Below are 288,358 nucleotides of genomic sequence, written 5' to 3'. Positions count from 1 at the left end.
TTTCACTTTGGCCAAGAGACGGATTTTAAACAATTTTTTTAAACTTTTCTTTAATTTTCTTAACTTTTTTTTTAACCTTTTTTTTTTACTTTTTTTATTAAAAAAATGTAAAACTTTTTTTACTTCATTTAAACTTTTATTTTACATTTTATTTTTTAATTTTTCCCCCTGCGCTTCTGCGCATGCGCGGCCCCGCTGCTCTTCTGCGCATGCGCGGCCTCAGTGCGCTTCTGCGCATGCGTGGCCTTTTTAAGCTTCTGCGCATGCGCGGCCCCGCCGCTCTTCTGCGCATGCGTGATATTTTTAAGCTTCTGCGCATGCGCGGGCCCGCTGCGCAGTGCGCATGCGCACAAACCCGCGCATGCGCAGAAGCCGAAAAAGCCACGCATGCGCAGAAGCGCACTGAGGCCGCGCATGCGCAGAAGAGCAGCGAGGCCGCGCATGCGCAGAAGCTCAAAAAGCCGCGCATGCGCAGAAGAGCAGAAAAAATAAATAAAATAATATAAAATAAAAAAATAAAAGTTAAAAAAAAAGTTAATTAAAAAAAGTTAAAAAAAAAAAAGGTTTTAAAAAAAAGTTTTTAAAAAATGTAAGTTTAAAAAAAGTTTTAAAAAAAAAGTTTTAAAAAAAGTTTTTAAAAAATAGTTTAAAAAAAAGTTAAAAAACAAAGTAAAGAAGTAAAAAAGACAGTGGTCGAAAAAGCATTCACATCCTTTACTTCTGTAAAAGTACTAATACCACACTGTTAAATGACTCCACTCCGCTCATTTAAACTACATAATAAACTTTGAAGTGGTTTAATTTATAAAAATGGGTAATCATTTTAAATGTATCATGTTTTTCATTTTAAATCTTGACCTGAAAAGTAACTGAAGCTGTCAACTAAATGTAGAGGAGTAAAAAGTACAATATATGCCTCAAAATGTAGTGGAGTAGAAGTATAGATTTATATAGTATAGATTTAAATTTTGCTTTATTTCAAAGAAACAAAATCCAACTCAAAACCAAAGCAGACATACACACATTTAAACAAAACAAAAGTGACTGTGATACAGTGTAGCCTTGTATTTCTTCATTGTGTATGAATATTAGAATTTTTAAGTTTATTTGATAGGAAAAGTATTATCTAGATAGTGATTAAGTAAAAAAAAGTGAGATAAAATTATATTAAAATTAAACTATAACATTACAATATTAAGTCTAAATTACACAAATAGATTAGAGTTGTTAAACACTTGTAAATACACTTATAACAAAATCAATTTGAAAATGTTAATTTACTGAAAACAAAATATAAAAGCTAAAAGAAGACAACATTGTAGTTAGCACTCACTGGTTTTGATTTGCTGTAAAGGGTTCTAATTGTAATGCGAAACCAGAGTGCAGTAACTACATTTTTGGGTTCAAAGGTCAAATAAATCATGATTTTTGAGCATCAATACATGTAGAAATAAGTGTCATATCACTTACCTACCTATAACACATTTGGCTGGCCAGTTAGAAAACTTTAAAGCCGCTTTTCTCAGTTTTACCCCTTGTGTAGTTACTGCAGTTAGGCTTTGTAGGGCAGTAAAGATCTGTGCTGCGGGGTAAATAATGTATGTGAAGCATCCAGCTTAGAATCTGAAGCTTCTTTTGCAGCAATATCTGTCACATAAAATCTACTTTATTGGCCAATCATGTGAACACATACAAAGAATTTGACTATTTCTCTCAATGAACTAACAGACATACAGCAGAACAAGAACAACCAAGTCAAATCAGTTTTATTTATATAGGTCAAATAAAAAATGCTTGCCGTAAGGGGGTTCACAATCTGTACAGCAAACAACATTCTCTGTCCTCAGACCCCTGATGAGATGAGGGACCACTTCAATCTTTTCACAAGCTGCCAATCTGCAACAGCTCATTGTAAAGAGGTTGAGAAGGGTTATCCTATGCGGTGTTGATTGTTGTCCCTAGTCCTCCTCATCCTCCACACGGTCCAGTTTCAACCTGATCACCTCCTTAACAGCTTGTTGAGACTGCTGACCTCCAAGCCTTGAAAAAGCACTGGCTACTACAGTATGATAAAAGATCTGCAAGCTGCACACACACTGAAGGATCTGAGTCTCATTAAGAACAGTGTGCTCTGTCCCATCCTGCAGAGGGCTTCACAGTCCAGAGTTTTATTGATCTGTATGAGTCCCTCTTCTTCAGTTCCTCTGCCTGGATGACAACCAGGACAGGGGGACTCCTGTTTCTCTGGTAGTCCACCACAAACTCATTGGTTCTGTTGATACTGAACCTCAGGTGATTGTCGTTGCACGATGTCACAAAGCTCTGTAACAATTGAGACAGCATGTCTTTCACTGGAATCACAAACATGATATTTAGCCAAAAATATGATTAACACCCTTTGTTAAATGGCCTAAAAATCTTCATCAGAGTTAAGACAGACATGGATGTAAATTGCAACCTGACTGTTTAGTCTGAGATGACACTGACACTCTGTGGTTTTGTTTGGTACTGCATTTTACTTTGTTGCTCTCAACACGAACCATTTAGGAGATGAGCATATGAATACAAAGCGTGGAACAGGCTGAGATAGAGAAAATACACCAGTTTAATCAAGTTAACGATATCTCATTTACAAATATTTTTTTGTACAAAATCCAAACTGTTTTATATATGTTATGGCTATGGCGCAGCAGCAAGCAAACCTGCTTTTTTAAAGTAAAATCCCTAGTAGTAAAAGTTACTGTCCTGCTTCATCTGAAGCCTTCAGGAGTTTACAGAAAGGTCACAGTGGGATTTTTTTCCTCCTTGTTTTGTTGTTGCCTTACAATATGTTTTGCATTTCTTCTGATCCACAGAGAGGCCGAGCTGAATTCAGAATATAGCATCATGTAGTAGGCCATCATCATGCCTTCTGTATGTTTGGACTAATACATAATACTGGTGCTCTCATGACATTTTGAGAAAAAAGTTAAATAAAATGAAAGCTCCAGGCTTCAGGTTCTTGTGGATCAGAGAGAAAAATACTGCAAGGGACACAGAAGAAGTTCCATTGTGATGCTTCAAAGGCTCTGTAGTGGTTTGACTACTAAAAATGCAAGGATGCTGATTTGCACACTTAAAAGTAACCTGTTTCTCACATATTTTACATTTTTTTTAGATGAGCTCAAAAAGCCCACATAGTTTCAGATAAATAACACATTCATTACTACTTGACTTATGAACTAATTTTAAAAGTTGTTCTGCGCCAGAGTGAACATTGAAACTCTGCTCAGAGGTTAAAATGATTCTTGTAATTTTCTTTCTACTGCCATTATCATGCTGCTCCTAAATAGATAGTTGGATTTTTTGAAGTGGGGTTGTATGAAGAGCTGTAGTCAGTGTATTACCTACAGTAGATGGCGGTCAATACACCTCGTCTGGAGAAGCAGGCTGGAGTACAGTGACAGACGCTAAGCAATGTACAGCAGCAGCTAAAGGCATTTCAGTCACGTGCAAGTACACTTTATTTATATTTTCACTTCTTTACCTAGGAGTCACACAGCCATGTCAAAGATTAAGTGAGGGGGAACTGAAGCCCTTATCGTTCTCTCTCCAGTCACCGGACTCCTTTGACAGGAAACAGTAATTTTATGTCAGAACACAGCAATTACTGGTCTAATACTGCCCCGATCGTTTAGCTTGTTTGTGTTATTGTGTGACTTTCATGAATCTAACCCTTTATAAGCAATAGACCAACAACTCCTGTGTTCTGCAAGGTGAAATTACTGTTGTTATAAATGGAGTCTGGTGGCTTTGAAGAAAGCATAACGTCAGTTTCCTGTCAGAAAGGGCTGTCTGGCGCCAAGGCAGGTAAAGAAAATATTCTAAATATAGCCTACGCTTAAACTGATATTGATTTTTTTTGGAGGGGTGACTAAAATACACTTTGTTGCTGTCATGTCTCTAATTCTGCCTGCTTCTCCAAACTGGGGGTGTGCAGATTGCCATCTATTTCAAGTTATACACTGAATATAGGTAAGTACCTCATACAGAATCACTTACAAAAACCCAACCTATCCCTTTAACATGCTGCTGCTGAACACACATTCACTCTCGTTGTGAGTAGACCAGCTTGAGGTTCCAGTATGCTCGAGATACTGGAGCTCGTTCAACAATCCTAACAGTGTCGGAGCAATTTGTCAACTGAGTGGTGCAGCTAATAGACCGGCTATATTGTGTAAGCTGACAACCTTAAATGGAGCTCTCTGCTAAGATGAGTCTGCAGTTATTGTGATATTTATTGATTCAGAGGTGGCTGCTGTTGATGGGATGGGGGTTTTGGTCAGTGAACTGTTCATTTGGATAGTGGAGGAGGGATATGTGGACTCCAGTGTAACAGCCGGAGCTGCATTAGAAGTGATCGGGGGAAGAACAAAGTCAGACGGAGGCAGAGTTACAGCGGGGACCACACCTGGCAGGGTGAGGGGTGGAAGACCTGCGGACACAAACAGAAGCTGTTACCTACTACTGCATAGGTTTCTATTAGCAAATTACTTGACTTCACTCAGCTAAAGTTAAGTTCTGCAAATGTTTAACGTATAAGTGCTGTTTTCTACGGAGACATGATTCTACAATGTCTACAATCTACAATGTCATTTAACAGACGCTTTTATCCAAAGCGACGTACATTTGGGAGATAAAACAACACAAGCAAGGATGAAGTCCTTGCAATTATCCTGTTTATTTACAACAATTTTTGATTCCATATTCCTAAACATATCAATAACGACACTCATCTCAGTACTTCTTTTTCATTCCTACAGTGAATAAAACAATTGGTAAAAAAGCATTTATGTTCAAAGCACCATCGGACTGGAATAATCTTCCTTCAAACATATGATCATTGACATCTTTTCATAGTTTTAAATATGCCCTGTCTTCCCTTTTTTGAGTTAAACTGCATGTGTTTCAGATAATGTTATGTCAATTTTTTTTTTGTAACACTGCCATTTCAATTTACAATAATATTATGTTACTTCTTTCAGTTTTACTAGGCTAATGTTATGGCCAACTTGTGGCCATTGAGAGGTTGTGTTCATTCTTGTGTTCATTCTTGTACTAATTTCTATGTTTGTGTTGATGCCTGTTGTCTTTGTTGTTGTATGTCTGTAAATTGTTGAGTGTTTTGTTGTAATGTACTTTAGGACCCCCTCAAAAACAAATAAACAAACAATAACAATACATTTCTGAAAAGAAAAAAAAGTCAAGAAACAACACAAGAGTAAGTGGTATGGATTAAGTTGAGTCCTGTTAGGACGTAAGTGCTTTTAGGATGTAAGTGCATTCAGGAGTGAGTGCGGATGGTGCATTTTTTTAATTAAAAAAAAATAAAAATGTTTTTATTGTTCTGTGTGTCAAACAATTAATTTATCTTTACAAGCTTTTTCAGAATAGAGCAGAAAAATCAATAATAACACCAGACTTTACTGTAAGATTATTTAGAAATAACCCAAGAACACCAGGGAGAACAAAACAATACCTGCATGTTGTAATCCACCAACTCCAGGTGGCAATATGTGGCCAACATCTGGCAAGGTCATATTCAGATTTGGCAAATTAGGAAATGGTGGAAGACCTCCTGGTAAGGGCATTAAACCTGTGCAAAATGTTATATATGTTCAGGGTCTCTGCATGTTTCAACAAGTCAAATTTAAGACTTTTTAAGACTTTTTAAAGACCATAATGAATACAAATTAAGACCAATTTCACATCCATACTGGCAAAAAAGTACAAAAACATGAAGGAAAATCGGAGGCCCGGAATTACTTGCAAAGTATATGAATTTATTCACAGCTCAAATTGTGACAGGGCTGCAAAGTTATTTAGTTCAATTTTGTAGTTAATTTATAGGGTCCTCAAAAATCTAAACATTTAAAAGCAAAACTGAAGTTTATGCATTTGTTTGAAATAAAAGTAACGTTTATACATTTTATTTATTTTTTGTGATCAAATTTTTATTTGGATTTGAAGGACAACAATCATCATCATCCACCAGCACATAAATAAAGTAATTGCCATATATAAACATGTGCATACCACGTTAATACATTTTTTTAAGACCTTCCCAAATCGTATTTAAGACATTTTATGGAATTTCAAGAGAATTTTTGACATTTTAAGGCCTTAAATTCAAATAATTGGATTTTAGCAATTTTAAGACTTTTTAAAACCCTGTGGATACCCTGATATTAGACTATGCTAACATCGTTCCTGTTTGGCTTCAGAATCTATAACCTCCTAAAATCATTTCTACTTACCTGGTATTGTGGCAGCAGGATTTAAAGACAGGGGGGCACTTTGTGAGGAGGGGACATGGCTCGGTGGTGGAACGACAGGAGCTCCTGAAACAATTTAGAAAAAAATTGTTATTGTCTGTTTGTTTACATTGTTTATTCAAGCAACATCTTGATGCATTTTCTACAGTAGCTAGGTCAACCTCACATCAATTCAAACGTGTTGAACAGATGATAGTGTACCTGTCTGCAGGCTGCTGACGACACTGGTCGGATTAGAGTCGACTGACAAGCCAGCGAGAGACTGCTCTAATCCAGTCGAAGCAGAAGAAGAAACAGCAACTGGAACGGTCGGAATAACAGCAGAGAGATGGACCTGGGAACCAAAATTATAAAATCTCTGTAAATGTTCATAAGATCTGTAAACAACTGTTTCTGTGTAGATGCTGAGTAGATTCTGAGCTACCTCTGTGAAGCCGTCTTTAGGTGGAGTCGCTGGTTCACTGGGAGACCGTGCAGGGAATCTGATGTTCCTGCTCTCTCCACATGACAGCGTAGGTATCCGGTGCAGGTAGCCGTAGCCGATCCCACAACCTAGACTGCAGAGAGGGAAATGTCTAATCATCTCACAGTAGCCTTAAAGATGATGTGAAGTGACAAACTTCCACTCTTGAGGGATTGAAATGGCAAGACTTGACTTGAAAAGAATAAACTCTGGTTCAGATCACCACCACACCTTTGTTAGCACTTATCATTACACTACTCACCATAGCTTTTATATAATCTTGATCTGTATTTATATATTTTTAATTTTTCATTCAAACTATACTACTTTTTTCTCCTGTCATTTATATTCACACATTTTGCTTCTGTTTTTGCTGCTATGACAACGGCATTTCCCTGTTGTGGGATCAATAAGGTATAATATAATATAATATAATATAATATAATATAATATAATATAATATAATATAATATAATATAATATAATAATTTGGATAGCATGCTAAAATTTAAAGACCTGTCCAGTCAGTAACTATTTCTATGAAAAAAACATCTGCATACAAACAGAAAAACAGATACGTTTCCTGACCAACAGCTGACAATTGTATCAGTTGTTAAAACTACGACATTTTTTGCCATTTAAAGTTATGTTTAGGAGGTGTGTGTTAGTCATGCAGCAACAGCTGAGGGCCAGATTTGTAGCTTAAACATTACTTTACATTATTTCATTGTACTGTATGTAACTTTGCTAAATGAACCATTAGAAATCGCTGTACAGTGCATCCTTAAAAATTTTTATTAGTGCTATAATTTCCCTAACTGATTAAAAACATTGCATGGCTTTCTGGCAACAGAAGTAAGATTCCTACCTGCCCTCTCCTCCCCAGTCAATGTTTGGAGTGATGAGCACCTCGCGACAGTTGTCTGTATCTGTGTTGTAAACATACAGCTTCAGTTCCTTCCCTTCGTGGGTTTCAACCACAGAGAAAAGATCTTCACTCTGTGGAAAGAGCACAGATACATGATGGGTCAAAACGAGATTTTGGTGTTGGAAGCGTTCTGGTTCCTATTTGCAGCCTGAGTAGCATTGTCCAGTCACCAGGATTTGTACACTTTAGCACTGTTCGTACACTTTAGCAAATTCAAGCATTTTCAAGGACTTCCGAGGTAAATTTTCAAGCTTTTCCAGTATCTAACACCTGTTGTAAATTGCATGTTTTAGATGAGTACTTACATACTAAAAGGGGAGATTTCACTTAACCATACCAACAGCGATGGTATTACACTTTTAGGAGTAACGGTTTTCATTTCAGATAGGCAACTCATTATTTTTTACATTGAACATGTGATTATCTATAGTCTATTGATGGATATAGTCAGATAGCAAGAGAAATACAATAAGAATTTCAAGCATTTACAAGCACTTTATCCAAAATCCAAGCACTTTTTAAACCTTGAAAATACAACATTTAAATTCAAGCATTTTCAAGGATTTCAAGCACCCGTACGAACCCTGAGTCACATTTCCGTGGGCTTTGGTAGAGTGCAGAGTGTAAACAGTCCAGAGGTTAAATCATCATCATCAGACTGATGCCTAATGGGTTCTGAGATTTACGTTGCCACTGATTTTCAAAGCAACTACCTCATTCATGACAGTGTCGGCTCCTATGATGTAGTCAGCGTGGGCCCTCAGACCAGCGATGGCTGCAGGAGAGTTTGGCTCCACTTCCTAAACTCCAACGACACGTATAAACATATTAGGTGATAGAAAAAAAGCTCATTCATTCTTATCTTTCAATGTTTGAGATATATATATATATATATATATATATATATATATATATATATATATATATATATATTACTTTCTTTGCTATTTGATGTTACATGTATCTATAAAATACAGTTATTATCATCCCAGTTAAGACCTTATAATTTCAAACTTGAATAATCACACAAATTATATTTAAGCAGCTTTCGGGATGAATCCTCGCCAGACCAGCACACTCACCAAAACATGCCAGACATTTTCATTGGCTCCTTCAAAGCTGCAGAAGCGGATGCTGACTCCCAGGAGCCCCTGGCCGCCCCACATGGTGCTGGGTGTGACGGTTGTCTCCCTCACTGCCAGCGACTTGCTGCTGTATAACAGCATCTTGATGGGCCTCTCCACGTTCATCTTCAGCAACTCTTTCAACGTGTCGTTGTCTTTGTTCTGTCATAGAACAAAACATGCAAATCACCTGTCATAAAGCATTCAAATGTCATTGTTAAAGCTGGGCCAAATTTTACCACCATTATGGAAAACTTACCAGTCTTGTGTCACAAATAGAAATGATGAAATCAAAGAACGGCTCCAGTCCTGCACAGTGACCAGGGGAATTCTCTTGCACCTGTAAAATCATTAAGATAAGACAATAAAGACAAAGCCAAAATGGTCGGACACTAATGTGAAATTGTTCATTCTGAGATGTAGCTGGAGGATGAATAATTACAGCTGGTGGTCAAGGGGATCCGTTCAGGGCAAAGAAATATCATCAGAAACAAAAAAAAGGTAGGTAAGGAAGGAACCCAAAGCTGTTGTTGTTTGCAGATTAAATTTTACTCATAAAAATATGCAAAGCCTGACACTGCTGGACATTAATTCATTAATATTATCATAATAAGGCTATGCTTTACACTCAGTGGCCCCTTTATTAGGCACACCAGCACATCTGCTCCTATAATATCTACCATGCAGAGATGAAAGCTCTTAAGAAAACATTGTTTGTTTAGGTTGTTGGCCAATTTCACTAATTGTGTAATTCCTGCAGACTGCAAAGTGTTCTGTAAAAATGTCAATCAAAGCCACTTTCACACATCTGAGCCATAATTTTCTGTGTATAATCCTTAATTATGAAGCATTTTATGAGCTCCATAAATTACGGACTGATCATTCAATGATACCACAGTAATGCCTGATTACAAGGAACATGTAATAAACTAGTGGTATGGATGCTATAAATAGCCACAGCCATACGTAATGGTGATGCTGCTAGAGAACCTACGCCATGCAGCACAGTCGGCATCTTTGTGCATACACACAGTTTAGGTTGAGACTCTACACAGAGCTTTATGCATCTGTCCCCAGATCTCAGCCCAAAAGAGCACCTTTTGGACTTCTTTTAATGGGAGATTTGCGTGAACGTGAATCTATATCACAAAGGATTCAGGTTGGAAGCTACGCAGTCTAAATGTGTACCTAATAAAGTGGCCCCCCGAGTGATTTATCATAGGATGCACATAGGATTAAATTATACATATTTAAAGATTAAAATCCAATTTAGCTCAAATAAAATATTTGGCAAAAATAGATAGATGAAAAAAAAATTGTTTAATCAGGATAATGCCATTATCCGTCTCCTGTGTGGGAAGAAGACCCTGGATAAGAATTATCTACAGAAAGATGAAGCTTTAGGTGAAACCTTTATATTACTGCTCTTAAAATCTTAACACTGACAACAACAGTGACAAAACAACTGAAATGTGCTTCCCTTTTAGGTGAATACAAAATTTCAGGACATCCACCCTATTCTTCACCTAATCTTGTATAGCCACTTTGTTTTGTAATAAAGTTTTATTTTTATTATTCTCTTTCTCTCAAAAAATCAGTAGGTTGTAAGCAATGGCTCATTTGAAGAGATAAAATAAATTGTTTTGTATGATGTGTATCATACACATCGTCATTCATAGCATAAAAACAAGAATCCAGTAACCTGAAAAAAGGCATGAAAAGACCCGGACTTAACCGGTTATCTCACTTCTTGTCTGTCTTTGTTCTTTGTTCTTCACTCACAGCTAATGGGCCACACATGATCTATGCCTGGACACACAGGCTGATAATCTATATCTACTGACCCAACAACACTAGTGCTGTCTTTATCCCACATGTTAGATCTGTATACATATATGCATGGGACTCATTGGTATATTTTTTGTGTAAGGTAATATACATTTATGTTGAGGCACTAAAAACTGAGTCAGTGGTCTGGCATGACTGAATCGATAAAGCTGTAAATTATATACACACTATTTTATAATGACACCGAAAAATATGTTGTGGGCCTTTGTTTGGATGTCAGGTTTTAAAATGGGAATGTTACGTGGCTTTCATAGCCTTATGACAGTAGAGTAGATAAATAGATTAATGATTTGCATTATTCAGGTCCAAGTATAAGCAAGTATAAATAACAAAATTGTTTCAGCATTTTTGATGGCATACTATACTATTACATTTATTAGAATTTTGGTGACATACTGCACTTTGACATTTTTGGGGCATTTTTAGTCGCATACTACAGTATTACATTTTTAGGCATTTTTGATGGCTATACTATTACATTTTTGGGGCATTCTGATGGCATACTATACTATGACATAATTTTTGGTCGCATACTAAACTATTACATTTTTATCACTTTTTCCATGGCATACTATACTATGACATTTTGGGGGCATTTTGATGACATACTATGACATCATTTTTTGTGACATATTATACTATTACACTTTTATCACATTTTTAGTGGTATAATATTATATTTGGGGGCCTTTTGATGGCATAATAGGCCTATACTACGACATCGTTTTTGATGGCATACTACACTATGACAACTTGCATTTTTGGAAGCATACTAAACTATTACATTTTTGGGGCATTTTTGGTGGCATACTATGCCAAGACATTTTTGGTGCATTTTAAAGGGAATATTATACTATGACATTTTTAGGCATTTTTGATGGCATACTATACTATGACATCAGTTTTGGAGGCATACCAAAAAACCATCTAAGGAAATATAAAAACTATCACAGAATATAAAATAGATATTAAAAAGACAAATTGACAAAGAACTGTAACACTGTTTAAGAAAAAAAACAAAACTTTGGTAAACTTTTTAAGTAAAGGCATTTTTGGTGGCATACTAAACCATTACATTTTTAGGGATTTTTAAAGGCATACTATACTATGACATGTTTGGGGCATTTTTGGAGGCACACTTAACTATTACATCATTTTTGGTCGCATACTATTATTACACTTTTATTACATTTTTCATGGCATACTATACTTTTAAGTTATAAAAGTTGTATCAAAAGGGAAAGGGTCCCATTAGGTCACTCCCCGCCTTTAAGTTTTAAAAACTACAACATGTTTCGAAATAATAGGTGGTACACACCTACACACCCATCTTTATGTGTTGTAGTCACACCGGTTATTCTGGCACCGCATTAGAACGACTGCGCATGCTTGAATCCCAATTAGACATGTCAGCTCATATGAAAACCATACAGTTAAAAAACTGACAAATCAGCTGTCATATGTGACATGATAAGTAAAGACAAATCACATATAAACAAGCTCACAGGTCAATGACAATATAACGTTAGCTAAATGAGTGGTGGGCGTTAACTCCATCTAAACTAGTAACTATACAACACTGCAGGTACGTTCATTCAAATGTATTGACAGCTGACGTTTAGGGTGAAGCGATGAGCTGTTAGCGAAACCTCTGGATTAACCGTCAAATAACTGCGACTGAATTAATATAAACATTAATATTTAGCTGTAGGAAGGATAGATAGCAGCTCCTCCTCTGCTCCTGCAGCTACTGCAGTCCTCTCTGCCTCCTCAGTCAATAAGCAGCTTCATTAGGACATGAGAGCTTACTCTGAGGACGTGGTAGCCTTCAGTCCCTCCACCCGGGATCTCGACGCTCTGAGACCCTCCCATGTTCCCTGGATGTGAGTATCAGGGTGGGCTCGCTGTGCTCAGTAGCTGGCGGCTCTCCGCCAGAACATGTCCGTGAATGCACCGTGTTTCCTGCAGTTCCTGGTTCCCAGCACTTCCGCTGTGGTGCATCCCGCTGTGGTAGGTAGAGCCATAGATATATATAAGGCTAGAGCTGTTTGATGCACGGACGTGATTTTTGGGGGGGACACAGGGGACATGTCCCCTGCACTTTTTCAAAAGGCTGTTTTTGTCGAATTACAAATGTGATTTTATACATTCATACTCATGATAACTGTGAAACTAAGTTTTTTTCTCTATAACCATATCATCCTAAACACAGACGCTTTCTACAAAAAGGGGCAGAGCCGCCTCTTTTTCTTCTTGAAGCTCAGATCTCTTGACATCTGTAGTAAGATGCTGCAGATGTTTTATCAGTCTGTGGTGGTAGTGTGTTGTTTTATGCTGCAGTCTGCTGGGGAGGCAGCATCACACACAGAGATGCAAGGCGGTTGGACAGACTGGTCTAAAGAGCTGGTTCTGTGGTTGGAGCCAGGTTGGACACACTGGAGGAGGTGGTGGAGAGATGACCTGTCAAGATGTTGGAGGCCATCTTGAAATATCCAGATCATCCGCTACACAAAACCTTTATGGACCAAAAAAAACAGCAGTGGACAGCTCCTCTCTCTTCGCTGCAGGACGGAGAGATACAAAAGATCCTTCCCTCCTACAGCCATCAGGCTGTCTCATCCTTCAAGAGATTCTACCAGACTAACTGAATTTCCCCTCGGGGATAAATAAAGTAATTTTGATTTGATTGATTTTGATCAAAATTGATGATTGTTACACCGCAAATTGTCACACGGTTCATGTCATGCATCAATATATTTTTGTCAGCTGACGGATAGTAGAGATGGAGAAGGAGATACAGGAGGAGAGGCTGAAGGAGGTAGAGGAGGAGAGGCTGGAGGAGGTAGAGGAGGAGGAGATGGAGGAGGTAGAGGAGGAGAGGCTGGAGGAGGTAGAGGAGGAGAGACTGGAGGAGGTAGAGGAGGAGAGGCTGGAGGAGGTATAGAAGAGGCTGGAGGCTCACAGATGAGGTTGAAAGAATAAACATTAGTCATGAGATTAAATATTGCAACATGAGCTGGGTATAGAACTAAAAAATATGTGCAAAATTGGTGGTACAGAGTTGGAGTGAAGTTACTAACAAGGTGAAACACAGAATTGGGTGCTAATGTTGTTTGCTACATGCTTTACAAAAGTTAAAACCAAAAAAGGGAACAGTAAACTTAAAAGCAACAATAGAAAACTAGAAGAGCTACTAGAAAACACAGTGAACTGAAAGAGTTTGATTTGTTTTAAAGATACTTTATGTGTGTGTGTGTGTGTGTGTGTGTGTGTGTGTGTGTGTGTGTGTGTGTGTGTGTGTCCACACCTCTGAAATCAAAATTGATGACAGCATAGATGTTTGCTCCAAGGCTCCAAAATGTATTAATAATCATCCAGGTGTATAAAATAACTCAGGGGTGGATGACAGAGCTATTTTTAACAAGCCTGGCTTATCAAGTGCATCAGGAGCCCTCAGGGGTCCCCAGTGCCCAGCAGCCCCGGGTTTTATTCATGCAACTTTTGCAAGGGAATTCCTACAGTACATGAAAAATGTCATATCTTATAGGTCCTCTACTCGGGTGTCACACAATGGCTTAAAAGTGCCCCCAACAAATTTCAGAAGTTGAAGCCCCCTCCTTTAAATTTGCTGTAGATGAAAAGAAGTTTGTAGGCAGGTGTTACATTGAAATGAAGAAAAAATCCTTGTGGACCCATACTGTAAACCTAACAGGAAGTTAGCCATTTTGAATTAAACGTGCAATTTTAAACATGTGGTTTCACCCAATCGACTTCAAATTCACTCAGTGGAATCATAAAATGTTTGAGATTTAAAAAAAGTATTTAGCATTTGCGTTTTCATCCAACATTCTTGCCTTGGCATAGCAGCAATTAGTCATTATTCAGCATAAAACAAGACATGGTGTAACTTGGTACATAAATTGAACACAGAAGTACTGGTGGATATACATATGAAATAATAAGTAATTAAACAAAACTAATGTAGTATATTTTATTCCACTACACTAATTCAGACATAATTCTCGTTTTAAGAATAACAAAGAATAACACAGTAGAAGATACAATCCCACTTGTTGGTAACACAAATCTATGAAATATATTTTCTATATTCTCCAAATAGCCTAATGAATGAGAGGTTTCAGCTTTAGTTATAGAGCACATAGTAATTAGGAATGTTTTTACTCATCACACACATCAACAAGCATTTTTCAGCTAGTTGATAAGTCGTCTATGAGCCCATGTGAGGTGGTTTGATGTCTCTGAATTATTAAAAATAATAGTGTGCAAAAGGAAAAACATGCAGAGAAACAAGAGTAATTGCTGCATTAACAGCATGAGCATTTAGAGCCCTGCCTGTAGTTTTTATTGTCTGGTATTTGTAGTTTAGCTGCTTGAATGAGGTTCTGAGTGTTGATCAGAGATGTGTAAGGACACCTCAGATTTCCTGGATGAGTAATGAGCCTCTTAGCCAGTAACTTTCCTGTCACCATCTATAATCATTAAAATGGTTGAATGGTATCAGTGAAAACCTCAGCTTTATTTTAAAAGTTGTTGTTTTTTTAAAATTCAGATCCCAGCTGCTTTTGATTTGATTGTATAATCACGTCAGAGCAGAAACGGGAGCTGGAGAAGATGTGAGAGAATAAAATGGTCTCTTTGATCAAACCGTGATAATAAGGGATACCATCAGTGCCGTAAAGGACATGGGCTCACGGAGTAGATTAATGCATATGTAGTTGAATATCTCTGTAGTGCAGCAGCTCTTATCAAATAATTTGAAATAAACTTGCAGAGCATTTTGATTCTCTTCATCAATCATCAGTTATCCTGTCAGTCTGTGCGTCCGCTACAGCTCACCTTGATTTCGTCTCTGCAGGATGATGATACTTTAAGCTTAAAATGCATCCTCGTTCAGAGGACATCAAGCATCACTGCCATGTATTCTGACAAGAAGATTTTATTCTAGACATTGTGGTCTGAACCAACAGTATGCTTCATATGAATGCTTTAGAACACGGATGGGCAACTGGAGGCCCGGGGGCCACATACGGCCCGCACCCTCACTGGATGTGGCCCTCAGTACAACTACATGCATTTGAGCATGAAATCTTAAAAGTGCAATGTAAAAATGCACAAAATTACTTCTTGCAATTAATGTTGGTCTGCTGTTCTTGCACTGAAAAATAAAGAAATCACAGTAAGTGGTTATTTTTAATTTGCTTCAAACCTTTTGTATTCCTATTTATACTGTTAAACATGCATTTGAGCATGAAATATGTTAAGTTACTGCACTGTAAACATATTCAAAATTGCAGTTTCATCATATCTGGTTAAGTGCACGGTCCTATATGTGGCCGTTTGGTAGCGTCGATGAAAAATTGTGGCCCTCTCCAGCATTTAAGTTGCCCATCCCTGCTTTAGAATAATGATTATTTTGCACTTTGTATAAAAAAAGGCCATTCTTATTCATTTGACTGGTAATAAAAACAATGTTATCTTAAAACATGCATGAAAATCACATCACCCAATTGACAACTGACTTCTTCACACAGTCCAAAGACATGCAGCTTAGGGTTAATTGGTGACTCTAAAATTGCCTGTAGGAGTGAATGAGAGCGTGAATGGTTGTTTGTGTCTATGTGTCAGCCCTGTGATAGTCTGGAGACCAAGGTGTACCCCGCCCCTCACCCAATATCAGCTGGGATAGACTCAGAGTTCAGATAAGCGGTAAAAGATAATGGATGAATGAATGAATGAATGAATGAACATGCAGAACATCTTGATTAAGAGGTTGGTTTGATTGGTAATTGAATCAACCCCTACAGCCTCAAAATTCACCACAAAATTCCACCAACATTTCTGTAATGCATTGGCAGGTTTTACCTTGGAGGTAAAAATGAAATATTATTCTCTAATCCTTTCAGTTCCAGTGGGGCATATATTATCAGCATTGGCACAGATCTGGCTACGCCCTTTTGAGAGTGTCTTTTCATAAGAAACCAGAGAAAATCCGACTTGGCTTCACTAGATCATCATCATTCAACATTTTTGGGAAGCGCCGAAGTGTTAATCTGAGTCAGTTTATGAACATATACAGAATAATTTATGACATTAATCTTTTTTTATTTTAGATAGCAGTATCAATGTATAGACATAGAGCTAGTCCAATTAGTTGATTATCTGATTAGTCTATCTACAGAAAATTAATTGACAAATATTCTGACAATCAATTAATAATTTGTGTTAGTTTTCAAGCAAAAAACTTAAACATTTGAGGGTTTGATCCTTTTCACTGGATCTGCTTCTTTTAAATTGAATAGCTTGAGCAAAAAATGTATAGTGACAATATCTGTATCTTGACAAAATAAAAAAAAATAAAAAAGACAAAATAAATAATTATTTAGATACTTGCAAAAAGAAAAGGAAAAAGAAGAATAAAACAGGAACAAACAAGAATTCTGGGAAATTATGAGTTGCCTTGTTTTGTTTATTGACCAAATGACAAATCAAATAATTGAGAAAATAATCACCAAATGAACCAATAATTAAATAAATCTTTAGTTGCAGTCCTACTATCAATACCATACAAATTATTGAATTGAAACTTACATCATTCATTGTTCTTTAACAGATATTCTATCTACTACTGGTGAGAAATAAACCTCACATGGTGACACTTGCTCCTTCAAGAAGCAGATAAATAAACTCTGTATTTCAGCAGAAGCTTGCTGACGCTTTAAAACTCTGCGATCATAGCCCTGGATAGCTCTCTCAGATTTATACTTCTTCAGTCTTGCAAGGAATTTACAACTAAAGCTGCAAAACCCTGTGCTTTTGTCCAGGCATTTACACCAGTAGCCTGAGGGGAACTGGGGGACAATAACAACGAAGTGGCCAGAATTTGAAATGTCCATAATTTGATTGACAACATTAGGTCCTGCCCTTTCACAGTGGCTGCGTTTCTACACAGTAAGCAAAGCTACAAACATCGTAAGCTGTTATTGTCAGGGTTGGTTGCTTAATGTCTGTGAGAGGTCAGTTTTTTGCAGCATGAAAGGGTCATCTAATAAATACTGTACATGCTCCGTGCTGACATAATGCACTCTGCTGTGCTGTAGGGCAGAGATAAAATGCTAAGTGAATTAGAAAAGCCTGCGTTAAGATGACAGAGCAGCAGAGCCAAACACCAGTACAAGTAGTTATCGCATCATTATTGTTGTTGTTAATCATTTTAATTTCAGCAACATCAGGCACCTGTTTCCTGTCCCGCGCTGCCTCACAGTCCCTTTTCAGGGAAGAAAAAATGGCAAGCGGCCACACTTGAAAGCTTCAGAGCAGTAGATTACCGTCATGTGCTTCGAGGTTGTTTTGTTCATTTAGCATGCATGATAGCAATCACCACACTGAGACTTAGTTAGCAGCAGTGTAATTGCTCCTGGGCTCATGCTTATTCCTGTAGAAAAATGTCCAACAGAGACATTTACTAGCAGCCTTTCAACTTTAACAAGCGCCACATTAGGTTTACGCTCCCCGGCCATGGAGACAGGCGAGTTACAGTCTCTGGACTATTAATCTCCTGCTTAAAATTTACTTTCTGCCAAGATTAATCAAGCTGTGGACATGCAGTCAATAAGAGGAGGCTATTTAGATAAGTGTAACCCATTATAATTACTTTAGAAGTCAGAGGCCTTGAGGTGTTGGTTACAATTCATTCTGTTTTTTATGTCAAGCACGCTTGTTATTTGAGTTTAGGAACAAAATGAGATTGTGGCGGCACGTGAACACCTCTTGTAGCACGAGTAAGTATAGTTGTGCAAGTATTTGAGTCTAAATGCTGCACATATTGAGGTTGGACTGTTTAAGTTAGAAAGCTGAAGATATGGAGGACCACAAGTGTCACGGTTATAGTATTAAGGCACCTTATTAATTAATAACTAATTGTACAACAAAAATTATAATTCATTCTTATAGAATTAAATGTAATTACCTAGTAAATAAATAGACTATACAAAGTACTGTAATTAAAATCCTTGTCCTTAACTAAATTTGTAAATCCAGTTTTGTTTTTTTGTTTTTTTAAACTATTTTTAAATCTTTTGTTTATAAATGTACTTTCAAATTCATACTATGACTACTTATTTATCTATTTTTCTTTTTCTTTTCTTTGTGTATTTGTATGGGACAAGTACAGAAAAACCTTGACAGTTTGAAATAAATAAACTTATTTGCAAACAAATGTAATGAATTACTGAAATCCTTGATTATTATTTCTTTGACACTCTTGGTCCTCCATAGAAAAGGTTAAAAAAAGAAAGTGTTTTCAGGCTAAATCGTGTCCATTGCTTCATGTGTGTATTAATGGTGTGCAGAGATGAGGAGGGGGGAAGGGCTGGCAAGCAGCCCGCAGTCAATATCATCATCATCATCATTTCATTAGACTTGCCTTACACAATGGGAACGTCAGTATCTATCAGGAAGCTAATGTGGCAGTGATTCCCAGGGGCGGGAGATATATTTGGCACTTCAGGAAACCACTGACGAGATTCATGGAGATATAAGAGAGAGGAGTTACACGGACGAGAAAAGGATATACATGGCTGAGCGACCTATAGAGAGGAAACTTTGCTGCGAACCTCAAAATATTCACATAATGTGTCTGTAATGAAAATACAATTAACATACAAGAAGAAAAAGCGAAGTAATAAGCCCAATGACTGTGCTGCTCTTTGTTTCAATTCAAACGAGTGTTGAATCCTTTGTGTGTGCATGTGTGTGCCAGGTGTGAAATGGAGGGTGAACAGAGACAGACATTAAGTGTTTCACAGTCTGGTGTTCAGAGCCGGCCCACCCTCTCCTCCAGAGACAGAGACTGCTGCAAAAACACAACTGCTCCGGCTCCTTATTATTTTACTGGCCTCCTCTCCTCTTGATCAAAGTTTAATTATGCTTGTAATTAGGATTGATGGAGATACTTATTGTTGATTAAAATGATGAACCCCTTAAAACACCACTATATATCACTTTTATAGTCAGCTACCAACCTTTTCATCTCAAACTTTATTTACCATTATAAACCAAAGGTGGATTATTCTCTGAAACATTTTGCACAAAGTAACTCAGGAGTCATTCAATACCACGTTTCAATACCTAAGGAGTAAATTTAATCAGCATCAGTGAGCTAATAAGCATGCAGCTTCTACAAAGTTCTCTTAACGCTGCTGATTAGCTGTCTAATGTTGCATGTGGCAGAGGCATGCACAACAAACACTGACAGGGCTCACGTGTGTGTGCATGTGTGTGTTCTTGTACTTTGAGACACTACAGTGTGCTTTGCATATGTGTCAAGGATCTAATGATTTGTACAGCCATGCATGACGTTGTAGTTTATTTATTGAACAATTGAATCGTTGAGGAACTGGTATCAAAGTCAAGAATCAGTACCAGTATCGAACAATTCTGTACAATACTCAGCACTATTAATAATAATTAAAATCTATGCTGCAAGCCCCACCCTCACCAGTCACAACATTAAAGTAATTTACACATTAATGCATCAATGCATACAATCTAAGGCTGCATATATAATATGTAGTTAATTTGACAGATATTGCAATTGCAATATAATTCACAATATTGGATGGAAATGATCGTTTTGCAACTTTATTGTCATTTTTATTTAAAAAAAATATAAACATGACTATGGTGAGGTTTTGTGTTAAGATCTGTACCAAACAAAGATATTTTCTTAAGTCTGTAGAATACATTTTAAGCTGGTACCTTACATATCTGCAGCACAATAGTACTAAATTCAGAATGCTGTGTTGACACATATTTTGCCTGAAACTAATATTGCATCTTCTGTGGATATTGCACTAGTATGTATTACCATTTTGTAAAAACTCAATGAATTGTACTTTTACTCAAGCAACATTTTGAATGCAGGACTTTAACTTTTGAGTATCTCTTCTTTCATCTCTGCTGTTTACCGAATAGACCAGCTGATATTTGTGCATCTTCTCCGGGTGGCCATTCATTAATGTCCTGCGAGTTACTAGACTGTGACAAACTATCGAAGCTGAAGCCCGGCTTTCATTTGCATTCAATCATTATAAGATTCTCCAACACCTGCTTCCAAATTAGCCCCATCATTGCACTTTGGCACGTACAACCTTCAGTGATACTGCAGAGCAACAAACAACAAAAAAACACTCTCCCTTTAGATGTGGGAAGGAGTCAGGGGTTATTATTTCTATTAGCCCATTATATGAGTAGTTATCCCTTTAATCCTCTGTTCCCTGTAACTTTACACAGCAGCCCGTGACACCAGGTCTGTAATGATCGCTGCACTGAAGCATGAAACAAAGAAGCAGCGTCTGCCCTGGTGGAGGATGGGAGGAGGGCCAGGGAAACAGCCAGTCCCTCTACGGCTGTGTCGAAATAAAACGCAGCCAGGCAGAGCCTTGAAATAGGCGCCTCGGAAAAAAAATGTTAAGAGAGCACAGTCTAATGCGTTTTATGATAAATATCTTAAAAGTGTGAGTAATGAGAGGAGTAAGAGAATTGGCAGGGGGGTGCTCGTGAAATCTCAGCTGTGAGATGATCAGCCAATAAAAAGTCCCTCCAGGGTGATTAATCTGACCAATGGCTGGTGACAGCCAGGTGGATTGAAAAGATGTAGGAGAAAAAAATGAAAGACAGAAAATTGAAAATACGCACATTTACCCAAACTTGATTGATTGATTGATTGATAGAACTTTATTGTCTGTCACGAGTGACAGAAATTCATTTTTGACAGGCTCATATAAAAAACACTAAGAAACAAACAAACATTAAAAACACAAAAAAGTGTACAATCATGCTAAAAAGGGGGGGGGGGGGGGGGGGGCTGTTAAAAGCAACAGAGTGTTCATTTTTTGTTGTTCAGGGTGGTTATTGCAGAGGGGACGAAGGATTTTTTGTAGATGTTTTTCCTGGCCAGTGGAACCTTATAGCGTTTGCCTGATGGCAGCAGCTGGAAGCAGTGGTGGAGGGGGTGAGAAAAGTCTTCTGTGATCAGGGTGGCCTTCCTGATCACAGACCGGCTGTACAGTTCTGAGAGGGGGGTTTGTGGTGCTCCAATGATTTTGCTGGCCTGGTTAACTGTACGGGAAAGTTTGGTCTTGTGTTTGGATGAGAGGAGACTGTACCAGGAAGAGATATTGAAGGTGAGTATGGATTCAATGAGGGACTGGTAGACCAGAGTTAAAACATGTGTGCTGACATTGAAAGTCCTTAGTTTCCTCAGCAGGTAGAGGCGCTGTTGGGATTTTTTAAAAATGGTGTCTGCATGCTGAGAGAAGGAGAGGCAGTTGTCCAGGTCAGTTCCAAGGTATTTAAAGGACTCAACCTGCTCCACCAGCTGACCCTGGATGCTGAGTGGTTTAAAAAGAGCGGTTGCTGACTCTCTTCTGCCCCCACAGCACAGCTCTTTGGTCTTCTGGACATTTAGCTCAAGACAGAGCTGGTTAAAAGTCTGTGCCAGGTTCTCAACAGCCTGCTGATACCGGTCCAGAGCAGTGGTGTCAGTCAGGTGAGCCACCAGGGCCATGTCATCTGCATATTTAAAAAGCTTCATTCCCTCACTGTTACAGGTGAGGTTGTTTGTGTACACAGAGAAGAGAACGGGAGATAAAACACAACCCTGGGGAACACCTGTGTTTAAAATCAGCTTCTTTGATTTAAAACCATTTAAAAGCACCTGTTGTGGCCTGTCAGTTAAAAAACTCTTGATCCATAAAACCAGTGTGGGATGAACTTGGAGGTCTAAAAGAGCATACAGCAGGGTGTCAATGTGCACAGTGTTAAAAGCAGAGGAGAAGTCCATAAATAAGATCCTGGTGTGAGGGTGAGGAGAGTCCAGATGTTTCGTGACGGTGTTCAGCAATGTGAGACTTGCGTCCTCAACCCCCCTTTTTGCCCTGTAGGCAAACTGAAAAGGATCCATTTTATGTGACAGCATTTTGGCCAGGAGGTCACACAGGATTCTCTCCATGCACTTGCATAGCACGGAGGTCAGGGCCACTGGTCTGTAGTCCTTCAGCTCCTTAGCTGGTGTTTTTTTGGGGATGGGAATTATGGTGGATTCCTTCCAATTTGTGGGGACATTTCCTGAATCCAACAGGCACTGAAACAGTCTGGTGACCACTCCACCTAGCTGAGCAGAGCAGTCCTTCAGTACTCTGCCTCTGAGCTTGTCAGGGCCAGAGGCTTTATGTGGTTTGACCCGGTGAAGGATGGAGGTTACCTGCTGCTCGTTGATGGTGATGGCTGGGTGGGGGGAGATGGTGGTTGAGCAGCCAAAGTCAAAGTTGGGTGGAGTGCTATTGTTGTTGAACCGGGCGAAGAAGATGTTGAGTTGTTCTGCAAAGGGGGCGGGGTCCGGACGGCTGGCCACTGGGGATTTGGCAGCTCTGTCCATCATAGTATTTAGACCCTGCCACGCTTCCCTTGCATTGCCAGATGTTAATTTTTGCTCCACCTTGTTCTTGTAATTGATTTTTGAGAGCCTAGCCATCCTTCTGAACTCTTTCTCCAACTCCCTCACTCTGAGTGTGTCCCCTTGCAGGAATGCTGCTTTCTTTTGGACTAGGCAGATTTTCATGTCCTTTGTAATCCATTTTTTATTATTTGGGTGAATCGTTATCTGTTTAGTCTGTGTCACTGTGTCCTCACAAAATAAAAAGTAGGAGGTTAACACATCAGTTAGCATGTTCAGATCATTATCACAGGTGTCAAAAAACAAATCCCAGTCTGTCAATTCAAAGCAGCCTTTCAGTGCTTCAGTTGTTTCATCATTCCAGACCTTTATTGTTTTTGTGATGGTTTCACCTGTCTTTAGCTTTGATCTGTATGTGGGAAGCAATAAAATAACATTGTGGTCAGAACGGCCAAGTGGGGGTCGTGGTTTTGAGGTATATGCACCAGGAATATTGCCATAGCACATATCCAGTATATTCTGTTTTCTGGTGGGGGTCGTAACATACTGCTCTAGGTCTGGCAGATGTGTGGTGACATCACACCGGTTAAAATCCCCCAGCAGAAATACAGGCTGTTCTCCAGTTTGGTTGACTACTCTGTTGTAGTGGTCAGATAAATGTTCAGCAGCAAGGTTAAAATCAGGGCCTGGAACATATGCTAAAATGACAGTGATCTGGGAAAATTCTCTTGGTAAATAGTGTGGTCTGAATGACACAGTCATCAGTTCATAGTGTTTGCAGCAGACAGTCTCTCTCACTGTGATGTTTGTTGCCCAGCTGTGACTGACAGCCATACAGAGCCCGCCCCCAATTGACTTCCGTGTTCTCGCTGCATCCCTGTCAAAGCGGATGATTTTAAAACGATCCAGACAGAACTCCGTATCCTCCGTCAGCCATGTCTCTGTAAAACAGAAGAGACTAGTCTGCCGGTAGTCCTGGTCAAACTGGATGAGTGTGGAGAGCTCCTCCGTCTTATTCCGCAGCGATCTTACGTTAGACAGCGTTATTGCAGGTAAAGGTAGACGGCTCCCTCTCCTCCTCAGCCTGTTCCGTATCCCTCCTCTTGACCCCCTTTTCCTTCGTATCCGTCTCCTTTTATGTCCACGGAGTAGTTCGAGAGGTATATTGTCTGTGATGGGGGATATTTGAGCGGCTGTCAGTGGCTCACGGCGGCCCAGCTCCAGCAGGTATTCCCGTGAATAGGTGAGCCTCTCTGGGCTGACAGTGAACGGCGATTGATAAAGTCCGTTTACATGCCTTGGACCGATGATCAAAAGCCAGAGATAGACCAGGGAAAAAACTGTTGCTATTAACATGCTGCCCTCCAAAAGACGAACAAAGACAAGCAGTAGAAGTACCGAAAAAACACACTTTTCCCACACACACACGTGAAGCCCGTCAGGAGTCGCTCACTCACGTAGCGCCCCCTACGTCTCCAAGTGTAGACTTTTATACAGACAATATCAGGCCAAGACTGATAAATCATTCCACCATGTTGTGAATTTTTCTCCATACATTTTGCATATATTTGTCTAGAGTTTGGATACCAGTGCAGAGACAGTTTTCTCACACATACAGGACAAGAGAGTGACTGTATTTTACTATAATGTTCAATCTGGGGTCCTAGAGACCCAGGAGCCTCTTTATCAGCTCAAAACATAGTAAGAATTGTATCTTGAACATCAATATCTTGTGAAATATCACTTTTAATTGCTCGTGCATAGCCTATATAATATTAAAAACATAAAATATTTCCACTTTCTTCATCAAACAAGCTCAGTTTGTGGCAAATGGGAAGTTTTTATATATCATGTGTTTTAATAAGGTCAGAAGAATAGAAAATAAATATCTGAAAGAAAACAAATGGTTGATTTTGGAACTATTGTTTTTATCTGCAGTGTAAAGAAATACTCTACTACAGAAATTATCATTTGTTCATATATTACTCTATATTGTGTTACTTCTACTGGTCTAGACTCACAACAACGAGAAGTGTTTTAAATATAAGCAAATATGCATGTGCCCTCTTTTTATTAATTAATCAAGACTTTTTCTCAATTTCGGGATTCTTTGTTTACCATTTAAGGTACCATGGGTGAGTAACTGATATACAAATGGTACAAAGGCTGAAACATTCTTCAGATAAGTCTTCTCCAGTGTTTTTCATCATGCATATGTATATTTGTTTTTTTTCAAACTGCAAAAAATCTTCCCCACAGATGTTCAACAGCTCATGTCTTTATTAGTGCTGTGGATACGACAATAATACTCTGCAAATGATGGCATGAAGTTAAAGTGCCTACATAGAATTTAAGAAGGGATATTTCATCCCACTAATTCAGGAATGTACAATTGTTCAATAAATTATTATTACAGTAGCAAACACTGTGCGTTTCATTGTTCAAGCAAACTTGTTCATGATAAATAATCCCAGTTTCTCAACATAACATTGTGCCTATACTGAGCATGTTAAGACAAACATTTTGCATATTATAGTTTTACTCCACTTAACACATTAGGCTATAATACAGACAGTCGCATGTCTGTAGAATAAAAGCTGCCCCATTATCACAGTTCAGCATTGTGCTTTTTATCGTGAACAAAGCATCGGCAGTAGCAGCCGCACCGCCAGTCATGCCTCCCACATAGAGCCACATTCAGTCAGTGAATCACAATGACATTGCACAGTTACACAACATAGATTGCACTAAAGTTAAGGGCGGTTAGTTAATTATTCTTATATAAACATCTGAATCCATCCATAAGGGAGAATAAGGGCATGTTCATAAATGTAACTCAACCCTTCTTTGGTTCACAAATACTCTAAAAGAAGTCAGTGTTATTTAAAACATTGTGATATTATACAGCAGAGTTTCCAAACAGGAAGGAGGATACAATACAAATGGAACAGAACAGCAGATAACCTATTCACAATTAGAACCTCTGGATATAAATAAAGTGATTTTATCTATTACATACTACACTGTATGGCTCCATTTACATATAGGATTTTCTCACTGTAAAACTAGGACACATTTGGCACAAAGGCAATGTAACAATACTATACACAATCTACACAAAAGTCTCTAAAAACACAGCGATCAAGTACAATGACTGTGTTATATATTTCCACGTATGGAATATCAAAGGGAAATAACAGCTAGGGTACAATGTGGCGGTGCATCTGGCTTGATTATTACACATGGAGCACCAACAGTCAGTAAATCATACTGTCCATGTATACATGTATATATATATGAGATGCACCAATCCAATCCACTGGATGGGCTAAAAAGTATAATTTGACAATCCATTAGCTTAAACTATCAACTTTTATTTTGGACTTTTTTTGTGCTTTCTCAATGAGGTATTGGCTAAATTGAGTTTTGATTTATATCCAGTATTTTACACTGGAATTATAATTCCTTTGTACTAAGACTTTTGCACACATTTATTTTTGAATGTTTGAATGGTGCTGACCAATCAAAAATGCAGCTAAAAGTTAGAAATTTAGTAAAAGGAAGCAGCAGTATTGCATAATAGTCAGGTTGTGTGCTTTGTATTTCTTCCTTTAGGGGAGTAGAATATGTATTTCATAGTTGAAGATAGATGTTTGTGTTGTCTGCATCAATAGCTTATTTGCATTAATGTGACTATTATGACACGCAAAATGCAAACTGTGGGCAGGCAGTGATGAATCCACGTACGGTGTGAATTGAAAATAGATTAAAGAGACTACAGGGAAGGGTTGGATGAACCTGCACTCAGGTCAAGAAATTGAAACTCTTATTGGATGTGAGTCCTACAAATTGAAGAAAAGGGATTTTTTTCCCAGACAATTTTACCTCAGGACCTCCAACTACACTGCTGGCCAGAAGAAAGTGTATAAAAGTCTTAAGGACTATAACTTTTATGTGCATTTGGGTTAATGACGTCTGAACCAAAGTAGTATTGAGCGTTGAGTTAACGTTCATTATTATGGCAATACAGACTCAATGCAACGCTTTAATGTTAACATTTACATTTGATGTTAGTTGACTTAAGACTTAAAACGGAGGTTTTTGATCCACACATTGTTTCGATGTTAGATTTTTTTAATTAACTTGTACTACTATCTTTGGGACTCAAAATTAGAAGTTTTTTGTTTTGTTTTTTAGATTTGATCAATTGGAACAGCCATAAACAGTGCAAATCAAAATGCAGTGTTGGTGGTTGTTGCCACAGAAGCTGCCCTCTGTCTGGGAAGCGTGCTGATGTTTGACGTCATATACAAAGAAGCTAAACAGATTTATTATGAACAGCTTAGGAAGGAATAAAGACATCAGTAATGGCTTGGTTTGTGGTATCGGACATGAAAAAGTGGTATTGAGCCATCCCCAATATATATATATAGATAGATATTACATTAATACTGTTTGTGTCAATGCTATAATGTTCCCCACATTGTGCTCTGTTACTTGTGAAAAAATATTTTGATTTTATTCTGTTTTTATTACTGACCTTTATATATATAGTACAACAGTAAAATGATTTTAGCTGCTATAGAAAGAAGCATTCACTCAGATATTCCTGCTATTTCATATATTTATATGAAAATTAACCCGTGTGTTATTCTCCTTAGATCAACATTATCATATACAGGTTAATTTTCAGTTAAGGTTTAGCAAGATTATCTGTTTGCTTTGATGATTCTCTCAACAGTTTTGACTTGTGTCCTTTTTACTCAGATAACAGTGTGCGCAAATGTTTTGGAGACATGTCATCGCTGCTAAAGACAGAAGAGACAGAAGAGAGACACACAGGGCGAAGTATTTCTTGTGCATTGCCAGAGAAGATCTGTAAGCAACAATTTGTCAATGTCTTTATGAGATAAAAGGGACATGAAGCCGAGCTCGAGGCTCTGGGTTTGGGGTAAAAAGGAAGGTTCAGGTGTGGCTCTTACAAGTCGTTCCCCAGTCGCTCAATCTCCTCGATCAGGAAGTCGATGTCCGACCTGGTGGCAGCGGGGTTTGAGATGACCATGCGGAAGAAGTTGACCTTGTTTCCTTGAGGCTGGTAACCCACCATCGTAGTCCCAGACTCCATCATCATTGCTTTGATCTTGGGGGCCACCTGTTGATGGGAACAAATACGTTGTTACCATCCAAACTCTGCGTAACAAGCACATGCACACACTGTTTGTCCATGACTTTACTGTTTGAATCCTTATTTATGAGCAGACACAATATGAATCAATCTAAGAGGGCAGAGTAACTTCAAATTAAGCTTAAAGGGACTGTTCAAAATTAAAAAAAATCCCTTTACCTGTGCTATTTATGAATCTAGATCATTTTGACTTGATGTGTTGGAGATATTGGCTGCAGAGATATCTGCCTTTTCTTAAATATAATGGAACAACATGGTGCTTCACAAGGACGATGCCATTATTGTTTACATCTGTTAGAGATTAATCAAATTGAGCAATTATCTGCATTATGACCATTAGTAAATGCTGCTTAGAAAATGTATTTAACAGAGCATAAAACACAGATTGAATATAACAGAGGGCACACACATAGATAACACTCTCTGCACATTCCTGAGGGAAAGCAGATGAAAGACAGATTCATAGAACACAGACACATTTGTAGATATTTTCAAGGTTATGGGCTCGGAGGGAGTAAAGCACTGAGGAACACAAGGTACAGTCAGAGAAGGGCCAGATAAGAAGAAATGTGCGTAGTTGTATTTCTTCATAGGCGCCGACCGGATGCTGTAACACCAAGAGGCTAAGGACTTCATCAAGGGTGGGCCGAGTCTAAACCAGGGTGCTGCCCCAACAGTTCTGACCAATTAGATAGTTGCAAATTCACATTATAAAACTCTGTGGAAAAGTAAATTAGGCATCCTTTCTCTGACGGTGGTTGCAGCTAACTGTCTCACAGACTGATCAGAAAAGGTCCATGTACATGATTTACTCTTTCATTATTGTCTTATAAATTATAAATAGTCAAAATTAGTCTCCTCTCATCTGTTCCGCAAATAAAATGGAACTCTGAATGGACACTTCCTTCTGCACAGTGATGGAGTTGGTGGTCGTACTTTGGTAGAAAGAGTTAGATCATACATGAAACTGCTCACAACTTGGCCTGGAAAGAGACTAAACTTTTTGTCTGTTGCCTCATAGCAATATGGTTTAAACTGGGGGCCTTCTGTGTGGAGTTACCATTTTCTCAGTCTCCTCTCCTCTCCTCTCCAAAAGACATGAATGACATTGAACCAAAAGTACCATCTAGTTCCATTATATCAGAGAGAAGGCAGACATCCTTACAGCTGATATCTAAAACACTCTGCAAGTCACAGGCGAACAATCCTGACCGACTAAAACAGGTAAGACGAAAAAATATGAAAATATGTGTAACAGTTCCTTTCCAGATTGATGAGTCATTACCTTGTGCAACCTTTCCCGTCGCTCATCGCCATCAGGAAGGATCCGCAGGCTCGGTGGAATGTACCAGAAACACACATTAGTGTGCTGCGGCTGATAAGAGGAAATGGGAACAACATTTGTAATGAGTGGCGATAAAAAAACACCTTCTGTAATTTCAGGTTTTTCTTGTCAGCTTGTCAGCAATGCAAAAGGCTCAAATCAATCCTAAAGCAAGTTAAGATATGACATTTTGATGTTTTTTTCTCTTAAAAAAACAGCAGATATTCTGTAAAACAAAAAAATAGCAGATAATAGTATAAAAAGAATAGTGTTGACTGTTTCTTTTGTTTCTGATCATCTTGATTATCCAATGAATTCTGACTAATATTAATCTGATAACTCACTACAGTGAATATTTCGGTGTTCAAGTAGAAAATGATTTATTGTGTGTGGAAATAACGATCTTACCTCTCCGTCGAACACCATCTCGAAGCCCTCTCTGTCTTTTATTTTATTGTAGAGGTACGCTGACAGATCGAGGCACTTGTCGATATGCTGTTCAAATCCCACTGTTCCCTGTTTAAGTAGATTGAGTTGTTACCATCACATTGTAGATATGGAAAAGAAAGAATAAGAAAACAGCTCATAAAATGCAAACCTTTGCCTTCCACATGAGCCAGAACTTGAAGATATCGACATGGCGTCCACACTGGATGGCTTTGTCCCCGGTGTCGTATGTCACATCGTACTGTTTATCTGGCTGGAAGAGGTAGCCGGCACACATGGAGTTGCAGCCTTGTAATAACCCCTGCAATGGACACAGTGTTGATGAAGGAAAAAGTACGGTTACAACCAGCAGCAGAAAACAGTTATCTCATCCTGCTAGTGCGAGGGTGTTATTGTGTGCAGCAGACAAGTGAAAACACAGTCTCACCCTCTCTCGGACCAGAACGGCAGAGCACTGCAGCGGCACTCCCATCATTTTATGAGGGTTCCAGGTCACTGAGTTGGCTCTGGACAGATACTGAAACAGTTAACACAGCTCTGTGTGTGTGTGTGTGTGTGTGTGTGTGTGTGTGTGTATTCTTGTACTTCCTACATAGTGAGGACCACAACACGTTTTTAACCAACAGAGTAAGGACATTTTTGCAAAGATAGGACATTTTGGCACGTCCTCACTTCTTTAAAGGCTTTTTTAAGATTTCAGACTTTGTTTTAAGGGTTAAAGGTTACATGATAATGATAATTAACTGAAACTGTATTGTGTGGTTACAAAACTAAATAAAATTATAGTGAAAATGTCCATCCTTTTCGTCTTTGTCAACTTTTTTCATACATAATGAAGATGGATAAGACAAAGGAAATAAAGTCAAAATTTACTGTGACCTCTTTTAATCTCCCACCAAACAAATACCCCATTACAAAACACTAAAACTAATAAAAAATAAACTAAAACTAAAACATTTCAAAAAATAAATACTAAACTAAAACTAGCAAACACACTCTGAAAACTGATTAAAACTAACTGAATTTGAAAAACAGAAATTCACAACCCAATTAAAACTAAAACTAATGAAAAATTCAAAACTATTATAACCTTGCTAGGGAATCCACTATTCCAATTAGTCTAGAAACACAAGTGGTAATCTACAAACATTTTGATCCTCTCAGTTTTATTGAAATAACTGTACTCTGTAGTCTTTTACAAGTTGATTACAGGTCTGATATCATGGATCAGATTTCTGGCTCAGATTTTAAACAAGCAAACAGTATTTGTTCCATGAAGGAGGGTGGATTTGGTGCTGCTGTGACCTGATTGTCTAAGGTGCCCACCGTGAGCCACAAAGCCTCGTTCCATCCCTCTGAACTTGGTTTGTCTGTCATTCCGCATTTGTATCTCTCTTCTCATTTCTTTACTGTTTGCAGGAAGTGTTTTTAAGCAACCTGGGGTCTTTTGAAATTGTTTTCAATGAGAGTGAGGCGTTTTGCCTGCTGCTTTTTCTATTGCTGCTTTTTGTATTGCTGAGCATCTTGTGTTTTTACGCTCTATGTACCTCACGTCAGGAGCACCCTGAGCGCCTTGAGTTAAAAAAAAACCCCCAACAAAAACACAGCAGAAAAGAGCACAATGTAATTTGTGTTTTTCCCCATTGTCCTACTGGATGACTTGAGAGGGCAGGTGATTTGGCGGTTGCCTAGCAACAATAACAAAAATGACGCAGCAAGCTGCTGTTTTATTAAATTGTTCCCTTCAATAAAAAAAGACGGTACATGTCATGTTTCGCAACCTGCAAAAAGCACTGTGTTTGATCAGATATTTGTCAAAATCAAAGCAGCAGAACCCAGTAATGTTCTGGGGCTTTTCTGCCTTGTTTAAATTGGAAGAGAGACAGACAGGAGTTACAGAAACTGCAGAAGGGACTCACACTGCACACAAGACACCAGAACACTGGATCTGATGCTGCGTTTATAATCTCCTTCTTTTACTCTTCTACTTTTAGACTTATTGGAGCTGCACTTACAAAGTATATACTGTTATATTCCGTATGCATACAATTGGGAAACACAAAGTTGTCATAATATTGCAGCTTGAACTTTGACCCTCTTGCTCATATAAACTGTGCAGAGGACTGTAGCTCAGTGTGTTGACTTGCACACTGTTGAATACAACCGGATACAGTAGGACATCCTGGTATTTTTGGCATACTGTATTTAACACACTATGTATTGGGACATACCAAATCTTCTTCTGACATACAATTTATTATAGTAATATGGGTATTGGAACACACCCCTACGTTTCCATATTTTACCATAAAGCAACTCATTAGCGTCTGTTTTAGACCCTCCCTTACTGGTTAATGTCCTTGTCTTTCGAACTCAGTGCCCACAGAAGACATTGCAACTGTTTTCACAGGCTGAGTCACGTTCTCTGTGATGAGAAAACTGAACTTGATGCACAAATATGGGGATGATCCCCTCAAAAAGACCCCCCTTTGGTTTCTTGTACTGGAATAATTGTGTTATATGTTCATGTATTGCACTCTTTTACCTTTCTACTCCATTCAGCTTGTGTCTGTGTTTCCTGGACATCAGCAAGCCTCCTCCCCATGCACCCTGCACCACACACAACACATGTATATCAGGAAGCAAGCAGATGTCTAATACAGTGGCTGATATGTACAACTGATTATTTTTTTGTGCATTGAAGAGTATCAATATTCTCTTACGTCCACATGGAGCCACATGTTGTACTTTACACAGATGTCTGCAATCTCATTGATGGGATCAAAGGCTCCGTAGACGGTGGTGCCGGCGGTGGCATTCACAAACATCGGCACGTACCCCTGCAGAGAAAGAAAAAGACGCTGGTTAAAGTTCTGGGCTGAATCCTAGTGGTCATGTTCATTCTCTCCCTGTAATTGTTGACATCAAAGAGACAGACTTAAACACATCTCTCAAGTAATGCACTCTTCCTGTCTGCACCTACTGCTTTCCTATTTCTTCTACTCGGTACATCACTTTGTCTTTGAAGGATTACTTCAAGGAGAGGTACTTTAGACCGGGGCAGCATCACATGTGAGCAGACAGAAGCATTAACCTCACTGAAATAACCTCGCAACTCCACGGCTCAGAGGAGTGTTTCTCATAGCACACAGTCACTGATAGAAGCAAATAAATAACTAAGAGAGGAGGAAGCGTGAGTCACTGTTGCTGACATTCACCTTTTGCTTGGCCTCTATTACTTTGGCTTCCAAATCAGCAGGAATGACTCTTCCCCTGGAAAAAGAAAAAGAAGACATAGTGTAGTAAGATATCCAGATATTTGCTCTTTCACCAGGCTGTCTGCGTGTGGGTTCAGTATAAAGCGAACCTCTTATCTGTGCTCAAAAGGATCAGGTTCTCCGTCCCGAAGCCCAGAGCTGCGCTGGCTTTCTTGATGGAATAGTGGCTCTGCAGGAACAGATGTTTAATCAGTCACACTGCTACACTTAAGATATTAATTATCAAACACTGCGATAAAGAGAGACTCACATGCTCTGAGGTGAAGAGGACCAGTCTGGGTGCAGCTGCCATGCCTTTGGTCTTGACTTCAGGGAAGAACTTGTATCTGGCAATCATCACACTGTACATGTTGGAGATTGCTCCTCCTGCAGAAAGAAAGTATGGAAATTAAGTACACAGTTCAATCACTGGAGTTGAGTACTTTTATTTTAAGACCAAAGGTACTGGTTTGGCTCTCACCTGGAGAAAATATCCCATCGCCCTCTCCTTCAGGCCAGCCGACCATCTCTCTCATCTTTTTCAGTGTCAGCTTCTCCATGAGCACAAAGACTGGAGCGATCTCATAGGTAAACCTACAACCAGCCGGAAATTATTCATTTTAATACACCGTCACCCATAAAGTTGGAATAAAATATATATTTTTTACCTCTTTCCATGAAATGATTGTGACAATGTGATTTATTCCTGTCAGTTAAAGTGTATATCTTCTCAAATCTGTATTAATCAATCTCTTCCAAACATATCACAATGAAAATGAAACCACAATTAAGGAGGATTGGGATAAGGGATCTGAAAGCTTCTTCCACCACTGATCAAATCAGCCTTTGTGTTTTGTTGTGTGTTTATATATACAGTCATGGAAAAAAATGTATTAGACCACCCTTGTTTTCTCCTCGCTGTCTTGCTCATTTTAATGTCTGGTACAATTGAAGGTACATTTGTTTTTTGTCTTGATAATGATTTTGGTGATTATCCAGAATATCATGGAAAATGTATCATCTCTTAAATTAAACTTCTATGAGCTATTTTTGTTGTTATCATTATATTTGTCCAAACAAATGCACCTTTAGTTGTACCAAGCATTGAAATGAACATGAAATTGAAAAAAAAGGGTGGTCTAATATTTTTTTTCCATGACTATATATATATACACACACACTACAGTTTTTTCTCTGCTCTTTCATTCCAGTAAAATCCCATTTCACCTACAGGCTGCAGGAGAGACTGGTCGATATGTAATACATTGATATTTAACAACTTGCATTTGTATACTTTAATTGTACAGCATGGTCCCTGAGCATGCTGCGCCCTCAATAGAAATAGAACAGATACAGCATTGTGTACACAGTCACACTTCAACGACAACACCATCTTGTCGTTTTAGAAATGGCCTTTCGCTGCAGTGAAATGACACAGCAAATGCCACGCAGTCTTGGGCTCATAGATGCAGCATCAGGAGTATGTTTTTGCAGAAAATAAGTGAGAAATGTGATGTAAGCCGAATGAGAATATTCAAAATATGAACAATGCATTTTTAATGGGATTAGAAGGATTAAAAAAACATTGTAGAAATAATAAGAATGGGCTGCTGCTGCTGCTGCTGCTGCAATCATAAAACAAGTTGTTTCAGGTCTGCCTTAGTGCCTTTAATTGTATCGTTGCAGGAATGTTTTCCATATTTTATCCTCCCAAGTATATAATTTTTGCCCGTCTAATCAAAGTGCATTAAAACTTCTCTGCCTCAGAGAAGAGCACAGTCGATTTAGAATTACAGCAGAGGCAGGCTCATCCATCTTCTCCTGACCAATATCCTTCTAATTACATAAGTATCTGTCTATTCATGCAAAGAAAGTAAATGAATCAGTGGAACATTGCAGAATGTCGCATTGTGCCCCACAGCATCTCCAGCATACACAAACAGGAATATGGAGAGGGAAGAAATAAACAAGTCAGATGCCACTCCGCAGATGTCGCACATTAATTTCATCGCATTCATTCATGCAGACGACGCTCACTCAGTCTGATTATGTAAGACCTGGATGTGATTGTCAGTCTATTAGTGTCAGTCAATATCTGCCAGGGGTAATTAGGGTTGATGGAGTAATTAATAAAGGTAAATTACAAGTATGTAAGCAACCTCCACCCTCTGGTTCAAGTCATCCTCGGTGATGTCGCCAATAACACATGAGCTGACTACAGTGCTTCTCTGAGGGACTGTAGTCTGTTGACTGGTGGCTGAATCAGCAAGATGGAACAAGACAGGACTTTTTATATAAGTTTAAGATTAAAAATAGAGTTTTGTAATAAAGGTTTAATCTCCATGTTTTATTTAATCTTAAAATCATTTATTTATATACTCATTTATTCTCCAGAAGCTGCATGAAAATAACAAATTGCCATATGGTACCACTTTGTAATAAGGCGGTCTTTATAAAGGACAACTTTATGGATAAATTATAAACCTTTTTGTGAAAAAGAAAAGAAGAAAGTCCTATTTCTAGTAATCAGGTTGTTATAAAGTACAGTTGCAAGAAAAAGTATGTGAACCCATTGAAATTATTTCGTTTTGTACGTTAATTTGTCATAAAATGTCATCTGATCTGCATCTATGTCCCAAATATAGACAAACACAATGTGCTTAACCTAATGACACACAAACAATTATAATATTCATTTTTTTATTGAACACACCCATTAAACACTTTTGGCAGCAATAACCTCAACCGAACACTTTTGATAGGTGCTGATCAGATCGTTCAGGAGGAATTATGGACCATTCTTTCTGACAGAACTGCTTCAGCTCAGATATTTTTTTAAATGTCTGGTGTGAACGGCTCTCTTCAGGTCATTCCGCAGCATCTCTATTGGATTGAGGTCTAGGCTCGAACTGGGCCACTCCAAAAGGTGGATTTTACTTTGATGTTTCGGGTCATTGTCCTGCTGCATCAGCCAACTTCTACTGATCTTCAGCTGGCAGACAGACACCCTGACATCCTGTAGGATACATTGATAAACTTGGGAGTTCATTTTCCCCTCAATGATGCAAGCGGTCCAGGCCCTTAGGCAGCAAAACTGCCCCAAATCACTGTTGGGATGATGTTCTCATATAGGAATGCAGGGTTCTTTTTACACCATACAATTCAGCCTTTGTCATGCCATTCCTGTTCAATCTTGTGTGTGTGGTAGACTCATTACTAGAGATGTTAACCAGTTCCAATGATTTCTTCAAGTCTTTACTTGTTACTCAGGAGTTTTTGTTGTTTTGGTTCTTTTTTACCTCACTGAGCTTTCTGCATTGGGCCTTTGGAGTGAATTTGGCTGGACACCCACTTCTAGGGAGAGTAGTTACAGCACTAAATCATCTCCATTAGTGGACAATTTGTCTTACTGTGGACTGGTGAATACCTAAAGTATTTCTGATTACTCTGTAACCCCTTCCATTCTGATGCTAATCAACAATTCTTGATCGCAGGTCTTTGGAGATGGTGTGGTTCACATCAGCAGATGCTTCTTGTGATTGGCAAACTCAAAAAGTTTGAGTGTTTTTTACAGGTCAAAGTATCTCTACACCTCATTCAAATCTCATTTCATTGTTAGGACTCCAAGTTTACTGACTCCAATTGACAATTGACATTTGTTCAAACAAATGTACCTTTAGTTGTACCAGGCTTTAAAATGAACAAGAAATTGAAGAAAACAATGGTCTCATATTTTCATTTTATCATGACTGTAAATTATAAACACTCCTGTGGGTCGTATTTGAGGGTAGAAACAAACGACCTTTGTATGGTTTGGAAGACTTGTTGCTTATCCCCTAATCATTGTTTTCTTAACTTTTCTTTAACAGCTTAAAAGGCAAACTAGTAAGAATTAAATGCAATAAAATAAGAGACACAGAATGATAAAGGACTTGAATCAACACCCCTCTGACACAGAGTGGTGACAAACTTAAACTGTAGTTTGTCATTGCAATAATGAAGAAACTGTCCATATTGTGTACAGATGGTCTGAGGGGCAGAGGCTCTTTTCCCCTCCTGGCATTGTTATGTCACAAGAACTAGCACTGGATGAAACAAAGACACCATGTAAACTGTGAATGCGAATCAATATACAATTTAGTTTGCCTGCAGGGCTGAATTATGTGACCACGGCCCGAGCACAGGCCAGCACTGACAATACTGTGGGGGAGTAGCTGTACAAATGTCTCCTTTTGTGCTTTTTATTTTCCCGCTTGATTGACAATCTATTAGAGCATGCAGGGTACTCTTCAGCCAGCGACAGTAATTACTGTATGTCACTTCAAGTATTCCTCTAACTGAAAGCCTCTCTTCTGCACGGGCCATTAAAAAACAATGAGTACAAAAAAAACAGCTTTAAAAAAAAGGTAGAATAAAATCAACCTAACGACTTCCAAACTGGATCTAATTCTTATGGCTTATTTCTCAAAATATCATCTGCATGACTGTGTTTATGGAGTATTATGTATATTATCTAAAAGACTGGTCTGATTATGACCACAGGACTCACATGTTAGTGTTGGCTGTAGAGGTAAGCCACTCTCCTGCCAAGCCCACGATGTCTAATCCAGTGGACAGCTGGTTAAAGAACCTGGGGTGACCTGCGATTGATAAAGAGACAACAAAGCAACATAACCCCAGAAAACAATGATTCATCAGAGAATGTGAGGGAGAAAATGGCTTATCTGTAATCATTACTCTGGCATGTAAGCTAATGAGAGTTATTGATTGCAGGAGGCCTTCGGGGCTCTTTTGTTCTCACCTGTTCTCACTCCGTACTTCAGGGTGTCCCTGCAGTCCACCAGGATCTGCTCCAGAGACTCGGGCTGGTCGGAGAGCTCCAGGTTGAAGCCCTCCATGCCCTCCAGCAGCTGGTGGGGGTGGTGGAAGTCCAGGACCTTGGTGGATCTGTCAAAGGTCTTCCGGACATAGTTGGTGAGGATTTCAACAACCTCCAGCAAGAACTGCATGGTCGGCTCCTCTCCATTTTTAGCGGGCAACAGATCTACAAAATAAAATACATTCATTGAAGTATACCTCGATCTAAAGATCACCCTCATGCTGAGTGTTTTTACAGGTCCTTTTTCACTATAGTGGTGTAAGTAATTGGACCAATTGGATCAAATTCTGACAATGAAATGAATTATTGGCCGGTGATTTAAAGATATATCTTTCCCAATGTAGGTCTATGGGGAAAAAGTCCTTTTGGGCCTAATGGCATCATGTGGCGGACCTGCAAGTTGAAATACCAGTTGGGCCAGAGTTTTTAGCAGATTTTGCACCTAATTATTAATTAAACAGATTAAACAGTTTGTAATAATCAACATACTGTACTGTCTGTATGTGAGAAAAACACCAAAGAAAATAAGCAATCATTCTTTTAAATTTAAAGTAAGCATATCATTTGTCTTAGATTGCTACTGACTATCTAAGAAAAAGGTTTCTTAAAGAGAAAGAACACTATAATGGAGATGGATTGGCCCTTCTGAGGGCAAATATCATGGCACCAATTTTTACTTGAATTGTTTTTTAAACAAGGGCCTGTCCTCCACCTTGTTGAAGGGGCCCACTTTTTATATGGGTCCCCGGACCCTCAGGCCCCAGTGCAAGCACACTGTCGATATTTACACCCCACTCATACTGTTGAATTCCCTGTGATCTCTGGGTTTGTCAGCAAATAAATAATTACTTTTAACTTGTTTACTTTGTGCAAACAGTTTAAAAGGCAGCGTTGAGTAATTCATAACACCAACAAATGCACTTCCATTATGATCTGCTGGAGAATTATTTTTGCATTAACAGTCTGATGCATCAACATATTATTCACTTGTATTTAGTCTCTAGCCTGGATTCATTAGAATCCATAATAAAATCCCCACACAAAGTTGTGATTTTAGTTTAGAATAAGTTTTATATTTTATGTTAGGTTTTACACATTTCATGTCAATGGACAAATAAAGCGCGCTGTCACGTAGCCTACCTCTGGCGTACAGGTTGGAGAAGTCGGTCTCGGTGCGTCTGAAATGCGCGTCTCCTCCGGTGTTGTCGCAGGACAGCAGGTTCTTGGCTGCGCGCTCCTTGAAGGAACTCACAATCCTGCTCCTCTCCTCCAGACTGTTGTTCTTCTGCAAAAACCCTAAACGATTACAGGCAGAAGATGAGTCCGCAGGGTGATTGCACTGCCCATACATGTTGAATGAGAGCTGTAGTTTGACTCTGGGCCCACTAATAATTCTCCTCTCCCATTTCTGACTTTTATCTCCTCTTTGTTTATCTCCGGGGATCTACACTGTCCTCTCTCCCTCTCTGTCTTTTTTTTCTTGAGAAAAAGTCCCATCCTGCTCGGTGAGTCCTATTTATGGGCGGAGGGCTCTGTGGGAGGTTGAGCCCGGTGACATCAGCATCAAACTCCAGCCAAGCAAAAACAAATGGTTGTCATGTAGCGGCTGTAAATTCATGTTGAAGCTGCTCCGACAGTGCGGAGCTAACAGCAAGTAGCCGATCACAACACAGGCCAAGAGAAACTATATTTGAATGTATCAATAAAGCTGTTGGGGAGAAAATATAGTGCACGTAAATTTGGCAGCAATCTCATTTGAAAATTGTGCAACATTGTATTTTTAAAGCATTAAACCCCAACTAATACCAAACCAACCATCACTGCTGCTTTGTTTTTGTCCTCATTGTATTTTGTATAGGGTCTTGGGTAATTAAATAGCATTAATGAAACCAGCAGAACGTGTCGGTCAAAAATAGCAGAAAACTGTAGTGCGCACTGACGCGTGACATTCACCATTATGGTAGATGTCAGTCCGCCCTCTGAAGGAAAGACACTCAAAGTGGAAATCGGAAAATCCATTCTGCATAATTCTCCTCAGCGATACATTGATGGGTTTGGCAGTTGGTCCTTCTCGTATTTTTCCTCATTAGTATTAAATTACAAAGTTCAGTGTGATGGTTATTAATAAGATAAATAATATTTGTTCATTTAAATGATTAATCATTGTTTGGATATTTAAAAATCCTGAAATTCGTTTCCACTGAGTGAAATGATGCAGGCCATCAATACCCTGCAGTCAGGCTTGTGGGCATTAAAAACAATATATCTTTTATTTTTTAACCTCTCTGACAATTCATAGTTTTTGCATAATTTTGTGTCATAAACGCCAAGAAAGCAGCATTGTATTAAATATATAATAATTTAATACAATGATTTAATAATTTAATATTCTAAAAAAAAAAGATTTAAAGAGCCAGTTTGTTGTCATTCAACAATACATTACAGGTGACACATGCCTATTAAAAAATAGAAACTTACCACATATCTTCATTCCCAATTTTCTAGTACATCCATGAGCAACTCCACACCAAGCATCGTAGCCTACATTTTTTTTTTAAACAAAACAAAAAAAAAACAATTAGAGGGCCTCACAGAAGGCTTTAAAAAAAAATCCAATTTAAGTGTACGGTTTTATCTTGGGCAGGTTAATGTTGAAAATAAATGGAGAGAGGTATGAGGTCGAGTGGTGAAATAAAAATAGCCAGCATGTGTGTCTTGGGATTATTTAAACATAAAACCGGCTCCCCGGGCCCCTGGATCTGGATTAGCCTATTTCCACTGTATGTCACCGTTCATGACCTGGGCGAGGACTTGAAATTAATTAGCCGTTTGGATCCACGCCAGGCTAAAGATCTAATTGAGTGAATAGATGCTGGTTAAAATGCGAGCATCAGTAGACATGAGCCGGCTGGCCAGTGACAGATAGAGAATTACTGCGTTATCAAGGGCTCCCAGCCAGAGAGGGGATGGGGCACCTTGGATGGGAAGCATATAGACCAAATCCTCAAAAGCAGCAATTTAGGGGAGGAGGGGTGGGAGGAGGAGGAGGAGGAGGAGGAGGAGGAGGGTGGGAGGGGGGGCAGTCCCATTCCCACATCCCAATTTAACCCCTTGCTTTGGATCATTAGATAAATCATTGCTCTGCTCAGCTCATTGGAATCACTTTAACTCAGTCACCACAATGATTTTCTCCAAGCCAGAGGAGATGAGATGGGCAACAAAGGGACGAATAAAAATCAGAGAAAAGGAAGAGAACAGCAGATGTGCTGACAAACAGCTTTCAGACCAGACTAAAGGTTTGCAGGGGTGCAGCCTGAAGGCTATTTCTGCATGGGCCTGCAGCCAGTCTGATATTACAATTAAAGATTGGTGAGAAGAAATACTCTTTGAACAGAAATGTAAGTGCATGATTTTTTTTAAAAAGTAAAAATATCTGTACATTGTTGGTTCAGGAGCACATCTGCACCTGCAACATGATTTTAGACCTTTATCACTGAAATGATCAAGCTGATATTTCTTCTTCTTTTTTTTTTTTTACCAGCTGACAATGAAAGGACTGTGGTGGTGGCTGTATGGCTTCTACAGTGCCCCTTCTCGAAGGCTACAATGCTTAAGTGTGCCATTAGGGGCAATTTAATATGGCTGAATTAACAGGCACTTCAGGGGCAATTTTCATTTTTCCATGCAGGCACTTTATTCAGCCAGAGCACATTTAGCCAATGCAAAAAAAAAGAAGAAAAAAAAAGAAGAGAAGTGAGACAAATAATAGAAAAAAATGCATATATAATGTGCAATAATAATAATAATAATAATAATAATAATATAAAAATAGTAGTAGTAAGTTTGCATATATATTTATTGCAAATACATTTGAGAAAATGTAAAGGCTTTCTGTAGGATGTTGCGGTGGTGCAGCCTCGGGCATGTTTTGCAGGCTAATTGCCTTCAGTGTAATGTTAGTGGAGGACATCAGGTTTTGACAGCAGCATTCGTCTGTCTCGCAGATGCCGGGAGGTCGGTGTGGTGAATGAAATGCAGCGGTGATTTGTGGCGAAGGAAGCCTTCTCAAATGGCAGCGGATTCTTTTTCTCTCCCCCCGTCTCTCTCTCTCTCTCTCTCTCTCTCTCTCTCCCCTCACTCTCTCTCTCCCTCGATGAAAATGATTAATGGCATTGCCCACAAAGTAAATAGCACACGTGAAATAGCATTTTATCTGTGATGGACCTACTTGAGCCCGGTGGTCGTAAATTTGTCGAGTTGGGCTCCGGTTCGCCGCCAGTGGAGGAGGAGGAGGGTGCAGACGCCGCCATCACTCCCGACCCTGTGCCAAAGTCCTCACCTTAAAAAGCCTGGTCACTTTTTTTTTTCTTTAAGCCCCCAAAATATCTCTTTATACCATCCGAGATGAAAAGTAAGGCTCACTGGCAGAGAAACAGAGAAACCCCAAAGAATACACAGAATCTTAAATTTGTGCCTCCTGTTTTTTAAATATATATATTAAAATAGATGCTCAAGTTGGCGACACAGACCTGTAGACGACAAGGACAAAGCCTGTCTTACAAGTTGATATTTTAATAAAAACAAAAAAGACACATCTAAGATGACAAGTTCAGCTGACAAAAGAAAAACCCTCATTTGAGCCAGCAGATTGGTATTTCACCATCATATCTTGATCCTGCTCACGATGGATGATTCATGTCCTCATAATAAATAGCCCAGCACTAATTGTTCTATAGCTGGCCTGGCTATTAGATACACACATGCTGAATATCTGGAGATAAGTAAAAAAGAAAAAATGCAAATAAAAGCCTGCAAAGAGCAGATTATTTTTTAATTGACTTATTCACAATATGGCCTGTGTGTACATCAGTAGCCTGGTTATGGATCCACAAACTTGCATGACAAACATCAGCTCAAGGTGATTATTTGCATTGTGTATCATGATGAAGAGTAACAGGGGAAAAAAGACAACCGATGTGCATCCAATTTTCCAAACCACCAACCGGTTATTAAAAGATAAATGTGCTTTTTTATGCGTAAGAATTAAACCTGTGCAACATAAACAGATAAACGTGAAATGCATCCACAAACATTACAGATGTTGTTTTTAGCAGGGACTAAACCTAATAAAACACCTGTTAGAGCATCTCCAGTCACAATTAAGAAAGAGTTTCTTTAGTTTGTTAGAATAAAAGAATAAAGCCACTCACCGTGATGATGTGGGTCCAGGTGAAACAGGTGCAGTCCTCCCAAAAAAAAGTGAATTTACCACCAAATTAAGTCCAGAAGCAGAGGCTGCTGCGCTCTTTGGAGCAGTCCGAGAAGAAGAAGGAGAAGAGGAAACAGACCTGAGCGTCAGACCAGAGCCAGAGCCCACACAAGGTGACCTTGCTTTTGTTGGAGTGTGTTTGATTTGCTGACATTTAAAGCGAGCCTTGTCTGTTTATTGTCATTGCGCACGAATGAGTCACTGCACAAGTCCCCACTACCTCCACCGGTGCTGCATGTCTGTGGAGCGGACTCGTCTGCAGCCAAGTCTGCAGGTTTGACTCTGAATGGAAGTGTGACTTTTTCTTTTTTTTTTTTCTTTTCTTTTTTTTGTGTGTGAAAGTGTTGATTGTCTCCGGATCTATATAGGTCTGGTTTGAATCCTGGTCACGGACGTGGACTTGAAGTTTGATGATATGAGCAACACATTACGTGAGGAGGGATCAGGATCGAGGAGGGGAGGGGGAGCGAGGGGGGCTTGTTTTGTTCTTTGTGGAAAAAAACAAGAGGACAACCGTAAAGACACAATCACGAGCCTAAATACTCCTTTAATTGCTTTTATTTAATTATTTATTTATCCCCCTCCCGGGCACGTGAACGACTTTGCCACCCAGACATTATGAGCTGAGATCGATAAATAAACCTTTGCTATTTTTGCATCACAACCATAATATCCACCTGTCATAAACAGCTCATTTCCCCACTTTTTGTGCAGACAGGATGTTTTTTTTGAATGAAGATGTAGCCTACGACATCATGAAAGGACGAAGGGACCGCAGAGTCCACCAGGTGGCAGTGAGAAACCAAGAATGAGTCCTGCAGGAGCACAGACACAAATGGGCCACTCCACAAATACTCCACCAAGTTAATTATAACCCGACCCATTAATCTGGAACACGTCACCATCATACATGAACAGCAGGGACACGAGTGGACACGTACGAGACAAGCCAATCACAAGCAATCACCCAGAAGAAATGTTATCTGACGTAACAAGAAGCTGATGAAAAGGTCATTTTGTCATGTTGTCACACTGTTCATATAAAACACATATGAAACTGTACATTAGTCTACATATGAAGAGTGTTTAAAGCACTGGTTTTAGTTAGATCCCACAGGTGCTTTATTCTATCATTCCAACTTTATTATGACTTTTTTTTAGATCAACCATTTCCCCCTCATGCCTTGCTATAATTGTTTTCTGTTTCTTATTTAATAAGTGCTTATTAAATAGTGCTTTAATAGTGCTTTTTGGAATCCAATGCACCAATGTAGTGAGGTCCTAGGGGACCTGAGTCAAAATAAACCAATTGCAGCCTATATGCAGTTTAATAGATAAAACAGAACATATGGGTTTAAGTGTTTGCCATGGGTGCCAATTTAACATATGACACACTATCAGCTGTGGGGTGCTGTCAGTCATTTTGAAGGAGGAGGACAGACACATATTTCCTCATGTGCTCTGTCTATTTTAATTTGCAAATTAACTGTAACTTTCCTACAATAATAATTAGGGTTTTTTTTTTTTCAGAGGACATTAATTACACATTTAATGGGGAGTAGCTTTAACTTCTTGGTTTCTGCCTTTACGGGCACCCACAATATTTAATAAAACAACAATTTTATTTCATGCTATCCATAGTAATTAGTATTCTTGCACAGTTTGTACTTTTGAATTATTACTATTATTACTTTTATTGAATTGTTGTCTACTGTTTGATTCATTTTCTGTCCATATTATATGCTATAGTACATACTCTGTCTATCTGTCTATCTAACCCTCTATCTATCTAACCCTCTATCTATCTATCTATCTATCTATCTATCTATCTATCTATCTATCTATCCATCTATCCATCCATCCATCCATCCATCCATCCATCCATCCATCCATCCATCCATCTTATTTGTGCAGAGGACTCGTACCAGCCTCAAATGAATCTTAGAATGCATTTACTTTTCTCAGCGAATTGCACAGAATGAAAATCTGTATTTAGTCTTTTCACAGGAGACAGGAAAATATTTACAGGGCACGTGAGTATTTCATTAAAATACACTTGAAAATAAAATGTTTTTGCAAATTTGCAATGAATCAAATCACCACAAACCAATTGTGACACAGTGAGCGTTGGGGGCCTCTGGGGGTCTGGGGTCTGTTTGGTCCAGCTTGGTGTACCATCAATGCTCGTCACAGTCACAACAAACATATTTGTTTTTGTCACACATCTATTGTGTCCCTGTCTTCTACCAATATCTGTCATGAAGTCTTTGTAAGAAAAGAAAAAAAGGCCGCCCTGTAAAAGCAATGACACACAAGAAGATTTTTCTGTTTTTTTCTCAGCTGCAAAGGAGTGGTGCAAAAATAATACAACAAAAGATGTAAAAAAAATAATAAAAAAAACAGAGGGGAAAGGGGTGGGGTTGTTTTTCACCAGTAGCTGTATGAAACTGTCCACAAGATGGGGCATTATAATCAAAATGTAGAGTGTGAGAGAGAGGAGGAGGAAAAGGAGGAAAGGGAGGAGGAGGAGGAGGAGGAGGAGGAGGAGGAGGAGGAGGAGGAGGAGGAGGAGGAGCAGTGTCAGGGAGACAGACTATTCCTGTATTTGTGTTTGTGATTATTTCCACTGCAATCTGTGAGAGAATCTGACTTAAACAAGTCTAGCTGTCTGAACGGTGACTGGAAATAAGCCAGTGAAAAGAAATCTCCTTGAGAGGACAAACATTGCCTGCTCCTGCTCTTGTTTTCTCTCTGAGCCTGCAGCTGTCGGTGAATTTCCCTCGACTGTCACACGGTGTCCCACTGGAGTCACTGGTCTCTCCCTCATCATTTAAACTTCACATCTTTTCAGCCTCATCGTTTAAATTTAAGAAGAAGCACATGTGTCTTTATGGACATTGAATAGATACAGATAGACCTACATCAATAACTAAAACACTGTTAGTTTCACATAAGTTATATTCCAAAAATCACTCTCAAGACAACTTCTGTAAAACTCAGCCGTGTGCAAACGGACCCCTGCTGAACACAGACGCATGCTGGTGACGCTCAACTCTTAACCCAGAGCTCAGCACTGAGGATCAGGGATAAAATGGGCTAACGCTGCACTGTGTGAAAAGCTATGCTTGATCCTGTTAAAGCAGGTGAAGCTGTGATAACATCAGCAGCCTCATCAGGGACACTTTCAGGGCTGTAGCTAGAATTTTAGAAGAGCTGGGTCCATTACATTTACAAATAAAGTACGTTTACTTAAGTATAGTTTTCAGGTGCTTGTACTTGCAACTTTGTACTGCTACAACACTTACATTTCGGAGACAATGTTGTACTTTTTACTGCATTACTTTTGTTTGATGACTTACTGTTCAGATGTAAATACTTAACATAAAACGCATGATCATTTTATAGAAAAACATAATCTCATAATCTCATTGAGATTAATCCAGTGGTTTTCAACCTTTTTGTTTTTTTGACAACTTTACAAAAGAGCAGCATCTAGTTGGGTCCTTTTCATGTTTCATGTTGGAGGTAAAAGAGTCATTTACCCTCTAAACATCACATGGCTTCACTTAATCATGCTGTGAGGTCCGAATAGGTAAAATTCTGCTATACTCACCAGAAGGCAAATGTTTGAAAAGTCTTTAATAATGGATCCGAATGTATGTACCAGAACTTTGTTTTTGATTTGTTTCAACCTTATTAAAGGTACTATATGAACTTTCCTTTAAAAAAGTTTAAAGGTAAAAGTGTTTTGGCTACGCCCTCTAGTTGGTTCCCCTCAGCCTCTGTTCCCATACAGGTAGTTTTGTAGCGGCTAATCAACAGAGTTTGAATGTCCTAAATAGTTCTGCAACACTTATGTGATTATTCAGTGACAATTTTGCCCGTGACGTCAGTCAGTCTTCTCTTCTTTGGCTTCTTGTTCTCGATTCTCTCATCTTATTTCTTTTAAAAAATAGAGCTGTACTGTTGTGGTTCTGTCGAGTTCTACTCACGTCATATCCCGTCTCAACCGTATCCAATCAACATCGACTAGTTAGTAGCGGCTCAGAAAGTACCTACCTGAGTCAGGTACTCTATGAGCCGCTACCTGAGCCGCTAACCGGTGAAGTTGGGCAGATCTTGGGCAGATCATCTCTCCCAAGCCACACCCATAGCAGCCATCTTCCTGTATATAAGAAGTGGACAGACTGGGATATCTTATTTGTGGACTATGGGTTTCAAGCCTAGAGTTTGGCATTTTGGTCATCAGCGTCTTGTTTTTTTGGAGATAGAAGTGACCGTATGTGGATGAAAAGGGGAGCTAAGTTATCAGCTAGTGCTAGCAAGCTAGCTTGGCTAGAAACATGTGAAAACAAAAAGCTGACTCCCTACCATACACTGAAAATTTTAGGCAACCAAACTTTATATTTATGAATTGAAAACTTACAGTGAAAGGGTCAAAGTCCTAAGATAAAAACTTTGTACCGCGGTAGTGACTTGTCAATCATAATGTAACTCCACCTGAAAGCAAACCTTCTTTGGTGTCATCATGCTGTGTTTAAGAAGACTTGGAACTAGCAATTGTGACCATAAAGTCATTAGCAAATGTTTACTGAGGTGATAAATCCAGTGAGAAGAAGGGTCATTTTCTTATATACAATCAGAAGAGTCACCCCCTGCTGGTCACTAGAAATAATGCAGGTTTAAGACACTTTTTATATTGGCTTCAGTTTGCAGGCTTGCAGGTTGCTGCTTGTGTTGGACTCTGTGTTGTGGTGGGCGCTAGTCGTTTATCCATGTTAGCGGACTCGATTACCGGACTTTATGTTGGTACCATAAAGGAGCGAAAGAAAAGCAAGGAACTTGGGAGCACAAATCATTGTCACATGGATTTTTCCAGAATAAACAAATGTATTTTTTTCTCTTAAAGACAGGAATGCTACCTCTCCATTTGAGGTTTATAAAAGAGGACTTTCAACTAAGGTTTAAGCATAAATGGGGTCAAGGACAGACTGTAAATAAGGTTGGATCCCGAATGCTCCGGGGGTGAAAACACGTCCACAGGGAGCCGCTGGTTCAAGCACTCATACTGCGTTGTACTACTGGGGGTACATTGGGAAGCTATGTAAATACTTATCTGCATCTAAACATATTTATGTATTCAGTAAAGCGATAGAAATCAGTTGCGAAGAAAAATAACATGTTTTAATTACATTTTAATCACTGTGCAGTGATGTATAAAACATGCAGCCCAGCGTGAGCCTGACTCTCCTGACCTCCTGCACACAAACCTCCATTCAAGAGTCACTGTTTTTAATCAGAGCTGGCATGAAATTTCCTCTTTATCACAACAATGTCTAGATATAACAAGTCAAAGTTAGAATCTAATTTAACAATTTTTCATGGTTTAAATACCCAATACCCAATTTTTCCCCTTAAAAGCCAATTAAAATATGCAAAAGTACAATCCTTTAATTTTCTCATAAAAATGTAAATGACACAAAATGGATACTTACAATCAGAGGAATTATTTGACGATGGGAAATAAATCTCCATGTCTCAAAGAAATTATAAAGCAATGACATCTCTAAAGTAAAGTAAAAGTAAAGTAACACGTGTACATTAAATGAACTCAGGAAGGACTTTTTACGTTTTAATTCTCCTGCTGTTGTGATTTCCTTTTGGGATGCAATATGAGGTCATCTTGCTACAAAAACAAGGTTTATTGTGTTTGACTGAATGAGTCTGTTGTGGTGTTTCAAACACTGGGTGCGGTTTAAACAGGTCTCCTGTGAGACATGAAAACCTCCCATCACCTTCTCACAGCGTGAGACTCTTAAAGCTCCTGTGTGACCACACAGAGAAGCTGTGCATGAATCTCTTACATAGAACCCACTGTTAAGGTATAACATGTAACATTTCTGCATTAAAATCTCTAAAAATTACTCAAATGGGTTATATATTTGTTGAGTTGTTTAGTTACATTATTCTAAATGTTTCCAACAATTTTCAAACCCATCTAAAATCTACAATAATATTGGCATAATTTCCCCTTCAACCTATGTAGTATGTAGTATGCTCTAAATTTCGGGCAAACAAACAAAAGAAAAGACTTGATGTGAATAAACATTGTGTCTGCCATTATTACCTCTGATAGATTTTCATCAGCAATGGTAAAATGTTGAGACAAGTCCCATTATTTCACACTAATTCAGAACATCATCTAGTCCATCTTGTTCCTTTTGTTGATTGAGAGACTCCTAGCGGCAGAAATTACATACTGAATGTTTTTAGAATATCTTTGAAAGCAGATACACGGCTGCCGATAAAGTTGGAATAATTTTGTTTTCAGACAAAATCCTCTGTTTATTGTGGTTTCATTTTCATTGTGATATATTTGGAAGAGATTGATTAATAAAGATTTGAGAAGATACATCCACTTAATCTGTCAAGAATTAATCACATTGTCACAATTATTTCTTGGAATGAGGTAAAAAAAATATATATATATATTTTGAAAATGAAGCAAGTCCAAAGTGCCTTAAACCTGCATTCTTTCTAACAGCCAGCAGGGGGCGACTCCACTGGTTGCAAAAAGAAGTCCATTTGTATGCAAGTCAATAGGAATATGACTCGACTTCTAACTTGATTAGTAAACTTAGTAAACATTCTCATAATGAGTTTATGGTCTGAATCTCTAGTTCCAAGTCTTCTTTTATACAGTATGATGTTTATTTAGTAATTTATGGTCCTGTTTAGAGTAAAACAGACAACAAAGCAGGCTATGCTTTAAGGGGATACTGAATTGTGATTGATAAGTCGTTACCATGGCACCATGTGTTTACCATGTGTTTTTAGCTTAGCTATCTTGTGATGTCACTCTACTTGACAGTTTTCTTTGACTATCCAAAGTATGTTTTCAGCTCATGAAAGTTAATTGCAACAGTTTGGTCTAAAAACTTTATTGGTCAGCACTTGATTGTATAAAAATCTGAGTTTGTATTGACCCTCACAGACTTTGTCACCTGATTTATTTTCATTTGAGGGTAAATGTTGTTTTGGGCCCTTCGTTGAAATAATGTTTATTTATGAAAGAGTTAGCACATTGTGATTGTTTATGTATTTCTCCCCAGTGTTTTTTTGTTGTTGCAATATTTCACAGAGGCTTTTAACAAGATAACATACTGTGTATCACAGCTGAGCTCCCAGTCACCAGCAAGTGGAGCTCCTATGCTAAAAGTTACAGCTGCTCTCACAGTGGTGATTCTAGTCAGTGAAGTTTCTGTGCCTGGTATAGAGCTAGTGTCCACATTCATTTGTCCCTTTTTTGGGTCAGCAGGACAAAATAATTCCACTAAACAGGCAGATTTAACAATTATAATAATTATAAAACCAAATCCCCAATTATCTTACCTTATTTCTGAGAGTTAAATTCTCAACAAACATATCAAGGCTTTGTAATTACTTTGATTGTTGCACATTTTGTGAGAAATGTTCAAATACTTAAGATTTATCACTGAAATACTTTTTAGGTTTAAGTGGTTTTGAACTGAGTGGCACAGAAGCATTGACAAGAATACAAAGAGGCTCCTCAGACAGTTCAGCTTCAGCTCACATATTTAATAATTATTTAATAAAACGTCCAGAAAAACCTTTTTCACACCAGCTGCAAAATTCCAGGCAGTACATAACTATCCTCCACAGAGTGCAGCAGAGCTGTTGACTTCAGGGGTTTGATTCATGACACTGCCTGTCAGTCATTTGATTTTGAACTCTCTCTGCAGAGGCAGAACCACAGTGAAGCAGGATCACGTCTGATGAAAGAGTTTGTCTCTTTGCTGACTGAATCTGACCCTCAAAGCTCACATGAGATCGATTCATTATTTAATTTAATTTAATAAGTGTCTAAGTCATCAATATGAATCCTATACATGTCAATTAATTTTTTTTCTAAACCAGTACTAAAATAATACATTTATAAACTTTTCTTTCAACACTGAAAGTTTTTCAGCTGCATCCCAAATTACCTATTATTTTACCTTTAACACTTAAAAATATATCTGCTTACAACTGCAATATGGTTTTAAACAATTGATTCAGTGTTTATATCCTGTTTATGCACATAAGAGGGTTGTGTTTAACCCAGAAGGGAATGACAAACAGAATGAGATAATTAGGAATGAGAATTTAATCCACAATAATGATAATCCTAATAATATTAATTATGTTTTTTTCTTCTTCTATTCGACAAAAATTAAATCATTTTAGATCATGTATTTGTAATATGAATATTTCTTTCTTAGGATTTAATTCTTAAATCATTTTAATTTTTAGGAAATAATCTTAAGCCATGACATATGATATCCTTTTTAGTTATTATTAAGCATTATGGCCTCCTACAGTGTTAAAGGATATTGACTCTGTCTTGGACAATGAAGCCAAATCAGAGCTGAACAATGCCTTTGTGCAGAGCCAATCTGCTGCATTCAACGTATCCATCCACAGGCATCGTTTTATAATAGGATCATAAAAATTTGTGGATAAAGACTTTGCAGTTCAAATGGTCACATTTCATCAGACGACTGTAGGTTTTCCCTTCATACCTCTTCTTTTTGTGATGTGTTAATATTCATGCAGATTGGTCATTCTTGGGATTTGGTAAAACTGGATAAAAGAACATTGTACATTTACTACCAAGTGCATTTAGCAGCACTTTTACAACAAGGCCGTATATACAAATAGTATAGCACAGGTATGATAAAACTGGTCCAAATACTACAGTGGGTAAATATAACAAAAAACTGCAATAAGTAACATTTTGTTTGTTTTAAAGATCAGATCAGTCATTTTGATCATATAAATAACAGTTACAACTGAGTGCTGCCTCACAAATATTACTGATGTCAACAACAACACTAGTAAACAGCCAGAATAATTGAAAAATTAGTTCCTGACTAGGAAAATTCTCCTCACGTTGGAACAAAACAAATGAAAATTTTGGTATTTGACTTACCAAGTTGGCATTAGTTGGCAGAAGTTAATGTTGGGTTGATTGAAAGAAAGTCTTTAATAATTGTTGTATTGCATATCAATATCATATCAACAAGCTCCCAGCATCAAACATGCATAATGTTTGAAATTAGTCATATTTCATGTATCCACAAATAGATTTCCTTTGCTCTTTGCTGTCATGCAAATAATGGAAATAGCTATCAATGTGTTGTTTAAACGCAAGAATATACAAAACATCTTCTTTGCAGTGTCCATGTTTTTTTCACATTATAACTGATTATAACTTAAAGTTCACGAACACACTATAGTAGGAAGAATAGCTTCCTAACTCTGAAAATTAGCACAAGAATGCCCTTTTAGTCCTCATATTTATGTGTTGCTGGGAAAGCTTGAATAACGTGATGAAAACAGATTTAAAAAAATAGCATTTCTTTTTAATTTTAGGTTAGAAAATACAACATTTTCCAGATTTAACACGACTTTCAGTGTAAACTACGCAGAAACAGATCATTCTGTTGGCTTAACAGATACAGATACAGATAACAGCGTCTCACTTTGAAAAGAGTAGTGGTGTTACACATATAAGGGGCATCTAGCTCTAACTTTCTAGCTGTTTTTCCACCGCCATACAACAAGGTTACCGGAACAAACTATATTTGCACTGGTACATAAAGGTTGAATGATAAGAAGAGTAATAAAATCGAGTGAGCGTTCTGGGATATAATGTACGACAACATGTAAGATGTAAAAGAAAGGACAAATGGATTTTTCTGTAAAACTAATAAACCTTTACAGTAGTCAGTTACACTAGTCTGATGAACTACTGAGGAAACTTACAAAAGGGGGCGCTGTTGAGGCAGAAAACTGACAGTTCAAAATGCCATTGAGTGGCAGCGGTCCTTCTCTTCATACTGACATTTCCACTGATCCTCATGAGACAGACAGGGCAGCAGACAGGGCTGACAGGCAGCACTGCTTCTCTTTAATAACAGAGTCGCTGATTTGGATGTTTTCATCATTGCTCAGATCTATCAGATACTAAAGAGTTAATCGTTTTTAAGAGTTGATACGGAAGTAGTTGCCTCAAGTTTAGAAAATCAAGGTTTTTCTGTCCTCAGAAGGTCAATTTAGATCCTGGGACACTGTGGGAACAACTGGGTAGAGGAAGTGGACATAAAATACTGTTCAGCAGGTAGTTGTTAGTTTCCTGCACTAAGAGTAGGTGTTACATTATACTTTATGTACAACCGCGATGCCAGAAAAGTTGGGATGCTGTGTAAAACCTGCATAAAAACAGAATGCATGAAATTCACAATGAGTGTATATAAATATATATATTTACAGAAAGAAGTTCACAGTTTGAGCATTAGATATCTTATCTTTTTACTGTATTTTATCGAATATAGGTCATAGGTTTTTATACAATTTTTCACAGTATGTCAACAATTTTTGGAATCAGGGTTGTAGTGATTAATAAGTGTGGAATCTGCCCTATAAATTGAATTATTTCCCAACACTGTTTGGCAGAAAAGACTGAGAACTATAGTGAACAAACTGGACAGTCTTAAACTGTCCATTAAAGCTCAGAGTGACTCAGTCAGACAGGTGAAACATTAAACCTGCTGCACATCCTGTGTGTAAAGTGAATCCAGTGAAACTCCAGCACAGCTAAAAGCGAAAAGTGTTTCTCAGCTAATAGGTGTCTCATCTCAGCCTACGGTGTCACTGCAAAGTCCTCAGAGGGAAATGTAAAACGCAAAGACTGTGGCACAAAACAAATACACCACATCCATTAGAGTGCATTAACAAATTAGAGCATTCCCTCAGTTGAGATAATAACGGTAGGAAAATTTTACATCAACTGAGAAGGAAATGTGTGATATTCTCCAAAGAACTTAATGTAATATCTTATTTATTTAAAAGGTTGTTTGTATTTTCATCTCTGAAAATAAGCAAATTCTAAGTAAAGCCCCTCACCTCACAATTTACTCAATACCTTTACACTGATAATGTAGGGTTTAATTGAATTATGTTTAAGAATATCAGCACCTGTGTTCACCTTTGAAGCGCTTATGATGGACAGAATCTCTGACAACCTTTATGGGAGTTTTCACTCGATTTGGCGGCCAAATTTCCAGATTCATACGTCTATATTTCACTGTTTAACATTATACTGTAATTTTTTGTTGACAGTGTATGTTAATCTAATTATCTCTGACTTACAAATACATTCGAGACAAATGCAACTCCTGTCACTACTTAAATATAACTTTGCTAATGTAAAAGATAAAACAGCAGCAGCAGCTGTAGATAAGCAGGGCAAAAATTGTATTTTTTTGAATGCAGGTTTTTCATTTTCAGCAGCTAAAAGTAATATTAAACACTGTTTTATTTTGGTTTTAATACTCCTTTTTGACCACCAACAACAGCTGGAAACAAAAAATGTGCACACTTTTTCCTGCAAGTCCTCAAATCACTTGAAATGTATATTTATCTAAAAAAAATAGCTGGAAATTATTTTTGGAATTACGACTAACTTGGCACACTAGTCCAGGTAATACTGAGTGCATTTCACCTGATTATCTCACCGGCCGTATAACTGAGGGATATCAAATGAATTATTCGAGTTGAGGAAAATGTTATAATCTTTATTCTCACACAGTATTTAGGTCATATCAACAATAGCAGATCTTTTCAAGAGCATGCTTAAAAACACCCCATAAGGAGCAAAAAACGGACACTTTCATTCAACAAAAGCTATTAAATATAATTTACAGGGGAGTGAAATCTTCCACCGAAGACAATGATCAAACACAAGTTGAAAACTTGTCTTCCTTGATATGATATAGACAGTGAATTCAAACTCATGAACTTCTCCATGATCCCAAATTAACTTATGAAACTTTATATATATATACAAAAATGTGCTACACAGACCAGCAATGTTAGAGACTATTGTCAGGATGTAACAAAATAAACAAGATATAAAAATGCAGCTCACTGTGTACTTTGACTAATGTAGGACTGACTGTATTGCACTAGTGATTTCTACTGTTTAAAACGACTACAACGTGTGTTACAACATATTCCTCGTGTCCTCCCTTTTGACATGGTCAAGTGTCTTGTCGTGGCACTTGCTTTTTTTGTTCTGGTGAGTTTTGACATGTTTTGCCAAGTGGTCACTCCTCATGAACCTCTTGCAGCAGTCCGGGCAAACAAAGCGCTTCTCCCCCGTGTGAGTCCTCAGGTGTCTCTGCAGCTCATCCGACCTGGTGAAACTCTTACCACAGAACAGCCAGTTGCACACAAACGGCCGCTCCCCAGAGTGCCACCTCAGGTGCGCTTTGAGGTGAGAAGTTTTCCCGTAAACTTTCCCGCAACCCGGTATGTGACAAATGTGCTGCTTCTTCTTGCCAGGCTCGTCGCTGGACGTGGAGGACTGGCAGTTCGGACACCTGCACCTCCTGCACCGCCGCGCAGTCGCGAGGGGGGACTTTGTGTGCAGCAGAGCCGCGATTTGCGTCTGGTATTGCGCAAAGTCCGTATGTCCCAGAACCAAGCCCCTCTGCAGCTGGAAGCGATGGTGACCAAGGGAGGAAGAGTGACTGACATGGGTCCCCTGCTGCAGGCTCCACCACGGAATATCCTCTCCAGGGTTTGGGGACAACTGTCTCTGCTGCTGGTGCACAAGGCCGGAGGGTCCCGTGACAAAACTTGGCATTGCGGGCGGAATGGGAGTTGGGGCTGCGTAACTGACGGCGGGGACGTAGGTGGGGGGGCAGGAGGACTGCAGAGACTGCATGGAGCAAGGTAACATCTTCACAGGGGAGAAGTCATAGGGGTACGAGGGGTCCGCCGGAGGGGTGAGGGGCAGTTCGTGGTGCGAGCTGAAGGAGCTCTGGATGTGCGCAGACAGCTGGGGCTTGGAGGATAGTCCGAAAGTAGAGTTAGTGGCCAGGCTGCTCTGAGGGGTCCCCTCGTTAGTCCACGGGTGAAACAAACGCGAAGGGGAGCCCAGTGTTGGGTCGTAAGGGACCTGGAGGAAATCTGTGTGGTTTGATCCGTGGTGATGCCCGATCCGGTTACAAGTGGCAGCCAGGAGAGCCAGCGGAGAGTGCTTACAGTTCTCTGGAGAAGAGTTTGGAGTGCGATCCTGGATAACCGAGACACACATTTTCTATATTACAATCATTTAACCACACTTTATGAGGTAAAAAAACAGCCACACTAATAATGTGTTATTGTGAGAGAAAAAAGCACGAAATGGTTCGTCTGAATTGTTTAAATGTCATCTGCACTAAATCGATCCTGTCGCCTGAATCGCGATGATAAAAGTTGCAGCACAAGTCATTAAGACGCAATTAGCGTTCGTAATAAAATTATATGACAGTAGACTATCAATGTAGCACGACTTTTTATCTGTGTTAAATATAAAAAAAGACTCGTAACCCAAATCACCTCGCACGAGTGAGTTTACAAGTTATTAAAGTCGTCAAAGTAAACAAGAAACTTGCGCACAAACCTGAAGAAAAGCCTGGAGTGTTTCATTCCGCAGTACAGCCACTGCTGCCATGGTAAACGTCCTCCTCCCTCTCGATGAAAACAAATGAAATAAAAAGCACTAATTTAGATAAATGTGTGCATTCGCAGTAAAATATCGCGTCGAGCAGGTCTCCACTCTCCAGTGCTTCCTCTCTCCGAGATCTCCTTGGTCTATCTGAAGAGTGAGGGATCACTTCTTAGGATTTGATAAGGACTTTGGTGGGCCGCCAGCCAGTCAGAAATAAGATTTATTACTTTGAAGTTTGCCGCTGCCCAATCATCAAAGAATAGCGGCTCTTTGAGAGGGGAAAGCAAATCCTTTGAATCCACAAAGCTCCTATGGTGTGTTTGTTGGTCTGGATAAAGGAGCTGATTATTAGGGGGGATGGGAAGGGAGGAGATAAAGGCGGGACAATTAATGAAGTAATCACTATGTGGGAAATGTATATACACAAATAATTGGATTTTCTTGATCAAAGACCCCCATGCCGCCTGGAGACCCCGGTATTGGATGCTGTAGTCATCTGATCCTCTTTTTGTAATTAAGGATTTGTAGCAGAACCCTATGTGACAATGTGACATTGTTATCTCTGGAGATCTCCAGCTCTGCCTGCCTGTTTGATGGAGGAAAGAGACCAAATCAAGTGACTCAACACAAAGTTCTCATCTCCCAAAAATCTGCGTCTCTTTTACATTTCTAATTTGAATTAAATTTTCTTTGTTGTTCCTTTGAACTGCAACACGGCATTAAACACTTAATTATGCCCTCTCTGAATTATTTAAATACTTAATTCTACTTCACTCATTTCAATCATTTGTTTTATCAGGACCTTATTCTTAATTTAGATTTTTTTAATACTCTCTTTCTCTTTGTCGACTGTCAAAATGTAGAGCTTTAGGGTGAATTCCCAGCAGCTAATTCAAATTATAACATGTTACTTAACATGGCACAAAAGAGGAAACCGCTGTTTTAAATCAGGTGACAAAAGCAGCACTTGAAATGGTGATGTCTCAATTATGTTTCTTATAAACTTGTCATTTTGGGAGGCAGTTCAGCACAGGATCTCGTGCACTGAAGCATCCAAATCAAACAGAGGTAGTTATAATATAAAGGAACTTTAACACACACACAAAACTTGGCATGGAATAGCATATTCCGTCCTGTTTTGTTTCAGAACATTTAATGAAGTCAAAAGTATGCAGTTTTCTGAAGATAATATTCAAACTTTTGTGGCAGAGCAGTTGAAATGGAAGTTGTAGTTTTCTATATCAACTCTCTGATCTTTATCTGGCTTCCCTGAAGAAACAATCACTGTCCTCTCAACTAGTTTGGAGCGGCAGATTTTGAATTAGATCTGTTCCTTTGAAGGGATTAATGTTCCCAGTCCTCTCCCACGGCTTTACACACAGTCATGAGGGAAAGGGGGAGTCCTGCTGGGCTGCACTGGAGCCATGTTAAACTACAAAACTGGCTACAGGAGTGGTGTAGTCACACTGTTGACTGATAAAAAAAAACTAGTGGAGATTAACCTTGTTTACATCGAGTTGTGGCAGCAGCGTGGGTGATGGAGTTTATTGTGTAGAGCATATAAAAATATACAGAAGGTCACTACTTTGAATCCTGAGCCACGTCGTATTAAATCTGCCGTTTAAAAGCGAGTGTGAGTCCTTTTTATAAGTTTATAAGTTACACCTGGAAAATCCTCTCACAGAGGTCACATTTTAAATGTTTGCAAGCTCTGAATGTGTGTGTGGAAGCTTTTTCACCATCCGGAAATATTTGTATCAATTTTTTAATAAGACACACTTTATGCACAGTTTATGACTAAATGCTTTTCTCTAATGTGCTTTATGTGTAATTTATTCCATGTAAGTGATTCCCTAAGTTCTAACTCAATGATTAATGGTAAACAAATATTCACAACTGCTTTATAAATCAGTTATAAGCAACTATGAATAACAATGTTGGTTGCCAAATTCTGAAAAATCCCTTTTGCTGCTGATGTTTATCCTCCTAAGAGATAACAAGACAAACTGTATTGTCTTTTTTATGTTTTTAAAGCATCAGTAGGATTCATTTTTGGAAAAACTGCAGAATTGACCGCTTATTAGGAAGTGAGAAACCTAAGAGCATCTATTATTATGTTATACCAACATTTATAACCAAATTATTACCAAACAGAAAGGATGAATAACAGCCATAGGGTATTTTTTTGCACAACCTGTCAAGCCAACACTTCCTCGTATTATTAAGGGATTTTGAATGATCTATAAAGCATCTGTAAATTATTTATTAACCATTTATAAAGCAATTAGTTACTACTTGTGAATTGCTCTGTATTGGTCTACATATATTCACTTTGTGCATTTCGGTATTAAAAAAATTTGGGCATAAAGGAGCTCAAAACAAAGACAAATATAAAATGACAGTTTGATGATGGTGTGTATAGAAGTTTTGGGTTGCCAGGTTGTGAAAAATATAAAACTTTGTCGCTTTTCAATAAGCATTGAAGTCTGCAGTATGTAAATAGTTTATATACAAATCCATCTTACATTTGCAACCTCAGAGTCGTTCATGAGTGTTTATAACAGATTTATAATGCACTCCTAAAAGATTAATTAAGCAAAGTACAAAGTATTTTTACACAACAGTCTTAAAAACAGATGGAATGAGGATTATAAAATGACTCCGCTAACCAGCTGTTACAAACTACATTACCTACCAGCTCAAATGTCACTGTTATAAACATTTTTACAGTTGACTTCAAAAGTTTGTATTTGTGCAGAAAAGGGCTGTCAGGCTTCCAGGTTTAAATATCAGATAAATGTCAAATGTTGCAATCTTCTCTCTTATGTCAAACCAGACAACTGTTAAAGTAAAAAGGGAGAAATCCGCCCTAAAACAGAACAAAGATTTCTTTTCTATGATCCTGAACAGCAGCACTGATGCAAGGACATTAAAATAGCAGATATTAATTCTGATGTAGAGTGGATTTTCACTTAAATCAGCTTTACATGCAAGCTGTCATGCACTGCAAAGGAAAAATTTCAGACATATGTGACAACTGCATGAATTTTGTGAACCATCAGTATTACCAAATTATTGATACCTTCCTTTGAGATTCTCGGTTCAGCCTTAAATGCAAGTTCTTACATTTTAATGAATCTCAATGGGACTCCAGCTGGGGGATGGATTTGGATTTGAGCAGGACTTTGATATAGTTTGTAAGAAATTCATGACTGTGTGCTTGACACAATGTCCAGTCCCCGAGGTAATTTACTTGCTCCAAACCTTTACCGTCTTGTGGCCATGCCGCAAGTTTTACAGGGTCACCTCAGCAGCGGTTTGCCTAAAAGACATCTTTCCTGTGGCATTTGATGGGAAAATTAACTTGGAGGAACCCCTGCTGCAACAGTTTTCTGCCTGTAGATTCAAAGGTTTGAACATGGAATCAGTCTGTACCATCCGTGTATTTCATACAGTACTTTAAAGCATAAAGCGGAGAGTCGATCAACAGAAATACTGTCAGGAGGAGGAGACGTGTATGAAGGTGCATTTAGCAAATCTAAAAAAGGAAAAAAAGAAGATACAGTCTTGCAGTGGTTACAGGAAACACAACTTGGTGGTAACTAAGGGGTAAGAACCTCCATATATAAAAGTTGGAAGAAAAAACATTAATCAGTTTCTGGTGTTCTGCACTTTTGGCTCAAATTCCTATTCGGATCAGCAATCTAAAATTCCTGCGTTTCAGAACAAAATTATACATTTTCTAAAAGTTCCACAAGTGAAGAAGAAGAAAAACACCAATAGTGAAAAGTCAGTGATTTAAACACATTTATTTGACTCATATAAAATGTAAATTTACTAGAAATAAATATACATTTACAATACATATCAAGTGTGTTGATGCTGAGTTTGTTTTGGTTCGGATCCAGTTGAAAGATGAAGAAGGCATTCTGCAGGAGAGAGATGAAAAACTGCATTGGCATTCATTATGCAGCACACTTTCACTATGTTTCCATTCATATCATTTTATCCGGATGATAAACTACTTATTGTATTGACCCCAAATGGATGTGAGGAAGTAGAGCTGCATGTGATCTTGACATTTTGAGCGGGCTGACAGTGAGAACTGTGGATTTGACAGAGTCAGGGGGCAATGCCACAACACGAACCCTTTTTAACTTTCCATATTCTCTGGACAGCTGGAGAGAAAACAGGTTCCACATCTGTCTCGTGCGAGAGATATCAGAGAGGATGAGGGTGGGGGTGGCAGTGAGGGTGAGGGTGCATGTGTGAGAGTGAGAGTGAGTTTGAGTGTGTGGGAGAGAGAGAGAGGGAGAGGGAGAAATGCTCGAGGCTACTGGGTACTTGAGCCGCTATAATGGTGTCTCGTATGAGAAAACATCTGTGAATTTCCTCAGTGATCTACAACAATGTATAACTCAGAGCAGTCACTCAGCAGACCTTTGAAGTTGCTGTCTGACAGAAAGCTGCCATTGTTCGCAGCCCCCAACACACAGAAACTCCAACTTTGGTCTCACTAATTTTCCCTGCAATGCGATACAACTCTTTTTTTCTTTCTCTCTCTCTTCCGAGCCTATGAAGCTGGGGGATCTCTGCATATTCAAGAGCAAAGAGCAAAGCCTTGGCAATGTGCAGGATTGGCCCGGGGTCACGTAAGGCGGGACAGGTCATTTTACCTTCCCTCAGCCCACCCTGGATGTGTTAATCCAGCCCTAAAGAGGGAAACTCTCCCCCTTTATGACCATGTACAAAGTTACAGCTTGCAGTGCTCTTCCAGGAATTATTACTGAAAACATCTCTCATCACTGCATTTATACAGTCACTACAAGAACATCATGGTCCTCAGATATTCAAATGCTGTCAGCCTTTAAGAACAGATGGCTATGTTTTCATAATACTTACATTTTTAAATACTCATTCATTTTAGTGATTACTTTCAAGGTATTGTTGCTCCAGAACACTTGAGATGTGCTTCTCGCAACTTAAGCCGCAAAATGATGTAATTGTGGGAAATTTTTTAAATAAATGTGATCTGTGAATGCTTCAACCACACACAACAAATTGTTGGAAAACAGAGGAAACTACAAGAGCCAAGACCAAGCCCTATCTGGCAATGTTATCAAAAGGAAAAGGTTGCTACAACGTTTCTACCAAGTTTCATAAAAATCAGGCCAATACTTTTTCTGTTATCCTGCTGACAAACAAACAAACCAAACCGAAAATATAACCTCCTCCGTAATCACACCAACACATGTAGGACTGAAAATATTTGGATTCTAACATAAAATTGTTCGGGTTTTTAAGTCTCTTTAACACTTCTTGTAATAACCCATATAAATGTGATAATTTAAGTAAATATCTATTTGAAGGGGCTACACACGACATTAATATAGCAGTTAACAAATATTTTCTAGGTGAAGACATAAGGGAGTAATGGGTTTCCTGTTCTTTGTTGTGATAGCCAGTCCGACCATGTGCATGTGAGTGTTTGTGAGTTAAAAAGTGACACTAAAGGACATCTGTAAGTGATGAGGTGGGAATGAGAATAAGAGTTGTGTGGAGGCAATCCCTGCTCGACCTCTGACCATCTTGAACATATTTTCAAATGTTTAGAAGATAAAAGTTACTTGGGGAAACAAATGGAAACATAGGAGAGTAAAATAAACTGACCTTTATCTCAACAATATGATACAAAATGTAAAATTAAAGAAGAAATTAGGGCTATTTGACTGATATTGCAATACGATTCAGGATATTGGAGGTAATGATCATTTTGGCATCATTATTGTCATTTACATTCATTGAATAATATAGTGAAATGTTCATGGTGTCATTTTTGTGTAAGGATCTCTATCAAACTCTTAAATTTGTAGATCTACAATCCTAGTATTTCTGACACATATTTTGCATTTAACAAATATTATGTCCTGATGTTCAGATATAAGTCTATATTGCCATTTGGATAGAAGTTTGATTAACTGTGCAGCCCTAGAAGAAATTGACCATATACTGTGCAGTCATGGAAAAAATTATTAGACCATTGTTTTCTTCAATTTCTTGTTAATTTGAATGTCTGGTACAACTAAAGGTACATTTGTTTGGACAAATATTATGATAGCAACAAAAATAGCTCAGAGTTTAATTTAAGAGCTGATATCTGGACATTTTCCATGATTTTCTTGATAATAACCAAAATCATTATCAAGAAAACGTCTTGATATCATCTCTTAAATTAAACTCTTAAGCTATTTAGCTATTTTTGTTGATATCATTATATTTGTCCAAACAAATGTACCTTTAGTTGTTCCAGGCATTAAAATGAACAAGAAAATGAAGAAAACAAGGGTGGTCTGATATGTTTTATATATGTGCCTGTAAGCTGTAACCCACCCTGCCCATATCAACTCACTCATTTAGCTCGCTAAAATATCAATAATGACAACGTTCTGAAAAATATTGTAATGTGACAGTGGTGGGTCTCCATGGACAACAAGATAAATAATAGAAATCTATATTTTGCAGTTACAGTGGATGTTATTTTATTCTGATCTCAATCAAAAGGTCGTTGGTTGAACACCAGGTGATTCGTCCCGGCTCCTCCTGGCAGTGGCAAAAAGACAAGCTTTCTGTAATGCATCCCAAACTGAAACAAGGCCGTGGTAATTCTCACACTGTTACTCGTCCAGCGTTTATTCAATGGCAGCTGGTCCCACCATCTGGGAAAGCAGCATCGGGGCAAAACAAAACAGGTTACACCTTTGGCCATGCCAAGTCTGCTAGTGCCCCACTCCGTCTACAAACTGAGAGAGGCTAATCACAATTTCACGCTCTGATTTGTCAAATCCCATTCCAGCACCGGAGGCACTAAGAAAACTTTTAAGTCAATAAATTCCATGGTGTACAGGATAACAGCTTTTTATTTTTCCTATTTAACCCTTTTCTAGTTTGCTTTTACACAAGGAAGCAGTTACATTTCCTTTTTTTTGCAAATGAAAAGGAAGCTGTAATTGTGACCCAAACATTTGGTCACCACCAGGATCAGCAGCCAGGAACAAACTCTCCTCATGCATGCATTTTATATTCATGCAAATGTTGACAACAAAACAGTGCATAAAGCGCCCTCAACAAACTGCAGGTGTGAGGAAGCTGAAACAAAAGCCACTGTAACCCTAATGGCATCCCTTGTCATTAAGAGACCTTTGATGTATGTACTCAACAGACTCTTTTATCTCCTTCTTCCTCTATGCCACTTTACTCTCTCTGTCGCTACCCGGTTCAACCAGTTTCTTTATTAATGCCGTCTTTAGGGAATGTTCTTTTGCTCAGAGCCCTCAGCACACATCTGACATCTGGTTATGTATGTTGCTTTCTTTGGCACCAATCATTAGCCAGCGAAGAGCGTCACTATGCTAAGTTTGTACTTATTCTAGGTGTCTGTTCGGCCCCTGTCCTTGAAATTGGTGGGAACAAAAACAAGACAAAACAGGACTTGGCATTAATTCTTCGCTTATAAAACTGTGGTATGCAATCTTAATATAGTGTGATATATTCTGCTGTGGTAAAAATCTGACACATCTGGATATCAAAAGCACGTAAACTGCATTAAAACAGTATTTGAAAAGGCTGCACATGAAATACTGGTATTCAAACTCTCCCTTTGAACTCAAAGGATATAGAAACAGGACAATGTTGGCCTAATCGTGTTCCCTCTTTGAAGTGAGACATCACTATTAGGTGAAAAGGTAAGTATGCTTCTTTAGAAAATAAAAGCTTTTCATCATTTGTTAGGGCTGCAGCTCGAGCGATTTTCATAAAGGTGGTTTAAAACTTTGGATAACAGTGTTTGGGGCTGCCTTGGATGTAGCTTTAATGAAAGTGCGGCGCATGAAGCAAATAGCTAAAATGGCAAGAATAACACCAGCAGCAACGTTAGCCACATTAAAGGAGTCCTCTCCAGCACACCAGATGTTGTCAGATTTAATGAGGAAAAACAAGAGGGAGCTGAATTTACGCAGACGTATTAAAGAAAACACAGGTGTCAGGCCTCCGACGCTGACTCGCATCTGTCCCTCTGTGGAGCCACAAGACGACCAGGAGTCCAAGTAAACACAGAAGCTTCAGTTCATTAGGTCACGACATCTTTCACAAGAGTGACGACAGCATTTCATAACATTTGCCTTTTGCCACACATAATCAGCTAACCAAGGTAATTACGAGCACACCTCCGCTCACCTCCTCTCATATGCTAAAGCAGGCAATCAGCCAGGGAGTTAATTTGGCAGAGAAAAACAGGGGAAGAAACACCCACTCTGGAACCATTTGTCACCACAGTCCAACCTTGTTATTCAAACTAGCAAGCCTATTTGAAATTCCTCTCCGTGGTAAAACAGGGCCAAAATAATCAAGGGAGCATGATCACACTTAATTGATTCAGTGTACTTTTAAGATGCACTACAGGGTGCTGGGGTGACCTATTTCAGACTGCTCTTCAGAGGAACCAACTATCCCAGCAAGGGAGTAATGCACAACGAGGATTTTAATTATTGCAGGATCTGTGGCTACGACCGGAGGTGAAATGCTTCTGAACTAACTGTGACACCACATTATAACACTGCCAGTGGTCCGGGGCATTACTCTTTGATTTTTTTCTTTTGTAGAGTTATATATGACAATAGATTAAATATCAGACTAGGACTTTATTATTGATGCAGCTTAATTATGTGAGTTAATTTAATCATGAAAACAGTGAATCTTTTGAGACACAGCTGACCACAGATTACTGGAACCAAATCTGGATGATTTATTAACAGGATTTATGAACATGAATAAGAGACATATACACAGTATGTAGAGGAATATTTTAAATTGCTGCTTTGGTGTCACATCACTTCATGCAATTGATGCAGTAGTTGCACATTTACTTAAATACAGTACTTAAGTACATTTAGTGGTGTGATGACATACTAGTATTGAAGATAACCATGATTTATAAAAAATAAATATTAATATAATTCTCCACACATCATATAGCATAGCAGCATACAGTCATGGTAACAGACTCTCTCTACATCCCTATTTTTACATTGTGAGGGTAATCTTTTGCTAAAAAAGAGGGGGGAAAACACAAAAAGTGAAAGATGAATTTGACTAATCATGTTTTTTTAAATTAATATCATAGTGTGAATTTTCTGGCGACAATAATTATGTAGTGAAGATCTGATATCGTGACAATCCTTAGTGATTTTTGTGCACTTTACTAGATTAATTTCCATTTTATGCTACGTAATACTTAATACTACTCCACAACAAGTCAGGAAATTGTTTTGTTTAGGTTTTTACTCAACTGCACTAGTTCCTCTGCAGATGAAGTTATATAATTATAAAATATAAAATGCATTGTTATATTACCCAACAGCATACAAGGTGCCATTTTCTTCACAGGAATCTGTTCATTGGTCTGCTAGTGCTCTTGTTCTTTATAACATTGTTGTAAAATGAATGCAGGACTTGAACTTTTAACTGTAATGGAGAATGTTACATTGTTTAATGGCTACTTTTAAAGTAAAGCATCTAAATACTTCTTTGACACGTGTGTAGAGCTTCCATTATGGTTGCAAAATGTCAAAAAATATTGGAAATAGTCCATCCCAGTTTCTCAAAGTCCAAGGTGATGTCTAAATGTCTTGTTTTGTCAGACCAAAACCCAAAGATATGCAGTTAAATAAGATATAAGGCAGAGAAAAGCAGGAAATCTTCATATTTGAGAGGCTGAAAACAACATTTTCTGCCACTACTGCATGAAAGATTGCTTAATTGATTATCCAAATAATTGGCGATTACTTTTCTGTCAACAACTAATCAATCAGTTGATTAATTGTTGCAGCTCTACAAGAGCTGTGTGACATTTGAAACATTTAAATGGACCATACTACCACTACACGTGTTGTGGCTGGTCACCACAACAAACAGGCACAGTTACGGTTGGAAAATGACAGGGTTAAAACCACAGGGCTGTCAAAACCAGTGGACCCTAAACCATGTACCATCTCAAGGAGTCATGTAAAGAAATGCCTTATATTCACATGGTTTAAAAAGGAGAAACAACCCATTTGACCAGTGATGTTTAGGTAACAAGTCTGGCCTCAGTGTCTCAACACGAGTCTGACCCTTACAGAACCGAGCGGTGGGATTTGATTTGGTTCTCTTTAAACCCACCAGATTCGCGTGAACCTGAACCTAAGTGAAGCCGCTATCTCTGTCTCGCTATCTAGGCAGAGCTCTAATGTTTTCCCCGCTGAGTGTAAGGAGGGTGAGATCCTCAGTCATACCACCCTACTCTTCCTATTAAGATCAAAATCTCCTCTCAGGCCCTCGGGTGTCAACAAAGGGAGATGCAGTAAATGATATGCAAATTGAAAAGAAAAAAAAAAAGCTCTACAAATCAACTCGCCAGCCCTGTATTTCCGACACTTCACATCTTAAAAGAAAATTCCTGCATTTAGGGTGAAATTCAAAGTGAGGTCTAGCTCTGCCTCTGTGAGGCTATGTGTGGTGATTCCAGCACTCAGACAGCACAAAGCCCCTCTAACTACAGGCAGCTCGCTGTGGGAGAACTCGTAGGGAGAGTTTTAGGTTTCAGAAGGATTTGTCTCTGGATCCTTCTTAGACAATAGACATAATGCTCAAATATAGGTAGATTTTACCAAGTCTGGTTAACATCACTGAGTTTAGACAGAAGCACACTCCCTGCAAGATAAGGAGCTCCTGAGAGAAAATGTGGAGCGATGCTGAAGTGATTCTATAGTAGTAGTAGTAGTAGTCCACTGACAGGAAATAATTGATGATCCTTTTAGTTTTAAGAAATAAAGTGTCATTTATTTAGATTAAAACACCAAACATATGCTGATAACGCTTTAAATATCAAATATAAGGATGTGTTTGCTATTCTTCAGATGAGATCATTATAAATGTAATATTTTTGGTCAAACACAGGGTCAAAAGAAGCAGGTTTTATTACATTTTGTATAACTTTTTTTCTGATATAGTAAAAATATAACAGAAGTAGCAGCAAAAAAGCAGTAATTATTTATTGTAATGCTTGTGCAAGTACAACTTTAAAAAGAGATACATAAAAGGCACTAGTTAAACTCAATTAACACATTTACAAATTTACAGAGTTTGAATGTTATGAATATTAATAAAGAGATGCTAACTCTCACATCATCTGATGTTTAAACTGCAAATGGATGCTCAGCATTAATGTGTTTCTATGTGACTTTGCAAAATGTTTTTTTTAATTAATGAGACCTCCCCTCCCCACTGCACCACATGATGATGTATTCTTTGTGTTACGTGTCATTAATTCATTACCTCAACAAGGGAGGTTACATGTATGTTTCTTGTTCTGTTTGGTTGGTTTGTTTGTCAGCAGGATTATGGAAAAACTGCTAACCTGATTTTCATGAAACTTGGAGGAAGGGTGAAGCATGAGCTGAGGAAGAATTGGTTACATTTTTTTTAGCAAATTCGAATCACGAGGCAAATTATTTCTCACTTTCTTCAACATTGCAAGATAAGGCGTCAGAATAATCAGAAAAAAGTGTTCCTCACTGGGCATAACTTATGTGAATGTCCCATTTAAGTCAAGACATCATATTGTTGCAACATCTTTAAGATGAATGATAATTTATTATTTAGAGCAGGTTTTAAGCCTCTGGAAGAACAAACAAATACGATAATAATATTAAATTATTTGTGCCACTGTAGAGCCACAATGGCAGCACAGGACTGGAAAATATATATTTTTCCATCTCTAACTTTAATCAAGCATTGTGGCTATAAAAGATGTGCTGAAATCGAAAGCTATGGTTGCTTACTACACAATGCTTTCAGGAAACTGTACAGAAGACTGTAATAATGTTCCTGATGAGTAAGTCGTTCCAGTGAACACTTCCCGACCACTTTGGATTAACGGCTGAGGGCGATGCCTGTACAGGTCGCTTATTCTGCACTGCTGCTACTTGCTCCACATACCACAGCACATCCAACTCTGAGGATGTTCTTTGGAGTGTCTGTCTACATGTCTGGTGCGTCTGTCTTACCGGTTGACATGGTTGTAAGGCTCAGCTCTGACTGACGAGAGGCCCACTAGAAAGGGTGGGAGGGGGGGGCCGTCGCGTACTCTTCCTCAGGGATTGACTCCACCGTTGACAGTAATTTGTAGTACTCATCTTCTCCATCCAGCAGTTTGATTTGACTGTGATGGGAAAGAAGAGGAGAAAGTGGTGAGAAGTAACCGGGATACAGATCAGGCTTCATGTGAAGAAACTAGACATTTAGAACAAAAACAATATTTGCAGATGCAGCGATGAGCCACGTGCGTCTTCTTTAAGTATACTGAGCTGAACCAGGATGTCATTTATAGTACAAATACAAGTCAGACCTTCAACAATTAAAATTAGCCTGCTGACAAAGCCTTAATATGTAACCCCCCCTCTCTAATGACGCAGAGCAACTGCTCATAAAAAGCCTGTTATTTTCGGCTCTCCATTTACATTATAAGAAAACAACTCCATTTCTGGATTCTCCTATTCCACAAAGGGCCTGCTCTGTTTAGAGTTGCTGTAAGTAGGAAAGCAGTTATTTACCCAAGTTTTCTCGGCTTCCTCTTGCTCCCCTGGTAATCCAGAGTTCTCTGAGGAAAGGGCCAAGAGCACACAGTCAAAAGATGAGCAGAGAGTCATTAATTTTTAATTCAAAGTGATTTTGTGTTGAATGCGAGCAGATGCTGATAATATCAGAAGTCACAGCATAATTTTTTCTGATCAAAGGGCTCAAGTGAGTCTGATGAAGCATGCATCTTGCTCAGCTTTGATAAACCACATCAATTATTCACCGTGAAGGCAGACATCCTGACATGAAAGCAACAGATAAAGAGCATAAGCACATGTTCAAGACAAGAGGCAGAGAAGCGTGGGGGTGGGGCTCCAGGGTCTGGCACAGGTAGGTTTAATTGTATTATCATGTGGAACCAAAGTCAGACAAAGGCCTTTATCGGCACTTTGAACTCACATTTAGCTGGTTGTAGTACAGGCTGTCTTCGGGGCTGTTGAGCAGCTTGGGCTGCTGGCCCCGCCGGCGAGGAGTTCTCTGCTGCAGCTTCATCACTGGACCTGCAACAGAGGAAAAATGAGGGCAGTGATCCAGCCAAGCAAAACAACAACAACCACCGACATGATGCTGATGGTGATGACAGCAGCGGTAAACAGATTCTGCCCTCCACTTTTTAAATCTGCACCCTTGTGTGACAAAGTGGCAGAAACATATTTAAGATTTATGTCGGTTTGGCTTTAAAATTATGTAATTTCATCGATGAGCTGACTCAATAACAGCTTAACGTTACATAAATTCACACATATAAACCACATCGAATTATATCTCTTCTCACAGGTGCACAGCAGACTCAAGTTCATTTTGCTAAAAAGCTACAATGGAGGAAGCAGAGGTGAGACTGTGGTGGGTGGTTAATAGCACTACGCTGCAGCCTCCAAGGCTGAAAAATGAAGCCAAAGCTGCCATTCCAAAAACTGCAGTACCTCGACTGGCCACTTGAGACTGGCTCCAAAAGTGAGTCAATCCTCATTGAACCCAATGTTAAAATGCCCAAGTTTACAGCAGAAACACATATCTACAGCATTACAACGTTTCGGTCTCTAAAATTAAATTTCGTGTTTATGACAGCTGTGAGGGGCGTCAAATTCAACCGTTCAAATTATATTAAGGCTTAAATTCATGCATAATTAAGAGGCGAGGCCACTTGGCAGTCACCATCACAGGTGGTGTGTTTCAGCAAATAGGCTTCCTTCAGCCCGCCCCAGCTCACCCAAGCTCCACCTCTTTACCCATTTTTGAATTAGTTAGGAGTTAGGAGGAGTCAGGCACTGACAAGATGACGATGGCTGGAGAAACCACACTGAGCTTCACAATGACTCAACAGAAATCTACTATAACATCACAGAGACAACATCCAATTTTTTTATTGTTTACAGTGTATGATTAGAGTGTGCATAGTATTGTGTGGATATTTAATCATAAAATGTGTTGAGTAATTTTGTATTTTTCTTATTAGACTGAGAGTAAATAAAGTATTTTAATCACAATTAAAACAAGATAATTACTTTATCTGGAAATGTGGTGGGGACATGAGGGCTTAAGAAGAAAAAACACTTTTTCCTCAATGTATGTGAATTTAGACAGAGTAATGGGGAAAGCGATGAGGTCAGAGTAGATAAGAGGGTCAGGAAATAAATTGCATAATGGCAGATCAAAAGAGCAGATCCTAGGCTACAGAGATGGGAATACGAAAATACTGTGTATAGAGTGTGCATTTGAATCTTCTATATTGATATTGCATTGTATATTTTCTTATCTTGCAAATAAACCTTTCACAGAGCATTCTCACTTGTTAAATTTTTTGTTGCAAGCTGTTTTTCAGAACATTTTAAACATATTTTGCTTTTAAAAGGTGATAGTGACATGTCCCCAGTGTCAAGTGCATCTAATAATAGATTAGACAATGTGAGACAGAAAGGATTTCTTTTCAATGCAAACAATTGTTTCAGTGAGGACTTAAACATTTATCTGTATCTTGTAATTGAAGAAGTAGTTAGTGCTGTGGTGGGAGGCTTTAATGAGGAACGTTGTGGGGAGTTGTTTAGTGGCTATTTTCGTCTTTTACAAAGTGCAGCTTTTCTGCTGAAGACAGTTTTCTGGAAGACATGCACAAAAGTAGAGCCTACAATTAGCCACATCCAGTATTGTTGGTTTGGAACTAATTATCTGCCAATAAACAAGATCAGGGTCAAGTAGTAGGTTTTAATGCATTTCAACTGAAATTAGGCAATATGTCAAAGTAAAACACAGACATAAAAAACCTTAATAAAGGGGAAGTGACCAGTTTTGCAGTCTGACGGGGACTGCTATGCAGGTTTTGTTCTTTGGACAGAGCCAGCTCACCATTTCCTCCTGTTTCCTCTCTCACTAAGCTAAGGTGAGCTCACCTGCTGCCGGCTGGAGCCTGGGTGTACAGAAATAAGATTGGTGTCAAGCTCCTCATCTACCTCTCAGCAAGAAGGCAAATGAGCTTTCTTCAAAGGCTGAGTTTAACTGAATCAGAACTATGTTTTTTTTCACATGGGCCTTGTAGTGACTGACATCACAGATAGCTATGGTGGAACCACGTCATTGTTTTGCAAGTCAAAAGTAAGTCTCAAGTCTTGCACTCAAGTCTCAAGTTGAGACTGACAAGTCCTTAGTCAAGTCCCAAGTCCTGACTTTGAGATTTGAGTCAAAACAAGTTGTTATGCACTCTACACAAAATTAAATGCAATTCTAACAACAGGGTAATATTTTACATTTACAAAAATCATGAATGTTTTTTCTTCCTGATTTTCTCCTGCAGCTTGATTGGATCTGTCAGATTGGTTCAAACAAAGTGGATCTAGGTTACTGTTAACGTTACTTGACTCAGAAGATGAAGGAAAATAAAGACATTCATGGAAATTTTCTTTAAAGTATATTCAATACAAAATCCAAGTTAAGTTGCAAATTCTTTTTTGATTCTGTCGAGTCTAAAGTCATCAGCTGTGTGACTCGAGTTCACATTTCTTGCAGGTAGTTCTGGTTTTAATGAATCTACATCTGAGATGTTTGCTGCCACCCTGATACTAATGAAGTGTATAGAATCTGATTTGTGGTGATTTGGATTAATTGATCCTTGAAAGTGAAGCGACAACCAAAAGCTGGCCTTTAAAAAGTACATTTCCACTATTCACACTTGAACAAAGACCTGATTAAACACCCTACACTGACTCAGCAGATCTACTCCAGATTTAGAAGCTAAACCAATGTGAGCTGTGTCTAATCTGTTGAACATAGTAAGTAATTCAAGACTCCCGCCCATTTAATAACTTTTACGCTCTCTGATGCTGTTTCTCTTCCAGCAGATGACCAAATCTTTGGCAGCGTAACGTTGTTTTCCCTGATTGTTCAAAACAGTGTACTGAAGAATTAATTATTCAACGCACAGCAGAAACGTTACTGACGACTTACGAAAGATAACGAGCTAAGTGATTACCTGATTATTCAAACACAAGACAGTAATGAAGGGTTATTACATTCTCCCACTACAGCACAGGCAGGGTTTCAAAATTTATAGGTTGCAAAAGTGTGTTTTAAAGCCGAGACACCTTTACAAGGAAGCATCTATATTTAATGTCAGATAACGTTTCATCTTCTTTGCCTACGTTTCGGGTGAGACAGGACATTTCTTCATCATCTCTTGCTACCTCGGCTTCTCTACCTTGACTAAAGCTGCATTTGCTTTTTCCATCTTAACACTACTTTGTACTCACTTTGAACAGACCTCATCACATCTCAATCCTATACATCAAAGAGCAAGCTCCCCCCCTCCACCCCCCGTATTTCCTCGGCTTTCTTGATGTTATTCAAACCAGCACAGGTTTACTAAAGTCACACTTTGTAAATGCCCAGAAAGTTCCTGTCAGTTCTGAGATATTAGCTAACTTTTACCGTGAATCTTATCTATCTGTGCCTCAGAGGTGCTAACCGTCCACTGTGTGAATCCTTGTCACCCCTGAGTATTAGAGGATATTTTGGATAGATCTCATGCACGGAGGAAAATAGCTGTGGAAAAAAAACAGCTGTGTGTATTTCCTCTAAACAAGCAACTTGGTTTGGCTTCTTCAAAAACACTTATTTAAATATCACATTTATATTAAATTACACGACATTGCTTCTAAGCTTTGTGGGATCTGGAAGAGGAACTGCATACATGACATGTTGGGTTAAAAAGAAAAGAAACAAGCACACATAAAATGTTTGCACAATACATTTTTGTTAAACAATGTCTGTATGTAGGACATTGTTCTGCTAATGATGCAGAAATGGATCTGATAAGCAAATGTTTTATTCCCCTGAAATTGCATCAAAGCCCTCAATCACAGATAATGAATCCTAACGTCCTTGAATGGAGTTTCAAAACTCTATCGTATTGTAAAATAGACTGCATACTCTGTTTTCAACAAACATATGTTTTGTCTTAAAATAATATCAACTCCACCATTAAAATGATGCAATGACTTTTAACTGTTTCAGTGCAAGCCTGAAAGTATCCAAGGCCCTGTTTGCTAACTCCTCCTCTCCACCACAAACTGCAGTGACATAATCTTGAGTGTGACACACATTGAATATTTTCATCAACAATGTCAAATGATAGTTTTGATGGCTGTCATTTTTCAAATCTGGGGCAAGTTATTAAAAAAACTTTTGACAGTACCTTGGCTATTCAATAATGACTGGGTGTGTGCAGCATGTCCTGTGTTGCACTAGTGATGATTCTCTCTAGCCAATCAGAAGTCTGCAGTGTTTTCACTGCACCTTCAAGTATCGACTCATGTTGCATGGAACCTCGACCGAGGTGATACCGAAAAAGGTTCTGAACAGTGGAAATGTGGCAAAAGACAAGATCTGTTTTCAGGGCTGAATGATTCAGTTCTTATATCGGCACTGCAATTGGAAAGAGGTAACATTTTCAATCAGCAATTGCCAAAATCTTAACTATATCTAGTGTTATATTTAGATAATTATAATGTTGTGCAGAGTAACTTGTAACTTTCCTCTTCGCTAGTGGTTTTATAATCTCTTTCCCAGATTTACGAGGGCACAGTTTGTGTTCTCAGCTGTCATGTTTAGGCTTGGTAATTATAATAACTTTTTATAATAATAACTTTATTTATATAGCACCTTTTAAAAACAGCAGTTTACAAAGTGCTTCGACAGAGAGCAGTAAATCACAACGAGAATGATGCCATAAGGCTAAAAATAATTGTTACATTAAAAGAAAAACAATAAGAGACAGAGCAGGAACATTTACAAGACGTTCTCAGATACACAGAAAATTAAAGGTAAAAGTAGTAAAAACGTAAAAAGTGTGGAAGTAAAAAGGAGTGGTGAGATAGAACACATTAAATAAAAGCAAGTCTATAAAAGTGGGTTTTAAGAAGTCATTTAATTGAAGTTAATGACTCTGAGTGCCTCATTTCCTCAGGTTCCAAAGTCGGGGAGCTTTGGTAGAGAAAGCCCGGTCACCTTTGGTTTTCAGATTTGACTTTGGAACGGTCAGAAGAGCGCCACCCGAGGATCTGAGGACGTGGGTTGGCTTGTTTGGAGTTAGTAATTCTGTTAAATAACTAGGAGCCAGACCTAAAAGAGCTTTAAAAGTGATCAGTAAAATCTTAAAATCAATCCTAAAATGAACAGGGAGCCAGTTCAAGGAAGCTAAAATCGGGGTGATGAGATGAATTATTATAGTGATCGGGGCTCATTCTAACGGAATTCCTGCAAGAATTATGTTATTCTGAGACCAGATCTGCAAAACTTTACCTGTGACCAAAATAAAGGCTGGTATTGAGACCTTATTTTTTCTCCAGTGTATGCTACTCTTGGGCTTCCAATCTATGAACCTGAGACCTTTACACTAACATCCTAACTAACTAAAAGCTGTAGCAAGTGAAAGTAAAACTTCGTGTTTAGTTCTTAACAAGCATCAACTACCAGGTGTAAAGAAGGAAGCCAACTCCAAAGTGTCAAAAACTGCAGTTCCACAAATGGCCACTTGAGGCTGGCTCCAAAAGTCGATCCACATAAACCCCTATGTTAAAATGTGCAATTTTACAGCAGAAAGAAACATGTTTAAAGCCTGTTACAAAAAAAAACAATTTTGCTCTCTATAGCTATTTTCCCTGTTCATGACAACTGAGCTTAATATACAGTCTATGCTAAAATGTTAAACTAAGATGGTGAACATGGTGTGTTCAGATTAGGGATGGGCAGCTGGAAGAAAGTTGACAACTTGAGCATCTATAACGTTAATGATCAATTAATCGCTATGTTTTTATACATGACCCAGTATGTATAAAAACATGCATAGATGTTTTAAAATAAAAGACATACATACAGTACTATGCAATAGCCGGTTTGGATAAAGGATGCTTTTATTTTGAAAGGACGAAAAGAGACTTCCTGTTGATCGTAAAAAACTCAAGTGAAATTAAACTGTAAAGATAACGTCAAGGAGTTCAGTGTTTTATCTTTTAGCCCCCTGAAGAGGCATGAGGTTAGTTTTCACAGTAATCTTGCATATTTAAATGTTTTTTGTGTTTAAATAAGTTTTGGATCAAATTAAACCTAGTAATTCATGCTAGCAAGGTTTGATACAGTAAGATAGTTTTGCTCAAATTAATACTCCTGTATTTCTGTGTTTTATAATTGTTATTGCAACTTTCAGTTTGCAAACTGTAGCTTTATCCAACTTAATTCTCAGGTCATTGGCTTATTGACGTACGGCCACAGAACTGAACACTCGGCCGTGTTTCAGTTCAGTGAGTACTGATATACAGTCACAGATAAAATTAAAATAAAAAAATACACAGATCGATTAAAAACGTGATCGACCCGTAACATCCCTAGTAAGGATGTTAAGCAATGATATGCTCATCATCGGTGTGAACATGCTGACGTTAGCATCAGTTGATTAATTTCTATTAAAGTAGACATAAGGTTAATTTGTGATTGTGGTTGTTACTATCATAATTTGTGAAATATTACAAATAGAGGACTGCAGTTATGTTTATAAAATAATAACTGCATCTTGGTTGACAAAATCATGATTACATGTTTTCCTCTCATGGCTCAGCTGCTGGATCTCTCGCTGCAGATCTGGAGCCCGAAACACGACACATGGGGGTTGAGCATCACCATTTATCCATTCTGACCTGCAGCGATTAGAGCGTGTAGCAGATCAGAGGATGGGTCAGAACTCCCATCTCTGTGCCTCTGTTTGGGAAATCACTGCCATTTGATCCAGGCCAGCCCCAGAGGAATGCTGCTCCTGCAGATATATTACAGGCAAGGAGGCTGCCAAACTGGCCTCTGGCAGGGGAGCGCGGCTTGGACACGGGCAGGCAGAGCTGGGAAGGGGTCAGTCAGTGGCTCACACCGGGGGTTTGCTAAATGATCGTGGGTAATGTCTGCTGTTTGGGGTGGGGAGTAATAATGGTCGACTGGGAATACAGAGGCAGCGCGGTTCATACAGTATTGATTTCTCCGTATCAAAAGAAAGCCAAGCAGAGTTTGCTCTTCTCGGTGAGAAACTTACATATTGTACATGTTTGCTTCTTGAGATAAAAAGGGCTGGAATTCTTTTTGAGATAGGTGTTTCTTTCATTTTCAAAGAGCAGCAGATGACTCGTATTACATTTCTAAATACCACTTTGAAATCCCTTGAAAATCAGAATGCTCCACAGAAACAACATAAAAGAGCTGCTAAAAGGGATTTTTAGTGGAATAAATTAGAGATGTATCGATTTACTCCCCAAATCACGTGCTGCAATCACCTGACTTCTCCCAGACCACAGAGAACCACTTGGGCTTTGTTTATTCAGATGGAGGGAGCAGAGGCACCAAAAGGCATGGATTATAAGGAAAAATCATCAGCAGGGGCCTTTGATGTCTAAATGAGGCATGTGCAACCCAGACCCCTCTCTTTACCTCACAACCTCCTCTTCTCTCACACACACACACACACACGCACGGGTGCATAAACCCAGACACATGCATTCGTGCACACGAACACAGACATTATTCCTCAGTTGCAAACAAAGACTCCAAACAGATATCTAAAGTCGAAGAGCATTTCCAGAACTTTTCAAGGCTCCTGCGATTTATTACCACTATCGTCATTTTGGACATCATACTTAAAAAGCAACTCATGTGCTTTAAATTATAAGACAAACTGGTCAAGTCCTGCAGATAATGCAAAAAAAAGAGTAGTTCCTGCATCTGTTTTCACTAATGCAACCAGAGGATGTAGTTACTTACAACCAATTTTTCACACTGAAATCAATCATTTCCACTGACAGCAGATTCGGAACTTTGACTCCTAAAGAAATGTTTGTGTGGAGGGAAAATCTCTGAACTTTGTGGAAGTAAATCATTTGTCACAGACTTAAAAACATGTAATTTATAAGTGTGACCTAGCATGAATAACAAGGAAAACGGGCCAAAATAGATGTAATATGCAAATGAGTGGCATTAAGCTTTCTCTCTCTCTGATCAGTGCTATCCTTTGTCATTCCATTTGATTAAAATTAAAATATATAAATCCATATTTTGTCAACAACAATAACAATCCCACAAGGTTTTGTGTTTGCAAAAACTTTGCCAAACTACATCAAATGAGTCAATCCACATGTGCGAATTTACAGAGAACTTGGAGTATCATTTTCCACCTAGATTTTACGTCTGAGGAGATTATTTTGTTGGAATTGTGATGATGAGTAGTTTGGAAGTACATCCTGTTAACTACTCCCACTGACATTAAGAGGATTACGTAGGTAGCGTCAGACAGAGGCAACTCCTTCCGTTAAGTTGAGTCTTTCCTATCCCTTCCAAATCTCTGCTGCCGCTACATCGAGCCTGTAATTTGCCTAAAACTGAAGGCATCCGGTTGAGACGCTGCGATATGTGGAGACAGACAGATCAATCAAAAGGCTGAGAGACAGCGAGAGGGTGGGAGCGTATTTGTCTAGAGAACATGGAGAGGGTGGATCATTTGTCTGGCAGATGCATGTTGATATGGGGATGTTGCTGCTGCTTTGAAGGTGTTGGTGGTGGTGGTGGGTTGTGGAGCAGCACCTGGTGGCTGCAAACCTTGTGGGAGGACATGTGGGAAGACGTTTAAGAGCTGAGGGAGGGAGCGAGAAGAGAGGAAAGTGAGATGTACTGGTGAGTGTGGGTTTGACCTCAGTGTGGGTAAAACAGCGTCTACATTTCCAATGAGCTCTCCCAGCTGCAGCTATAAAGCCCAGAGAGAGCTCCGGGCTACAAACAAAATCAATTCTTATTGACTGTACTATGTTATGCACCGAGGGGACACAACCATAACCGATAAGTCAACATGAACTTCAACTATTCTTCATACCCTTTTCATTTTTCTCTTTTCTCATCCCTTCAAACGACCAGGTTAACTATCTTCCGAGGCGCAGAGGTAATTGGTCTCTGTGTTGTGGCTCTACTTTATCGCCGTCTCTCTCTTGACATGTATGTTTACCACAACTATAATCTTCAAAAAGCCTGTTAACATAAGTAGCTCAGCTTTCATAAACCATAAAGTCAGCTCTGACTGATCCTCAGCACCATCCTGTTTACCACGCTGAGGAGCATAAGCAGCACTCTGATCATATCTGCTGCTTGCTAGCAAAGGCTTTCTTTCTGCACACGCCTCTGTGACTCATTTCCAAACATGTTGCATTAATATTCAGGTTCGGGAGACAGGTGACGAGTGGTGACATCGTCTTGAGCGCGCGGCTTACATGACTTCAATGTGTATGTGTAACTTTTTCACTGACAAAACACAGGAAATCAAAGGTTGGTGCAGGCAGACATCTGAGAGCGCCTGGAGTACAAAGTGCTTTAATGCTGTCTTTCCACTATAAAATGCAACACTGCGGGTATTTTGCTAAAGAGTGAGAATAGCTGCCTGCCTAATGTCAGATATACAGTAAAAACAGACATATATTCAGTGTTGGGGAGTAGTGAAGTACATGTAATAGACTACATTTTGAGGTAGCATGCTGGTAGTTCAACTGTATTCATATGTGCATAGTGATTCATATGTTGTGTCTAGCTAACTTCTAAATCTACAGGCAGTTTTCACCACAAAAGGTTCCTGTGAAGGCATGCACATACATGCATTCATTAGGCAGCCACCACCAAACACTGGACCTTTCACTTTTGTGTAGTGCATGTGCAAAAATGCAAGCATTGCTCAATGCTCAAACACTGACAGCATCATCATGAATAAACCTCCTGAAATTATTAACAAATGTTCAGAGTTTCTGCATGATATTTCAAAAGTCAGCTGGATAATTAGGTAATTCTGGTTTTACCTCCAACTGGACTCTAGTTTCAGCTGTCTGACTGATGGACATTTTATTGACAAAAAAAAGTAAAGCTGACATTTGTTGCACTTTCTCATGTATAGTCAGGTATTTTATGTTTTGGGTTTATGTATGATGTGTGAACAATTTGACACTTTTGCACTTAAATCAATTGAGCGACATTTTTTGCTGGTATGTATCTTTTTATTTCATTTTTTGTTGTTATTTCGATCACTTTTTTACACAATAGTTTGCACCATTTTCTCTTGTTAGCTTTAGTTAACCAAACTAGATTTCTAATTATGGTAGCTTTGTTGTAATTCTGCTTTCTCCAGTGTGAAGTAATTGGTAGCTTGAACAACAATGTTTTCAAAGTAGCTTCCCCAACACTGCATATATCCAGATCACCTCACTCTCTAATCTGCTTTGTTTCATACATTAAAGAAAAAATGGGCTGAGAATTACCCTAGGCTTTGTTAAATCACTTAGAAAAGACCCAACGTCCGTCAAACACATTGAGGGGTTCCAGGTCACGCCCCGGTGTTTTGGCATTAATGGGAGCAGAGTGTGTGCGTGTGTCTGGAGGGGTGGGGTAATTCGATTTCCATGGCTAATTTTCTGTTTTTCTCCACTGGTGTCCTGAAACACTCCAGGTCGAGCTCCAGCCCGAGAGAACCGATGCGATCACCAGAGGCGACAGCAGGATGAGACACAGGAAGGAGCCTGGTCTCCAAACATCTGGCAGGGCAAGGCTTCCATGACTCGCTCAACCTCGGGATGAAAAAAAGGGCCCTCAGATCTGCGGGGATCAAAGTGTGCCCTGGGTGCCTGAGCCACCGTGGCCTCCCTCAACATATTCAAATGGGGTTTCCTGAAAGAAGCCGGAGCCACAAGCAGACCTTGGAACATAAACGAGGCAGGCAAAGGGGCGACGATGAATACCTGAAAATCTGTGTGCTCTCCACACAAAATAAGCCCGTGGCAGGAGAGGAAGAGGATTTTCTTTTTGTCAGGACATTTAAATAGAATATAACTGAACTGTCAGATATGAAATGTTATTCATGTGCCCAAGGCTAATTTACTCAGTGCAGATTCAATTTACCTAATAACAAAAAGAAGTCTGGGAGTGTTTGACTTCAATAAATGATGCCAGTGAAACTAAACCAGAAAAGTTTTAGGTTGCATTAAATTAGTGGCTGGCGACCTGGAGGTCAAGACCCCCCACTGTGTCCCCCGATCACTGCAAAAAAAATCAACGGGAGTCTTTACAGTCTTATGTTCTTAAAACAAGTGAAACTATTTGCTAGTGCATTAGGAATATTTTTTTTTTCAATGTAAATTCATTTGTTTCAAGATTATACTGCAGCTATATCTGATTTCCTCTTTCTTGTTTGTAGACGGAGACTAATTTCTAGGAAAGTATCATTAAAACAGGTTTAAATTCTCTTTAATTATAGACTAAAATGTTTTTTCTACTCATGATCAAAGAGATGCTCTGGATACTTTCACCTCTTGGTGCCTTTCATTTAAATAATCATTAAAATAAGATAATCAAAGCAGATCATAATTCATTTTCACAATGAGGCAGCAGAGGTGGCACATAGACATTGCTCTGTCTTTAGAGGTTGCAAACAGCATAAAAGGTTATGAATCATTGTATTAGATGTTACAGCAGCACAAAGAAGATCATTGTGCTACATTTATTGGTTTAAAAGCTTCATGTTATACAGTGATGAAATAATCTAAATCCTGTATATTTTAGCTAATTTTAAGCAGGATGGATGCTAAATGCAAAAGAATGTGACTTTTACACATTGAATGAACGTTCCTAGCTCCTAATCTGAAACTGGATGAAATTACAAAGAAAATAATAAAAACAAGGGAATAATTTAGCTGTTATTTCAAACTGTTGTATCAGTGAAAGCTCCGGTGGTGCAGGACAAAACAACTTTTGAGCAAAATGCCCTCAAAACCACATTCACTGCAACATTTTCCTCCAAAATCACTATGGCATTATAAATTCATCAAACACCACCTCCCTTCAGCAGTAGTGATGCCTGGGAGCGGGGGTCACCTGTATGCAGCATTACCGAATTAGCCGCTATCTAACCCAGACCTGCTGTGGCGTGCTGACACTAATCCCGGGCCCGCTGGAGAGCCCTGTCTGTGTTACATTATCATGTCTAATCCCCGTAATCTCCCAGCCGAACCGCTAAACGCTATTTCACCTCCGTCTCTTACCTCATACCCCTCTAATAACATTAATGAAGGGCCGGGCCCCCATTACCCAGGCTACCCCAGTGGTGGGCTGGGTGACGGCCGTAATCGGAGGCCCCCTGCACAGCCACCCACTCAGCCTTCCAGGCAGCAGGAATTAATGTAATTCATCGCCTGGGGCAAAAAGCAAAGCAAACATATGTTCAACAAATCAGGGTTTGTGTATTTTCTTGTCACCGTTACTGTGCAGGTCTATTAGAGTCATTGATGAGATCCTTAGTGAAGGGCTCGCCGTGCGGCAGAATGAAAGCTTTGAAGTGCTCATGCCACTTCCAAAAGCCCCCCCACTTGCCACGAGACGTTTATGATGAGCTGACCTGGGTTATTAAAATACCGCAGAAATGATCACCCATAATGCTTCTCTCTTTTTGCTGTCAACAAAGAATGGCAGCAGAGGATTGGCTGGGATGAAAGGTTGAAAGGGGCCCCGTATTAAAAATGGCACTTTATCCATTAAGGCGGGATTTCTGCTGTCTCTTTGTGTAATTACCTGCACCCGCCAGCTCTGTGCTCGGGCTTACCTTGTTTACACTGCATGTCTCGCAGTCTAGCTGTCTCCCTGCAAGGCTTCGTTACACTGTCTTCTGCTCTGCCTTTGTCTCTCTTGATGTCTTTCACTTGTCTGTCTCGGCTGTCGAGGCCAACCTTGAAAGAGGAGGCGTAAAAAACACACCCAGAAGAGCAATGTCAATGAAAACAGCGGATAAATAGACACAAGTTAAAGCAAGCTCCGTAATGTGTTTTTCTTTTTTTCTTTTTTCAATTTAGTCATGTAGACACTGTATTCATTTATTTACAATTTACAATTTGGCACTCATATAACTCAAACCCATTAATGTGCTTTGCAATGTTAATCAAATGCTAATGCAATTGCATATCCCCCTTTACTAGCCCTACCTCCTAGCAAACAGCACCACACTGACTTAATTGTGAGGGTGAAAAACAGCTCATACAGGCTTCCTCTCATATTTAATTTTATCTTTGAATAAAAGAGCTATAGGAAAGTATTAATCTGCTTAACATTTCTAAGTACATCCTCCAAAGGATTTTGCTTTTTTAATCTTACATATGCTCAGCAGAGTTACTGGCAAAAACTGTACATTTTCCTCATTTCATCCTTTCAACATCAAATGGTGAGCAGCAAAAATTGGATCAGACTTCAAAGACTGTGATGTGCTCCAAGTCACGGAGTGGCTCTTCTATTTCACATATTGAATCCGAGCAGGATATCAAAGTGCTACCAAAGAACCTCAGGTCTTTACTAAAAAAGGGGTCTAACATCTGTAGAAAGAGGAGCGCAAAGACAAATCACCTCAGGGAAGAGCGAGCATTTATTCTCAGCCGTGAATTTCCAGCCTTTTGATTCTCTCGTTCCCGTACCACCCTGTCTTCTCCGCTGAGATGAAGGTTGGAGCAAGAGAACTCTTTTGTCTCAAGGACTCAAAAAATTCCCAAAGAATAATCTGGGTTAAAGCTGCTTTGTAGAGGAGCAGCATTTTACATACACGGCTAAAGTCAGGCATAAGAAAATGCTCATTGATATTCAGTTACTTACATTTTCTGTGTGTGTGTGATCCACATGTGCCTCTTTGTTGTTAGACCTGTGAAAGTGAGACACATTTTTAACTGAAATGAACATAAACACATATTGTAAGTATCCGGATTTGAATTGTTTCTGTCTCCTTGTTTACCGGCAAAAACATCTCTGGTTTATGATTATGCAATTTGCAGAGAGCGAGACAGAGACATGTTTCTGTGTGTGATCACGCATGTTGCATTATTTAAAAAAACAAACATCAAATGAGACAACATCTGCAAACACAATGCTGTATGCCAGTCGCAGTCATGCTTCAAGTCTGGAAAAACAAAATCTCATCCAGTTTGGACTTGGTGATGCAACTGGAGGCTCTGTTATTTGGATGCAAACACTGAATTCATGCGTGGCAGAGAGGAGGGATATCAAAAGGGAAAAGAACAGCATGTAGGTGAGAACATAGATCTTACAGGAGGAAAATGGGCCAGATCATGTCAAAATAAATCTATATGGAGAGATTCCAACACTGATTAAACAGAATTGTTAAGTGGAGGTTTGAAGTTTTTCTCACCAAGGAATATGATTGTAAACACGGAGAGAAAAATCCCAGATGACGCTCCGCTTGGTTTGAGTATACAACAAGCATAACATTTTCAGATGTGTAAATCTGGTATTTTGGAGTTTGAGGCTTTAGAGAGAGAAGCACAGTTGACCAAAAGTCGCCCAAGATATAAACGAGGTTTCTTATAAACATGACTTGGTTTAAGATAAGAACTAAAATGCAACACACGCGTATTTAGGGCTGGGCGATATGATGGTTTATATCATCAAAACATTATACAAAATGTAACTAAAATATATGCCATGCACATAATAAATGTATGTATTTTGCATTATCGTAAGGTTAAAAAAAAAAAAACAAGCAGCTAAACTGTGTTACGGCAAATATTTACATTATTATTATTATTAAACAATAGAGGTGCTACAGAATATAATAACCCAACACTAGGGGTGGGCGATATGGGCAAAGAAAAATATCTCAATTTTTATTTTTAAATTTTCCGAGAACGATAATCTGATGATATCCTTTGAAATGTGATTTCTTTACCTAAAAAAAAAAGCTGTTAAAATTCTTCTTGCTTATCAGGGCATCTATGGATGGACACAATGTTTCAGAACAACAGCTCTTGTTTATTTTCTTTAAACTAAAGCATTAAAGCATTCAAGAGACTCCCAGTTAAACCTCCATGTAGAGACATTTAATGGGTAAACACAAATTTGTTTTCTTTTTTTGATATAATAAATACTCAACGTAAAATTGCATATCGTCAAAACAATGTTAACGGTATTATCATAGACGATATATATCGCCCACCTCTACTCACACGTATTTGTCAACTTGTCCTCCAAACCATACGACCACAGACACTGTAAAACCCAATGTTGCTTGTTTGTCATTATAACTAATTTTTCTTTTTCAATACAACAAAAATTTGTGCAAAAAGTAATTTTAACCTAAAATATTGAGTCAAATAGCAATATTAATTTGCGTCAACTCCATTGTCTTTGTTGTCTTGACATAAAATTCTTTTGCAGCATGGACACTCATATATTTAAGTTGAAACAACAGGTTGGGTTTTACAGTGTAGGTTGTTTGTTTCTACCCTCAGATACAACCAATAGCAGAAAAGCAATACATCCTCACATCTGAAAAATAGCGGTCGCCGTTTTAAACGTGGTTAACTTTTACAAATGGTCGCAGTTATGTTAGGTGATGTAAAATGTGATGTAGCTATGCATAGAAGTTAAATTACATACTGTGTGTGACTTAAAATTTACTGCTGGTTTTACTTAAGACCCATCCATGACCCCTGCTGCCAACCCGAAGTCAACCTTTATTTTCATGCTTTACACTTTTGGCTAACGTTCTATTTAGTATAGCCACTAGAGGACACCGCCATAAATAAATATGTAAATATGGGTCGTGATAAGCTGATGCACATTAACATATGACATATGGGGTTGTGAGCACATTTGTATTTTCATTACCATAATTTTCTTTTAAGGAGCTCTTATACATAGAGAAAAATATCATTCTTCTTTCAGATTAATTTTAGTACATATTCTCAGCCCTTACATTCGGGAATCTGTAAAAACTGATATGTGTGGGTTGTGGTGCAGAGGAAAGTTAAACACAGAAATAAAAGCCGCCATCGACACCACGTGTGCTGCTGTTCAATCGGTGGCTGCTCTCTGCTTAGCACATACTTGCTTAATGACTGGCCTGCCCATATGCTGAGTAAACACAGAGTCTTCAGCTCGTACATCTGGAGACCAGTGCAGCGCCCTACCCCATTTGTGGTCAGACAAGTGTGCTATCTTGGTGGAAAGATATTTATTACGTTTATAAAACTAAAAAAGAGGTGGTGCTCAGGGAGGAGCTTTCTCCTCTGCTTGAAACAACAGTACATTACAGTGAAAGAGGAGCTAAAGATGAGTGACGGGTATGTGCGCCCTCCTGCTCAATAAACCATCTCTAATTGTCTCATTCTAGGACATATTGAAGCCTATTGTCAAGAAGAAACAATAAAGTCATAACAAAAATCAAAGCGCAGGAAAGCACTTTTTCAATGAGAACAGACCCTGAAGGACAAGAGGCTCACCCTGTGTGCTCCTCCTTGGTGGTCTTTCCTCCAGCCTCAGGGTGACATATGTGCCCCTTGGGTCGATGGTCCCGACGCACCCGATGGCCCCTGTAAGCTGCACAGGATATGAATGTCAGACAGAAAACCATTTTCCCTGTGATTCATCTAAACAACAGACTAGTGGGCCACTGATATCAAATGCAACTTCTGCAATTAACACAATTCTCAACAATTAATCACAGCACTAAAACAGCCTGTGAAATGTGTTTATCATTCATATGAGAAGTGTTGTGCAGCAGCGGGAAAACACTGTGTGACTATCGAGACATACTGGGCTCAGATGGATGGTAAATGGAGCCTGCTGACTTACTCCGTCAAACGGGCTTTGTGTTTTTCTTGTAAAATTATATGCGCAGGAAAATAAAGCTCAAGTACATTGTTGAGCCATGGTTCTATTTTGCATGGTCTAATCTGATCGATGGTGAGCATGTCCCCCAGGCCCCGCTGAGATCTGAGAAGCCACCAGGCTCATACATTTGAAAGGCATCTGTTTATTTTCAGAATGCAAATGCAGCCCACCTCAAAGGCTATAAGCTGCAGAGAACACACAATGTGAATGTGCTGGAGTGCTCCGCCGGGGGGCTGAGGCCCCACTTATGTCAGGTTCAGGTCCCCCCCCCCCAGCCCCCCCCCGCCTGAACCCCAGCGGCCACACACAAACACACTTCTCTAAAGAGAAAGACAGCGGCGGCAGAGAGGCTTTTCTCACACCAAAACCATGTTTACCCATTCTGCAGCGATATTTACAAGGGTTTTAATGGAGGACATTTACACAAGGTGTGCAGGCGACTGAGATGCTCCATGTGCCAGATGAGGGCAGCCCTTAGGAGAGCCGGGGGAAACAATGCCAAATCTCCTCCCCCTGCCCTCCTCTCTCCTGCCCCTTTTGGCACCCTCCCTTGTCCTCCAGTGAGAGGCTCCAAGGAGGGGGGGGGGGGGACCCGGGAAGGTTAATGTGCCCACTTTGATCTTCGTCAAGGCACACTGAGTAAGAATTAATTTACATTTCAGATGAAAAGGTTGACAGTATAAAAAGGCATCTTGTTTCTGGTATGTGAGAGCTGTGTAATAGGCCAGGAATTTGAGAGAGGAAGTCGTGAGGAAACAGAAGGGATAAGCCCCTCTCTTGCCTTTACTGGGAAAGAGATGAAAGGAAAAAAAGGATCTCAGTATGCACTGTTCTTCTGAAACATGGGGACCAAATGCTGCCCAAACTTTCAAAAGCTTTTCTTTATGCATTATTAATTAATTATTACTGTTTCGTAGGCCACTCATTGAGATCAAAAAGGTGTTTCACAAAGAAGTAAGGTTTTCAGGCCTTTATCCCTTTTTCCTTTTGAAAATGTATGAAAAAGTGGCGCCCATTTTCCACCGGACACATGAGGAATTCCAGAGGTCTGTACTTGAACATATGAAGAACTTCATATGTAAAATGTAAACATTTCTTTACCTGATTGAATGCGGACAGCGGCTTCTTCCCGTTCCTTTTTTATTTGCTTGAGGTTCTGCCGAGCAACATAGCCCCTCCAGGCTAGAGAAAGAGAGAAAGACAGTGTGTGTGTGAGTGTGTGTGTGTGTGTGTGTGTGTGTGTGTGTGTGTGTGTGTGTAAGACATTGCTGACCTGCCTCTGTGAAACAAAATAGACTCCCCATATTACACAAGATCCCACTTCAAAACACTGCTAAACCAGGTGGCAGAGGGATGGATCCCTTTGAACTCTCTGAGGTCTTATTGTCTGCTCTGAAGCATTGCTCTTAACCCTTGTAGGTCAAGCTGTGGTTATCAAACTCATCTCTTTTATGAAGACTCGCTGGCATATAATAGACTTGAGGTCATTAAGAAACCAACGGGCAGATTCACATCAGATTTGCACCTGTTTCGCTATTAAGTGATACAGAAATACATCAGGATTTTCACGTTCATTTGCATTTTTTAGTTTGAATAGACTGAATAATTATTTTCATCTGTTTACTGTTGGAACAGTAAAGTTTAGCTGCAGCAGCAGGTTGGAATACATCATCCCCAAAATGAGCATTTATATTTACTTATTTATTTATTGTTGTCTGCACTCAAAAAACACACAATCATGAAGGAAGAACAGTACAAGGCACAGATAAAAAAATGTGCAGGAAAGATCAAAAAGGCCAAAGGGCTTATAAGCGATCCACCCTCTTAAGTCTATAAATAACTATACTTTACTGAAATTACTTAGTTAGATTATCAAAAATCAATGATACAAAGGTGATTAGAACATCTTTAAGGATTTTTTGAGCTTGGTCTTAAATGTATTTAAAGAGGAACATGATCCGGATAGAGTTTTTATGTCATTCCACAGCATCGCACCTTGATAGACAAATGAGAATTTAGCAACAGAGGTCCTACAGAAAGGAATATGTTAGTCATTCTTTCTTCTTGTAAGATGTGCATGATAATGATTTAAACTCAAACTAACTATGGAAAAAATTAGGTAAAGATGCAGGAAGACAAATGACTTTATACATAAGAATGTATACTGTTTGATACTTATTGACCTCATAAATTGTAAGTAGATGCTGTTGTTTAAATAATGGTTTAGTTGGGGCTAAGTTGGTGCCATTTCTTACAAAGGATTTCTGAAATATATGGATTGCTTGTAAATAAGAATGGTAAGTGCTCGTCCAAATTATATTACAGTAAGAGATGTAAGCATAAATTAAACTGTAATACAATGTTAGAAGTGTGTTCTTTTTCAAATGGTGTTTAACCCTTTTTATAATACCCAATTTTGAAACCTTCTTACAAACAAATTCACAAGGATTCTTAACCAATTACTCATCCTGTGTTACCTTGAATTCATGAAGAAAATTTCGTTTTTCTCCAGTCCAAAAACAGAAAAAAAATCTTTTAAGTAAATGGGGGGCCACGATGGACAACAGCAAAACTATATAAAAACCACCAGTCTGTAAACACTCACACAACTCATGCAGTATAATCCAAGTCAAATTTTTCCAATTTGCCGTTTGCTCACGACTTCATATAACATATACATATTACGATCTGCTGAATCCCTCTCAATTTTCATTTTTTGGATAAAAGCGTCTGTTGAATGACCTTATAGATATTTACTAAAACCTTACTATTTAAAATACTTACAGTAAATTACTTTAATAGTAGGATTTTGCATACAACTTAATGTATTAAACTTGGATTATACTGCACGAGTTGGAAACAGATGTTTTGATATAGTTTTGATGCTAAATGTGGCCCCCTTTAACTTCAGATCATCAAGGATTTACTCCATTTTCAGATTCTCTGTTTCAGGTGGGGGCATGCAAGAAAAATAAAGTTTTCTCCATGAATACGAAGTGAAGTGGGTGAGTAATTGATGTAGAAATGATCATTTTGGTGTTAAAGAATACCTAAAATAGCTGCATACCTGACTGAATGATGACGGCGCCATGGTTTCTCTTCTGCTTTGCTTTTCGGTAACGTCGGGCACCCAGCCAGCCTTTAGTATAAGCTTGAATCACCACCACCCGAGCCATCACCTCCCTCAGCAGCAGGTTCAGCTGCTCCACATGGTAGTACTTCAGAAAAACCTGACAGGATGTTTAGCCCAGGTTAGAATATCAAACTGTCTCAGTCGAGATCTCTGTATTGTTGTTTCTATATATGGTTTATGTTGGATGTTGAAGAGATTTTATGTAAACTATATAATACAAATGCAGAATTCTTTATTGTTTCATTTATTGGTGTAATAATCACATTACCTTTGTCCTTCCCAGCACCCAGGCTTCAAGTTTGGCCCGTTCCAGTATAGCTGCAACATTCTCTTTACTGGTCTCAGGCATCTGGTGAGCCCGAAATGCAAGGTAGTAATATCTAGGAGAGCAGACAGAGGGGAAAACAATTAAATATGTCATCTAATGTAGTTAAAGCTCTTCAGAAGCAGAGTCAATTCATGGCAGATATGGTATTATAAGATTTAGTGATCATAGCATAATAAAAGTGAACAAAAAATTAATTACCAAAGATAATATTTGGAAAAAATATTCTCATAGTGAGCCGTAAAACACAGAGCCACAGTGTTGGGATAGAAAAAAAGGTCCTACACTGAGAAAAAGAAGAGCAACGATTGTCAATAGTGGATTACTGTTGTTTTTTTATTTTTTAAATCTGACATTTTGGGAGATACGTTTATTAGCTTTCTTGCCTGGAGTTAGATGTGAAGATTGATACCATTCTCATGTCTGTCTGGCAAATATTAGGCTACAGCCAGACGCCTGTTAACTCAGCTTGGAATAAAGACTGGCAACAGAAGGAAATGGTTAGCCTGCCTCTGTCTAAAGGTAACAAAATCTGCCTGCTAGCACCTCTTAAGTTACTCATTAGAATGCTACATGTTGTTTGCTTAAAACACACAAAAATAATAAGTATAAAACAGACAAGCTGCTGGCTGCAGCATCATATTTAGAGGTGAGAGTGGTAGGTGGACAAACTGTTCCTCTCAACTTTACCCTACTACTTTCTTTATGTATTATTGTGTTAATTTAGTGTTAACTTTGAATTTAGGATTCTGTACAAGTTAATAATCCAAAGGTAATCTCCAAGTATTTTGGTCACACAGAGGTCCTGATACAACAGGCCGATGGTTTGGCTGTCGGCCAATGTCGTGCCATCTGTAAACATCTGTGGCCCTAATTTTGGGGTGTGTCTCTTCACCGTCGGCGCTAGTCACCCCTCGCTGGTTTCATTTCAGCAAACTGAGTGCATTGAAGCAGCAGCTAAGTCTGTCGGTTAAAGAAATCACTCTGAGAAGAACAGGGGAGAGCAAGCAAATGACTAAATCCAAAAGTCTTCTCATTTTTTATCCTTATTTTCATTTGATCAATCAAATACACAAATATTTCCACATGACATGGCCATGTGTAAAAAAGCAACTGAAGATGGGGCGATAGTGGTGTAAAAATGGCAGGGAAATGCTGTGTTTCACCTATGTATCATAAGTTTGTAAAGCCACAGTCCTAGGTCTTTCGGTTTCCCGTTTTTAACATAGACTGTATATAAATAATGGACGTAGTGGCCGTGATATCACCCATTGGTTTGTGGACTGCCCGTTCGAAGCTTCCAGTTCAGCGTTACACTTGTTGCCATCTTGATTCCAATACGGAAAGCAGACCATATCTGGACTGTGGAGGAGCGAGAGGGATCTGACAACACTGACTACAGCCTCTCTACACCTCAACCTGACTGAGAGAAGTCACGGCTAATTCATGTTAGCATTAACTTGAGCATTAACTGGGATGTTAATTTTGGCTAGCAAAAAAACAAAACAAATCGTATGTTACTGACCTCAGAAAAATGAACAGCGACTCCTTGGAGTGTCTGTTAGTCCAACCAAACGCTGAACAAGACATTTTCAATGAGCAAAATTTCATTAAGTGAAAATACATTGAAAAGGTCAAAGTTATGAGACCAAACCGGTAAACGTCCTTTTTTATATCCATATAACGTTATTGCCTTGTTAGCCACCTATCAATCAAAAGTAGCCACGCCCCAAATCATATGATTCCTTTTCTTCTATTTTCTTCTAAATGGGGCCATTATTTGAACTATTAACATGAAATTGTCTTGAAGAAGATTTTTTACTAGCGATTGAGAGCATAGCGTTGTCCTAAAAAATTTTCTGAGGTAATAAATCAAGTGAGAAGTTTTCTCATTTTGCATTGAAATTAATGGACAGAAATGTTTTTGCAGCCACACTCAGCGACCCCTGCTGGAATTTTCGTTAGAATGCAGCTTAAGGCGCTTCCTGGTTTATCTCCCTGTTCAGACCCGGAGGTTGCCGCCTGGTTTTTAATGACAAATACAGTCTACCACCACCTGTTGGTAGGGGGAGTTAGTTCCTTTCAGGCGGGTGCAGAACATACGTGCCATTTGGCCAATGGCTGTATTTTTTTTGCGGTGTTCAAGTGCAACGGGAGGTAACGCCTCCATTGCTGCCAGTTCTTTGATGTCAGTTTGGTGTTTTGGGGCCTTAAGTGACTACAAACATGTCGCTCTGCTTCAATCACTAACAACAGTTTAAAGTAATTTAATCCAACAGTTGTCAAGAAGAGAGACTAGGAATCTCTCTATCTTTTCTACACAACTACTAGAATCATCATCATAGCTGGAAAATGGCCTGCTCAGTCAAAGCAGAAAAATGAGCCTGACCGAGACATGAGTCTTCAACAGAGGCCCTTTGTTGGAGCTCTTTTGAATGGATCATCGTCTCTTATTTCAGTGGCCACAGAAGATGCCCATCAGCCGGAGCCTATCAGTGTTCATCAGCTCCACTGCATGTTTATCGCTCACATTGTCTGGATCCGTCCACTGATCCTCTTGTTGTAGTTTACAAAATACCAGCATAGGACAAAGTGGCTCTAACTGTTTGCTCAGGGACATCAAGGCTCCAAAACGACTGGTTCATCTCTTGTGTTCTGGCATTGGTCAAAAAGAAGAACAACAACAAGAAGAAAAACTTCTTTGAACTCCCCTCCCCGCCTCAGTCTACAGCCTTTCATTCTAATTCCTGTTGATACCTGTTATTTCTTTGATGGTAAATACAAAGCACTGCTTGGCAACATCAGACGAGCCTTTGATATGAGAGCACAAATTTAAATCAGTTTTCACTAAAAGTGCAGTTTAGCCGCTCAGGTCTGTCTGTATGACTTCTGCCTGGCTCAGGTAGGATCATATGGATTCAATAGCGAGGTTAAAATGTAGTCTGAAGTGGTAATACACCCTCTCATTCACACACACTTCATGCACAGGCGTTTTAGACAAAACAGAAACATAATCAGCCAGCTTTTTGACGCTTCTCCAATAATCATATTCTTTTGGGTCCAAAACTAGGACACTCAGGAAAAAAAACATGTGGTCATTCAAAGTTTTACGTCACCAAAATTAAGCAACATTTTTAAAGCTTCCCTAAAGCAGTGAGACCATCCAGCCATCTCAAAGTTTTTATTTCCCTACAGGCAACAAGCCCAAGTTAATTAAATTTGATATCATCTTAAAGCCTCTACATTAGAGGTGGGTAGAATTTTTTCAAAGGAGAATTGATCAAACATAAGTTTCCTTGCATTTTCCCACAGACTCATCTTAAGTATTTGTATTTTTTCCTTAACAGGACCGGGGAAGTGGGGTTGGACATTAGAACAGGAGTGTGTATCGCTTATTACCAGTTATCATGTCCTGTCCCATATTTTTAAAAACAAAAACAACAGCCTTACGTAAAGCCCCCCTAATGATGAATCTTGTTTTAATTGTGTTCTAATGTAATACCAATGGGACATGTAGACTACATTTGAGCTTTTCCAGGTCACTGAGTTAAAGAACAAACTCTTTATGAATAGTAAAAGGAAATCCATTAAAATGCATCACCCCTTATAATCACAGTTCCTCCCTGTTTGAATTTTATCCATATTTTCCAGACTGGAGTATCCACCCAGTTAAAAGAGCTGTAGGATTTTGTCTTGCACTATCACTAATGACTGCCAATTAGTCAGCCTCATGCTCTGCTCAACTTGTACCCCTATCTAATTAAAGAACCCGTGTTTTTGTGTGATGCAGAGCACGGCTTGCTTGTTCTTCACTATCTCTGGGGTTGTGTCGGTGCTCCACATGTGTGCGTGCTGCAGAATGTAGGTGCTACCTGTCTCGACGACGCTCTTACCTGCTGACAAACTCTTCAAACAGGATGCGGTGGGAGTAGCCCTGCCGACGGATGCTCACTGTCTCCAGGATCCCAGTGTAGCGCAGCTGCACCATCACCCTCTCCTTGAAGAAGCGCAGTGCCTGCCTGTCGTCATTGGGTTTGATGCAGCGCACAAAGTGCGGCTGTCCCACCACCATCTTAGACAGCAGGTCCATTAGGGAGTACTGCAGACGCACAATGAGATAACAATAATCAGTGGGCAGAAAGGAAGCAAGAAAAAAGAGCAGTCATCATATGAATTTACATCATCACAGTCTGAATTATAAAGATTTGCACTTCAACTTCAAGAGTTAGGAACTTTTTCCAGGCAAACCTGTGATTGATAACAGAATACAAGCTAAATAGAAATTAACAGTATTAATCAGTCGAGATCTGACAGACATTTTTCATTGTCATATTACAAACATAAATAAATGAATAAGCAGGATTTAAAAAAAAAATCCAAATCTTTCAAATCTACTATGCAATGCATTTACAAACTGATTGTTTAAATCTGCATATATAATAAGTATTTATGCCTTGGGGGCAGAGGAGCAAATATATATTATCATATCAACATATCATCACCATCTAAAGTCCTTAAAGGCATACTATGTAGGAATTACCGCAATGCAACATTCAAACTTGGCCCCTCCTCCCCGGCTCAACAAAAGTAAAAGCAAACCTCAGATTCTGTCAGATTTTGGAGCTTTGACCATTTCACCTCACTACATTTGCAGTGTCCGCCATTTTTGGATCAAACACAGTAAAAAATAATAATAAAAGATATAATACAGGCAGAGGGTTGGGTCTCTACATATCACCACATACACCATCACACACACACACACTAGTGCATGGGGTCGGCAACCTTTACTAACAAAAGAGCCACTGCTCGCCAAAAAAAGAGAACTCATGTCGTAATGGAGCCACAAACCTTATTTTCAGCCTTACAATGAAAATAAAACAGCCTACTAAATCTAAATTAGCCTACCAGCATCACTAATAGGTCATAATGAGCATTTCTTAATATGAATTTGTCAGAATGCAGCAACTCTAAACTAGACTTGAAGTTGGCAATATTTAGAGTTTAAGGCGCCTGGCTGTAGACTTTCGTAAGCAGTTTTGTTGACTAAACATTTTTTTATGTCATAAATAAGAATGTTGACACATTTTGACAACTGAAGAATACAAATTGCGTTGGGCCTGCACCAATGATATATGAACCTTAAAATGTAAAGAAATAACATTTCAAATAATTATCATGTCACAGCCACAGGGAGCCACTGCAAATGGCCGGAAAAGCCACATGTGGCTCTGGAGCCTCAGGTTGCCTTTCCCCTGCTCTAGTGGGTCATAAGGCTTCTCCAGACTGGGGACGTGCAATCGACTGGAGGTATTACCTTGAATATGGCGAAGTGCCTCATACATCCCCACTTCAATAAATGTGAACTATCCTTTAAAATAGTGATTTCTGAAAAATTGGGGAACAGATCGTTTGAGGCGTTTGTGACGATTAATGGTCGTTAAGAATTTGGTCGATCATGTGGAGTTTTTAATCATTCTGTGTATTTTTTAATTTTATCTCTGACTGCATATCAGTATTCACTGAACTGAAACATGGCCAAGTGTTCAGTTCTGCGGCCGCAGGTGAATAAGCCAATGAGCTGAGAATTAAGTTGGATAAGGCTACAGTTTGCAAACTGACAATTACAAACAATTACAAAACACAGAAATACAAGAGTATTAATTTGAGCAAAACTATCTGTATCAAACCTTGCTAGCATGAATTACTAGATATAATTTTATCTAAAACTTATTTAAACACAAAACACATTTAAATATGCATGATTAGTGTGAAAACTAACCTAATGCCTCTTTGGGGGCTAAAACATAAAACACTGAACTCCTTGCTGTTATCTTTACAGTATCACCTCAGTTAAGTTCATTTTATGATAGACAGGAAATCTCTTTTCGTCCTTTCAAAATAAAAGCGTCCATTATCAAAACAGGCTTTTGCATAGTACTGTATATATATCTTTTATTTTGCCCATGTATGCAGCGATTAATCGATTAATTGATCGTTAACGTTCTAGATAATCGAGTTGGCAGGTTTTCTCCAAACGCCCATCCCTAGTGGCAATACAACAGTTGAGCACTGAAAAGAAAAGTTCATAACATGTTCAAACTGTTCGTTGTTGTTGAACAGTTAAGCAGCATAAAAGAGACACCTACACGGAAATAGGAGGCGACAGTCTGTCTCCTCATGTTGGTGGTTTCTTCTGGGTGACGCATCATCTCCATGGTGTCCACCTGAACACAAACATTCACAATGAACACGCTGCATTGATAAACAGGCCAGACTCAAGTCTAAAAGCAGCAGATTAGAATAAGATGCAGTTTGTTTGCAACCTGACACCCTCTGTAGGCTCTGTAGAGATAAAGGTATTATTACAGCAGGTCTCCTTCCTCTAAATGGGCCAGTTGGGGATACACAGCTGTACTAACTGTGCCGTCTGTATAACATAGCCCCATAAACACTTAAAGCTAACAATCTAGAGAATAATTCTGCACTGCTGTGGGGCATGGGAAAATTGCAGAGCATTCTGAGTAATGAGACCAGCCGTCACCAAGCAGACAGTCATCCCGACGACGACGGATTAACGAGGACACAATATAAGCTTTCTAATGGCCTCCGCAGTTCATGGCTTCATCAAAATTAATGATGCAATAGATATTTTATGGTAAGTCTACGTAGCAAAGTGCATATCTTAATTCTTTATTCCATCCTACTGCAGAGAAAGAAAGGTACGTCAAACGTTCTGAGTTACATGAAGAGAGGAATCGAAAGCTTTGACACTTTGCTATTTTGAAAGCAGATCACACAGAAACGGTTATCTAGGACTCACTTCGACTATTCTAACAACCGTCACACTGCTTTAATCTGGCCGTACTTCTAACTTTTTAAGTGTCAGTCAGTTTCTGTCACTTTTTACCCGACTCTGATTGAGAACATGACGGCATACATTTTACATCAATCACATTAAGAAGCCCTTTCTTGTTCAAGAATAACGGAGTAGGTGCTGAGGGGAAGTTCAACAAAGTTTCTCCACAATGTTCTTGGCCTGTTTGTGCTCCACATTAAGTATTTCTATAATCTGAAAGGATACATCACAGAGAATTTGTTTACATTAACAACACAGAATTGTGGCTGCATGGAAAAAAATACTTCAAAAGAAATGATTTACATTTTCCAAACGTAGGCTGTGATTGATGTCAGAGGAGTGTCGCCGCACACAATTCAAAGTTAGTGAAACACAGTTAAAGCTTCAGCTTGGGTAACAATGATGATCAGCTGATTTCAGTGAATTATGTATTTTCAAAGACTGTTTGCAATTTGGTACTACTATGATTCAGTCACATAGTTAAACTTGTTATTGTTATTATTCTTACTACTATTTCAGCAGAAGTCTTACCTTCAATAGGTATTTGGGAGACTGAGAGTACAGCATGTCGTCGAATTACATGCAAATAAAGGAAGAGAGAAGTGTAGACAAGAAGCTGAAATTCACCTTTAAGGGGTTTTTACATTGTAAATCATAATGTGAATTATTTTCATTTTTTAACAAAAGCCCACTAAAATAATTCCAGTGGACAAAAATACTTTAAATACAAGACAAAACAGACACTTATCGTTACTGTACTTGCACCATACAATGTTGGTTAAAGCAATCCTGTAGATGCTTAATTAAGGATACTTAAAATACTATAAAAGTTTAACACTTAGTATAGAGTATACTAACACTTAGAGTATAAGATAAAAAACTATAAAAATACACAGAATAAAATGAAGAGTACAGTACTGGATGCAAGTGTAGCCAGTAGTGCAGCATAGCTGAGGAGTTATCTTATCAGACATTATGATTTGACCGAATGTTTCCCCTTAAATAAAGTAAAACAGACGCAGTGAAAGAAAACTGTAGGAGTGCGAGTCTTAGAGGGAGAAAGGCAGAAGACCTGCTTTCAAGAAACTTTCTGGCTAACCTTCTAACTTGTGCTTCTAACAGTGTAGTGTGTGTGGCACCATAACAAAAGCCGTCAAAGAAACTCTGCATGAAGAACCTCAGTATGAACATGATTGAGAAACTATTAGAGATGTTCCAATACCATTTCCTTCCTGATACTGATGATGAGTCCTAAACTTGCTTATCCATTGACACAAAGTACTGATCCGCTACCAGTGTGTTAAAATATCTATATATATATTTTTTACTTATTTTCAACAGCAGTATACTACTAACCCTGTATGAATCTGATATTACAATTATTGTTGTATGACCTGGCTCTCATTAAATCCTTTTGTAAAACACTAACAAATGCATACACAGAATGAACGCCATAGGACCTTCTTTTACTATATACTATCTAAATCTAGGAATAAATATCAATGCCTTTAATAAACTGTTAAAGGGCAGCTACAATTGAGTAAAAATTGGTAGTAGTGAAACAGCAACATAAAAACTAAATCAATTTAGGAATATCAAACTGTGTTTGGATGGAAAAGAAGAGAGATGGCTCACTCATTAGCTTCTTCCATCATTGATTTGGGATGCAGGGAAGTATTTTATGAAACTGATGATGGAAGTAGCTAACGTTTGAGCCCTCTTGCTTCTTTCTCCGCAGGATGTACGGATCGGGTAGCTAGTGACACAAGTTGCTATTGTTCCTGCGTAGCAAAAAATATGAAATTGTAATATCGGATCGGTGAGTAGCATAACATACTTGTGACACTACTTCTAGCATTTTAGTTTGTATTGGAGGCTTTTTCCAACACTTCTATTGTTATCGGAACAACAATATGGATGCAAACATTTTCAGTGTACGTCTTAGTAAACCCTTTGAGTGTTGCTACACGAAGAATTATCGTAGAATATTAGACTCATGAAACTTGCTGGCCTCTTATCGAAGTATGTTTTTCTCCCATACTTTAGTGCCCATTAACAACAAAACAACAATAGTTAGTCAGTCTGAAAACTACTTTTATGCCGTAGACACCGAATGCCAGATGGCGATCCTGCATCACCACAAGCAAGACAGCAAACATAACAGGGTAGTCAATTAATGTGGCTATGCTTCACAGCACAAATTTTACTGGGTTTCTTATGGTGCAATGCCTGTAAGCAACAAATAAAAAAACATTATGTTCTCAGATGTGATGATTTGTGCTACAGGAGCACCAGCCTCACCTTGGTGCGTCCTGAACCGAGTTGCGGCGGCAAAGATCTGGAGGCAGCTGTGATCCGGGCTCTGGACGTCGCCAGGTTTCCTGTTCAAAACCAAACCAAGAAAACAGTTATGAGTGTTCCCATCAGGTCATAATCTAAATAAATAAAAAACAGTTGTGTGAAATGCAAGGAAGAAATTATTATTAAGAGTGAACGGTCAAACAACGAGATACAGTTAACACTTTGGGGTGATATTCTTTTTTATCATACATGCACAGGGGTAAAAAGTGAACAGCCTCACTACTATGTTAACATTAGTGTTCATACTGCAGCAAAGTATAAAAGACAGTTCAGAGGGATCCTAAATCTGAGCTGAATCCCTTGGACTCAGGAGTGCAGCTGCATGCACAGCAGTCCAACAGCCCCACACACAGCGGAAAGGATATGAACATAGCATATGCAAGACAGTCTGAACATTTCAAAGTTTCTGCACAAGATGTCCAAATGTTTTCTCTGGCTATATCTTCAGAGGCTAAACTGTGATTAATAGCAGTGAAAGAAGCCTTTGAAGCAGGATTGGTGACATCAAAGTCCTAATCCATGGGTGGCAGGATTTTTATAATGAGTGGGAAGTATCTTAACACATTTCAAAGGGTTTACTCCATGAATAAACAATAGCTGCACAGATGTGCCACACACACCTTTAGAAAAATACGTCTGCAGACACAGGAGGCAGCATTACTGAAGCAGCCGTGTATGGCAAGGAGGAAAACCTTTGTAAGTTTTTTAAGATAAAGCTGAAGTGACAGGCCAACAATTGTTCTAGATTTTCTACCGCACACAGCCGAACTTCTAAAATGCAAATGTGCAGTCGGCTTCTGCTATATGATTTCAAGACTCGCGTCAGTTGTTGAGGACATGGTCTGACAACGAGCCAGGAACTTAAACACTGGATCAGCGCCTGCCTTTCTCCTAGGACTCTGCACTATCAAGTGTGTATTAGAAGCATCAATCAAACACTGGAGAGATCAAAATCAATTTATGATGGATTAATTAACAGCCAGACCACTTCTAACTTTAGACAAAGAACGTCCTACTTGTGCCAAAGGTTTTAAAGTGAGCCAAAGCAATGTGGCGTCTCATGGGACAAACGCACACACAAACACGCACACATTGCTGTAGTCAAAACAAGCCAAAACATATGATGTGAGAGAACTTCAAAAGGACTCAAACAGTCTTTTAAGCTAGTGATGATACTGCTTTTAGCATTTGACAGTTATCTGTTCATTTTTATTTATTTATTGACTCATTTATTCCACCATTAATACATTTTGCATTCAGTAAACAAACTAAATGCAAGATATTCTGTCACATTAAAATATGCACTTTTATACTTGTTAATAATGTGCTTGAGAGAGTATCCACAGGTTCTAAATCTCAAGCTAAAAATAGAAGAAAGGAAAGTGTAAAATATGATAACATGGAAATGTGAGCAGTTAATTGCTCATTATGAACACATGTTTGTGAGAGGGCCTTGTGTTTAGGATCACGGAGACAGATTTTACATCCTCAAACGCCCCTTCGGCACAATCAACACAAAAAAAATACACACAAAAAAAGTATGATCTTTGAGAACAGGAGCCGTTAAACTGTGTCGGGTATATTACCAGCACACAGGCAGGGAGGGCCCCGCTCCAATTAGCCCAGAGTAAAGCTGGATGGATTAATTGGAGTGGGTCTTGTGCAAATGAAGTGCGCTCTCTCCTCTCCCCATTAGTGCTGCTGGGCCAGATCATCTGAGCACATTTGTCATGATGAATTAGCGGCTGCGAGTGGAACGGGCTCATGGAGTGTCACTGTGCTTTCACGCCTCTCACTTCCATGACACCATCAAGGGGAGATGAAGGGGCTGCGCCGCGATGAGAGAAACTATGACAGTTGTACCTAAGCCTTGCAAATGGACACTCACTGCTTTCTTCATGTATTCCTTGGCGGGTCGTATTAATTCATTCTTCTGGCGGGTTTCATTCCCCCTCCTGACTACATGATTAGAGCATGGGTTAATAGTCAGTATCCTCAAAGATTTCCGTCTCCTGAGACATGAAACCAAGGGAACACCTGTGATGTCCGGCCTGTAAGAAGACCTTCTAATTTAGATACAGTGGGGAACTTGTCTAATGATGTGGATTATAATTATTCAAACACAGAGACGAGCAAGAAAAAGGAAGACTTGTTCTTTGACAGCGGAAGAAGGCCACATAAGTTTTTAGTTATAGCTCGAGGCGTTTTTTTTTACTTTTGTCCGTGCACTGAAATAGACATATGGTGGGAATAAACTACAAGAAAAGAAGGAATATTAGAGCTAAATAATTAAAAGAGGAGCAGGTGAGGGGAATATTTCCCATCAGGTCATTCATTCTTGAGAAACAGGCGGTGGAGGAGCGTCCCACTGATCGTTTCTGCTTCACGCATGTTGCTCTTGGCATGGACTTCCAGGACAAACACAGAGTGAGGCAGAGCAGTGTGTGGGGAGGGGGGTAGGGGGGGCAGAAAGAGAAAAAGCCTTCCTTGGCATCTGTGCGTTCACTTTGAAAATTAAGCCCAGCAAGAATCCTGTAGGAAAAAAAAAGCTCAAGCTGGCAGTTGTATTGGGGTTCTATTGACAAGAATAGTCAATGTGCTTGGGATTAAAAAGCAATCCCGCGTTCAATATGACACCTCCCTACATGCTTTTATGAGTGCCAGTGTGCGCCTTGTACTTCAGAAGCTGTGGATCGAGCTGTCGACACGGGGGACAATCAAAGTTGTAAGAGAGAGCAGCCTTCCCGAGCTGAGTGAGCAGAGGCTTGCTGGATATCTCCGCCGCTCTCCCGCTCTCTTTTTGAAAACATGTGATCTAGAAACTCAACTCAGCAACCAAGCAAATGAGATTAAAGCACCCATAACCCTCCGCCACCCTCCCCACCCTCCATAACCACCACCGTTTATGCCTAGAGATGGCTCCGGGGGCTGTTGATTTAAATGCCATCCACTACTGTCAGAGCAGATCAATCATAAAAAGCATGGTGTAATTGGCTTTTAGTGACACAACACAGTGTTGCATTTATCAAAGGATGTTGTACCATGTGACTTAGGAGAGCTGGCTCCTTGCTATTGATGTGCGGGGCCGTCAAAAATCCCACTGCTGACTCAAAACATTCTCCAATACCACGATTAGGGGAGAAACTGAACAAAAGTATTACTTGGCGAGTGTCTCTTTTGGTAGCAGGAGTGTGTGGAAGTCTAGTGAAAGACTGTGGTGTCTGCCCACTGGGATGAAAAAAGACTTCTACTGGGAGAGAACAAAGAGCCAAATGTGTCATAGGAGAAGGAGAAGCCTGTCATTTCTGCACAGGAGGATCTCCTAACATGAAGGGAGACGGAGGGAGACGCAGAGGACGGCAGAGCTGCAACTGTGGCTTCATTTGAAGATGTAAAAGCAATGTAAATTGTTCAATACACATGATGGACTTGAACTTATAACCCCTGATATCTCACAGGAGAATACTCTGGCATGAGCTTGTTTTGTTAACTCACCCAGCGGTGCAATTTTAAAACGTGGACAAGAAATCTTGTAACTCACAAAAAATGTACGACCCGAGACTGTGGTTATTGGGCAGTATCAGGGGAGGTAAAACAGACAGTGTGGCTGCATTGGGGCCTATGGGGTGGGGTGGGGGGGCCAGTGGGGAGAACGGAGAGTGGGCCCTTGAGAGTGATTCAAATTGCCACCTCTGAAATATGCCTGTTTTCAAAGAACTTTGTGTGTGGGTTGGGGGTAGGGGGGCATATAATAAAGTCATTTGCTTATTCTACATAAATTATGAAAAGAACATATAAATAATCTATGTAAAAAATATTCAATTTAATGAATAATTTCTTATTTTCTTTGGTATATTTTTTAACACAGAGATATGCAGTGATGACTGCTGGGTGATATGTATGTTTATATTGTCTAATGTGAAATCTCATTTGGATCATATGACGAGACAATATGATATACAGTAGCTAGTTTTCTACCTTTACTTAAGTAAAAGTAGCATTATCACAATATAATAAAAATATGCCGTTACATGTAAAAGTGTACTGCATCACAAATCTTCAGTATTAGCGCAAAAATATCAGTTTTATATAATTATGTGTCATGTTAATGAATTATCATTATTGATACATTGCAGTTTTAAATTAATTGTGTGACAGATCACTGAGAAGCTGATTTACTTACTTTATATTCTGTTGGACAGTGCATCATATCTTATGCCTTTAACATGTTTTGCATGTAAAATATTAATATACAAAGTAAAAAGTACGCTACTTGAGAAATGTGCCACTACTGTATACAGTAAAGCCACATCACTTTACAACTTTCAGTTTTCCTCCTTAATGAGGCAGATTTAAGTCATGCTTGTCTGCTTTTTTATGGCTTTAAGAGGACTTTTCAAAACACAGATTAACTGTCATGAGAACAGCATAAATACATATAATTCCAGGGAGGATTTTTCAGCTCGATAATTTTTTTTTTTTTTTTTTCTAAGACAGCTGGAAAGATGTTACATCAAGTCACTGCAGAAAGTTATTAGAAGAAGAAATACTATGTTCCAGGTGTAAAATACTTACTGCTTCATGCATACATGCAGCAGTAAATCAGACTTTTAAGTAAAATATATTTGTGTCTACAGCTCTACAGCTCATTTTGCCACTGCTTAAGCTTAATCGCATGAATATTTCAAACGCTCAGCTGGCCTCCGTCCTAATAATTCAAAATGACAACAAACTGAAGCAGTGTAGTGCAGTATTGGCTCATACTAGTGGTTTTTTTTCTACCTACAGTCCATATAACATACATTATAAAATATTAAAATCCTTGCAAAGAAAAATATGTCTTAATAAACAACTCTTGGTGAACTTTAACTCAGGGCACACATCCTTCATTTTCATTGTGCTCTGACAAAGGACTGGCAGTGGTGAGGTGCTGTGTGTGTGTGTGTGTGTGCAGATGTGTTGTGCTATAAGCAGCATGGCCAGGCAGCCCTGCGGCTACACACACACACACACACACCCACACTGTGACCGCAGGCTGCCCAGGCCCTAGTAGGCCCTACTGAGCCCAGCCAATTCAAACTCTGTGATCCCCCTGATCTGGGAAAGGCCCCGGCTCTGATGAATTTGTCCATGCAAATACATCCCATTTCCTCTGACAAAACACCACCACATGTCCAAGCCTCAAGGACCTACATTCTGCAGGGCTCAAGTGGCCTCACTATTCACCGCCTGGGAGCTTTTTACTTTCTGGAGCCCTCCTCGTTTCCTACTGTTCTCCAAACACGAGCTCCATCAATACTCAGACCGCCACATCCTCAATCTGCTCTGTGAAATGAATGAGTATTCTACTGTAACATTACATAAATATGGACTGTGTGTCTGCTTTAACAAAATATAACACAAAGGGAAAATCATGTGGTTTACAAGAATTGTTTCACTGCACTGTTCGATGTGTGTGCCAGCAGAAAGATCAAAAAATCCCTGAATGTAAATGTGCAGTCTGACATCTCAGATCTATTATTTTACTTCCATCACAGTGTCAGGCTGCAGGTCTACGAGGGTGTCCCCTAGTGGTGACACTGTGAGGAGGCCGAGCCAGAGTGTGAAACCACCCTGGTGTAAAACTGATTTCCATCAGATCCCCCCAGATAATGGTAATTTCACAGATAACAGTGAATCTATAATGTGAAGTAAAATGCAAATTAAATCCCCCCACAAATTTTACCCTGAAGAATAGATTTATAATTTTTTTTTAAAGCTATACTGTATCTCACTTTAAACGGCGCCACATCTTTTCCAGAATGATAAGCCAGAGCAGAGCGTTTCATAGCTTTTATCTAATGAGATGATCTGCAGTTTCACAAACTAAGAAATAAGAAAATTGGACCTCCAACTCCAAAGAAATAACAGAGAGTTCACTGTGAGCAGATTGCAGGCATACTGCCCTTACATCAACATGCAAAAGAATCTATATAATTACTTTGGTCAAGCTGCACAACACAGTAACAGTTTACTTCTGCAACAAATCATCACATTAACTTCATCCACCAGTCTGAATGGCAGCACAGACAAAGTGCAGTGGAACAAAAAGGAAATAAAGAGGCTTTTAGATCTAACTGACAGCGGCAGTAAACATTATAGCACATCTTAGTGTCCTTTGTGCGCCGAAATGAAGTGTTCACCAAATTTGTTTTTATAGAGTGTACTCCTCTGAAGCCGTTAATTGCAGAAAGGAAGTGGCTGAAGGCTCCCTTGTGCACAACCTGCAATTGAAGTTTACAGACACATCACACAGATTCCTACTGGAGTCTCGGCTAAGGTGCCTTTTGTGAATTGAAGCTCCCTTTAATGCCACTGGGACTGAAAGCAGGCATTTACAGGTCCCTAAAAAGGAAGTGAATCACATAATGTGGCTTAGCTGAAATAAAGTAGGAAGTGGGAATCTGATAATGTAACACATCTATTAGCATTTCAGCTAAGTCAAGTGACCAGGAGGCCTCAGCCACGGCTAATGACGAGCACATTACTCTACCTTCATTTAACCAACAGAAAAGAGGTGGGAAGAGTTGCTTTTGTGTTCTCTAAATACTGTTTCTTCATCCCCTGGGTATTTAGAAACCTTATCATAAAAATATCCCACTGCACCCACAATCTGTAGATAGCATTGAGCAGTGGGAAACCAAGAGGGACAGCTTAGTGAAAATAAAAACAGAGCGCCGCGCAGAAAGCTGAGCCTCTCAAGAGATAATGGAGACTGCAGATTTATCCGAGCACGGCACACAGAGGCTTGAAATGAAGGGGGACCAGGAGATGCCTGGGAGCCGCGTCTTTAAGAAACCCACTTACCTGAACATTTATGGAAGCAGTAGACACCAGCACAATTCACAGAGTAATACAGGCAGAACCCGGCATTGTTAACAATAGTTTGTCTCAAAGAAAAGTTTCCATTACCATTTCCATTGTGGCTAGCAGAAGAATAATGTTCCTGTTAGTGACTGAGATGTTCTATATTGCTTAATTTTTCATTGAGGCCAATATTATAGCATACCTGTTTTAGTTAAGGGGCTGGAGAACAGCTGCTGCAAAAGTTTGTTCTCTGATGTTCTCAGAACTACGACGATGTCTGCAGGAAGAGTGTCTCTGTTCTTTTCCAAAAATCCATTCACGTTGTACATTACCTGTCGAGGAAGACACAAGATACATGCATAAACTTTAAATGTTGCATTTTAGGAAGCCAATCTGATTTGTCATTACCTCTTGTATAAGGCTGAAATAAGTAGTATTGTATTATTCTGATATCAATGAAATCAAGTGGTATTTGTGGCAGGCTTTTAAAACAAATTAACTATTGTTAATACAAAGCTAAATCTCTACTTACAGCAACAATCAAGCAGCATTTTATTGTTTCACAGAGCCAAAGACTCATTTAATACCTTTCCTGCATAGTGCTGAATTCCAAAACAAAGCTCCACACGTTTTGGTATCGTGAAGTACTTGCAGCGCAAATTGTCTTCAAATTTGTCTGTTGGCAAGAAATGAGAAAGGCAAAAAAAGTTTAAGATACAAAAAGATGCTTTAAAGGGATACTTTGTGAAGAAAGTAGGGTTGTTTGAGTTAAACTCAAAGTATTAGTAGATGGCGATCAGCACAGTTCAGAGGAGACCTCTAACCTTTTATATTTATGTTTCATGATTTTGGTGTATTTGAGGTCTGAGCATGTAGTGCCGGTCTTACCCACTAAGGTCTGGTCGGTGGCCTGAGGGAAGCGGCTCTCCTCGTCCATCAGGGACAGAAGACCCATGGGCTTCTGCAGGAACATGTCCAGGATGGGCCTGTTGTCCTCGTACTCCACCAAGCTGGCATCAACCCCCTCGCTCTGGTATTCCATCTAATTAGAACCAGTGAATGTAGAACAATCTAGTTAATGATTTCTCTAAATGACCCAATTAAACAATGTGGGCTAAATATGATTTGTGCATGTGTGTGGGGGAAAAAGAGTTTCTAATCAACAAAACCAAACAGCTGCAGCGGGCTGTGTGTGTCTATTGCTGAAGTTTACAGCATAATAGAGTCTTTTACTGAATGCATAAAATAGAACAGCTCTGAACTAACAAATAGAGCCACTTACTTATTCATAATTAATTTCACTTTGCAAATAACCCAGAGTCATATCATATTATTGCATCTATTTAATTCCGGATCAAAAAGTTGTTTTAAATATATATTTTACTAATAAAGTGGAACCAATGGATCTAAACCGTCCTCATGTTTAAGTCATTAACTCAGAATAATCAGTTTCTGTGTACAGCGAGACTGAAGACGCCAAATAAAAATCGTTTTTCCACAGAGCACCAGCCCTTCATCAGGGGCAGCTCATACTTGTTTGTAGCAGAAAAACTTTTCCAAAGGCTAATTAAAGGCCTTATTTTCAATGATCACTGCTGTAATTAATGTGTAAGTGGTTAGTGTCGCTTCCAGTTCTGGCCCTGGAAATAACTGGAAAATATAAATAAAGGAGCAGGGAGTAATTCAGATTTTATGTGTGAAATTCTGCCTCAATAAATTATCTTATTTGTGTTTTATCTTGGGTTTTCTTTGGCACGGACATTTCTGTATGTATTTTAATGTAAAGCAGATTTAATTTACTTGTAAGAAAATGTGCTATATGTATAAAATTACTTTAAAAGGACTGACAGTCAAAGTTAACAGACAGTAAAAGGCATTATGGCAAAATGCTTCTTGATTAATGTCTCTTCATTTCCATCAAGCAAAATGAAGACTTCTCCCACTTCAGTGTAAACAACTTCATTAAATCAATTAAGAGCGTAATTTGGTGGTGCGTAACAGTATAAACAATCCTTTACACATCACAGCCCGGCTAAAAGCAAAATATTCACGTTAAGAGCTTCTCTGCCCTGATGGATGTTAAAACAAATACAATACTTTTTATTAGTGTTTATTAGTGTTTTAAAAGGACTGTTTATGCACAGTATTAGTGCTGAGGAGTGTTGTGTGGGTGCATTCATGTCAAACACATTACATGACAGGTCTAAGCATGATATTTGCACAAACATGCTATATATCAATATCCTCTCTTTCTATGTCAAACTCACCTGTTCGAGGGCAAATATGTGCTGGTTGAAGTAAAACTGGATCTGCTCGTTTGCAATGTTGATGCACAATTGCTCAAATGAGTTCTTCTTGAAGTTTTCAAATCCAAAGATGTCCAGGATTCCCACATTCATTCCGCTCTCTGCGGCACTTCAAAGGAGGAAAAAAGGGGGACAAACAAACTTATTCTTCTATGTGACGGAACAAGCAAATCCCCAGCAGGCATATTAATTGATAAAACTTTAATGATAATTCAAGTTCAACCCAAATACAGAATCTGGTCTGGTTGGCCTATGAGAAATCATGAACATCATCATTTCAGAAAGCCAGAGCTTCATAAATGGTTTTATTTCTGTCTCTATTGATTTAACCTCGAGTCATTTTCTATATCTGCACAAACAATACTTGTACTGCAACACAGCATGAAACCTTAACACTGCATTTCATATTCAGAGCTTGGAGCTGCTACATTCATGATCAGTCATTACCCGCTGTATGTAGAGGTCACCTTAAGCCTGTGCTACCGAGTTGTTAATGGCAATAAGGAAACGAAAAAGATGACTGGAATGCAGACAGGAACTCTGGCTTTTGTACATCTCTGAGAGACAACTCCTTGACAGTCGACGCTCATATTTATGAAGGAATTCTTTTGGATCAATGAACAGCCTCTTTGCAGTCTCTCTGAAGTCTTTTTAATCATCTGAACATTATTTTCTCTGCACGCAACTCTGTATCAAAAATTTATTAAAACTTTTTTTTGCTCTCCTTTTGCTTGTCTTGTGCTCGCCCATTGATATTCTCCTCTACATGTTTGCATCTACCTCTACAGACTTCCATAAAGGTCATCAGAGCTTTGCAGAAACTCTCCGCGATCGCTCGAGATAATCGAAGACGAGAGAATAACGTCGAACATCCACACAGATCTTCGTCACACTCACCAGATATTCATGTCGGGCTGCAGCAGGGAGTTGATGCGGTTCACTATCCAGCTGAAGAGGCGTCCGTACAGGGCCTTGGACATGGCGTCTCTGACATCGACGGCTTTGTCCACGGTGTTGGTGCGGATGATGGTCTCGCCCCTGGTGACCACACACTGGGAGGTCAGCGCCTCCTGGAGCTCCTCAGGGCCAATGCAGAGGAGCGAAGCAGCTGAGAGAAAAGACGCGAGAGTTAATCAGATTGATAATCAAGAGCTCATCTGCCTTTATCATTAGCATAAAAATAAGCCCCAGCAATCGTACTGTGGATGTCTTAGCTTCTTTACATTTTTTATGTAAATGAAAAGGGCTTCTGTGCTTTTCGATTTATTATGGTTACAACCGCTTACAGTCAAGTCTCCCTCATTTGCTGGTTAAGAAGATAAGATTGATTTACTGTTTATTTTGTGGCCTCAAAGGCTTATATGACATCCAATATACTGTTGGCAAAGTAAAACATGTCATAAAAATAACTAAAGCATCAATCTTAACACATCATAAAAACCATAACACAGAGACCTGTGAACACATTTCTTAAAAATGTTCCCTTGAAGTGAAATTGTGTTTATTACCATTTTAGTCACTGTTTATTACCATTTTAGTCACTGTACCTTTTTATATACTTACTTAAATTATTCACACACCTCGTATATATATGTTTTACTTCATTCTTTGTGTATATATTTGTATTTCAATATTTCAATATTTAGTCTTCTCTGCAGAGAAGGAGGCTATTTCACTGCAGAGTGCAATCCTTAAATCATCACACAGGGAAGAATAAAATATAAAATATCTAGCTTTTTTTAATCTCATCTAAATCTCTTGACAAACTCTTTCCTCTTCAGGGAGACCATAAAAACTACCTGTTTCTTTGGCTAAAAGAAAAGTATTACAATGCACTTTGCCTAATGTATTGTATCTCACCGTTTTCTAAGGCCTCTGAGTTAGGCACTTCACTCTTATCAGTCTGATGTTGGGATGTGATGGAAGCAAATTCAATATTGCCGGTGTTCAAAATGGCTGAGAGTATTCTGTAAACAGAGTTGACCTCCTAAAAAAGAGAAGAGAAAAGACAAATATTATTGCATTTAATTGATCCGCATCCGCATCCTGCATTTGACTGAGTATTAAAATACCTCTTCAGTAAAGCCGATATTTCGGAAGCACTCTTGAATTGCATCAAACTGCTCCGTGTAAAGCTTGCTTGAGACAATGTCTTGCATCACTTTGCGGTGCTGGCTGTCAATATACCTGCAGATACACATTATGACTGTTAATGATGCCCCAACATCATGGGAAGGGAAAAGATGGCTTGAGTATTCTGCCATACAAAGGCAGAGAGCAGTAACTACAGAAGCTTAGCTTTAGGTTGAGCTAAGGCTAGCTGTGGCTATCTCACGAGCTAGTTTTCACTTCATATAGCCCTCTCACATTAGCTGTGTAATTAGCTGTCCTTCTATGGAGGAATAAACCACAGTGCAGTAGAGCAACACACAGAATCCAGTGCTGCTTTTTAATGTTGTTTTTGTGTCAGTTTTGTAGCTCCTGCAAATTTTAAAAGCTGCTGTACAGAAATGACACAAAACTATTTTTATATAACAAAACAGATGTCAGACAGTTTTAGTAAATATGTAGTAACTGTATTTTTCCTTTGTAAGGCAGTATTATGAACAGTCAGACGGCTGTGCTAACCTGGGAGGTGTCCTGTCTGGCAGCCTGTAAGTCTTCAGCTTGTCCTGGTGGTAAAGCCCAGCGTATATGTAATAAAATATGTGGAAGTTTTTCTCCCCTCTGAAAAACGAACGAACAGAGCTGTAAGCAGTGTGACAAAGGGAACTCCTGTCAGACCAAGCCTGAGTGAGCAGCACATACATAGCCTGTTTGATGACCCTCGACTTCTCCAGCAGGTACTCTGATATCTTGGCCCCGATAACAGCTCCAGTGGGTGTGAACTTCATCTCCAGGTATTTGCCGAAGCGGCTGGAGTTGTCATTTATAGCTGTGCAGGCGTTTCCGAAGGCCTCTACGAGAGGATTCACCTGCAGGATCTTCTCCCGCAGCGTCCGATTGTTGGCCTGAGACAACAACATGCTTCTTGTAATTACAATACAACTATAATCTTGAGATTTTTGGCGTATTCATCATCAAAGTATTTAAGAAGTAACATATTTGAGAATGAAAGTATGGCCATGCTGCTACTATACCTTTCCCAAGAAGGTAAGATGTTGAACAATCAAATGAGCGCTCTCTGTTTTCCCTGCACCACTCTCCCCGCTGATTATGATACACTAAAACAAAAGGAAACAAAATCTAGTGAATAAAACATCAAGCAAAGAAAATTTACATATATATTATATAATATATCCCTTGTTTGACCAGGTCTTGTCCAAAATTGGTAGGCTACATATGCTACAAAGTGGATCAACCTCTTCAGAAAAAACAGCTAAATGCTATCAAAAATGTCTAATTCATCCCTCCGGAAAAAAATAAGTAAATTAATTAATTACATATAAAATATTATTTTCTTTTTCATGGTTATTTTTTAAAATCCATTTTTTTTATCAATCTCCACTCATCAAATGTTTTTTCTGCAGACTACCTGGTCTTTGCAGAACGTCACCATGGCCCGGTATGCTGAATCAGCAATAGCAAAGATGTGTGGAGGGTTGTCAGTCAGCTTCACTCCGTGGTACAACTTAGAGAACTAAGAAAAAGCACAAGCACACACAGAGCACATTCATTTCAGTTCAAATGACTTTTAGAAAAATAATTATTGATTTAAGAGCTTTTCTGTATTGTTAAAACTAGCGATAGACCGATATATAGGCCAGCTGATATATATCGGGCCGATATTTGCATTTTTAACTTGTATCGGCATCGGCCAATATGTGCGTGCGTTCGCCGATCAATTAGCCCATTTCACTGAGCCAACACCAGGCAAGGCTCGGTGCAACATCTGCCATTCTCTGGTGAGCTGCTGCTGATACCAGAAAAAAGAAAAACACATCAAATATGTGGATCATCTGAGGCGCCTCCACCTCGAGGCCTAGAACAACATACACATTGTTTGCTATCCAACTGTTAATATGTTTTGTTTGTTTTGTTAATAAATGTTTCTTTTTTTTGTTTAAATTGTGTCATTTTTATGATGTAAATGAAGGGATAAAAGGCAATATCGGCTTCAAGTATCGGCCCAAAAAAAATCGGCAGCAGACTGATGTCAAAATAATCGGTGTTGGCATTAAAAAACCCGTATCGGTCGACCACTAGTTAAAACTCTTCTAAATTTTGACAATGTTGATTGGGAAACCACTAGGAACATCTGTCCGACCTGAGGAGAGTAGATGCTGAGATTCTGGAAAGGATTGAGAGCGATGAGGATGTCGCCAACGTAGGTATACACCTGCAGCTCATCATACCTCTTCTGGAGATGGCTGATTATTGTTTCCTAAAGGAAATTAAATTACAGCGCACATATCATCAAGAACACTGCGCCTCGGACTGATCAATACATGATGAGATAAACATATTAAATCTTACCTCATCTAAGAACTCCAGGTTTACCAGATCATCATCGGGACAGCTCTCTATTATGAGGGTTTTACGAGTATTGATCCGCTCGTGCCTGTATGAGGCCAAGGACATGATAATGCCTTTAGAAAGCTGTAAAGTGACCACCAAATGAGAAACAGTAGTTTGAGTGGCTAGATGCAAGACCCAGTCACTTCCAACGTTTGTGTGAAGCCCTTAAAGCTCTCCCAGGGGACACATCTCCCATTATCACAGGCTGTGATTGCACTTCATCTGTGTTTTGACCTATCACTCTCCAATGAGCCCCAGCGGGCAGAGGTCAACACAGAGCCAGCTGCCTCTAAGGGATATGGAAAACCTCAGGGGACACCAGGGAGTGTGTGAAAGAGAGCTGCATCTGTGAGTGCCTACTGTGTCTATATACAGTCATGGGAAAAATTATTAGACCACCCTTGTTTTCTTCAATTTCTTGTTCATTTTAATACCTAGGGGTACCAATTTTAATAACTAGGGGTACATCTGATTGGACAAATATAAAAATAAAAACAATAACAGCTCATAAGTTTAATTTAAGAGCTGATATCTAGACATTTTCCATGGTTTTCTTGATAATGATTTTGGTTATTATCAAGAAAACCATGGAACATGTCTAGATATCAGCTGTTAAATTAAACTCTTATGAGCTATTTTTGTTGTTATCTTTATATTTGTCCAAACAAATGCACCTTTAGTTGTACCAGACATTAAAATGAACAAAAAATTGAAGAAAACGATGGGTGGCCTAATAATTTCTTCCATGATTGTATATGTGAGTACAAAGGATAACATTGGTGGTATTCTATTTGTGTACTTGTCTTATTGTCATCAAATCAAATAAAGACCAAAATGCTGAATTAATTCTACAAGCATGCATTGTGTGTGTAGCAAAGCCTGATATGGTTTATTCAAAGCTCCATCTGTCAAAAAAGCAGTAACAATGAACTAGCCACACAGTTGCACTGGGTATCATTATAAAGATAATGTAGTTTATTTTGAGTCAATCCCACATACACTATACCCTGCTGCTGTAAATACCCATTAGGATTGAGTTATACCAAGGAGGGACCAAGTGAAGCCAATGCTCTAGTCCCCTTAAACCTGCAGACCACAACGAATGTACTGTTCAATCCTTTTTGTGTAATGTTTCAATGATAGTGTCCAGCTGTTTTGTTGCTCAAAAATAGAATTCACTAAATTTTTATTTTCAAGGTTTATTTTTTCAGGTAGAAACAGTAATAGTAACAGTAAGAAATAGGATTGGGGGCCAAATGCAACAAAGTCAGGAAGCCAGAAAGTAATGAAAGACAGATCAACGAATAGCTGTTAGTTTCTCACAGAAAATGTCGGCAATAAAGAGAATAATAGAAAAACGCCAACCTTGTCTTTTAAAAGAAAGCAATTGAAAATACATCTGAACACTTCTGGTTACTTCTCAATGCCTAAAACTGCAAAAACAATAAAATCTCTCATCCACAAGATATATCTATATTCTATTATAATAAATAATCAATTAAATCATGAATAACAATATTCAAGCTTCAGGTTAGAAATTGTTTCCTCCTCTGCCTTTGTATTCATTTTGTATTCTGAATATAGTGTAAATTCAGCAGCGCAGAAATAAAGTTGCATGCTCAATATGTGGTCCCTCTAAGTCATCGTGTCCCTTTGGAAAAGGACTTGAGACCTCTAGCCTGTACCTCTCTGCTGCTTTGAAGTAAATCACACTATTCCACCTACGGCAGCTACTTTTAAGTTCTCTATGTCTTTATTCTTATCTGGAGTCATTGTGTGCTGATCTGTGGCATGAGAGACTAAACCAGACGAGCCCAGTTCTCGCCCTACAAGCTCCTAATCCCATTATCCACTTTCACTGTGGACAGGAATTCGGGATCAGGCTCAGGCAGCGACTCTGCACACTCTCGGGAGTAAACAGAGCTGGCACAACATCAAGACTCTCAGTCAAGGGCAGGTTCAGCGAACTCCTTTATAATGAAGATTAAGCATCGCCAAAGTCAGTATTTCTCCAGTAAATAACAGCAGACTTTCTGCTCTGTCATTCGCTGCCATGAGAGTGCCTGGGTGAACTATTCATCATCACACATCTTAGAAAAAAAGCTCATGAAAGCACTCGCACTGTCTCTTCATATCTATAGATCTATTTATCAAAGAACTTGTATAGAAGCTGTAAAGGAAATACCCCAAATTGTGCCATTCAAAACCAAGCAAAAAGAAGGCAGTTCATGTCTACTTTCTGAAGTAAATCAATCCTAAACTGAATATTTACTCCTTCCTTGTTTTTAATCACACGGGTGGGAAAGTACTTTGTACTTAGAACTCCCCATCAGATGGCTGCTACATCCACTGGCCTAAATGACGTTTATTAATCTAAGGTTAGTCAGCACAATCACTCCCTCTAAATTAGTCACACTCCCCTAACTTCTCTTTAATCACATACTGTAATGTCCATTACTGGGGCTCATCATCACTTCTGAGTGTAAGAAGATGAGACCCTGCCCCCTACTGGACAGAAAGCATATCACCACCCAGTCAGTGCCCATCTGCTGCAACAGAGATCTCTCAATGACAGCATACAAATGAAGCAACCAGCATTGCAGCATATTATTTCTTCTGCAGTTTTAGAAAGTAAAAAAAAAAATCAGGGGACTTACTTGGTTTTGGTTTTGCAGCCCAGTTCTTGCTGCTCCTGGATGAGAGCAGCTAACTGCTGTCGTAGTGCCACATCTTTGCCGTGGGCCTGCTTGATGAAGGGATGCTCCAGGAGGTGGGTCACAGAAGGACGTGCTTCAAAATCCTTTATCAGACACCTTCAAATCACAAAAAAGAGGGAGCTATGAACACCTTCAGACAGACAAAGCCTCTGACATTATCTCTCCCTTTCTTCAGTCTTATATCAGAGTGAATTAAACTATTCAGGAGAAACTGTTTGATCACCTGAACATTGCTGGAAGCTGGTTTGTCTGGATCAGTTCTGACAAACACTCACATCCAGCTGGGAGCTCCTTGTGTTTTAAGCCTGGGGTCACTAATCTGTCCTTCTCTGTCTGAGTGCCACATGGTCACTATCACCATGGCCCCCAAGTCCAAACAAGCCTGCTATGGCACAGCAGTAAGTCCTATCTGTGGTCTGCAGTGTTTGCCAAAAGGTGATGTCACTTTGTGATACTGGCCCGAGGCCACAATTCAGCATCAGCTAGCTGCTCATACAAATAGTTTAAAAATATTGACTGTTAAGCACTAGACATCCAGGGGAATAAAACTGACTTTCATTTCTGTCAGTTATGATGTATTGTGAGACCCAAAGTATGAAATTAAAAGACTTGAAATCCCCCACCTGAAGTCAACGATGCATCCATCAACAATCCACATTTGTACTGTTCAATAACTTGTTCAGCTAAAGACTTTAAATGTGAATGTGTGTGTGTGTGTGTGAGTGAGTGTGTGTGTGTGTGTGTGTGTACTACAACACAACAACTGCAGGCAGAGGCAAAGATAGGAGAAAAACACCAATCTAATTCCTACTACCTAATCTACACTGGAATTCTGTTTTCTTTTATCAGTTTGTTCAGCTCTGAAAGTTAATTCCATGAATTCATTAGCGTCAGGACATTAAGCAGAGGTTGCTGCTATTAGCAGAGCTGTGCTGCTGGGATGCTGAACGGCAGGCCACTTTGTCACAGAAGTCAGCTCTCTAGCGGCACAAGTGCAGACACTGGTGATGGATTTATTATCCCAAACCCCCCCACCTTAGTTTCCCCAATACACACACACACACACACACAGGCGTGACAGGGCTGAAAAGGCTTCACAAACAGTCTGCAAAGCTTGATAACATTGTCCAGCCTCCCCACATTGAGCTCTTCTGGGCTTTGTTCAGATTATTTCTGATATGATATCACACAATCCATTAACACAGATTACAGAGCTGCAATCTAGAAAGTATCCAATGAAAACTATTGCAATTACACTTGTAAAAAAACAACAATATCACTACAATGTGCCTGGGCTGGTTTAAGGGGTAATACGCCATGACTCTGTCCTGACCAATCAATAATTCAAGTGACACAAAAAGCCGAAAGGCCTTCGAGGCAGATGGTCTGTTTGTTTTTTCAATTACTCCTTTTCAGTTAATGCATTTCAGTGCAAACCAACAACATAAATGTTAGCGGGAAACCATGCCCACACAAATAATTCTCCACACAAATTGAATTTTATTTTCTCATTATGGTTCAGACTCACACACTGAGCAATAGATATTAAGGTTGTATATTCTGAGCAACCATTGCAAGCCGCCCCTGACATTATTAGCTTTGCACAGAGGAGGAAATGATAAGTTATCTGGGCCTCAGATAGAACTGATAACTCAGGTGAATTAGTTTGTTCCTCTGCGGCAGATTTACACAAATGAAAGTCAATGAACAGAAAGACAAGGGGGTTGATAGAATCGGGCGATAAAATATCAATTTCAATTCCCTCCATGTTTACATGCACATTCCTGCCTCCTGACAATGTACTAAAGCTAATGTTCAGCTGTTCCTGATATAAAAAAATATGGTTATCTCTATGTATAATTTCATACTGGATAAATGCTATTTATATAAGAACAATAAATTGGTTTGTGATATTTTATAGCTGCTCAGTAATATTAATGTGTGTAATCTTAACTTCTGGAAACATTATCAACAGCTGGTGTTTAAATTTACTTTCAGTCACAGATTCAAACATCTTGAGAAAAGATTTAAAGCTGGGGTAGGCCGTTTGTTTTCCCTGGTGTCCCTGGGCAAAAATGACATAACAAGCTTCCAGCGTACTGTAATTCAAGTTTTGCACCTTCAGTTTCAGGGGTTAGCAAATCTAGCTGTGATGGGAGACTTTGATGCACAACAGTTCAAATTCTCTGAACATACAGCATGTTGAAAAACTGCATAAGATCATACTGTGAATACAAATGCAGCCCGAAACTATTCCACTCTGCACCAGATATATCTCACCATATACTTATTTATTAACCTAAGTCTTAATTAACTAAATTTGAGAGATTGTTTTTGTAAAAGTCTATTTGTGTTGAGAAATTGGACAAGTATTGGACAATATCTTGTTATTCTAAAAAATCTGAATCAAACTCCGTTCTTCAGAATAGGATGGGCTTTTTCTGGAACATTCAGTGTTTCTGTGAGATTTCTCAGCCATTTCTATTAAACAATCGAGGACAGAGGTTGACAAAATGAAGTTAAAGGAGACTTACTGGCCGATGAAATGGCAAAAACTCCTGCACCACTGCTCTGGATTTCGCAATGTAGGGGAGGGATTTCTGAAACAAAATCACACATAGAAGAGTCAGCATGGTGTTTCAATAACTGTGACTTCATTAAATGCATTCAAAGACGTCATGTTCAGCGCAGAAAATTAGAGACTTTGAGGTCGTCTCCTGAGTTAGCTGACAAATGATAGCTGGCAGGCAGAGTGTGACTGTCAGACTCCTGTGAGAGTTTTCGGTCCGTGGACGAGCTGGTCGGGGTCCAGGTCTGTGGCAGCCACAGAAAAAGTGACAAATGATAACAGCTCCTCCACTGTCTGGCAGCAAGCATCTGCCATTAGGTGCCAAAAGTTATGGGAGCTAGTTATACCTCTGTCAGCAGCATTTACGGAGGCCATCTATAATGAGGGTAACACTTTTCAAGTGTGCACGATGACAGGAGGCAGGTCTGTATGAGGAGCCAAGGCTGGACGGGCCTGAGTACAGTCATCTTCACAGGGAGCTGCAGGTCTGACAGCTGGAGGCTGAGCCTTTAGTCACTGTCACGCAAACAGTCACAGACCTGGTCGAGACATTTATTAACTGTATTAATTAGCTCACGTGTTGTTTCACAAAGCTGGCGGACAGGTAGAAAGCGAAATCTCAAGGGTAAAAAGGAAAAAAAAGACATATTAATTTGTTTCATTTTGTTTATCACAAACAAACCAGAGGTAGATGCAGCGACACATTAAACAACAACACACTTAACATCTTTTTTCTCTTTTTCTGGAAGGGAGGAGAGGATGTTGGGGTACAAAATCTGTCATTTTCCGCAGCACTAAGTTAGTGGAGTCTTTGATAAGGATTCAGACAGGCAATCCTTTCCAAAGTGCAGATCAAAGCCAGTAACTGACTGCTTCAATGCAACCTCTAATATGAGCCTGAAGACACGTTCTCGCCTTGATGTTGTACCATACTGCTTATACATTAGAAAGTCAATATAGCAGCACACTGCTGATAACACTGTCAAGTGCGCTCATTGTGCTTAGCAAATTCAGGCAGTTTTTTCTTTCTGTATTTGTGAGAGTGCTGGCTCATATTGTAAACACAAATGGCTTATTCAAATCTAGGTCCAGGCAGAGCGTGTACTGTCAGACGTTCCTCAGAGTGGATTGAGGCAAAATCACAGAGGTGTCAACAGCACTTGACGGCTGTAACTAAGCCATGAAGGAAGACAAAAATCAGGCCGATGCAATAGTCGAATACTTAATATGCAGAATTTATAATTCCTCCTTCTCCCATATGTAGTACATTGTTATTCATTCAAGAAATTATTCAGTGCAACACTTAAACTATCACTGCCAGCCTTTTTTTAAATGCTGTCAGTGTTCACTTACTTACAATCTGTTCATACAGCTCTCTGTCATTTTTCGCAGATGAAACAAACCCTGTGAAGGTTTTTCATCATTAAAATGATCATCATCAAGATATAAAATTCTCTTTTTACCAGATTTACACAATCTCCAAAGTCCACTATGCCAGACAGCAAGAAGGCGATTAAATAACCAAAAGGGGAAGCAATGTTGAGTTTAGGGCTGAACAATGAAGCTGAATTTTTATCAAAGTCGTAAAAAGGTTTACTGCGATATCCAAATTGCGGAAGGCAAAAATATTTGTTAAAACATGTGTCAAAATAGCATTCTGAATTAAGTTTTGTGGTGCTGCTGAGATTCCTGGGCCCTGCCTACAAATCATATTCTACAAGCTTCAGATATAAACTTTGTTCGGTACGGATCCTCCTTAAAAATCACAAGATGATGGGTTGGATGTTTTTCAATGAAAGGGAGAATGATGATGCAAAAATGATCATTCCCTGCAACAATGGCGATTAATATGAGAATTGCAATATCAGTCAACGATCACTATTAGACCATTTTAAGCCCCAGTTGAGTTGTTTCTTTTTTAGCAAAGTTATGAAGAAAAAAAATCAAAACTTAATGTAAATCTATCTTAACCCTTAATAGGGCACTCATTGAAAAAATTGCAAATTCCAAATTGCAATCCTAGAGAATATTGGAGGATATTACATACTGCCAGAATGTGTAAAAAAACATATGGACCCGGGGGAGGGGGGTAATATTTTGAGAAAAAAGGTTTACGAGATTAAGGTATCAAATCTACAAGAAAAAAATGTGCAGATTTATTTCGAGCAGATTTGCCACTTTAAATCTCTTAAATCTGCACATTTTTTTCTTGTAGATTTGGCACTTTAATCTAGTAAATTTGCTGTTAAGTTCTCCTCATACAAGTCCATGTGGTTCTATGACCAAACAGAGAGACATGGGGATCCCATTTTGATATAGTTCTTCGCACGATAAAGGGTTAAAGTGACCTTGAACAACTTTCTTTGTGCAGGTAGAAAGTTCAGCTAATGACATATAGTGAGAATAACAGGTGTGCAAAAACATACTTCAGATCTTCCAAATAAACCAAAACTGCCCTTAAGAGTTACAATACCTGGTAAAAGATTCATATATTTCCTTGGTTCTTGGCCTGTTTTTATCAATAAGTGGGGATTTGGTGTCTTGAAACAGAAACTGCCTTCACACAGGTTTAACAGAAAATGTCTACAAGTGTCCAAAATAAAGACTTATTCAGCAAAAGGGACCACCCGCTTAAAATTTCAGCTCATCCATCACCGAAGCCGGAGCACCAGCACTTCTTTGCGCATACATGCATGAAAATGCAGAAGTACTGCTACATCTATCATGTCTCTGGTGGCCACATCGCCACACGCTGCAGTCGTGGACACCACACAGAGCAGTAAAATAACATCATCAAAGACGGAGATGTGAAAGCCTTTCCTCATGATTGGAAAATCATCCAACCAGCCAATGATCTCTTGTCAGGGGTCAAGACCGCATCAGCGTCTGATAATGTGAATTCTTTGACATTAAGGTGCATCACGCTATCCAAACAGACTGGTTTTAGACATAAAACATAGAAAATCAAAGCCATGCGAGTTCTTTTCAAAGACTGGCTGGTTTTCATAATAACAATAAACTTGAGAGAAACATTGGCAGGCTCCACTCAGAATTATTTCTGACATTCTTGTGTGGCAGACAAGTTATCAATCGTAATCATCCAGATGAAAAACATTTCACTGTTGTTAAGGAATGAATCATTTCAGAGAAAAGATCCACAAATGCATCCAAAGCAACTGCACACTGAACTGCCTCACTAGCAGCCTGGCATTAGTGTTCGCACTGTCAGTTGGTCAGTCCACCACTTATCACATATTTAGTCTTGAAATATCTCAAAGAATATTGAATATAGATGTTTATGGTCCCCCAGAGGATAAATCTTATTGATTTTTGAGATCTCATGACTTCTTAACATTTGTTTTTTTGGGAGTGAAATGTTTTGACAACTACTTGATGATGGATTGTCATGAAATTTGGCAAAGATATTCATGCATCTAATAATATTCAGAATTTCTGAAAGCAACATTCTAATCTTGAACATTTTAATTTAAATAAATGTCTTCCTTAAATATACTGGTAAACACGGTAAACATGATATCTGCTTAACATCAGCAAGTTAGCATTGTGAGCATATTAGCATGCAGACATACTGTATTTACCTTAGGCTAAGAGCTGCTAGCACAGAGTCTTAGTCTTGTTGATGACTCAAAGACTTTTGAACACTGCTTTTTAACAAGAGTATGTCAAGCAAATGCAAACACATATGCAGTGAAATCTACAGTACAGTTGTGTAAAGTTCTGTGAAAATAGATTTAAAAAATAATTCATCACAAAGGTTAGACACAACTTTAGTTCACTGCTAACTTGATTTTTCACCCTTTGAAAAGATTTCGTTCTGTGTCAGAAACACCAGAAACTACACTGATATCCCTCACCCTTGGCTGTTCTGCTCGACAGATTTTAACTCGGGCTTTTTCCACGAGGAGCTGTCTCTTACCAGCACACTGGTCTGGATTTCTCTCCCTGAGCCTCATGATTTGATTAGCCTTTGTTGCCTCTGACAAGCCATCATTTACTTCTGTCTTCCATCTCGCTCGTTCTGGTCTCTGCTCAGACAGATACACGTACTGTTAAATATGTGGCTAATATCTACAGGGATCTGGACCAATAAACACAACCTTGGGACATCTTTGCCAATTGCCTTTAACCTTTGCAACACATTTTACACACACTTTGGTTTGACTTTACATGGACACTCCAGGCCTGTGCAGCATTGAAAGCGTTGGTGCAAGCAATTAACCTTCCCGCATATTAAATATCACAGACCTCTCTTTGTCTTGAGTATCTGTAATTAATTTTGCAGTTGATGATTTTACAACTTTACCCTCTAACATGCTCCGTTACCTTCATTCATGGTCACCATGGACATCACATATCTGTCATACGCACTGTAACACAATCAAAAAGCAAATCCATAAAAGCCTTGAATTAAACTTAATATAAAAACAACTGAAGCTACGAAGAAACAGCAGAATGATCTACCTGAGATTTAAACATATGCATGGAGGGCGGTGTGTCACAGCTCATCAACTATCAGATATTTCTGAAGCACAAACAGACCATGCACCAAGGTGACCCTAATTCATGGAGCTCATCAGCGTCCCCTCTGACAGATATCAGAGCTCCTCTTATCGTTTATAGCCTGCTGGGACGAGAAGCATTTCCACCTGTGCAGGTTTCCCGTAGCACAACTAAAACTGTGACATAATGGCTATCTGCTGCTGGCCCCTGTAGTCAAAGTGCTGATAGCACTGAGTGTTTATTTGGTCCTTACCAGGAGCCATTAAATCTTTAGCTTGACAAGAGAGACTGTGAACAGCCTACAGTGGTATTCTGAGAAAAAGAAAGAAACAGCAAACCGCATCATGGACAGGTCGTGTAAGAAAATGTTTGACTGAATGATGAATCACAACTGTGGTGAATTTTTCTTGTATATGTAATAAAATCTTGTAGATCATATCTTATATTTCTTGTTTACCATCTAGATGTGTTTCAGTGAGGAGGGATGATAAGGTGGACGATACACACAAGATTAACTACATGACAGTGAACCCTTTGGAGCCTGGAAACGCATTACTGTGTGCAACTGTAAAATATCCGAATGATGAAAATACGTATTGCATGTTTTAGTGCTTTGTGGTTTCATAAAACATGTACAACCCAAGGACAATACTTCAGAAAAGGCTCCTCTGGTAATGGTTTGTAACATATTAAATAGGGAAAAAATATCTAGAACTTTGCAATGATCAAAACCTGTGAAGATGATTCTTTTTGATTTCATCATGAATCACTCTAATAGCCCAAAGGTGAAACACGTTTCCCTATTTAGAAAGTAATTCATACAGGAGTCATAATTTATACCGCGTTTCCTCAGGATTTTGTCTGCCGAGCAGCAGTGATGGGAAAATATATTTGAGATAAATGACATGTTAACAGAATCATTTCATGGTTCAACACATTTGCTGTGATTTATACCACAACTGCCAGGCCTTAAAGGTCCCGATTCGTACCAAAAGGGCAAAATATCTATTTTGATTGGAGCAGAGATGGAGCAATGTCAGTTAAACATATACAGAATGTCTAATTCTATCAGCGTCCTAGTTATCCCCAAAGTCAAAAAGTCTGCAAAAAGATTTGCAGTAATGAAAAAGGATTGGACACTGACATTGGAAAAGCATATGCCCCCTCTTATTATGGTTGCTGTTAGCTAAAAAAAACATGCTTGCTACTGGACAGAAACCACTTATCCAGTTCCAGGTTGCTCTTTTGAAATTTTCCCAAACCCTAAACCACATCGACTCCACCATAAAGGTGACGTGTTACAAGGAGCACATCTGAGAAAAACCTCATTCTGAATTAGTAGCATTCATTTTACCGTCCTCACTCTTGTAATTATTTTAAATTCTGGTTAAATTTGGTGCTGATGAAATGCTGCATTTGCTCCATAATTCCTGCCACACAAACCATCCGTGTTCCTCCTCTGGCTTGGCAGGGAGGAGATAACATTGTGACGGGGAGGAGGTGACAGTCTCATCTCAATGTGAATGGAGCTAATCACCAATGCAAATTGCAATCAGAGGGGCATATCTCTACCTAACTGAGAGATAATTGCACGATTGTGCTGATAACAAAAGGTCAACTGCGTGTAGCCACTAAGCTCTCAAATGATCATCAGACACACACCGTCTCCAGCAGTGAATATTTTTACAGACTGAATCACTGCATTAATTTTAAGGCCAAACACTAGTACATTTTTTGATGATAAAGATTTTAAGCACTGATTATTCAGCAGATGCTGCCTCTCAGATTGCAAACATGAAAAAGGAATGGCAACAAGGAACCTGGATCAAACCACAACGATCCAGTTTTCATTTTTTTAAATATCAATTTCAATTGTCATTAAAGCCACTGTAATTTTTTTTCCTTTATCACCTCTACTGTCAAATTCAGTTTGCCATTGTCCTCCTGACATAATGGAAAGCTGTTTTTTGAGCATCCTTGTGTGGGCAGCCTCCAGCTGTGTGGTAGGAGCGCCCTCTAGTGGACTCACCGCGGGATCTTGAAGAGGGCTTTGACTGGATGCATCTCAGCCAGCGGGGGATCTCCGTCTGCCAGCTCAATGGCTGTGATGCCGAGTGACCACACATCACAGCGGGCATCGTAGGAGTAGTCATACTGCTGTTCACAGGCTATGACCTGACAACACAACACAACATAACACAACAGTGACCATCTGAACAACACATTCACACCCCTTTTGACTACTAAAATCCATTTTTTCTTGAAAACACAAGGAAATCATCAATTAATTCACTTTGTACATTAACAATGTGTCAAATTCCCGGAAAAAAGCACTTTACTTATGTCACTGCAGAGAAATTGTGTTTAAAGGGGTCATAAAGCTGAATTTTACTTCCTTGTTATACCCCTCTCTTAGTCACTGCCTAAAATCTGGCAGAGCTACAAACATCTATATTTATGGGCTATTTAAACCCTGAAAGGTAGGTCAGTTCAGTAGCCGCTGATATGAGCCTCTTTTCCACAGACAATAATTATAACTGACACTACATTTTACAGCTGAGTTTATTCTAATTGCCCCTGAGGTCCCTCCCTAGCAGCCCAATCACCGCACCTCATTTCTGCCAAAGAGTAAGCCGAGGGGGCCACAGACTCCCAGCTATTAACCTTGAGGCGACCTCGAGAGCTGTACCCGTGGAGGGGAATACACAATGACACGGGGGAGAGTCACACGGAAATAACTCAGCCGCTCTCTCTCTCTCTTTGTGTCACATACACGAGACTTTGCTCATTTAAAATGTTCAATTAGGCACTAAAACATGTGTGCTTTCTAACTGCAGCATTATTACAGATGGACGTGTGAGGGTGTTAACTGAAGCGTAGACTCTGACCTCAGGAGCCATCCAAAACGGAGTCCCCACTGATGTGTTTCTACGCAGTCGTGCACTGGTCAGTTGAGCTGAAACACCTTTGAGGAAAAAAAAAAAATCAATAATTTTTTTATAGAAATTAAAATTTAGATATGAACATGTTTATCTGTGTGAATCTGCTAAGAATAAAAATACAATTAGATTTTTTGCTAAACATATTTGACTAAATGTTTGAATTAATCAATAAATCCTGGCATATAATTTAGTGTGGCAACCTGCCAAGCCGTAATAATAATGGGCTATAATCATTTCAAATTATGTAGGACAGATTTTTATCAGCATGAGTCCACTTCATCTCCATGACACAGAGGACATAAACATGCCTAGGGGTGACTCAAAGTCATTTGCCATAACAGCTTTCTTTTAATATGCAAAGGATCAAATAATGCAATTTAAATGAGCAATAATAGCCTTGGGTTAAGGCTACGGTCCATGAAATAAAAAGATGTTATGGTGAGCAAGGGACTAAAGTGTGGAGCACATAAAATGATTTATCCTGTGCTTGTGTTCGCCTTCACAAACAACGTTGCAGGGACGTGCTGCTGACAATTCCCATAGATCCGTCAAATACCAAAAAATGCCTCATTTATCTGACACTGCACTTCAGAGAAAAGATAAAGCTGAGAGACGTTTCTCAGACCTTGATGCATTTGTCTTTTTCCAGCAGTCCCTGAATTGGCTAAATTGCCTCTTTCAAAGACCATTACCAAAGTCAACCAGTTTGACTCCTCCTTCAGTTGTCAGGAGGATGTTGTTGCCTTTGACGTCACGATGGATAATCCGGTTGTTGTGCAAATGCTGAAGGCCCTTTAAAGTTAGAGGACAGAAAACACAAGGTGCTGGGCATGAATCACCATCATGGTATAAGCCATTTGTCATTAGTATAAATTAAAATATGATGCATCAAAAGGTTATGCAGTACAAACTATATACAAGAACTCCCACAGCTGTTCAGAAATAGGGACATTCATTAGCGGCTGCCACACTTGCCCTGTAGAAAATAAATCCCCCAGCACGCTCTCTGCATGTTTGCATCCCACCTCCTCCCTGACATTAGCAGCTTTGCAGCGGGCCATCTTACCAAGAGGGCACTGTATAAGATGTATGAGATAACGGGCTCCTGCAGACGCTGGCCTCGCATGAGCAGGCCTTTGATGAGTTCTGTGACAGAGCCACCGTTGCACAGCTGGGAGGGAGACAGAGAAACTCCAGTGACTCGTCCATCACTCAACACTCTAGATTATGATTCATGGGGAGAGCTAGCCCACACACACAAGTCAGAGGAAGCAATGCAGCATCACATGGCAGCATGATAGCATCAACACTCATGTAGGTGGGCTGTTATGACAAACTGAGACCCTTTTAATTCTACCTAAGTATAAGAGGGTCAGTTAAGCAATGAGTTTTACATATTGTTGGGCTCACAGACACAAAATGCAGTACAAGCAAGCAAGTTTTAAAAGTACCCTGTGGAGTTATGTTTATAGTTTTATGGATGTTTCTTTCCTCATTGAGACAATGTTGATTTCTAAAAATTACTTTAATAATTTCCATTCACAAACAACAATCAACTAGCTAAACCTCTTTAGCGATGGCCAGGTGCATCTCAATAAATTAGAATATCACGGAAAAGTCCATTTTTACAGTAGTTCAAGTCAAATAGCCTCAACCAACCAATACTTTTTAAAACTGGTCTTTTTTAATATTAAATTATTTTGTTACTGTTGTTGTATACAGTTTTTAGGTCTTCATTAAATGTAAGCCATAATCATTATAATTTGAAGAAATTAAATACATTAAGACATGAAATGCTTCATTCTGTGTGTAATGGATCTAATTAATGTGTTATTTCCACTTTTTGAATTGAATTACTGACATAAATCACTTTTCTATGATATTCCAATTTATTGAGATGTACCTGCAAAAATTAAAATGCCGGTCAAGTGAGCAAGATATAGTGTTTATTAGTGAGCTTTAGAGGTAAACAGAACCCAGGTTGCTGTTATATCCCTATTTTTAGTCTTTACACTAAGCCAAGCTAACCTAGCCTTGGCTTCATAGAGAGTGGTAACAATCTTCTCATCTAACTCTCAGCAAGAAACCAAAGATTTTCAAAATTCAAAACATTTCCTTTAAGTGAAATACAAAACTATTATCTGTCAACACGTTAGACTGTTGTGTGTTGCAAAGCAAAATGGATCAGGCGAAACAGCCAACTGTGATCTAGGGCCTGTACTGATACTCTGTATGACTCACCTCAAGCACCAGCCATAGTTGTCCAGCTGATAAGTTGTCTGACTTGTAGAACATGCCGAAAAACTTCACCACATTCGGGTGGTTGGACAGAGACCTCAAGATGTTGTATTCTGCCTCAATTTCCTCGTCCACATCCTTTAAACAGCAACAACAGAACAGGCAATGTTGGAAGAACGTTTTTTCAGGGGTACAGCTATAAAAATGAGAAACAATAACATGGAGAAATGCAATAAAAACAATAGTTACGTCTAAATATTTCAGGTTGGGTTTCATTTTGAAATACAGCGGAAAACCGAGTAATAGGTTGACTATAATTAGACTCCTACAGAGAGGGTTATAAAGTCAGTAACAAAGGGACGGACGGGCCGGGTGCTAAACTATTTCTAGAAGTGCTTTTCTATCAAAGTAAATCTCAGAGGAAGAGAAGAACACCAGTCAGTGAGGCAGAATTTCTCTTCCTGGATGTCTGAGTGATAGTGTCAGCAGTCTAATCAGGGAGAGGGATGAGAGAGGAGGCAGCTTCATCTTCATGGCCATCAGGGGAGCATCATGGTGGATAGCACTGCCAGGATGAGGATTGTTCCATTGACACAATCACAGGCAAGCCTCAGACCAAGTATCACTAGCACAATACGGTGCCAATGCAGCGGCTACGGCGTCCTTATCACACAGACAAATGAATGGATATATACAGAGAGGATACAGCCAATGCAGCAGCTACACTTTCTGGTGAGAGTGTGTTAGACTTAACATGACAGGAAATAAATGAAAAGGGGAGACATTGAAATATATCACTGGAGCAAGTACAAGTACAACTGCATCAAGATGGAGAGGAGGAAAAGTACTGGCAACTTACTCTGTTTGAATGGCTTGCATGCTGAGACAATTCACATAGTTATAAAGAAAAACACAATGGTTTTAGTCTTTGCTTTTTCTTTCTTCTGTCACAATATTATGAGCTTTTGCAGTCATGAAAAAACTGTCAAAATGAATGAATGGTTGTGAGGTACAAGAACCAACAGTTACGGTGGGGAGGCATACAGAGAGATGTCAGATTAGTGTTTGATTTATCTAATGTAGCCACTAACAGCACACACACACACTCACACAACTGTCCATCGAGTTTTCATCTAAATGAACTACAACGTATTGAAGCAGTTTTGTTATTTTATTTTATTTTTACACAACAGAAATGTATATAGGGGAGATTGGCTTGTCATTAAGGCAATATATAGAATACAGTCATGGAAAAAATATTAAACCATTGTTTTCTTCAATTTCTTGTTCATTTTAATTCCTGGCACGATTAAATGTGCATTTGTTTGGACAATTAATTTGGTTTAATTTGAGAGCTGATATCTAGACATTTTCCATGTTTTTTCTTGATAATAACCAAAGTCTTTATCAAGAAAACCATGGAAAATGGCTGGATATCAGCTCCTAAATTAAATTCTTATGAGCCATTTTTGTTGTTAACATTATATTTGTCCAAACAAATGTACCTTTAGTTGTACCCGGCATTAAAATGAAGAAAACAATGATCTTGTATTTTTTTCCATGACTGTATTATTTAATTGCAATAAATGAGGTTACGGCTCAATTAAAGCAGTTACAGGTAAGTAAATGAAAACAGTCACAGAAGTTAGAGAGAATAAGTGTTAAATGCCTTAAAACTGTGTGGCAGATGTAGTTCATTTTCTACGTGCTAACATGCCGTATGCAGCAAGAAACTAGTTATGCAGCTAAATCAGAAGACGGAGACGGAACATAAAAGGCTCAAGTACAACAATAATGCACCTTAATTTAAATCAGGGTTTTCCAACCCGAGGGACAGGAACCTTGAAAGGTTCACATGATAAATCTATTTGTTCAAGGGACACTAGACTAAGACTAAGTAGACTAAGAGTCAACTGACATGCAAGGGACTCTATAAAGCTGTACTTATGCAAACGTCAGGATGCTACATGTGCTTACATCACAACACTGACACGCTCTAGTTAAGCAGGTATTTCCATGTTTTATAATGTTTTCATGTTAACATTTACTGACTAGCAATAAACACAAAGCAGAACTGAGTCTGCTGGTTGTTAAATGGAAATCAGGGAAATTGTTTAGGATTCATCCTCCTAGCACCATGAATATCTGTACCAAATTCCGTGGCAAATAAAAAATCTAATTTGTTTATATATCTTGACCATAACCAAAGTGATGGACTGTGAAACTCCAGTGGCTTACCACTGAAGGAGAAGATGAATAAGAAGTAAATTTTTCAGTCAATACTTAATGCGATCTTTTATTGAAAAGTGTCATATAATTAATTTCAGTTAGTCTGTCCACCTTGTACTTTCTTTATTCCCAACATTATCAGTAAATGCATGGGAAAATTAATGTTTTGCAAGGTCATAAACCCGTAGCAATAATAACTGACGGTCAATCCATGATAGTTTAGGATGAAAGTGTACAAGAGCACGTGTGTTCCATTTATATCCCCCACTCCTCCCCCGCCCACTTTCCCTCTGCTCTCCAAGTGTCCTCAGTACAACGTATGCTGTTAGGTAATACCAGCGCTGAGGGTAAGTGAATGTGAGGAAGTGGAACTACTCACAAAACTCAGCAACACTTTCAATTTAAGAGGCTACAAGCCAAAAAGGTTGGAAACCACTGCATTAAATGACTGAATGAGTTTGTGGATAGGCTAGTGGATTACACAAGTGCTACTTTAGACTAAAACACCATACTATAAAGCGCTCGTTGGTTCTGCATCATCCACAGAGTCAGCTCTTCTAATACAGTTAGGGTTAATTCAATAGCTTGTGAGGTGTGCAGGGTGATGGTTATTAGCTTGATGCAGTTTATCGAAATCAACTTTTTTGCAGGTAAGTGAAAGCAAACGACACGCAGTAAGCACAGAGGCTCTGTATTCTGCTGAAGGATCCACAGTAAACATGACTTACATTGATCGGGTCCAGCACTTTCACTGCTGCCTGACTCCCATCCTTCTTGTTGGTTACTCTGTAGACTTTCCCATACGTTCCTTTGCCAATGGTCTCCACTATATCCCAGTTAGCTGAGGGATCCCCCAGGTTCTCCATGCCAATCATGCTGGATTTATAAGGATACAATCCATACAGTGACCTCCTAAAGGATAAATAAAAGCCCAAGTGAAAAAACAAAGTATAGAATATTTTCACACTGGTGAGGCAGGGCAATGTGGAACAAATCTCATATCCCAATATATTTAGGCTGAATATCGATATACGATATATATCCCAATATGCTTATCGCAAAGTGAGAGCAAATGTTCAGTCAAAGCCATATACGACATGTCACAAGTCATTTTATTTAAACCGTTTATTTAAGAGAACATAAATACTGTATAACATCAGGAGTACCTTTTTAAAAAAATCAAAGCTCCATAAAGTGCACATTTAAATAGATCTTTTTCTGAAATAAATATATTTATATGAGAAAAGAATAACGAACATTACAAAAGAACTAAATAACACAAACCCTAGTAAGGGCAGCATTTATATATATAAAAAAGAAAAGAAATTTGAATTACGTCGATATATGCCCTAGGAGAACATAAAACAAAATGTTAATTCCTTTCACTTTTTCCTACAAAATAAAAGCTTCTAACTTCCCAGGTGAGCTTGAACAGAGCAGACAGACTTTTACACTGTAAAATCAAAACAGGAAAACACTTTGTCTCCCAGTTGCATCACAGAAAAGCAGGTCATTAAAATAAGAAAGGTATGAACCGTCTAGCGCTGTGTATGTATAGCACAGAGCAGTACATTTATTCCCAAGGGCCTTCTCATTCACAGTGAAACAAATATATCCGCCAGGGGAGCCACTTAACAGGTTTAAAGCAGGAGAAATCAAAGCAGACAGCTGTAGCTGGAGATGACAGTAGAATACTTACATGGCAAGTGTTATTTTCCTCTGACTCATCAGGGCTGAGAAAAAATACAACTAAAGAGTCTCTTGTGATCATAATCTAAAAGCACCAATAGCAACAGAAATTTTCTTCAAGAGGACAGGCAACAAGTGGCATTTCACGGAGAACACTGAATTAGCTCTCCACCTCTCCAAAGGGACCTCGTCACTGCACACTAAGAAGTGCAATCTCTTCACCATCAATTGGATTGGACAGAGATTAACTTGACAACTGGCGTCCTGAATGAGCGGTGAACCAGCACCACGCCATTTAGTGAAAAAAATCATTATGCAAAGTGTTTTATAAAGTGATTTACATTATATATTACAAGGTTATAAGGAATAATGATGAACAGCGATGCAAAAACGTGATATAAATCACCCTTTAAGTTTACAAGTGATGTTTCTGTGACCAAATACAAAACACGTAAAGAGCAGCGATGCAAAGCATTAAGTGTCAAAACAGCTGAGACAGAACAACATGATGGATTAGGAAGTGATATTGCCATGTTGGGATACATGCATCCCATTTTTGCAAAATGACAGACATTCAAGATAAGCTTGATGGAGAGGAATGTTTGTGTACGATCTCACGACTGCTCCACTTGTCATAAACGTGTTATGCATCTCAGCGACTGTGTGACCCTGAGGGAGGGAAGTGGAGATCAGCAGATTGATGTGAAAAACACATGAATGATGTTTAACCCTCGGGAGCTTTGGCAACTCACACGTGAGGACAAATTTATGAATTGTTGTGCATGCAGGTTGAGCAATAGCATCCGGGTAGATGGATACGCTGCTGCTCTGTTCAAATATGCAACACTGATATCCTTCACTGTGTCCTTCAGGAAGACACATGTGACATAAGCCAAATGTACCTTTTGTAATTGTGTGTTTTTATGACAAAAATTTAAATGCAAAGCATGCAAGTGTACACTTTAAAAAGCTACTCAATAAAATTGAGGCAAAAGATTGCACGCAATATTATTTATTAAATCTAACTACGTTACAAGTTGAGTTAATAACAACTTAACAGGAAGTGCCTGTCAATTAAAAACGGACTAATTCTATTGTGTTGGATTCATTCAAAACTTTCTTGATTAAGAATTACATACACATAAAGATTATATTTAATGTGGTCAAAATAAGAAGATTCTATCTCAAACATTTTTATATTAAAGTTACTTAAACAACTGCCTCAAAATCAAGGATGCATTTATATTTAATACATGTTATCAAATATATTAAGTAAAATGAAATTATGCTGCTAGGAGTCTCTCAACCAAAACAATAACAAAAGACTTGTGATGTTCTAGCATGGAATCGTGGGAGTTGTTGTCTTCAATCAGCACTATTGGTATCAATACAATCAATTTCTCCCGGATAGGATTCTTCACTGTTATCGTTCAGGAGGTTTTTACTGGAGCTAAATTATTCGCAGTGGTCTCTCCTCCCCAAAACAAACAGACCGGGTGATTAAATCCAGTAAAAAAACTGAATAAAGCAGCTTATAAATAATGAGATGCTATTCGGTCTTCCTAGAGGGGCTGCAAGACAAGCTGCATCTCACATCAGTTTAATTCTCTAATAACTTAAGATCCAGATATCCAATGATTAAAATCCTTTGCCTGGTTAACATATATAATCAACAACAATCCAACATCTCGAAATTGGGTTGTAAAAATGTGGCTAAAAACTGGATAAAAAGTCAATTTTAATTCTGGAAGACAGCCACAATGCTGATAAATAGACAAAGAAGATCTTACTCCATTGACAGATGACCAAACTAAACCAATGCACTGATTAAAATTACAGATTTCTCTGCTGTGAAAATTGTGGGTAATGCAAGTACAAAACTCAACAAGCTATATGACAAGGTATAGTCTTTTAGTTTAGTCATTTTTAGACATTTTAACACAGAAAAGTTACATATCTTACCTGTAAATAACTACACAAAGCAACCACTAAATCACTTTGCAACTAGTAAGTTTTCAACTTCAGTCTAATAATCCATCATGATTGTTTTGAAGTTAATCGTCCATCCTAAACTACCTGTGAATAATTCATCACACCTGCCTTATTAATCAAAGAGATCCAAACCTGTTTACTTGACATTTATAACTGTTGTTGTGTTATGCAACATGTGTCTCGATCTACACCGTGCTCCAAACACATCACCATTCACCTGTTACTAAGAGACTTACACCAACTGTTACTGGCTGCAACAGATGCCTGCCTCTAAAATATCAACCTTTTCTGCAGCTTTTAAAAGCAACGTTTAAGCCTCAGATGTGCAGCTGGTCATAAGAGACTGATAATTGATTTCAGTAAATTAGTGGCTACAGTAATGACCAATACTGTTAGCTTCTTTTTCTGCAAGAGCTGTCAAAAAAGTCAAACGTACAAGCTGTTAAAGCAAAACACATCAACAACTAGACTTCAGACTCTATCAAGTCAAGTATACCTTTAGGTTATGCAACACAAATAATCTCACTTACAGTTTAAACATTAGTCATAAAAGTATTTACTGTATAGGAGATGCAACCATCACACAAAGAACCACTCTACTCTTCTGCATCTATCTAATATTCAAAACAGTTCAAAGATCATAAAGCTAAGAGTCACACATACCTGTTTCTGTGAAAGTGTTTGTCGCTCCCTCCCAACAAAACGCTCCAGTCTAATTCATGCTCATCTAAAGGGATTAATAATTCACCAGTAATGTGCAACCTTATCTGCAACACTGTTAAATATTCAGGTGGCAGATGTATCCACTCATAATGGTGGCTGATATGAAGCATCTCAAGTTGCACACAGGTAACCAGGAAGTCCGTGATAGTTGCTATGTCACATGCCTGCTGTTTCTCTCGCCCTCTGCACACAATGTTCTTTACACATCCAGCTGTTTCTACTTCATCTGACAGTTTCATCTTAATGTCTTGTCATCTTGTGGGGACAATGTAATAAGCATCTCTGCAGATCAACATCCAGTACAAGCTAAGCTCTGTTGTGTTGTGGCAAAAAGATTCAACTCAGCTAAGGACAGTCTTTTTTATAAAGTCAAATATAAATCCATAACTGCAATGTTTACACTCATTGTGGGAGTTTTATGATATCTGGAATTCTTTCATGTTTATATCTACAAAACAGGGCCTCCATGCTGAGTGACAGTAACTAAAAACAAGACATTATCTCACCTGAAAAGCCACAACACCGGATGTTGCCAGGAGTTTAAAGCTCTAGGGATCTAATCAAGTGGATGATAGTCAAACCAGCTGGAAAGAGTTTTAAGCTGGTGGCTTGTTATCGTACCTAACAAACTAAAACTAACAAAATCTAAAGGAGTCACGTTGACTTTTATTAAAATAGTATAATCAACAACATGGGCGGCGAGTTTCTTTTTATGCATTAGTGTCTGTTGTGAGAAAAAAAACATTCTTGTGTTTTTATGCACAAAACTCTCCTGTTCTATATTAACACAGCAGTGGTGCCAAACGTGTGGGTCAGGACGCCCCTTAGGGGTTCACAACATAAAACATAACAGGTCATAAGAGTTTTAGATGGGATTAGAAGAAATGTTTTGTTTATTATAGTAATTTTTTCCTCTAGACCTTTAAAAAAAAAAAGCAGAATTAACTATTAATCTTTGGTGGACCTGGTTGTAATCTGTAAAATGCTTAATTATGGGTTTATCGTTGTATTTTGGGTTTCTATTAGAACATGTTTACATGTGCTTATGTTAAAAAAACACATTTTTGTTCGGTGTAGCAGCACTTTCCATCTATATATAGTACAGTTATGACATCACAACATTATGGGAGTCTTAACGGCTCGTTAAGAGGCACAGTTTCTACATATAAACTGTGTGCATTTCACCGTAGATTGAGCCTTTTTTCCAACATCCACAGTATTTATTTAGCGCATAGGCCTGCTTTGTAATAAAGAAGACATGGAAATCTCAGTTTTTACAATATATGGTACCTTTATAGGGTCACAAACATAAATGTTTGGGAGCTACCAAACTAGAAAGCAGGATAGGCTTCTTAATATTATTCTTGACTTTTGTTTGACTGACCTGTTTGCTAACATGAAACTTGACAGCCTTGCTAGCATCAGAGCACTCTTATCTATTTAATGTTTCCAAATTAATCAGATCCACTCAACTTAAGTTCCCTTACCAAAGTTTTTTTGTGTCTTAATGTGACCAAGCATAGAGAAAACGCAGGATTCACATCATTGCTGCTTTAGAACAGGACACCACAGGTCCTAGATGGCAGCGCTCAGGTTACCCTTTGTTTACCATAGCGTGTCAGCATACATGAAAAAGGGACCTCGTATCTGGTGTTCAAGAGCTTCTCTGTGACACACTGAAACACTTTTTGAACTATCCAACATCATCAAACCACACTTCAAAATCACTGGAATTTGTGTAAAAAATGTGTGGTTACTTGTTTCTTTGTGATAATAGTAGTTGCAGATGCTTTTATCGTAATAATATCCCTCCCCCAACATTTGTATTTATGGTGCATCTGCATAATTCAAAGTTTCAGTGATGGTTGGAGGTGGTACCAGCTTTAGATGCTGTGAACAGCTGCAGCACAGGGACCATCTTTGTCACCAGAAACAGTGCAAAGTAAAAGTGAGTAATCTAATTTTCTGCTTCCATCAAACTCGCACAATCCCACCCTCTCTGGTAAAGCCTTGCGGGAACTCCACTTGGTAAACCCTTTGGTAAGTCTGTGGAGAGAGAAAAAAAACTCGGGACTATAATCCCTTTTAAGGGGATATGAAGAGGCTTTGCAGTAAACCTCCACTAGCCACGAGCCAGACCAAAAGCACTGTGCCCTTGTTCTCACCCTGGACGTCCAAAGCCTCACAGGACCAGAAACACATACTTTGTTGTTGTTTTTTTATTTTAAGCCCATTAAGCACACCAGTCCACCTGCATGATTAGTAATCTCCAAGTGACAACGTTGGATATACAAACATCAACCTAATTAACAAAAAGCCAACAACATCATTAAAATAATCAATCTAAAAACCTGAACCCCTGTCAGAAATTAATCTCTGTAATCTAAACATCACAGCTGTTCCAGCAGCCACTGTGATGTGGCTCAGTGCAACACTGTACAGTGCAAAGCTGTATGTGTAAATATAGCACACCTACTGAGTGTTATACACTGACATATCAGTCAATTAAGGTTGGGCAATCTGAATAATATATTCCTAAAATCATGTGGGTTTTTTTCACCAAACTGCTGCAACATTCCAACAAAATTGAGAATTATTATTATTTGTCAATATGTTGCGACTGCTCTGGCTCGGATTGAAAGATCCTTTTGATTTCTTTCAAAATTTTGCACTGTATTGAGTGTCAGCATCACACAGTCACTGTGACTTTATATGTTTCAAACCTACAAGTGATTGAAATATTTGGTGTTTAATGTCTTGAAAAAGAACTAACTCTGTGGTTGATATCAAACGGAAAAACTAAGCTTGTACAGTGAACCACAATAACAACCATCATTTTGCCTTTCTAGAGTAGGACTGGTTGATTGATGCAATCATACAATTAAACTATGATTTTTAAAGTTGGCTTGACCAGTTTCCCTAATACTATACTACTCTGATTAAAGCAGAATGATTAAACTGTTACTTTTGGTTAACCACTTCAACTGATTATCCATTACTTTTCTTAAGTATTTCAACTGCTAAATTAGTACTCATGTATATTTCAACTGTCTATTACTTTTAATTAACTATTTCAACTATTCGTTACTTTTAGCTAATTTTTTTCGACTGTTTAGCTCGTCAGTAATGGTTATTACTTTTAACATTTTTAACCATTGTATTTATCAATTTTGACTAGTGTGAACAATTTCAACCTTTTATCCATTACTTTTGGCTAATTCTTTAAACTGTTTAGCTAGTCGGTAGTTTTTGCTCTTTTACTGATACCTATCATACAGTCTATGCTATTTATTAGTTATTTATCCATAACTTTTATCTAATTATTATTTATACAGCACCTTTAAAAACAGTGTTAACAAAGTGCTTTGACAGAAGAAGTATGGATAAAACTCCTGTAAAAATAAGAAACCAATAATGAAGAATAAATAAATAAAAAAATTAAAAAATATATATACACATAATATATATACATACATACATATATATACATACATATGTGTGTGTGTGTGTATATATACACACACATATATACATATATGTGTATATATACACACATATATATACATATGTGATTACACACACATATATATATACACATACATATCACATACATACATACATGCATATGTATACATATACATATATTTATAAATATGTACATATATAATGGTTTATATCTTATCAAATCATAATTTCTTTTTCTGTCAAATCAGCTGAACTGCTCCAGTATTCCCGCTCACAACAGCACCAGCACCCCTGGTTATACCACTACTTAACTATACTTTATTACCCCTCTTTTCAATTAACGTTATGGGATGTTTTTAAAAGTTAGACTTGCTGAATAAAGAAGTTTATAGTGTCAATGAACATAACTTATGTAACTCATAATGTACAACCTATATGTTAAGTAGCACCAGAGTTAAAGTAATCCAGACCAGCTGACAGCCTGAGCTGTTTCTGCAGGCCCAGTGATGAGGAAACATGAGTCCTACCTTGTGTTTGCAGACTCCGTATTTCCATCTCTAAAATCTGAAAAAAAGAGGGAAAGTATCTCAGACATCAGCTGATCACTGCTCAGTCTGTCTCCACCTCTGTGCATCTGGGTCAACAAAGCCAACACTGTAGACACTTTTACACAAACCTTACTGTTACTGGAGGCTTTAAAATTAAATTCTTTAGCTTACCGTCCATGGCAACATATCCAAACTGATTTCACTGTTTACTCAGTGAAGGGTTTTAATTATTAACAGTACAGACATCTGAGCACGTTTGTCCTGCAGACCGGAAGCTCCTAGCTGACCAATCTCACCTTCAGTGGTGTATTCATGCTCCGGGTGGACCTACCTGCACAGGGAGGAAACGAGGAAATGTCCAGTGATGCTCTCCGCAGCACCGCCTCCAACACCAGCATCTCAAAATTGTCGCACGGTCTCGGTGCTTTTTACCCGGATGAAATCCCTCCGCTGGGCCATACCAGATTTTCTTCTTTTGGCCTAATTGGCAGGAAAAAGGAGGCTTTGTGCGGCCATTGCAGTCATTAACCAGAGGGCCTCCCTTGTTTATGAAACATCAACCCAATTATCCTCAAAACGCTCAGCCACATGCCATTGAAAATTTCTTTCTGGTGCTCTGAAAAGGGCAGTGAACTGGTTGCATAAACAGCATGCCTATATACAGAAATCACCAATAAAGCATACTTGTGTGAAATTTTATGATAACTTTCCTCCAGTTTTATTGACATAGTTCGGTTTAATACAGTTTTATTTTAATAAATACGATTAAAGAAAACACAGACACTTATACTGCAAGAGGGTCGTTTCATTTTGGCATAAGTTTTAAAAAATAATTTAAAAATTGAGATATGAAAGTTATTTTTTTAGGTGTACAGGAGCTTTATTGTGCAGTCTAAAGTTAAGATGACTGAATGTAATCCTTCATCAAATTGATCTTGAGGTTACTGGTTAAAAATTAAAAGTAAAAAAATAGCTGGCATACCAGATTTTATCATGGCTGCAATTGTAACATATACACTTCTTGCATTAAATGTAATATTATAGTCTTGTCCTTTTTTGTGAAAATGTATCAGTTGCATTATTATCAAGTGCACATGTATAGATTTCTTATAGTAAAAAATAACTAGTGTTTTCTAAGTAGTCTGAGTTATGAAGAAAAATGTACAAAATGTTATAATTGCAATTTTCCTGCAGAAGCATCTGCTCTGCTGCCTTTTGAAAATATTCATCAGCTTTGCACGTACAGTGTATTCTTCTTGTATTAAGTCACATTATTCATCCAAAAAGGTCACAGCATTTGTCTGTGGAGGTTATGATCTGATGAGCTCCAGTGAACTGAGACCCCTGGTGGACACAGTTTGGAGGTGGAGGTCTGTATCCCATCAGCCACATTCCCTCACTACAGCTCACATCAGTGGATTGAAACCAAAGAAAGGTCATTACAGAAAGTAATGTTTAAGCTTTATGGAGCCGAGACAATAGCAGTGGCATGATATCCTCTTTTCCCTCTTGTCTGTCTAGCAGTCATGTTGGTTAGGTTTCTTGCAAATGACCTCAATTATGCCTGCTAGAAATAATGTTCATGTGTAGATACAAAATGATTATATTTTTTGTATCTGACAAAAGCACCTGTGACATTGAGAATGCTTTGACAACCTATTTTATACAGTCTGTGTTTGACAAGCATATAGTTGGATTCCAACCGATGTAGGCCAATCACATACATCTCGATATCCATCGGTATTGGCGTACATGTCTTCATATACAATATACATACACATAAGCGCACACACAGCATATAAAAGAGCATACATATAGATTTTTTTTTTTTTTTAAATGGTCAGCACTTGACTGATACTGAACACACCGTTGTGATGTATATTGTGCCTTTTATTAATTCTTTGTTTTCTGTGTTAATTTCTAGAATTAGTTGAAAATCTAATATGTTGTATGTTAAATATTATTTAATACTTTGTTTTGTTTAAGAAAGACTTCTGAGTACCTTTGCATAGTAATATCTGTGCAAAAATCACATAAAAAAGGTATTTTTTCATTCCAGTTCCTCTACATACAGGAGTAGAGAAGGTCGTTTATTGTAATAGTCAAAAACCTACAATAGAAAACACAAAAGACACAAATCAGTGTGTTTATATTTTATTCACATATGTTACATTTTGCATTAAATGTCCAAGTCATACTTTCTGGTTAAACTCAGAAAGTTTGAGTCAGCACCTACAGTAATGTACTGTATTCTCTCTTCATTCATACAGGAGAACACACAAGAGCTTTCAGTTACAATTTACACCCATTACTCATTGGCTATTTGGTTGCGGTCATTTACAAAGTGGGTACTGCAAAAAAAAAAAATAAGAAGAGAGGAGAAACTCAGTAAACAGAAAAGCAGCATGCATGAATTCAAGAGGGAGGTGTTTCAAGTGTTAACTTGCTCCTTTAAAGATTCCTCGATGCAGCACGATGCGGCCCAGCATTTCAAACCAGATGTCAGGGATAATCAGCAGTGTGCTGTTTATCTCTCGAAAAAAATTATCTTGCAGGCACGACTGGATAAATTTCCTCTCTTCCAGAAAAAAAAAGATGATAATCAGAAAATTAAGTAGCTAAGACACTTAAATAATGGTGGCTTAAAGGATGACATGCACAGTGTATAACGGATACTCAAGTCTGATAATGCTGTTAATGTTGGAATGCAACTATAAATCACACCTAGATGATGCATGAGTAAGGGATAGTCATCACAATAAATGCTCTGTACTGCAGTTAGGACTCGACAATCAAAAGCATAAAAAGGGAAAAACTTTTTCTCGACAGCACAGACGGATGAAGAGTATTGACGTTTCTTCTTAAGTGCAACTTGCATTTCACTGAATTTCATATCTCAAGAGAAAACTTTGACAGAACCAATATATTTCTGCTCTCATATGGTGTTCAGTTTTGCTGTTGCAGCAGGACACCATATCTGTGAAATAGGGATTTCCTTAAAAATGTATCCTACTTAAATTCTGTATGTTTGACTTCAGAATTTGACAACCGATGACAATACATTTTAGATCATTTATTGACCAGTTGTAGCTTTAGCTGTGTTAAGTGTTGGCATTTGAGTTTCTTCTTCAGAACCAAGCAGAAACAAAAAAGCGCTATGCGATAGGGCAGGACTACAGGATCTGTAGTGAGCGTGATGAGGTGACCGCATACCTCCTTTAACTTTAAAGTGAGTGAGTTTGAGTCAACATTCCCAGCCATCATAAACTCAAAGCACAACCTTAGAAAAAAAAAATTCACAAAAGTTAAAATTACTTACTTGAACAATGAGCAGCAGCATTCATTTAAATATCTAGAACGTATTTTTAAACAGCAAAAAAACAAAAACAAATTCCTGAGGATGGATTGCAACTAGACCCATAAAAAGAGCCTCTGCTTTGTTTGCAAAAAAACTCTCGTGTGTTGATGGGTGGACTTGTCCTGCCTACCCTCTCATGTCAGCAGACAGCGAGTGCACATTGCAGTAACGTCGCTTCACTCATCAGGAGCTTGAAACTCATGCCAGCACAGCAGAGCACATTTCGATAAATAAAAGGGATATGCATTAACATCATCATAAATGGTGCAAAAAGTAATCAAACTCTGCAGGGACATTCAGCACTTGATATATATATATATATGTTTTTGACCCAAATAAAAACAACAGGCTTCAAAAGCCTGTTCCACACCAATTGAATTTCTGGGCAAAGTTGTGCTTTTTACTTTGATCTGACCGAATTCTGTTTTTCCCTGTTGAAAATCACACAATAAATCACTTAAACACACACACGTGTTAATCTTTAGGCATGATTGTACACCAAACTTCACATAAACCAAGGCTGTGGCAGCAAAACCCTCACTGGGATGTTTGTGTCTATCACGTTAAGAGTTCCCAAATATTTTGATCGAGGCAGACACATAAGCCAGGAAAAAAAAATCTCCTCCGTCACGGGTTGCTGTTTTCTGTGGACTTTGGAAGATCTTAGAGTCCATTATAGTGAGGCCCCCAACGCTTATTGATGTGATCAAAGGTGTGTGAAACCCACTGTTGCTCCAACACTCGATACCTCTCCTCACATAAGAAGAGAGGCTTGCCACGGCTGGAGAAAGGCCAGAGGGGAAAACAAGTGTGAGAGCTGTGTTTGTTTTCTCTGCAGCAAAAAGGATTTTTAAAAAAGAACCGTGTCCCAATTTCATACGAGATCCTAATTTTAAGAAGGCTTTGAGTTTGTTGTGAGATTGTACTTGAAAACTTAAAAGCAGAATGAGTACGTTTGTCTGTTTGTAGACATTTAAAGTTGACCCTCCTCCCTCGCTCAACGACATCTGATTAGCCAGCGGGTTTAGCCATTTTCATTCTGGCTTACTAATAACCTAATATAATAATATTTGTGTCCAAACAGGAGAATTAAATTGTGAGCCAAGCCTCAAAATGAAAAGAAAAGAGAAAATACAGCGAGAGAAGAGGGTCTCTGCAGACCCAATCATACAAATACTTCTATAAACGATGATTGAAAGAGATTCTTTTTCAACTATCCTATACACTGTTATTTTTGGAAAGTCCTCCTCATTCTACCTTTAAATTTGCTCTAAAAGTTTGGATGCAAACACCCAAAGAATTGTAATAATGTTATGTTAACCTATGTTATGGGTTGCAGTTGATGTACGTGATTGTCCAACAATGCAATAAACAAAAAAATACGAAAAATAAATGATAGCAGGTTTTGTAATTTAGCTTTTTTGAAATATCCCTCTATGTAGATAATGTATATAATAAGTATGAATAATGGAATTGGGACACGGTACAGGAGTATTTAAATGTTTCAAATGAATATAAAGTTAACTGCATAACACTGTGATATTTGTGACTGTGTGTGTGTGTGTGTGCGTGATGAGCAGTACCGTAAATCGCGGTCCTCCTCTCCGTGGGCATCGAGGTAAACAGAACCCCACAGGCAGAAACGATATCCTCGGATGATGATGATGACTGAGGCATTTATCAGTAGAAAAATGCCTGTAGCTGCGCCACAATGTTGGGAGTGCTGTCAAAAAAAAAAAAATTTTTTTTAAATGATTATGACAATGTCAAACAGCTGTGTGACTACAGCTTGTAATCCATCATAAAGTATTAATTGTAATGCAAAGTAGGTTGCAGGGTTTGTAAAGTGTTTCAAGAGTAAAAGTCAAGCCCTTTTTAGGTATTGAAACTGAAACTTTATTATCATATCTAAATTGCTATGCAATATGTCATGCTTGCTAGTAAGGAATTGACAGAGGACTTATCTAGCTATAAACTATTTTTGTTTTATGTGAGTAATTGTGTAGAGGACACATTATCATCACATAATGATGAAAGACAAGCATGTTTTTCCTAGGTAGTACAAATTCAAACACAAAACATAACTGCTAAAAAAACTTTCATTTTGTATGAACCCTGAGGTTGGGTTCTCATGGAATAAAACAAACCAAAGATAATAAGCCTTACTTACCAAAACACATTCACAGATACCCTGCTGCTTGCAGCAGACGCCTTTGAGACAGACGAAGGCGCCACAGACAAGGCAGAGTGCGGGGTCTTTTGGCACCTTTTTGCAGGCAGTGCAGGCCTTCCTGTGATAGTACTGGAAGATGATATTGTAGTTGTCGGGTAGCTGGAGAAGGCGGGGGGCTGCCCACTGAGGTTCCTGGACAAGCAAGGTCTTCAGGAAGAAGACAGACAGACGTACGTGAAATATACTGAAATCAGGCCATAAATTTATTGTGCACTACTTTCTTTATCACATTGGTATTCAAACCCTTCCTGGAACTGTCAGTAAAAAACACTGACTGCTCACAAAAGATTAAAAAACTTGCTGTCAGCCTGCACAGAATAAAATTGATTCACCAGGTCTCCAACTTTTCTAGTTTTTAAGACGTCCTTCGACTGCAAGATGTAATAATAAATATCATCCTATATAAAGTATTAGCAACTTAAATTGACATGCAAGACACTCTAGGTTTTCCCCAAATGATGTAAAACATCCAAGGTTACTGCAACACTGACTGACGAGGGCATCGACACATGGCTAGTTATGCAGTCACTCTCCTCAGAGGCTCTCGCAGCTACAGGCCTTGTCAACCAAGGTTGAAACTAATTTCTAAATGTCAATAGCACTTGAGCTACATGAATCTTTTTCAGGACATCAAGTTCAAAATGCATGGTTTGAATATTTAATTGCAGCGAGAGTATTCAAACTATTTCTTTGAAACTTCAAAGGCAATTAAAGCTCAACTTCACTTTCGACAATATGCTGATACTTTCTGAATTCAAACCCATGATGCACAATGAATCCACTGGGAAATTGCTTTAGTTTGTTAAAGAAGCATAACTACTATTGTGATACTTGAGAGTAATTTATGTTCACAGACAGCTGCGAGTCCTGACTGATGTTCAATTTAAGAAAAAAGAAAACTAAGAGACAGTTTTACTGCTAAATAAGACTCATCACAATTTCTTTGATGCCTCGTCCACATGTGATGTGCTTTTAAGGGTATATACTTCCTGTCTTCCAGTCATAAGTAATAGGGCTGCTATACTGATACTGATACTTATCAAGAATTATAAATGAGTTGCAGCAATATAACCAGCAGGGTTATTAAAGAACACAATCTAGTGTGCTCTCTGTGAAATTCAAAAGATTGTGCACATGTACATTAGGTACAGCACTTTCACAATATACATGTACCCTTTAGTCTTTAATTTAAAAACATACCAGTGATTGCTCAGCTTGCATCTGAGAGAGCCCTGTGACCTCAGCGCACCACTGTGTCACCAAGTCAAAGGCGCCGACCGCCCACTTCAGACACGAGGCACTGTGCACGATGTTGGCAGGCTGAGGGGCCGCGGGTAGCAGCCCCAAACACACAGCCAAGGACGAGAACTCATCCTCCTCCTGAGAACACACAAACAAAAAAGAAAACAGCCGGGGGGGTCAATCACTTTGCTTTCAGCAACACCTGTGACTTAAGGGAAGTAAAAGGATCCAAACTTATGTGTCAATGGGCTGAATTGTTGTGTGTTTTTTGTACTGAGACATCAATCACGTTGCAAAAATCATGTTGAAGTTTACTTTTGGTCAATGTTAAAATCCTAATATAATATGATTACTAATTGACTTTATTTTTACCGGTGGATTTTCTTGAACTATAAATATGATTATACTGAAAATCGGAAGTAAAACAAATAAGACAAATAAATAAGTAATGCAGAATGCAATAATTGTTGGAAGCCCATAAGCCATAATACAGGGTTCGTACACTTTTTCAGTGGTCAAATTCAAGCACTTTTCAAGGACTTTCAAGGTCCATTTTCAAGCTTTTCCAGTACCTTTCAACAGTTGTAAATGGCATGTTTTAGATGAGTACTTCCATACTAAAAGGGGTCATTTCACTTAACCATACCACCAGCAATGGTATTACACTTTTAACAACTAAAAGTAGTTTGCCAATCTCATAAAACATACTGGTATGGGAATCTAGGCGCTAGGAGCAAAAGTAAGCTCACAAAAATAATCAACCGGCAGCTGGTGAAACTAAACACGACCCAAACTAGGAGGAAAGCCCCACAAATAGGCCTCAATCAGGAGCCCTCACATCTACTATGAATTTGAAAAACTCCCCTCAGTAAAAAGATACAGGGTAGAGCAACAAGAAACATCTTAGAAACAAGAAGACCCAGGCGAGACGCAGGTGATCTTCATTTCAGATATGCTGTAGGCTATTCACTTTATATATCTTTTTCCATTGAAAATGCTAATCTAAAGTCAGAGTGCAAGAGAAATGCAGTAAGACTTTCAAGCATTTACAAGCACTTAATCCAAAATCAAAGCACTTTTTAAACCTTGAAATTCAATATAATAAAATTCAAGCATTTTCAAGGATTTCAAGCACCCATACGAACCCTGATAATAATTGAAGATACAATTTAATTAATTTCCCAGTCCTGCAACACTGTTGATAAGTAGAAATATTGACCATTCTTGCTGCATGAATACAAGAGCGAGACAGCTTCAGCAGGTAAGATGACATTTATGATAAAGCATACCAAGCAGCCAGTTAGGTTGTCCCCGTAGAGGTGATGCTGCAGCAGACAGGAGAGACGCAGGAAGGGCAGGCAGAACTGCTGAAGGCTGAACTCGATAGACTGTGGAGACCACACGCTGGAGATCAGCTGGAGAGGGAAACAACAGTAACACTTGATCAATAACCAGCCAACAGCTTGCTGATAACACTGTGATGTATATCTCCCCTGGAGATTAGTGGAGATATTAGACCACTGTCTCTCAGGGTAATGGCCAATTCATTGTTTAAAGGAAAATGAAAAAGAGCGGAGCAAAGACAAGAGAGCACCCTCCTGAAGGCAGATACGTTCTGAAGTGCTAAAGAGTCATTTTAGTGCCTCACCATTGATGTTTCCTCAGCGTTCACCTTGTACACACTCTTGTCCTTAGAGAGCTCGCTGATAACGTGACTGAGCAGCGCTTCAAAACATGTCTCAGCATTTGTAGCATTCTGTGGCAGAAAATCAAAATGTTAACAGTGTGTAATTAAACATTAAAAGGGCAAGATTTACACTTTACTCAAGCCTGTAATCTCCTCTGATGCTGAATCAGCTGCAATCCATTTATTCCCCGTTTGATCTGAACTGAAGGGAGAATATTAAAACCACAGTATTTTGTTTGGCTGGCAATAAAAAACTTTTCGGATTGTTTCAGTCCCTCCCAAGGCTTAACTATGTCTCAAAAAGCCTTTGTCTATTGAAGGAGAATGAGGAGGGAAAAACTCTTGACACAACCTGCAAAATTGGGTATTAATATGAACTCCAACATGACAAATATGGGTCTTTATCCAGGAAGGCATGTGTCACTCATTCATTTAGTTACTCTTTTAAGCAGCTACAAGGAGTTTTTAACTGGTTATGAAACATTCTCATTTTAATACTAATGCCTCTACGGTATACGACCTACATAAGTTTGTACAGAGTGATCCGAGTCAGATTTGAACTTGCTGTGAGGTGACAGTCAAGATAATTAGGTGAGCCTTGACCAGGGACAATAACGCATAAAAAGAAATAAAATGGTCAAAGCATTATCAATCTTTTTAGAGCATACAATGCAGAGCATAATGCTTCACTTGTGCATCTTCCTAGTCTATAAAATGTGTATAAAATGTGCTGCACTGTAAAATATAATGAGTTATGCAGAATAAGCAGAGGACAATAATTCTCTCTTTACAATGTAACATCTGATAAGTGGTAGAGACATTACTGAATGTGTGTTCTGATAAAAATTCAACTGGTCCGGCTAGTATTTTATATAGAGGAAAAGCTGCATGCATTTATCAAGCTGAAGGTGGTAGAATATAAAACAGCAGTCTTATCTCGTCTGCTGTCCTTTGTCATAGATTTATAGGGGAGGAATTTCAACTCCATGGATTTCATTCCTCTAGGCTCTGATCTTTGTTCAGACTGCATCTTTTTTAACAACTTCAGTTTAATTACAGTGGCGTTCTACCAAATATGGATGCCGTGCTCACCGTGGATTTGAAATCCATCTTAATGGCAGCTGGTGAATGCATGCACTACTGTTCATGACAGTGTAGTAGGAAGATACTAATCCAAGCCTCCATTATGGATGGAAACACCCTAAAGGGGAGGGTTTCAGCTATTTGTCTTTTGACTTTCAAACCAGCTAGTCACTAATACAGATTTAATAGACTGAAGATAGATAGCCAATTAATGCAACACTCTCCAGCAATCACACTTTTCCAGATAATGAAGATCGACTGTGGAAATCACGTAAATGAAACTCGAAAGAGGCTCCATTCATCTCAATACTAAGTCATACGCAGTGATTTACTGTTGCTGTTCTAGGGAACAATCACAGGATACAACTGGTTCAACAAGCAGGGGATACAAGTAGACTTTTAGCACTCTTTGAAAATGTGAGCCAGCAGGCTTGGACCTGCAGAGAGCAGAAATACAATGAGGTTCTCCTTATAACTATTTCAGCAGGTTTTATGCTGTTTAAGTGCTGGGCCATTATCTTTACAGCATGACCACCTCTTTTGACCAGTTTTTTTTAATAGTATACAGAGAAGCGAAGGAAAAGCAACAAATCAACACTAAAAAAATAGATTTTAATACAAATGAAAGCAGTAACAAGGAATTTTCACATCTGCTGATTTTGGCTGTGAAATAGCAGAAATGCTGACGGTCTTGTTTGCTTATTGAGCTCATTTTGAGGCATCAGTGTTCAATTGAGACTTTTCCATAACTAGTTAAAAACTTTTTTTCCCCAGCTGCTTCAAGTAATGAGAAAATATTACGTCACTATCAGTGAGGTTCAGTCTATTTCCTCTGTCTACATCTGTAAAGCCTCCGAGCATTGCAATGAAATAAGAAAATGGAAAAAGACCTGCTGTATGCGTGACAATGGAAAATAAGAGAACCAAGTTTGGCACCAGCCTGTCATTATGAATCAGGCTAATTCAGAATGAGCTCACTTGTACCTTCTTTAGTGCTCCAGATGTGCCCCAGGCCTGCCTTTCTTCTGGGCTGAACTTGGTTGAGAGTGCGGCCAGAGCCTGGGTGAACTGCAGGTTGTACAACATCTTCACCACACAGGTAAAGTGCTCTACACAGGGAGAGAAGGGGATGCTGATTATATACACCAAGCCAATTGAAAACAGAAAGAGAAGTGGAGAATTTACAAATAATTCAAGAACAAATTCCTAACATTTATTCAAAAGGTGAATTTAAAGAGATAAAAAGAATTCTAGAATAAAAAAAGACGTCAGAGAGGGTTGGCAGCTATTCACAGGGGCATTGTGTTTGGTTTCTGCATAGAGAGCCTCACTGAACAGTGTGCAGGATAATTAGTGGAGTGTTTCAGGTGGAAAATGTAGCCTAAAGGATATTTAATTTTGGTTCAAAGGGACAACAAAGAGTGCCATTTGTTTTATCCTTCAGCAAAGGGCTGCTGACAGCTCCACTGTCCTGGTCACTGTGACAAGTGTCACTACGCACAATTAAAAGGTAGAACTAAAAAAAGAGGCTGTCCCATTATAGCCATCAAGTGCAAAGGTATCCTCAGGGACAGATCATGCCTTCACTATTTTAATTTCTCTTTTTAAAAAGAAACCCTGTAACAATGTTACGCTACATGCTAGGTAACACCACGACCTTGAGAACAAGCTGACAAACAATCCTTAAATAAATTAACACAGTAACTATATCAACCTATAATTTTAACTGTTCAAAAGCGACACTTTCACTATGTTTAAAAACAATCCTAATTGTAGGGTTTTTACACCTTTTAAGACTAAAGTACATTCGAATTCAGATGTATTCCGAAGCTTGGAAACATAATGCCTAAAATTAAGCATTTTCCAAACTCTCGTGGCCATGTTTGAACCCTGTAATTGTCCCTGGCAGCGGTCATATTGATTCAGTCACCAATGAAACGATCTGCCTGCGGTGACATGTCTCCCATTAAACATGATCGCACTGTGTTGGGCCAGGTCTTTAGGTGGCCCCTTCGCCTTTTCTAGTGAATTGGCAGAGATGGAGGAGATGCAACAACGGGCCACAGATGAAGGGCACACGAAGGAGGTGTAGCCATCCCATCGCCGGGGTCGCGTCTCTCTGATCTTCACGGCCAAATAACGGCTACAGGAGCGTAGATAAGAGATGTGAAATGCTTCTTTCCAGCACTCAGCCCTGATTACTGCTGATAATGGGGCTGTCCTTGTGGAGCAGCGCCTTAGACACTCCCTACTCTCTTGCAGGGTTACATATAGACACTGGAACTTTACCTTTTCTCAGAGGCTGTGGCATCGTTAGCACAAAGATAATCAGGAGGGATGGGACATCTCGGAACAGCATGGGTACCTCAGGTCTCTCTTCATCAAAGCCACTGCAAAACATGCAAAAGAGATTTTTCTTTAGAAGCTACAATAAATAGTAGGCTCAATGTCAAATAGCTATTGTAATCGAGAAATATAATTACATATTACATCAACTCACTGTGCAAATAGTGAAATACAGGTACTTAATTTGAAATAACACAACCATTATACATATCATAAATATCGGCTGTGCTAATTTTTTACATAAGCCCTTTTCAGACATGCACCTCATATTGTTAAAGTGATAGTTCAGATTCTTTGAAGTGGGGTTGTATGAGGTACTTATCCATAGTCAGTCTGTTACCTACAATAGATGGGGTTTAGCAAACCCTCAGTTTAGAAAGGCAGGCAGGAGTTTTAGTCAAAAGCTAAGCTATGTACTGCTGTGGACAGGGGCAGGAGCAAAACTTATTTTATCAACATAAAAAAAAACTTCAACTTGTTGTCAGACAGCCCTGTTAAAGTTTATGTTAGGGAAACTGAAACCATTATCTATGTTATCTTCAAAGCCACCAGACTCCTTTGGCAAAAAGCAGTAATTTCACCTTGCAGACCACAGGAGTTGCTGGTCTACCACTGCCTAGACATGTTAGTTTGTTTGCATTATTGTTTGATTTTGGTGTTTTAACATATTAGTTAAGATTGACCAAAGTCACACATTAACACAATCAAACAAGCTGATTGAGACAGCACTGGTCCAGAAATTCAGCATTCTGCAGGGTAAAAATAATGTTTTCTTCAAAAGGAGTTTGTTTGCTTTGAACAGAGCAGAGATAATGAATTCAGTTCCCCTCAGAAAGGGTTGTCAGTTAAAATGAGAATACCCTTAATATAGTGGACAGTGTACATCTGAACTGATATTGATTGGTACGAGTCTGACCATCTACTGTAGGTTTGGATAAGTACCTCACACAACCCCTAATCAAAAAATCCAACCTATTCCTTTAATGTAATGGTATTTTAATATGTTGGTCGACTGTCTCTCAAATATAGTGTGAGCATTGTCTCTTCCCGTCAGTGTCCTATCGTTTTAATAAAGCCCTATGGAATATTTATGTCTGCATGCTAAAAGCCATCACTTTAACAGCTTGATTGATGAAGGCAGATGTTTTGCATTGCCTGTCTGAAAAAGACTTCAGGAAGGTATGAGAGCAAAGGTCTTGATGGGTATATCGTCTTAAATTTACTTAACAAATACACGGCGGGAAAAGGCCCTTTCCTTGCGTTCCCTGACCAGCTTCCTTAATGCAGCCCTGGTTACATATTCACGTTGTGTGCCATCTCCATTTAAATGCCTTCTTGTTCTGTTGAGGTTCCAATCTCCACTCTACTCTTGAAAAGCCTCGGGGGCTTTCAATGAGAGGGACTGCACTAAAAGAATAATACCTTCCATTACCAAAGCACTCACCAGTTAATTCCACTGTGCATTGGAGGAAAGCCTTAGAGGACGGAGCTTTCAACCCTGCTAAGACCACTGCATGCAAACTATATCTGTAGCTGTAAAACCTTCATACATTCCCTCTTTGGTTTATCCAAGAGAAATATGTCTAGAGCTGTGTTTTAAATCTATGTAGAAACATCTCTCTTTGTCCTATTTAACTGGGCTAGATCAGGTTGACTGCCTAAGGGTGTCAATGACAGTGCTCCCTCCTGATCCCCTAACAAAGTATTTTTAAACACCAATGGCTCCTCTGAGAATACTGCATGGCTGTGAGCACTTTAATAGTAACAGGTGTAGAAGCTGTCTTACAACACTAACAGGGAGGAAAGGTTGTTCAAGCTCATCTTGTATTGTTAAGTGCTGCCAGTAGCTTTTTTTTTTTTTTTTTTTTTACACCATCAATCCTGAATACCAAACACCATTATGCAAAAAATACAATTTTCTGACGTACAGTAGTGATTCAAGACATAAAAAGAAAGTGTGTGCCTTTTGCATTTTTATTAAACATGAGTTTCTGTTTAAGCTAGTCGGGAAACTGGGAGCGAGATGCTGTGCTGTATGTTGTTGGTGTGGTGCAGTTGTTCTCAGTACAGTGAATTTGACAGGGTCGTTTTGCTCTTCGTCGAGTGCCCGGTAATTTGCCAGATGCAGCAATTATCGGTATCTATGGAAACCACGCATGGTCCCTTTTCTGTTTTTAGCTCCTCTTTGTGTGGATGAAAAGCTGTCGGGGGCAGGAAGAAATGGTGGCGTTTAGAGAGAGGACAAAGTGGTCCTTTGATTGCATGTTTATGTGAGCAATGAAAAGTGTGAGGCAAAGTACAGACTGGGGGGTACATGATCAAAAATATGAACAGATTTAAAGATTTACTGTTAGCGGAGGTACTTTAGAGAGAACTCACTCTGCTTCTCTGCTTTGTGTAACCTGAGTCAGCTTAGTCCAGGGGTTGTAGGCTGAATCAATGCTGTACAGACGCATGTGCATTGCCAGCACATGGAACAGCTGATCTGAAAGAAAAAAAAGGAAAAAACCCACATCATTGTTATGTTCCCGACCAGGTCTGACAGGAAAAAAAAACAGCAAGTGTCTGTTTATCTCCATTGTCACACCCCACCAGCAACCAGTGTAGATCAAATGATGAAAGCAGTTGACTTGAACTGACTGCAGGCTAATGGTTTGGCTCAGATAAAACCAGGCCAGGCCAGATGGATACATGGTAGTGCTTGATAGCCTTGAGCAATTCTTTGGTCAGGTCACACCTGTTCATTGTGAAACTAATAGAACATGAGGAGAGACCCCCTGTGTACACACACAATCTCTCGTGTACACACTAGCTTTTAATAGCAGGACAATTTGCCGTCCAGATTGTCTTTGTCCAGAGCAAACTTACAAAATATATGACATCACAGCAAAACACAACATAGGCAACAGCCAGGGAATTGTTTTAGATGTTAAGTACGAAATGTCCTTGTCTTTCTTATTAGTCTAGAAATAAATTATGTGACGTATTCCAATTATGAACTCAATCCTCTAAAAGACAGTAATTAGAGGAGCACAAGAGCAACAGATGAAAATCACATATGAATCATGTTTGAAATCAGCACCAATAAACCGTTTCATCTTCAGGTGAACTTAACAACCTTCTGTATAACCTAAACCTTTTTCAATAAGCAACACTAATCCTATTTGATTTTGTTTTACAGGGAATTATGATGCTGTAATGCAGCAAAAGTGCTTCAAGTAATCATCTCTGTAATTTGACTTGTGTGAACTGTCCATACTTAGAGCAACACTGCCCTCCACAGGTAAACAGAGACACAGCAGAAGGAAAGACAAGTGCCAGTCCTTCGTTGCTTCCCATTTGTCCTCAAGTACGACCTGTTTCCTCTCTTTCCTCAATTCCGCTCACCTCTTACCAGGAATTAAAAAGAAGGAAAGGGAAGGAGGAAGAAGGAAATGAGAAATAGAGGAGAACTGAATACAATCAGGGATGTGATTTCCTGCTATTAAAATAAAATTGCAAAATGTATACAGATGGAAAACGCTTAGTTCAAGCTTGTGGTCCAACATCTGTTATTTTCCTGCCATTTAAAGTAAAATTCACATTTTTTTTTTATTAGAAGAGCTTCCTCAAAAGAGAAAATACAAAAAAATGTACTAATAAGTCGCTCTGACATGTTGCTATAAATGAAATCCATCAATAAACAGGCCGCGGGGAAAAATATTACATACATTAGTATTCAAAAGCTACAACATTACATGTTCTTTTAATCTACACTTTAATATTTTGGTATAATTTATTATTACGATGCAGCATCTCCTGCATCTTCTGAGCTGAAAGTGCAATAAAACCTGCACAACTTCAAAGCCAATACTTTATCAATACACCTGTTCAACAGAAATAAACATATAGAAAGCAATATTTCAGTCTGATCTGTCTGCAGTCTGTCATTCACCATCGCCGTTTTACACAAACAAAGGAAACTGGTTAGGCTAAGAGCAAATTGGTACAAACAAGCTGAAACAAAAACTGTCTGTATGCAATCGAAGTTTTTAGCTTGGTTTTATTAGCCATGAATCTTAAAATTCTTGTGTCCTCTCAGGGCATATGATGATACTGTATCATGTAAAATGATATGAGCCACACAAAAAAATAAGTGGGGTTAAATAGCACAAATACAGCTGTCAACACTCACCAAATACTGCAAGTGTGCACAACTGAGGTCAACATGATTAACCTGCCTTTTCACTCCTGACACACGGGCAGCCACAGAGTCCCCAAGATTAATTCAAATGTTTGCAGTTAAATAAACCAAGGACAAACTATTTGGAGGCTGACTCTAGAGTTGATTTAGCCCATTTCAAGGGAATTGCAGGCAGCTTGCCTCTGTGGTCCATCGTATCCTCATCAGTTGAAAGGAAGAAGTGCCTACTGGGAAACAGGCTTAGGAACCCCATGAGCTCTCAGTTAGCACACGTCTGCCGTTTTCTTCAAATCCATTTCCCTAAGAAGAACGAACACTAATGTACTGCAACTGAGTAAATTTTGTCCGTCAGCATGGCTACGTGGTTAATGTAGCTCAAAAATGGCAAACCTCCAGTGTGAAATCTCTTTTCAGCCACTCAAGGATGACAGGCTATTTCACTGCAGCAGCCTCAACTTTGACAGAATAATTAAACAAACAGAAAATGGGGGTGTAGTACAACAAACTTAACTCTGACACCTTCATTTACACTTTCAATTGCAATATTCAAGCCTTTATCAACAAATAAGATTTTTTATGAGTCACCAATATTGGTAATATTGCAATAAATATTGGTAGTGGTTGATGTTCCGCTTTGTCTTTGAGAAATCAAGATCACAGTTCTCTTTGTCCCCTAAACACATGCCCTTGTCGGCTGTCACACAATCAACTAAGACAGCACTTGACCCATTTGTCTGCTTCATTTACCCTGACTGTTCTCAACAGCCCGCCTGGGACAGCATCTATCCTTGCCTGCCATTGCTAATCAACCCCTTGTTTTTTTTTCTTTTAATGGTTCAGCCATAACACGGAAGAAAGGGTTTGATCCCAAGTCTGACACTTCATTAAACAGGGCCTCATGGGAAATGATGTACAGCCACCTGCAATAACACGTCACTAGAATTGTCAACCTAAACAGCAAAATACTTGTGACATAAGACCACATTAAAATACCATTTAACTCAAGACGCAGTGAAAACACTGCAGGTTACTGAGAACCAACAGGCAAAACCCAGTTAATCAGTCATAAGTCAGCATGAATTAAAGGGGACAAACTGTATTGTAAGTAGGGCTAAATATAATTGTAAGTACTGTTGTGATGCAACCATGTCCTAGCCTACAAATAGTACAGATTTAGGTAAAAAAAAAATCTTTGTTAGTAGAAATTCTCTACTGAAAAATAAATAAAATCAAACCATCATTCAATTAATTTCTCTATGAAAATTAGAATGAGGATAGAAAAATGATCACTCTCTTCCTTATTGTAAATATTTTCGCTATTGCAATATAATTTAAAATACTACTACTCACTGAGACATGAGCGTTTGGCAGCTGCACTGGCTCCTCCTGAACACAAGTTTCCTCCACGGTGCACAAGTTCCAACTCCAGGTTGGTCCTGAGGAGACAGAGGCAAGACTATTATTAGGCAACTTATATGATCATATATGAAAACAGTAAAAATGTGTAAACGTGTATGTATAAAACACACAAAAAGACAAAAAACTCAACTTTAATTGTGACGTAAACCATTTTAAAAGGTGTGCTGTACCTATAAGTTATCATTTTCTTATCAATCACTCACAATGTCAAGCAAAGATTTTCAAATATAGAGGTATTGATATTATCAGCTCATACGGTTCCACCAAAGACATACTGGAATTGCCATGTACCGATATATGAAAACTACTGTACTTTGTTTTTATTTATTTTTCATGTAAATGGTCAGTAATTGGCCAATGCAGAACATACAGTTCTGATGTTTAATTAGCTATTTATTTTTATTTATTCTATATTTTCTAAGTAATCATTTCTAGAATTGTATGTGTACACTTTAGCAGTGGTCAAATTCAAGCATTTATCAAGGACTTTCTATGTCAATTTTCAATCTTTTCCAGTATCTTACACCTGTTGTAAGTTGCATGTTTTAGATGAGTACTTACATACTAAAAGGGGGAGATTTCACGTAACCATACCAACAGCAATGGTATTACACTTTTAGGAGGAACAGTCTTCATTTCAGACAGGCTACTCATTATTTTTTACATTGAACATGTGATTATCTGTAGTCTATAGATGGATATAGTCAGATTGCAAGAGAAATACAGTAAGAATTTCCATTAGCTAAGATCATGCAGAATTAGGGGACAAGCAGTAAACTTCATCTAATGCCTGCACATTAATGTGCAGTAAAAGTAAACCAACCAATGTGTGGGACTTCTGGCTGAAGAATAAGTGGGTGTCTGGCCCACCTGTTCCATTAAATGAACAAGTGTGCCAAAGTGTGCAGGGAAATTGTGCATAAGAGGGAATTTGGAAAATGTTCATATCACAATATTTCAGTTAAAATGTGTGTCTATGTATTAAATACTAACTGAGGTGTCTATTACAGCACTTTATTAGTTTGGTAAATAATATAAGTTTATTTATTCATCTAAATTAAACTGTTGTTGTCAAGCATCTCCATAACTCAGCAAGCAAGTAAAAAGTTATTTGTCGTGTATTACAGGTAACACAAAAATTATCAATCTTGGGTGTAGTATTCCTTTAAAAAACGCAATTAAAGCAGACAGGATGAAGGTATTGGGATCATTATATTCAGCTTTTGGTTGTGTAGCCTGTCTCTTTCTCCAGTTTGATTAGGAAGATGAAAGATGCTGCCTAGTCAAGCCATTTGCCGTTTAATGCGCCTGTTTTGAAGCAGAAATTCCGTATCAAGTAAATGACAGCTTTCCAAGACTGATTTTACACAAGCTGGACCATTAGCATAAAAGCTGCTCCAACCAAAGTCCATGCATAATCCTCAATGTGCATTTCCCATGCATATCCAAACACATTGCACTGCTGAATTTTAATTCCCCTATACCCAAACAGTGAAAAAATAAACTAAAAGCTCTAACAAAGTACATAGATGGTGAAAACAGATAGGTATTACTAAAATAAGACTGATATAGGCCTGTTTTCATCTCGCCACTGGCCATTTCTTTCTATGGGCCACAGAGGTGGGGGCAAATCCTTGGGTTTCCTGGGAGAAAAAGCAATTTCACATAGATAATGCAGCCACGGTGAAGCTCCATCTGGCTTTTGCTGATAAGAGTGCCCCTGTGACAAAGGAATTTTCCACTCCTCAGGCAATTTGCGCTGTTCATTGAACTTCAGAAAGCCAACAGGCACCCAGACACACTCAGGGGATCTTTCTGTTCAGGGTGGAGGGCTGAGGGAACCACAGCATTGGGTGGGCAAAAGGTCTGGATGGTTATGCTGTAGGAAGGGCAGAGTTTTTGGAATGGGAGTGGTGAGAAGTTAGAGACTCCAAGGTGAACAGAAAGCCGGACATTCTCTAAACTACAACCAGGTACAAATACCTGAGGAAGGACTGTTTGTTTTTAAGATTAAGTTGCTGGTTATCTTGGCAGAGGGTGGGGTGAGGCTGACATACTAAAATCGTAAAGGGAAATTGCAGTTGCATCATCACATGTGTGTGAGAGCACTAGTTCACCCAAAGATGCGCCAAAACAATTTAATGTAAAGGAACTGTGTGAAGGACCACTTAAAAGAGTCGCGGTTCTAAAATTCAGTCAGAGGAGGTGAAATAAATCCATACTCAGACCTAATAAGTGAAGACAGAGCAAAAGTCGATACCATTTCACTCGGCCTGGAGTGACAAAGCTGCTAACGCTGCTTTAGAAGGGCATTGCTCTTGTAACACTTGCAGCAATATAATGACAAGCATGAAGAAAACAAATACACCTTCACAGCCTCCTGAATCCGACTTTGAAAAAAATGTAAAGCAATCCATATATTTGGTGCAAGTGGTATGCAACAACTGCGGTATTGAATTTCAGTTCAATTTCAAGGCGCCTTCCTGGAGTAAAATGCGAACAAAGTAAGACTGAGAGAGGACACTACTGTCTTTTTGCATGAACAATCATTGTTATTCAAGCTGAGGAGCTGGCATTAAAAGGAAAGCGAAAGAGCAGGCAGACATTTTTCCCCACTGGTTACAAAAGTCAGCGATGTGTGCATTTGTGTGAAAATGTGTGAGGTGGTGCAGAATGAGGACCTCCAAGTTTGAGGAAAGCAGACTCAGAGGTCAGGAGACACACGACTCACTAAGAGATAACCCGATGTGACCGAGCCATTGCTCATAACTCTGACAATGTCGATGCACACACGTACACATGTGCAACAACTTCTGAACGGGATAAAGCAGACGAGTCTACGGTAACTAAACTAGGTTTTAATGCCCCTTTTTGTTTTTAAAAGGCATTTAAGAGTCAATATTCAGCCTCTACAAGCTGCTTTATGAGACAGGCTAGAAGGAAATAATCCTGATTGGTCACTTACACAAACAATTATATAATTGCATGCACATGTATACAAGTTCACATTTTCCCTGTGCTTTTGCTTTTATTTTGTATTGTACATTTTTTATGTATATTATATCTCTTGACTAAGTGTTATGAACCAAAACACCATTGTAATGTGTATGTTCAAACCTACTTTGCAATCAAAGTGATTCTTCTATTAGCTGAGCCCTGAACTCAGAATGAATGTCCTCACCTTGCCACAGAGTACATGAAGAGGAAATCATTATCAGGGGATCCAGGGTTCTTGCCGTAGTCCATGTATTTCTTCTGGGTGGTATTCTTGATGTCTTTAATAACCAGCTCCATCTCTTTACTCAAGTTAGATTCAGTCTAGAAAAAAAGAGAACGAAATTAAGTAAAAAATATTTCTTGAACAGATTTTTTTAAGATAACTGAAGCCAAGAAAAACACTTTTTAATTCAAATAAACAATTGAAGATCTGGCACAAGAAAGTGAATTGCATAGAAAAAGCAGAATGAATTAGAGATCCACAACCTCCTTGTAATGTCAACCAGTAGTAGGCCTGAAATTAGCTTTACAAGTCTTTACACAAAATTACAAAATTAACAGTTTCAAGTGAAATTTTAGAGAGAAAAAATCTATACATATATGCAATTTTCAGTGCAATTCAATGTGATCTAAATACACCACTAATAAATGCTCAGAAAATCAGTAATTAGTCTGAGAAGGATGTGTGATTTGTAATAACTATGGCAAAACATGAAAAGACTTTGGTGTAGTCTAATAAATTCTTAACTGGGTATAAAACGACTTATTTCATCTGGAAACTTCTATCGGAAGAATCATGCAAATAAAGCATTCTGCTGGTTATGACATTCCTTATGACATCTATCCAATTAGATTATAAGTTAAGTGACACTTCAAGGATGCCAGGCATTTGATGAGAAATGGATCTAGCTCTGAATTCCTCAATCGAAGAATAGTCTCTCCTAAACAGTACACCCCTGTTTCCATCTGCATCAAAGGTTAATGTACCCTACAATTTGGAGTAGGCTGATTTTTCTCTAGTAATTATAATCACCGTCTATATTCCCACCAGCCAATAATGAGTTGACAGTGTGCTTTTGATGATGAACTCCTGCCTTTACTGTAAAACTTACTGGGAATGGGCCAAGTCTCTCCTGAAGATCTTCCACCTCCTTAACAAGCACAAACGTCTTCTTGTTTGTGGGCGTGTGCCAGGCTCCAGCCTCTGTGCCCCGCCCGGGGCGACAGGGAAGGACACTATTGGCAAACTGTCGGCACAGTGGGCACGTAAATTCACCCTTGTCAACGGAGAAACCCTGGAGGACCTGGTCGTTCTGAAAAAGACAAATAAATTTAAATTTGACCTTTACTATCTAAACTCGAAACTTGAAAGAGGCAACTGGCGCTGAACTTAAGTGAAACGTCACATGCAGGATCGCGCAATTTCTGAAAATGTGACCCTGCATTTTTACTCCAAACTGCTTCTACAATGGATCCAAAGGTCCAATTCATTAGTTAGTCAAAACAATTCTGAAAAAAGGATTAGCGCTCATCTTTGTACGCACCATAACTAAAATGATGCTATTGTATTGCTGAAATTTAATGTAATTTTTTTTACAATCAAAACTTTGTCTAATGAATACTAATATTTACCTGTCAGTTTCATTGAAAAAAAAAACAACATGAGATTGCTGCGAGACGGACCCATTAATATAGCTACGTGCATTGGTTTGTATGCGGTAAGCTGGGGAGCAAACAGTTTTGTGACCAAAGTTTATATATTATTTTTGAAAGGATAAATGGCAACAAATATAAGTAAATAAGCTAGATAATATTTCCTTAGATTGAAAAGATTTTTAAAGACTTTTGGACTCAACAGTGGTTTGGGGTAATTGGAAATGTTGTGAATCACAAGAAAAACAGCCAAAGTGTATTTCTAATTATATTAACAAACAGATCACATTTAAGTAGCTTTAACTGGAAAAACTTTGGTGAATCCACTTTACTAACAGCTTTAATTAATCCACTATCATTGATTAATGTTATTTCATATAGCTATTATAATTAGATAACTAATCATTTCATAAGGTCAAGCCTTCTCTTACCCTCAGAGACTCCATGTATGACTTGTGGCAATCTATATGCAGAGTGTGTCCACAGGTCTGAACATAGACGCCCCCATCCCAACCTATTGACACAGACTGCAGACAAGAGCTCTGCAGAATTCACAAGAGAGAAAAAAAACACATCAATTAGAGAATGCAAATATGCCTTCAGACATTCAACCTCCTCTGCCTTTTGTTTATATTGTGGTGCTGATAAATAAATAGATTTAGCAGAGTTAGCAAACTACAATGGACACCAATCAATCAGGCATTTTAAAGCCAACATCTTTTAATGAACAATAAGACTGCATGAGCGAATCATCAGCTTTTTTTATCAGATTATATCCAATTCAACTAGTGTAATCATTTTTGGTATGGAGTTGTGTTGCAAGCTAATCAATACACAACGCTGGCATGAGAAGCAAATGAAAACAGTGACGTCAAAGAAACTTTCAATTAAGCTTTTTATGTTGTTTTACTTTTTTAGTGATGACTTTTACATTTTTTTCTGGAAACAATAGCTACTGGCAAATGCATTTTTATTGTGCAGTGTGTCACACAATCATTTCTTTACATTGACTTCCATTAAGTGGCATATAATGAGAGTACCACAAGCACTTATTCCACAAGAAAGTACCTCAAGAAAGGTATTCTACATCAAGGACCATCAAACATCCTCAAGTCTCTTTGACAGACACCAGCAGATCGCTGACTCACATACAGTACAAACTGAAAGCCTGTTATTAGAGTTGTGTGAGCTGTTATTTTCTAAGACACCTACATCTTTGAAGAACCGTTGCATGAGCGTGAGCCTGATATCATGAGCCACTCCACACGTGTCTGCAGCGTAGATGTGCTCTTCATCACTCGTCGGTAGATTCTTAGCCTCTTTGTTTTTGCAGCGGTGCCCCAGCACTGAAAGCCAATCACAAATGTCAGTTAGGAATTATGATGTGCTAATGATGATAAATCCATCAAATATATTCAGCATTTATATACAAACAAGACAAGGATTTGACTCCGGATTCTTGTCAGAGTTGATACAGTAAAAGAGAAGAATTAATTACAAGATAAAATAGTTGATTGTTTTCTTGATTCATTATTTCAAAATATCAAAAAAAAAATAGTGAATAACAGCCATCACAATTCCCAAATCCCAAGGTGACAGTTTCAAATGAAACGCTGTGCCCCACTTACCAACAAAAACCCAAAGATATTTAATCTACAATCACATAAACCAACAAATCTTCACAAAGCAGTTGCTGGCTCCAGAGAATGTTTTTGCTTAATAAATAGCCTGAAATAATTAACTGAATATCAATCAGGAATTCAACAACAATGAAACCTAAACAGAAAAATACTGAGTTTAAAATGATGATGTTGTTTGGTCCCCAGAAAGGACAATGTAATTATATACCATTATGGATCCACTGTTGGTCACTGGTGAAAGATTTTATGAGATGTTTTTTGACGTTGGGGTCAGAACCTTTTAAGCTGTTTTACAAGGTGACTAATTACTAATCAAACATGCTATTTAGTTGTCACTGAATGATTCTCCTCTGTCCACAAAAATGGAATTTAAATTACCTCTGATTATGATAGGGACCATGTATAAGTGAGCAGAGATCAACATCAAGATAAATGAGCCAATTAAAACAACAGTTAAACCACCCACTGAAAGTCTGATTTCCAATATGGTGGATCAAAAGGTGCTATGAATTGCTGTTTGGTTTAAAGGCAAAATTGCCGAAAGAGAATTAAAAATAGTAATGCAAGGTAATTTAAAAAGGTGCAATGTGGAAGACACTGCCAGAATTTTAGTTTAAGACATTTAAAAAAATCAACTAACATCATAAAGAGAAATAACAGTTTAGGCATTCTGTCAAGATGACTACGTATTGTGTTGCAGCGATATCTACTGAAATGAGCATGCTAACCAGCTAGCCCTGGCCGGCCTGTCTCACAGTAACACTTGTATTTTGAGTGGCAGCATCCAGTCTGCCTTCAGTCCAACATGAGAGGACGAAGAAGAAAGAAAAGCGCCCAGTTAGTAGCACAGTAGACTCAAAGATGGCTGAGGCTCTTGGCAACCAACCATTTTTCACCATCCCAACCGCCCGCTGAAATTTTGCCCCAATTAGATTATTAATTTTAGCATTTGAGAATGGAAAGGTAGAGTGCATGCAGTACCTGATGATGCTTGGAGGAGGACTACTAGGCCAGTGGGTCTGTCCTCGGTGGAGGGTCCACTCTGACCACAGATCACGCAGTCATAAAGAACCTCGGACTCCATAACTTCAGACGCTCCTAGGTCCATGGCTGCCTCAGTGTCTGGGGATTCTAGCAGAAAACAATGCAAAAATCTTAAATACAAGTGTGTTGAAGCTTCCACAGAAAACTTTCAAACTTATAACATACATATGAGCTACAATTATCTGTATTTAATGATCTGCAAGCATTACATTTACCTCTGTGTGAATAAAAAGCATATGAAAAGCATCCAACTGTGTGAGAAATAAAAACACTGAGAGGTAATGTGGTCTGAAAGGCTTTCCTTTAGGTGGATCAGAAACTGTTGTTTCTGATCCACTGATGTTGGGAGGTGACTGACTGCAAGCCATGCTCCTACTCAGGCAATAAATATCACATTCAGTCACACAGCACTGTTACTTTCTAAGTTACACTGAAAAAGAGCAATTCGAAGAAAATACCTCCAACTTTGACCTATGTGTGATTTTCTTACACCAGTCAGACATGGAAAAAGACTAAAGAACGAAAGATTTATCATAACTGGAAAAATACGGAAATTCCCTCTCCGCCTCCCTTATCTGCATGATTGGCAGAGCTCTTTAAATTAGTTACTGATGTTAAATTAGTTTTAAATGTTAAGAACGGTGTTCAATTTGAGCAGTAAATGTTGTGGACAAATGTCAACCTGTGTTGGAAATTGATTTATTGCTTTTTGGAAAAACATGTTCTCAAGAGAGGTCAGTGTGTTCCTGGGGAAATGAAAGATGCATTAGATGTCAACACCACAGCTTTAGCCCCGGGCCATCCCGGTGCATAGAGTCACCAACCAACAAACACACAAACGTGGAAGGTAAGAGACCAAGGACACACCAACTGTTGGTGTGCTGCTGCTTTATTCCTTCAACAGCCAAAGTTTGTTGCTCTATAATATATCGATGGATGCAATCGGTTTATAGATGACCAAGTCTTTGCAAATAAGTTTGGTATAACTCATGTCAGAAATGTCTGCCTCCACTCCAATACAATACAATACAGGTGACTTTATATTATGTGTGACGCACTACAATACTACAACATATATATCTATATCTTTAAAAAGGGCATCCAGGTTATTTGGGAGAATATTTCTCTTGTAGAGAGGAGATACAATAAAAACTGTACTGCATAAATCAAAGTTTCAATGCTCCAATAATAAATCTGACATTCAAATTCTAAATTAAAATTTAGATCCTTTCAGCTTTTTTTGCTTATCGTTTCTGTTTAAACCTGGTATTTCTGCACAGTTGCAGCAGAAGATTAGGCTACACTTATTGTATTAGTATTATTGTTATTATTGGTGACCCCATTGTTTACAGATCCAGTTTTAAACATCAGCAAATCATCAAAATTGTCTCATGTGAAGAGGTTTTGTTTTTATGAACTGGAACTACATTAGTTTTAAACATTATTACGATTTTCATTTGGTTTACTATGTGACAAAAAAATGCATTTTAAGGTTGACGTCAAGACAAACATGGAGTCCAGCTGCCTTAGACACGGTACTTCCTAGAATCCTATGACCTGGATTTAGGAATTTTTTCATCAACAGATGTAGGTCAATGTTAGTAGTCCTCTTTACAGGAAGATGGCAGACTTGAGGACAAATAGCTCGATTGTTGAGTATTGGCAACTTTCTGAAGAAAAACATTTAAAATGCTAAAATTGCAGGCAACCTTGGAAGATATTTGCAAAACCGATGTCTGCATTCACTTGATTTAAATTGTCATCTTCCCATTTAAATTAAATCTTACTTTTGGTACAGGTTAAGCAAAGTCAGCAGTAGGATTGAACTAAAGCAACTAAAGTTACAGCTCAGCAGGAAGTGTGCATAAAAGGTCATAATACAGTCCTGCCAGAATGGTCCGTCTGATCCAACAGCCATTATTCATTCACTAACCATGCTATGTCAAGGTAGGCCCTGGGAGTCCAGCCCACTATTAGTGCTTTGATCCTAAGTGCCCTCAGCCAACAGCCACCCACACTCCCAAAGGAGCGCTCTCCTCTCAATTTCTCCTAACAGGCCTACAGAGACCACAAGCACAGATTCGGCCCACTGTCACCTTGCCCCGAATAAGGTATAGCAATGATAGGTTTATTTCAGCCAACAGCGCTTTTTATTCAAGGGCTACAGCAGCAAGGTGTCCTTCAAGCAAAAAGTGTTACTGTGAGTGTTATGCTTTTATAAGGTCTTGTTCACTTATGTCAGACAAACCAGTTTAATAACCACATTCAATAACAGTTTGTTGTAGCTTTTTCAGTCCTGACTGAGGCACCCAGGACAGCATAATGCAGATTTTCATTCTAAATGTCTAGTCAATTTGTCTTGACTATACTAAGGAGACTATCTATAGTTTAAAAAAATAGCATGCCTGGAAAAAGGTCTTTAATTCACTAACGTTAAACCACCATCTGTCTCCCAATTTGTGACCGTCCTTAAACAATGCATGTTTTCAAACTCACTGGATTAGAAACATGAGTAGTGTACAGCAGGTGCATTTGTTAAGCATCTCCACCAAACACACATTACCTTTTGTATGTGTTAACAATAGGGATTCCAGTATATACATTCATCATTCATGGCACGCCTGTTTGTCTGTGAAGCACTGAGGTTACAGTACTGAGCAGTCCTTTTCTTACCAACATCCATGGCCGTTTCCATGAAACTCTTCTGCCTGGAAGCAAATTCAGCAAGCAGCTTCTGCTGTCTCTCTCTAGCCCTCTGTCGTCTGAAAGGAAGCACAGTGAAAAAGCTATTTGATGAATATGCAGCAATATGCAACAACAAACTTTAAATCCAGTATAAACCCAACTGAATTGGATTATATTATAATCAACTACAGAAAAAATTGATACATAATTTCCATGTGAAAAGATACACTGAGTAAGTGAAAACATGGATTACGTACACTCACAATGGACACCGCTCCAGAAAAAAAGTTCCTGGCACCCATTTGCTCGATTTAGGAACATTAATCACTGCACTTCCACTTCACAGATGCATTAAAGTCACATGATAAGCATGTCTGTTGTGCAGGGTATGTATCCCCTAATCGCCCACAGCATGTGCAACAGACTCTTCCATGTAACAGGGGATACTGTTATATACACAGCAGGTGTCCGATTTCAACAGGGCCTTGTAGTGGAAGTTAGAAAGGTTGATTATTGAACTAATATGGCAGGTTGAGCCCCAGTCTGCAGACGTGCAGGGTGAGAGCTGACTGTAAATTAAGTCCCTAATAAGAGGACATAAACAAATGCTGACAGGAGCGTCACAGCTCAATAATTTTCACTGATGGCTTCAGGGGCGCCGACAACCAGCATGAGGAATGGGTAGCAGCTTCTCACTTCTCGCTGCGACTGGCCGCACTGCTGCCCATCGGTTGCCTTGGAAACAGCACTAGTTTGTGTGAATGGGAGATCTTCTACCTTTACCTCTGTCTGTGGGGTGAAGCCAACCCAAAAAGCAGGTAATTATTAAACGGTTATAGGCCATTCCATCATCATTAGAGGAGGGAAATGGGAAACGCGGACTAGCGGGTGAATGTGAGGTGGGGAGTCAAAACCCACAGAGTTCGACTTGATTTTTCAAAACCAGCCAATGGACCCCAGTTTCACAGTGGGGCAAAGATGGTGTACAGTGTGAATGGCAACACACACACGCTAACTATGTAGATTGTTTTTCTTTCACAATTAAAAAGCTGGTAAAAAGACCAGAGAAAAATTTTGCTGTAAAGAAGCATCATCTGCTGCTGATTTGACCACGTATAAGGGGTAATGTACAGATCAGAATATTTGTTTCTTATCACTCTGCACTTCCCAGATAACATTAGTGTGGTTTCTTATCCAGAGAAGCAAGCCTATGCTTTACTTTCAGTAGTTTTCAGCGTGTCACACAGTTCCCAGAGGGAAAACAACCAATCAGAGCCAAGTAGACTCAAATGCAGCCGTCAGTCATGTCAATAACTCCTTATTGACTGCACTTCACAGCCACTACAAATTCATATGCAAATGAGCTGTGTGAATGTAAATCCATAGTGATGATGAAGAAGAAAAATGGTGTATGATTATGATTATGTTACCTCTCTTCTTTATCCATGGTTTTCTTGTCAGTAGGACTGTTCTTCTTTGGTGGCACAGGAGGACAGACCTTTCCACAAATGTCCTGGACGCTACGCTTGATTTGGCAGCTGCGCGTGGCTGCCTTGGTGAGGATTCGCTCAATGGCCGTAATGCCGTCTCCATGAGTGTGACGGCTCGTGTCCATGTCCTCCAGCCAGGATGCCGACAGAGAGTTCTGCTTGGACGACAACTTCTGATGGAGCTTGATGAGGAGGGACAGCATGCTCTCCCGGATCTCCAGGATCTCTGTCACCAGCTGAGGTGGTGTGCCTGGTGGGACCCAGCGAGTGGAGGAGCTCTTGGGCCTGACAACCTGGGCGGCCTCTGTGTTGCTACGGTTGATTATCTCCTGGAACTTCCTCCTCCGCTCTGCTACGAGGCTGAACACCTGAGCTTCACGCAGGTTCTAAATTAAAAAAATAGAATAAAAATGTGTTATTAATCATTTATTTACATCAAAGGGAATAGGGAATATGTCTATGTGACACACCTAACAACATGAGAATTTGTTTTTGTGTGGGTGATCAAACACCCAAGCCTGGCAGCCTAATACCATGCCCTATGGTTGAAGCTAAATGGACACACATACATAAATACATTTGAAAAAAATATGTGTCACACATAGGGGCTCAGTTTGTAGAGCGGGTTGCCCACCGATCAGAGGGTCGGTGGTTCGATCCCTGACCATGGCAGCCTACATGTCGAAGGATCCTTGAGCAAGATCCTGAACCCCAAATTGCTCCTGATGCAGGTTCATTGGTGTGAGAATGAATTCCCAATGGTGGCAGGTGGCACCATTTAGGGTAGCCTCTGCCACCAGTATGAATGTGTGGGTGAATGGGTGAATGAGCGCAGTCTGTAGTGTAAAGCGCTTTGAGTGGTCGCAAAGCGGCTAGAAAAGTGCTGTATAAGTGCAGGTCCATTTACCATTTATCATTACATACAAATTATTTCACAGCACACAGCATGTCAAGTATCAATCCCACATCATAACAGCAAGATATGAAAACAGATAAAGAAAATTCCTCTGATCAACATCCCTTCATTCCACCTGCATCTAGGTGCTTTGGTAGGGCAGACAGTTCACACAAATGCAATTTTCTAAAATGACATCACTAGTAGTCTGATGGACTTTGATGGATTGGAGGGGTGGCTCATTACCACAGTCAGACAAGCACAATACACATAAAAGTCCATTAAAAAATTTCAGCTGACGTTTCATGAATACCTTTGCTGATCCCTCAGAACAACCTTATTCTTCTGGAAAATTCAAATCATCCTGATGGGCACACAAGCCTTCTGAAGGATAGCCATGACCTGACCTGACAAAAAGGGCCTGAGCTCCACTGTTAAATAAACATATATAATACAGCCCAGTCAAGGCAACATCAATCATACTGACATGCGGTTAAAAAGCATTTACCCAAACCTGCATTTCACATGTAATTAGTTTCAGCAGTCAAGAGGGAGGGAAACTGCTGAAGCGCAGCATTATACACACACACACACACACAACAAAACACACCAACGCAAATCTCCTTTGAAAAGCACTCAACAAACGTGCAAAGATAGCCTTTCATAATTAAGATAAAAGTCGACAAACACAGCTGCTAGTGGCATCAAAGCCATCAACCTTTTATAGAAGTGGATGTGTATAGATACCTCTCTCCAATTCCCTGAAAGACGCCGGGAATTCTGTGAAGCAAGTACAGCAAAACGAACAACAACAATAATAGGGATGATATGAAAGATGAAGGTAACAAACAAACAATGAAAAATGTTCAACTATATGCAGCTTAAAGCAGAGCAAAAAGAAAATGCGACAAAACAAGATTGTTTTTGTTGGTGTAGCATGCAAAGCATTATAACGACCATGGAAAAGTCAGAGGAGCACCAAGGTCACTAGGATGTATGCAATAAGGACCAAGAATGTCTGAACCAAAGGTGATGGGAATCCATCTGATAGTTATTGGAATAAATGATACTGGATTAGAAATATGTTCTTAGGGCATGTAACCCCAAAGTCTGTCAACAATTGCCGTCAAGTCTGATAAGTGAATTTCCTCATAATCTGAAGGGAAAAATTCTGTTTACAATACTAAGTTGAGGACTATTTAGTGCAGAGTAACACATTGTTTATCTTGTTACAGAGCTGCCTGGGGAGCCATCTTAGTAAAAAAACGTTTTGTTTCAAACTGTCAAATGAACATTCATGATATCTAAAGAAAACTTAAGAATGATGCACACTTGGATGAAGCATTGAGAAACAAAATGATTGACAGCGTCCAACTGAAAAACAAAAACAAAAACAAGACCTAAACAAATCTAACATAAAATAATGAAATTGGTTTGCTTTGGTTGCTGTCCGCCATTGTCTGTTATGAACGTTATTATCACCACCACATTGCATTGTGGGATATTTATGCAGGCGTAGTGTCTAGTGTTTGCATACTGAAATATCTCACTGAAAATAGTTAGCAATTTGTATTCGTTTCTCACTACAGTTTTGGACATACTTAAAACATCTTTCTGTTTTAGCAAACTAAATAGCATGTACTCATGGAACATTAACATATGAACCAGGCCAGATGAGCACTGTGCTGGATCATCGACCACAGGAGGAGAAAAAGACACCAAAGCAAAGCTGACAGGAACACAGACCTGGCATGCTCTACACTTATCAAGTGTTAATGGCTAACATTTAAGCAGACAATTGCCTACTAACAAAATCCAGAAGATGCAGAGCAACATTGGCATTGGAGTGTGTTTTTTGGCATCCTAATGGAGTGTGTGGACACCGGATAATTTAGAGTCCAATAATCATTGGCCTTTAAGCGTGAATCTCCTAAGAAAAATATCTGGTTCTTGAGCATTTACAGGCTTTCTTCCCCAGCCACTGGTTTAATTCAGTCAGAAAGCATACAGTCGATAACAAACTGGCAGTCAGTGTTCAGCTCAGCCTGCAGGTAGAACTACCTTTTACCTGGCCATAAGAAGAGGCTTCAGTGCTGGTGCTGGGAGGGGCCTCTCTCTTCACTTCAGGAGCTGTCTCAGGGACGCGGACCCTGACAAAGTTGATGACGTGGTGCAGATTGGAGAGGAGGTTTGTGCCAGGGAACCAGCTGTCATGGCAGTGCTCCTCAATGCAAGGCTCCTGAAAGCAGAAGATCCTGTGAGACTCTGGTGGACAACAGAAGTCTTGGCAGTGAGGAGCACGTTGTAAATCAAACACTCATATCTCACCTCATCCTGCTTGTTGTCTTGAACTTGGTTGTCCAAGCCAAGCTCGATCAGGTACAGCACCATGCACAACACATGCTCCGACATGTTCTGATGATCCATCCATATCTAAAACATATCAGACCATTAGTTTCCTGCAATTTATTCATGCATTTCATTTTTATTTACTAGTCAGATTATCTTTTTTTCTAAAATAATCTAATAGTTGTTTGGTCTGTAAAATCCCATAAAATTGTAGATCTTAAAGCCCTAGATCAGTATATACCAAACATGTTTTGCTTTAACATTAAATATGGAACCAGCAACGCTTCTAAACATACAATATATAACTAAATAGTGCAGACATGCAAAATCAAATTTCAAATAAAAAACACATCAATGTCATTAATTTATTAAATAAAAATTAAATAAAAATCGTATGCCTCTTTTCTATTTGCATCCTTCTGATTTAAATATCAAAATAAAGTTTTTCAACAGGTTAATACATTTAAAAATAAAATAATAATAAATCTAGTATTAGCGGTAAATGCGCCGTATAATACCGGCGGGTCAGCTTTTATAGTACAATAATAATATAATAATTTGGTATTGCCTCGCGGGCCAAATTTGGCCCGCAGGCCAGAGTTTGACACCCCTGCCCTAGATGAAGTCCTCATTTTGTCCACGTCCAAGACAGTTTACTGTTATAGAATAAAGAAACCAAAACATATTCACATTTAAGAAGCTGTAATCAGAGAATGTTTTACTTTTTTACCCCCTTAAAATTACTCGATTATAAAACTAAAACTGAATTTAATAACAACTAAAAGCTCCAATGGTATATACCGAAGAACGCACAAATATTATCCCCCTCACTACTGATGCCAACTATGCTGCTGTTGTTACAGTTTGCTGCTGCCTACCTATCAGTGCTTTTTGTTTCTACATTATGGCTCATTTGTACTCTGAGATCTGTTCATTTATGGCTACACCTTCCATTTTTAACAGTCCTGTACTGTACCAATATCTTGTAACATGTCACCATCAAGTATTTGCCAAGTCATACTACATCTGCAGCAATTAAATATGGCAAACAGAAGCACTTCTAATTTAGCTTGAGGAGTAAATTGAGTTGCAAGGGCAGCACTGTATTATACGGCATGAACAGTTGTTAAAAAGCTCACCTTGTAAAGGAGAGTGAATATCACAATGTGCAGAGTCTTGCAGTGCAACAGCTTGATTAGTCCTTTGTAACATGGATGCAGAGGAGTCCTCTCCTTGTAGGGTGGCCATGGGTTGCCGGTGTGCATTCCAGATTGTTTTAAACTAGATGAAATCATCATCAACAAAAAAATATCAGTCAGTAACACACAAAAGACAGTAATTTCCACACCCAAAAGGGAATGAGATAACTTAAATGCGACAGAGTGGATGAATTTCAACGTAAAACAAAATGATGAGAGAAATAAATGTTTGATCAAGTGACACCTCACATTGTTCAGAGTAATTCACTGTACAAAAGGTTTTAGTGTATGCAACAGAGCAGCCGACGGGGAGCACAGTCGCTCACTCTATTAGTGATGATGGGATCATTGTTATATAAAACCAGGGCCGGCCTGACAGGCAATCCATCATATTCAAACAGTGTGAATGAGCAACATGAGGCTGGTATCACACTCTGAAGGTGGCAATGGCAGCTTCAATATGCTTCAAGGAGAAATATGCCTTTTCATCAGGTTTTGAACACTAAAATCTGGTCTAGAAAAATGTATAGTGTATGTGAAAGAAGTACAATTAACTACATCAGTGAAATATCCATACTTTCAAGCTAAACCAAAGAAGACCCAAACTCCCATTATAAAACATAGTATCTTATCTTCCTAACTACTATTTCAGACACACCCTTTAGTTATAATTAGCATCTTCACACGTTCCAGCAAACCTAAAGAAAATTAACCCCAAGCTATCTCCTTTACCTCCATGCGCAGGTTTCTCTTTGGAGATGTCTGTACCACAATCAAACAAGAAAGATTTCCTCAATTCCATTACGATTTAGACTGAAATATTGATTTTTCTCGACAGCTATCTAATTGGAACTGACTTGAGCACCCAGCAGACCTGACCTTTCTTATCATGTGCCTTCATAGGCAGGTGAGAGTGGTGACCCTACGACACTGAGCAGAGCATGATGCAGGTTGGCTATGTCTGTCTGAACATGAATACTCTGGCAAAATAATCTATTTTTGTACTGTCAAGAATAATGCGAAGAATGTGTCATATACAGTGATAGAAATGTTTTCATGAAAATCATCGTCTAAATCATATCAACAAAACCATCCACTGAAATGAAGGCAAGAGTGTTAACTCACAAGGCTGAGTATCTGTCCATTGCTGACTGGACATCCCGCCGATAGACTGTTCTGAGAACAACCATGATGGGGTCAAACTCCTTCTCCCACACCTCCGCTGGTAGAGAAAAGAGAGAAATGTTTTGTAACCTCTGGTACAAAGTGACATTGATTCTCTTTTTATTTTCACATTCTCTATGAAAGCAGTGTAAGCCTGCCCCCAAGTGGTCTGCTGAGGACTAATGACAAAGCTCTAATGCTCAAGGCTTTGCAGGCCTCATATTCATAATGTTAACTAATTTCTACTGACAAACAGCAATTTAATTTCTTTAGGCAATTAGTACATTTGCGTTTTTTATGCTTTTTAATGACTCATTTCTATGACACTCTGGCTTTTGCATAATTATTTATTGAGAAACTCAGTTTGACAGATCTACTTATTAAATCAACTAATCAGCCAACACATTCATACTACGAATTTACAAATCTACATATGGGTGCAAATAAAGTAATCTGAACCTGAACCTATAAGTAGGCATTGAACATACCTTTGTTTCTATTATGTAGCATACTATATCAATACAATTAAACATGATATATAGCCCAGTCATTTCTGTAATTTTAAATGTCAATCTGTATAATTTTTTTAACAATTGGCAGACTTCCCCTTATTTTTTCTCAATTAGAAAGGCCCAATTTCCAAAATATTGCAGTCCTTGTTACTGCTGACACTACTGTTAGCCAGTGGAGGGCAGCAGACATTTATCCACCTCTAGGAGGTTCATGTAACCAGCAGATATATGGAGTCATATTTGAGTCATAAGTCGTGGTCATTTTCCAGCCATCCACGTGGGTGTCTTTTCAGTTTTCTGCTGACAGTTTACGTCACAGACAGGAAGCTCAGTGGTAGCGGTGGCATCATGTAAACTACAACAACGGCTGTTTCATGACGTTCACGACCACATACGATACAAACCAGTGGGCAGATGCCACAAAAAAAAAAAAAAAAAAAAAAAAAAGGCGTTCTCTGTCTCAGTTCACAAATATTATTGTCTGAGTCCTGTTGCCCTGATACCTGATTCTAACTCATCTAATTAATACAGAATCATTCATCACATCAGCCACTTTGGTGACAGAAAGGTTCCAAACGTGTAACTTGCTAGAATTAGAAGACTGTAAATCATGACTTCATCTTTCCCACAGTCAGCCTACCTTTTGGTGTGTACATGCCCTGCTGCATGGAGCCTCCAGGCTCAAACACCGGTGCTTTGAAGTCAGCCACAGCAGACAGCATCTCCTCAAAACTACAACTTCCTGGAACAATGCCACTCTTTGGGTTGGGATTCTCAGGAATCTAATAAAACACTCTTAAGGAAAAAGACTGTCATGGATGACTGAATATAGTTTCTCTTGAACATATTTGTACTGTATTGTACCATTGAAGGATACGAGGTCTAACAGCGCACTGTGTGTGCGGTCATTCATACACAACTGTGAGACCATCTCAGCCCGAAGGATCTCATCATCGGTCATCCCTGGTAGTGAGAGTGAGAAATACAATGTGAAGACAGACTGACACAAATTATAGTCATACATTAAATACCAATTAGTGTAGACTGTGGGGTTTAAGCCAACAGCGTGCTGTGTCTTTAAGTCCGTTCATGCATAGTGTGTCTGTGACTACAGTTCCTTTAAAATAACCTGTTGGACAGGAGGATTATGAATAAGGGATGGGGCAGAGGCATTATACGAGTATTTTTATCAACACTTATACAAGTAATTTAGTTAACACTGGCATATCATGAAGCAGAGTGTTGGTGTACTTCTGTTTTGGCAAGAATTTTGGGAATTTTGACAACTCAAGCATGAACAAATACTTTGTTTAAATGCAGTTTTAAAGCAACAGTAGGTCTTCATAGGTGTGCTGTACTTGAGAAATGTCACTAAACTGCATTTTTATGTCACACATCCTTTCAAAATTTTGGGCTGCCCCAAGCCTCACAATGTGACAGTGAGCCAGTATGCACAGTATAGACTCAAAAGCTGAAACTGAAGAAGCCAAATAGAATTTATTATTATTATTATTATTATTATTATTATTATGTTAAAACATATTTTATGAAAAATAAGACTATGGTAATGTCTGTTAAGATTCCCACTACCATTACAATCTATTAGCAGCAAGTAATTTGAACAAACAAGTTAGCCTCCATGCTACAGTGACATGATGCAAGCCAGTATATCAAGAGTTGGACTTGCAACTCTATTTGACTTTTTCAACAGCAATTTCATCATTTTGCAACATCTCCCATTGATTCAGCAACAATTCAGTGACTGACCACCCATCTTCTACTTTTGTAAGATGCTTAAACAATGATTTTCTTTAAGGATAGAACAATGGTAATAGTAACTGTAATTTAACAATAGGCTTATTTTTATTATACTGTAAGCAGTTGGCTTATTTTTTCTTACCCAAGTGAACGCGGAGGCTCGTCAGTATGACCAGGAAGGTCAGCGCTCCTTCAAGCATCGGCCTCTCCTGCTCGGAGTCTAACACGGCGTTCTGATGCTGAGACGCCATGGTCAACAGGTCAACCACTTTGAACCTGTGTGGCAGAAGAAAGCGTGTACAGTGCTACTAATCTGTGTTGAATTAAAAATGTACATTTTTGCAATGCATGAGCAAGACCTTACCTCTCAAAAACACTTGAGATGAAGTAGTCGGGGTCTAGTCTTGATGCACAAACCTTTCAAATAAATGAATAAAGAGACAGAAGTTTAAAAAGGAACAAAACATGATATAATGACTGATGTTCAAACAGTAGTAGTGATTCTACAGCAATACAAACCTGGAGCAGATAGATGTCTGGGTCAATCATGGAGTTGCAGAAGTGTGACTGTACGTAGGTCATAGCCTGTCCCTTGATCTGCAGGCCATTCCTCACCCACATGTTGCTGTGGATCTCTGACAGGCATGCCTGCAGCCACACAGGACAGAGTTTTAAGTATCATGTGGCTACAGCCTTGTTGGGGATGTATACATGAATGCAAACCACAGATCCGTTTATGAGCCTCTAGTGTTGTACCTGGATTTGTAGTGGGTGAACCATGATCTTCATCAGCATCTCTTGGTCAGGCAGGAGGCTGTCCAGGTCCAGGCCTTGACACTTCACAGCCTGAGAATTTTTCAAGCGCACAGTTAGCTTTTAAAACACACAAGAATATGCTGAAGAGTCATATTGTGAGAGGTGATAGCCTCCGACATACCTTGCTGAGGAACATGGCATAGTAGCGGTGCAGTGGCAGGTGAAATGTCACTTGATTTGGAGCAGGCTAAAAAAAGAGATAAGAGCCATGAGAAACAGGGAAAGAGACAGCTTGATTGTTAACACAGTGATGTGGCTTTTAATATTTACCTCGTCAATGAAGCCAATGGCATCAAACCAGATCTGCAGCGTCTCCAAACAGTAGCGTACCACAGTTTTGGTATATTCCTGTGTCTCCTGTTAACACACAATTTTACATGTTAAAAAATTCAAATGTAGTTTTACAGTAAGTGCATACAGTACAGGATGCTTGAGATGCATGTTCCATTAATCATTCAAGATCATCGAGAGTGCAGACATACAGGAAATATGTGTAAGAGTGGTCTGAGGGCCCTTTCAAAGCTGAAATCAGATTTGTCAGTTTGCCCCAAACAAAAAGTACAGTTGGAAACCTCCCCTGGACTATGGTACGGATCAATCAGCCGAACCTTGGTCTGATGAAAAGAGGTGGTCTCGGCATGGATTTAACTTAACCATGGCTTAGCAGAACAATTATAAGAAGTTCTAGCAAACCATCGTAATATAAGACCAGCTTAACGTGTAGCAAGTGTGGTCAAGAGGAGAGAGACTAGCAGTGGTAGATGAAAAAATAAATTAGCAATACAGCTGTCAAGTGGTAGTAAATAAATTAACAGTGCAGGTTTCAGTTTGTAAATACTGCAGGTCCTCATGACCTGGGTAAAGTTCCTGTGTCCTGCTCCTAAACCGCTGGATAAGGTGAGGGGAATTTGCCCATTTGGAAAAAAAATATAGTTATTTTCTAAGAGGATGAAAGAACCAATCTAAAATCCAATAAGTTGCAATTACAGGGAGGACAAGCTCATGCAGGTGATGATGACAGGGCATAGGCATGTCATGTACAGATCTTAGTGGACTTGTATAATTGCAAAGTGAAACCAAAACTAACTGGGTCAAATGTGACAAAAATGCGTAGGTTGGTTTTGGACTTTGGTTCAGACTTTTAGGTGTGAAAAAGCCCTTTGTGTAGACAGAACTTACTTTGACTTTGCAGTGTGTTAAGAGGCCCCACATTGGTTGAGCACAAGCTTCCAGCTCTGCTGCAAATGCTGCATAGTATGTCTGAGACTCAAATTCCACATGTTCATTCAACTCCCGCTTATTCAGGTTCATACCTATCACAGCAGGAAACGGTTTAAAAGGTTAGACAGCCACCACATGATTCATGACTTACTCCTTATATGAGTAATCCATTAAAAAGAAAAAAGAAAAAATACAGAGGGCCTTGTGTTTAGACATTTTGTTTCAGTGTAGACCTCTTTACCCCTAAATATATGTATTTTTTGATCATGCATTCATTAAAATATCCATATTGGCAAATACATTTCTATTCTCAGAAATTAAACATGTCTCTATTAACCTTTATTAACTTCAAGAATTTAAAGCAGGAGCAGTGCAGCAGACATGCATACAACGTAATAGTGACACTGTGCACATAAAGTCAGCAAGAGGATACTCCAGCCCACTGTGCAAGGGTGAGTGTTATTTTTAGGGTCGTGGTAGAGTACACATGGCAAGTGAGCAGCACAAATCCTAACTCAGTGATAGAGTCATACACCCATCAAATCACTGTTTCTATGAGGCATTATCAGCAGAGAACAGGTGAGGTCTGTTTCTGTATGACTAAGCACACTGCTGATATATAAAGTCCAACTGAAATTCTACATGAGCAGGAGCAAACATTTATATCGAGTGTTGTGTCATGGAATTGATGCTATGGGCTTCAAGAGTAAAACCTGCATCATGACCTTTTATCTCAATGAAAGATATACAGTGGAGTATCTCTGCTAGATACTTAGTCCACATTCTAAGTATCCATTCATTATGGAAATGTTTGCCAAAATTGATGCATGGGCAACAAATTTCTTTGAATATACCATATACATATCTTACTATGACTTACCTTGGAAAAATGACACGAAGCTCATCCACAGCATTAACAATGAATGGTCCTCCAGGAACTTTTTCGCTACACTTTGGTGTGAGAGGATGTTAATAAAATCACTAACTAATGGCCAGTAGGTGTTGTTCTTCAACAGTGCCTCACTGCAGTTAACCACAACATGGCGACTGTTCTCTTCATCTAAAGGGGAAAAAAAGAAACAAGGAAGCATACAGACATTAAGTTAATGGCACCTTGGGTCACTTTGTCCGTTTCATTTCATTTTTTAAATGACTAAATACAAATACTTAAAGAAAGACAAAATACCTGTGAGTTACATAACTAAAGACCTGGCTACCATACAGGGTAACAATATTGTCTGCAGTTTAAAAGACAGGGTTGCACTCAAAAATTTCAAATGATAGCTTATTTCACTCAGAGCCTGTACAGTGAGAAAGGCCAGAGGGATGAAACATCTGTGCATGTTTTTTTTCTTGCAGAGATGATTAAAAATAAAAAGTGAAATTAACAGCTGCAGTTTGCCCGTTTGACAGCAGCCCAGTTTTTCCTTCTTTTAACATTTCACTGGACGTCATTTTGTTCTACTAAAAATGAGACTGCAGTCTTTATGGATATAAAGTTAATGTCAAGCCATTAACACAAACATAATGACCTCCTGTATGATGTAATCCATGCCTCTTGGCCCAATCCGTAGCACTGGATCTTTTGAGTAACCTCATACAATTTGACATTTGACATTAAGGCTCCATCTTTGAAAGTGAATTTCAGTTTGGTCAAGCAACAGTTTCCCCATGCATACAGCCAGAGAAGTTAATGATCACTGTGCAATATCAGCAATGACTTTCAAAGACTTAGTCAGATGTTCTCATGCTGTTAACATGTGGTGTGATGATTCAGAATGAGGATCATTTCAGCCACCTGCTTCGTTTTTTAGAGAAGTTCTTTGATGTGTGACGAGGTGTGTTTAATTAGAATAATTACACTTCTGACACATTTGGACAACTTACCCTGAAGTTCACTTTTAATAAGGCAACTCTCCATCATGTAGAGGAGGACCGTGACCATGATGTCCAGCAGCTGACACTCCTCCGTCACATGTCGAGCCAGCTCCTCGTTGCTGAACAGCTGCACACTAATATGTACAATGCGGTTGGACATGGTATCTGACTCGTGGCTTTTCATCAGTGTTTTCATGATGAATGCATAATGTTGAACAAATGTTTTTGTAAAAGTGATCTGCCAGAAAAGAAAAGAAAAGCCCATTAAGGTTTACTGTTATGATGCTGTCGCTTTTAAAAGAAGATCCCATTTGTTTTCAAAATCTAATATACATGACAAGCAACCTTTCAGTTACCCAGGAGTCTATGCTATGACGTGCAGGAAATTATATTACAACAAAAGGCCAGACATGCATCTTAGAGAATTGCATTCTTGCAAATGAGAGAAAAATTACCTTGTAATCTTGATCTGGCAACATGTTTAGTAGGAAGGTGACCATCTTCTGAGGAAACTCATACTTTATTGTCCAAAAAAGCAACTCCTCTAGGAAGCATTTATGCTTCAAAGATTCAATAATACACGGGTCTGAGGGCAGAAAGGGCAAATTATAAGATGGCAGTTTCATGAGGCATATACTTGTGCACTATATTTTTTTTTACATCTACCTTTGGTACTGCTGCTTAGCTTAACCCTCTTCCTCTGACCAACAGACTGCCCTCCATCTTGGTCCTCCTGAGAGGAAAACAACGACACAAATTTCAACCAACAGGTTTACAAAATGTTCAACAGTAACAATAGTTACCAGGCCTAAAACTTGAAACAGACTTATCAATTACTAAAATGGTTGCAGGTTTTTTTTTTCAATATTTCTGGTTAATTATTTATCCATGCAATCAAAAAGTTCCAAATTATTTTGTGATTGGTTGTGATTTCAGACAAGTAGGCTCTGGTTACTTGTGATGAGTATTATTTAAAAAACTGAATTATTCACACATTAATAAAAATGCCAGAATCATTTGGATCCTAAACTAGACTTTACTTGATAATTATTATTCTGTTTGATACTGGTATATACCTCTTTATTTGACTCATCTGGGCTCCCGGGTGCGGTGGTTCCTTAGAAAACCGGAGAAAAGAACATTTAGCCACAAGCAGCCATCAGCAGCATTTTAAGCCCCTAGACAAACACACCCGAGATTAGCACAATTTGTAAAACTGAGATTTTGTTCAAACATGCATATTCAACATGGGTTAAAACAAACAGTGGCACACTTTCTAATACCCTCAAAATCATACATGCAAAGTTCCATTTCTCTAGAAATACATGCCGAGAGCTGTTTGGTGACTCATTTTATTATGTTAACCTCAAGACATGACACACCAATATTATCTGGAATAGCCATAATGGCAGTTCAAGTAATCAGTTTGTAAAAAGTATTGTGGTTTCTGCAAGTTTTGCAGGATTGTGGTGCTAAGGAATAAAGTGTGAAAGAAAGGTCCTGACAGAAACGTATGATTTCAGGCACCTGCGGGGCTCCAAATAATTGATGGAAATTATCAAGAATTTCAAAACAGTTTCCATGCTAAGCTTCTAGATCTGACAGATTATTAGTGAAAATGTATTTTATGTAGTGAACGGTATAATAATTATCGTACCTAGTAGGACCATTGCTCCTGCACCTCCTTCAGCACCAACAGTGATATCGGCATTAGCACCTTGGGCTTTCTCCTCCACTGACACCAGACCTGAATTCTTCAACGCTGACAAATACTTGTCATAGTTCTTCTTAGCATACAAATTCTCCTCTTGGCCTGCAACAGTGAAGAAAAACTGATACTGAAACTTCATGTCAAAATAAATCTAAAAGGGAAAGAAAACGTTATCACCAACTAATGTGCAGTATTTGAATTAAAGGAGACCTGGGTTAGGTATTCTGTTTTTATTTCAAGTTTTGAAAATTAGGGATATCAAAATAAAGAAACAAGACAATAACATTAAAATTGTGCCTCTATTGTAGAGTTGACGTATTTACCCATGCTCAACTCCTTGAATGCTTGCTGATTGGTCAAGATCTTTGTCAGTACAGTCCTCATTGCGCCTCCCATCTTCGTGAGCTCCTCCAGGAAGGAGATCTGAGGTTCCAGCTGCTGCAGGACTTTCTGTAGATCTCTCTCAGTTGAGGTGTCTGGTAAAGCAAGATAAGAAATATAAGCATCACACTATGTGCTCCTTAAACATGATTACACAGCTTGCACAGCACATACTGTTTTGCAAATGATATGCGGCAATAGACCCACATCATGTATAACATTTCCAAATGACAGAATATGAAATATTGTTAATACTAGGTACACTTCTACATTTAAAGAAATTCAAAGTTAAAAGTCAAAGTTAAAATACATTTTTATATCTTTATAAAGAGAAGAGAGTATTCAAGATTAGTTTTTACCTGCTTCTATGTATCCATCTCTCAGATACTGTATGATACACAGGATAAAGCGAGGAAGAACCATCTCAGACATCAAGAGAAGGTCTCGAGGTATTGAGGGGATGTTCTCCCCCGTTCTTAACCGATGCCGTCTGCAAAACCTGTCAGACAAAAAACAATGTTGATGTTGCAGACAGATAAAGATTAAAACACCTATTTCTCCCTGTCATTAATCTATTTTTGTTTGAATTCTTAGGCAGCTTAAATCCTTATAATAGGTAACACCTGAACTGAGTATTATTCCAGTAGAGGCTCCATAATCGTCTTGCCAAACCCGGAAGGTTGGGCTTAAATATAGGTTTATTTTTAGTTTGTGTTTGTTTTTAAAGACGTAATACCTGTGATTACAGCAAGGTGTAGGGTTGGATATTGGGTTGGGTTGAAATTCGATGTTGGTTGGCATTCGGTGAGCACTACAGAAAATAATTCTTTTTTGCCCATACACATAGTGTGATCCATAGCAACACACAAACTATTACATCTCTGGCTCATATTGCTCCACACACATAATCTGATGTTCCAGTATTTTGTTACTCATGACACCAAAGTCAAAACACTGAGTCATAATGGGTGTATAGGTTTTAACTCAGTCATTCAATATTTTTATCTCAACTATGACTATACTTTGTGGTTTTTAAAGAGGAAAACTACCATCAAGAATAATAAACTCATCAAGAATAACAATCCTTCAATACTTTTCCAATTCCACATATTTAAAACAATACAATATTCAGATTCAATAGTCTCAAAAGTACTCACGCTACAAAAAAAACAAACATTTAAATTAACCCAAGGCTGCAAAGATGAAACAATTGGGAATAAACTCAATTGTTGGTTTGGTTTGTGTTCAGTGTCTTTTTCTGCACCAGCACTGTGTGAAGGTTCATTTTAAAAAAGGGAACATTATGCTATTTTATGTGACTCTGATTTTTTTCCCTCTTTGGAGTGGTTTCATAAGATGTATCAAATATTGTTTTTTTTTTCACTAGAATTTTATTGAAGTTTAAAATTGGGATATTGTGAACCTTAGCTATGTTGTCGCGAAAATTTAGTCTTTAACAGTAGTAGCAGAGAACAAGTTTATATCACAATAACCAAACTCAAACCATATCTATGCTGTCATATATCAGAAATATATAACGTTAGATTCAACAACATCCAGCTACGGCTGCTGGTATAACAATTAATGATGTGGTTACCATAACAAGAATAAATAGAAAATTATACTATTTTATGTGGCTCGGATATTTTTTTTCCTTTTGCCGTAGAATCATTAGAGATATCAAATATCATATTTTGTACTTCAATTGTATCGAAGATTAAAATTCTGGTACCATAACATGGTTAGCTGTGTTGTCACGATACCAGCATTTTACATTTCGATATTCAGCCTTTAACCCTCTGGAGTCCATCTATTTATTGAAAATACACTGAGCATGTTTTATTTACAGTAATAACTTTATTTATATATCATATGTAGACAAGCTGAGGAAGCCAGTTGAAAGTGGAATCATAGGGGCTTTCACACAGTGTGCCATTTATGTTTCTAGACCATTTTTAAAATGTGAATTTTCTTTGTACTAAAATATTGCTATTTTTAATTTACATGCAAATAGACATGTTGGTGTTTTTATAGTTATTTATTTATTTCATTATTTTCTTCTATTGACTTGTAATTTTTTTTTTTTTTTTTAAAGAAAAATCTGACTGATAGCCAAGTTTGTGTCGAGAAAAAAGAGCCATACATGTGATGTAAGGACAGACTGAAAGATGCTAAACAGAGACAGAAATTAATGCATAGAAAGTTGACAAATTTGAACCAAAATCTCCTGGACATCAGAGGTTTAACGGGAGTAAAATAGGAAACGTTTATATTTATATATTTTTTATTTATTATTATTATTATTATTATATTATAATTATTATAATATTATTATTATTATTATTATAATATTAATTATATTAATTATATTATTATTATTATTATTTATTTATTTATATATTTTTATTTTTATAAATATATATTTATTATATATCAGCAATATTTAGATATACAACAACATCCAGCTGCGGCTGCCGATGTAAGAATTATTGTTATGGTTAGCAGGGCAGAGCTATTAATAAATGACAGGAGCATCGTAATATTGAAACTGTTGCTGCCGGGCTGTAATTTGTAAGCATGTCTCCTATATAATTATTTTTAATGGGCTCCATTCAGCATGATGTTTTATAAGCTAAGTTAACTACCTGTCCACCAAGACCTGTCAGAACCGTTAGTTAGCCTAGCCAGCTTAGCTAGCAGCTCGCTTGGACTTACCCAGTCTCTCGCATGACATTACTGTCTCCACAGTCACAGGCCCCGCCAGCCTGGCTCCTGAACATGTTGAAATCATGGCCCGTGTGGTCTCCGTTATTGAAACACTCAGCACACAGGGACATGCACGGTGAAATGCCACAGGTCCGGCATCGATATGCCACGAAATTAGCCGTCCAGACCAAGCCGCACAGAGTGGCGTTGTCATAGGACCGGACCGTGTTGCAGAACTCCTCGAAGCCTTCACCTCCTGCAATCAGACATTTACACCAGTCCAGAGCCTCGGAGTCCGCCGCTGGTTTCTCGGGATTTAGCACCGCGTCGAGCAGCTCCTGAAGCTGTCGCACCCCGGAGCTATTGTCAGTCCGATTTAAGTCTGCCTTCAAGTGGGCGGCAGTGGCTTTCTTGTCCCGGCGCAGCAGCGACGCCGCCATCATGCACTCTGGCTTGTTGTCCACAAATTTATTTTTGTTGTCTTGCTGCCATGTTCTCGGGATTTCTCGCGATACGACGAGTTTTTTTTTTTTTTTTAAACTTTATTAAAGCAACATGGTGCAATACAAGACAATACGCCAACAAAACGCCGTCAGGGGGTTTGGTTTCAACCATAGACTGTATAAATATAAATAATATATATATATATATAATATAAATATAATATAAATATAAAATATTTCAACAATACAGAGCCAAGCTTTCATATCGTCACACTGTTAAAATAATCGCCTAAGTCATTTTTTGTCAAACATTTTTTTTTTTTTTGCCTAAATCATCTCCTCATGACGCCGGACACCTATGGTAAAATCGCCTACATCCTCAGTTGATCAGATCATGTGGTTTTACCCCTTTAAGATAATGGCCTATGTCAAGTGTGTGTATGTCAAAATAAAATGTGACTTAGGCTATTTTTTGAACATGCCTTTGTGACTTAAGCAAGATATGGTAACACGTCATTTTGAATGTGTCTACATAAGAGTAACATGAGCGGGTCATAAACATGACATGACAAGTATCATGGGCATTAATATTACTTTGAAGTAAAATTAATACTTTAAACTACTTTTTGGTCTTCTATAGTCGATGTATCTGTTTGTACCTCTGTATATGAACATGTGTACAATAAATAGTAACAGACTATAATTCATTTTTAGACATTGTACAGAGACACTGTATAATCAAATTCAAGTTTTCTATATTTATTGAAATTACATTTAATATAATTAAGCCTTATATAAGTATTTGACCAAGCGTCTTGTTGTTATGACATCTGTCTTTTTTAACCTGCCCAGTTTATGCATAGTCATCCGTGCTTGTTTTGTTTTGTTGTCTCTAGGAAACTGATAACCTCATGGTGGACTGCCCCTCCATCATAAGACTGATAAAGATGAAACATTATCTTGGTGCAACCTGCAACCCGTTGTGCAACCATACTGTGTGGAGGTCCGTAGCATCAATGTGTAGTCAAGTCAAGTCAAGTGAAAGTTTATTTATAGAGCACATTTAAAAACAACCTCAGTTGACCAAAGTGCTGTAAAGTTATCAAAATACAATACAAATCATACAAAAATATAGTAATACGTAAAAACAACAAAAACGATAAAATAATAATAAAAACTCAACTCATCTTAAAACAGAGTTAGAGTTTTAAAAAAGAAAATAGAAGAGTAAAAACTAAGTAAGTACTTAAGTGTATAGTATTAAATAGGAAAATTATCAGTTAAATTATCGATTTAAACAGACCCCCATTGTTACATGTTACATGAGACACTGTATTTCATGCAGTAGGCTACATTAATCAAATTTGATGATTCCAGCTTGTATTGATTATCTATCTATCTATCTATTATTCTGGCAGTCGTGATATCGGCAGTAACTACCTCATATTCTACAATGCCCGTTTGACGAAAAAAATAAAACAACAACAGTAAATGAATTTCATAAAACACAAAATGCATCCAGGAACTACCCACATGCGTTCCGGGGTCCAAGTCGGATTGTTTTGGTCGATGCACACACCCTTCCGGAAGTCGTCTTCAACCATGCTCAAAATACACACTTAATGCGACTTAAACTGAAGAATAATAACCGTTTGGAATACATTTTTTTGAGTTGTTGCAAAGGAATCACATAGGTTTGGGATATTCCTGTCGCCAGTAATGAAACTAAAAGAGTTAGAGAGTTGTCTCCAGCAGGTGGATGTGTTTGAAGAGCCCAAAATCCTCCTGGAGCAATATCCAACCAGTCCTCATATTGCTGGTGAGGTGGCAAACTGTGACCAGAGGAGAGTTAGCTGATGGCACATATTGTTCTAATTAACTGTGATTTGTTTTCCCCCAACAGCATGTATGCTTTATACGATCCAGAACACGTTTGATGACATTGAGGGTAAACTGGTGGCAGATCTGGGATGTGGCTGTGGAGTCCTCAGCATTGGAGCTGCGATGCTTGAGGCAGGGTGAGAGCATCTATATATATATATATCCTTTATTTAACCAGGTAAAAGTCTCGTTGAGATAAAAAAAAAAAAAAAAATCCTTTTCCAAGAGAGACCTGGCCAAGAAAGCAGCATAAAAAGTGACAAGTTACTTGTTTTTTTATATTCTTATTCTGTCTTCTATATATATGTGTCTGTATCTTGAGCTGCTGTGAAAATTAAATTTCCCCACTGCAGGATAAAAAAAGTCATACTGTATCTTATCTTATATTCTTAAAGCCTCTTAAACTGGTGCCATATTGATGAAAAGAATAAAATTGTGTTGGAGCCAATAATGACATTAACTGTACAAAAATATTACTTTTTATTTTCTTAATGCCCTCAAAACAAATTAAATGTATTTATCCTGGAAATGTAATTGTTCGCCCAGTTTTCCTTTTAATAAAATGTTGAACATCCACCAGAAATAGAAAAATCCATTATTGTTTGCAAAATTTGAAATGAAACATCTTTAACTTTATTGCCAAGACAAATAATTCCTGTGAATCCCAAAAGAATCTAAGAGTTACAGCTTGTATATAATTCCTGATGTAGCCTCATTCCTTCTCTCTTGTTTAGTTTGTGTGTCGGTTTCGACATTGATGACGACGCATTGGAAATATTCAGAAGAAATGCAGAAGAATTTGAGATTTCTAACGTGGATCTGGTGCAGTGTGACCTGTGTTCTCTGGAGGCAGAGGCTTACGCACAAAAGTTTGACACAGTAATCATGAATCCACCATTTGGGACAAAACACAACCAAGGTGAGTACACCGTTTAAAGGGATACAGTGATTCTTCGGGTCACATGTGGGTTTATGTTTGTTTGTATTCTTCATTCAAGGTATGGATATGAAGTTCTTAAGGGCCGCTTTAACAATGGCAAAGACGGCAGTGTATTCACTCCATAAAACATCAACACGAGAGGTACGTTCAGTATCCACACTAGATTTCTCACATCACATTTACAACGTTGTATTCCACAGAGCAGGTCCAGGTCAGCTGCAATTGCTCAACTTTTTTTTTTAAAGTGATTTTACATTACATGTAACTATTTTCTTTCAATGAAAAAGTGACAAAACTTGAGAGGAATGCTTTAACCCCTTATGCCTCACTTAAAAAAATATGCTCTGGTATCCTTAGAACAAAAGTATCTGTCAAACTGCGTTAAAATTACATATTATTTTCACCTTCACCAAATTATTTTTTTAACCAGCTTCAGTTCTGATCATCACTACCAGTGGTGAAGGAAGGATTCAGATCCTTTGAAGTAAAAGTACTAATACCACACTGTGAAATTACTTTAATACAAGTAAAAGTCGTGCATTCAAAGGTTACTTAAGTAAAAGAACAAAATAAAAAAAGTATCAGCATCAAAATGTACTTACAGTATCAAAAGTAAAAGTACTTGTTATGCAGAATGGACCCACTCAGATTGTTTTATATATTCAAAATATATTATTGATGCATTTATATAAGCAGCTTTTACAATTTCTCAAGGTAGAGCTCGTTTAAACTACTTAATATACTGCTATGTGCTCAAATAAATAAATAAAAATCTTATTTTAAGTGTAGTGGATATCTGCCTCAAAATGTAGTGGAGTAGAAGTATAAAGTTACATAAAATAGAAATACTCAAGTACAAGTACATCAAAATTGAACTTAAGTACAATACATGAGTAAACGTACTTTGTTACATTCCACCACTGACCACTATCAAATATTCATTCATGTTAACAATTTCAACTCTTTACATTACATGTCATTTAGCAGACGCTTTTGTCCAAAGCGACTTACAATAAGTGCATTCAACACCAGTTTGTGTACAAAATCCCAGTGTAGGTGGAAAAAACACATTTAATTAATTTCATTTCTGTGTTTTAAGTGCTGGTGTATAATAATGTAGATCTTTTTTTGGTCACAATCAATGATCAGCAAACATTGATTTAACTATATCAAACACTGCAGTGATCCATAATAACCATAGTTAAACCAGCATGTTTTTGCCTCTCAGGGCAAACATGAGGTAATGGCTCAATTTGGCAGAAAATAGTAAAAGAAACATTTTAAAACCAGGGCTCTAGATTGAAAGCCTGATCTAATAGAACGTGTTTCTATGCAGTAATAGCTGTTGGATCAAAACTTGTAGGTTTAATGGGGACATTTGTCCTCAAGGGTCTGTCTGTTTATTATAGGAGCTGAGGATCACTTTCCAAAGAAAAAAAGAAAACTTACAGCCATGCTGAAATGTATGCCATATGCATTAACACAGCAAAAATTAGCATCATTTAAAAGCCGTAAATTACCTTCATCATTAACTTTCATGTTAAGTCAGATCCCAATTCCTCATTTGTATCCCTTTGACTCAAGTCTGAAGACAAGACTTAACTGTTTTATGTGCAATTTCTCATCTGATTACAGCACATACAGAAGAAGGCAAATGACTGGGGAGTGAAAATGGAAGTAATAGCAGGTACAAACAATTCAGTTCCACTTTTCTGTAACAGAAAAAAATAAACACTGACTACGTCCTTTCTTTTACAGAACTAAGATATGACTTGCCGGCATCTTACAAGTTTCACAAAAAGAAATCGGTAAGAAAATACACTGTCACACTACTGAGGGAAAATGTGTTTTTGCTAACAGATGTCTCAAGCTGTAATTGACAAAATCCATTCACACAGATTCATTTTTATAAATGTTTTATTTGCTATTCACATATGCAAACTTAACAAAAAAAATAGCAAAGCAGATGTTCTCTCACTACTCACTGTAGGAAGTCTACAAGAAAAAAAAAAGAAAAAAAACACGATGGCACACAGATTCTAGATGTCACACAGGTCTTACAAAAACTACCAAACGTTCGGGTGTAATTAAATTACTGTCAAAGAGCAGATTTATATTTAATGATAAAATCAAAAACAATTTAAGAGAAGAAATATAGGTACACAAATAATGTGAGAGGCACAATATACAGGGACTTAAAAAGGCTGAAAACTGACGCCAAGCTTTGCAAATTGTTCTCTAGGTTGACATCCAGGTGGACTTCATACGATTCTCCAAAACCTGAAGCTTTCACTGGAATGGATTTAAGTGGCCTCTGAATTTTCACTGTTTATAATAAATGTTTTTACAAAACAAAAAACTCTTGAGTGGTGACCTTGTGACTAAGATCCATTTTCAGTTTTGGGAACCTTTGCTGCAGGACCGTCGTTGTCTTCTCGCTCTCTCTTTGGAGCTACAGGTGCTGGAGGAGGAGAATGATGTTAGAGTCGAAAAAATATCTTGCCCTCAAAGAAAATGTTGAAGCTACAAAAAGACGCCGAACTTACCATCGTCATCATCATCACTTTCAAATTTCGTCTTTTTGCCCTTAAACTGAGTTCTGCCGTGGTCTCTGCCGTGATCTCTGCCGCCTCTTCCTCCTCTCCGGCCTCCTCGTCCTCTACCACCTGATCTCCCTCTGCCTCCTTTAAAGGCAAACACGATACAGTCTTAGACCATTGTTTTCTTCAATTTTTTGTAGATTTTAATGCCTGGTACTACTAAACTAAAGATACATTTGCTTGGACAAATATAGCTGAAAACAAAAATAGCTCATAAGAGTTTAATTTAAGAGCTGATATCTAGACATTTTCCATGTTTTCTTGATAATTACCAAAATCAATATCAGGAAAACCATGGAAAATGGCTCTAAAATTAAACTCTTATGAGGTATTCTGGTTGTTATCATTATATTTGTCCAAACAAATGTACCTTTAGTTGTACCAGGCATTAAAATGAACAGTAAAGTTATGAAAACAATGGTGGTCTAATTATTTTTTCCATGACTACATCACTACAAAACCAAATAGATGAAATTACTTGATTTGTTTCACATCAGCTGCTGAGTGTGAAAGCAGTCCTTACCTCTGCCTTTAGACCTGCTGAAAGCTTCTTGTTGAGCTTCGATGATCTTCTTCAGTTCCTCCTTCTCCTCCTCTCCCTCCAGCACCTGCCATGTGACGCTGTTGTTCTTGATTTTTAATTCCCCTCCCTCGGCCCCTTTGGCCTTCTCAAACGCTTCCTTTGCATTCCCATCGAAAAGGAGGGTGCCCTTTATTGAAAGAAGAAAATATTTATAAAAAAATATTTTAACTACATTACGTCACTTTACCCTGTTTGTGAAACTGGTCGTAGAGAGTTTCCTTACCTCTTTGGCCCCTCTTGTAAAATTAACCCACTTTATCTTTCCATGGCCAGAGAACAAGTCATGAAAGTCCTCTCTTGAAACATCTTCAAGCTCTCCTGAAAACTTCAACAAGCGTTCTGTCTGTTCGTCCAAGAGCAGACCCTGCAAAACAAACGAGAAATTATTATTACTGTGACAAAAACTCATCCAAGTGAGTTATGTCAAATACATAAGCTTGTTAAAACTTAGGACGATCTTACCATTTCTTTTTCTTCTGTCTGTTTCTGCTGTTCTTCCTTGTCACTAGATAATATTTAGGAAGGAGTGGGGGGTCAGTAAGGTTGTTTTTTTTAAATAAAATGTACAGTATATTTTAGAACAGAAAGGTGTTAGTTGTGTACTCACTGTCGAGCTTTTGCCTTCGTCTCTGCTTTGAACTGTTTTCTCTCCTCTGCCTTCTTTGCATGGTAGTCTTCCCTGCAAGCAGGACATCAAATGTTATACACAGTGACATTTAAACGTTTGTATGGCTCTGGACAAATTAAATGTACATTTTTAAGATCAAAAGTTAAACTCTACAGAAAAGCAGATTACAAAAAGTACAGGCTGTTGACAGAAGATGTACAGGTGCATCTCAATAAATTAGAATATGACGGAAAAGTCAATTTCCAGTAGTTCAAGTCAAACAGCCCCAACCAAATATTGAGTCATATAGATGGACATACTTTTCAGAGGCCAACATTTCCATATTAAACATACTTTTTAAAATTGGTCTTTTGTAATATTACATTTTTTGAGACACTGAATTTTAGGTCTTCATTAAATATAAGCCATAATCATTATAATTAGAAGAAATTAAATAAATTAAGACACGAAATGTTTCATTCTGTGTGTAATGGATCTATATAATGTGTTATTTCCACTTTTTGAATTGAATTACTGACTTAAATGAACTTTTCTATGATATTCTAATTTATTGAGATGCACCTGTATATACCTACAGCTCATCTTATTTGCACATTTTGAGCAGTTTAGGGTCATTTTAAAATCATAGTACATGTAATTTTCTTCAAAGACAGACCCTATGTAGTTTAAAAAACAAAAGGCGGCTGTAAAATGTAGCTGTAATCATGGCAGGGAACCCCTCAGAACATGTCAAACCATTAATCCTGTAGCATGTTCATGTGTACGGCCACCAATTGGCCCCCAAAATAACTAAATATCTACTTTCATAATTAAGTTTCAAAGTATTCATTGACAATGAATGAAAAGTTAAAACGGTAATACTTAAATCTATAGGTCTGCACAGGTGTAAAACTTTTGCACATACTGCAACCGCATTTACTTTCTGCACATGAATCTTAGAGATGCAGTGCAACCTACCTTGATAGAACGAGCATGTCGTTGTCTTTGAATGACTTTACGTCTGAACGCTCTACGAACTGCTTAGATGACTCTTCTGTATCAAAGCAGATAAACACTGATCCCTGTAAAACAATAAATTCATTAGAAAAATATCCCCAAGTTCACTGGAAAAACACACAATTGGAGTTGTTCCATAATATATTTAATTTACCTTGAACTGCCTTTGCAGGTTTCTCCTCATCTGAATGTTTTCTATGGCGCCTTTCCCATTCAGCCACTCCTGAATCTCATCGAGGGAAGTTTCGAGCGGAAAGCCTTTCTAGATTAGAAAAGATATCAGAATGTGGGTTAAACAATAGAAAACCCCAGAACAGGATATGTGCGAATCCATTACGCAGCACTTATGTAATTTTAGCACAAACAGAGTGCCATAACATGAAGATGTTTGCTAAGAAAACATATTGTCTATATTTCTTATACAATATAAATACACTAAATACAAGGATAAATGTTATAAGAATTCTAAATTACTGTGCATGCGATTTAAAAAATTTACCATGTACACAGATTTGTTTTTAACAGCGTCTTTGTAGTCATCATTGATTTCGGGTAAGGGTTTGTTTGGAGACCTCCTGATTTTGGTCTTGTCTTCGCTCATTTCCAAGAGGCCGGTCTTTGATTTCTGGAGTGCTTCAACGATGACGCTGGTTTCTGTAGTTATAGACTTCAGTCTGGGAACAGAAGACAGACGTTTCAACAAAAACTCGACAACTGAATTACTACTGCACTTAAAGTAATTAGGCTTGATTAGAAAGTAAAAGTGCTGTCTCACAATGACTTCTGCCGACATAAATCTGCATATATACGGACTTCAGCCATATAGATTCATGTTCTCCAAGTCTAATGGCCTTATATACTGCTTGAATCCAGCTAAGTTTTCCTTTTTTTGTAGTGGTGTGCTTGTCTTTATGTGTGCATCATGTGGCTGCATTATTTGGCTGGTGATGAGTGCATTGCAGGGACAGGGTGAGGACAGGTGAGGACATGCGCTATTCCTGCTCTTGTTTGTCATGAGTCATGCAATGGGAATACAAACTGATTAGTCATCACTGTCTTTCCTCAACCTACAGTTTTCCGTCCGTCCTAAAAACGTATTTAAATAAAAAACTTCAGCCCCCTAGTCCTTGGTGAACATGACTTTTAGTTGTTGTTCTGCTATATTTCTAAATAAAAGCTTTACTATCTAGTATTTAGTCATATTTAGCTGGTGAGACCCCAATTAGGACCATCAAAGCAATATAGGAATTAGCAACTGATTAACTGTTTAAAACAATTTAGCCAAATTTTCTGAGGTGTTAATCATTTTGGGCAAGGTTTTTCAGGTTTAAAAGTCCATGCTGGTGAGAAGTTCATTACATTTTTGTCAGTGACACTCACCGTTGCAACAACATACAAGTCGTACACTAGAGAGGATTAGTTTTAGGTTGAAGGCGTGGTCACAATAGCAGAGAGCCATCCAAACAATGTAAACACAGCAGTGTGGTTGCAGGTAAACACTAGCATTACCTGCAGTACAGGTACAGTCAGAGACAGCCACTATTGTTAGTAAGACTCATCTGCCTTTATTTTAAGATCCTCCTGCACACGAACATCTCAACATGTAAGAGACAGCTACAACCTCTAGGGGGCGCTGAAGCTCAGGACTAGATGGGAGCTGAGGCAGAAGGTGTCTGATCATTTCATACCATCAATCAGCTTTTATTAATATGCTGCAGCTGAATTTCATCAGGTTGAATAAGTGGATTCCTTAGCTCAAATGTCAGTGTTAGAGCACAGGAGCAGAGTAAGTAAGGAAAGTGTTTAATAAGGGTTTATGGTAAACTGTAACTCTTGGTTAGGGCATGTGTGGGATGCCTTATGTAAGCAATTAAATAACTCTGAACTTCAACTCTAAACTGTGTTTAGCTTACACAAATGATTGCCATGAGTGAAAGAATGACTGAAATAAACTTGAGTTGTATATGATTAGTAGCTGAGAATATGATAAGGACGAGTACAACAAACCTGTTGAATTTGAGCATCGTCTCCAGAGGCACCCAGCCGTCATCGAGTTGCAGTTGTTCTTTAAGGAACTTGTCTCTGGGAAGATTGTGATCCCCAAAGTAGTACTAGAGGTGGGAATGGGAGACATTTTTAGAGCTGAATTTGACTGACATTTTTACAAAACATAAAATATATAATAAAATCGAAATACCTCTATTTGTCGTGCCACTTTCATCTCAGTTGGAGACATCTCTTCTTGCTTTTCTGCCATGATTGTTCTGTGTAGAAAACAGTAACTCAAACAATTAGGAACATATTTAAAATATTTTTTTTAAGGATGTGCGCATTTATGTGAATTACTTTTGGATAAAAACAAGAAGTATATCTATAAATCTTTCTGCTCATAAAGTAATAATTTAAGAAAATGTAAACTGAGCAAAATATTGTCACATGTGGGTATTTTCAGCTTTTCCGTTTAATATCAAACTAAATATTTTCGGGTTTTGGTCTGTTGATCATTTAAAACATTTACTTGGAGGAAGCCACTTTGGGGAAACAGGCATTTTATAAACCAATTACAATTTATTGAAAAAAATAATAATAATAATCACTGAAAACAATTATTAATCACCTTCCTTATATAGTTACATATATACATGCACATAAAATGATACACATTATTAACTCCCTAATGAAGAATGAGCTACAACAATGGCTAAATTGTATGACACTCTCTATTGAGCAAGCTTAGATCAAATATGTTTCCAAGGGGAAAGAAAGAAAATAAAGAGAGGTGGGGTTTTTTTCATTCTGTCAATGGTTCTTCAGTACTGAGTGTTTTGTCCCCAGTTTTTTCAGCAATCCAGACAGGCATCCTGACATTTGTAGGTTCACTAGTGATGCTTTCAGTCCTGTGAGCGCAGCAACTTAGATCCAATTCTTCATTGTATTTCTAACAGTCAGCTGTGTCTACATTTTCAAGATTTCTGCAAATTATCAGCAGAGCTAAACGCCACATGGGCTTTTCTTTTTTCTGATGTTGAGATTTTAGTGTACAAGCCTGTTAAAGCACTGTAAAGAGATTTGAACACACCCTTAAGCTGCCACAGCAGCTATTTCTTTTTAACTTAATGAGAGATTATTATTCTGTATAATAACTTTATAATTTGTTACAATTAAATTGCAGGAAAACAATCCAAAAACAACATTAAGCGGCTGGTTTTATAGCTTGAACAGCATGTTACAAGTGTATAAAATCGAATAAGTCAATTTAATACTAACTAAAATATAAATATAAGGTATAATTTGCAGTAACAGGAAATAGTTTCAGTTTATGCTGATGTAATGCTTCTGTAATGCTGAAGTAAATGCTAGCTGTATAGCTAACATGCTAGCTCAGTTTATATGTTGCAGCTGTGCACCGGCCGGCCACGCTGTGTGCTCGTACACTAAAAACCAAGTCACCCGGTTTATTAAGTCCAGCAACGACAAAGATACATGTTTTATTCAGTGTGGTATTTAGTTAGCCGTGAATTGCTTTGGTACGTAATGTTAAATCAGTCTTTTACACTCCAAACTAGCAAAAGCATGCTGCTGAAACATGCTAGGTCAGAATATCTACCGCTCTTTTGTAAACCGGCACAACATTTCCAAGGTACTATAATAAGAACTATAAAATGCCTTTTCACAAGACATTAAAAATGTATACTTACTACGCGGTGAATCTCTGCTAGCAGCACTTTGAGCCGTTCAAACCAAAAGTCTTCACTTCTTCTCTACTCGCACGTTGTGGAGACTGAACTGCGTGCTACGGAAAACACCGAGGGCCAAAAGAGAGGTCGTGTTCGCGCTAACGGCGCTGGCTCCAGCACTGTGTTGATCTGAGCAGCTGCAAAGTGACAGTCACCTACAGCAGGGGTCGACACCCTTCACTACGTCACACTGTTAAAATAATCGCCTAAGTCATTTTCTGTCAAAATTGTTTTTTTTTTTGCCTAAATCTCCTCACGACGCCGGCCACCTATGGTAAAATCGCCTACATCCTTAGTTGATCAGATCGTGACATCTAGATGTGATTTTACCCCTTTAAGATAATGGCCTATGTCAAGAGTGTGACTTAAGCGGATTTATTATGCCTAAATCAAAATAAAATGTGACTTAGGCAATTTTTTGAACATGCCTCCTTGTAACACTTTATTTTGGAGGTGTCTACATAAGAGTGACATGAGCGTTCCATAAACATGACATGGGATATGTCATGAACATAAATGACACTTTGAACTAACATTAATGCTCATGATATTTGTCATGTCATGTTTCTGTCAGGTTTGTGTGACTCTTATGTTACTATAAAAACATATTTTCCTTACCTTTACATTCAAACCAATGTCAGTAAACTCCTCATATCAGCAAAATCCTGAACACTTTACATAAAAGCGACTGTTTATACCATAATTAACAAATTCCAAAAGGTGTAGGGCATGTCAACATAAATGTCAGTGCTACTATTTAGATACATTGTGATGAAACTTTTCCAGATTAATTCAGGCAGATATTACATCATATGGGTAGTTATTTATTTAATCAAGTAATGGTACAGTTGTAATAAAAACAGTTATTTTGCTATTGCATCAATAGTCTGAGGTTGATTCTGTGTTTCAGTAAAGTGACTTTGAATAATACTCAGTTATAATAATTTTAATTCTCTCTTCAGTCTTTCCTTTCAAAATAAAATAAAAACAGATGCTCAAAGGTAAAGTTGTGAAGCCCCTGAGTTTTAAGTGAAATATTTGTTATTATATTGACAATTTGGCAAATGTGTAGCTCTCTAAATACAGAGCCATCTCAACATGTTGTGTGATAGTGTTCCAGACATTTGCAGACAGAATATTTGATCTATTTGGCACAAAATGATGTGATTAGGTTTTGACACTAAACACTGTAGACACAAACACTTCCATGTGACCTGGCTGGGCTTGGAAGGCTCCCCACAATCTCCCAAGAGTCCAACTCAGGGTCGTATTTCTCAATGCTCTGCAGATAAGTCCCCTTTGAGTAGGAATATCCTCCTGTTACATAAATACATCCATTAATGACCACCGCCCCACACTCCATCCTCCTCTCCTTCATCACTGATATTGGTCTCCATTCGTCTCTCTCCATGTCGTAGCAATCTGCGATGGCCGTCTGTCCTCCCACCAAATACAGCTTGTTGTCGAGAGACACCGAGCACAGCCCGTACTCTGAAAACAGAAAGACTTTTAATCAGAATGCAATACTCATGCCATACCTAAAGACCTATATAATGCAGATCAGCGATATAAACTGAGGGTTTTAGCAGCAAAGAAAATGATCACAGCCTTCTATAGGTCACTGGGTCCACAGACTGAAAAATGTCTACATGATGGAGCGAATGACTGCAAGTCTGCAGCTAACTATGGACTCTTTTACGCAAAGATGGAGCTGTATTTCACAATACCTGGTTGTTTGATGGATGGGATGATGTGATAGAATACCGTTGAAAAGAGATACCTATTTGAATTCCTCTTTGGAAAGTCTTGCTTAGCCACCATTGAAAGATATAATTTCCTCTGCCTGTTGTCGTTGCTAGTATTAATACTTTTGTACCTGTGAACTATTTTATTTCATAATTACCTATTCCTTAATTTAATCTACTTCTTGTACCTTTTTATTTAGTAATTTTATATACTTTTTCTTATTATCCCCTTTTATCTACTTATTTCACACCTCTTTTATTTACTTTGCTTTTATTATTTATGTATATGTATAAATAAATAACATGTTAATTTCTCTTCTATGCCATTTTTATTAGAACAATGATTCTGTTTATAGAACTGGATTTCACTCTCTGCACTGATATGTTTTGACATTTAAACAGAAACGTTTCATCATGTGTTTAAACCAGCAACATTCTCTGTTAACCTCTGATTGAAGATGACTTCATTGGGGGGGTGGGGGTCTCCCTGCAGATACATTTGATACATAATAATAATCATTTTTATTTTTTTCCTTTTTTTTCTGATTTATTTATTTGTCTATTCTCCCCTCATATTTTGTGTGTTGATGTTTATTATGATGTCCTTTATTAAAAGTCTTATGTCAGGAAATGTCTAAATGTTTAAAAATGCTTATGTTTGTAAAATGATTCAAATGCTAAAATAAAAACAAAAAAAAAATGCAATACTCATAAAGCATATTTTCATGAATTCATTCTCTTTTTCTTTTCTCATACCTGGATGGGGACTTATTGTAGTAATACTCCACTCGTTGACATCTGTCCTGTAGACTTGAATTTTGTCATAGGTGCAGTTTCCTCTGTATCCATAATGACCTCCAGTCACATAGATTTTATCTCCCATGACACACGCAGTGGCATTTCCCACACCTTCAAAGGAAACAGAAGTTATAAGTATAATTTGACAATGAATCATGTCTATAAATGTCAGTGACTTAAGATTTCGCAAAATGTTTACTAACAAATTAAATGAGAAGTTGGTTCATATTCCTCATATCACACGTATATTTCTCATAATATTATAGACCCCTTATCAGTCACCTTAGCGTCACACACAATTTCGTACGCATGTCATTTGCAGAAAGAATCAAAAGTAGGCATAAATACACCAGAAAACTTCAATCACTGCAAGAGTCATAATCTATTTTGAACATGTAGCGTTGTGCGGTGGGCTGCCAAAACCAAAAAGGTACTAATAAAAAAGTAATTGTTTTACCAAATACCATCAGCATTACCCCATTCTCTGATGTCAGTTTGGTATTAACTATTACATATCCCCAAGTGGCAAGTTGTTATGTTATCGAGAAAGCATTTTGACAGTAAAATTAAAAAAAGTTTGTAAGAAAGTAGTTTTTTTGCCAGCTGTTTTTCTTTGTGTTCACAGTGTTCTTATTGGTTGTCCATGTTTTTTGGAACCAGCAGCATGCACATTCTCAGTGTTTGTATACAAATATTTGCTCTATACAATCAGGCCTCTTTTTGCAATCAGAGAGTCTCCCCCTACTGGCCATCAGAGATATTGCAGGCTTAAGGCTATTTTGCACTGGCTTGCCTTTTTCAGGCCCGGAAGTTGCTGCTTGGCTAAAAGGTGATAAAATCCTTCATAACTTTGAGCCAAACAGTCAACAGATTTGGGTGATAATTCTGTGGATTTATCAATGCGAGTGACCACTTTCACAAACAAGTAGTCATTTGATCCAGTATTAGTATGAAAATATTGTTCAGTGCAGCTTTAGGTTGTAAAAAATGTGAAATCATGTATTATTTTTAACTCTGTTTCCCCCCTGACTTTCTTCTAGGTCTTAGCTGTATTTAGGCTCAAGAGACGATTCAGTTGTTATGACAACTGAAGCATATCCATGGGAACTGAGCAAACTCCAGCTAATGATGACGCACCCGAGATGTAGCTGACAGTAAGTGGAACTTGTGTAAAGAGTTTAGTCTGACTGCTATAGCTAAGGTCAAGAATGAACCTTTTAAGCCCAATACACTGCAAGAACACATCCAGATTTACATAAATAAATACTGACTCTCAATAAATCTCTATAAACAGATATCTACATATATTATTTTTGTCAGACTGATAGCTGATGGGCTCGTAGGTTGACTTTCAATCAGTAATCTAATCACAAGTTCCATTGAGAAGCAATTCAGGAGCTTTTAATAATGATCTTCATCAGCAGATTGAAGGTTAAGATTTAACTTTAAAACTCTGCTTTAAAGCCAACAAGTTCTTAAACTGCTCAGGAAAACAATGGGGAATTTGAACATTTACAATAGGACTGGATCCAAGTACTGTTTCCATCATTGATTAATCTTGGCATATCTTCCTGATTAATCATTTTGTCAATGAAATGTTAGAAAATAGTCTGCTTTAATTTCCAAGAGTCCAAAGCGAAAACTTTAATATGTTTCATCCAACTAACACCTAAAAATGTAAATCTATTCAGTTTATTATAATGTCTCACATTGAAGAAGCATGAAGCCATTAAATGTTTAGCTATTTAGCCTTAAAAACTAAAACAATTATTCAGTTATGCAGTCACTACATTTTCTGTCAACTAATCAATTAATCGACTAATCTTTGCAGCTGTAATCTACAATGCCAGGAAAACTATGCAAACACCATCTGCTGATGAAAAACATGTGATGTGATTTAACAGCTGCTAAGCTGACCCTGCAGTGACTTTGTTTTCTCTATATTTGTGTGTTCTTTCCTTTTCAATGCATATGTCACTTAATGTTTTGCATACCTTGGATCATTTTGGCCAAAGGGAGCCATTTCTTTTTCAAAGGATCATAACATTCTGTCTCTTGCTCGGGAGCTCCTCCTCTGTATCCTCCAATAGCATAAATGCAGCCGTGCAGAGCCACAGAGCAGTGGTAGTATCTGGCTGTGATCATGGGGCAACCCTCGGTCCATTCATCATAGTCACAGTTATAAACCGAAACTGTGTCCAGCGCCTCAACAGTGTTTGTTCTGTAACCACCAGTCACATAGATATTTGCTCCCAGTAAACTGACGCTGTAGCTCTCTCTTGCAGGGTCAGGCATGTCTTTTCCTTGCACCCAGGTGTTGCTGATAGGATCCCATATGTGAACTTCACATAGAGGGTGCCAGTAGTAACCGCCGATGATATACATGCTGGAGGACATTTTTCTGCTTGCAGACATCACTTTGCCATTGGATCTTAAAGCCTGAACGATCATAGATTTAAACTTCCCTTCACTTTTCAGCAAACAATGTCTGTGCATCTCTAAAGTAGCTTTGAAGTAAATCTCATCCAGGTCCGCATGGATGGAGTGCAGCAACTCTGCAGCACATTGCACACGGTTATCCAAGTCATGGGTCACCCATTTGGCCACAGCATCAATCAGCACATCATCCCTCTGCACGGTGAGGTTCTGAGCAGCCAAAACGGATCCCATCCTCTCACGATCCAGCTCGAGGAACTCATCCTGCTGAATGACCTCTGAGAACCTGCTCAGCATCATCCTGCGGGCCTCCCTCTCCAGGCCGGGACACAGGTGCAGCTGTGCAAAAGCGTGCATCCCCAAACAGTTGTCCACATCCAGGAGGCGAATGAGAAACTCCTCGCATGCTTGTTTGACAGAAATGAACTGCAGGAGGTCTGCAGCCTCCAGCAGACTCTGCACGTTGCTCTCAGTGATGCACACCTGAGCTGTGTACACATAGTTCACCAAAGCAGCCAGGACGCTGCAGTCCACCCCGGTGAGCTTGATGACGCTGTTCGACCTCTCCCTCATGTCAGCTGTGAACATAACTTTGAAATAGGAGCTGCGGGCGGACAGCAGTGCTTTGTGGCAGTGAAACACCTGCCCGGACTCGCCACACTGCAGAGTAACATCAGTAAACAGGCCACTAATGTAGAAATGCCTGAGAGCATCCAGGAGCTCCACTGGATGGTCACCGTCACAGAAGTCATATGTGTAGATTTCAGCTTGCTTGTGTGACATGGTATCTGGGGGAAATGCATGGAAATATGTCAGAGGTCAAATCAGCTGGCAGTAAAGCAAAGCAATAGCGTCAATGTCCGATTATTTACCATTAAATCCATACAGAGAAGGCGACATTCATGAGAAACTACAAGCTTACCTCTCATCCTATTTCCATGAATGACCCGTGCTGTTCACTCGACAGTGTCCTCTCTCTCTGAACGCTCCTCTTCAAAAAAAAAAAACAACACACACACGGACCTCAATTTAGCTCGTGCTGCACTGTCGCGAGCAGATCCTATTTTGGTATTTGTGCAGCGTCCATCCTCCTCCTCCTCCCCCTCCTCTTCTCTCCACCACCAGCAGGTCCTTGACAAAACCAAGCAACCTTTCAGAGGATTCACCCAACACCGCTATTTTCTCTGCGAGCCTAAATATAACCTCCATACACGGTCTCGTGATGCGCGCTCGGACGGCGCATTAGAGGAGCCGACAGGCGGAGAAGACGCTCCACTAACAGCAAACAAATCTTATACAAATGAGCGTCGCCTTCATTGCAGCACCGACAAGAAGCCGTCATTCATGTTTCCCCCCACTCTTGTCGTTGCCATGGTGTTGTGAACCCACTTTCAGTGTGGCCAAGGCTTTAACTAATCCAAACGAGGATTAACAGCACGCTGCAGCTTTCTCACTCATGCGCAAGATCTCAAGAGATATGAGCTGGTATCTCGTTTTACTGTATACAACTATTTGCATGATATATTTATCTTGAAAAACAGCACTCAGTTCATGAGACAACGGTGGAAAACATTTCAAAGGGGAAATATTTTAGGTCATAGCCTACAGTACAATGTGGACATAAATATCAGTATATAGAACAGTCATATAGAACAATGGCCCATTTATGAGGGATGCAATTGAATGTGCTGCAGTAGCCTGTTTCACAAATTGCTGATGCCATTGGTGTAAGTTAAAAGTTTTTTTTTGTAGTGGTGGGAAAAGTATTCAGATCCTTTACTTAAAAGTAGGCTACTAATACCACACTGAGAAATTACTCCACTACAAGTAAAATTCCTGCATTCAAAAGTACTCATTATGCACAATGGCCTCACTCGAATTGTTTTATATATTTTAAATATATTATTTTTTTGTACTGAAGCATTTATATAACCAGCGTTTCAACTATAACTGCTTTATAGACTGTTATGAGGTTTAATTTATAAAAATGCATCATTTTAAATTGATCATGTTTTTTTAATGTTAAATTTTGACCTGAAAAGTAACTAAAGCTGGCAACTTAATGAAGTGAATTAGAAGTATAAAGTTACATAAAATTGAAATAAACAAGTACATGTACCTCAAAATTGTACATTCCAACACTGGTTGTATGAAGTTCTCACCCATAGTCATCATAGTATACTGCCTACAGTAGATGGTGGTCAGCCCACTCCCAGCTTGAAGAAAGTAGGCAGGCGTAAAGTTAAATCCATTTTTACACTCTTCAAAGCTACTAGACTCCTTTGACAAAAAGCGTAATTTTACCTCCTGGCTGTACGAGGGAGTAGCTGGTGTTCCACTGCCTGGATCGGTTGGTTTGTTTTGCGTTATTGTGAGAGTTTGCTGTTTTTTAAAGGGTTAGTTTGGATTCACCAAAGTCACACAACACCAAATAAACTAACCAATAGATCCAGCATGTTCTGTCAGGTAAAATTACTGTTTTTGTCAAAGAACTTTGGTGGCTTTGAATAGAGCTATCGGTTTCACTGCTTAATTTAAACTGACATGATTTCAAGATGTTAAAGTGTGAAGTTCACTGAAAAAAAGAAACCACTCAACTGCTCATATGTTGGAATTGTACTTGTGTTTTTTAGAAAGCGTTTTATTTTACACCTCTGCATTAAAAAGGTCAAGCAGCAAACTAAACAACACAGAAACATTTCTTCTTTTTTTTTTACTTCATCAAAGTGCATTTAAAAAGCATCTAAACACTGGAATGTTATCAAAATGTTTTAAACAGCAAAGGTTCAACTTCTAGACAAAGTTGTTAGTTGTAAACACTAAGACCAAGACGGATCAATTATATTAGACACTCTGGAAGATGTTAGGAGTTTCAGAAGGCATGGCGGCCGTCATTCAGATGCTGATCTGTGCAGCCTCCTTAACCAACGGCTTCAAGGCACTGAGGTCCCGTGGGAGAGAGGACACCCCCACACAGTACCACAGGTCCCCAGTGCGGTCTGCAGGAGCACTGAAGGACTCAATCTCCACTCCCTCTGTGGCCAGAACTCCTAAACAAAGAACAATTGAAAAGAGGAAAAAGGTGTCAATTAAAAGAAAGAAAAACAGTCATTAGAAGTCATAACTCAGAACTATCTTTCATCCAGACTGAAAGCCTCCTTGAACCCTAAATCTCCTCTTCAGCCTTCAGTTTAATATAGAGCTGATATCTAGCCATTTTCCATGGTTTTCTTAATAATAACCATAATCATTATCAAGAAAACCATGGAAAATGATATCAGCTCTTAAATTCAACTCTCATGAGCTATTTTTGTTGTTATCATTATATTTGTCCAAACAAATGTACCTTTAGTTGTACCAGGCATTAAAATGGACAAGAAATTGGAGAAAACAAGGGCGGTGTAATCATTTTTTCCATGACTGTATGTACATGAATAATGAGTGTTTTCACATTTTACTTATATAGCCCAAAATCACAAATTACAGATTTGCCTCAAAGGGCTGGACTGTACATGTTATGACAAAAATTGAAACAAATTAGATAGTGTTTTGGGCGACAACAGATTAGTAATAGCATTTTAATACAATTTTTAATTCAATTTATCTGCAATCATATTTTTTTAAAATGAACAGTTTTGATAAATGCTGAATATTGCAGCAAATAACTGAATCTTTGTTCAAATCTATTATCTCTTACTTATTTAAAAGTCACAGAGGGCAGCAAACTGAAGGTTTTAGCTGTAAGAGTCCCGTTTTTTTTTTTTTAAAACTGCTATATGATGATTAAAAGAGTATAAAGTTACATTTTGATATGTACATTTTGATATATAAAACTAGACGGGAATAAAAGTGATTTATGATGATTTCTCCAGTATTACAAAGTGTTGTTTTTTTTCTTCAGAAATGTAAGATTTTTTTATGGACATGAAGATCTGATTCGGAAAAGTATTCAAAATGCTTTTATTTATTTTTTGAAATTTTGTCTTCATGTGTAAAAATAAAAACGTTGCATTCTGGATCTGGTTTTTATGATTTTTTTCCCCCAATGTCCTGTGAGGCTGTGAAGTCTGGGTGTAGTTGTACGTATAAAACAATCATGAACTTTATACATTCATATATTTCAAACTTAAGTAAAATGCTTGAATATCAGAAACCATTTACACATGAAGGTGTAAGATCACATCAAATTATATTAAATGAATTAACTCTTCAAAGGGAGGCTGTTGTCGGTGCCAAAATGAGTCCTTGACACCGTGATGGATTTCTGTTGGTGTCTCAGTAAAATGTTGAGGCTTGAAAGTTTGTTGATGGTTTCTACTCTTAGGTTATAGTGAGCAGGCATATGGAGAATGGAGATAAAGGTGTCGGATCCATGGAAAAGAGAGCAAACAGGCTTGTAATGAAGGATTAAAAATTCACTCGTCTCTCGTGCCGATTAACAGGCGAGCAGACGTGCTGCTTCACCAGAAATGTCTCTAAATGCAAAGTAGAGCGCTGATTTTAGAGACAAATTACATCTTAGTAAGTTCATTAAAATTGCCTGAATACTGGCGTACAGTAGTGGAAAGTAACTAAGACATAGTACTGTACTTATAGTGCAGTATAGTATGAGTATTTCCACATAACTATGTAACTTTATACCTCGACTTCACTGTATTTTAGGGGCAATTATTGTACTTTTTACTCCACTACATTAAGCTGACAGTTACATTTCTTTTCAGATTCAACATGAAATATTACTATAAATTTAAAATGATTACACATTTTTAAATTAAAGCATGTAAAACTATATTAAGAAGTTAAATGAGCCCTATCTGGACAACAGTAAAACACTGCTTACATAAATGCATCAATACAAATAATCTGATAATGTATTTAGAATATTTAAAACAATCTGAGTGGGTTCATTCTGCGTAAGTTTTTTTTACTTTTGATACTTATGTACTTTTACTGAAGTAAGTTTTGAATGCAGGACTTTTACTTGTAGTTGAGTAGTTTTGCAGTGTGGTATTAGTACTTTTACTTAAGTAAAGGAGGTGAATACTTCTTCCAACACTGCCGGCATTGGAAAAATGCATTGATGATCAGATCATATATCAATGACTGAAGGGATAATCAGCACAAACCTACTCGAAAAATGACACGACTCACTAATTGTTTGTTTTAGGTTTTGAATAGCTGAGCCTTTGTACCATCACTTGCCAGGTCACAAGTCTGTTTTCCTGCCTCAGATCCATCCACAGTGTTAATACAATGACCAATGATACAATGATATACTTATTCTAACAACTTCACGGTTATAGGATTGATTTCCTCTGAACATAAGTGATTAACTACATTATTCTGATTGTTCTTACCAGCCACTGAGGACAGGAGCTGAGGACTTGCGGAGGCCTTGAAGAACAGCAGGTTTCCAGTGAGAGCGACAGGCTGTCTGAACACACTGTCGCTCAGCTCCAGCAGCACCGGCACGCCGCCTTGAACTGAACCGCTGGCTTTGTAGCTGCAGTCCTTGGCCTCGATCTCCACTTTACACACTCCACTGGCAGCCCCATCAGACGCCAGGTGAGCATGGTTTACCTGAAGAGTCGGTTCACAAGTAGGAGAGATTAGGGCTGGGCGATACGGACCAAAAGTCATATCCTGATATATTCAGGCTGAATATCGACATGCGGTATATATCCTGATATTTTTATTGAAAAGTGAGAGTCAAAATCAAAGCTTAAATATGACATGTTACAAGTAGTTTTATTGAAACCGTTAATTTGAGTGAATATAAATACTGTATAACGATAGGAGTACCTTTTTTTTTTTTTAATTAAAGCTCCATAAAGTGCACATTTAAATAAAAAAAAATATCTTAAATAAAAATAGCCTATGAAATAAAATAGGCCAATCTTTTCCTGAAATAAATATATTTATATGAGAAAAGAATAACGAACATTACAAAATAACTAAATGTGGCAAACCCTAATAAGGGCAGCATTTATATATAAAGAAAGAAAAAAATTGAAATATATCGATATATGTGATATGGTCTAATTCCATATCACATTTAAAAATATATTGATATATTTTTTTAATCACCCAGCCATAGGGGAGATATTATTTTATTAAGACATGCACTTGTTATTATCATCATGTGGCATTTGCCAGATTGGGACCATGTTGTACCGTGATTCCAGACTCCTGGGCTTGGCTCAGCACGTTGATGAGGTTCGGGCAGCAGCCAGATCCCTCGTTCAGCAGACCGACCAGTACTGATGAAGTCATGTAACCAGTGGAGGACTTCATGCAGTCTCCTGGTTTGCAGAAAACAGTACAAAGTGTTAACTGTCACTACTGGCAAGTGAAAGCAAAATTCTTGATTTTAGGAAAACTCTTATAATGTCATACTTTCCTGCAATATCTCATTTTAACAGTTTCACCATCATACCACCAGAGGGAGACAAAAGCCACTAGTACAATATTGTCTTCCATGATTTAACCCCCCCATCCCCCCTCAGGTTACACAAACCGGTTAGACCAGTAGTTTTACCTTTAGTATTAATTTGGACATGTTTGAACGGTTTCTTAGACGAAGTGCACGACTGCAGCACAGCTCCGACAGCTTCTCCAAGTTTGATCAGCTGGTGAGACTCCTGGGAGAAGGTGCTGGCCAGAACCTGCGCATTGACCTACAAAAGAGTGGACACATGGAATCAGAGTGGATTCGTGAACTGAATGAAAGACACAGAAACTATTTTACATGCTTTTATCTCATCACGCTTGGATTACTGCAACAGCCTTTTTACCTGCCTGAACCAAAAATCCATTCATAGACTCCAGATTGTCCAGAATTCAGCTGCCAGACTTTTAACGAGAACCAAGAAAACAGGATCACTCCTGTTTTAGCGTCCTCTCACTGGCTCCCAGTATGATTTAGAATTGATTTAAGATTTTACTGATTAAGTTTAAAGGAACACTCCACCGTTTTTTCATATTAAAACATGTTATTCGGGTAAGTAAGACGAGTTGATACAGACCTCTTGCGTCTCAATGCGTGCACTCAATCGCCCTGGCGCGTGGCGCTACTTGGCTAGCACTTAGCTTAGCCCAGTTCATTCATTAGGACCCAAACAGATGGACAGTTAGAAGCGACCAAACTCCTCCACGTTTTCCCTATTTAAATACAGCTACACGAGTAGTTAAACGACCAAGTATGGCGACACAAAATAAAACGTGGCGCTTTTCGAAGCGGATAAAAAGGATAACTATAATGTATGGCGGAATAGCACTTGGGAGCACTTCGACTCGGCGCAGTAATATCATCACTCCTGACGGAAGTGAGAGGGAGCGGAAGTGATGATATTGTGCTAAGTGCTAGCCAAGTAGCTCCGCGCGCCAGGGCGATTGAGTGCACGCATTGAGACGCAAGAGGTCTGTATCAACTCGTCTTACTTACCCGAATAACATGTTTTAATATGAAAAAACGGTGGAGTGTTCCTTTAAGGGCCTTCATGGCCTCACTCCCTGCTATGTCTCTGACCTCTTAACACCTTACACACCAGTCCGTACTTTGTGATCCTCGGGCAGAGGTCTCCTGACTGTTCCAGAGGCCCGGCTGAAAACTAAGGGGGACAGATAGTTCACAGTCAGGGCCCCGAGGCTCTGGAACATCCCACCCGAGGAAATCAGGTGTGTGTATGTCCATATGTATGTGTGTGTTTGTGTCCGTATGTATGTGTGTGTGTCCGTATGTATGTGTGTGTTAGAATTATCTCTTATTCTTTCTCTTATTCTGTCTCTGTTGTCTGTCTCTGTGGCTGGGGATCACTATCTGATTGACGTAGGTCACTATCTATTAGGGTTGTCAAAAGTATCGATACTAAAAACATTGCATCCGGATACGATACTCATTTTCAAAAGTATCGATCCAACAACTCATTAAGCAGCTAAACCATACAAACTCAAAATATTGTTCTAATTGTTATTGTTTATTGTATTTATTTATTTTTTGCACTGCCTCAGACCTGAAGCTTGTTATCATAGTTGCAGTTTCTTTTTGCACAACTGTTTCTTATTATAAATATTTAACCTGTGGTTCTGTTAATTTTTACATGTTGCATTTTTCTTGTTGATAAAAATATTTCTGTTAAATTTTGGGGTCTTTGTTTTTATCCTTGTGGTATTGAAAAAAAAAAGTATCAAATATTTTCCTTAGTATCGGTATCAAGTTGAAAATTTTAGTATTGTGACAACCCTACTATGTATGCATGCATAATTCACTATCTGTGTATGTAATCTCTTTGTCGGTTATAGATTCATGCAAGATGTTTTGCTACAATGATCATGTGCTAATATTGTTTTTAAACTAAATACATTTACTCTAAATACATTTAATCCATCTACTTAAACTTTCTCTGTCTTACTTAGAGTAAGATTCTATAATCACAAAAAGTGTTTTATTGTTTATTGCAAAATCTGTGTCTCCAATAATATCTCTGCAAGTCCTATCAAGTCAGGAGTTTGCATTTTGAAAGTTTTGTTAACAGGTCAGGTCACATACTGTGTGTGCTGAGCAGAAAGAGAACTGTCTTCTCTGCTTGGTGACATGACGTGTCCACGTATTGAATAAACTGACAAATCAGCGGATCGAGAGGAGGCGACTTCTGGAGAGATCTACCTACATTCTTAGTTAATTTATGACCTTGAGAACAGCAGCAGCTAAAACAATCTCACAAGGTCTATTAAGTATTTAATCTTTTGAGCACATCACATAATCTACACGACCTTAGAAGATTGTGTGATCTGACTGAGATTGTTCCTCTTGATTTAAATAAATTCATCCACTAAGGAAGATCATGTAGTAAGGTAGAAAGCTCCTGAACTGTTGCTGATTGACCCTGTGTTGAGATCAACTTCATAGTTCTGATCATGTGATTGTGGTTATATCAGGAAGGTGTGTTGAGTTTCCCAGCATGTATTGATGCATTAAGAACCTCATTCTATGTAACTGCATTGTTAAAGGTGCCATTTGTTTTTTCCCCATAGACATGAGAACGAGACATTTCAGCGGAAAGCATAACCCTTTTATGAAAATTAAACCTTTCAGATGTCTCCAAGAACCAGCTTTAGTTGCATCATTTAATGTCAAATTAAATACATTCAGGCTCCATTTGTCTTTTTAACTTTGGAATTTTTTTCAGAAAAATGGCCTTTGTCTTTTTTTATTCTCAAACTTTTATCTTCAATTAAAAATAAATGTTATCCAGTGTTATCATGTGCAAGTGTGGATAAGTGGTCATTTGAGCTTCAAAGATTCATTTCAACCATTTAAGTTAATCGTCAACTATTTTAAAAAACAATTAATTATTTTCTAAAATCATCACTATTTATACACACAAACACTTTTTTCGTTATGAATCCCAGAAAGTGAGCAACAGCTAAAGTTGGTTAGTATATATGGCACCGTCTGGGTCAATAAGCTTGCCATTTTGCAGGTTTGGGTTTAAAGACTAGTTACTATGATAAAAGCTCCAGATAATTTGCCATGAGTCTGGATTTTCTTGTTCTTAACGGTTTTATCAACAATGTCATCACTTTCATCTAGATAACTCGGTTATCCACATATGTAGAACAAGGGGCCCTGATTCTTTGACACACAAACACACCCTGAAAGAGAGGCAGCTGATAAAAATCATCAAAACACCTGTTGTGGTTTCTGGCTGGTATGAAAACATACCTTCCTCTGGAATTACATGGCATTAGGACACTATGCTGAGTCCAATAGATGACACTTCAGGTCACAGACTTCTTTTAATATCTATCTATAAAAGCAAGAAGCGTCTGTGTGTGTGTGTGTGTGTGTGTGTGTGTGTGTGTCTAGGGCATATCTCGCTGACCGTTAGTCAGACTGACCTAAGATTTAGAGGCTTGTGCATGGCACGAAGGTGTGCATCCTCGATTTTGAAGATTTTATAAATATAAATATATAAATATAAATATCATTATTTACGTAGGACGTGTTGCGGCATTGCACTGTTTCTAATCGGACGCCTTTTAGGGGAGCTCCGCCCCATTGTGTAATAGGCCTACACCTGGTCAGTAACACAATTCACTCTGGATTTCCACCCTGACTCATCTCATCTGTAAGTCTATTTAGCCTATCTATCTTTGAGAGTTTTAAAGTGCAACACAAGGTTTGATTTTCTAATAATATTTGAATAGTTTCCAGCGAATATCAACGTCCAATGTGTATGTGCTGGATGGTGTGCGAACCTTATGAAAAGTAAGTGTTTTATGGAGTTGCAGACGTTTTAGTGGTCTGCATGTAATGTGCAAATTATTTTATTTGCGACTAGCATGCTAAGCGGAGATTTAGCTTTATTCACTTCTTATGCTGCATTAATATGTAATTCAGGGATGACATTCATGTTGCTTAGCGTAATGCCCATAATCATTTGATATGAGATATAGTATATCAGCTAATTGGGTTCATGTTAATGTACTTTTAGTGCAGCATACTGCGTAATGTGCTATCTCACGATTAGCATGCTAACGAATACATACGTCCTACGGGCACTGCACTAGTAGGATTTCACACGGGAAAGTATTGATGTGATCATTATAATGTTATGGTGTCTGAACTATGCATTATTTCCCAAAGCAAAGCCTGAAGAATTGTACACTAGGGGCAGAGAATGGTGGCCCTGAGAGCTCAACGCACTGCAAATGAATAAAACACATGCAAATAGATGCAACTCAAGCAAATTTATATTCAGATTAATTTTTGTGAGAAGCTCACAACAGAATGTCATAAGGTCGGGTCATGTTTGTTGTTGCTCCCTCTGGATTATGAGGTTATTTAAATTGACCTTCCATCGTTGTGAATGCATGCACTCAGATAAAAATAAAAATAATATCTGAATCATGCAATTACAATGTTAAATTTGATTTAAGGTCATTTTTCCAGCACCATTGACTGATAGCTGACTTCAATAACGTAACAATTTACTTTAACATAATCCCAAGGTTGTGCATCACTTTTTAGTGTCTCCTGCAAACCGTTTCCAGTGTGGTGCAACCTTCTAATTGGTAATTTATTTATTTTTATATTTATTTATAACATTACACATCCTTGTTTTTGTCCTCGTCTTAGCTCAGTGTTCTAAAATATTTTTAAATGTTTTACTCATGTTTATTTTGTGCCATGATTGCTTTAACTATGCACCTTAAGCATTTGCACTTTTAATTGTGTTGTATAGTTGACTATATAATGACAATAAAGACTATTTGATATGTGTCGAGTCCTCAGGGCCACCGTACATGAGAGATTTTGTCACTTTTCCAAGACAGCTCCATCATAAACTTCTCAGATGTGCGTCTGAAAGTCTGAAAGTCTGTTCGGTTGGACAGTGAACTGCTTCAGTGACTCAATGTCCTAATGCAAACACCAGGGTCGGATTATTTTAATGATAATATCTAATTTCGAGGAGTGAGAGTTTATTTGTTTGAAAAGGCATTTAAGAACTGAGTAGAACTTACTGCTCCAACCAGCTTCTTGCCGTTCACCATGTCCACAATCTGCAGAGCGATGTCCTCGCCACAGCGAGCCTGAGCCTCCTTCGTGCTGGCTCCCAGGTGGGGGCAGCTGATGGCATTAGGATGGTCGACCAGTGAACGGTTCTTAGGAGGCTCCTGTGGCATAAACAAAAACACAAACATTTATTAATATTAATAAGATATAAAATAAACTATGTCATGCTCCAACTAGACGAGAACTTGGATCACAGTCCTCCAACGGGGCCATGCTCTTGAGCCCTACGCAGGACTGTTTTTCTCATCCCACAGAGTGAGTTTGAGTGTGAGTCTGAGTGTAAGTGTGAGTGTGTGTGTGAGTGTGTGGTTGTGTGTTTGTGTGGTTGTGTTCCCACAAACATTCTGAATATGCATACAGCCCTGCCCTTGCTTAACCGTTTTGATCATTAAAATGTGTTTCCCCCTCATAAGTTTAGGGACATTGAAGTTCGTGTAAAACAGCGCCTCCCTCTGGTGCTTTAGTAACAGTTCAGGCTGAGAGTGGTACTGCAGCACTTTTGATCAGCATATTTAGTCAGTAATTAAAGCCACATTGGCACTTTCCTCCCTTTTTTTGCTGACTAGTTCTAAATGAGACTGCCCAGATGGCGAGTGTTTCATGTCCTACTTTAATACTTCTTTTCAACTTGACTCTCTTTTACTCCATCCTTCTGGTTAGTGCCAATTAAATCCTTGGATCCACAGTTTATATTTTGACTGCCCACTCTTGTGAGAGTCAAACCTTATGCAGTCTTATATGCCCTATTCTGCAGTGTTAAACAATGAAAAATCTGTGAAAAATAACTTGTGTAACCTCCCTGTGATTCAGATCCACTCGAAAATTTGATGGGTTTCTTTTTAATGTAAATACTTAAGCAATTTTTTTTTTTTAATGTAAATTCAGATTTATCATAGGTTAATTATTTCTAGGCTAAGTTTATGTTTTAATGCATGTATAAGTGTATGTTCAATGTATGTTTGAATGCTGCTACTGGATGCTTGAATTTACCTCGAGATAAATAAAGTATCTATCTATCTATCCATCAATAGGGGTGTTTCCATTACAGTCGAATATACGGAATGAGGCGGGTCTCACTCGCCGAAAGGCGTGATTTCCTGCCCTCATAGTGCAGTCCAGCGTCGCGGAAGGAGGTGCATGGTAGCTCAGTGCTAATAGGCTAACAGTTAGCTCGCGAGCAGTTCAGTGTGTATGTGCTTCTGCTGCAGGAGGACTGCAGGACACAGTTAGCGATGTCGGTTAATTCACAATCAGCAGTGGACACTGTGTGCCCCTTTGTTTATGATCAGTGGAGATGCTGTGCATAATTAGCCATGCTGGTTTGTTTATGATCAGCGGTGGACCTTGTGCACAGTTAGCAATGGCGGCCACAGTTGTGTCTCCCGTGTTAAATCTGTTGCGTATGTGACGTCACTGTTGAAACTGTCACTAAGCGATTACACGACAATCGAAAACCATACGTCACCTTACAAATCCCTCTGGGGCCTTTTTTTTGTAATGGAGTCACGCTGAGTGAGCGGACATTTGAGAGGGCGTGGCCTGAGACTTTCCCAGCAGCCACTCTTTCCCCTAATGGAAACACGGCTTATCTTTGTCCTAAACGTCACCCTTTCACAAGGTTTCAGGAAAAATCAGCCCAGTAGCTTTACTGTAGTTAGTGAAAAAAACAGAGCTGAAAACATAATCCCCTTGCAGGCGTAACAAACTTGCCTCAACAAAGACATCCAGCCCGGCTCCTCCGCACTGTCCGGACTCCAGAGCTCTGAGCAGAGCATCCTCGTCGATGATGCCCCCTCGTGCACAGTTCACCACCTTCACTCCTTTCTTGCATTTAGCAAACGTGTCATCATTGAGCAGACCTTGGGCAAAATAAAAAATTAAAAAAGAAATTCCACAATTTATCACAGCTACTTAGTCTTCACTAGAGCTCACCAACAGTAGAGGGCATGAGGGGAGTGTGGACAGTTATATAGTCACACAGGGGCCACAGCTGCTCCAGAGACATCTGCTCCACCCCCCAGCTGGCCGACACCTCGGGAGGAGTGATTGGATCATAGCCGATTGTCTAGGAAGAGAAAAAAAAAACATCTTGCCCTGTTTGTTTCATCTGATTACTAAATTGCACTGAGAAATGTGCCCAGGCCTGTCATGTTTAATCTCACTACTTACCCTCATACCAAATGACTGCATTCTGGATGCCACTTCCTTTCCAATTCTTCCAAGTCCAACTATTCCAAGTACTTTGCCATACAGCTCTGCACCCATGAACTGTAAAATTAGAAACAAAACAATGACCCTGTCCAAGTGTCCAGTTTGATTAGTGATGCCTGGCTGGACAATGGAGCCGACCATGCAACAGTAATCGCTTTGTGTGCCAACTGCAAACATTCAAAACAGCACACGGGGGCAAGCCAGAATCTCTGCCTACCTTTTTGCGATCCCAGTTCCCTTGTTTCATCGACATTGCAGCTTGAGGCACATTTCTGATGAATGAATGGCAGAACAAAGGCATTTTTTAGAGTACTTCAAAGCAATTAAAAAGACATGTTGACAGCTGCTAATCTCACCTTGAGAGGCTCATCAGCAGGGCACAGGTCAGCTCTGCTGCGCTGATTGTGTTACCGCTAGGTGTGCTAAAGAAAACAGTCTACAGTTAATGGACAGTACATTATACTGAATTAAAATGCACACTGAATCAGATTTGTGCACAGACTTACTTCATGACAATAATGCCCTTTTTTGTGGCGGCATCAACGTCCACGTTGTCCACACCAGTTCCAGCTCTCCCAATGATTTTGAGGTTATTAGCAGCATTGATGACATCAGCAGTTACCTTCGTTGCAGATCTAACCACGAGGCCGTCGTAGTCCTATAAGATGGTGAGAAAAGCATTTGGTCTAATTGTGTTTTATATCTCTGGGTTATCTACTCAAGATTACCAACTGTACAAAGTGGCAAAATGCCCTGTAGTGAAAAAACTAGCCCCAACCAAGTACTGAGTGCATATAGATGAACATACTTTTCAGAGGCCAACATTTCCATATTAAACACACTTTTTAAAATTGGCCTTTTGTAATATTATTTTTTTTTGAGACACTGAATATTAGGTCTTCATTAAATGTAAGCCATAATCAATATAATTAGAAGAAATTAAATCAATTAAGACATGAAATGTTTCATTATGTGTGTAATGGATCTATATAATGTGTTATTTTCCACTTTTTGAATTTAATCATTGACATAAATTAAAATTTCTATGATATTCTAATTCATTGAGATGCACCTGTATAAACTCACACAATAACCATCATTGTTACTTTGTGTTGTAGAACCTGCCAAGGAGGTTATGTATTAGGTTCATTTTGGCTTGTCTTCCTGTTCCTCAACAGGATTACAGAAAAAAACACAAGCCCAATCTGCATGAAACCATTACATTTTGGAGCATGATTCACAAATTACTTTTCACTTTTGGCAACATTGTAGTAGGACATGGCCTTGGTGGAGGTCTGTGCCCTTCTAGTTTAAAAAAATGCATTTGTAATGCTTTAAAATGTTTCAGGTAAAGAATACATGGTGCATGGTTAAATAAATGTGCTTAGGCACCTGACCTGGCTTGCCCAGATGGTATGGTTTGTTTAGGTTAATGTGAAAGCCATCAGTCCAATTCTGGTGCAGAATAAACAACAGAGACCGTCTGAAAAGGAGGGTCTTGGTCCACTTCCAGGCTCTGGACTCTTGTTTGGTTCTTTTGTGGTGTGAAAGCAAACAGACCAAACCAAAGGCCTGTGTGATTGCAGCAAATATAAAACCTTAACAGCAGCTGATTGTGAGCTGTCAACAAAGTGATCACCTGATCTGTGTCATCGATGTGAGGCCTAATATTTATACAAGATCACTTTGTAACCATGGTAACACGTGAGTGTGCAGGTTTTTCCCCACACATCAGAAAGTAAAAGGGAGTTTAACCAGAGGTGCGTCTAGCTTGTGCACGCTGTATTATAGCTTATGTAATGCTGCGTTTTCCTGTCTTCCATTACTGTGTATGACATCTGAGCTCCAGCCTTGACTGTCAATGCTCAGAAATTAATTTTTCATGACCCCTTTGTAAACACAAAGTATAAATATAAATATACAACATGTGATGCAGTAAATCAAAAACTGTCCAATTAATGACTTACTTATTCTGAAAAACTTAAATAATTAGACCTTAAAAGCAGCAATATCTGATTTTCTTCTTGGTCTGGACTCAAAGAAATGAGCACCAGGGGGAAAAGCACCATAACTGACACACATGAGGGCAGGAACAGTTTATGTAACCCAGTTGGTTTGGGGGAGCTAGAGAGGGGTTGGTGGTTGGAATGGGAATCAAGAACCGGTTCTAGTTGTAAAAACTGGTTTCAATCTGTGCCTCTTAGCTTATAAATGCCTGTTTTTATCACAGTTGTTCATTGAAAAACCGTGTCAAACTTATGTCTACGTTGCTGGACACTTGCAACAAGAAGGAGTCGAGGTAGAGAAGAAGAAAGCATGGCTTTTACAAAGAAACATGAAAACAGTGCGGCTTGTAATGATCAATCCAAGTAAGAGTGTAATCAGGCATTATGCTGACACAGCATGGGCTTCAGTTTCAGGACTGCCATGTATTTAATCATCTACAAATGATGCTACTGCTTCTGAATAGTGCCGCACGTGCATTACTTAGGTTAATTATCCTGCAGGCTTAGCGGATTTCTTCTTTGACTGAAAACAAATGTATCACAACTATTCAATCATTTAACCTACACAATATTCAGATTTAAAGATAAAACAGTTGAGCTGAGGCTTAAAAAGAAGAAAATTAATCCAACTAAAGGGCAGAATCAATTATGTTCTTGGTATGATTGAAATATATCAATTTTTATCCCTAGTTGATGGTTGAAAAGGAGCCCATGACTTACGATTGCCCCTGGGCCTCATACAGCATTAGTCCAGCCCTGAATCTACTGCAAAACACCTCAATCCATTCAAGTTGCAGCCTGTGAGGACATTTCCACTTCAAACTATTTAATCTGATGAATCCCAATTATAATAGCCTACAAAGGTAAATTTGTGTTTCTATTATATGCACAGCTTCTGCATTAAGCTGATAATTGCTTCAAATCCGCAGCGTGTGGGCATGAGAAACATGAAAACAGTGCAGCTTTTAATCATCATTTGAAGTAAGAGTGGAATCAGGCATTACGCTGACACAACAAATGTCAGGACTTCCATGTATTTGATAATCTACAAATGATGCTTCTGATTCTGAATAGTGCTGTACATGTATTACCGAGATTAATTATCCTGCAGGCTAGCAGACTTCTTTGACTGGGACTAAATGAAAACAAATGGGTCACAACTATTCCCATTTAATCTGCACAATATTCAGATTTAGAGATAATAAAACAGTTGAGAGACGCTTTAAAAGAAGCAAACTCATCCAACAAAAAAACGGCAGTGTCAATAATGTTCTCAGATTGAAATATTATCAATTTTCATCCCTAGTTGATGGTTGAAAAGGGGCCCATGACTTACTATTGCCCCTGGGCCTCATACAGCATTAGTCCAGCCCTGAATCTACTGCATAACACTACAATCCATTCAAGTTGCAGCCTGTGAGGACATTTCAACTTCAAGCCATCTAATCTGATGAATCTCAATTATAATAGCCTACAAAGGTAAATGCACAGCTTCTGCATTAAGCTGATAAAGGCTTCAAATCTGCAGCATGTGGCACTCAGAGATTGATGGGAGAGCCGGTAAAGTGAGGGATGAGTTGCATCAGCCTCCCAAGGGGCGGTACTAAAATGTACAATCGATTGTCACACCTCAGCTCGGCAAATACAGGAACAGCGTGAGCCTAATAATGTGCACACAGGTTAAACTTTGCATGGAAAAAAAACACGTGCAGCTCTGTTAAAACATCTCCCCCCACAAAAAATGCAGCGGCATAAATCACACGAGCCTCTCACATGATGCAGCCTAGACCGACTGAACTTTTTTTTTTTTTTTTAGCAATGTTAGAAAAGTGGTGCGTGTTGCGTGGAAACCAAAACGACTCCCGGTGCACGTGAGCCCGCACAAGGGTGCCACTTTACCTTAATCTCCGCCAGTAATTCATCCTTCTTCATGTTCTGTTTTTCCGTAACTCGGATGCCATTTTCCTCCAGAATGGCCTTGCAGCGAGGGTCCACACTTTCACTGATTAAAACAGTCTTGATGGAGATAGGAGCCATCTTTTTTTTTTTGCTCTCCGGGTGGCTTGTTGTTTGGTAGCTGCTGCTGGGTGGCTGATGCCTGGATGCCGTGAAGTGATGGACACTGGGAGTTGCTTTCCCTCTGCCGGTTTTGAATGGTTTTCACGGTTTTAAGACGGCCCCCTTTCAATGTCAACCCGCCTCTCCTGCATCTCATGCTATGACGTAACACAAAAGAGGCCCTCCATACTAAAAAAAAAAGCCAGTTTGATGTATTAGGAGTTTTTTTTGTTCCGTTTTTGTGCTACAAAAATATCAGTTTGAAAGTACTCAGTGACACCATGCATGCAAATTGTTCCTAAATAAAAGTACATAATACACAATGTACCTACTTACAGTCATGGAAAAATATTAGAGCACCCTATTCTTCAGTTTTGCTTGGTGCAACTAAAGGTACATTTGTTTGTACAAATATAATGATAACAACAAAAAAGCTCATAGGAGTTTAATTTAAGAGCTGATATCTCGACATTTTCTATGGTTTTTTTGAAAAGGATTTTGGTGATTATCCAGAAAACCATCGAAAATGTTAGTTGTAACAGGCATTAAAATGAACAAGAAATTGACGAAAAAAGGTCGTCTAATAATTATTTCAATTACTGTATAATACACAAAATAAAAATACTCATTATGCAGGAAATGGTCAGTTGTGTCAGTTATTATAATTCACTATAAAAGTGGGTTATTGTAAGCAGTGTTTAAATGTTGTAGTTTTAAAGACTTTATATGTAGGTGCCCTATAGCAATGCATCATATTTTATAGCCTAAACTCATTACATGTCTGCACAGTAACTACAGACTATAGCTGTCATATACATTTAGTAAAAAATAATCATTATTTCTGAAACACAATGGACTAGAAGATGTAAGAAACATACAATGTAAATACTTTAAGGTCTAGTGTGTAGAATTTAGTAGCCTATAGTGTTGAGATTATATGTATCGGTAAGTCCCTAGACCATGGATGTATAAAGTGGAAAGAGAACTGGAAACATCCCTATTCATTCCAATGAAAGTGGCTCGGTAGCGCATGAAGCCAAAAAAGTTAAATTACCTGGATCCTCCGGAAATACCTGCACACTGTGGGGCCGATGGAGCAAGTCCCACATTCCAGCCGATTGGACTTTATGTTGGACATTTTATGAACAGAGAAAGGAAAAAAACTCTGGATCAGCTATGAGTGAACTTTACAACTCTTAAGACAAATTCATGCACCACTGAGCAACTTTCATTGGAATGAATAGGGCCCTGCCTCCAATGCTGTATCCACTTATCTTAATACATCCAAGATGTAGATATGAAGGGCTCATTCTCTGCTAACAAAGATACAAATATTAGTGTCAGGTGATTATGGATGAAACCATAGTTATGAATATATTTCATTTTGACCAGTAGATCTCCCTACACCCTACACACTGCTCCTTTATGTTCAGTAACTATGACAAATAAAAAGTACTCTGTTATTTTTAGGTTAAGGATACTATACAAAGGTAATAAAACTGGATTGTGTGGTGTTTAAGGTTATGTTATGATGATACAATTAACTCACCCTATATTTTGTTAAAATAATTGAATCCTCCAAAGAATATCAAACATGTTCATATTCTTTTTTATATGTTTTCATCATATACTTTATTCCTCCCTCCCTCATTCCTTCATTTAACAGTAGATCAGGTCAGGCAAGTCAATTTTCAGTCCTAATTTACTTAATTTAACAGGCGCTGTTCGTCACCTGACCCATTCAGCTGCACATGACAGCCACATAATCTTTTTGTCAGACCATCACAGACGGGCCATTATATGTGCTTTCAACACAAGATAAAATAAAATGCTTGTATGCAGAATCTGTTTGAGTGTTCATACAGTAGAGGCTGTAATGTCAACTGCCTACAACCCCTGAACAGGAGGAGATTAAGGACAAATATGGTCTGGGTCTGAGTGTGACCCTAATAGTTCTGCTAAAAGCCAGAATTCTTTGTCATGTCCTTTGTCAAACACTTTTTTTTGTTTGTTGCTAGTAAATTACATTTTTGACACAGTTATGGTCTAAAATCAAATGATAAATCTATCTATCTATTTGCTGCAACATATGACTCAGCTGCAAAGGAATCACTTATAAGAAATCCAATTACATGATAAAACACTTAAAAGGGGGCAAGTAAGGGGCGTCCCAGAGGCTCACAGTTACCATTAAGGCTTGAGTCCTTGCTGCGGCGGACCCAGGTTTGAATCCAGCCTGAGGTCCCTTTGCCGCATGTCTTTCCCTCTGTCTCCCCCTTTCTATCTGCCACTATCTAATAAAGCAGTAAAATGCCAAAAAGAAGAAAAAAAAGGGGGCAAATACTGTAATATTGTGGCTGATACTTTGACATAAGATTTATTTACTTTTTTTTGTTGTTATAGGAATTTAGTTTTAGTTAGTCCACAGCAAAAGAAAGACATGAATACTTGTATTTTCCTCATTTCAATATTTTTCTGGAAGACTTTTGCATGGAAGGTGCAAAGTTGACAACATTTTGGTGAGATGTAATATATAAACCATGGGTCTCAAACTCGCGGCCCGCGGGCCAATTGCAGCCCTCTTGACGATATTTTGTGGCCCCCACCTTGATATGAAAGTTTAATGTGAGTTTTATATGAATGGCACTTTACTGTGTTGTGTGTGGAAGGTCCCTTTAATTACTTTTTGTGGTAAACTTGTGTCTTTTTTTGGTCATTTTGTGTCTTTTTTAAATAATTTTGTGCCTTTTTTTGGTTATTTTGTGTCTTTTTTAAGTAATTTAGTGTTTTTTCAGTCATTTTGTGTCTTTTTTGGTCATTTTGATACTGCCTCCAGCGGCCCCCAGGTAATTTGAGTTTGAGACCCCTGATATAAACCATAGACTGTATATGATATAAACCCGAGTTTCGGGTTTTTCGGTCAAACAGCGCCACCTGCCTTCCATCGGCGGAAATGTGTCACATTGATTCAGCCGTTGCCTGGATACAACCCAACAAATGCACTGACAAACAGCTGTGTTTATGCTGCAAAGAGTTACAGAAAGCTACAGAAAAAAAGCTATTCTTATAAACTGTACACTAGTATTTTTTCTTTAATACTAGGTAATACATATCGAGTAGAAATGGCATCGATGGTTCAGTTCGGTCGACGAAGAGGCTCCAGTAAGAGAGGTGAGAGCTAAAGAAAAGAGTTTTATATAAAATAAGGAATAAGTGAAGGGAGCTTAACTAACGTTTACTCTCACGGCTAATAGACAGATATATTAATGTCTTTGGTGGTGACTTTACTCGTTAATTCGGCAACGACAAACAAAAGTCAGTACAGTGTAAGAGAAGCGCTGCAAATACACTGTTTCATTTTTATGCATGTCCAATGTCATGCCCCAGAAACTTTCAAAAGAAAACAACATCCTGAATCAATTTACTGTACAGTAGGCCTAACGTTAATTGTTTTTTTGCAACGTGATATATTTAATATGCATTAGTATAACGTTAGTCCAAATTCCACAGTCCAACATACCCCCATGAAGAAACGTTGGACTAATTTAGCCACCAAACCCCCCCCCCCCCCCCCTGAATTTTCAATGATTGTGGTATTTTCCCCTCTCATTTTATCAAATAATTTAATGTTGACTCATTTCCAAAATATAATTTACATTTAAACATATCAAACATTTTAATTTGCTTGAAAATCCAACAAATCAAATCCAACAAACAAACAAATTAGTGTTAGGAGTCATTCTTCTACTCCATTGTTTTTCAGAATAAAACTTAGCCTTCAAAACCATAAACTACCATAACAAGAAGCTAAAGACCCATTATTCCCTTGTCTCACCTTGTGCTGTCTAGTGTTTGTGATTTAGTGTTTTTTTTTTAAATGTTTTATTGTTGTTTCTTTTCACTGTCTTTTAAACAGTTTTACTCCTGTAAGGCACATTGTGATTTTCCTTTCCACAAACTACAACACATAAAGTAATGGAAAAAATTATTAGAGCACCCTTGTTTTCTCCTTGATTTCTTGTTGATTTAAGGCCTGGTACTACTAAAAGTACATTTGTTTGGACGGATATAATGATAACAACAAAAAAAGAGGTCAATAGAGTGTAATTTAAGAGCTGATATCTAGCCATTTTTCATGGTTTTCTTGTTAATGTTTTTGGTTGTTATCAATATTTTGTCATTTTTAGTATTTGATACTAATTATGAACAAGAAATTGAAGAAAACAATGGTCTAATATTAATGTAGTGACAGTACAGTACAGTTAAACATAATGAGATTATCTGTATTGGTCATCATCCGGTTTGACAATATCTCAAAATCGTCAAAATGGCAATTCCTCACTTTACATGATTCAGGGACCATAAATATAATAACTTAATGATTTGAGATATTCAGTTCAATGTGTAATTGTGGAATGTAAATGTCCAACATGTAAGAAATAAATATGCATCCCATAACATTCTGCAGAAAAGCATTTACTGTAATAGTGACTATTTTTTGTCCAGACACTCTTCAACTCCCCAAATTACACAAAGTGATGGTCGATACTTTCATCACCTTAAATATAATCTGTGTTCTAGATGTTGTGTGTGTCTTCTTACAGTAATTTTCTCCTTTTTTTTTCTTTTTTTGATAGGGTCTTCAGCTGAGTCAGCCAGCAGGATGATCCAGCCACCAGACCTCCGACAAGTCACTGTCTTAACCAAGAGTGAATGGCTGAGGATTCAAGATGAATTGAACCGGGTTAATAAAGACAAGGAGAGTATGAGAGAGGCAGCAAAACAGAGAGAGGCCCTGCATTTGCAATCAAAGGAGGTGGTGAAACTCTGGTCCAATACCATCGCTGTAAGTTGCCTGTATGGGGTTTTTCTCAGAATATTTTAAATGTTTTAAATTCAATTCAGATGTGCTTGTAAGGTTGCACAATATACTGAAGTAAAGCGAAAAGGTTAATAAACTGTATGTTTACATTCATCAAAGGGACAAAGGCAAAAAAAGCTAGAGGCGAAGAAGATCCGGGAGGAAATTGAAGAGGAGAAAAGGAAATTGGCTGATAAAGAAGAGGCCAAATATCAGGAGCAGCAGCGGAAAGAGGCCATTGAAAAAGCAAAGACTCAACTATATTATCAAACAGACCGCGTTAAAGGACTACATGTTAGTATTGCTAGAGAATACATGTTTGACTATACATGTTGGTGTTCTGAGTTAATTAACGATTTCTACTTCTTCCACAGCGTGCGCTCTTATTGACAGAGGTGCTGAAGGAGAGAGACGCTCAGATTGAACTGAAGCAAAGAATCAGGAGTGCTTCTAAAGATGTGGACAAAGTATTCCTAGAAAGTGCAAAGACCAGTGAGGAGGAGGCCTTGAGACAGGAGCAGGAGAAAACACTTCAGAAAAAGTTGGAGAGACAGGCTGTGGCAGAGGACCTGAAAAACCAGTAAGTCTCACGTCAGAACCAACAAGCAGATCTGAACATGTACAAGTTGTCGGGGTCTTCAGAGAACCATAGTTATTTCAGAGATGTGCATTCCTGTTGTTAGTCAGGCGGCTAAGGACCAGATTTAAGAAGAATGGCACCACATTTTTCCTACATGCTCTCTATCACCATATGTTTAAATTTTTGGTGGGAGCCACTTTTTTAAGATTGCCGATCGGAGATGGCAGCCATATAAAGTCTATGAGAACCAATATATCTTCCAAGCCACTTAGATGGTCAATCTTGGTGTCAAAATATACATTTTCTGGGTCAATAAATTATTTAAAGCTATTATATATATATATATATATTGAGAAATAACTAGATGATTATTTGATCAAATAGATACGTTCATTTTCGCCATGTATTTGCATAATTTCCAAGTTCCTAAGCGGTCAGACATACATTGATATAGGTCATATACAGTACACTATTCTGAAAAATTAATATCATGCATACATTTAATTAAACTTTATTAGCTTCACTCGTGTTATCTGTTACATTTACAACTAAAAAGATCTTTGCAATTTGTAGTGGCAAATTAAGACAGCTCAAAGCCCTTAAGGTCAAATTAGACAGACAGAGAGGCTTCCAACTTGCCAACAACATATACAACAAAATCTTCCCCAAACTCAAAAATGATAGAATAAAAAAAAAAATAGCAGGAGATTTTAGGCTGAATTAACAGCGTTAAAGACCTGGCCAGACCTGGCTGTCTTCATCCAATGTCCACCCCCATCCTTCTGGACTGGGTGTCAGCAAAGGTGATAGAGAGCATGTGGAAAAAAAATTTGGTGCTTTTGTCCCGTGTGTCCCCTTTATTCAGCCAAGCCGCCTGACTATGTATTTTGTTTAATTGCATGATGATGCATTTAACGTTTTATTTTGCAGCTCAACTGTCCCTGGTTGTAAAAATGTTCAAATAAGAATCCGAGAAGAAGGCTTGAAGAGAAAAATATTTTTCTTCACATGAGAATATGGTTCCTTTCTTTAGGATGAAAGAAAATGAGCTGGTGAGAGAGCGACAGAAGATAGATAATAAGAAGGACGGAGAGGAAACCCAACGGCTTCAAGAGCTCTACCAGTGGGAACAAAGAATGGAGGACCAAAGACAAGCAAAGCTGAAGAGAGAGCTTATGCACGCTCACCTGGTAGGGCCTTAGCAGCGAAGATTTTCCAGTATTTGTGTCCTTATTTTATAGCATATACGTTACTCTGTATGTACAGGAACATATCACCAACAGAGAGCTCATAAAAGCAACAGACGCACAAAAACAGGAGGCAGAAGAGGAGCAAAGGAAACTTTTTCTCTCTGCAAAACAAAAAATGATGAAGTTACGGAAAGACAAAGAAAAGGAGTTGTTTAGGTAAGACCCGGCAAAACAATAAATGTCAACCTAATACTAGCCTAATGATATGTACACCCAGTCATCAGTCCTGATATCTTAACCTCCTGAGACCCAAGCTTTTGTTTGGTATGTATTGTTAGTTTCTCCTAGATATTTGATATTTTGGATTTGTAGGACATAAGTACAAAAACTAAGCAATGTCTTTGAACAGGAAGTAGTTTTTGAAAAAAAAAAATCGGTTAATTTGACTGTATAACACAATTAATTCACCAGTGTATAAAACTTTTATTTCCTTACATATACTCCCTCTCTTTGGAAGAACGATAGTAAAAGTCTATTCGTTCTCAAATGAGTACTTCCTGATTAGCAGAGTCGTAGCTTGTTGCTATTGCTAAAAATAGTCAAACTTACACAGAATATAAAGCTACAAACATTATTAAGCACAAATGAACAAGTTTTAACCATAAATGTGATCAGATTTTGTACCTGGTCCACCTTTGTCTAGGAATAAGCTGTTGATTGACTTTAGCAAGGTGCTGCCATCTGGTTTTTACACTAATTGATGTATTGTGCTTTTTCAAGAGTGTGTACTACTGAGGACAACATGTTATAGTAAAGCAGAATTAAGTATAAGGTCCATAAAACCTAAAATGAAATGTCCACATATGAGGACGCAGGGTCACAGGAGGTTAAACACACTTTAACAATTGATCCCTATCATAGTTGTGAGTTGTTTGATTCTTCAGAGAGGCTCAGATGCGCAGAGAGACGATCATGAACAAGCTGACCGTCACCCAGCAGCAGCAAACGGACTCTGAGGAGAAGAGGGTTGCAAAGGCAGTCGCTGAGCAGGATGCAAAACAGGCACAACAGCAGAGGGAGGAGGAGGAGAAGAAGGCTGCAATGTTGGAGTCGATCACTGCACACCGAGAGTTAATGGTAACACAAGTTCAGATGCTGCACCTGCAAAATACAATGCTTTAGAGCTTTTTTCAGTGCTTATCTGCTATTTTCATACTCAAATTCTGCTTACAATCTTGCCATTAGGGTTGTCACGATACTAAAATTTTCAACTCGATACCGATACTCAGGAAAATATTCGATACTCGATACCATTTTCGATACCACCAGGATAAAAACAAAAAACCCAAAATTTAACAGAAATATTTTTAACAAGAAAAATGCAACATGTAAAAATTAACAGAACCACAGGTTAAATATTTATAATAAAAAACAGTTGTGCAAAAAGAAACTGCAAGTATGATAACAAGCTTCAGATACTCGATACTTTTGAAAATGAGTATTGTATCCGGATACAATGTTTTAGTATCGATACTTTTTTGAGTATCAATACTTTTGACAACCCTACTTGCCATAGACCCCTATTTAGCTTTGGAGATTTTCTGCTGGCACCTGTTCACTATGATTTTAACATACAATTACTCACCCTGCATGCATTAGCTGGGGGCTACACACCCCGTGTTATAGCTGCAGTAAAATCTGGTGTCACCTGAGGCTTAACTGAAACATGAATCCTTCTGCAGCTCACAAAACGCTCTTACATCTGTATCACAAACTTTTTCAGAAACAAGAAAAGGAGCAGAGGGACAAAGCAGCCAAACAGAACATGCGAGAAACACTTGAGGCCAAGAAAGAAGCTGACCGAATATTTTCTGAGAAACAACAGCTGAAAGCTCAGAGGAACAAAGAAGATGCAAGAAAACTTCAGGACTTCAATACCACAAGGATGGTAATGTTTAAACTACCTCCAACACATCATTACAAAAATGATCAATTTAAGTCGTAGTGATGGTCTTTTTTTTCACATTTTGTCTTTCATACCTCAAATTTAGGCCCAAAAAAGTGCCAAGGATCAGCAGCTGAGGAGAGACGAACACGAGTTTGAAGTGAAGAACGCAGAGCTTGTTGCCGAGGAAGAAAACCAGTTTCACCAGTATTCACAGCAGATCATTAAAGCAGCAGCAGAGGCTCAGCGAAATGTGTTCCCACTTTGCAAAGCTGCAGGAGACGGGATCGGAGGAGGTCCAGTTTTTGGTGGAGTCAGGCCTAGCTACATCGTTCAGGACACTACCGGGGCTCAAATGCCCAAATATGTCTCTGGTGCCACCCAGAGCATTAAAAAGCTTAATGAGGCCGTAGATATTCAAGACGCTAAGAGGAGACTTGGATTTACATGGTCATAGGAGATTCTGCTTTCAAGAGTGTTGAACATGATGAATGTTTTAATGATATCCATAAGATGTGTTCACAGAGGCTGTGTCTAAAATCACTCTCTTTTATAATAGTCAAGAGTAAACTGAGATTTTGAACACTTAAATAGTAACTTGTAAGGTAAATGCTGCACAATTTTAACATTTAGAAAATGATGCATTGCACTGTGGGGTTAAAATTGCATCCATGGGACATTGTGGTGGCACAGTTGTTAAAGGCATCGAGCATGAACCATAATATATTTGGTTCCTGTGCAGCCAGGGAGCATGTTGTGCACATCTTTCTCCCTCAGTTCCCGCTGCTTCATGAATAAAGGTATGAAATTGCCCTCAAGATGTGCAGTGTTCCAAATCACATACTTTTTCTTTTTACTTTTAGTACATACTGCAGCTTATATGTGCTGTTTCATGCACTTCATCATAAGATTTAACCTTAAACTTTCACCCTCTGGCTCATACAAGTATATATGGTGCAGAGGATTGTCGGACAAAATAGCCAGAAAAGCATGCTGGCTTGCATACTGCAAAATGCATATGGACGCAGTAGGTCTTCTGAGAGCAAGATGAAGTTTTCACTCTTACAGTACAATATATATTGCTTATAGGGAGTGGTTTTGGACACATTATCTGAATATTTTGATCAGAATGCTCTACCGTTTATTACAAATTCCTATAATGTTCTTTATATTTTGTAGAATAGTGTGAGAATCTGCAAGCATTACAGTGAGACCAATTACAGACACAATAGTTATTTGAAATAGTTACAACAAAATGTTTTATAGATATATTGTATCAACCAGCCTAAGTAAAGATGACTAAAAAGGCGGACTCTTGTTAAACACTGGACCATATTTCCTGTAATAATGTTATCACTATTACTGTAACCTTGATGCACATGTTTGGACCTGCAGTAGCTAGATTGCATTGTGTGAATTTGCAAAATAATAATAAAAAAGTAATTAAAATCAAAGTTGAGCCTTTTAATTCATTCACAGCAGTTGAGTTCTTCTTAAAACCAACTTGCACAAAACACAATTCATACAAATTGATTTTATGTTGTACTTACAGCAAGACATTGACATTTTTTCCATTCAAAAAACTACAGAGGCATCTCAAAACTAGTTAAACAGGATAACAGTACAAGGTCGTAGATGTACAAAATAAAAAAGTAATGGATGTACACATTTCACCTAACAATGACAGGGAAAGGCATGCAAGAAATTAAGTGTTCTCTTCAAGATTGATTGCTGTAAGAGAAATAAGTTGACATATAAACATCAGATATTTGCCAACTTTGGAGACGGTCCTGATCTCAAAAACCAACTGCGTTAAATAACATCAAAACAAAATTCAGGAAAAAAATGTCCTTGGAGGAGAAAAGACATTAAAAAGGATCCCTGTTGCAGTAAAATCAGTTTAGAAATTGCAATTGTGAAGTAAAAATTCACAAAAGAATCAAAAAATAAAGAAAACAGCCTTCAACTGACCTCCACAATTAAAAGAACAGCTGGACCTTTATGCAGTACACGCTTATGTTGGGTTTGTTTTTCAGTCACAAATCGTCTCTAAACTGTCCATGCAGCTTCAGCTACCCATCACTTAATGGGGACAAATCCACAGCTTCCATTCAGTGCCAAAACGAAGTCCATAGTTCAGCCAAAGCACACACGATGTTACAGTCTGCCATTGTAAGCTTGACTTGTATTCACAGTTATTAACGGTTTGGAGATTAGCTTTGACAGAATCCTGTTGCCTTTGGCTGAACTGTGGAGAAGGTTTTCATGCACAGATCGACAAATATGAATAAGTGAGTTTTTACACCTGCTTTGTTTAGTTTGGTTGAATTGAACTCTGGTTTGTTTCCCCCTTAGTGCGGTTCGTACTCAGGCGTGGTCCCGTTCCAAAATGAACTTTAGGTTAATGGTGGGAATATGATCCAACCTTGATGTGACCCAAATACCAGCTGTACTCAAGTTTGAGCTACAGGAGTCCCTTTGCTAGATGAGGTTTGGATTCTGGGATGCAGCAGAGAACGCAAACTAGCTGGAGAACTGGAGAAATATACACTAGTCCAGAACACAGGACCTTCTTCCTGATACATCTGACCAATAAGTGGAGTGGATGTTCTCCCGCAGTTTGCCGTGATGCGTTTTGGTTTGCTGGACTTTTCTGTGTGTGAAAACACCCTGAACTAAGGGAGAAACGCTCTACAAGCTCACAACAGATTTGGACAAGCAAATGCACTACTGGGTCCCGCTCTAGATGGACAGCTGATGCTGCAGACTACATGTGTAATGGTTTAAAAATAGGGAGAGACTTCTTTTCGGGGTGCCATCACAGACTCAGTCGCTGTCGGAGCTTGAGCTGGAGCTTGATTTATTCCTCTTGCTGTCGTTTCGGTCTTTGCCCTTGGTACTATCTGGTCTTGGGTTGGCCGGGCTTTTTCTGTCTTTGGATCTTGAGGATCTATTTGCCTCTCTCCGTTTAGAATCTGGACTCTTTTGTCGCTTCCTTCTGTCGTCTCTATCGCTGTCAGAGCTGCTGCTGTGTCTCCTCCTCTGGTTGCTAGATTCTCTGTCTCGGTCCTTCCTGTGAGAGGACCGGTCTTTGCTGTGGTCTCTCCTGTTGCTCTTGCTTCTGGAGCGTCTGCCTCCGTGGGAGTCTCTTGTCTTATTCCTGTCTGGACTTCTTGTTCGACGTTCCCTATCCCTGGATGTTCCTCGCTTCTTATTCTCCCTTTCACTGTTGCGTCGTCTATCATGACTCCTACTACGCTCTCTGCCCCTCTCTCGGCCCTTTTCTCGTTTGTCTTCTTTGTCCTTTGACGCTGCCCGTCTGCTCCTATCCCTGTTCCTGCTGCTTGATCTGTGTCCATCTTTTGTAGTTGGTCTTTCTTTACTTTGTGACTTTGTCCTAGTTCTCTCCCCATTTCTTCCTTTGGTATCCTCTTTATGCTTTTTATCAGCCTCGTGACCCTTGTTTCGATCTTTACTGTGGTCAGATTCGGACTCCTTTTCTTTCTTATTAGCATTTCGGTCTTTGCTCCTTGAGCGACTTTTCCGGTCGTCACTTTTGTGCTTGTGACCCTTCTCTCTGCTTTTTGACCGCCTTCTCTTTTCTCTGCTTTTACTGCGGCTTTTTGATTTATCTCTTTTCTTTTCCTTGTGTTTGCTATTCTTCTCGTCCTTCTCCACAGTGTCCTCTTCTTTGCTTTTGGACCTATGTGACCGAGATTTCTTATCTTTTTTACCCTCTGCTGTGTGTTCGTGCTTTGTGTCGGAGGTCCTTCTCTCTCTTCTTGGAGCTTTAGCAGCCTCATCCTTTGCATCATTCATGTCACCTCTGTGAAAAAAAGAAACAAATAAATGCCACCTTGTTAGCATACTTGCCTATATAATACAATGCATAATGACACTGACTAGCTCTGAAATACAAATAGTAGCAAAATAGCCTTTGCATGAAACCGACTATTTATAGCTGCTGGGAACAGATCATGTAGACACCCTGATAGATTTTTCTTGGTTTATGTCAAACATTGCATGCACTGTTTTAACTTACACTGTGTTAGTGTTATCGGTTTTTGCACCTTGATTCCAGAAAACTGAAGTAAAGTCTAATGATAAACTTGCTTTGATTTTGAATTTCCACATTTCATTAATACCAGACAGAAACATGAAAGGGTTGTTTTATGTCAAAGTTTGGACTAAAATGAAGGTAACATCTCTAACTGGCAGCGTATATTTAAAATGGTCACCTTGGACATACTTTATGTCCTTTTTATATTTGTGAATTGCACTTTTAAACACAATTTAAAGACGGTGTCAGCGATTCTGCATAAGACCGTTTACATTTGAACTCAGGACTTAAAATCAGTGCATTTTTCTTCATACATCTACGGCCTTTCCCCCAGAAAATCAGAATAATGTTCTGTGGTTTGGTCTGAGTCTCTCTTTGTTTCGCACTTACAGAGCCAGGCCTGTGTTAGAACACCAGGTTTTCCTTCGGTGCGCATACACAGAACGGAGCGCTAGCAGACCATGAGGAGATATTTGCTGAATTTAACAAAAAGTGTATTGGATTAGAAATCAAATGGAGGTTATCTTACTTGTCACCCTTGATCCAGCGCTCTCCTGTGACCGCCCTCATCCTCTGACGGTGCATCTCCTGACGCCAGTGTGGAGGTGTTTCACTGCGCCGGAAACGATCTCTGGACCTCGAACGAGAGCGTGACGGTGTCCGATAGCGCTGGACGAGAACAATGAAAAACCTGTTAATTCACGCTGGTTATAAGACAATGTGTCTTGTAAAAGCAGCTGGAAATATTCCAATCTAATTTGACATAAATCTTAGCTGAGCAGTTTTCATTGGTGCGGTGCACCTACCCTTGGACCTCTGCCCTTTATCTTTCTCCCGGACCGTGTCATCACCAGTCTTCTGTGATATGCTGACTGAGAATTATATGATGTGGCAGTGCTATGGAAAGGAAACAACAGGGCATTACATTTAACAGACAACGGCATTATGTTTGGATGCATATGTTGCCTCTATGCCAAGCAGACTAACCTCTCTCTTGGTCTTTCCTCTTTTTTTGGCGGATTCTTTTCTTCCTCCTCTTTTGGCTTCTGGACCACCTGGGGACTCCTCCTCATGAGGAATCGGTTCTCTGGGATTGGGGGGATTTCTTCAGGACGTACAGTAGATGTGACCAGCTCTTCTTGTTCTTTCTCTTCAGCACTTTCAGCCTCTGACCTACGAAAGAATGCCCGCTCAGGATAAATAGCCCTAGGTACTGTTTACACAGCAGGCAATGAAAATGTGACAATATATTAGGTACCTTTTCTTCTTCTTCTTCTTTTCTTTCTTTTTTAGCTTTTTCGCCTTCTTTTTCTTCTTCTTAGATTCCTTCTCCGATTCTTCTGAATCAGAGGAGTCTGATGAGCTCTCAGAGTCGCCGGAGCTGCTGCTGGAACCAGAAGAGGCTTGCTCTCTCTTTTTTTCCTCTTTCTTTGCTGCAAACATTTAAGACTCTGTTAGAAGCACTGCTTGTTATAATCTAAAAAAACTGTCTCTGCTCAGACAACGGCAGAAGACCAATCACAACATGTTTAAAACTTATTTTGAGAGTGCTGGAATTGTTTCACACAGACAAACCTTTAGACTTAGGGATGAGTTCTCCACAATTCATAACTTTCACATCAGCGTATGGTCTGCTATTAGGATCCGTTTTCTGGTTCTCCATGGTTTGGACAACCTCTTGGCCAGAAATCACATGTCCAAAAACCACGTGGACACTGAGGAAATACAGTGATGTTGAGCTTTAGCGATGTCGATCTAAATCAAGTGAATCAGTTTTGGATGCAATCAAGCAGCACTTACCCATCAAGATGTGGAGAGGGCTTTGTTGTTCTGTGGTGTGACAGGAGGCCATTCAAGAAAAGAAAGCATAGAATTATTTGAATGGCCAAAAGGATGACAGAATGAACAAACAAAAGTATGAAATCTATAATATACAGGAAAAGTGCTTACATGAAAAACTGTGATCCATTTGTATCTTTGCCCCTATTGGCCATAGACAGCAGGTACTCCTTGTTGTGTTTCATAGCGAAGCTTTCATCTGGGGGAAAAGGATAAGATTGTACTGCCATCTTGAAGCCAACGTCGGTTTGGATAACAACTGACAGCTCTGACAGTGGCCTCTTTACCTTCAAAAAAGCCTCCATAGATGGATTCGCCTCCTCTTCCATTACCTACAATATCAGAGAAGGAATGAAACATGAGAAACGGGGCTGCAACAGTGAGGAGATTTATTGCATTACAAATCTGCTGCTGGGTATGGCAACCAGTTTTAGATATTATGGACCCCTCCGGACTGAGCTCCAATGTTCCTCAATAAGTGATGTAACATGGATGACTCCGACATATCTTAGAATTAGGATGTCAATCTGGGGGTGTGTTTATGTTTGTTTGTGTATGTCTATACAGTATGTAAGCTGTGTTACCTGGTTTTGTTGTAAAAAAAAAAAAAATGGTTCTGCAGAAATTATATGTAAAGGATAATATGTGGATTGCTTGAACCTCAATAAAAAAAATATTAAAAAAAACAAAACTGCTGCTGATTGTCAGTAATTTAAAATACAGTTAATAAGGTTGCTGTGAATCTTTTTTGATGCTTTCATGATTAGATGCTGACACCATCTGCATATGTTGAAGGTGAAATATGTCAGCTGTCTACAGTCATTAGCTATATATTCACAGTCTTTAAATAGCAATACACAAACTATAGGTGTTCTAAGTTAAGTAAACCATTCACATCCTTCAAACTTTATTAACTCACCTTCGCTGAAGTCTCCTCCTTGAATCATGAAGTCTTTTACAACCCGATGGAACAGACATCCTTTGTAGTGCAGCGGTTTCATAGTTCCTTTACCAATGCCTTTTTCACCTAAATCAAACGCACATTGTATTATCAGTTATCAACATAACTGTGCCAAGAAGTAGAAGGTTTTTTGGGTATATTCTTGTGTAGAAAAGTTATTACCTGTGCAGAGGCATCTGAAGTTTTCACAAGTTTTGGGACAGACGTCTGAAAACAATTCAACCACAACTCTGCCGACTGTGAGAAAAAGGGCATTTGTTAGTTTTGTTTTTGTGATGAAAAATTACTTTCATTGCTCATTATATTAGGTAAATCTATTAAAAACAAATCCATGAAACATCCATGCAAGTTCTCCTACTGAGACCCTTCTGCAATTTTAGTATCCAAGTCAACAGCAGCACAGATGATATCCTAATAATAATAATAATAATAACTCTAATAAACTGACAACTGACTGACTGCATTAGTAAGTAGAAAGAAAGTAAAAGTGTTTTTCTTACCGAGCACATTACTGATGCCAATGTCAAGGAAGCACCGAGTGCGCTGAGCCTTGATCCCCATGATCACCTCTACTGATCAAACACCTGATGGTGAGAAACACAGATATCAAAGATAAATGACAAGTTGGCTCTTAATATTTTGTCGGGAATATCTAGAAAACCCTGCATACCAAACAGGGTTTACCAGCTCAAAGACTGCTTTACATGCAAATGAAAAACCACTTGATCCTAAATATATCACAGTGGTATTGATAGTGTAAACAATATAAGCATTACTGACAAGGCTGGATTAACCATATGGGCAACTGGGCAATTGCCCAGAGGCCCACGACCTCTAAAGGGCCCAGGGCCGTGTGGGCACATGCAAAATATCTGTTATCTCTCGCTTGTATGTTACAATGTCCATCGGAGCCGTTGCTCAACAATGGATTTTGAGGCGACAGGGTGATTTCTGTTTATAATGAGCTGAGGAACAAAATGCTACTTGATTCTAGACTCTTGATTTTTGTTTGTACCTTGTCTTCCTCTGTGATGGCTCTATCAATTCAATACATTTGTGCTGCTGGGTGGATAGGTGTTGTTAAATAAATATTGGATGCTTTGAAAGAGGTTGCTTACTTATTTTTTTGTGAAAATTGAGGACACTTCCTTTCCTATCTTTTTGTTCGGTGTCCTTGAGTGCCAAGAAAGGCTCCTTCCAAATAAAATGTATTATTATTATTATCATTATTATCTATGGAGTGGGTCAGTTTCGCCAGATTATACTGATGGTGATGTGTTTTGTTTTCATAACATCATATGTGAGTGAGTGGCTCGACAAGAGGACATAGTGGTGCATTTATTAGTTCTATGAGCGTTTGCACATCTGTACATGAAAATGCACTTGATGACAGTTGGTTATTGATGTATTGAGTGTATTGAGTGTATTAACTGTATATTACTGTAATTTATTCTATATTTGCCAGATTATGGTGATTCTGGGGTCGTGATGATGGGGCCCTTGAACATTGTTGCCCAGGGTACAGCAAAGTGTTAATCTGGCCCTGATTACTGACACAATATACAAAGATGGATTATTAACAATCAGGTTTATTTTTTTAACCCCTAGCTAGCGTTAGCCAGCTAGCGTTAGCAACACGTTTGAAGTCTCACTTAACCTGTAAAAAACCGATTGCAAAGATACATTTTTGTGTTAACGGTCACAAATTATCCCTCATAACACGCTCAACACTGGTGATTGTATCGTTATTGTTTTACACACACACACTAAAAACACCCTAGAAACTGCAGGCCCGGTGTTGGCATTAGCATTAGCATGGTTACCTAGCTTCAGCCAGACAACATGCAGAGGGACTCATCTACAGGACGTAAAAAAAAAACACAATTTCGACATATTAACTAAACATATATGGTGCCAAGACGTGGTCAATACGAAATCACATCACCTGAAGACGCAAGGGTATCACTCCATACAGCAAGCAGCTCTCACAGACGACGGAAATTAAGTTTCATTCAGTGTTGGGCTCACTGTTTTCTAAAGATGGCGCGGCGGGACGTCAACGTGTTTCTAGAAGATGCTGCCGTGAGATTTTACGCCCTGAAATTAGCCTGTCAGGTACAACTGTCCCTCGATTTAGTGATTCAATTAAATGTTCATGTTTGTTTATTACGACAAAGTAGCGTGGTGGGATCCACTGATTTGACCGTTTTGGTTTCAACTCCGATTCAAAGATTTTTAAATTAATTTACATTTTCTTTGAATCTTTAAAAACTATCGGACAGACATTTATATTTATTTATTCATGTTATGTATTTACTTTTTTGCCTCCATAACCCTCTGGATGTAAATAGTTAAATTGTATGTTTTTTTTGGCTCTGTACAATTTTAATACTAACAACTGTAAATCCATTTGTACTTGTCAATTGATGTGAAATTCCTAATAAAAAGATAATTAAAACAAAAAAAAAACTATCGGAACACGCCACTGCTGCCTGAAAGGTAAAACCCAGGGTGGTAAACTCCCTCCTTTTATATTACGACACTCGCTACGGAAGTGAAACATTGTAGCACACAAGCGGGTTACTGACTTTGAATGATCGATTTTAATGACACATTCTATTTGTGTTACCCATATAATGTTTATACCTGTAATAGCTGGAGAAATATAGCTAAAAATCGAGCTAGCAGGGCTAATTTGGCCTTGTCAGTAATTCTAGGTACTTTTTTCTTCATACACGTGAATACCGTGTTGGCAATCTGAAGTCAGCTCCTGGTGGCTCACTTCTGAAGACAACAACACTGAAGGAAAGTCATCTTAAATCTCTGAATGAGGCTGTTTGCGAGGTGAAATCTTCACATCCTGAGGTCAGCATGGTCACACTGAGCTAACTTCACTGTCATTCAAGTGTGTTTGCATGTTACTTATCGTCACACTGTTAAAATAATCGCCTAAGTCATTTTTTGTCAATTTGTTTTGTTCCCCCCCCCCTTCAATATTTACAACTTTAATCTCATTAAAAAAATCCTAAATGTGGCCCTAATACTCATTAATATGTTTTAATAGAGCATTAAGTAAACTTCATTATACATTTATTTATAATGCTGAAATAAAACACAAATAACTAAACTGTATATCATCACACTGTTAAAATAATCGCCTAAGTCATTTTATTGTCAAAATTGTTTTTTTACCTAATCATCTCCTCATGACGTCGGCCACCTATGGTAAAATCTCCTACCTCCTCAGTTGATCAGATCATGTGATTTTACCCCTTTAAGATAATGGCCTATGTCAAGTGTGTGACTTAAGCGGATTTATTATGCCTAAGTCAAAATAAAATGTGACTTAGGCAATTTTTTGAACATACCTTTGTGACTTAAGCAAGATATGGTAACACTTTATTTTGAAGGTGTCTACATAAGAGTGACATGAGCCTGTCATGAACATGACATGGGATGTGTCATCAACATTAATGACACTTTGAAGTAACATTAATGCTCATGATACTTGTCATGTCATGTTTCTGACAGGCTTGTGTGACTCTTAAGTAGACACCTTCAAAATAAAGTGTTACCATATCTTGCTTAAGTCACAAAGGCATGTTCAAAAATGGCCTAAGTAATTTATTTCTCTTAAGTTACATACGTTACACACAGTGTTATTACTATGCCAATAGCCATCCTTTGATACATCCTCTTTGAGTGAAATGATCAATAAATGTCATATGTTACACTTTTGGTGAAGTTTTTTGTGTTTCCTGCAAAACTTGAAAAAATTAGTCAGCCGATTATTTTAACAGGGTGAAGATATAATAAAAAATAATTAAAAATATAGGGATTCAGGTTAAAATAATGTTAATTTTTTGTCTCCAACTGACACAGGTCCCTGAAGGAGCACCCACCACATACCACTTCCAGACTGTAGTTTTGTGAGTGTGATTGCAGCCGGCTGAGCCCGTTTGTTGGTTTGACATTGAGCTGCACAGTGGGAGACACTGAGCTATAATGAAAACCCCAGTTCATAGTTAATTTAAGCCCAGGTCTGTGGTGATGTTTCGACACTGGGTTGGGAATTTCTTCCTACGGAGGCTCTTTCACGGAGGGCCAGTGAACCGAGACCAGGTTATGAAGCAGCTGCAGTGTTGCTATGCTGAAGACCAGTTGTTTGATGTGGTGGGCGAGAACAAGGCCGATCTGACAGTTCACCATGTCAACGTAGCTGCGAAGAAGCTGTACCAGTTTCAGAGAGGGAAGCCAGAGTTGTTCAAGGCTGAGGACCTCATCAAGAGCCACCCGCAGTTCTTGACTCTCCGGGTTGTAGCGGAGAATCAGATTGCTCTTATGGATGATGATAATTTGGTCGACATACTTTGCAATTTCCTCAGGTACTTGTAACATACAGACACAATCAGTTTCAGTTATATATTTGCATTATAATGTAGTAATATTCACATGATGCAATAATGTTCATCTTTCAGGTTGAAAGTGGATTCACACGACTCTCTTGTTCAGCAGTTGGTTTCAGAAGCGTGGCTCAGACTAGACAGGTATGATTTCATTACATTGTTTTGAATTGATGGGATGTAGGGAGGCATTTTACTATCATTTCAAAACTTATTTAGTTGATCAAGTGATTTTAAAGTCTATAAAATGTCTTTAAAGAAATGGAAAAAACCTATACCAAGGTCGTGCCCTATCTCGCAGTGTTAATGAAAGTGAATTTTATTTTTTTGTGTATCCGCCCTCTGATTCTGATCTGAATAGTTCTTCCCTGGCCCACACTACACCCTTTCTCTAAGTTTCATTAAAATCAGGTCAATAGTTTTTCTTTTATCTTCCAGACATACAGACAAAATAACTAAACTGAAATCATAACCTCGGTGGAGGAAAATATACAAGGATATGAAATATAGAACTCAACATTCGGGAAGCAGAAACCAGCAAATCTTTGGCATTTTAACTTTAGAAATTGAGAAAAAGATAAATTAGGATAAAACTTGTTGGATTAATTACTGACGAGACGTTAAACAATTGTGGATTTTTGCAGATTTTCAATGAGTTGCTTATCCAGGTTTTCCACCTGTCTGACTGATCACCACCATAGTCCTCTAATGGGCCGCATCGTCGATATTATGGATCAGAGGTTGTCCTCTATTGATAGTGCCAGGTTGGTCACAAGATGGATAAGATCAAATAACAAATACTGAATTAACAACAAGTCACTCATAATGTGTATTTACTTTTCTGGTCTATTTTCCCAGGAGTCTAACCCTACTGATGGTCAGTACCTCGTACCTGATGTCTCCACGGCTTCAGGGCGCCGTTCTTAGCAGGGTAGAGCATTTCTTGGAAACTAAAGATGACATAAATTTTGACGACCTACAAAGAGTGGTGCAGTTCCTGTACAGGATCAGGCACATCCACACCTCCAGACATCTGCTGAAAACGTGCAACCAAAAAATATTGCTGTACATTCCGAAGCTAACATACGATAACATACGTGATATCTCCTTCATTGTCCGGATGTATCAGTCGCTATATTACAGCAACCCTGACTTCACACTGGCAGTCAAATGCAGACTAACAGAACTGATGAATTCAAGCATCGATACTTCCTCCTTCTCCAGACTGTTTGTCTGTCTGACTCCGTTGGCCAGTCAGGAGATCAGAGACAGGTTCGTATCTTTATCAGTGGAGCGATCAATGAGTGGAAACTTAACCCTTCTCAGCACTTCTTGGTTCTTACACGTCTCCAATGTGATTTTATTCCTTTTAGATTGGAGAACATGGCCCTCCCGATGGCGCATGAGCTCAGTGCGATGGGGGCTGTGTATATGACAGAAGCTCTGTCAGTGACTCGGAGCAAGAATGTTATCTTACTGAAAGAGTGAGTACATATCTCATATCATATAGCCTAAAAAGTGGAGCCAATATTAAATTAAGATTAAGGTTAAGATGAATTACTTTATTAATCCCACAATGGGGAAATTCAACCTCATTTAACCCTCATTTAACAGAGCCTTTGCTCTGTTTTATTTGTTTGTATTTGTTCTTTGTGTTTTTTTTAGAATTAAGATTAATTTTAAAATTGAGATAAATTTTAAAACCCACTTTTATTTACTGAGACTAACAGAGAGACTCACTTTGTTTTAGTTGTTTTTGCTTGTTCTTTGTTTTTATTGTTTTTATTGTTGGTCTGTCCTGCCATGTACAGCACTTTGTATCATCTAACGCTGTCTTAAAGGGCTCTATGAATAAATTTGATTTGATTTGATTTTTTACACACAAGTGAACACACCATGCAAGGAGCAGTGGGCAGCACATTACTGCGCCCGGGAACTTATTGCAGATATATCAGTATTACAGACAAAAACATGAGCATTCATTCTTTATATTGGAAACAGACAGCTTTGCCCAGTTCTCATGAAATTATATATGTTCTAATTCTAATTTGCCCACATCCTACTCATGTTGTCTTGAAAGCTGAGATTGAAAATCCACTCTTGAACTTGGAAAAGGCATTTGACAATCTCACCTTAACTTAAAAAACAGTATCTGTTGAATAGTTTTACCCATAATTATAATAATAATACAAATATTGTCATAATAATGACTTTATATATATATATTAATATATATAAAGTAGATTAATTAGTAGAATTTCACAAATTAAGTATATATATATATATATATATATATATATATATATATATAGACTTAATTTGTGAAATTCTACTAATTATTGCTGGTACTTATGGTCTTATTTTCCAGAATTGTATCAGTAATCGAAAGGAACCTTCATGTCTACAATCCAAGACAGATAGGCAGAATCACCGAAGCCTTTTTTCTGCTGAAGTACCACAACATTGAACTCTCCACTAAATTAAAAAACCTATTAACCAAGTAAGTGTTTATTTGAGCCGAGGAGGATATTTAACTTTACTCTTAAATTTATTAAAACATAGACTAATCACACTTTATCTTGCAGTTTCTTGCAGCACAGCGTCTCAACCCAGGAGGTTTGCGCGTTGACCCGGTGTCTGTCCATTCTGCCCTGCCCGCAACTTGATGACGTCATGGTCTCACGGCTGAATGCGGTGATGCCCCAGTGCAGTCTCTATAATCTTTGCACCATTTCTAATGCTATTAACAGGATGGTGCGTAACAGTCCCTCCAACCGCAACATCACTCCGAGCAAGTTCATCCCTCTGATGCAGAATATGAACTTCTGCGGGCTGGAGAAGCTACGAACAGCCAAGCGGCTGGACTTGTTGCTAAAGCAGACGAGGTTCATGAATGGAGAGTGGTTTGATGAAATACTGCTGGAAGAGATGATGCTCACCCTTGAGAGGATGAAAGACCAAATAAACTGGAGGAATGTGACTCGGTTGGCCCTCTTCATAACCAAAAAAAGTTACCTCTGCCCTCCCCTGTTGGATCGGATCGCCAGTGTGGCCATTCAAGACATTGACAAGGTACCCTAAGAGAAATCACGGTAACACTTTACAATAACCATCTAAGTGATGTTTATAGATGGTTTATAAACCAATTATTAACCATTTACAAAGTGCTATACATATTTAATCTTTAAAACCAATTTCTTAAAGGTATATGAATCATTTCAAAATCATAAACATACTAAATATGGTGTTAAAAGTGTAATAATGAGTGAAACTAAAACTATTAATTATAATTGAATTGTTTCTTAATGGTAAATTAATTATAAATTTACATTAATATACCATCTATTAGCCATTTATACATTATTTAGTTAGTTAAACAGTAATAAATTATCTATTTACCATTCTAAATGGCCTATAAACTGTTTATAAATTATGATTAAACATTAATAAACTATCCGTTTACCATTTATAAATGATGGTTATTGTAAAGTGTTACTGAAATCACAATGTGGTAAGTCTCGATTGATTAAATGTATAATAATGGTATTTTTCCTGTATCATTTTTTAGATTTCCAACAATTCAAGTGTAGCTAGGGCCCTGCTACCGTTCCCTCTCTTGAATTATGATCCTGCACAAATAGACAACTTCTATGATGTTTATGTTCATCACATCACTCCACATTTCCGTAAGTCAATCAGTTTACACTTTTTTCTTCTTATTTTTAGCTTACACTTACACCTTTCTTTCTTGTGTGTTTAGGCTTCATTGACCCACATTTGCTAGTTTCACTGGGACACGCTTTGTCTATGGCCAAGTGTTATCCTGAAGAACTAGTCCAAGAAGTCTTCAGTATAGGTTTTCTGAGAAAGCTGGACAACCAACTGGAATGTATGTCCCCCACTTTACTTGCAAATGTGTTAATATGAATCTGTTGCAAAATATTCATGTGAACTGAATAGAAGGAATGTAACTGTTGTCCTTACTTTTACAGGTGTGCCTAATGAGTTCAGCACAAACGTCAGAATGCGCCTCATGGAGCTCAATCGTGCCGTGTGTCTCGAGTGTCCCGAGTTTCAGGTGCCGTGGTTTCATGAGAGCTTCTGCCAGCAGTGGTTATGGAGAAGTAAAGGTAAAAAATATGCACCGGTAAATCCTGTTTTGTGTGGTAATGGAATTCAAATACATCCACAGTGTTTGCACACAAAATGCTTTAAAGGTTGTCTTATTCCTTCATTCTTTCTCCTTAATCGCTTATCCGCACTCACACTGGTCGCCAGACTATCACAGGGCTCACACATAGAGACAAACAAGCACACTCTCATTCACCAGTTAACCTTAAGTGCATGTTTTTGGACTGTGGGAAGCATTTATATGAAATGAAACGGTTATTTGTTTAAATTTGAATCTTTATTAAACATTGGTGTAGACCCAAAGCAATTTGCATTCTTTGATTGTAAAAAATATATATTATGAAGGCATTGAAACTTTTTTTTTTAAAACTTTTTGGTCAACTTAAATATACAATCATAGCTAACGAAAGTCTACGGCCCGGCACCTTAACCTCAACATTTTGCCAACTTCAAGTCTGATTTTACGTTTCTCTAGCTAGGCTAGCTTCCGATTCGAAATCTCCTGAGATATTTCTTCAGTGTCAAGCCTCTCATTTGCACTTTAGTTCTCACTGCTCTCTGACAAAATCATATTGATAAATGCTCATTATGACCTATTAGTAAAGCTGGTAGGCTAGTTTAGACTTAGTAGGCTGTTTTATCTTCATTGTAAGGCTTGAAATAAGGTTTGCGGCTCCATTCCCACATTTTTTCCCTTTTTTCAGCCAACAGTGGCTCTTTTGCCCATAAAGGTTGCCGACCCCTGGTGTAGTCCAAGCTGCTTATTATGACCCAAAGAGGAAGTCAAATGATGTAGAATAAGGAGCAACAAACAAACTCAGGGCTTACAATCAAGATGCTGCTATTCTTGTTCCATGTGACACCAAAAGTCAACCTTTATAAAGTCAATGAATCAATGAACGACCGTACGTCATTTGAGCCAGACTGTTTCATAATGTTAATTAAAATGGTCAACAAACTATTCTGTTGTTTAGGTTTGAGGATGTGCTGGATAATTCTAAACTGTCGAAATGTTGTTTTGTTTTTTTCCAGAGATAAGTCCTGTGAGACGGCAAATCCACAAAACGTTGGGCGAAGTTCTCGGTGGCTCTAACTATGTTCAAGTAGCAGTTGTCACTCCATATTTTCACAGCGTGGGTGAGTAATTTTGGGGAATTCAAACACTATTTTGATGACGTTTTCTCACACCTTTCCTTTCTATTGTAAAAAAGAAGTCTTTGAGCTGATGAAAAGAGAAGCTCATGTGAAGGGTAGCTCCTATACTTGGATTGCATCAAGTCAATTTTATGTATGAGTTTTAATTGATACATTTTAAATACAAGCCTTAATGGAATAGTTTGTATTTATTGAAGTGGAGTTGCATGAGGTACGTAGGGACCATAGTCAATGGCAGAAACCACGCCCCCAGTTTGGAGAAGCAGACAGGAGTACCGACATAGAAGCTAAGTAATTAAACTAACTTGTACTAAAGTATTTTGGCCACTTACTAAAAAATTAACTACCAGTTTAGGTCTATGATATATTTAAAATACTTTCAGTGCTTTATGTTATGTTGCTTTATGTTACTAAAGACTTATCTTTTTAATTTGGCTTTTACTCTATTTTTAAATATTTTTATGCTCATGAATCTTAGTGTTACAACATCTTCTCTTTTATTTATTTATTCATTTGCTATTATTTATTAGTCTATTTTTATATATATTTTTTATTATGCTCTCTCCTTTTTAATTATTTTTTATTATCATTTTTTTATCTGGCATTTTTAATTTTTATTGTTATTATTTACTTTCATTTTTTATTTTATTTTATTTTATCTTATCTTACCTTACTTTATTTTTATTTATTATATCTAATTACTTTCTAATCTGCCTCCAGTGTTTCCTTACTGCTCCACATTGAGATGGAGCTTCCTCAGTTTGTGCTTTGTTTATAATGGGATGGTTGGATGGAGGGTTTTTGCTTGTTTCTATGTTTTATTATTATTATTATTATCATTATTATTATTATTATTATTTTTATTTTTTTCCTTTTTTATGTGAAGCACTTTGTATTACATTTCTCTTGTATGAAAAGTGCTATATAGTCTGATTGATTGATTGATTGATTGATTGATTGTCTTGCCATCAGACAGTCATTTCCATGGGTTTAACTTGAGCTGTTATATCCATCTTTGCACCCTTCAAAGCCACCAGACTCCACTGAGAAAAACAGTAACCAACATTCTCATGTTATTTGAGGTAAAATTACTGTTGTTCTCAATGAAGTCTGGTGGCTTTAAATGGAGCAAAGATTGACATAGTGGCTCCACTTCCCCTTTTCAAAGTGCTTTCTGACAGCAAGTTAAAGCGGTGATAATATTGGAAATATAGCATACACTGCACTACACAAAAAAAAATATGGCTTAAATACATTTTGTTGTTGCCCCGGTCCTCAACAGCACATTGCTTAGCTTCTGTGTTGGTACTCCTGCCTGCTTCTCAAACTGGGGGCGTGCCCACCAAATCTACTGTAGATAATACACTGACTATGGAAAAATAAATAAATAAATAGAAATAATAATAACATCTTTATTTATATAGCACCTTTTAAAAACAGCAGCTTACAAAGTGCTTTGACAGAGAGCAGTTATTTACCACGAGAATGATGCCATAAGGCTAAAAACAATTCTTAAATTAAAAGAAAAAAGACAGAGCAGGAACAATCACAAGGCACTCTCAGTTACACAGAAAATACAAGGTGTAAAAAAGTAAAAAGTGAAGAAAAAGGAGTAGTTAAATAGAGAGCATTACATAAAGGCAAATCAATAAAAGTGGGTTTTAAGGATTGATTTAACCCTTTGATGCACAACATATAAACACCTTCTAATGCACACCATGGGTCCAAAATGACCCGCATTCATTTCCCATGTTATTTCATTTTTTTATTACAACAGATCATTATATCACTTTTTCCTTTCATTCTTTATGAAGAAAAATTGTTTTTGTATTAATACATCAAGTTTACACACATGGGTCAAAAATGATGTAGCGTAGTGATACAAAAAGTGATACACTAAATGAACAATTTGAGTATATGTGTAACTATGTTTGTCTTATTTTTAAGGTTTAACTTTAAAAGACTTGTTAGAACCTCAAGATTACATTGGAAAATCACATATTTTAACATTTGAGACTAATTAGAGCCACCAAATATTAATTTCCAGTGGAATAACACCAATATAACAAAATAGGATAGTTAATATTTGTGTCTTCTTTGTCAGGTTCTAAATTGGTGATTGGTGAATTGGTGACAACATATAAACAACTTCTAATGCACAACATGGGTCGAAAATGACCTTGTCAAAAGGATTTTATTCAAAAAGTAAGAAACAAAAACAAAATGAGGATGTATGATGATCAAAAACAAGTTATTTGAGGTAAACCAGCAATACTGAATGATGAAATTAATTTATTGCAAAGATGTAGAATATAAAAACTTAGTCGGGTCACTTTAGACCCATGTTGTGCATCAAAGGGTTAAAAGAAGTTACTGACTCTACCTCATACCACCCTACTTCAGAAAATCTGAATCCAAACTATCCATTTTAAAAGTAATGTTGCTTATTATTTCTATTCAATTAACATTTTCTACACTAATGTGACAAACTAACTAAAGTTTTGCCTTTTAAGACTTCGAATGCATCCTGGACAGAAACCTGCAGCCGTTGCCCTACAGCCAGAGTTACGAGAGGACGAATTCAAAGGAAAACGACAGGGAGGAGCTGCCACCTGGAGCTCAGCGGTAGGGATATACCATAAACAACCTGACCAATAAAGATGAACAAGGAGACCACTCGGTAATGAAATATGTCTGACATTCTGCTTTCACTTCTCACTCAGAGTTGCTGTGAACTTTCTTGACTCAGAGGCCTTCTGCAAGAACTCGCACCATATTAAAGGTCCAGCACTGTTAAAACAAAGACATCTTGAAATCCTGGGATATCATGTCGTTCAGGTGAGAGAACATCATTTAGGAATGCATGTCATGTTTTAAATATCTTTCACTGACTGCGAGATCTGTATTGTAATGGCTCTTTAAGATCTTTTGGGGAGCTGGTGCAGCGGTTCAGTATCCCTACTTCACACTTTTTTAGGTACCTGCAACTCCGCCACATGTTAACCCTTTATCGGGCGAAGAAATATATTTTGTAACTTCAGTGGATATCAAAATGGGGTCCCCATGTCTCTCTGTTTGGTCGCAGATTTACGAGACAAAAGCGGGGGAAAAAAGAACTTTTTTTCTCGCATATTCACCACTTTAAATCTCATAAATCTGCATATTTTTTCTCGTAGATTTGACACCTTAATCTCGTAAACTTTTTTCCTCAAAATATTACCCCCTTCCCCCAGGTCCGTATGTTTTTACACATTCTGGCTGTATGTAATATCCTCCAATATTCTCTAGGGCTGAAATTTGGAATTTGCAAGTATTTCAATGAGCGCCCTATTAAGGGTTAAGGGGGGGTTTTGGGCCCAATGCATTGACTCCCCACAATGCAGACTTCTTAGAAAACATTTTAAAGAGGTATGGAAAAGGACATGAGGCGGCTGTCTATTATTCTATGTTGATTCAGACTCTTGGTAGTGGGCCCATTTTAGCTCTGCAGAGGACGTGGGAAGGGGATCTGAACTTGACATTCAGTGATGAGGACTGGAGTAGAATTTGTAAAAATGTTAAAGATGTCTCAAGGGATGTGAGAATACGCCTTATTCAATTCAAAATTATACATCGATTTTATTGGACTCCTTCCAGATTATTTAGATTAGGACTATTACCCACTTCAAACTGTTGGCGATGCAAGTCTGACGAAGGTACTTTACTTCCAACATGATCTCACAGAAATCCGTGAAATAGCCACGGATTTCGCTTAACTCAAAATCCGTGGTATAGCCACGGATTCGCTCAAATTTCCGTGAAACTGACACGGATTTCGCTACAATGCAAGTTAATGACAGTCACATCCTGTGGCTATTCCTACATACAAAGTGATTATGTACATTCACTGAGTGAATATTTAGAAAATAAAACATATATTTCTCGCTACAAATGTGATCAAAATCCATTTTTATGCAGAAACTAAGTCAAAATATTGATTTTTTCACTAAAAATGAGAGAACTGTCCGCCATGTTTTTTGTTCTGACCGCTGGGACCTTGAAAGTCACGTCACTTGGAACAAACCAATAGCCACGGGATATGACTGTCATTAACTTGCATTGTAGTGAAATCCATGTCAGTTTCACGGAAATTTGAGCGATTCCGTGGCTATTCCACGGATTTTGAGTTAAGCGAAATCCGTGGCTATTTCACGGTTTTCTGTGAGACCAGGTTGTTTAATTCATGTTTTATGGTCGTGTGACAAAGTCCAACAATTCTGGACCGGTATTTCTGATAATCTATGTGAGATTACAGAGATGCAAAATCCATTTAGTCCAAGATTATTTGTTTTGAGTGATCATTCAGTTTTGACAGGAAAGGATAAACATATTATAAGCTTTGTCCAAACTAGTAGGGGTGTGCCCTCTCTGAGAGAATGGGCTGTTGAGATGTCACGAGTCGCAGCATTCGAAAAAATGTCATGTAAATAACTGGGTAGACTGGATCTATGTGAAGCAAAATGGGGTAAATATTTACACTTTCTAAAAGGGCCCTGAAGCGGGTTATATAGTGGAGAGACGTTAGTTGTTGTTGTTGTTGTTTTTTTCAAATGTATTTATTTATTTATTTATTTTTAGTTATTTGTGGATAAATATATACCGGTGCTTCTTCTTTTTCTTGTATGTATTTATGTTTGCTATTATTATTCTTAATCTCTTTATTTATTAACAAATTATGTCTTCCATGCAACGATTATTTTATTTTCTTGTTGTATGGACCTTCCTTGAGTCAGTCTTTGAGTCTGAGTTTTAGTTTATTTCATGTTCTGTATGTCTATTGTAATAGATGTACATGAAGGAACACGGTAAGAGATGCTTGTAACCAGAAAGGGATTAGCACTGATGGTGATGGTGTTTGGTTGTTGTTGTTGTTGGGGGTTGGGGGGGTCGTATTTTTAATTTAATTTAATTTAATTTAATTTAAGTTTAGTTTAGTTTATTTTTTAAAAAACATTTTTTCATTTTTTTTTTTTTTTTTTTTTTTTTGTACAATGAAAATGGAAAATAAAAAATGTTAATCACAAAAAAATGATACACTGAATCATATTGTATGTCAGTGAGACTCAGTAACCTAATTTGTGTTTATTTGAAGATCCCTCACTTTGAATGGAACTCTATGGAGCTTTCGACAGCGGATGCCTTGAAGGAGTATCTGAGGAAGAACCTATTCAGAGGGCTTTCAGCTTGAAACTTGAGCGTGAACAATGGAAGAAATGTTGCATTGAATGTTTTGACACAGCTTTTGACTTTTGAGAATTTTAGAATGAATGAATGAATGTGAATATACAAGTGCTCCTTATTTTAGTTACTGAGCATAGAGGTCCTAAACCTCATTCATGCTAACTGTTTGTCATGTATATAATGTGCTTTTGTATTAAAATGAAAATTTCAATACAATATAAAGCTTCATTATCTTTTTTAAATTATCAATGGGTTATAACAAACTTCTGGTAACTATGCCAATATGGGGAGCTCTACATCTATCTATATATGACATAGAGGTTATCAGCCCTCTCTTGGGGAGTTTTGTATGTTAATTCACACGAGCATTGGCTGTGGGCCATAATTAAAAATGTGTTTTATGAACAATAAAGCATGAAGACGTGTACAAAAAAAACAAGTATATTCATAGAAATGAGCCCTTTAATCCAATCTGTTCTGGCTAGTGACTTTTCTCAAACAATAATAGAATTAAAATTGTTAAAAAATGTCATGAACAGAAATGTGTAAATGAGCTGTTTCTTGAAATACCAATGTAAATGACAAAAAGACACGTTGAGAGTGTGGCAGATGATATTTTAATACTAAAGAACTACAAAATACATGTTGTAATTGACAGGAGAGGAAACATTTCCAGATTAACAAAAGAAAACATACAGTTAACAGTTATATTAAAAGTGGGCAATTCTCAACTTAAAGTGGTCTGTTTTAGAAGAATCAATAGTCTGGTCCAAATGACAAGAAATAAGCCATTTAAAACCATGATACATTTAATTAAAACACACAGAATGGGTAAAGGTGACATGTGATATGTAAAAATGTGAAATAACAACAAAAGAGCCACTACATTAGAGCATGTACATAATATTCTTGCCTACAGCAGTAAAGTTAAAGTGCCTTGTGTGTCCCTGGTTTGTTACAGTTTGGGCATTCTGGCTGCGTTCAGCCTCATGGACACACAGGTAGCTCCTGTTGCATAACGCATCTCTCGGATCATACCGCTCCACTGTTTCTTGTCTTCTTCATACCTGGTGAGACAGTTAAAACATTCAGTCACTATTCTGCCCTACAAAAGCATAACTACAGTGACTGTGCAAAGGGTAAAACTGGGAAAAACTGCTTTAAAGTTTTTTAATGTTTTTTAACTGGCCAGCCAAATTAGTTATAGGTTTACATTTAGGTCATCTGGAACTGACTTGTTGCGTGTTCCAAAAACAAGAACTAAGCGGGGTGAGGCAGCTTTCAGTTATTCTGATCCTCACCTGTGGAACAAACTACCTGTAGATCTGAGGTCTGCCCAAATGCTCAGCTCCTTTAAATCAGGACTAAAAACACTATTGTTTACTGAAGCGTACTCTTAACTTTAACACTTATCTGCTCTACTCTACTGCCCTTACTTTTTAACTACACAATGTTTGACTTGTGCTTTTTATTATTTTATCTCTTTTTTTATCCTGCTGTATCTTATTTTATCCTATTTATATTTTTATTTCTATTTCCCTGTTTTAATTGACTGTTTTTACTGTTTTCAATTGTGTCTTGCTGTTTTTAATGTGTATGTAAACCACTTTGAATTACCTTGTGTTGAATTGTGCTATACAAATAAACTTGCCTTGCCTTGCCTTACATTTAGTCATTTAGCAGACGCTTTTATCCAAAGCGACTTACAGGAAGAATAACAACAAACAATCAAGGTATAGTGCAATAAGAGCTATTAGTGCATCAATAAGTGCTAGTGACAATTCTTTGAGGAGTAGAATTATCGTGTAGTGCTAGGAGAGAAGATGCTCTCTGAAGAGCTGGGTCTTCAGGAGTTTTTTTTATAGGTAGGTAAGTGATATGATTCTTATTTCTACATTTATCGATGATGTAATGTTTATGCTAAAAAAATCATGATGATTTATTTGGCCTTTGACCCCAAAGATGTAGTTACTGCACTCTGGTTTTGCATTGCTGTAAAATGTTCTAATAGTAATGCAAAACCAGAGTGCAGTAACTACAGTGTTGTCTTCTTTCAGCTTTTATATTTTGTTTTCAGTGAATAAACATTTTCAAATTGATTTTGTTATAAGTGTATTTAAAAGTGTTTAACAACTCTATGCATAGATTTGTGTTTTTTAGAATGAATTAATATTATAAAGTAATGTTATTTTTATGTTATTTTAGTCTCAATATAATTTTATCTCACTTACTGAATCACTATCTAGATAATAATTTCCCTATTAAATACACTTGTAATTTATATTATTCTTGTCTTCACTATTCAACACAATGAAGAAATACAAGACTACACTGTCTCAGTCAAAGCAGACCACAGTTACTGCATTTTTATGATTATTTCTCTGAAATAAAGCAAAAATGAAACCTAAAACTTTGTCATACTTTTTCATTTTTAGTTATAACTCAATTTTGACCAGAAATGTAGTTACTGCAGTTAGGCTTTGCGGGGCAGTATAATACACTGTTGGCAGAATGAGGTGAGCTATCATTGTAAAAATGTGAGCAAGATGACATTGTTGTGTCTCACATGTATTCTACATTGCACAAAAATCAACACTTACTGCCAGATGTCGATGATTTCACTGGGTACACACTCTTTGTCATCGTTCTCCACCATGGCGAAGCCTCCTACTGCGTACAGCTGCCCCGCACAGCTCACCAGGTTCACTGAACTCCTCTCCTGGGGCATATCTGTGAAGGGTGACCACCTGTAACAAGGTGCACAAAATCTCAGACAGAGTTCCTTGATTTAAAAAAAAAAATCTTAACCCATAAGAACCCAGACCTATTTATCCTAGAAGGAAAATTATTATAATTATAATTATTATTATACCACAGACCAAGTGGACCACATAGAACACATTGTGATGTTTAAAAAAAATAAAAAAAATACTACACCTAAATGTCAAAGATCTGTGATGTGACATAACAACATTGGGCGTTTATGGTAAATATAGATAGATAGATATATAGATAGATAGATAGATAGATAGATATATAGATAGATAGATAGATAGATAGATAGATAGATAGATAGATAGATAGATAGATAGATAGATAGATAGATAGATAGATAGATAGATAGATAGATAGATAGATAGATAGATAGATAGATAGATAGATAGATAGACTTTATTTATCCCAAGCTGGGAAATTACAGTGTAGCAGCAGCATTACACACATAGACAATAACAACACAATTAAATAAAAAGAACAACCTAGGCATACTTCAAGCAATAAAATATAAAAATACAATAAAATATAATAAAAAATAAAGTGTCTAAAATGTTTAAAATATGTTTATGATATTTCTTATTTTAAAATAAACAAACTAGACACATTTTCTGCTTACAGAGACACACATTTGCCGTTTGCATCTCCACAACATTTATCAAAATTGTGACATTAATAGTGCTGTTTAACAACAAATTATTTTTCAGATTTGTTTTTAAGTAACAAAATAATAATACATTAATAATAAATAAAAACAAATATCCATTTGCCTTTTTGTTTGCATCTCCATAACATAAATCAAAATTGTGACTTTCATTTGTTCAGGAAATATGGTCAGAACAAGTTAAATGCAATACAGGACATTAACGGATTAGAATTGTCTAATGGGTTTAAACTTAGCCTCGTAACAAAAAATAAGCTTTTTGAAATTACTTTTTCACATTTGTGTTTCCAGTCACACCCACATTTTTGGAGAAGTCACTTCTTGTTAAAGTCACATGACCACCACACCAAGGTGTTGAGTTTACGTCACTTAGGGATTTAATGAGTTAAGGTGAATCATAAAGCAGAATATGGGAGATTCTAGAAGATTTAAAGTGTTTGTTACACGGGTGTCACCATGGGTTCTTATGGGTTAAATTAAGGGACTATGAAATAAAACAGATACTGCTACACAAATGATAATAATTTATTACATTTTTCTGATTTGTGCTTTATTATCTTATTAACAAAATATATTTTGCTTCTCAATCTGTGAGAAGAACATTTGCACAAATATATAATTTTTAGATCTGATTTTTAGTTGAGATTTTATCTTTTATTTTATGAACATATTTTATGATATATTCCTTTTTTTGTTTACTTTTTAAATTAATTTCTAAAATAAAATATTTGATCTATTATATGATTTATTTTATTTATTTTAATGTTTTTTATATTTATTATTATTATTATTATTATTATAATCAATTGTCTCCCGTGCATTCAGCTCTAATTGTGTTTTTTTGTTTGAAAAAAACAACAAAAATAAATTCTAGTTCTGTTTAATTATTGACTCGCCGGTCATCTGTGAAGCACTTTGAACTGTATTAACCTGTATAAAAGGCTCTATTCAAATAAAGAGTGATTGTTTGATATACTGTAGTTTTGCTATTTCAGTTCTGCAGCATGATGTTTCATTAAAATATGTCAGGTTTTCATGATGTATCAACCAAAACAGGATGTAGAGGGTGTACATGGTGTTGTGGCAATGAGAGAAATCAGTAAAAAAAATATTTTTAAACCACATACTTGTTGGTTCCAAAGTCATAGGCTTCACATGAAGCTGTGAGGCCTTCCTCATTGACTCCTCCAGCGACAATAATCTTCCCTTTGTGGATGACGGCCCCAAACATGGATCTGGGCGTCTTCATGGAAGCAACCTCCTTCCACTCGGACCTCTTGTGGTTGTATGCAAACACCTTATCGATTGCTTTACTTTGGGACAAAATTGATTCCACAGAAGGGTCAGTATCATGTTAAAATCCTATTTTCACATAATGTTTTGGCGTTGCAGTCTTACTTGTCATCTGTTTTTCCTCCGATACAGTAAACCAGCCCGTTCTCAGAGGCCACACAGTGACCGTGGATGTTCATGGGCAACTTTTTAGCTTGACTCCACTTCATTTTTCTAAAAAGGGTTTCAGATAAAAACAGCATTTAAACCTCTGAAGTCCAGGAGATTTGGTTCAAATTTGTCAACTTCCTATGCATTAATTTCTGTCTCTGTTTAGCATATTTCAGTCTGTCCTTACATCACATGCATGGCTCCTTTCTCTCCACACAAACTTGGTTATCAGTCTGATTTTACAATTTTTTTTCAAATTAACAAAGTATCAAGCTGCCAGGAACCCAAAATACCAACATGGTCTCACAGGAATCAGTGAAATAACAATGCAAGTTAATGACAGTCATATCCCGTGGCTATTCCAACATACAAAGTGATTATGTACATTCACTGAGTGAATATTTAGAAAATAAAACATATATTTCTTGCTAGAAATGTGATCAAAATCCATTTTTATGCAGAAACTAAGTCAAAATATTGATTTTTTCACAAAAAATGAGAGAACTGTCCACCATGTTTTTTGTTCTGACCGCTGGGACCTTAAAAGTCACGTGACTTGGAACAAACCAATAGGAAAAGGGATATGACTGTTATTAACTTGCATTGTAGCGAAATCCGTGTCAGTTTTAATGGAAATTTGAGTTATTCTGTGGCTATTCCACAGATTTTGAGTTAAGCGAATCTGTGGCTATTTCACGGATTCCTGTGAGACCTATGTAAATGTACCTTCTTTTTTTTTAATTTTTTTTTTACTATTTATACACAAAAACAGTAGAGAAAATAATAGATAAATAAAACTATAAAACAGTCTATTTGCATGTAAATTGAAAATGGTAATAGTTTTCATTGTAGAAAGAAAATTCACATTTTAAAAATGGTCTAGAAACATAAATAGCACTTTAACTGTCTTTCTCAGCTTGTCTGTTATATAAATACAGTTATTACTGTGAATAAAACATGTTCAGTATATTTTCAATGAATAGCTGGACTCCAGAAGGTTAAACAGTAGTTACACACATGTACATCTACTGAATGAGCATATGTGAAACAGTTGGTGTTCTGAACTTACTCAGTGTCATAGCACAGGACAGTGTCATGAGACTCATTGGACTGTAAATCTTTTCCTGCGACAGCAAAGAGGAGATTTTCACATTCCCCCACAGCAAACAGACACCTGGGGGAGGGCATGGGGGGCAGAGCGATCCATTCAGCAGTGAGACTGTCCAACTGAAAGACACATTTTAAAAGGGATATATTATGTTTGTTTTCAGGTTCATACTTGTATTTTAAGTATCTAATAAATGCTCTGTTTTAGTGCCTGTCTCTTTAAGTCTCTCTTTTGAAAAAGCCATTTCTTCCACATTTGTGCTTTTAGCATCTCTGCAACATCCTTTTAGCAAGTAGCAAGCACTGTAGCGGCACTTTCTACCTACATATACAGTAGTACATCAGACTGGCAATATGTCACCCAAAGTCCAAAATAATAATAATAATCCCAAATAATTATTAAAAATTGGATTAGAATGTTTGTTTAACAAAATATAAATGACTATAAACTTGTCAAAAATATAATCCAAACTTGGGATGTACCCAAATCTGAATACATTATTGGAAAAACAACAAATAACATGATGGAAAGAGATAATTTTCTAACAAAAGTCATTATTCAGGAGAAATCAATGCCATCATTGACACATCAGTGTGTCAGCCACTATATTTCTTGAAATTATAAAAAAGTACAGTATGAGGACGTAGAAATAATACGTTTAGAAAATACTTGCCAAGTTTAAGGTGAGTTCCAGTATAAACTACCCCCATTTCTAGTCTTCCATTTGAATACAGATACAGATAATTTTGTTGGTTATATGGACACAGATAAACAGATAATGATGTCTCTGTACACCTCCAGTCCAAACGCACTTCAAAGTGACATCTATAGCAGGGATGGGCAACTTAAATGCTGGAGGGGGCCACAATTTTTCATCGACACTACCACAGGGCCACATATAGGACCGTGCACTTAACCAGATATGATGAAGTGCAATTTTAAATATGTTTACAGTGCAGTAACTTAACAAATTTCATGCTCAAATGCATGTAGAACAGTAAAAATAGGAATACAAAAGGTTTGAAGCAAATAAAAAATAACCACTTACTGTTCTTTCTTTTTTTCAGTGCAAGAACAGCAGACCAACATTAATTGCAAGAAGTAATTTTGTGCATTTTTACACTGCACTTTTAAGATTTCATGCTCAAATGCATGTAGTTGTACTGAGGGCCACTTCAAGTGAGGGTGCGGGCCGTCTGTGGCCCCCGGGCCTCCAGTTGCCCATCCCTGATCTGTAGGATCTTCTGTTTTCCATCACCCAAAAAGGGGAGCATTTATGTGTTGTGAAGTGCCTATGGTACATTATTATATTTTGAAAAACTAAATGAGGGAATGGCTCCTGATGTGTTCAGTAAATCTGCAATATGAATGTGAGTTTTATACCTGGTAGAAGTAACACTGCAACGGGTTCTCTTTGTCCTCTTCGTCTACAAATAGTCCTCCCAACACATACAGGTTGTTCTTCTTCGATGCCAGGCTGACATGGTTTCGGGGGATCAGCTCTGCCAGCGCACCAAGAAAACACTCATTCTCCTGGACGTCGTAGGCCACAGCAGCCGTGTCATTGATCATGAGAATCATGTCTTTTGCATACATGCCATATCTGCGGGTATCGTTCAGATAGCCGGGTAACTTTTCCTCCTCTCCTTCTTCATCATCTTTTCCCTTCTTCGTCTCGGGCAGCTTCCCTGCAAAGGCTTCCTTTACGGCCTTGACTTTCTTGAGAATCTCAGGATCGGCTTTAATGAGGTCATCCTTCTCCACCTTCTCCTTGAAGTACTTCTCTGAGAGCAAACGGAAACGAATGTAGTCGAAGGCCTCTCCTAAGGATTTCACACGCTTCTCTTTGTCCTTTCTGATCCACCTCATGAGGGTCTCAAACACCACTTCCTCTTTTTCTACATTCAAAGCATCCGCTCCAATGATGGCAAAGAGTTCAGGTGGAGCAAGTTCTAAGAAGTCCTCATCCTTGGTTACGGTCTCAAAGTGGTCCGCGATGTGATCTCGAGCCGCCATCGCCAGCCTGGTGGAGTTCAGCATCAGTGCCAGCCTGTAGATAGCAAGGCAGTTTTTCTTGGACAACTGCTTCTGAAGATAATTCACACAAACTGTGAACACTGAGGGGATCTGGAATCGGTTGGCAGCTGCCAAAATATCCTGCACGTTGTTGTCATTGATGTCAATCTCAGCGGAATACATGTAATTTACAATCTGATCCATAATATTGGGATCCAGGTTCTCCAGAACAACCTCCATTTGAGCCGTTTCCTTGCCTTCTGTTGAGAAGTAAAGCTCCCGGAAATAAGGACTACAAGCAGCCAGAATGAGCCGATGGCAGGGGATGCTCCTGTCTCCAACCTTTAGGATGCAGTCAATTAACTTGTTCTCATTCAGGAGCTCCTTCAGTCCATCCTGCAGCAAAGTGCTCTGAAACAGACGCAGATCTTCCCTCATGCTGTGGGGATCCATTCTTTCAGGACAGGAAGTGTTTGCGACACTAGTGAAGACAGGGAACTATAGTCAGCCAGGTCTGAAGCCACTTCAATATAACCGTGTGCCATCTAAATATAGCCGACCACCCCACACACCAAGAATTCAAGTTGGCCAAAAGGGAGAGCTCACACAGCTGTCATAGAGTAAAAACAACTGTGGAGCCTTGTCACCCTGGTGATTAGTAATAACATTGTTGTATGGTAGCAGAAATAACCTATGATCTTTTCACTTCACTTCCTCTTGTTCCTCTAATAGAGTGAAATATAGTTACAGTTGTATTATACTGTGTTTGACTTGTTTTATTTGTATTTTATATTATCTGTGTTAACCAGTATTCTTGCAGGTTTTTTACTTTTTAATAACCTTACATTTGCTCTACTTTCATTAGCTCATACTCTATTATGAGTCACATTTACTATTGTCACTCTGTAGTAGTTTTGGGGACTAGAATAAAACCTCTCTACTGCTTTTCTATTTTTGTTTCCATTGTTTATTCCTGAGTGTATAGATGTTTGTTTTTTGTATGTGTCATATAAGTTACCTTGGGATCAGTAAAGTTTCTATCTATGCATCTAGTTGGGGAAAAATATATATTTAAAGCTCAATCAAGAACTCCTCTGAATCTTAAATTTCCTAAAAAAAGAAAAACATAAAAAATAAACCACACTAAATGCACTTTGTCATATGGATATTTCTGTTTCAAAATATATCTGTACTGTTATACTTATTGTTTGAATTACTGAGGGGATTTAATTGATATTTTGTCTCATTTAATTTACTCATTGTAATAACTCATTGTAATTTATTTATAATGTCACATCATGCATTATGTAAAGTATCAACGTAATAACAGGACTATTTGTTCCAGAACTTTATGTGTTCACAGATACAGCCGGCATTTGCTACAATCCTGTGTATTCTAGAGACGTCTACGTGTGGAGTCATGATTCAGTGACAGCAATGACCACTTACTACAGTATTTATGTTTGTGACACATCCACAGGGGGGTTATCCAACAAGAAGACAGGATCAGTGAACAGCTGCTGCCACAGGAGGTGACAGTTAGTCCTCTTTTTAGTTTTAAAATACTTTAGCACCTTGTGATGTTATGTATTTAGCCAGAGATCATTGTGTTCTTTCCACATACAAGTGAACGTGTGATACGTGTTATTCCATTGTTAAAAAATGTAATCTCCAATATCTATTTAAATATGTTTATTTACTTTAAACAGTACAAACAGAATTATAAATTCACATTTTAGACTTTACAACAACTTTTAATACAAATATCTTGATGTTAAATATACCCTACATGTTATCTGATATTGTATTTTATATGCAGACTCTATTTATAAACTGTACAACTTTTAACATGACCTATAAATAAATATGTTTCAAATTGTTTCAGCCCATAACTTCCCACAGTCCTTGAAGTGTGAAGCCATCCTTCAGCTTCTCAACAGCGAGGCCCAGCTCCTCAGAGAAAACTGGCTCACGGTCTTGTTGCTTTGGAACGCAATAAACAAATAAAAAATAGTTATAACACAATATTGAATACCACACATTTTAAAATTACAGCTGGTGATTAAAGTAATTGAAACATTACCTTATTTCCATCAGCAAAGTAAGCCTGTGGACAAGCAACACACACAATTACCACATTTAATAGTGAAGAAACTGGGTGATATTGTCTGTGATAATAGGTTATTGAGGTTATGAGCACTAGGCAACATCAATTCATGTTTGTTCATTATGCTGAGGGGCATTAGCCGGTAGCTATTCTGAGAGTCTGAAAATAAACCATTGACTCCCGGAGGAATGAGAGTGTAACTCACAGTGAAAGCATCGGTCTGCTCATCGGGCTCAATTTCCACGTCATCAGGAGGCTGATCCACTGTCAGTTCTTCCAGAGGCTGGGGCTGAAATCATTGTTAGGACAAACAGCGCTATGACAACAACATCTGCTGAACTGGTGAAAGACGGATACAATGGAGTATTCAAAACAATTACAGTGATACAGATACAAAAAAGTGTGAGAAAATGAGTAATTTAAGAGCAGAAATGTATTTTAAAGTGAACACTTTCTTACATGTTTTTCATGTTTACTAATGCTTTACTTGAGTGTTTCCATTGCAATCCCCTTCTACTTTTGCTCTATTACAAAACGTTTTAGTTAGTTAGTTAGTTAGTTAGGTTCTTTATTGTCCCCAAAGGGATAATTGTTCTCACACAGTCAGGTTTTTCAGGACAGCATACATTTAAAAAAACAAAAAACAAACAAATACCCTCTCTTCCCACATATACAACATATAACAGATAATCCCTCTTCCCACATATATCACAGAGAAACACATAAAAAACATAGACAGCAGCAAACATGACATCCATTCACAACCCCTCAAATGACAGATAACAAACCTCACCACAAATCTCTCACCACAGAAAAACATCTAGACCAGCATAAACATGACATGGACAATATATAGTGATGCCAGTGGAATCTACATATTCTTATTCAGTGCTATGATGGCTGTGGGGACAAAACTTTTTTTGAAGTGGGCCTTTTTAGAGGCAGATATTGTTCTTTTTCTGTCCTGCATTTATTTGACAGCAAATAGACATTTTAATATCTGAATACTGCAATGAAACACACTTGTTTATATATATTTTTTCGTGTTTACGTTGTATTTAAGTTTGGTATAACACTTTTTGTTGTAGGACTTATTTTGATGATGTATTTGAAGTTTACCATTGTGGAAGCAAGCTTTACTCTCAGTTGTTTTTTCCCTGATTAAAAGGTTACTGATCTCTGTATACTGTTGAGGTGTTTTTTGGAGTCATTGGTTCTAATATTGTGCACAGATTACAGGTTACCTTTTCTTCCATTTCATATTCCACTCCAAAGATGGGGTTGGCAGAGTACACCTTATGCAATGAGTTGATTTCCTTCAGTGCATCTTGAAGCTTATCCACTGGATCAATCTTAAACCCGAGCACATAGCCTCCACTCTGAAGAAAAAAAAAGTAGATTTATGTATAACATGCACTATACTATAAGTATCAAACACCTACATTGTGATCAGTTTCTGTGAATGTGACTCAAACTGAAGAAGAAATCAATTTTACCTGGCGTGAACTCTCTATCACCAAAGCCAAGCCAAACTTTGAGTCCCTTATTCGGATAGACCACTTGAGGAGAAAAGATAAAATATTTAAATTAATTATACTGTTGCAGACTGAATAAGAAACAATACATTATTTTACAACAGAAAAGGGCACAGTGGTAGATGTCCATGACTAAAGTGAAACTGGCTAACATTTTTATTTTAAAGTGGGGAAAGTGAGGAGTGGATTGTTAATGATATGTAGTTTGTTGTACTTACAATCTGAAGGTAAGGAATGCTGACATTGAAGCTCTCGTTCATATTGGCATGCCACACGATTCGAACATTAGTGATAAAGAAGGTTCCAAGGTTTCCCTTAAAGAAAGAAAAGTCAAATCAAATTTAAAGTGTAAACTTCCAGTGTTGGTAGTTGCTTCTTCAAACTCTTCTACTGTAGATAATACACAGACTATGGACAAGTACCTCATTCAACCTCACTTCAATAAATCTGAACTATGTCTTTAAAATGTTTTGGCTTTATAACATTTTACCTCCACCTGTTAAGCCATGTAGAGCTAGTTTACTGTTAGTCTGAATATGTATGTTGTCAGAGAAGTTCTAAATAATTCTAACTAAACTAGAAGACGCAAAATGTAACAAAATCATTTGGACAGACACATGTCAAGCACAGGTACCTGATCACTGGATAAATTCCAAACTCCATTAATTTTATCATACACTTGCTCTCGGGGCAAGAGTCTCAGCTGCTTATTTTGAATAAGAGCCGCTCGTAATTTCAGGTCCCTGTACATTTTAGATGTCTCATAGGCCCTGCAACAAAAAAAAAGCAGTATTTAGTAAGACATGTAGAATGTAATCAGAAAATTAAACATTCCCTTGGCACGGTTTTACCTGTGGACAGCAATAACAGAAGTAAAGAGCCGTGGACTTCCTGGAACCACATTGGTGAAAATGAACTCAAATCTTGTGTTGTTGGACTTTGTCAAGATGTAGAGAGCTTCAGTTTGGCCTCGCAGTTTCTATAAAATGTAACTGCATTAATAACTTAGGATGGTTATCAGTTTTTACTTCAATATCATGTCAAAGCAATATTGTCATCACTGGCTTTGTCCTTGCATAGATAAGACTGAAACATTTTCCACTTTAAAAGTTGTGAATAAAAAGACTCAACATATTTGACACATACTTTAAGGTAATGAAACATTTGTTAAGTGATTGTAATATAAACAGAATATGTGTGTGAATAAATGTTAAAAGGTTATTGACAAATACTCTTTAAATGATTTAATATCAGTTTAAGAAATGTATAGTTATAGGAATAAAACAATGGCTTACTGAGTTAGCTGTCCTTGTTGTGATGTTTATGATGGAGTTGTAACCCACAGCTTATAAAAACAAAAAGAAAACAGATTTGCATTTAGGTAAGCAAGATTTTTTTACATGGTTCCGTCCATGCTGGGCTTCTTATAAAACATACTAGATCTCTATATTTAATATCTTCTGATGGTTCATTTCTTATTTTGTTTCTCAGTATGGTTTTCTTTTTTCTTTTAAAACGCTCAATATAACGTGTGCGCATTCATTGAAAAGTTTTAAAATAAAGTTGATTGAATTCAAGATATTACATAATGGCATGAAGATATCACCTTCATCTAAACAAATGGTAAATGCCTATTTTCTTTTGGATTCATCTGTTATTGGTGGCATTGGTCATTCATAAGAACTTTAGACTTAAATCGACATTACATTACTTTTCCTTTGACGGTGTCCATATAATACCAATTAGGGTATTTAATGCTATACATTTTCAAAAGAAGGCAGACGGAAATGCTCCTCTCCTGGTCCACTCTACACTCACGGCATCACTACTGGCCAATGGTGGCTCCTCATCACCTGCTGCTGTCTCCTCCCAGATCTCCTGCTCCTCTCTCTGTCTCTCTCTCCCTCTCAACCGTCTCTCTATCCTCCCTCCCTCTCGCCCTTCAACCTCTATCTACTCTATTCTACTCTGTTGATCTGCCCTGTACAACGACATCTATTGCATGTCTGTCCGTCCTGGGAGATGGATTCCTCCTCTGTCCCTCTCCCTGAGGTTTCCTCTTCTTTTTCCCCTGTTAAAAGGCTTTTTTGAGGAGTTTTTCCCTGGCCGCAGTGAGGTTCAAAGGACAGAGGGTGTCATATTATGTACAGTCTGTAAAGCCCTTTGAGGCAAATCTATGATTTGTGATTTTGGGCTATATAAATAAAATTGAATTGACTTGACATATTCAGTTGATGCGATGCTAGTGAAGACAGTCAAACTCTAAAATAATGAAGATATACTCACACAAATTGACTCTTGGCAGGGCCAAAGAATGCCAAATGATTCTCAGGTTTGTTACCAGCAGTCGTCCTGCAAAAACACAGATACCATCACTTATAAATTACCAGCACACACAAGGTTGCCCACATTGTTTTATCCTCCAGGGAAGCTAACTACCTCGATCTCCGTTGTTTCCTTTCGTGTCTTCAATGGAGTCCAGACAGTCTATTAGTGCTTCTCCTGGGCGAGTTTTCATCTGCCTGTGTACAGCACGAATAGACAGTAAAACAAGAATAGCTGGGGCGCTGAGGCTGAATTTAGCTAAGTGTAACACAGCTGGTTTAAGTAATGGTAACATTCGTCACACTGTTGAAATAATCCCCCAAGTCATTTTTTGTCAAAATTGTTTTTTTTTTGCCTAAACCATCTCCTCGTGACCCTGGCCACCTATGGTAAAATTGCCTACATCCTCAGGTGATCAGATCATGTGTTTTTACCCATTTAAGATCATCACTTCTTTGACAATTTGCCACATTCATAGGCATCAGATAAGAACCCAGTAAAGAAGAGCTAGAGGGAGATTGTTTAGTTATCAGTTTAGTTTATCAGTGTTTTATTGTTGACACTAATATTGGTAACACTTTACTCTAAGGTGTCTACATAAGGGTGAAATGAGCTTGTCATGAACATTAATGACACTTTGAAGTAACATTAATGCTCATGATACTTGTCGTGTCATGTTTCTGACAGGCTAGTGTGACTCTTATGTAGACACCTTCAAAATAAAGTGTTACCATATCTTGCTTAAGTCACAAAGCATGTTCAAAAATTGCAGTCATTTATTTCTCTTAAGTTACATAATTTACACACAGTGTTATTACTATGCCAATAGCCATCCTTTGTTACATCCTTTTTGAGTGAAATGATCAATAAATGTCATATGTTACACGTTTTTTGTGTTTCCTGCAAAACATGAAAAAATGACTTAGGCGATTATTTTAACAGGGTGACGATTTATGACATCAATGCACAAATGTGGCTAAAGCTGCAAGCTAAAGCAACAGTAAAACGTTGCCTTCCACGACAGAATATAACGCAACACAAATATCGATAAAAACATTGCACTCTTATGTGAGCAACAGGCGATTTACTTTACCTGACGTTAGCTTTGGTTAGCCAATTAGCGTAATAGAGCTAACTAGTTTGCACGGTGGCAAAAAACCCAAACCAGTTTCAGCGACTTACTGTGCTGTTATATCGAACCTAACATCTCTGTCCTCCCAGAGAGCATCTAAAACAGACGCCATGACTGCAGATAATAACCTCGGCTTAGTTTACAAAATACTCGATAGCTAAATGCTAAACGTTAGACTGGCTAATCTGAATAGCCTCTCAAGCGTCATAATCACCGTGGCAACAGACGGCAAGCACAGAGGACAATATTGTCCCCAATTTTACCTCAATTAATCTTAAATTGTGACTACACGTTTTTACATTTATTGTCACTAATTTATATAAAATGTCGGATTTATTAATACTCTTCTACCAGTAAGTACTGTATAATCCAAACGCTTTTATTTTTTGTAAATGACCCCACGGTAAAATTTACTTTTGTGAGACACTTTATTATGCTTTTATTTTGGTATTTCCTCCTCCCCCTTTTTCTTCTTTTGAGTTTTATTGGCGATTGGTACACCGACGTACAGGTGCATTACCGCCACCTACTGGACTGGAGTGGTGAACCAGTAGATTGACAGGAAAATAAGGAGAGAAAGAGAAAATAATACTGATAAAAAATAAAATAAATAAAGTAATAATAAGAAAATTAAGATAAATAAATAAATTAACAGGAAAAGGGGAAAACAATAATGTAACTCATAGCATTTTACAATACAAATATAAATAATTAAATACATTTTTGGGTTCCTACTCCTTACTCCGCCAGCCCCAACATGTTTTTGTATATTATAGAGATGTCTCCCTGTGTCATTCAAATCCCAGTGTTCTTGCCAGATCTTTCCCACATGGTTCTTTATGATTGCCTTTAACTCTACTCTGGTATTTCCTTCTAATACGGAAGTTTATTTTGAAAGGACTCTATGCATGTAGAGAGATGGAAATTAATTAACAGGCAAACCACCATATTTTTTACATTTTATTATTAAAAACATATAAAACATTTATTCAGATATACACACACTGCCCAGATAGACAGGCCATTGAATGGATGAATTACAGAAAGACTCAATCTTCATGACAAGATGATGATTGCAGTAGACTTCTGAAAGCAGTACCCAGACAGAGATGACCCTCTTTTACAGCTGCCAGTTATAACCTGAACGGACACATTGTAATAACAACAAGCTAATGCACACAAAAATACTCTGCATATTTCAGTAAATATCAACACAAGGTATGTTAAGCACATGGCTCATAGAGGTATAAGAATGATCTACAGGTTAATCTTAAATGTTATTAAATTTCTGAAGCTGTTTTGCTGATTTGAAACTCAGGTCAGCCAAACCCGAATAAAGGATTTCTTCTGGTTTATCAAAAGAACAATACAATTTATCTGAGGTAATAGTGTCATTGTGTTTGGTTGAAACAGCAACATGTCAACAGTTTTTCGCACTGTTTTTCTATTTTATCAAAAAATAAAAGCATATGTGTGTGAGGAAAAAAGTGCATGAAATTATTTTCTGAACCCAACTGACAGAATGCATCACATTAAAATAACAAATCAGCAGTTTGTAGAGAAGTAAAATCCACTTTCTGATGGCTTCTTCTCCTTTTATCCTGCTGGAGACAAGACAGAATAAAATTCAGAAAACAAAAACATAAAGAGAACATACCCATTTGCTCTAAAAAAAAAAAAAAAGAAAAAAAAAAGTAAAGGTAAAAATAAAAGTTACCTGTTTTGAATTGAACACAAGTCTTCTTGCATTCAGCCTCGGTTTCGTAACGGTTGTCATTTCCACCGCAGCCTCCATACCAAAACTGTGCACAGGCATTGGCCTGCTTGTCATAGTACCAGTGGATGCTGTAGTTCCTGCAGGAGCCTTGTTCCAAGAGGAGGTTACAGCGGGGATCAAGAATAGGGGTCTCTGAAGAAGAAATAATGTGTGAGCTGCATGTTTTTCAATGAATGTTTATTTAAGTTGAGTTGAGCAGGATCGGGTACTCACCTTCAGGCAGGACCGGATTCACCACGGGCTGCAGCCGATTAGTGTCAAAAGATGAAATAAATGTTGACAACACAGATGTTCCAGATGAGGATGAAGACGTAGAAGACGTAGATAAGGTGGCATCATTGGACTTTTCTCTCACAGGCAATAATGATGCTGTTTTGTTAACTACAGCAACAGTAGCAACAGTAGCGACATTATTACTGGCGCGTGCCTGGGCTCTTAAGTCCAAATCTTCACCGTCATCGTCTTCCTCCACCTGTAGTAAGACCACAACAAAAACGTCAGTGTTGTGAATAGTGAATAAGATGACAACAGTTACTTTTATAAAAAACAATGTAGAATAAGTTTCAGACCTGAATACGGAGAGGATCAGCACTTATGGGCAGAGAGAAAGTATCTCCACGGCTGCGGCTGGTGGTGCGTCTGTGATTTGTGATCTCCTCTTCGTATTTTTGACCATTTTCAGTGTTTCCATATCCACCATTTCCATAACCATAACCATTATTACCATTATTGTCATGGCCGTTATAGCCATTGGTATTATGTCCATTGTTTCCATTAATACCAGTCCCATGGCCATTGTTACCATTCCAGTGTCCATTTGTGATGCGGTTGTAAATGAGGGCACCATTTTCATCTTCACAGAACTGGTTGACAAGTTTAGATTCCAGTGCTGAAAAAGACATTTAGAATTCAGTTAGGCACTTTACAAAAACAGCAGTTATCAGCTATATATTTCAATGAACACACTGCTGAAGGATAGGGGTTTATCGATCTGTGTCCATATATCAATTCGTTGATCAATGATCCTATATTATTGATGCAAAGTCAGAATATCAATGAATATCATCATCTTTAAGGTATGCTATTATTTTGAAATTCCCATTTTACATTGATGGTTTCTCATTTAAAGTTAAATGGAAGAGCTTGTAATAAAATAGTCAAATCAAATTTTCGTTATCATTTAGTTAGCATATGATAACGTCTTATTAATTGCAAGCCCAGGAACTAAATCAAATTGAAATCATATCGTGGCAGACTTTATGATATCAACAAATATTGTTACATTATCCAAAGAACTGATGTTATATCGTATCATGATGAAACTTGTGATTTCCACCTTTAATTTTACCACATCTGACTGTGATTTTCACCTGTTAGAGTATTGAAGTCATCAATCAGGTACATGTGTTCGCTGTCGGGGTCCGAGGCGATGAGGTTGAGTTCTTGCAGGAACTCTGCCTGTGTGGGATCAGAAGAGTTGACGATCCCCAGGGCGTACATCTCAATGTTTGCTGCGTGAGCTTCCCTCACAGCTATGTCAAGTTTGACAGGCTCTCGTTTGTCAGTTTGGCCGTCGGTGATGACGATGGCTACTTTCCTGACTCCAGGCCGAGCGCTAAAGAAAGCTTCCTGAGTCGCCTTTCTGATGGCGGTGCCGGTGTAGGTGCCCTCGCCCATGTAAGGCATCTTTCTGATTGCCTGCTTAACGTCCTGTTTGCTCATGTAGCGAGCCAAGTTGAACTCCAGATGGACGTCCAGACTGTAGAGGACCAGTCCGATTCTGGTGGCGTTGCGTCCGACTGTGGTTCGTTCCACCAACCTGGTGACAAAGTCCTTGATGATTTCAAAGTTCTCGGGGCCGACACTTTCTGAGCTGTCGATGACGAACACAAGCTCCATCGGCCTTTCTTTGCACTTGATGCCACATCCTAAAAAAACCAACAATGAAATACTGTCACTTAGTATGTGCCATACGCCGGTTTAGCTAATAATAGTTTTAATGCTGCACTTGACAGAGGTCACTCACAGTGATGATTCCACAGAGAACCATCACCTGACTCTGCAGATCTCTACAGCTCTATAGACTCTTAAGGGCTTTTCAAACTGGATTTACCCCCAGGCTAAGATAAATGTTAGCCTCGAGCAACAGGAGCTGTTAGCCTGGGCTTAAGAAAGCTTTCACACAGGCAAAAACCTGCCACCTAGTTAAAGTGCAGTGTGAATCAAATAGCCCTGGGTTTAGGCTGACACTGGGTTCAATCAATGTGTGTGTGAAAAGGGCCAAGTTATCCAAGACTCAACTCTTGCAATATGCGGAATGAAAAGAACAGATTCTTTTTAAGTAATTTTTTCATATATGGCTGCCAACTTTATTGTTTTGGTTCACTCACAATGCTTTCTTTGATTCCATGTCAGGTTGATATAAACATGAATTCAAATGAATTCTAATTTTGCCTCATAAAATGATGCTGTTGGACTCCAAACCAAACACATCTACATTTTTTCATACTTTGGCTCTAAATTCATGCCAATTGTCAGTTAAAAGTAATTCTAATATTAGATTCATACACAGGCCCCTTATTCATACCCTGCCACATGCTTTCGTTGTTGTGATGGTCCCCTAACTGATTACTGATTATATCCCATGGTGTATTGCAGCAGGTGCCTTTTATGCCTTTGTTGTTTTGTTTACAGACACACAACAACCTCTTTTCACATTACAGCTACACTCACGCACACTACTGAATTTACTGATAACCACACCTCATCGTATCTCTGGTTTAAATTTCGATCGATTATTATTCTTTTTAAATAAATAATGTGTTAAATTTCCTTTTGTCTGCGTTTCCAGATCTTTTGTCATGGCTTTAGAGTCAGGTCGTTACTGTAGATACCAGCTACTTATTAACGGTTATACCAATAAACTAAAGTTGTAGTCTTACCACATATTTCTTTGATCAGCTTAATTATGTCTTCTCGCTGTAAAATATGAGTATTGATATTAGTACAAAATCACAATCACTTATTTAATGTTCAAACATTGGTTGAGTTGATGAACTTACTGTGAGGCCTGCGTCTCCTTTTGATCCTGGCTTCCCCTGGGATTAGAGAAAAGTTAAAAACAACATTACTGCTTTAGGCCTGTGCAAACCTTCAGGAGAGACTAAACTTTGTCAATTTGATTATTTATTTAAAGAAGTGAGGAATAGGATCAATCTGCTTACAGCTTCACCAGGGACTCCGGGATCTCCCATGTCTCCCTTTACACCCTTCATCCCCCTCTCACCCTGTGATCCTCGATCACCCTGTAACAAAGGAAGAGTAAATCAGTCAGGGATGAACAGATATCAATCAAATCTTTAAAAGGTTCTCATAAATGTGTCACCTTGGCTCCAGGTAATCCATCTCCTTGAGGCCCTCTCGGCCCAGTCATACCTTGAGGTCCTTGTTCACCCTGAAATTTGAATGTTAGATTTTCTGAATCATACGGAAACTTTCCACACTCTCGGTAGTCGTAAATTATTGTTATGTTTTGTCCTGCAGCTAGTTTGTCTGGCATGTGTGTTGTGTAACATGTCAGCACCAATCAAACACATCACATTGCTTCACTCTTACTTGCTGTGGACAAGAAACTATAAAATAATCCTGATCATAAAAAGCTTGGTAAATGTATGAAAGACAGCGCTTATGTAAAAAAATTGTGGTAATGTTTACCTTTGGGCCTTGAATACCCTCTCCTGCAGGTCCAGGTGGGCCAGCAGGTCCTGACCTCCCAACATTACCCTTAAAACAAATGTTCACAAGAGTAATCACACCACTAGGGAAAAAACCCTATAAACTTGCAGATAGTGATGTTTCAGATTTGAATATAAAGCTGGGGTAGGTAGTTTTCTAAAAAAGGCAAAAATATACAGAAAACATAGCCCTCCTCCTGCAGCTGTCCCCTCTCTGTCCTGAGCCACTCCCCCCAGATAATTCATTCATTTGGACCATCCCGATTGTGACTGGTGGCTCTAACTAGCTACAAATGCCATCTCTGAAGCACTTTACCAATATTCAAGGTTCATACACTTTTTCACTGTTTTTGTGGTCAAATTCAGCACTTTTCAAGAACTTCAAGAAGGTCCATTTTCAAGCTTTTCCAGGACCTTACAATGGTTGTAAGTTGCATGTTTTAGATGAGTACTTACATACTAAAAGGGGTAATTTCACTCAACCATAACAACAGCGATGGTATTACACTTTTTACAACCAAAGGTGCTAGTTTGCTAATCTCAATATTCAATTTAGTATTTAGTATTTTTTTCATTGAACATGTGGTTATCTATAGTCAGATTGCACAAGAAATACAGTAAGAGATTCAAGCATTTTCAAGCACTTTATCCAAAATCCAAGCACTTTTCAAACCTTAAAAATACAACATTAATATTTAAGCATTTTCAAGGATTTCAAGCATCCGTATGAACCCTGAATATTGAACTGTGTTTTCTTTTCTGTTTATGATAAGTCAATCTTTCTTTGTTGGGTTGCTATGCAAGTAAGTGTAAGTAGTTGGCACCAATGATGTAATAGCAACTTTTTCAGCAGGATTTTCCACCATTGAATCATACTTTCACCATCTTAAATGGGACGTGCATGTGCACCTCTCTCTGAGTTGATCTGTGATTGGCCAGAGTCTCCCATCATGAGATATATTTTCTAAAGCTTGAAAACAGAGCCCAGAAGTCTTGCAGGAGTCTAGCTTTCTCTCAGACAACTGAATTACAACATACTATAAGGTTATTTTGGTCCTTTGTCCAATGACACCAAAAGAAAACTGCTGACCCCAGTTTTATTCATAATTAGATCAAGCTGTTTGTTAGATAATCTCTCTTACAGGTGGTCCTTGGAGGCCCTCTCCAGGTGGGCCGGGCAGACCTGGCAATCCTCTGAAGCCAACATCACCCTGAAACAGACACAACATCAATTGCACTTTGATCCTCCAAATACATGCAAGAAAACAGACAAACAAACAAACAAACAAAAATGCAAGTAGACACGAACCTTGGGACCAGGAATTCCTATTCCTTCTGGGCCCTGCTCGCCCGGTAAGCCTGGCAGGCCTGGAGGACCCTAAAATAAATTTAAAAAATAACAATAGTTAATACTGTGCACAGGATTTAATGGTAACAGAATTTTAGCATGTGCAACATGTTGCTAATACAAACCACTGGGCCGGGGAGGCCTTCGCCTTTTGGACCACCTGGACCAGTTAAACCTATGTGACCACGCTCGCCCTGGTTAAAATGAAAAAAAGGATGAAGATCATCAACGTTGTGCTAATTAGAAAAATATGGTTAATGAATGTATTAAAGATAACAGTGATTACCTTTGGACCAGGTAATCCATGGCCTGTTTCCCCAACAGGACCAGGAGGACCTGCAGGACCGAAATCACCCTGTAAAGACGTAAAGGTCACAGAGTCCATTACATCACATCAGACTCTATTTGGCAGCTTTTGTTAGGAGACAGATTGATGATGAGTTTTTATTTATTTACCTTTGGACCTGATATAGAGCGTCCTGGCTGTCCCGGCATGCCCTGCTGGCCCGGTATCCCACGTTCACCCTGGAAGACAAGAGTTGGCAGAGACTTAAGATCCAGTTCACATCTTTATTTTAACAACACTTGTGCTGCCAACAACATGCAGAGGACTTGTTTTTTGGCTCCATATAAAGGTTGTGTTAATGTGGCATCACTCCCCTACAGCAACATATTGATGATAGAATAAATGGAAAAAGGCTCCTAATACAACTTCGCAACACAATTGTCGATCCATTGAGTCTTACTTTTGGTCCGGAAGGTCCTGAGATCCCTGGAGGCCCATGTAGCCCACGGATGCCCCTCAGACCCTGGTCACCCTGGGGGGGTTACAGCACACATGATCTCATTGACATTTGTCGTTGTATAAGTTCTGAACAACCCAAAGATCTACAATCTAAAACATACCTTCTCTCCTTGAGTGCCAACTCCTTGTGCTCCCTCAAGACCTCTGAGACCAGGTAAACCAGGCTCCCCCTAAGAGAGGAAATCCATATATATGATGATATCCATCAGCTGCAACAATTTACTCTTGAAATATCCCTTGTAAACCAATGGAGTTCAGATTCTACTAGGAAATTGAGCAGCAAAGTGTATGTTTCCATCATGTACTTCACCTTCTGCCCTGGAGCTCCGTCCTCTCCTGGAAGACCAGGCAGTCCACCCAAACCAGCGGCCCCAGCCTCTCCCTGAAACAGTGCAGTGGTATCATTTGATATTTGTTGGTTTTGCTACATTAGTAACAACCATGTGCTAACATAGCCCAGTATTAAAGTGACTTGTTTACCTTTGGACCAGGCTCACCAATGCCTCTCTCTCCTGTTACTCCCTGCTCTCCCGGTAAACCTTGGTCTCCCTAGAAATAGACATATCATAATGACAAAGGTAATCATGAGAAAAATGTAACAAATCTGCAAGTTTTGGGCTTGTTTGGTATGTTGTATGTCCAGTTCATTGTTTTGCTGTACTTCTAAAGTTTAAAATTGTACAATATATAAACATCATGTCCTGTTTATAATAATGTGATGATATATCTGCAATACATTCAATCTGAAAATGAAATCAGCAGTGTTACAACTTTAGAAACCACCCTTAATACTTAATACCTTACTCTGCATACAACAGCATTTCATACTGCAGGTGTTTTTACAAACCTTAGGTCCAGGTAAACCTTCTCCTGGATGTCCTCTGACTCCTGGTGGACCTCTTGGACCCTCGACTCCCTAAGCAGAAATAAAGATTAGAGGATTTTCATTGCAATGTCCTCCTATTCTGTGTATACAAACGTATGTCAGTTTGACATTATGGTTAAAAAATAGATAAAGACATTCTGTAGACCTTCTCTCCCTGTATGCCCGCTCCTGTCAGTCCACTTGGTCCTGGAAAACCTGGAGGTCCCAAGTCACCCTGGAAGTAAAACACAGTTTTATCCAAAAGTATCAGTTTTCAGTTTTCCCTTGAAAACATATGCATGCGTTACATATATAATCAATATCTAGCAATAGGGTGTTGAAAATTGAAACAAAAACTCAAATATATTCCATGAGGTAGAATGTTTTGGAGCATGTAGCGCTCGTGATCTGCAGGCTGCAGAGGTTCTGTCAGTGTCTGCTCTATTTTCCAGTGGTGGAATGTGAGAAAGTACATTTACTCAAGTACTGTACTCAAGTACAATTTTGAGGTACTTGTACTTTACTTGAGTATTTCCGCATATGTAACTCTATACTTCTACTTCACTACATTTTGAGGCAAATATTGTACTTTTTACTCCACTACATTTAGCTGACAGCTTAAGTTACTTGTCAGGTTGAGATTTAACATGAAAAACATGATCAAATTGAAACTATTGCACATTTTTTATTAATTAAACCTTATAAAAGTAGATTATCTTTAACTTTTACATTTTGATGCTGATACTTTTGTACTTTTACTTCATTGAGTTTTGAACACAAGACTTTTACTTGTAGTGGAGTAATTCTGCAGTATGGTATTAGTACTTTTACTTAAGTAAGGGATCTGAATACTTTTTCCACCACTGCTGTTTTCTCTGTTCAGGAATCATTAGAGAGATTCAGCTATACAAGGCTGAGCCTCCAGACTCAAATGAGGAATCTGTTGTGCACCAAAAATCACAGATGAGCAGACGTATCAGAATGCTGAGTCTAGTTGGGAAATGTATTTGTTGTTTGTAACTTGTCATTAGCAGTGGTTGACACAACATTAGTGATTGTGACACATACATAATTATCTTCTACAGTGTGACAGTTTTTTTCAGGCTTTTTACCGATAAGTCTGCTCTGTGCTAGAGGTTTCAAGGTTCTTTGAAAACTTTTTATTGGCTTTCAAAGTTGTTATTAGCCTAATATGGCTTGCTAAGTGTAAGTTTGACTCTCAGATTGTAGGGAAGTGCACAGACATCTCCACCCTCAGTAGAGGAAAATGAAAACACCTCTCTAGTGACCAACTCTGCAGGTAGAGCTTACTAGAGCCTTTGTCAGATGATATATTTATAACTCACCCTTTCTCCTTTGATTCCTGCACCCTGCTGTCCCCTGGGCCCCCTCGGTCCAGCGAGCCCCCGCTCTCCCTGTGGAACAAAAACAAAATCAGGTTATCTGTGTCAGTTACATCAAAGTCACTTGCGTTTGGATCACAGCCAATTCTGCATTGTTCTCAGCAAAGAGAGTTGGAAGAAGAGCATGTTGGCTCCTGCTATCCTCTTGTGATTGATATGAAATGATACCACTCAGAAAGAATGGGGCAGATCTTTCTTCATGGTACTTCTTGACTGCATGAACTTTGAGCAGCAGCTTGAGTAACATCCAAGGGTCATGAAATGCATTCAGACCTGATCATACTAACTTTAACTGTGTGTGTGTGTGTGTGTGTGTGTGTGTGTGTGTGTGTTCTTGTACTTCCTACATAGTGAGGACCAGAACACGTTTTTAACCAACAGTAAGGGCATTTTTGCAAAGTGAGGACATTTCGGCCGTCCTCACTTCTTTAAAGGCTTTTTTGAGATTTCAGACTTTGTTTTAAGGGTTAAAGGTTACATGATAATGATAATTAATGTCCTTCGTTTTCGTCTTTGTAAACTTTTTTCATACATAATGAAGATGGATAAGGCAAAGGAAATAAAGGCAAAATTTACTGTGACCTCTTTTAATCTCCCACCAAACATGGGGCCTATTACAAAAAATTAAAACAAACTAATAAAAACTAAACTAAAAATAAAGCATTTAAAAAAAATGAATACTAAACTAAAACTACCAAACACTCTAAAAAGTCATTAAAACTAACAAAAAATCACAACAAAATTAAAACTAATGAAAAATTCAAAACTATTATAACTTTGCAAGGGAATTCACTATTACAATGAGGGCCCTCACAAAGATAGAAGTACAATAATGTGTGTGTGTGAGAGAGGGTTTGATCACCTCTGCGAGAAGCAGCCTGATCCCTTTTAACAAGACGTAAAAGTGAGTAAAAGAATAAAATATATTACAGCTCGGAAGTTTTGCACAGGCAAAACAGATGTGTTGTTGCTTGAGGACATTTCCTGTGTTTTCCAAGAGCTTTCTTAAACAAATAAACGTGTTACTGTTAGATTTCTTTGCAGAGAATCCTCCACATAAATAGGCTCCTCCCATTGTTAATTGCCCCAACAAGTTCTGTCGTGTCTGAGGGTACTGATGCAATTCTTTTTACTAGGGTATCATTTATTAATCTCTCTTCATTATGGCCAATTTTTTATAATCTCTATGCATTTTTTATACTTTACCATATATACCATTGCACCCAGTCTTGTATATCTTGTAAAACCCTTGGGTAAGTCCCAGCTATCTCCTGTTGAATGGGGTATTTGCAGAGTCTATTGTGAACCATATATCCCACAGTGCAGCATGCTGTGGCATGGGGGGAAAAATACTGTTTAGACAGGCTCAACACATCAACAACAGAGTGAGTAGTAACGCTAGAGTGAACACCTGAGTTGTGAGTCAGTGAGTTGGAACAGAGTGAGATCTGGTTTTGACAGATGCAGGCCATGAACTGAAGAATAGTCCTCCTTTTACACATTATATAACGAGAGCTGGTGTTTATTTGAGGATCTAGCAACTGATTCATGGAAACATGTTCTAGTTTCTCTTGTGCTGTGAGCTTCTTGCAGTGCTTTTGTCCATTTGTAGCTCTTGCACTTGTTGGCAGGTCGTGTTTTGTCTATGTCTTCTTGATCTGCGTTGCATTTAGCTGTACATTCAGCATGTTAACATCACTCGATAAATCAAATTCTGATTCAACAGAAGGAAAAACAGAACTTCAAGCCAAAGACAAAATCAGAGGATTTGTTAATTTCCAGCTGTTTTTTGCATTTGTGATCTCCATTGCTCTCTCTCTCCTAATGTTTCCTGTCAGCTACTAAATATAGGGAAATGCCATAATAATTATTGTATCTTAAATAGAGTGTTAGATTCCAACACGTTTTGATCCTTTAGATATTTACTGACTTCTTTAATTAAAAACTTAGGCTTGAATTACTTATCCAGCAGGATTGTGCAGAAGATTTATGCAGCTCCACATATTTACTGTACATCTGAGCAGCTTCACCAGGTGCTTTGCTGAAAAGCCAAATTCTGGTCTACCATATAGTGTTCACCCAGACATTGTTACTGTGATGTTAAATTCAAAATAATACCTTTGGTCCAGGAAATCCCTCGCCCTGGGGTCCTTTTTCCCCTTGAACACCTTGTGGTCCTTGAGGTCCCTGTAAACAAAGCCAGAGTGCACAATATGTTACCCAAACAGCGCTCATGTCAAAGTACCTATGTGGGCTTTTCCCCAATAGATTAAAAATACAGCTGAGACAAATGTGTAATTCATAGACACAGAAAGATTATTGATTATTGACAGCACTGAATCTGCTTCTCCCTAACTTACAGGAAGGCCGGTTTCACCCACTCCAAGAGGACCGGGAGGACCTGGTCGGCCCTGGAAACCCATGTCACCCTACAGAATTATACAGTGACTTCATTAAATGAGAGAAACCCAAATGCAGATAGCAAAAAAACAATCACAAAGTGCAAAAAGATATTCAGAGGACAATTTATAACATCATTTACTTTTGGTCCAGGAAGTCCAATACCAGTTTCTCCTTGAATTCCCGGAGGGCCAGCTGGGCCGCGTTCACCCTGTGATCACAAACATAAAAACACTTAATACAAGTGTACATAGAGTGTTGTAGGGTTGACTGGTTTTTATAGCCCAACCCAGAAGTCAGCATCACTTTGGATCCCTGAACACAAAGCCAATTGGATTTTTTCCATTGGATTTTGGAGAACTACACTACAAATTATTTTGGTTCTTACCAAGATTTTAAAAATCTTAGATTTAATTTATCTTGTTTTAAGAGTTAATTTCTTATTTCAAATGTTCAACTTTACATTATAATCTTATTTCTAGATTTAACAATCTTAATTCAAAAAATCTTGACACTCAAAACAAGTGAAATGATCTGTCCATGCAGCAAGATAATTTCACTTGTCTTGAGTACCTTTTCCCTCAGATTGAGTATTTTTATCTTGTTTTTAGACACCCCTTTTTTGCTGTGTGCAGAAAATACACTGTGGCAAACACAAGTTAATAACACTTTATTGTTTTTCTAGGGTTTAGGACTTATTCCTTTAACACTATACTGGAGCTTAAATCAAGTGTTACTATAGAAAAGTCCTGATTCATGTAGTGATGGCCTCGTAAACCACCTTTTTGCCTTTGTATTTTCTCTATTCTCTAAAACCTATAATGTCTTTAATTAAGTAATTGAATGTTTTTCCACTGAAAAGTGCTACCTAACTCACCTGACTTAATTGTATACACATACATACCCATGCACATAAGATGCTCCTTAAATACTGAAAATAAGGCTGTAAATCCTTTATGTGGTGAGTGAGACACCTGATCTCTTCCTGCAGGTCAGGGCAACTAAGAGACAAACCTGAGCTCCACTAATGTCTCAGAGTTGAAGAAACCCCAAACAACTGTGTCTCAAATTTACAAAGAACTGCTAAAGGCCCTTCACTACATCAACGTCTGGGTGTATTACAACATTTGTCTGGACTTTAGGTGACTTTTATCTGAAAAAATAAAACAGTAAACAAAAATGCAAAGCCTGGTAGAAACAAATTATAATGTAATTATTTGGTTTATTTCAACAGAATATATATTATATATAATATTACTTTATATGTACCATTTTACTACTACTAAATTAACCTCAATTAATGATTTAAGAGTTTTTATTTTACCACTCATGCTGATTTGACTCTGGAGTGAGAGCCACGGTTTTAAAAGTTATATTGTATGTTTTTGTATGTTTTAAACACATATAAATGCATGTACTACATCATGACCACCAAGGGTCCTGTGAATCTTGCTCCCTACATGTCGTCACATGGCGAGACACACTGAGCACACACACACACACTTTCCATGTATGTTATTAACTGCAGGCCTTGTTGCAGAAGATCACAATGCTGTAGGCACTTCCTAGTCTGTATTTATAAACAGGATACAAGGAGAACATTAGGAGAACCTGTAGTGAGATTTTTCGCTGATGGCTCATTTCTATGCTGGTGAGTAACTGTAATGATGGGGAAGACACTGGCTCATTGCCAAGTGTTCACACATGTTTATTACCAGACAAACAGGCCTCTGTGCTGCACCGTAAAGACCGGGGTGGTAAAGCTCCAACCTCTAGTTTAAACTAATAATAAAAGGAAATGTAAAGGTCACAGCAGATGTGCACGATGAGGTAAGTAAAAGTTGTTCAAAAGGGGCTGACCTGCTTTCCCTGAGGGCCCTCTGGTCCAATGTCTCCATGTGGCCCGGGTAACCCCTGGACAGAAACAACATGGAGTACAGCCGTTAATAAAGAAATAAACAAAAATTTAAAAGAAACGTACCACTACAGGCCACAAGTTTGGAAGCAAGATCAAACTTGTACAAAAAAAGGTAATCATTGCTATTCTTTGCAAAAAAAAAATAAAAAAATCATGATTATATATATATATATATATATATATATATATATATATATATATATCAGATCTTTGGGTTTTTATTGCTAGGACTTTATGTATCCTTTTTTCCTGAATGTATAAATCTGCTTCAATTTTAGCCATTTCTGTGATAGTTTGTCAGAGATATGAACACAGTTAAGATTTATTGGGATTTTTGTACATAAACTCTCAAAAGCCAAAGAGCTAAAGAGAATCAGGCAAACTGTGATTTGTTTTTTTTTAACTTTTGCACTGAAGTTGTGACTCTTATTTTCTTTTGTTAACATTTATTCAGCAATGGTCTGGTAACATCAGTGTATACCTAAAGGTAAATTGAGGAAAATGGTTCAATTCAATAAAAGTAAAGTCTGATCATACAGTAAACACATCCAAAAATCCAAAGAATCCATACTGGTTTTTAAGAAAGTCATTGTAAACAGAAAAATTAAGTTGCTTTCAAACTTTTGGCCTGTAATGTATGTATGAAAGTGATGATGACTATGATGATGTATAGAAATTGTTTAATTAAAAAGGTTGCTTAATCATATTGTGGTCTAAATGTGCATGTCAATAGTTCCAGAGCATCCATGTTTTACATTAGCTACTCTTCAATAAAAGGAACTCCAAGTTATCTGACCAACTGCTTGTGATGTTTTACTCATATTATGGATGTATTTCAATGGGATATTATTTAATGTTATTCGAGGAATATGAAATATTAAATGTGAACTTCAAATTACAATGATATTGAAAGAAAACAACCACACCGGGTTATTTTTGACCTACTTATGCATCAATGGGTTAATGTGGTAAATTCTTGTAGCACCATTGGATTCCCTGAAAACATGGGTTTAGCAGTTAAAATCAACATTCCAGCTTACTCAGAAGCCGAGATATTACAAAAAAAAGTTTTACGGCGGCCATTACATTTTTCTTCTGGGCAAATGCAAACATTGATTTTCTGACTCCTTATACAATAACCTTTCCAAAAATATAGTTCAGCAAATCCCCCCAAAATATATAGTGAACCTGACTAACATTAGGATGTGTCTGTGAATGTGCATGTTTGACATGATTTCCGCAGCTGTTGACTTTTGTTTAAAGGGATTTTCATCTAGTTTAAGATGAAGATCACTAACACAGTGGTTCCAAAACTTCTTCTGTAAGGCCTTCCTTTGGTAAGTAAAAGTTTTTCCAAGCCCCAGACTTCTTTCTCTTCATCCACTGTTGAATTGGATGAGCGAGGAATATTTTCTTGTTTTTGTTTTGGTAGTTCTTTGTTGTAGATTGATCGACCTCTTTATGTTAACCTGGCAGTCTTTCACAAACCTTAAATATATTTATTTATATTTAGCCTTGTCAAATCCACCTCCCCTACTCTTACTGCTCTGGGTCCTCCCTAGGGGGCTTGCACCCCAGTTTGGGAACCACTGCACAAATAAAGAAATCCCATGAGTAATTACAATAATACACACTATGCACATTCAGAATGTCAGTTATAAGTTAAAGTAAAAAGTTAAAAAAATATATTTTTTGTCTACTTGTCAAAACAACACGTGTTAACTATCAAACATAATACATTAACTCTATATGAACGAGTCTTATAGGGATATTTTGTCCATTTTTTAATCCTTTTCATGTCTTTTTGTGTCTTTGTACGTCATTTTGTGTCTTTTTTTTTTGTAATTTTGTGTCTGTTGTGTCTTTTTTTGTTATTTTGTGTCTTCTTTTGTTCATTTTGTGTCTTTTTTGTCATTTTGTGTCTTCTGTGGGTTTTTTTTGTTATTCTGTCTTCTCATTTTGTGTCTTTTTTTGTCATTTTGTGTCTTTTTTGGTAATTTTGTGTCTTTTTTTAGTCATTTTGTCTTTTTTTCTCATTATGTGTCTTCTGTGGGGTTTTTTGGTTATTCTGTCTTCTCATTTTGTGTCTTTTTTTGGTCATTTTGTGTCTTTTTTTTTGTCATTTTGTGTCTTTTTTGGTCTGCTTTGTTTTTACGTCTGGATGTGATGAAGAAGCCATGCTTTGGCGCTTTTGGAGACTCCAGAGGGTTAATTGCATATTTCACAACTGAAATATTACCCACCTGCAGACCTCTAAGTCCTCTTGATCCAACTGAACCCTCAGGACCCTGAAGTGCATCACACAGGGAAGAGAAAGACCATGAGACCAAACTCAGTATGTACAGTAAGTCAGAATAATCAAACTGTAAACCAAATATTCATTGTGTGAAGTGTCATCAGTGCAGTTGTACCCGGTCTCCTTTGATTCCTGGAGTGCCACACTCACCCCTCTCACCCTGGGTAGAAATTACACGTACAGCACAGATTTGCATTAATTCCAACCAAATAAAATGTTATCATTGTCATTAAAGTTAATGACATACCTTCTCTCCTTTGTAACCTGGTTTTCCCTGCAAATAAAATGAACTGTATGTTATGTGTGAATAAAATACAGGGACAATAATTCATATTTTTTTTCATTTTAAATAGTGACATTTACCTCAGACCCCTCTCGCCCGGGTAGACCGCTTAGTCCTGCTTCACCCTGATGTGACAGAAAAAAACTGTGTGATATTGCAGGTTTAAACATGTTTAGATAAAAAAACGAAGGAAGGAGAAATGAAAAATATCGTCAATTTAATGTAAGTGTCACTTACTATAACAAAAACATTAATGGACTAAAAATATAACACATTTTAAAATGTATGTTTATAAGCCCAATAGCCCCAAACATGAAGTGGATTTGTAATAAATGAGCTGATGTTGAATAAATGAGCTGTTTATAGATACGTACAATTCAATTATCACAACAATTTCAAACAGATTAATACTTTATGACTAGTTAACCCTCTAAAATCTTGGACTATTATGTCCTTTAAAAAACTGTTAAAAAATCTATACCATGCCATGTTGGTATCAGTTTTTTCAGCGTTACCTCACCTATATGTCCTGATAATTAATGTTTAACTTTGACTTACTTGATAAAAATGTTGAACCCAAAAGAAACAAAGGAAAACATAAAATCTGATCTTAAAAATTATATTTCAATACACAGAATTTCAAATGTTGAAAATATGAATACAGGTTAATCTCTAGTTATATATTTTTATACAAAATATATTTTACATTATCTCCCAAAAAATCTGGCATGGAGTTTCAAGCCAGAACTTTAGAGGGCAGCTGATGTCAAGACTCAATGTTGCTTCATTTTTATGTCTTCACGTCATGAAGAAGTCATGTGCCGGTGCTTTCATGGACTATAGGGTTAATATTATTCACAATTTAGAGTATTTTTGTCATGATTTTAATGTCAGTTTATAATTTTATTTTATCTTCATGTTCCATGTCTTGTGTTTCATTTTATTTTGATCACTCACCCGTCTCTGTTTCAGGTCCCTGTCTGCCCCGCCCCCCTCCTCGTCTTTGTGCACCCGAGACCTGATTGTGTCTCCCACACCTGTTTTCCTATCATTTCCCATTAGCTCTGTATGTAACCCCCTTTGTGTCTCTTCTTGCCAGTTTGTTGTTCTTGATAGTTCACTTATGTTACCTATACATCAGAAGACTTTGAAAAGATTTGGAAAAGACTCCTGGAAAACTATCAGCTCACACCTGCTCACATCTAAAGACAAGTGAGTTTTTAGTCCCAGCCTAGTCTCACACTGAGATTTTAGACAGACTGTGAATCTTGCAGGCTATTTACACGACTACAACTACATTATTTTAGCATTTTTTTCTACCATGCAATTTTTTGCCCATCATGCTCTTAGTAGAAACTTACAAAATGGAGGAGAAGCTCTAGTGTGTGTAGTGGTTTGTTTTGAAAAAAAAAAAACAACAACAACAAAAAGAAGAGGAGAAGACGCCATAAAATGCCCCCTCACAAAGCTGAAAAAGGGTTTCTGTTTTTCTGACATGAAAAGTTGACTATTTTACAGAAATTAATTCATGATATACATTTATGTCCTATTTAATCATACTTTGTTTAATTTAACAATTATATTTATCAGCTCTATCAACTTTCATTTAGTTAATCATACATTAATCATCGATTATTTATTACTTATTTATGTATACATTTATTTATACATTTTAACTGGGTCTCCTTACTGTTCTCTTTACTAAGAAACAGAGCCCCCAAAAATCCTGCTTGTGGCCGTAACTATATGACTATATTTTTATTTAGGACTGAGCTTACTAGCATTATTGTGATGTTACTTTTTCCTGTGGAAGTGGTTTTACTGGCCGGTCTGGTACCGGGGATACCTTTCCCCCGCTCATCTATTGGTTGGTGATTGTGTTACGACACTGCAACTTGACCCAAGACTAGGAAAAGACTGATATGAAACAGAGCAGATTACTACCTTAAACTTAACGATGGAGATGAAGGGAGCGCCGTCACTCCAGTAAAACTCCTAGATTTACTAAAGACATTCAGTTTTTAGTCTGGGACTGAGAAAATCTTTTGGTATAAGCCCAGCATTACCAGCATTCTACACAGTCATAGTCTTGCCATTTTTTAAAACCTTGCTCATCTTTGGATTCTGCCTTTTGCCTGTTGTTTTTGGATACGTCTGCCTGTTTGACTGCCTGCCTGTGTACCGACCTTACTTCTGAATAAACGCCTTTCTGATTGTTGGAACCTACTCTTTGTTGTGCATTTGAGTCGCATAAGCACAAGCAATAATTTAGACATTCGATGACCCAACTTTTTTTACTTTTTCCACAATTGTAACTGTAGAATTTGGGTGTGGAACAGTCAGGAAGTATTAGATGACACCTGAAAGAGCCCGCCAGCTAAGATAATCATAGTTCTCAAAGCCATCAAAAAGCACACACCTTTTGCCCTCGAAGCCCCGGGACTCCATCATCTCCAGGGCGACCTTTTTTCCCCTGCAGAATGAAACACAGTCCGTGTTAGGATGATACTTTTTCTCACTGACATTTTTCTCACCTCTGTGTGCACTAAAGTAATTAGTGACAAAATGGTCTTTGACCCATGACCTGTAAATATAGGTTATCTTGACCACGTTTTTATAAACTGAAAGTGCATTTTTGGGCGTTTGACAAAGACAGAGGAGAAAAAGTGAGTGATGGGGCTGACGTCTGGATGCAGTGTGTAATATGAGGCCTCTCTGACAGCTGAAGCCGTAGATGGGCGTGAGGTGTCTTGTCCGCGGGGCCAGGGGTCGTTGTCTTCAGCTGCACCTGGACAGCGTGTGTCATCCACCAGAAATTGCTAGTTTGTGGCCATTAAACTAATGAGAGCAATTATGAGAGCCTCTTCGTCTGAGTGTAAGAATTTTAAGAATCTCTCTGTGGAGAAAGCACCTGGTTAATGGCCATGCAGCTGTCTGTCAGCAACATGATTATCTGCCAGGAAAGCTTGACATTACCCGAGCTGTCTGTTAGTGTGAGTGGATGTCTGGAGCGGGTGGGATCACCTTCTAACACGACACAGATATGATGTTTAATATCTGGTGCTCCAATCTGCAGCCCCTCTATCCCTGTGTAACTGTCAGTAGCAGTAGCTGTTCACTGTAATAAATTATTCTGTAGTCATTTCATTTTACTTAATATATTTGATAAAATGTATTAAATATAAATGCGTCCTTGATTTTGAGGCAGTTGTTTAAGTAACTTTAATATAAAAATGTTTGAGATAGAATCTACTTATTTTTATCACATTAAATATAATCTTTATGTGTATGTAATTCTAAATCAAGAGAATTTTGAATGAATCCAACACAATAGAATTAGTCTGTTTTTAATTGACAGGCACTTCCTGTTAAGTTGTTATTAACTCAACTTGTAACGTAGTTAGATTTAATCAATAATATTGCGTGCAATCTGTTGCCTCAATTTTATTGAGTAGCTATTGTTTATCTTTTTTAACAGTGTTGTATGGGAGATTTACGGTGGCTAAAGGTCCAGTTTTATAGGGAGTGGAGCTCTAATTGTGGTGCCTCTGGTTTCCAAGGGGGACATCTTATGTCACATGAGAAATGCACAATAACTGTCTGAGACTGGACACCACAAACATATTTCTCTGGGACTAACAGACCACAGTCTCTGATCTTTTCCTGTTGCCATAGATTTGCTTATAGAATGTGGGACCGGACCACCTATCCACTTACAAATGCCTGCAAGCAATACTGAGGAGAAAAAAAGCCACATAATTATCCTGATTGTTCAAAACAGCACAATTACCATTCCTAAAATATCCGGATCATGTTAGATTTCTCTGCACAAGATTTCAGGAATCCTTTCTTCTCACTTCAAAGGAAACCGCTCTTTGCTTGTGGGATATTTGTTTGAAAAGTTTCAGGATAAATACTCACCGCAGGCCCGCTCGCTCCCCTCTCTCCTTTCTCACAAGCACATCTCTGAGCCAGAGGGCACTTCAATGAAAGAGACATGTTTGCTTAGCTGTCATGAATGTAATTCTATACAGTCAGAGTGGGCACCGTCACCTAATTACACATTATTAAATGTCAAAAGATTTGGTATAGGAGTTGTCGGATTGCATTAATACTTACTCCTTCATCAGCCAAGCTGGTCTGCAAAGAAAACACAAGTTGATTAATATCTGACAGAATTTGAATTATAGCAATATTGTGATGCCTACTGAGTTTTGTTCAAGTATTTCTTAGTGTAGCAGATTTGTTACGATCAATAATCATAGCATGATAAATGCCTGTCAAAGAACTTAATACAGACAGAAAAAGGTTTTGTGAAACTAAAGCTATATGCATTAAAATGATAAAGACAAATTAGATTCCTGAGTGTCTTTTTCAGTTGTTAAAGAATGATGAATTAGAACCAGTGGATGAAATATTTAAATATAAATCACATGTTACAGCACATAGAAATTTGAGGAATCCTCTGGGATTTGTTCCTGCAGATGTCAAACAGTTTTTTTTCTAAAGCTGTGTAAAAAGCCTAAAATCCAGAGCTGTCAAAGAGATTCTTTCATTTGTTTCTCCAGAGCATTGTCATCATTCCATCTCAATAGAAATACCTGAACAAACCTGTCCATGTGTCGACTCTGAATGGATCCCTACTCAAAGCAAACATTTCCTTCTCAGTGGGCTCTGCTGAAAGACGAGGTATTATACTCACAATCTCAGTGACGATTTTTTCAACAATGTCTTCGTCCTGCAAATTATGGAGGAAGCGGGAGGCCGGGGAGCTGGCGAGCAGACGCAGCTGGGCTACGTTGGCGGGCTCGTTGGCTCCTCGGGTGATGCCCAGAGTGAAGAATTTGATGCCCTGGTTCTTGGCATCAGCAACAGCAGAGAAGATGTCAGGGTTCCTCGGGTGGGATATCCCATCTGTGAGCAGCACGGCCACTCTGATGCTGCCGGGGCTGGATTCCTCCAGGTAGATTCTGGTCATGTTGGTGATGGCGTAGGTGGTGTAGGTGCCGTGGCCGATGTACACCATGGGAGTCACACGGGCCTTGAAGTTCTCCGTGCCCCTCCACTCTCTGAAGGTTTGCTCTGTGATGACGTGACTGCTGTACTGCAGCACAGCCACCCTCAAACTCAAGCTGCGGCTGGTCTGCAGACGAAGCCCTTGGAGTCTGTCCACCACGTTCATGGTAAACTGCTTTTCCTGCTCGTGATTGTCCTTGGCGCTCTCAGAGCTGTCCAACAGGAAGGACAGCTCCAAGCTGCAGTCCTCGTCTAGGATGGCTGTGGGCACACAGAATAGGATGAAGGACTGAATGCAGCATGTTTTTAAAGTTATTACTTTGATTAAGTGACTTGCAAGTTATTTTCATGTTATAACAAACAGCAGAGAGAACTGATGAATTGAGGGATATGGCTCATTTACACAATTTAAGTTGGACTTCATGCAGCAGTTAAGACATAGTGAGCTTCAGCTGTTATTGAGCATGATGGATGATATTGTGATTAGTATGCATAAATCAAGAAGAATTTTAAAATGCATGGAGCTGCACTGAAGAAGGAATAAGTGATCTGAATCAGAATAATGATTTGCAAAATGCCAAGTGCCAATTTATAACTGAAAAACAACCTGAGAACAATTAATCTCATATAACTTGAAACGTTTCATTATGATGTGTAATGTTTTTATGTTACAAAAATAAAAAATACAAAGTTATCCCATTTTAACATGAAACATTTCACATTACAACAAGATAATAGTTGTTATATCAAAAAAAAGGTAATGTGATATTGTGATATATATTAATGTGATATATCACTTTTCTTACATTTTGATGTACTTCATGTCAAAATTATTTCTAAGAAATCTGTAATTAGTAGCTGCAGATTAGTACAATCAGAGTAAGACATAAACAATACATTAATATCATACGGGAGTGCATGATGCTGAATTTCCTGCCAAAAAAGTGAATTGGTAAAAATATTTTCATTCATTTTATTTTTCACTTTACCTTGTCCATCATGAATATTTGCAGCCACGGGTTTGGCCCTGGATTTCTTGTTAGTTTTCCTCTCTTCATAAAAGTCTTGGCCCCAGACGCTGGTCAGTGCTGTGACCAGCAGCACCAGTGTAGAGGAGGGGAACATCCTTGTCCCAACTATGGAGAAAAGTAGCAATATCAAAACAAAATTGGAAAAGTTTTTTCCTCAACCGTACATTTTATGTGCTGAATTTAACACTTCAGAAAACAGTATAATGCTAAAAAATGTGATCTAAAAATATTAAATAATAATTCTGATGTAAAAGTCCAGTGTATCATTCAAATAACTGAGCAATTGTCTTTATATACTCACAGTCCAACCTCCTCTAGAGATGCTGTAATTAGTTGTTTTTCAGTGTCCTTTTTTGGAGAAGTTGCAGACTTGAAGAAGGTAGCAGGAGCAGCAGAGGAGCAGAGTGCACAGTGAGCTCCAGTTAGCCCACTGATTAAACAGCAGCAGCAGTGTCAGTCATTCTGTGGAGCCGAGTGAGAGACCCCGAGACACTCGCCCCTCCTTTATAAGGAGGCACCAGCAGACCAGATCCCACACTGAGCCCTGCCAGGACTCCGCTCTGCCCTCAGGGCAGGGGAACTGACATGTTTGCAGCAGTGAAGCAATGTTGTGTGTGTCTGCGGAAATGTGCATTTTAATCACTGGAAGTACAATCAACTCTAGATATATTGGTTTACTAGGGAGTAGTTTATTCCTGGAAAGAAACACAGAACTGTTATCATATTGTGTGTTTTTTGTTTTAATTGAAAAGTTACCGAACTGTTTTAACTGCCAACAAAATCAGTTGTTACATCAGGGCTTTTGTC

The 288,358-nt window shown here is 38.3% G+C and overlaps 15 protein-coding genes across 20 annotated transcripts; 3 read left to right on the top strand and 12 right to left on the bottom strand.

The window, feature by feature from the left end:
- Positions 1-3,163: 3,163 nt before the first annotated feature.
- Positions 3,164-12,638, bottom strand: LOC131979632 (Golgi reassembly-stacking protein 2-like). Its single transcript, XM_059343688.1, has 10 exons — positions 12,487-12,638; positions 9,089-9,169; positions 8,788-8,991; positions 8,419-8,505; positions 7,646-7,776; positions 6,739-6,871; positions 6,516-6,648; positions 6,297-6,380; positions 5,519-5,635; positions 3,164-4,474 (listed from the first exon to the last, which is right to left on the bottom strand). Exons 1-10 carry the CDS (start codon positions 12,547-12,549, stop codon positions 4,248-4,250), a joined length of 1,260 nt encoding a protein of 419 aa, XP_059199671.1. The 5' UTR covers positions 12,550-12,638; the 3' UTR covers positions 3,164-4,247.
- A 12,772-nt stretch (positions 12,639-25,410) lies between these two features.
- Positions 25,411-44,020, bottom strand: LOC131978963 (glutamate decarboxylase 1). 3 transcript variants are annotated; one of them, XM_059342813.1, is made up of 17 exons: positions 43,455-44,020; positions 42,473-42,665; positions 40,723-40,785; positions 39,385-39,540; positions 38,167-38,409; positions 37,915-38,005; positions 33,847-33,959; positions 33,637-33,752; positions 33,476-33,555; positions 33,327-33,381; positions 32,832-32,948; positions 32,654-32,718; positions 30,536-30,614; positions 30,260-30,409; positions 30,070-30,177; positions 29,623-29,712; positions 25,411-28,304 (listed from the first exon to the last, which is right to left on the bottom strand). In XM_059342813.1, exons 2-17 carry the CDS (start codon positions 42,552-42,554, stop codon positions 28,131-28,133), a joined length of 1,782 nt encoding a protein of 593 aa, XP_059198796.1. In that variant the 5' UTR covers positions 42,555-42,665; positions 43,455-44,020; the 3' UTR covers positions 25,411-28,130. The 3 variants fall into 3 exon arrangements, with proteins under 3 accessions (XP_059198796.1, XP_059198797.1, XP_059198798.1); XM_059342814.1 differs by having other exon boundaries at positions 42,473-42,565; XM_059342815.1 differs by lacking the exon at positions 42,473-42,665 and having other exon boundaries at positions 43,455-44,019.
- Positions 44,021-52,936: 8,916 nt separating this feature from the next.
- On the bottom strand, positions 52,937-57,354 carry sp5a (Sp5 transcription factor a). Its single transcript, XM_059342959.1, has 2 exons — positions 57,027-57,354; positions 52,937-56,657 (listed from the first exon to the last, which is right to left on the bottom strand). The coding sequence occupies exons 1-2, from the start codon at positions 57,075-57,077 to the stop codon at positions 55,581-55,583; spliced, it is 1,128 nt and encodes a 375-aa protein (XP_059198942.1). The 5' UTR covers positions 57,078-57,354; the 3' UTR covers positions 52,937-55,580.
- Positions 57,355-60,899: 3,545 nt separating this feature from the next.
- On the bottom strand, positions 60,900-139,183 carry myo3b (myosin IIIB). The gene is made up of 37 exons (XM_059342952.1): positions 139,110-139,183; positions 138,918-139,024; positions 131,250-131,433; positions 128,296-128,430; positions 127,121-127,225; positions 126,747-126,846; positions 126,001-126,077; positions 125,142-125,287; positions 118,557-118,622; positions 115,963-116,118; positions 113,264-113,348; positions 113,055-113,171; positions 112,323-112,427; positions 111,928-112,011; positions 111,596-111,798; positions 111,416-111,514; positions 110,860-110,974; positions 110,648-110,774; positions 109,685-109,895; positions 108,749-108,896; positions 107,370-107,523; positions 107,069-107,157; positions 106,684-106,813; positions 99,576-99,655; positions 97,806-97,826; positions 96,565-96,642; positions 94,309-94,514; positions 90,359-90,470; positions 90,025-90,187; positions 88,059-88,139; positions 86,567-86,663; positions 83,925-83,970; positions 82,891-83,014; positions 70,146-70,246; positions 69,722-69,768; positions 69,176-69,330; positions 60,900-61,003 (listed from the first exon to the last, which is right to left on the bottom strand). Exons 1-36 carry the CDS (start codon positions 139,122-139,124, stop codon positions 69,222-69,224), a joined length of 4,023 nt encoding a protein of 1,340 aa, XP_059198935.1. The 5' UTR covers positions 139,125-139,183; the 3' UTR covers positions 60,900-61,003; positions 69,176-69,221.
- A 1,893-nt stretch (positions 139,184-141,076) lies between these two features.
- On the bottom strand, positions 141,077-185,081 carry ubr3 (ubiquitin protein ligase E3 component n-recognin 3). Its single transcript, XM_059342744.1, has 39 exons — positions 184,598-185,081; positions 182,242-182,381; positions 181,825-181,977; positions 181,448-181,603; positions 180,867-180,907; positions 180,457-180,523; positions 180,246-180,376; positions 179,800-180,028; positions 178,793-178,972; positions 177,871-178,004; positions 176,962-177,048; positions 176,813-176,878; positions 176,632-176,721; positions 176,395-176,523; positions 176,240-176,292; positions 176,018-176,151; positions 174,995-175,080; positions 174,758-174,899; positions 173,567-173,663; positions 172,382-172,523; positions 171,222-171,326; positions 170,962-171,132; positions 167,939-168,384; positions 166,497-166,585; positions 163,761-163,910; positions 162,352-162,485; positions 161,571-161,681; positions 160,599-160,799; positions 159,671-159,807; positions 156,421-156,506; positions 153,267-153,372; positions 150,831-150,931; positions 149,526-149,650; positions 147,420-147,527; positions 147,061-147,186; positions 145,730-145,909; positions 144,467-144,676; positions 143,880-144,019; positions 141,077-143,077 (listed from the first exon to the last, which is right to left on the bottom strand). Exons 1-39 carry the CDS (start codon positions 185,029-185,031, stop codon positions 142,960-142,962), a joined length of 5,535 nt encoding a protein of 1,844 aa, XP_059198727.1. The 5' UTR covers positions 185,032-185,081; the 3' UTR covers positions 141,077-142,959.
- A 1,482-nt stretch (positions 185,082-186,563) lies between these two features.
- mettl5 (methyltransferase 5, N6-adenosine) lies at positions 186,564-190,211 on the top strand. Its single transcript, XM_059343564.1, has 7 exons — positions 186,564-186,850; positions 186,935-187,049; positions 187,647-187,831; positions 187,911-187,993; positions 189,488-189,539; positions 189,611-189,660; positions 190,095-190,211. Exons 1-7 carry the CDS (start codon positions 186,751-186,753, stop codon positions 190,134-190,136), a joined length of 627 nt encoding a protein of 208 aa, XP_059199547.1. The 5' UTR covers positions 186,564-186,750; the 3' UTR covers positions 190,137-190,211.
- On the bottom strand, positions 189,752-196,511 carry ssb (small RNA binding exonuclease protection factor La). Its single transcript, XM_059343563.1, has 12 exons — positions 196,358-196,511; positions 194,857-194,923; positions 194,667-194,770; positions 193,159-193,333; positions 192,814-192,921; positions 192,621-192,724; positions 191,643-191,714; positions 191,498-191,540; positions 191,259-191,399; positions 190,976-191,162; positions 190,399-190,536; positions 189,752-190,313 (listed from the first exon to the last, which is right to left on the bottom strand). The coding sequence occupies exons 2-12, from the start codon at positions 194,914-194,916 to the stop codon at positions 190,234-190,236; spliced, it is 1,212 nt and encodes a 403-aa protein (XP_059199546.1). The 5' UTR covers positions 194,917-194,923; positions 196,358-196,511; the 3' UTR covers positions 189,752-190,233.
- Positions 196,512-197,211: 700 nt separating this feature from the next.
- On the bottom strand, positions 197,212-202,443 carry klhl23 (kelch-like family member 23). Of its 2 annotated transcripts, XM_059343117.1 has the most exons (4): positions 202,298-202,443; positions 200,934-202,163; positions 198,898-199,050; positions 197,212-197,887 (listed from the first exon to the last, which is right to left on the bottom strand). In XM_059343117.1, exons 1-4 carry the CDS (start codon positions 202,302-202,304, stop codon positions 197,577-197,579), a joined length of 1,701 nt encoding a protein of 566 aa, XP_059199100.1. In that variant the 5' UTR covers positions 202,305-202,443; the 3' UTR covers positions 197,212-197,576. The 2 variants fall into 2 exon arrangements, with proteins under 2 accessions (XP_059199100.1, XP_059199101.1); XM_059343118.1 differs by lacking the exon at positions 198,898-199,050.
- A 1,552-nt stretch (positions 202,444-203,995) lies between these two features.
- phgdh (phosphoglycerate dehydrogenase) lies at positions 203,996-219,230 on the bottom strand. The gene is made up of 12 exons (XM_059343040.1): positions 219,070-219,230; positions 215,671-215,822; positions 215,521-215,586; positions 215,382-215,436; positions 215,123-215,221; positions 214,886-215,018; positions 214,664-214,812; positions 212,902-213,054; positions 207,914-208,052; positions 207,550-207,677; positions 206,733-206,955; positions 203,996-204,425 (listed from the first exon to the last, which is right to left on the bottom strand). The coding sequence occupies exons 1-12, from the start codon at positions 219,205-219,207 to the stop codon at positions 204,271-204,273; spliced, it is 1,590 nt and encodes a 529-aa protein (XP_059199023.1). The 5' UTR covers positions 219,208-219,230; the 3' UTR covers positions 203,996-204,270.
- A 3,004-nt stretch (positions 219,231-222,234) lies between these two features.
- cfap210 (cilia and flagella associated protein 210) lies at positions 222,235-229,486 on the top strand. Its single transcript, XM_059342612.1, has 9 exons — positions 222,235-222,399; positions 223,866-224,074; positions 224,210-224,383; positions 224,464-224,669; positions 225,703-225,859; positions 225,936-226,075; positions 226,804-226,996; positions 227,643-227,807; positions 227,911-229,486. The coding sequence occupies exons 1-9, from the start codon at positions 222,351-222,353 to the stop codon at positions 228,259-228,261; spliced, it is 1,644 nt and encodes a 547-aa protein (XP_059198595.1). The 5' UTR covers positions 222,235-222,350; the 3' UTR covers positions 228,262-229,486.
- An 842-nt stretch (positions 229,487-230,328) lies between these two features.
- On the bottom strand, positions 230,329-236,867 carry ppig (peptidylprolyl isomerase G (cyclophilin G)). Its single transcript, XM_059342610.1, has 13 exons — positions 236,610-236,867; positions 235,165-235,248; positions 234,827-234,901; positions 234,623-234,730; positions 233,991-234,035; positions 233,815-233,902; positions 233,665-233,694; positions 233,440-233,579; positions 233,123-233,297; positions 232,852-233,037; positions 232,671-232,761; positions 232,394-232,533; positions 230,329-231,630 (listed from the first exon to the last, which is right to left on the bottom strand). Exons 2-13 carry the CDS (start codon positions 235,223-235,225, stop codon positions 230,631-230,633), a joined length of 2,139 nt encoding a protein of 712 aa, XP_059198593.1. The 5' UTR covers positions 235,226-235,248; positions 236,610-236,867; the 3' UTR covers positions 230,329-230,630.
- Positions 236,868-237,197: 330 nt separating this feature from the next.
- On the top strand, positions 237,198-249,936 carry fastkd1 (FAST kinase domains 1). Of its 2 annotated transcripts, XM_059342609.1 has the most exons (16): positions 237,198-237,529; positions 238,547-239,049; positions 239,143-239,211; positions 239,712-239,831; positions 239,926-239,998; positions 240,197-240,339; positions 240,441-240,551; positions 241,436-241,567; positions 241,653-242,139; positions 242,636-242,753; positions 242,828-242,956; positions 243,060-243,197; positions 244,231-244,335; positions 246,867-246,978; positions 247,077-247,191; positions 249,485-249,935. In XM_059342609.1, the coding sequence occupies exons 2-16, from the start codon at positions 238,715-238,717 to the stop codon at positions 249,578-249,580; spliced, it is 2,283 nt and encodes a 760-aa protein (XP_059198592.1). In that variant the 5' UTR covers positions 237,198-237,529; positions 238,547-238,714; the 3' UTR covers positions 249,581-249,935. The 2 variants fall into 2 exon arrangements, with proteins under 2 accessions (XP_059198592.1, XP_059198591.1); XM_059342608.1 differs by having other exon boundaries at positions 239,926-240,339; positions 249,485-249,936.
- A 281-nt stretch (positions 249,937-250,217) lies between these two features.
- Positions 250,218-258,242, bottom strand: klhl41a (kelch-like family member 41a). The gene is made up of 6 exons (XM_059343114.1): positions 256,944-258,242; positions 255,522-255,679; positions 254,408-254,515; positions 254,137-254,322; positions 252,174-252,320; positions 250,218-250,640 (listed from the first exon to the last, which is right to left on the bottom strand). The coding sequence occupies exons 1-6, from the start codon at positions 258,027-258,029 to the stop codon at positions 250,529-250,531; spliced, it is 1,797 nt and encodes a 598-aa protein (XP_059199097.1). The 5' UTR covers positions 258,030-258,242; the 3' UTR covers positions 250,218-250,528.
- A 667-nt stretch (positions 258,243-258,909) lies between these two features.
- Positions 258,910-265,070, bottom strand: bbs5 (Bardet-Biedl syndrome 5). Of its 2 annotated transcripts, none has more exons than XM_059343086.1 (12): positions 264,890-265,070; positions 263,658-263,740; positions 263,505-263,570; positions 262,514-262,563; positions 262,070-262,197; positions 261,853-261,988; positions 261,437-261,532; positions 261,180-261,242; positions 260,928-261,062; positions 259,889-259,972; positions 259,660-259,683; positions 258,910-259,559 (listed from the first exon to the last, which is right to left on the bottom strand). In XM_059343086.1, the coding sequence occupies exons 2-12, from the start codon at positions 263,734-263,736 to the stop codon at positions 259,458-259,460; spliced, it is 963 nt and encodes a 320-aa protein (XP_059199069.1). In that variant the 5' UTR covers positions 263,737-263,740; positions 264,890-265,070; the 3' UTR covers positions 258,910-259,457. The 2 variants fall into 2 exon arrangements, with proteins under 2 accessions (XP_059199069.1, XP_059199068.1); XM_059343085.1 differs by lacking the exon at positions 264,890-265,070 and adding an exon at positions 264,726-264,879 and having other exon boundaries at positions 258,911-259,559.
- Positions 265,071-265,629: 559 nt separating this feature from the next.
- col28a2a (collagen, type XXVIII, alpha 2a) lies at positions 265,630-287,648 on the bottom strand. The gene is made up of 35 exons (XM_059343149.1): positions 287,510-287,648; positions 286,207-286,781; positions 285,624-285,644; positions 285,426-285,485; positions 283,924-283,977; positions 281,585-281,629; positions 281,469-281,495; positions 281,337-281,381; positions 281,169-281,213; positions 278,868-278,921; positions 277,150-277,218; positions 276,968-277,036; positions 276,726-276,794; positions 274,551-274,619; positions 273,371-273,439; positions 273,187-273,255; positions 272,820-272,888; positions 272,650-272,721; positions 272,441-272,509; positions 272,281-272,352; positions 271,991-272,059; positions 271,821-271,889; positions 271,660-271,728; positions 271,496-271,564; positions 271,329-271,397; positions 270,167-270,235; positions 269,838-269,906; positions 269,677-269,757; positions 269,515-269,550; positions 269,395-269,431; positions 267,823-268,380; positions 267,022-267,341; positions 266,666-266,924; positions 266,393-266,584; positions 265,630-266,279 (listed from the first exon to the last, which is right to left on the bottom strand). The coding sequence occupies exons 1-35, from the start codon at positions 287,643-287,645 to the stop codon at positions 266,272-266,274; spliced, it is 3,732 nt and encodes a 1,243-aa protein (XP_059199132.1). The 5' UTR covers positions 287,646-287,648; the 3' UTR covers positions 265,630-266,271.
- Between the last annotated feature and the right edge of the window lie 710 nt (positions 287,649-288,358).

This window comes from Centropristis striata, chromosome 10 (genome assembly GCF_030273125.1).
Source record: "Centropristis striata isolate RG_2023a ecotype Rhode Island chromosome 10, C.striata_1.0, whole genome shotgun sequence".
NCBI classification, from domain to species: Eukaryota; Metazoa; Chordata; class Actinopteri; order Perciformes; family Serranidae; genus Centropristis; species Centropristis striata.
This window is presented reverse-complemented; position numbering and strand designations above follow the sequence as displayed.

Excerpts from the sequence above, each read along its gene's own strand:
- LOC131978963 (XM_059342813.1), bottom strand. The coding sequence starts at position 42,554 with ATGGCGGCGTCTGCACCCTCCTCCTCCTCCACTGGCGGCGAACCGGAG. Across the intron at positions 40,786-42,472 it reads TTTACGACCACCGGGCTCAA|GCTACGATGCTTGGTGTGGA; the intron begins GTAGGTCCATCA and ends AAAAAAATGTAG. Across the intron at positions 38,006-38,166 it reads GAAGTACGGAGTGAGAACAG|GTCACCCCAGGTTCTTTAAC; the intron begins GTGAGAACAAAA and ends TATCAATCGCAG.
- mettl5 (XM_059343564.1), top strand. The coding sequence starts at position 186,751 with ATGAAACTAAAAGAGTTAGAGAGTTGTCTCCAGCAGGTGGATGTGTTT. Across the intron at positions 187,832-187,910 it reads TGGGACAAAACACAACCAAG|GTATGGATATGAAGTTCTTA; the intron begins GTGAGTACACCG and ends TCTTCATTCAAG. Across the intron at positions 187,994-189,487 it reads ATAAAACATCAACACGAGAG|CACATACAGAAGAAGGCAAA; the intron begins GTACGTTCAGTA and ends ATCTGATTACAG.
- col28a2a (XM_059343149.1), bottom strand. The coding sequence starts at position 287,645 with ATGTTCCCCTCCTCTACACTGGTGCTGCTGGTCACAGCACTGACCAGC. Across the intron at positions 272,722-272,819 it reads TTGGTGAGCCTGGTCCAAAG|GGAGAGGCTGGGGCCGCTGG; the intron begins GTAAACAAGTCA and ends GCACTGTTTCAG. Across the intron at positions 271,729-271,820 it reads ATGGATTACCTGGTCCAAAG|GGCGAGCGTGGTCACATAGG; the intron begins GTAATCACTGTT and ends CATTTTAACCAG.
- klhl41a (XM_059343114.1), bottom strand. The coding sequence starts at position 258,029 with ATGGATCCCCACAGCATGAGGGAAGATCTGCGTCTGTTTCAGAGCACT. Across the intron at positions 255,680-256,943 it reads TGCAGTGTTACTTCTACCAG|TTGGACAGTCTCACTGCTGA; the intron begins GTATAAAACTCA and ends TGTGTCTTTCAG. Across the intron at positions 250,641-252,173 it reads GAAATCATCGACATCTGGCA|GTATGAAGAAGACAAGAAAC; the intron begins GTAAGTGTTGAT and ends CTGTCTCACCAG.
- myo3b (XM_059342952.1), bottom strand. Across the intron at positions 113,349-115,962 it reads GGCTGCAAAACCAAAACCAA|GCACGAGCGGATCAATACTC; the intron begins GTAAGTCCCCTG and ends GGCCTCATACAG. Across the intron at positions 106,814-107,068 it reads TTCAGCACTATGCAGGAAAG|GTAATGTACAACGTGAATGG; the intron begins GTATTAAATGAG and ends CTTCCTCGACAG.
- phgdh (XM_059343040.1), bottom strand. The coding sequence starts at position 219,207 with ATGGCTCCTATCTCCATCAAGACTGTTTTAATCAGTGAAAGTGTGGAC. Across the intron at positions 215,437-215,520 it reads CTGCTGATGAGCCTCTCAAG|AAATGTGCCTCAAGCTGCAA; the intron begins GTGAGATTAGCA and ends TTCATTCATCAG. Across the intron at positions 206,956-207,549 it reads CCCAGGAGTCTGGAATCACG|GTAAACCATGCTCACCTGGC; the intron begins GTACAACATGGT and ends CCGACTCTTCAG.
- bbs5 (XM_059343085.1), bottom strand. The coding sequence starts at position 264,787 with ATGGCGTCTGTTTTAGATGCTCTCTGGGAGGACAGAGATGTTAGGTTC. Across the intron at positions 263,741-264,725 it reads AGGTTCGATATAACAGCACA|GCAGATGAAAACTCGCCCAG; the intron begins GTAAGTCGCTGA and ends TGCTGTACACAG. Across the intron at positions 262,198-262,513 it reads CAACAAGGACAGCTAACTCA|AAACTGCGAGGCCAAACTGA; the intron begins GTAAGCCATTGT and ends TACATTTTATAG.
- ppig (XM_059342610.1), bottom strand. The coding sequence starts at position 235,225 with ATGGGGATCAAGGCTCAGCGCACTCGGTGCTTCCTTGACATTGGCATC. Across the intron at positions 234,036-234,622 it reads AGGAGGAGACTTCAGCGAAG|GTAATGGAAGAGGAGGCGAA; the intron begins GTGAGTTAATAA and ends CTGATATTGTAG. Across the intron at positions 231,631-232,393 it reads CGCTGGATCAAGGGTGACAA|AGGTGACATGAATGATGCAA; the intron begins GTAAGATAACCT and ends TTTTTTTCACAG.
- klhl23 (XM_059343117.1), bottom strand. Across the intron at positions 199,051-200,933 it reads TTTGGCCAAAATGATCCAAG|GTGTGGGAAATGCCACTGCG; the intron begins GTATGCAAAACA and ends TTTCCTTTGAAG. Across the intron at positions 197,888-198,897 it reads TACAATAAGTCCCCATCCAG|AGTACGGGCTGTGCTCGGTG; the intron begins GTATGAGAAAAG and ends TTCTGTTTTCAG.
- LOC131979632 (XM_059343688.1), bottom strand. The coding sequence starts at position 12,549 with ATGGGAGGGTCTCAGAGCGTCGAGATCCCGGGTGGAGGGACTGAAGGC. Across the intron at positions 6,381-6,515 it reads CGTCAGCAGCCTGCAGACAG|GAGCTCCTGTCGTTCCACCA; the intron begins GTACACTATCAT and ends AAATTGTTTCAG. Across the intron at positions 4,475-5,518 it reads TGGTGGATTACAACATGCAG|GTCTTCCACCCCTCACCCTG; the intron begins GTATTGTTTTGT and ends TTGTGTCCGCAG.
- ssb (XM_059343563.1), bottom strand. The coding sequence starts at position 194,916 with ATGGCAGAAAAGCAAGAAGAGATGTCTCCAACTGAGATGAAAGTGGCA. Across the intron at positions 193,334-194,666 it reads ACGATGCTCAAATTCAACAG|ACTGAAGTCTATAACTACAG; the intron begins GTTTGTTGTACT and ends TTCTGTTCCCAG. Across the intron at positions 191,163-191,258 it reads TTACAAGAGGGGCCAAAGAG|GGCACCCTCCTTTTCGATGG; the intron begins GTAAGGAAACTC and ends CTTTCAATAAAG.
- cfap210 (XM_059342612.1), top strand. The coding sequence starts at position 222,351 with ATGGCATCGATGGTTCAGTTCGGTCGACGAAGAGGCTCCAGTAAGAGA. Across the intron at positions 225,860-225,935 it reads AGCTTATGCACGCTCACCTG|GAACATATCACCAACAGAGA; the intron begins GTAGGGCCTTAG and ends CTGTATGTACAG. Across the intron at positions 226,997-227,642 it reads CTGCACACCGAGAGTTAATG|AAACAAGAAAAGGAGCAGAG; the intron begins GTAACACAAGTT and ends AAACTTTTTCAG.
- ubr3 (XM_059342744.1), bottom strand. The coding sequence starts at position 185,031 with ATGATGGCGGCGTCGCTGCTGCGCCGGGACAAGAAAGCCACTGCCGCC. Across the intron at positions 180,029-180,245 it reads TGCCAGATCAAGATTACAAG|ATCACTTTTACAAAAACATT; the intron begins GTAATTTTTCTC and ends CTTTTCTGGCAG. Across the intron at positions 147,187-147,419 it reads ACGCTGAGGAAACATCAATG|CTGATCTCCAGCGTGTGGTC; the intron begins GTGAGGCACTAA and ends TTCCCTCTCCAG.
- fastkd1 (XM_059342608.1), top strand. The coding sequence starts at position 238,715 with ATGTTTCGACACTGGGTTGGGAATTTCTTCCTACGGAGGCTCTTTCAC. Across the intron at positions 242,754-242,827 it reads TCACATCACTCCACATTTCC|GCTTCATTGACCCACATTTG; the intron begins GTAAGTCAATCA and ends TTGTGTGTTTAG. Across the intron at positions 244,336-246,866 it reads TCCATATTTTCACAGCGTGG|ACTTCGAATGCATCCTGGAC; the intron begins GTGAGTAATTTT and ends TTGCCTTTTAAG.
- sp5a (XM_059342959.1), bottom strand. The coding sequence starts at position 57,077 with ATGGCAGCAGTGGCTGTACTGCGGAATGAAACACTCCAGGCTTTTCTT. Across the intron at positions 56,658-57,026 it reads CACTCCAGGCTTTTCTTCAG|GATCGCACTCCAAACTCTTC; the intron begins GTTTGTGCGCAA and ends TCGGTTATCCAG.